Source organism: Oryzias latipes, chromosome 20 (genome assembly GCF_053564925.1).
Source record: "Oryzias latipes strain Hd-rR chromosome 20, Olatipes_Hd-rR_3.1".
NCBI classification, from domain to species: Eukaryota; Metazoa; Chordata; class Actinopteri; order Beloniformes; family Adrianichthyidae; genus Oryzias; species Oryzias latipes.
In genome coordinates, this window is record NC_136256.1 from 28,228,555 (window position 1) to 28,506,580 (window position 278,026).

General features: G+C 44.6%; 3 protein-coding genes and 2 long non-coding RNA genes across 14 annotated transcripts in view; 3 read left to right on the forward strand and 2 right to left on the reverse strand.

The window, feature by feature from the left end:
• LOC144988360 (uncharacterized) overlaps positions 1-22,434 on the forward strand; it is a 22,930-nt gene extending 496 nt beyond the window's left edge. Inside the window, exons 1-3 of one of the 2 annotated variants that reach the window (XR_013652244.1) lie at positions 1-4,324; positions 4,481-4,582; positions 20,546-22,434. The exon at positions 1-4,324 is cut by the window's left edge and continues 496 nt beyond it. This is a non-coding gene — a long non-coding RNA (uncharacterized LOC144988360). Of the gene's footprint in view, positions 4,325-4,480; positions 5,266-20,545 lie in introns of those variants that run through there. The other variant, XR_013652243.1, reaches the window with a different exon arrangement.
• Positions 22,435-68,987: 46,553 nt separating this feature from the next.
• mc4r (melanocortin 4 receptor) lies at positions 68,988-72,149 on the forward strand. The gene has a single exon (XM_004081195.5). It carries the CDS (start codon positions 69,934-69,936, stop codon positions 70,897-70,899), a length of 966 nt encoding a protein of 321 aa, XP_004081243.1. The 5' UTR covers positions 68,988-69,933; the 3' UTR covers positions 70,900-72,149.
• A 16,372-nt stretch (positions 72,150-88,521) lies between these two features.
• Positions 88,522-188,387, forward strand: drosha (drosha ribonuclease III). Of its 9 annotated transcripts, none has more exons than XM_078938599.1 (34): positions 88,522-88,561; positions 89,265-89,342; positions 100,820-100,907; positions 105,457-106,234; positions 106,309-106,377; positions 106,518-106,785; positions 106,915-107,056; positions 107,896-108,056; positions 109,152-109,232; positions 109,631-109,717; positions 109,801-109,887; positions 112,018-112,089; positions 112,282-112,363; positions 113,264-113,338; positions 113,833-114,002; positions 115,802-115,926; positions 119,184-119,283; positions 122,584-122,691; positions 125,860-125,967; positions 131,961-132,099; positions 132,182-132,242; positions 132,504-132,563; positions 135,141-135,240; positions 137,035-137,137; positions 145,267-145,337; positions 161,028-161,072; positions 165,747-165,904; positions 169,063-169,168; positions 171,408-171,549; positions 172,618-172,700; positions 173,936-174,039; positions 176,370-176,462; positions 176,738-176,784; positions 183,363-183,651. In XM_078938599.1, exons 4-34 carry the CDS (start codon positions 105,459-105,461, stop codon positions 183,491-183,493), a joined length of 3,954 nt encoding a protein of 1,317 aa, XP_078794725.1. In that variant the 5' UTR covers positions 88,522-88,561; positions 89,265-89,342; positions 100,820-100,907; positions 105,457-105,458; the 3' UTR covers positions 183,494-183,651. The 9 variants fall into 9 exon arrangements, 8 of the variants coding, with proteins under 8 accessions (XP_078794725.1, XP_078794721.1, XP_078794720.1 ...); XR_013652168.1 differs by lacking the exon at positions 100,820-100,907 and adding an exon at positions 185,573-188,387 and having other exon boundaries at positions 88,556-88,649; positions 105,454-106,234; positions 183,363-183,596; XM_078938598.1 differs by having other exon boundaries at positions 88,557-88,649; positions 105,454-106,234.
• LOC144988309 (uncharacterized) lies at positions 124,543-129,153 on the reverse strand. The gene is made up of 3 exons (XR_013652170.1): positions 128,637-129,153; positions 128,401-128,534; positions 124,543-124,922 (listed from the first exon to the last, which is right to left on the reverse strand). It is a non-coding gene; the product is annotated as an uncharacterized LOC144988309 (long non-coding RNA).
• LOC101175274 (cadherin-6) lies at positions 184,057-220,545 on the reverse strand. Its single transcript, XM_020712466.3, has 11 exons — positions 220,309-220,545; positions 210,217-210,511; positions 208,710-208,829; positions 203,667-203,834; positions 202,636-202,823; positions 195,580-195,833; positions 192,605-192,741; positions 192,058-192,179; positions 190,580-190,697; positions 190,255-190,506; positions 184,057-186,695 (listed from the first exon to the last, which is right to left on the reverse strand). Exons 1-11 carry the CDS (start codon positions 220,543-220,545, stop codon positions 186,199-186,201), a joined length of 2,388 nt encoding a protein of 795 aa, XP_020568125.1. The 3' UTR covers positions 184,057-186,198.
• Positions 220,546-278,026: the final 57,481 nt, after the last annotated feature.

A 278,026-nucleotide genomic window follows, 5' to 3' on the forward strand; every position in this document is an offset into this window, starting at 1 on the left:
GCGGCGGGAACAAAACTTTTCGCGTGTTACTTTGGTTCGGCGGTTTGTGCTGCAAGCCGGTTACTGACAGGAGTCTGTGTTTGAACTCAGAGGATGCTAGCAGCTGCAGTAAAGAAGAGACCCAAGAGAGAGAGAGATCTAACCTAACCCTAACTTCAGAGCTGGAAAGATATTTTGGTTCGGACGTCCAGTCTGGATGTCGTTTTTCTGTAGAAAGTGTCTCACAATGAAGACTTGAGACATAAGGCCTGGATTCACCATCAGAGCCGCAAACAACGTTTCAGCTCAGACCTTCGTTTATGTGATTCATTTGTCAGAAAATGAGAATAAAACTAAATCAGAATCATTTCTCACTTTAAGCTCACAGTTTTATCACAATGAAACGTTTACAGAGAAAAGGAAATGACTTCATGAAAACTTCTGTTCTTTTGGAGGCATGTCTTCATGCTGCTTCATATCCAGATGAGGAAAACGCTTCGTCTTGGCACTTCCTTTTGAATCCAGACAATAGAAACCTGCCAGTTTGCTCAAAGGAAACTGGTTGAAGTGTCACCCGTTTTTCCAGAGGGGACGCTGCAGAAGATCAACTGTAATTATCCACTTTTACTTCCACTTTTGTTCCCTTTTTTTTTTTAAATCCTTGCTCGAGGACGTGAGTCCTCTCTAAATGTGAGATGAGGGCGGATTAACAAAGGAGGTTTCAAACGGCTGCATCTCCAGACGTCTGGGACTGAAATTCCTCCTGAAGAAGAGGCTCCATCTCTGCTTGAGCTGAGGAGGGGGTCGCGGTGTCGCTGCTGTGATGGAAAGCACTTAAAGATCTGAAGGATTTCACATCCTTTCAATGGGAAGAGGAGTTCACCTCTTTGTGAACTTCTGTCCAGATTGGGCTGATGCTCTGCTGCTGCTTTCAGGCGGATCACATGTTGGTCACTGAAAAGCCCCACAAATGGATCTTTTCAAAATAATTTTAGTAGAAAAGCTTTAAAGTTTACAGAGCGTAAAAGGAGGTTTTTGCCTTTTTCTCAAGTTTCCTTCTTTCTGCTTCTTGGAAAGCAAACATGAGCTTTTCAGGCCACACCTGTAAAATGACGAGACGCGTGATGAAGAAACATGTGGAGATGCTTCCTAAAACCATTTAGGGGTACATGGAAAAGCCTGAAATGCTCACAGATGTTTCTGCAGCGTTGGGGCTGCAGAGAAACCCACAAATGGAGAAAACGGAAGAAGGAGCAAGTGACCAAAATGAGTCCAAGAATGCAACAAGGACTCCTCCAGGAGGTCCTGAAAGAAGCAGAAGAAGATGGAAACTATGTGAGCTGATGGAACTAAACTCTTTGGATGCTGCATAAAAACCAACAACTGCACCTAAAGTCAACGTGGACTCCCTCAGAAAATCCTGAAGGCCTTTCAGTTCATGGTTTCAAACACTTTGGTTCCTTTGCAGTGGGACACAAACGCAACTCCCCTCATGTTTCTCTTGTACATCTTTTTGGTTATGTTTGATAATGTTTTGGAATAATTAATTAACTTTAATCAGTATTACTGCAAAAAAAACAAAAAAACAAATTAGAAACGGAGCAAAAACCTTTTCTTATTGGTTTAAATACTTTCCCTCTTTCGCTGAATTTAGAGACGTGTTTTCCTCGTCTTTTACTCCCACCGTGCTGCTCAATAGAAAGCCGACCTCTTAGTTTTGGTGGAGGAGGAGCGGAACTGAAGGAGGTGATGAGGAGCTAACACGGTTAGGAGCTCAGGCCTCCAAAGATGTTTGACGACCGTCCGTCAGCCTAAAGGACTCGTTTTGAAGCACATACGTCGGATGCGAGCCAAAAATCAATGATACTTGTTAGTGGGAGCATCCTGAAAGCGTCCGGCTGTCAACCCCCCCCCAGCACAGATATGGAGTCGTCACTTCCTGTGAGACCAAATGTTCTTCCGTTGCTTTATTGCAGGTTATTCCTCAAATATGATATATGAACCATAATCCATTTAAATCGATTCTGAATCATCAATATAGCATGTTTTCGTTTGTTCTGGATTGTAGAAGCTGGAGAAAACCCACAACATTAGGGGAACATGAAAACTCCACACAAAAAAAAGACCCAGTCGGGATTTGAACCAGGAATTTCCAACAGTCAGGTGATGGTGCTAACCACTACACCAATGTGCAGTCCATAAAATATCAACATCTACGACTTTTTAAGATGTTGGGTTTCCCTCCATCGTTGGTGGAGTCTCACCTGTCCTGCATCCTCCCCTCACCTTGCTCAGTACTCCTTTATCCAGGGTTTATTATGGGATGGTTTTCTTTCTGAGTTGTTAGCTTTAGCTGCTTTAGTTGTTGTGATGCTCTGAATTTCTGAACATTTGTCATTCATTTACAGAACAGGGGAAATGAGCAAACAGGCCAGACGGTTCTTGTGTCTCTAACATGAAAGAATCGATCAAAAACGTTGATTTGTAACTTTCTTGACTCAGTGTGAAAATCCTCAAAGTCACCCCTACTTAAAGACAAAGATCTTCACCAGACGTGTAGAAGTTTAGCTGCTCAGAGCTCAAAGACTTCAGTTTCAGACCAAAGGTTCATGTCTCACATGAACTATGAACAGGCATGCAAAGCTAAGAAAAGAGTTTCATGCAACAACACTGCAAAACCTAATGTTGGGAAAGTAAAAAGACCCTTGATTTAAGAAAAAATGTCTTATTTTCTGTCTTGCAAAAATAACATGTTTTCAATCTCAAAAGAACTTTAATATAAGAGAAAACATGTCTTAGTGACTAGAATTTTCAAGATAAGACGATTTTCTTACTCAGTTTTTGTCATTTATAAAAATTTATTCTAATTTTAAAAATGTTTGGCTTCTTTCTCAGCGGCTTTTTCTGCTGTGATCATTGTGAGGAACTAAATGTTGCAGTTCCTAAAATGACCACTAGAGGCATCCTGATAACTCTGTGTTTGTCTTTGGGGGAGTTGGAAGTAGTTTTACTTTGTTTTTCTTCAAACGTCTCACATAATTTTGACATGTCAGAGGTTGATTTATGTAAAGTGTTGCAGTGGACCATCCCACGTTGGCAAAGGCCTGGCGTGGTGCATTATGGGAGTCGAGGTTTCTTCGATTTTCAGCTTGTCATTTTTCCCACAAAGTTTCTTTGTCAAACTTTTTGTGCCTTCGCATTCGATGTTTTATTGTGAACAGCTGCCTGGCAAACAAACGTCTCGTTAGGCCGCGTCGCGCTGTCAGAGGAGACACTGACGACAGCAGATCTGAGGATGGCGTCCGTGGTTCCACATCTTCGCCGAGGCTGAATCCTGGCAGGAGAACTGAGTCCTCTGGAACAGCTGGCTGTACTTGTATGAGGATGATGGGCAGTTTGGACAGACTAGCTCTGTTCTGTCTGGGAATGTTTGTCCTGCTCTGAGACTTTTTGTGGAGTTCAACACCAATGCAGTGAAACCAATGAGTTTTAGAGCAGCAGACGCACTTACTCGCTGCACCGGATGATTGCATTAAAGCAGCTTAAAGCAGCTGAAGGAAAATCAGTAAGACCATCCAACAACTGTTTAAAGAAAACTTGTAAAAGAGGGTTTCTTAAAAACTTTCATCTTCTCGCGCATTTCTGGTTAATAAATTTTGCTTAGTGATGTTTTTTATGGCTTAGTTTTCATAAAAACCAACATCTGCGACTCTAATGTGCCTCTTTACTTTCATATCTGACTGTGGAAAGACCAAAGGGGATCATCTCAGTAGCATTTAGACAACTTTTCATTTTATGCGTGTACGCTTGGAGCGGCTCCCAGCTGACGGAATGATTTTGCTTTTTGTGTATAGACGATATGTAAAGCACAGTCATTTGAGCAGGAGTCTCTGTGTTTACAGGAAATTTGTGCATAAATTGAATTCATCCTAGGAGCTCATAACGGATAAGGAGGATAAAGCGATTGTTTCTAGGTTCTCATTTGCATCTTCACAACAAAGCAGGAGGAAATTGAAGCAAAAATATTTTTATGATTTATTGATTTCATATACAGACTCTGTGTCACGCAGCAAATTTTCAATTTGTCATTTAATTTCTAACAAGCCTTTCGTTTTGTTTTTTCCCACCTGATGAGATCAAAGCGTCTTATTTAACCACAAATCCGATCATGTGACTTCATGGGACCAATGAGGAGATTCAGATGAAGGAAGCTCTGATCAGAGCCGGCTCATCTTCCAGAGGAAACGTCTTTGTTTCCTGTTCAACTCTCATGTTGGCCTGAATGGAGGTCGTCCGTGGTCGACGCTCGCCGTGGTCATTTTCATGCAGGGACCCCCCACTTTAAGTGAGGCCTTCACCTGTGCTTAACACTTCTGTTTGGGTTTTTTCACTGTGTGTGTGTGTGTGTGTGTGTGGGGGGGGGGGGGGGGGGTTGTATACAGTTGTGGTTGGTTCTCTGTTTTTAGGTCCTTTTTTGTTTTTTGGTTTTATTTCCATGCAGGTTGACTGTGGCTTGGTCCAGATTGACCCCGCCCGCCCCCCTTTATGGTTCACCTGGGTCCGTCGCATAAAAGTGATGTCACACTAAATCCTGGATTTGATGGTACGTTGGGAATCAGCAACGGATGAGATGAAGGAGCCATTTCTAAGCTTTGAGCGTTGGTGTGGTTTGTGTTTTTGAAGCTTAACAAGTTACATTTACTTAGTTACTTAGGAAAAGTTGTACTCCTCAGAGTAGTCTCCATCCAGCCGTAGGTAAGGCATTTTCTGTGGTTGATGTCACACCTCCATTGGTCCATTGTTTCCACAGTCCATGGGAGCTATAGTGTTTGACAAAAATGCTCTCCTTTTACCTGCACAGTGTGCACAAGTGTGAGAAAAAAACAGCTTTCAGTCTTTTTCTTTGTTGATGGACATCTTCATCCTCAAACCTTCTGTCTCAGAGGAGCAAATGGAGGATAAATCTCCTGAAAGAGTTACTTGTTGACCTTTCAGTTCCTTCCTCAGAAGTTCATTTAGTTTCCATAACCTTTGTAGCTCAAAGGGACGTCTCCATCCCTGCAAATGCTCAATTCTCCTGATGTCTCTCATTTTTGCTGTGAACATCCGGAAACGTCTTTGTGGTTTTCAGCTTCTCATGTTTTTTTATCTCCAATTCTTTACCTTCACATCTTCTGCTCTGAACTGGTCGACCTGATGACCAAAAGCTGCTTTTGCAGGACAATGCTGACCAGAACAAACCACCAAAAATGTAATTGTGCTCTAAAAATAAATGTCTATCAACGATTTGCAGCTTTGCTTTTTCCAGTTTTTTTGGTGACAGGTAATTGCAAGTCTTTTAAGAAAAACAACATTTGTTCCCAAAAATTAAATAGTAACCACAGTGTCCATGTTGTGCAGATACAGTAAATTAAAGGTTTTCTTTTTTGTGTGTTTTCCAAAAAAAAGAGATTATTTTTTTTGATTATAACTTTTACTTTTTGCCAAAGAAAACAGAATAAAAAGCAATTTAGATGCTTGTAATGAACTAAAAGATGCATGAAGAAACAATCAAATAACTGTGAACAAAAGAGAAAATCTTCTTTATGCAGCTTCACACGTTGAGAGGCACGGATGGCGTCTTCCTCCTCATCATCGTCATCGTGTTCTTCAATCAGAGCGAGACTTATAATTAATTCAGGCAACAGAAATGGCTTGACATTTTTTTCTTTTTGGTTTGTTTCCCTCCTGAACTGAGGGTTTGCTGACCCTTCAAAGATTTTCATCAAATGATCGCTGAGCGATCACGACCCCGAAGGAATCTGCTTTCAGACGCCTGACCTGATCCTGACAGAGGCGCAGACATCCGCTCTGCACGACACAAAGTGTTTGCTTCTCTGCAGCGCCGTGTGTAAGTGGAGTCAAACACCATGAAATGGATGAAAAATGAAGCCCAGACCACCGCTGTGCTGTTTGTTTACATCTGAACTCCATTTGTCAAACGCTTTCATGTCATTTCTCTGAATTACTTATTTCTTCCCACATTACTTCATAGAACATCGACGGTGTCTGCGGTTTCAGAATCTCCTGGTTAGGATGTTTGGGTTTCGTGTCACAACAGTCTCAGCCTTCAGTACATATTTGTTTCACTAAAATGACTTCAAAGGATCCATATCTTGCAAATCAATCCTTTTTAGCTTTTAAGTGTATTATAATGCTCATTCATCACTATAAACAAAAATAAAGCAGTATTTTGATCCATTCATGTATTTCTAAATATTCGAAAGACCTGCTCCTGAGCATCAGCCCCCCCAATCCACGAAAACGAGCGAGTTCTCACATTGTGACATCACAAAGTGAAGAACCGCCCCTTCCAGGAAGAGTCTGCTCTGCACTCATGACCCCCTTCTTGACGTTCCAGTCCACCTGGCCCTTTCCACCTGTGTGGATCAGAAACGTTTCAGCTCTTCGCCAGAATCATTGATCAGAAAGATGAAATCCTGCTCCTGACCTCTGGGTCCGTTCCACTCTTTTATGTGAAGTTTCTGTCATGTTCCCCTTCGAAAGCTAAGTGATTTGAAAATAGATTTTTCTGTGACAAAAACCTCAGGAATGCTGGATTTAAGCAGTTCCATATATTTTCGATGAATCGGTCTCTTTGATCAAACAGTTTCGTAAATAAAAGCTGCGGGAAGCTAAACGTTTCCCTGTTTTGCTCATGATGTTTAATGTATGAAAGAGCCTAAGTGACTTTAAAAATACGCAGAAACTGGACATAAAGAACCAGATGATTATCGTGTCAGATGTTCCTCTGCAGACCGGCTGGAGCAGAGGTGACACTGCAGGCCCTTGGCAGTTAATTGCCTGCAATTAGAGAGCTGATTAGCAGGACTAACGTCCCAAAAGTCATCTTTTCTATTTTAATGTTGCTGATGCCGGCGGTGAATGGAACAGGGGAGCGTCCTCTGACATTCGGCATATGAAAGTGATGGAGGATGATGGAGAACAGTGGAAGTTGGTGGTTTGTCTGTTTTCAAAGGAGGAATCTTCTGTTGCTTTACTTTTGGGCGAGGGTGAAGAAGACGCACCCCCCCCCCCCCCCCCCTCCCTACAGTCAGCACTCAGTGCTCCCAGGCTATGGGGTAATAGGTGGCTGTGGTCACATCAAATGGGGACTAACAGTGGTGATTATCTGCTCTGCCTCCTTGAAGTAACTGATGAAAGGCTCCCCATCGAGTAATTGGCTACTTAAGTCTGTCAAGGCCACAGAAATGTTCAGCCCGTCCTTATTTGCTGGCTGCTTTCTACCTCTTTTGTGGTTAAATATGCTTTGTGTGGATGCTGCTGATGACCGGCAACTCCCCCACCCCCACCCCCCACCCCAGGTCCTGACATGATGCTTTTACCCCTAATCCCTGCAGTCAAAGGTCCTTTCTGATGTGACGGACGCCGGCAGGTAACCACAGCAGCAGCGGCCATGCTTTGGCATCATTGATGGGGTGGGGTGGTGGTGGTGGTGGGGGGGTGCTTGTCTTTGAGGAGGGATCATGAGACTGATGTTTTTTTTTTTTTTTGTCACATCACTTAGTCGTCAGCGACGTCTCAGCAGGAGCTGTTTGTGGTAAACTGCCCCCCCCCCCTTTTTGTGCCCCCCCCCCCCCCCCCCGATCCCCATTATCTTGTTAAAGACCCTCTTCTTCTGGCTGCTGGAGGCTCCTGCTGCACATCTGCACGACATTCCAATCCCACCCCCCCCCCCCCTCCCCTCAGGAAGTCTGCAGGTGAAAACCATCTAAATGCAAATAAACAGAACAAGTGTGTCGCCGACACTTCAGGTGGATGTGATTCCACAGGTCTTTCTGTGATCACATCCCTGATGCTTTGTAACAAACCCCCTCTCCTCATTTGACTGTGTGTGTGTGTGGGGGGGGGGGGGGGGGTGCAAGCGAAAAGACAGTTTGAGGAAGGAAGAAAAACTTGCTTGATTTTCTGTGGAAAAGCAGATTCTCTGAGCTGATCTTCAAATCAGGATGAAACCACATCGGATGTAACGGCTTGCAGGTCCATGTTTCTCATCTCATTTGGATAGAATAGAATAGTATAGAGTAGAGTAGAATAGAATAGAATTCTTTGTTATCAGACAAGGAGCAGAACAATATCAAAGGTCTATAGCATGAGCTGAGAAACTCCACCGTGTCTCAAATGTGACGACGTGTCAAACTGATTTATTTTGAGTGTTGCATCTGTAAAAGAAGCTCATTCAGGAAGAGGTCAGAATATTTGCATCCGTGCAAAGACGGGTGTGAATTATTTGTTAGACATTTGGTGAACCAGGATTTGGACTTTTATCCTTAGTTTTTAAAAGCAGACATTCTCACCACAATAAGAGGAAAACAGGTGGAATCAGGAGAGGTGGCTGAACATTTCACAGCCTTGTGTACATTTTAGCTGTGCAGCCGCATGTGTGACCAGCAAACTAACGATAACAAATGAAGATATTTTCTCTCGTTAGTTCAGCTCAGCAGATTTAAAAGAGGAAGAATTCCATTTCAGATATGAACCAGAGGATTAATAACCTAATATTCTTATAATTTACTGTCTACTGTGTTCAGGAGCTGCTCCTTATGGGCTCATTTTTATCCGTTTGAATATTTTTCCTCAGCAGAATTTCTCTTTCTAAGCTTCCCTCTAATGAAACACCCAAATGAATTCCTCAACAATCATCTCTCCAAATCTCTTCCCGCGGTTGACTTTCTTTCACTTTTGACTCCGATTTCCTTGGTTCTCCTTTGGCAGCGCTGCAGGTGCCTGCAGGCTCCACCTGCTCCCATGAATCTGAATTACAGAGTAATTACCGAGGACGTCCTTGCTGAGGCTGATTTAGGGATAAATATGAGTTCAGAAGAGTTAGATTAGTCTGCCGTAATTAACTCCAGTAAAAAGGAATTTGGCTCATGGGGTTCCTGGTGTCCACCCCCTGCTGACAGTCTCCCGCCTGCTGGTTCTGATCTAACCTTTGAAAACGAGTCAAATCTGATGAATCTGTCTTTAAACTTCCTGTTCCTGAAAATCCCTCAGTTTTCAGACATTGAAGGAAGAGTGAAAAAGTGCTTTTATTTCTGCTTTGGTCTCATCTGCGCATCCAAGACTGAACTAACAGAACTGGATCAGACACCTGAGTCTCCCCAACAGGTGAGGTAAACCTTCAGTCTGCCTCAGTCCTCTGCTCATCAGTCCAGTGAAGGAAAAATGAACCGGCTTACTAACGGGAAGCAGAACCTACTTGTTCTTCAGGGTCATGTGAGAAACCTGCTACTTCTGAAACCTTGTTCTTTTACCTAACGGGGAAAATGTTTCAATGCTGAAGCATTAAGGGATAAAATGCGGAAGACCAAACATTGGAAGAGTTGTGAGAGCTCAACGGGCAAAAAAAAAAGACATAAAGCACCGCTTGTGATGATTACCGACTGCATATAAAGTAGACACATAATTTGGATTAAAAAAAAAGTCATTTGGACACACAGGAACACTTGTGGTGACTCATCCGTGAAGACTCATCCAGGATGGTCGATGCGGCGGCGGTCACTGCCATGTGCTTACTAGTTTGTTGTGGTTAGAAGGGTACTGAGTCAGAAAGCAAAGCTCCCGATTTACTGGTTGATCTTTTTTCCAATACTCACCTTTGGTCAGGAGCTCTGGGTCATGACCCAAAGAAAGAGGTGCCTACAAGTGGCTAAAATGAGCTTCTTCTGTAGGGCAGCTGGATGCTCCCTTGGACAAGAGGAGCTCTGTCACCTGGAGAGAACTCAAAGTAGAGCCACTGCTCCTCCTCTGGAGGAGGAGTCAGTTAAGGTGGCTCAGGTATCTGGTCCCGATGGCTCCTGGACGCCTCCCTGGGGAGGTGTTCCAGTTATGTCCCACTAGGCGGAGGACCCGGGTAAGACTCAGTAAACGCTGGAGAGACTCTCAGCTGGCCTGCGAACTCCTCGGGGTCCTCCAGAAGAGCTGGAAGAAGTGGCCGGGGAGAGGAAAGTCTGGGCATCTTTGCTTTGTCTGGATAAAAAATAGATGGATGTTAATGAAAAAAATGAAGCAGAAACACCAATTTTCAGCTTTTCTCGAAATTGAAAAGCCTCTTGGAAAAGCATCAAGACCTTAACGTCTCATCCAATCATATTTTTCATCTATTCCAAAAATGTTCCCTGTTTCTTTTAATTATGATTCTGCCTTTTTAACCTTAATCCAAAAATCTGTGTCATTTTCTAGGACATAGTTTCTGCAGAGAGTTCAATAGAAATTCACCTCGGAGAGGTGGTTTGAGCAACGACATGTGAAGACGTTTAGCCTTGTGGCTCCGCAGAAATACCCGATTTTTCGGTTAAATAATAAACATCTAACGTCCTGAACCGATCCACCATCTCCAGAAACGCTCTCTTAGACCGAACTGAAGACGTTCATTTGTGATGTCTGGATCAAGAAATACCAAAAAGTCAGAGACTGCCAAAGCTACCGAGAGCAGCCCCGGGTCAATGGATATGGCTAAGCTAATGGATGCTATCACGAACTCGGAGAAAACAGTACTGGCTAAGATTGCTTCGCTGGACACGAAAATTGAATCTAAATGCCAAATGCTGAACGAAAATATGGAGTCGCTCCGACGGGATTTCAAAGATCAACTTGAAGGTCTGAGAAGCGAATTCAGTGCTAAGCTAAGTCCACTGGAGGCTAGCATTGCTGACAATCGGGCCCAGATAGCTAGCTTGGAGAATGCTACAAACAACTACTCCGACAGAGTGGTGAACATGGAAGAAGAAATGTGCCGCTTAAAAGCTACTGTGATAACCCTGACGGAGAAGACAGAGGACCTGGAGGGAAGGCAACGCCGCTGCAATATTCGCATTCTCGGGGTAAAGGAGCAGTTTGAAGTTGGCACGCGGCCTGTTGACTCGGTGGCTAAGCTACTTCAGGATGTTTTGGGCATGGATTCGGCCCCCACGCTGGATAGAGCGCACCGCGGACTGCAGTCCACCCCGGCCAAAGGAAAGCAACCCCGGCCACTTATAGTGAAGTTTCACTATTATCAAGAAAAGCTGGATGTGCTTCGCAGAGCAGCTAGGAAAGAGTCTTTGGAGTATGATGGCAACAAGATCCTTATTTTTCCCGATCTCCCAGCCACAGTGGCAAAGAGAAGAGGAGCCTTTAAAGAGGTTAAAGAGCTGCTGCGAGGATGCCAGGGCGTGAAATATGGGATGCTGTACCCTGCGAGGCTGAGAATTTCTTCAAGCTTGGGTGAGAAAATATTCCTGGACCCTGCTGCAGCCAAAGACTACACCCAGAAATATCTGGTGCACAACAACTAGCAGGAAGACTGAGACAAATGAAGGAGAGTGTTCTGGAGAGGGAGGTTTGTTACATTTTAGTTTAGATTCTGTTAGATGGGAATATTTTGTATCCTAGGTATTTTCTGTTATGAGCATTGTGGTTGGTGAGTATAGTGGTTGGACAGGTTTACATGGTACACCAGCTCATTGGGGGGGAGGGGGGAGATTCGGGTTTAATGTGTTTAGTCTCTGTGTTATTTTTTTTGGTTTGTAGGTTGTTGTTGTTTTTTTTTTTGTTTGTTTTTTTGTTTTTGTTTTCTTGTTGCAGCTCCAAGTATATATACCTCATCCTTGTGTGGGTGTGCACCCTTATGAGAAGATGAAACCTAAGTAGACATGGCTGCCCGTATTAATCTAAGACAAACAGTGGGGCCCAACTCAGTGACATTTCTTACATGGAACGTTAAGGGTCTTAATAATCTGGTCAAACGGAGGAGAGTCTTTACACATTTGCTGAATTTCCAACCAGATATAGTCTTTCTCCAGGAAACACATCTGCGTGCCGCTGATGCTCATAAGCTATCTCATAGCTCTTTTTCACAGACATACCACTCTGCTTTTGACACAAAGGCAAGAGGGGTTGCCATACTTATTAAAAAAAACCTTTCCTTTGTCTGTACAAATGTGATTCAGGATGCTAATGGTCGTTTTGTTCTTGTTGCTGGTAAATTGTATAACACCCCAGTTCTTTTGGTTACAAGCTTCACAAGCTTGATTGCAAAGTTAACGGGTTTAGACACTCATCACCTCATCATGGGTGGGGATCTAAACTTAGTTCTTGATCCGATTCTTGACAGATCAAGCACACGTCAGTCAGCAGCGACACCTAAATCAGTTTCTGTTCTCAACACATTCATTCAAAATTATGGTGTCTCTGACCCGCTGCGTATTACTGAGCCATCAGCAAAACATTACTCTTTCTTTTCTCCGGTACATCATTCATACTCAAGGATCGATTACTTTTTGGTGGATAATATTTTTACTTCTCGGATCATTAATTGTAAATACCATGCTATTGTTATTTCGGACCATGCTCCTGTGCAATTGGACCTTTCATTTCCCACGGCTCATGCCCCGCAACAACGGGTGTGGAGACTTGACTCAACCTTGTTATCAGATGAAGAATTTTGTAAATATATTTCCTCACACATTGATCTTTTTTTGGAAATAAACGACACACCTGATGTTTCTAAAACTCTAATATGGGAGTCTCTTAAAGCATATTTACGCGGGCAAATAATCTCTTTTACAGCTCAGAAGAACAAAAAGTGTGGTGAGAGACTTAGGGAATTAACCGAACTCATAGCAAATCTAGACGTGCAATACGCCAGCAACCCAACACCTGATTTATATAAACAAAAGCTTTTGCTACAATCTGAATTTGAAACATTATCAATTAAAGCAACAGAGAAGTTACTGCTCAGAACAAGGCAAAGGGTATATGAGCATGGGGAAAAAGCAAGCAGATTGCTCTCACACCAGCTGCGACAATCAATTTCTAATCATTCAATAACAGAGATCAAAACAGACTCAACTCAAGTAGTGACAGATCCCAAACAAATTAATACAGCTTTCAAGAACTATTATCAAAATCTCTATGCCAGTCAAAGTACATGTAATTCCGATGAAATTGAAGCTTTTTTGGAAAAACTAAATATTCCTTCGATGGAATCAGATCAACAACAGACACTTGAGAGACATATTTCTGTGGCTGAAATATTGATGGCAATTGGTTCATTACAGAATGGCAAAGCTCCAGGTCCTGATGGATTTCCTTCAGACTTTTACAAGGTCTTTGCTAACAAACTTGCCCCTCTACTCTGCATGGTGTTTGCAGAAATCCATGCAACTTCTAAACTGCCTCAAACATTATCCCAAGCCACGATTTCAGTAATGTTAAAAAAAGGCAGGGACCCCCAGAAGTGCGAATCATATCGACCAATTAGTCTACTTAATGTGGACTACAAGATTTTAACTAAAGTCCTAGCGCTTCGCCTGGAGAAAATAGCCCCCAGTGTTATTCACGAAGACCAGACAGGTTTTATTGCTGGCCGCCAGTCATATTTTAACACCAGGCGTTTGTTTAATATTTTATATTCCGACCACTCTGTTGATGTTCCAGAACTAATTGTCTCACTCGATGCTGAGAAGGCCTTCGACTGCGTGGAGTGGAGATATCTGCTGGCTGTACTGCGCAAGTTTGGCTTTGGCTCAGGGTTCATATCCTGGATTAAAACGTTGTATTCAATGCCCCTCTCATCTGTTCGCACCAATAGTACCGTCTCCGAATATTTTGCCTTGCATAGAGGCACCCGTCAGGGATGCCCGTTGAGCCCACTACTTTTTGATTTTGCAATAGAGCCGCTGGCTATAGCCCTACGAACAGACAAGGGAATTACTGGGATCAGTCGGGGTGGGGAGGTACATAAAACTTCATTGTATGCTGACGACTTACTTTTATACATCGCAAACCCAGAGGAGTCTATTCCGAGGATGTTAGAACTACTTAGCTCCTTTGGATCTTTATCAGGGTACAAACTGAATTTAGGAAAAAGTATCCTTTTTCCCATTAACCAACTGGCAAGAGACTGGGATTATTCAAAATTTCCACTTACAGTAGAAAAAAAATCATTTGCTTATCTTGGAATTAAAATTACAAATAATTATAATACTCTTTTTAGATACAACTTTTCCTCACTTTTGGAGAAAACAAAGGCAGATCTGGCCAGATGGTCAGCTTTACCAGTTTCTTTAGCGGGGCGAATTAACACGATCAAAATGGCAGTTCTGCCTAAATTTATGTATTTTTTCCAGATGATTCCCCTTTTTCTACCTAAGGTATTCTTTACAAAGTTAGATGGACTCATATCTTCATTCATATGGAATAAAAAATGCCCAAGAATACGTAGGTCCAAATTGCAACGTTCTAAATCTGAAGGTGGTTTTGGCTTGCCAAATTTTAAATATTATTACTGGTCAGCAAATATTGTAAAACTTTCAATTTGGCTCCGCACTTTTAAAGAAAACAAAGGACCCCTTTGGTCCACCATGGAAATCACCTCTGATCTCCCCGCATCCCCAGTGTCATTTATGTGTGCCTCATTGCCAATAACTGAAAAAATGAGCTTCAGAAACCCAGTGATTATAAAGACCCTTAAGATCTGGTTCCAATGCCGTCGCCACTTTGGGTTTCAGCGGACTCTCATTTACTCACCAATCTCCTCCAATCCATTTTTCCCACCTGCCCTAAATGATTTTGGTTTTAAAACATGGCAGAGAAAAGGAATAGTTTTTTTTACTGATTTATTTGTTGATGGTTCATTTATGTCTTTTGAAAGCATCTGTAAAAATTTTGATATCCCCAAGTCTCATTTTTTTAGATACTTACAGGTCCGTAGTTTTGCAGGGAAACACTTCACCACTTATCCAATACAACCACTCCCCGGTACTCTCGAAAATTGCTTGCAGTCTCAACCCACCACCAGAGGTCAGATCTCGCAAATATATAATCAACTACATCACATTGACCCCACATCACTAAGTCAGTTGAAACACTCCTGGGAGCTAGACCTGAATTCTGAGATTCCAGAGGAAATCTGGAACACAAGTATTACCCTCATACATTCAACATCTATCTGCATTAGACACAGTTTGACACAATTCAAAGTTTTTCATCGCTCATACTTAACGAAGGCTAAGCTGGCAAGGATATACAACAGCAGTGACGATCGATGCCCAAGATGTAACCATTCACCGGCTACGTTGAGTCACATGTTCTGGTCATGCACTGCCTTAGATAGGCTATGGGACTCTGTTTTTAAAACATTTTCACATTTGTGTGGGAGGAAAATTGATCCCAATCCATTCACAACAGTGTTTGGTGCTCTCCCGAACACAGAGGGACTAAACTCATATCAAACGAACGCAACAGCTTTTCTATCTCTCCTGGCACGTAGACTAATTCTAGTGAAGTGGAAGGATGAACGTCCCCCTTCCTTTGTCCAATGGGTGAGAGAAGCCATGATGTGTTTACAAATGGAATACCTCAGGTATAACATACAGGGCTCAACAGGCAAATATTATAAAATGTGGGCACCTTTCATAACATATATTGAGGGTCTGCCATTTACATGAGGTAAGGGGTTTTAAAGAATATATCAGCGGTTTTAAGAGGGAGCTGCAGTGTATGTGTATATAAGTGTTTTTTTTTTTTTTTCTGTTTTGTTGTTGTTTATTACCCTATAAGAGTATGTTTGGTCTATTTTAGTTGTCTCCTATTTGGGTTTCTGTCGGTGTTGTCTGTTTTATAAAAATTTGACTAAGGGAATCTATAAGTAAGCTGTGTTTCACATGCCACTGGTTGGCAGGTTTTATGTTACTCTCAATTTTATAGGCCTGTATATGTACGTATATATGTATATACTTAGTTCTTACTTATTTAATCTTCTACGACTGTACAGTTTTAAAGCTGTTTTTTATATGTATGTGTGTTTCTATAAAAAATTGAAAATCTTTAAATAAAGTGTTAAAAAAAAAAAAAAAAGAAATTCACCTCGGAATTGTGTGATGGACTGTTTGTGTGGAGTAAGCCCTCCACTTTCCCATCATCCCTTTGTTTACACTTTCTCCCGCTAGCTTACAGCTCCTCACACCCCTAACCTAGCATTTGTGGTGCAACAATAATACCAGAGCTACCCAGCCGTAGAGTTCTGATCCAGATTCCAGCTCAGACGAGGAAAACAAAGACGTTCATGGATCTGCTTGTCTGAAAATCAGAAATGTATTTTTCATCGGAATTTTCCTTATAAATGTCCTCTTTCATCAGAAAATGCCACAAGAACATGTTAAACACACCAAAAGGGTCCTAAAGAAATACTTTAAAACCATTTCTGCTCTTTTTGGTGACAGATTGCCTCCAACGGACAAACATTTGAAGATGTTCTTCTCCCTCATTGTCATCAAACGTGGGAGTCTAGAAAATGTGTGAGATTTCTGGAAAAGCCACAGCCTTTTTCAGATCTCTGAGACTTTTTCTGCATCTTTATCTGCTGTTTAGGCAAAGAAACATTTTCATTTATGTGTCTCGCCTGCAGGTTTCACCGAGTTCAAACTCAAAAATCATTATAATATGATCAATGAGTCGTGTCTCAGCTGGACCGGCTTGTGGCCTCAACAGAACCAAACAGCAGCCTTATTTCTAAGATTAGAGATGAATTCCACCTTCTCATTCAGGTTCAGTAAAAGGATTGGGGAGTGTGAACCCCCCAGCTCTTTTTCCTGCTCTAACAGGGCTGGCTCCCCTGTAAGTCGCTGCCTTTGCTTCTTTTCTGCCCGTAGCCAATCTCACTCCCACTTGCTCAACAAAGAGTCCCGACACGAGCGCGAGCATCGCCACCTTTTTGTTTGGAGTGCAATTTGACTTGGGGGGGGCGCCGAGGAAAGGCACTACATCAACGGGAAACAATAGAGATGATGGCACTTTGTACGTACGCAGCATCTGCAAGGAAAAAATATTCCACCCCCTCAGCATTCAGATGAAAGAGGATAAAAGAGGGAGAATGTCTGCAGAGCTGGATGTTTACCCGTGAATTATTGTCTACATTGTGTGACTGGAGACGTGCTGGAGCTGAGGAACCATGACTTAATGCATAATCTGTGCACCCGCTCTGCATGCATGCTTGTCTAAGGGAGAAGAGTTTGATGTTTGAGGACATTCACGCGTTTGTAAGCCTAACCTCCTTTCAGAAACGGCTGCAGAGCTGCGGCACGCCGAGCACTTTGTCAGGGTTTCTGCAGGGGAAACACAGTTCCAGCTCAAAGTTATCATCGAAATAAAACAAAGAACAGGTTTTTTTCAGCAGCACTCAAACGCATCACCTGATTGTGGAGCTGAGGGACGACAGAGAAATGTTTTTATAGCTGCAGCGAAGTCTGATTAGCTGGATGAAAACGCTGATCTGCAGACGGCGTTCAGACGACACCCTGCTGCTCCTCACTGATTGTGCAGCCGGAGCTGATGACCACCGTGGAGTGAGCCCAGCACAAGAGGGGCACATGCTCATTTTCTCGACTGAAACCCACCTTATCTGTATTTACGTCTTTCTCATCAACTCTAAATGGCAACAGTCAGACTTGTCGGCCTGTTTGCTCAGGCCAGGGTTGTTTTTTGTAGATTTAACTGCAAACTCCTCTTTCTTTGTAAAGCCTGAAGTTACATTGATACCTCCCGCGCTCAAGCAACCGCTTTCAATGACAAGTCTACGTAAACCGCTCTATATGCATCTATTGAACGAAATTGAACATGTTAAACCAGGTCAAACTTTGACCAGTCAGGAAATCAGATTTGATAGTGACCTACGGATGGCGACCTTTTTCATTCACGGAAGTGACGAACATTTGAAAAGCTATCATTGAGAAGAAATTGGCTGGAATTTTATAAAACCAAGACTTTCATGTTTCTTGAACGCCCCTCATAAGCCCGGTGTGAGTGTTGCATCACTTCCAACTACCCTTTCGAGTGGAGACAGGCTGTCTGCGAGCGAAGAACGGTCAAACCTGTACGGGACACGCAGATGGTCCCTGAAAAAACACCAAGATCGTACCGCTCAATGAGCCTGTAGAGGGAAAACGTTCATGTATTTGATTTTGACGTCATGCTGTGGACGACAGGTCGTAGTGAACACTTTTACAACACGGGGAGGCTTAAGATTGAGCATGTCCGACCTAAAGCAGCAACAAAATATAAGAATGAAATGTTTCCCCTTAATTGTAACTCACAATGAAGAAACTCCAAGATGAACTCAGATGTGTAAATAAAAGTTTTCAGCTCCTCCTATACTGCCGTTTCTGTGATGTCTTAGCCCAGAGTGGTCATCTTTCCATCTTTTAAAGTTGGTTGAGCCTCAGGTAGCTCTCATTGTCCTCCTCCTGCTAAGGTGTCACTTATGCAGATAGAATTAGGTTGTGTTTGGGTGGAAACAGTCTTGGAGCTTGACTGACTGCCAGTAGGTAGTGGCTCACAAAGGAAAGGAGCGGGACACTGATGGATGGGTGTATTTTTAGGCTGAGGATGCCAAAAGCTTGTAAGCAGAGAGATGTGAGAGCCCAGCTTTGGGGACAAACATGCTCAGAAAGCTGTGACATGTGACACCTCTGTAAAAATAAACAGCGACCAGTTGTAAAGCTGTCGGATTTGAGCCGAGCCAGCATAAGATCAGCCTTGAGGTGAGCAGTGACACATGTCTACTACGACTCGCCTACTGCATCCATTTAGCAGAAAAACAAACTTTCAGGAAAACTCTGCAGGACTCAAAACGCTGCAGTCATCCTCAGACGTCAGTCCTTCAGTCTTCTTAGTGTATTGATTTTCAGGAAAGCAGAGATCTCATTTTTTGCCAGACGGCTCTGAGGTCACCATTATTCTATTTCTGTGCTTAATTTTTTCCTTCCTTATTGAATTATTTACTTCTCCGGAGGCTCCGTCTTCTTTCTCCCGTCAGCAGCTGAACCTTTTCACTCATGAAACACAAACACCAGCTCTTTCTTCGGCACAGAGTTAAGATCTAGATAGGTCTCCAACCTTTGTCAGACCACGAACCGCTCTAATATTGCGCAATGTTCTCTTGGACCGGTACTGGTCTGCGGCCCGGGGAACCACTGATCTAGAAAAACTTTAACCGGAGGATGCAGCAAACGATAAACCTTGTGCTAAATGATCGTGTGTTTACATTCAGACATGCGGAGTCTCTGTTTCATTAGCAGGAATCAGCTGTTGGTTTAGAGGCAGAGGTGTGCGTATGGATCGAGTCTTAAAGCGGACTCAGATCCTCTGGATGATGATGAAGCTGGCCGTGGTACAGAAGAGTTTTCACCCTGAGCAGAAAACAGTTGAGTTTAACACCAGAGCTGTGGGTCATCTCCAGACTTTCTGTTCAATGTGAAGTTCTCAGTGAAAGTACATCATCAGTTTGTTTGAATTTCCTTTTTATATCATCACGTCTGTGTTAATGCAGTTCTGTGGAGGTTCCAGTCGGTGCATTTTGGTTCTCCTGTGTGACTCGCTCTGACACAATTAATGCTGGGAAGCAGTCTGGAATTGCGAACCTTAATGGAAATAAAATGAAAACTGTTTTTCAAAGCCAAGAAATGAAGAAAGTCTCAAAAAGGAAATTTAACTTGTTAGAAGATCATGCTGAGATGATTGCAACATTATACATTTTGAGCATCTAAACTGAGAATCCTCAGGAGGAGCCGCTTCGCTCCTCTTATGAAAATTGTGTTTTTAATCATGGTCTTGTAGCATTTTTGTGATTATAAAGGACATATAATCAAATAATTAAGATTAAAGTTGAGTTTCGGAGTATTTATTTATTCAAATCATTGTGAATCAGAAGCTGTTGGGAAAAAAAAGAAAAAAAAGTAATTGTGACGTAGAAATGATGCTGGGCGGGGCCGCAACCTCCCTGCTCTGTTCCATTCTGATGCATCCACTTACAGACAAACAATTCCATGATTGTCTTTGTTTTCTCGGTCTGAGCTGTAATCTGGATCTGAACTGGACGGCTGGATTGATCTGATATTGCTCGCCTATTTTACTGCACCACTAAGTTGGGAGTTGCTTTAAGCTAGCAGGAGAGCATGCAAGAAAGGCATGATGGGAAATGGGTTGGTTCCAAACAGAACCGATCTCCTACCAGACCTTTCTCTCCGTTCCTAGCATAGATTTGGGCTTTCTAAGCAAATAGCCTGCACAGTTTGAAGCAAAGTCAGGATTTCAAGGTTCAAAGCTCCTCTGAGAAATATGCCTGCAGAGTCACTTCTGTTTGGTGATTCGCCGCGGCCCCCACTTCATTTGTTTCTCTAAACACGCTGTCATTGGGGCGTCCTCACCCATGATGATGAAAAATGTCTTTTCGGTTCTTGATTTTTCTGTTAGTCACAGCTGGAAAGAAATAAACGCTGCAATTACAGAGGCCATTAATGTGGCATCAGGCCTTTTCCTAATGAGGAAGAGCTTTGGAGGATCATCACCACACTGACCTTGTCTGCTCTGTCACTTTTCACACATCAGCAGAGTTAAAGAAACACTACAAATTTCCTATCGTTTGCTTTTTGCAGCTGGAAAGTCTTTTACGTCTTTTTTATGCGTTCAGATTTGCAGCTTTGGATGTCCTACTGGCTCTACTTCTGGCCTTTTGTGGAGCCAGGCATCCTGAAGGAGCCTACCAAGGTGCTTCCCCTGGACGGTGTCCTAATCATTTGGCCCAAGTGGAGCAGCGGGGGTGCCAAAGCTTCTACAGCACAACAGATGGGCCCTCAAAGGACCCTCAGCCTCTGCAGCCGAACAGGAAGATGGAGAAGAGGATGAAGAGGGGAGGGTCGAGGAGGCAGGAACTAATTCCTATCATCCTCGGATTTCACGCGGGAAATGTGTGTAAAGAGCTGGACGGCGCTCTGCTGAGGTCAGAAACTCACCCTCTCAGGTGGAAACCCTCATTGAACATGATGAAACTTTAAATGAGTTAAGGGAACGGGACTCGTAAACAGCTCTGATGTTGTTTGTTTGAGTCCCACAGAAAACAAAGTCTTTGGTAGCAAAGGGAGATTCATCCAAAGCCCATCAAGGCAGATCCAGATCCGTTTTGATCTGGATGTTTCATGTTGCTCACAATCCAAGCTTCAGGTGTTTGTGGTCATTTCTCCGTTTCTACTTCCTGTCGTTAGTTGTTCTTGTTTTGACCACATAAAGAGTCCAGACCGTCGTCACCCATCTTCACATTTTCATTTGATGATAATACTCAAAATTAGGTGCAGCATTTTTCACAAATACAGAACTGATCGTAGCACAAAAGTTAAAGTTTAAGCTCAGTTGACTCTGTTTATGGTTGGAAAAGGCCTTTTGTTGTGACATCTTTACCCGCTTTAGATCCATAATGTTTAGAATTTTATCTTTTAAGCTTAACTTTCACCTAAAATGACATTTTTGGTTTAATTCTCACTAAATGTAGAGTCAGGCCCAAGAATATTTGGACAGTGACACAGTCTTAATGATTTGGCTTCTGTAGGCCATGGAGACAGAAATGAAGTGCAGGCTTTAAGGTTAATTCAAGGGGTTGAACACAAATATATGATATATAGCTGACATATAGAAATTATAGGTTTTATTTGCAATTGCTCCTCATTTTAGGGGCTCAACTGTAATTGGACACAATAACATAACTTTAAATAAAATGTTGTTTGAGAATCCTTTGCAGGCAATGACTGTCTGCAGTCTGGGACACAAAGGCATCACTAAACGCCGTTGTGATGCTTTTCCAGACCTCAACTGGAGCTGTCTTCACTTGTTTGTTTGTGGGTCTTATGCAATCATCCTCCACTGTTGTCTTTTGTGGACGTCCCGGCCTTTTTAAGTTCCCAAGCTCACTACTGCAGTCTTTCTTTCTCAGTATGCACCAAACTGTTGACTTGGCCCAACATTTCTGCCATATCTGAGATAAATGTCTTGGTTTTTGCTCAGCCTCTGGATGGTTTGTGTCCTGTCCATTGACAGTTCCTTTGACTTCATGTTATGTGTTCTCAGCATCAACTTCCAAATGCAACCTGGTATAAACTCCAGACCCCTAAAACTGCCTAGTTTGTTGACAGGTTAATGAGAAAAGAGCCCATGCATCCTTTTTTCTTTCTTTCTGAGCTGCATTTCTCCAATTACTTTTGGTCCCTTTAAAAAGAGGTGGCTACAAATGAAATAGCTGTAAATTCTGAACCTAAGTTGGATGTGGAAGCTGTCATATGATATCTGGGACTTTTCATTTTAAGTCCATATTGATTAAAAAATAATATGTTTCTTTTTTTCTTTAGAGTCAATTGAAAATGTTTAGATCCGGCGGTCCAGGGCCCAAAAGAACAATTATTTAAATCTTAATTCTGTTTTTTTCTTTTTCTTGGACCTGATTATATTTTTGATCTGTACTGATTCAGAATTTTTTCCTCTTTTTGTTGTGATGTTATTGAAAAAAAAAAAATTGAAATGTTTTTTCTACAACAATCATCCTGAATTTTGGGGGGGCCCTAAAGCACCCAGCAGTGCCCCTGTTGAGGGTTGGAGGGTCTGCTGGCTGCATCCAGTTGAAGCTGACCCCCCCATGATGGTTTATATCATAAACATGTGTCTGTATCTGCGAGTGCTGCCAGTGAGTTGAGCTTTCTGTCAGAAAAGATCTCATTTGGCTTTTTCCTCTGTAAATTCCAACAGTGGTAAATATTCAGCTTCTGCTCCTCCTGCTGGAACATCTGCTCAGGGTTAGTCATTATCATGGGGGGGGGGGGGGGGGGGGCTGTCTGCCTCCACTTTAAAAGCTTTAATTGACTTGATTTTGAAGCAAAGTTGGTGAAGTTCTGTCCATATAAATCTGAAGGGAGGGTTAACCAAAGGGGGGGCTTGCAGCATAGCGAATGGCGATGAAGATGATGGTTGTAACGGCCTGGTATGGAGCGATGAAGATGGGCAGATGACTCATCCAGATGGTGCAGGAGCTATAATCACTCAGTCTGAGTCAGATCTCCGTCGTCATTCCCTTGTTTGTTCCAACCCCCCCTTAGAGCCACCTTTGATTAGACATGTTAGCCACTTGCTTGATTGTAATTACCTTCTGTGTTTTTCTAATTTGGACTCAGTGTTCGGGTTGCCAGGTTTGTGAATTAAAAACAGGAAAAACACTTGAAAAGGCTGAACAATCAGCCGGCTCGTGCACGCCGCTGCTCCCGTCTTTGCCTCGCTTAACGCTCGCTTGGTGTGAAATGAAATCGGGCCACGGCGAGCTCTTATGATAAAAAATGACAGGAAATCCCTGGAATATGGTTCTTTATGTGAGCCAAAGCCTATTTTTACAAGGTTAATGAAGTCCCACCAACTCAAACAGTCAGTTTCCCCACTCATGCATCTTCATAAAGCGCCCTCCCCCAAAGTCTGCAGGCTAGAGGAGCCATTTCAAACAGGCGCACCCGCCACACTTCAGCAAAATGAAAGGAACTTTCAGATGAATCACCCCCCACCCCCCTGAGACTTCACTCTTCCCTCACCTGCAGACGTGGTGCATTATCTCCATTTCCTTTAAGATGGAAAGAAGAAAAGAATACGATTTCCCCTCACCTGGACCAAAGGAGGGTACGGTAGGGGCGGGGGCGCCATTAACAGCCATCAGAGCAAGCAGCTGGGGGGGGGGGACTCTGCAGCACGGAGCGAGTCTGGATGAATGAATCACTTTTTATGCATTTGGAGCCTCTTCAGGTCAGATCTTCTCTTTGCTCCTCTTTCTTCTCTCCTCCAGCACTTTGGGTTTTCTGTTCCTCACCGCCCGGTGTCTCCTTCAGAACTTCCTGATTGCTCTCAGGTTGACTTTAAAAATGCAGTTCTGCTGTTTGGGGTTGCCTGTTTATATTTGTTCTGCTGTACTTTTTAAATTTCATTTGTAGAAATGGTAATAGAACTATAAGAAACCATTTGAGTTTATCTCATGTCAATTTTTTAAAAGGAAAAAATGATTCTTTTAAATAATTCCAGTGGAGTTAGCTGCAAGGAAAGTTTTTCTCATCGCCTTGGGAGCCTTACCTGCTTTGAAAACCCAGAGTTCTTCAGGAAACGATTTTGTCCTTGATGTGTTCTGAAATCAACTTCATAAAGTTCTCAGTCAACAATGGAGGTACTTGATGGTGCTCCCACCTTAAGGCCTTGCACTGTCAGGAGTCATGAGTGATGCAAAAACCCTATTCCAGGGGTCTCGACCCTGTTCCTCCTGGGCTACCACCATGATTTTTTGCTGCATGCCCTGCTTCAGTAATTGCTGCACACCTGGATCAGGGGGCTTCAGTCAATCAGAAACTGGGCTGATTCAGTCCAGCCTATCAGCATCTGAAGCAGGGTTAGCTGCAAAAAAGCAGGGCAGTAGCCCACGAGGAACAGGGTTGGTGACCCCTGCCCTATACCATCTTCTCCGTGTGGGAAACTTTGTGTTGCTTCACATTTTCCTTTAGGTATTCTGTAAGATGTATTTTGCCAAGCAAATCCTTGAAGGGTCCTCTCCATAATCCCAAACTGTCTCCAGGGTCCTGAACTGTCTCCATGGTCCTGAACTGTGTCCATGGTCCTGAACTGTCTCCATGGTCCAAAACTGTCTCCATGGTCCTGAACTGTCTCCATGGTCCTGAACTGTGTCCATGGTCCTGAACTGTCTCCATGGTCATGGACTGTCTCCATGGTCCTGGACTGTCTCTATAGTCCTGAACTGTCTTTATTGTCCTGGACTGTCTCCATGGTCCTGGACTGTCTCCATGGTCCTGGACTGTCTTCATGGTCCTGGAATGTCTCCATAGTCCCGAACTGTCTTTATGGTCCCGAACTGTCTTTATGGTCCCGAACTGTCTCCATGGTCCTGAATGTCTTATTGCTTCGTTTGGAGTCTTGGTTCTCCTCCTGCGATTAGTTCTTGTTTGTTTCTCCTGGTTCCTTCAGCTGTAACCCACATAATCTGTGGTTCAAACCTTCTGGATGTTCACTGACATCAGTCATGTTGGTCTGAACTGAACCTTTCTGCTAGTTATCTGTTTTCGGCTTTCCCGCCTATCAGCTGTCTGTCTTCCTCTCAGCTCTGTTGCTTTCCTGAGGGCGGAGGCAAACATGAACCGTTTTATTTTGGGGTGCCACTGTACAGCAACGTGGAAGGAAAAGATCTGCACGGTTGGCAGGTTGACGTTGGTTGACATTTAAAACGTTTTTGTCGGCAGCAGCATTTCAAGTCGCAGCTCTGAGACGTGAGAACGTATTTCCCTGTTGGAGGAAGAGCAGGTGACGGTGGATCCAGAGTTAGTTACACTCAGATGAAATTGTGGGGGCGCCATCATGGACGTGTGGGGTAATAAGACTATTTAAAGTGTCATGGTGTTAGCAGGCTGTTTCTTTGGTGCGCAGACATAGATGGGGCTGGGGGGGGGTTGGCAGACTTTGACTCCTACCCACAGGCAGGAATAACCATCAGTTTCAAAAGTGACAGGTTTAATTATAGTCTTTTTTCCTGAGCTGACAGGTGGGGGCTGGATGGACTTTGGATGCTGAGGTTCCTGCGAGGCTCGCTGAGTAACTTCATTTGTTCTCTGTCCCACGAAAGTCGAGAATTTTCCAGTAAAGATGTGATGATAAAAACGAGGAGGATTGTTGTAAAGAAATGCTGAAACCTAAAAATTCTGTTCCTGTGGTTTTAAATTTTGAGTTCCACTGAATGTCAGTGTCAGCCTCTCTGACCCCCAACCAAATGACTCCCCCACTGCCTCTACAGTATCACCTCAGAGTTTTTCAGACCAAACTCAACACTGGTCTATTCAGGCTGTTCTGTCTCTGACTTTTTTTCTCTGATTGATTACTTGTGATTCATTTGTGGTGGTCGCTCTTCACCGTTGGTCTAATTCTTTAGCGTGTTTATCAGGTGTCGTTCTGATAAAATCCAGTTGATTCTCAAAGCGTTCGAAGCAAGCCTTTGAATGATTTCCAGCTTCAGTGAAAAACGTTTGAAGCGTAGTTTCCAACGACGCCACGGTCGATTCACTTGTGTCGGAGTTGGCATCCTCAGATGGCAGATTGAACTTACTTTTTAAATGGGATCCTTTCTTCGGTGGCATCATCAAAGTTTAGGATGAAACAGAAGCTTCTGATTGGAGATCAAATGTTTTTATCCCCTTGCATATTGTCTGGAATGTTCGTCTTTCTTATTTTCCTTGAAATAAATGATTACAGAGGGAGCTGCGACCAGTGACACGTCTACTCTGCCATCTTTATCTGTTTATAATGAATGGATGAGTGAGTGGATCATAATTGGATGAAGGGATGGAGGATGCATGGAAGGATCTGTCCTGTATGCGAATGGTAGGAGCCGCCTATAGATGATTGCTCAGAATCTTTGTGTTCTGGACCCAAATTTATCCTAAAATTGATGAAGTTTTAGGATGTTTGAGACTCTACTTATCGCCGGGATTCATTTAGAAGTCGTTTTAATTTGTCAAAGTGAATTCGTGGTTTGAGTGTGGGAATTCTGGCAAAGTTCCTGAAAACAGGGTGTAGGGAGGCAGCAGCGAGGGCTTGGCTGAGGCCTGGTTTGGATCAGGGAGGCTGCAGCTGCTGGGGTCACGAGCAGATGTCCTTCACAAGCTCCAGCGCCGGGCTGTTGCGCTTTTGTCGGCGCTCTCCGTCCGATCTGCCAAACTTCTCTCACGCGCGAAACGAAAGAAAGCGAGAGGAGCGATGAAGTGAGGAAACGCTTTCTGATTTAATGAGCGACGTAAGGCAAGGAGGCCATCTGCCCCGGCTGGACGAGGGGGCAGGATGTGACTGAGATGCTGACAAACGCAGAAACAGCAGGACAGCGATGCTGCCAGGGAGGAGAGAGAGAATCGCAGAGCTTTTCCTGTCAAATGTATTTATCAGAGCTGTGAGGAGTTTTCTGAAACTTCTGTAGCATTATTGAAAAATAGAAAAACACAACGTCTTCATTAGTGTCACGCTCACCTTTTTTTCTGTCAACAGCACCAAAGTCATTCTGGGTATTGCCTGCAGCAGCGGTCTCAAATCCTTTTTAGGCCTCTGACCGGTTTAATGTCGGACTATATTTAGACGGACTGTCCTGTACGAGGCTTTTAAGCCTCCCATCTCCAGAAAATGTAATTTTTCACGTTAAAATACTCCCTTATGGAGAGAACTGTAAAAAGACACTTTGAAAATGTCTGCAGATGTTTTACATATGATGAATATTAAATGAAATAGTTGGTTTGTAGAAGTTGTTTTATAATAAAGGGAAAATTACAGCATTTTTCTAGAATGCTATTTTAATAATGACAACTCAATTCAACAGTGGCTGAGAGGTGCAAGAAATACTTACGTATAAGATACAACAAAAAGTCCCAGTACAATGAACAAATCACGAGACACAACAGCCAATTAAAGCTACAAGTAGCATTTAGCGGGCCCGAGCACGTGCGACCGCATGGCACGAGCGACCGCCCCGTGAGCAACACCCTGCTCGAGCCATTCTCGTCGTTTTTTCTTGTCCATTCTGGAGCTCCAAGCTATTGTTAATACGACAGCAGCCTGGGGGGGGGGGGGGGGCTGTAATCTGTTGCCTTAAGGGACAAAGACTTTTGCATATAGCATGAAAAAAATTCAAGCAATGATGATAATTGCTATCACTGTCCCTAAGGATGAGAACAATAGAACTCATTCAATTTCCACTACAATGTCTAGATGAGTGTCAGCTATGTCTGATAACTTGGCCAATTAGCTGGACCGGGATCTTGCAAAGTGCAGGTGGTTAACGTCCAGTGTGATGAGTCTGTGGACGGCAACAGTACAGCATAGCTTTTGGTTTCCACAAGAGAAGAACTCCTGACACATCTGCCCTAACAGACAATTACAAGAGGAGTTGAAATGTATAACACGGTGAAGGAGTTTTTGTGCAGAAAAAGGTACAATTAGAAAAGCTGGTAGCAGTGACTGCAGATGGGACTCCTGCTATGATCAATAGACAAACAGGTTTCATCACTCACTGTAAAGCTGACCCAGACTTTCCAAAATGTCTGCATTACTGCTGCGTCATTCACCAGCAGGCCTTATGTGCAGAAGTGATTGGCTCTGGACATATAATGACTCTTATTCTGAAAATCGTAAACAACCTCAGCTGCAAAGCTAAACAGCACAGGATTTTTAAGGTGCTATTGGAGGAGATGTCTGTTGAATATGGTGAATATGAACATTGTGAATCTGAACTTGCATTCTTGACTGACATTACTGGAAAACTAAACCACTTGATCTGCGAGCTGCAAGACAATGGCAAAACTATTTTTTTTTGACCAGCCTGCCTGAGCCAGTGTTTTTCTTGTGGGGATCTTTTCTGCCAGGGCTTGTCAGCTTGGTCAGTGGATGTTGCTGCAGTTGTCTACCTTGCTGGGACAGCTGGAGTTAAACACAGCAGCTCACGGCTCTGAAGTGGACCCCGTTGCTGTCCCAGTCTGGATGGGCACTGTGGCGATGTTCCAATGGCCAGGCTGGCTCCTGGTATAAAGAGATTCCCAAATACCATTTCCTAACCGCAGAGCCAAGGATGTGTTTACATGTTTAGGTCAAAAATGTGATGGACAGCTTCATGTTGTCTAAACATGCCACCCTGTTATTAATCCAGTTGATATGGTTCTCCATCTGTGTCTAGGTGATAGAAAAGCATTTTTTTTTATATTTAGAGCTCTAAGCAAACAAACAGTTGTCTATATAAAAGAGCTTTTACAATTGTGCACTTTTAGCAGGTCTCTGAGTTCATGTGACCAATGTATGGTGGATTTTCACAGACCTTGTTTAAAACTGAAGGTGAGAGAGACTTAGAGAAATGGCTTCATTGTTCTGGAGTTCTTTGTTTCATCCACAGAAGAGTAGAATTGGTGATTGATTTTGAAAAGCTGCTGAAAAAAGTATCTTTTTCAAATTGCAATTTCTAACTTGGGTTTTACATTTTGTGTTCCATTTTTTGTGCTTTAATTGGGAAGCATTTGTTATTTGTTTGGTGTTTTTAAGGTTCTGCAAATATACACATCATTTTTTAGAGACATTTGTTATCAGTTGTGTTTGTTGATTTGTAGTTTAATTTCATTGGATGTATAGATGTCGTGTGGGGGGGAGGCTCGAGAGCAGGTAGGACCCAGGCGCAGAGACGGGAGGCAAACGGGTTCAGGGCAAGTGGGTTTATTTAACTAACAAAAAGCGCTGCAGAGCAGGATGACAAAACTAAAAACAAAAACTTACTGTGGCATGGCAAGGGACATGGACGCCAGACAAGAAGACGTGATCAACATGAGCAGAAGTTAATGGACCAGCACAGGAGGAAGGCAGAGACAAGACTTATATACAGACAGGGCAGACAAGACACAGGTGAACACGATTAGGGCAGATGGGGACCAAAGGAAGTAAAACTCAAGAAACATGACAAGACAGGAAACCTTTCAAAATAAAACAGGAAACAGAACCAAACAAGACAGAACAAGAACTAAAGCGAAAAAAAAGACAACAAACTGAAACCATGACAATAGAAAGGAAAAGAAGTTCAAACATTGATTATAAAAAAGGATATAAGAGATAAAAAAAAAAGAAAAAGGAAAAGAAAAAAGATAAAATATTGATTTAATTGCATTTTGAATGAATAAAAAACAATGATTAATAGAATCAGAATCAGAATCAGAAATCAGAAAAAGTTTTATTGCCAGGTTCAGTAGAGCGCACTTTACAAAACGAGGAATTTGACTTGGTGTATAGTGCAATTAAGAATAAGTTAAAAATTAAGTTAACAACAACAACACACTATATACAGTAGAGTAAGGTGAATTAAAGTGGGAGCACAGATGGGCTGGGATGGTGGGGCCTGTAAGTGGCACCGACAGTCCTTTGGTGGGCGGGGGGGGGAGGGGGGGTCACCTGGGGGAGTTGGGGTACTGTTCAGCAGGCTGACTGCAGTGGGGAAGAAGCTGTTCTTGTGGCGCGAGGTCCTGATGGACCGGAGCCTCTTGCCAGAAGGGAGGGGCCGAAAGAGATTATGTCCTGGATGAGAGGGGTTGGCTACAATCCTGGCTGCCCGCCTCCAGGTCCTGGAGATGTGCAGCTCCTGGAGAGACGGGAGGTGGCAGCCGATCACCTTCTCTGCTGAGTGGATGACGCGTTGCAGCTTGGCCTTGTCTCTGGCCGTGGCCGCAGCGAACCAGACTGTGATGGAGGACGTGAGGGTGGATTCGATGATGGCGGTGTAAAAGTCTACCAGCATCTTTTCAGGGAGGTGAAACTTCTTCAGCTGCCTCAGGAAGTACATCCTCTGCTGGACCTTCTTAGTGATGGAGCTGATGTTCTGCTCCCACTTGAGGTCCTGGCTGATGATGGTTCCCAGGAAGCAGAAGGACTCCACAGAGGTCACCGGGGAGTCACAGAGGATGACAGGGGGGAGGGGGGCTGGGGCCTTCCTGAAGTCCACTGTCATCTCCACTGTCTTCAGAGCATTAAGCTCCAGGTTGTTAGCGCTGCACTATGACACCAGCCTGGCTATTTCACTCCTGTAGGCCGACTCATCTCCGTCAGAGATGAGGCCGATGAGTGTGGTGTCGTCAGCAAACTTCAGGAGTTTGACAGACAGGTGACCAGCTGTGCAGCTGTTTGTGTACAGGGAGAGTAACAGGGGTGAAAGGACACAGCCCTGGGGGGATCCGGTGCTTGTGGTCCGAGTATCTGAGACGAGCTTCCCCAGCCTCACATACTGCTGTCTGTCCGTCAGGAAGTCTGTGATCCACCTGCAGGTGGAGTCAGGCACATTCATCTTGGAGAGTTTTTAATACTAAAGATGTATGAAAGACATACCGAAAAAATATGTCTTTCAGTGTTTAACTGGCTGTCTTTGGATTATGCATGCCTGAGTAATGACCATTCTTACTCCTCATCTCTCTGTTCACTGCTTGCTAATTTACATAGCAGGGGTCCCAGCAGGAGGGGGCGGGGTTGTAACACGACTCCTTCAGCAGAGCCAGGCTGAGAGAGGCTTTGACATGTAAGATGTTAGATGTTAGAATGCCAGATGTTAGAATGACCAGTTCATTTTATATCTATATAAATATTCAGGTAGCTATGGGACATGTTCAGCTTTAGGTCTGTGAAAATTGGTGTCGATTGTTGAAACATAAGTTACCATAAAAAAATGTTTGTTTGGAGTCTAGACAGATTTAACACAGGTTTTTGGATGAAAAGGATTTTTTATAAATCATCTGTTACACTTTTAAGTCTGAAAAAAATATGGAAGGCAGCAAACACAGATCCCTACCGTTTTTAATTTTTTTGTGCTGATATTTGAAAGATAAGTTATGCAAAAAAATAGGTGTTTGCAGTTTTGCCTAAAAAGACGTTTTCGGACCTTTTTGGATGTAATGCTCTCTAAGATGTCACCTGTAACTTCAATCATTCTGAATTTTTTTAGGAAGCAGTAGCACATAAATGCCTATGAAAGTTGAATTCTTGGTGCTGATAACCTAAACAGAATTTATGCTAAAAATCTTTGTTCAGTCCAAAATTTCATTAAAAAAATCAAGTGATGAAGTTTCTCGTAGACCCTATAGTGTTACATATCAAAGCTGGAGGTTATTAAAGGCATCTAATTCTGAAATCTCAGCTTCCTGAGACAAACGGCTGATTTATAATAAATTTCTATTATTTGGGTGCACATAATCGACCACTTCCTGTTACGCAGGCACCGTCAGGTGTACACCCATGAAACTTTACATGATGAGAGAGGACCCTTCTGAGTATCTCCAGTTTTAATTTCATGCACATCGGACAAAGCAAAGAGAAAATACAGGGCAGAATGTGCCCAATGCAATAACTAGGTGGCGCTATAGAGCTCGTCCAAGATTGTCATATCCATGGGTTCAGAATAGAAGCTTCATCATATCCATTGAATTTCAGTGAGATTGGACAAGGAATGTGCACGTGAGAGCAACTTTTGTGTGCATAGCGAGATGCCCAACTTTGCCGCTCTGTCACGACCACACCCCCGCATTGAAAGTTATGGTTTTTTGTCAGAGTAAACTTCAATGGCTTTTCAACAGGTGGACGTCATTTTCAGGTGTGTCGGCTCATCCTACTCGGAGCAGTGATGCTCCAAGTCAAACATGTCATTTCCTCTTGCCAGCAGGTGGCGCTACACTTTTTCCAGATTCTTTCACTGCAGATGTGTTCAGAGTCAGACTACAATCATGCATATCAATTTTTGATCAGATTGGATTATGCATGGCTGAGTAATGGCCATTTTTCTTTTCATGGCGTGTTTTCGAAACGACGTCGAATTTCTACGCGCCGCCACGGTCACAAACTTCTGTAAAAACTTAAAAGCTTTGCAATTTAACATCGGACATGTGTCTAGTTTTCAAAACCAAAGTTTGGAGTCATTATTCACAAATCTCTAGGAGGAGTTCGTTCTAGAAGGAGGCCTGCAAATGTCCAAAATAGAGCAAAAATGACATATTGACATCAATATAGCAGACTTCCTGTGCGACTGACAGCTTGGTACCTACAGACTTTTTTGTAGGTTTCCATCTGATGAACATGCCCTGAAAAAATCAAGCTTGTACGTTAAAGCGTATGCGGGGCGTCGGGACAAAAGTCAGTGTAGGTGGCGCTGTCGAGCCATTTTTGCGCACCCATGCCAATTTCTCATAAAATACGAAATTTTTCGCGACCCCTGATGTGTGTGCCAAATTTGGTGAGTTTTGGGGTATGTTAAAGGCCTCAAAAATGCGATTCTTCCGGCAGAAGAAAAATAATAATAATAATAATTAAAGCTACAAGTAGCATTTAGCGGGCCCGAGCACGTGCCACCGCCTGGCACGAGCGACCGCCCCGTGAGCAACGCCCTGTTCGAGCCATTCTCGTAGTTTTTTCTTGTCCATTCTGGAGCTCCAAGCTAATGTTAATATGACAGCAGCCTGTGGGGGGGGGGGGGGGGGGGGGGGGAGAGACTATAATCTGTTGCCTTAAAGGACAAAGACTTTTGCATATAGCATGAAAAAAATTCTTAAATCTAAGCCTCGTTTAGACCTGCTCATTTTCTCATCAAGTAGAAGAAGGTTTTTATCAGATTAAGAAACAAGCAATGATGATAATTGCTATCACTGTCCCTAAGGATGAGAACAATAGAACTCATTCAATTTTCACTACAATGTCTAGATGAGTGTCAGCTATGTCTGATAACTTGGCCAATTAGCTGGACCGGGATCTTACAACGTGCAGGTGGTTTAACGTCCAGTGTGATGAGTCTGTGGACGGCAACAGTACAGCATAGCTTTTGGTTTCCACAAGAGAAGAATTCCTGACACATCTGCCATAACAGACAACTACAAGAGGAGTTGAAATGTATAACACGGTGAAGGAGTTTTTGTGCAGAAAAAGGTACCATTAGAAAAGCTGGTAGCCATACCTGCAGACGGGGCTCCTGCTATGATTGACCGACAAACAGGTTTTATCACTCACTGTAAAGCTGACCCAGACTTTCCAAAATGTCTGCATTACTGCTGCTTCTTTCACCAGTAGGCCTTATGTGCAGAAGTGATTGGCTCTGGACACATAATGACTCCTATTGTGAAAATCATAAAAAACCTCAGCTGCAAAGCAAAACAGAACAGGATTTTTAAGGTGCTATTGGTGGAGATATCTGCTGAATATGGTGAATATGAATATGGTGAATCTGAACTTGTATTCTTGACTGACATTACTGGAAAACTAAACCACTTGATCTGCGAGCTGCAAGACATTGGTAAAACTATATTTTTTTATTGACCAGCCTGCCTGAGCCAGTGTTTTTCTTGTGGGGATCTTTTCTGCCAGGGCTTGCCAGCTTGGTCAGTGGATGTTGCTGCAGTTGTCTCCCTTGCTGGGACAGCTGGAGTTAAACACAGCAGCCTCACGGCTGTGAAGTGGACCCCGTTGCTGTCCCAGTCCGGATGGGCACTGTGGTGATGTTCCAATGTTCAGGCTGGCTCCTGGTATGAAGAGATTCCCAAGTACCTTTTCCTAACCGCAGAGCCAAGGATGTGTTTACATGTTTAGGTCAAAAATGTGATGAACAGCTTCATGTTGTCTATTGATGTAAGTTTAAACCTAAACATGTTTCCCTGTTACTAATCCAGTTGATATGGTTCTCCATCTGTGTCTAGGTGATAGAAAAGCATTTTTTTATATTTAGAGCTCCAAGCAAACAAACAGTTGTCTATATAAGAGCTTTTACAATTGTGGACTTTTAGCAGGTCTCTGAATACATGTGACCAATGTATGGTGGATTTTCACAGACTTTGTGTAAAACTGAAGGTGACAGAGACTTTGGAGAAGTGGCTACATTGCTCTGGACTTCTTTGTTTCATCCACAGAAGAGTAAAATATGTGATTGATTTTGAAAAGCTGCTGAAAAATGTATCTTTTTAAAATTGCAATTTCTAATTTGGGTTTTACATTTTGTGTTCCATTTTTTGTGATTGTATTAGAAAGATTTGTTATTTATTTGGTGTTTAAAGGTGGTACATAATGTATATACACAATCTTCTTAGAGACATTTGCTATATGTTGTGTTTGTTGTCGTTGTAGTTTAATTTCTTTGGATGTATTGAAAGGAAATGAAAAGAAGTTGCAGCATTGATTAAAAAAGCATAAAAGAGACATTTACTGTCTGATGTTACATCTGTAGGAGTGTACTGAGGCTGGGTTTTGTTTTGGAGCACATTCATATATTTTGTTTGTAAAAAAAAAAAGATAAAATATAAAGTTAATTGTATTTTGGATGAATAAAAAAGCAATGATTAGTGCTAAGGATGTATAAAAGACAAACAAAACAAAGGAAATTGCTGTATTTTAGTGTTGAACTAGGCTTTCTAACTGTTCTACTTTCTGTCTGCCACTCCTGGCTAATTTACATGTGAGCACACAGCCGGGGGGGGGGGGGGCTAACTCCACTCCTGCAGCAGGGGAGATTGATGAAAAGCTTGAGGATGTAAGATTGAATAAATAAAATCCTAGAGTTGACCAGTTCATTTTATAAATGTAAATATTTTTTATTTTGGTGATGATAAACTAAACAGAAGTTATGATAAAAATATTTGCTTGAGTCAAAATGTCCAAAAATTTGCTTTCAGCACAATAGGGTGATTAAGGTGGTTAAATGTTTCTCGTACGTATAGTGCTGCTTTTCAAACGTGGAGCTTTGTAAGACGCATCTAATTCTGAAATCTCAGCTTCCTGAGACAAACGGCTGATTTCCTATGAAGCTTGATTATATGATCATGCTTCATGATCATTTATGAACATATATAGCTCGTCCAAAATTGTCATATCCATGGGTTCAGAATGGAAGTTTCATCAAATCTATTTAATTTCAGTGAGATCAGACAAGGAATGTGAACGTGAGAGCAACATTTGTGCATGGCGAGATACCCAACTTCGCCGCTCTGTCACGACCACACCCCCGCGTTGAAAGATTTGTTTTTCATCAGAGTAAACTTCAATGGTTTTTCAACAGGTGGACGTCATTTTGAGGTGTGTTTGCTCATCCTACTTGGAGCAGTGATGCTCCAAGTAAAACATGTCATTTCCTGTTGCCAACAGGTGGCGCTACACCTGTTTCGGATTTTTCCACTGCAGATGTGTTCAAAGTCAGACTACAATCATGCACAACAAATTTGGATCAGATTAGATTATTTATGGCTGAGTAATGGCCATTTTTCTTTTCATGGCGTGATTTCGAAACGACCTCAAATTTTGACGCGCCGCCACGGTCACAAACAACCGTAAAAACTTAAAAGCTTCGCAATTTAAGATCGGACATGTGTTTAGTTTACAAAACCAAAGTTTGGAGTCATTGTTCAAAAATCTCTAGGAGGAGTTCGTTCTAGAACGAGGCCTGGAAATGACCAAAATAGAGCAAAACTGACATATTGACATCAATATAGCAGACTTCCTGTGCGACTGACAGCTTGGTCCCAAGAGACTTTTTTGTAGGTTTCCATCTGATGAACATGTCCTGTAAATATCAAGCTTGTATGTTAAAGAACATGGCGGGGCTCTCAAAAACAAACATGGTAGGTGGCGCTATTGAGCCGTTTTTTGTTCACCCATGCAAGTGCTGTGTATCTAAGTTGGAGATATGTAAGAGGCCTCTCATTCTGAAATCTCAGCCTCGTGATACAAACGGCTGATTTTTTATGAATTTTTAATTATCTGACTGCAACGCAATCAACCACTTCCTGTTTGGTGGTGGCTTGCGCAGGCACCGTCAGGTGTACACCCATGAAACTTTAGACGATGAGAGAAGACCCTTATGAGTATCTCCTGTTGTAATTTTATGAATGTCGGACAAAGCACAGAGAAAAGATAGGTCAGAATGTGACATAAAATGTATTTGTCAATATCTAGGTGGCGCTATGGAGCTCGTCCAAGATTGTCATATCCATGGGTTCAGAATGGAAGCCTCATCACCTCTATTGAATTTCAGTGAGATTGGACAAGGAATGTGCACGTGAGAGCAACTTTTGTGTGCATGGCGAGACGCCCAACTTCGCCGCTCTGTCACGACCACACCCCCGCATTGAAAGTTATGGCTTTTTATCAGAGTAAACATCAATGGCTTTTCAACAGGTGGACATCATTTTTAGGTGTGTCGGCTCATCCTACTTGGAGCAGTGATGCTCCAAGTAAAACATGTCATTTCCTTTTACCAGCAGGTGGCGCTACACCTATTCCAGATTCTTCCACTGCAGATGTGTTCAAAGTCAGACTACAATCATGCATATCAACTTTGGATCATATTGGATTTTGCATGGCTGAGTAATGGCCATTTTTCTTTTCATGGCGTGTTTTCAAAATGACCTCCATTTTCGACGCGCCGCCACGGTCACAAACATCCGTAAAAACTTAAAAGCTTCGCAATTTAACATCGGACATGTGTTTAGTTTACAAAACCAAAGTTTGGAGTCATTATTCACAAATCTCTAGGAGGAGTTCGCTCTAGAGTGAGGCCTGCAAATGTCCAAAATGAAGCAAAAATGACATATTGATCTCAATATATCAGACTTCCTGTGCGAGTGACAGGTGGGTCCTTTCAGACTTTTTTGTAGGTCTCCATCTGAAGAACATGCCCTGCAAAAATCAAGCTTGTACGTTAAAGCGTATGCGGGGCGTCGGGACAAAAGTCACTGTAGGTGGCGCTATCGAGCCGTTTTTCTGCGCCCATGCCAATCTCCTATAAAATACGAAATTTTTCGCGACTCCTGATGTGTGTGCCAAATTTGGTGAGTTTTGGGGTATGTTAAAGGCCTCAAAAAGGCGACTCTTCCGGTAGAATAATAATAATAATAATAATAATAATAATAATTAAAGCTACAAGTAGCATTTAGCGGGCCCGAGCACGTGCGACCGCGTGGCACGAGCGACCGCCCCGTGAGCAACGCCCTGCTCGAGCCATTCTCGTCGTTTTTTCTTGTCCATTCTGGAGCTCCAAGCTATTGTTAATACGACAGCAGCCTGGGGGGGGGGGGGGGGGGGGGGCTGTAATCTGTTGCCTTAAGGGACAAAGACTTTTGCATATAGCATGAAAAAAATTCAAGCAATGATGATAATTGCTATCACTGTCCCTAAGGATGAGAACAATAGAACTCATTCAATTTCCACTACAATGTCTAGATGAGTGTCAGCTATGTCTGATAACTTGGCCAATTAGCTGGACCGGGATCTTGCAAAGTGCAGGTGGTTAACGTCCAGTGTGATGAGCCTGTGGACGGCAACAGTACAGCATAGCTTTTGGTTTCCACAAGAGAAGAACTCCTGACACATCTGCCCTAACAGACATCTACAAGAGGAGTTGAAATGTATAACACGGTGAAGGAGTTTTTGTGCAGAAAAAGGTACAATTAGAAAAGCTGGTAGCAGTGACTGCAGATGGGACTCCTGCTATGATCAATAGACAAACAGGTTTCATCACTCACTGTAAAGCTGACCCAGACTTTCCAAAATGTCTGCATTACTGCTGCGTCATTCACCAGCAGGCCTTATGTGCAGAAGTGATTGGCTCTGGACATATCTTCTTTCTCTTTCGGCTTTTCCCATCAGGGGTCGCCACAGCGAATCATCGTTTTCCACCTCACTCTATCATGGACATCTTCTACCCTAACGTTAGCCAACTTCATGTCCTCTGTTAAGACATCCATATATCTCCTCTTTGGCCGTCCTCTTGCCCTCCGGCCAGGCAGCTCCATCTCCAACATCCTTCTACCAATATATCCACTATCCCTCCTCTGAACATGTCCAAACCATCTCAGTCTGGCTTCTCTGACTTTGTCGCTAACACAGGCAACATGAGCCGTCCCTCTGATGTACTCGTTCCTTATCCTGTCTAACCTGGTCACTCCTAAGGAGAACCTCAACATCTTCATCTCCGCTACCTCCATCTCAGCCTCTTGTCTCTGTCTCACTGCTACCGTCTCTAACCCATAGAGCAGAGCTGGTCTCACCACTGTCTTGTACACCTTTCCTTTGAGTCTTGCTGACACTCTTCTGTCACACAACACTCCTGACACTTTCCTCCACCCGCTCCAACCTGCCTGCACTCGCCTCTTCACCTCTTTTCCACACTCCCCATCACACTGAACTGTTGACCCCAAGTACTTAAACTCCTGCACCTTCTCCACCTCAGCCCCCTGTAACCTAACGCTTCTACCTTGATCCCTCTCGTTCAGACACATGTATTCTGTCTTACTACGACTGACCTTCATGCCTCTTCTTTCCAGAGCAAACCTCCACCTCTCTAGCTGTTCCTCCACCTGCTCTCTACTCTCACTGCAAATTACAATGTCATCCGCAAACATCATTGTCCAGGGAGATTCCTGTCTTACCTCGTCTGTCAGCCTGTCCATCAGCATAGCAAACAAAAAAGGACTCAAAGCTGATCCTTGGTGTAGTCCCACCTCCACCTTGAACTCCTCTGTCTGACCTACAGCACATCTCACCACCGTCATACTTCTCTCATACATGTCCTGAACTACTCTGACATACTTCTCTGCCACTCCAGACGACCTCATACAGTACCACAGCTCCTCCCTCGGCACCCTGTCATACGCCTTCTCTAAATCTACGAACACACAATGCAGCTCCTTCTGACCTTCTCTGTACTTTTCCATCAACATTCTCAAAGCAAAAATGGCATCAGTGGTGCTCTTACGGGGCATGAAACCATACTGCTGCTCACAAATCTCCACCTTCTTCCTAAGCCTGGCTTCCACTACTCTTTCCCACAGCTTCATTGTGTGGCTCATCAACTTTATTCCTCTATAGTTGCTGCAGTTCTGCATGTCACCCTTGTTTTTAAAGATCGGGACCAGAACGCTTCTCCTCCATTCCTCAGGCATCTTCTCACTCTCTAAAATCCTATTGAACAACCTTGTTAGAAATTCCACTGCTGTCTCTCCTAAGCACTTCCATACCTCCACAGGTACGTCATCAGGACCAACGGCCTTTCCGCTCTTCATCCTTTTCAGCGCCTTCCTAACCTCATCCTTTCCAATCTCTGCTACTTCCTGCTCCACAACAACCACTTCTTCCTCCCTTCTTTCCCTGTCATTTTCCTCGTTCATCAGCTCCTCAAAATACTCCTTCCATCTTTTCTGTACACTCTCCTGGGTTGTTAGCACCTTTCCATCTCTGTCCTTAATCACCCTTATCTGTTGCACGTCCTTCCCATCTCTGTCTCTCTGTCTGGCTAGCCTGTACAAGTCCTTCTCTCCTTCCTTTGTGTCTAACCTGTCATATAGCTCATCGTAAGCTTTCTGTTTGGCCTTTGCCACCTCTCTCTTCACTCTACGCTGCGCTTCCTTGTACTCCTGTCTACCTTCCTCAGTCCTTTCTACATCCCACTTCCTTTTAGCCAACCTCTTCCTCTGGACGCATTCCTGTACTTCCTCATTCCACCACCAAGTCTCTTTACCGTCTTTCCTCTTTCCAGATGACACACCTAGCACCTTCCTACCTGTTTCCCTGATAATCTCTGCTGTAGTTTCCCAGTCCTCTGGAAGCTCATCCTGACCACCCAGGACCTGCCTCAACTTCTGCCTAAATTCCTCACAAGTTTCTTCATTCTGTAGCTTCCACCACTTGGTCTTCTTTTCTGTTTTCCCTCTCTTCTTCTTCCTGACCTCCAGAGTCATCTTACACACCACCATGCGGTGCTGTCTGGCTACACTCTCTCCTACCACCACTTTGCAGTCATTAACCTCTCTCAAATGACCTCGTCTACATAGGATGTAGTCCACCTGAGTACTCCTACCTCCACTTCTGTATGTCACTCTATGTTCCTCTCTCTTCTGGAAGTAAGTGTTGACTACAGCCATTTCCATCCTCTTCGCAAAGTCCACCACCATCTGTCCCTCCAGATTCCTTTCCTTCACACCAAACCTGCCCATCACCTCCTCATCACCTCTGTTGCCCTCACCAACATGCCCATTAAAGTCTGCTCCAATACCAACTCTCTCTCCTCTGGGAAAACTCTCTATGACCTCATCCAACTCACTCCAGAATCTCTCCTTCACTTCTAACTCACAGCCAACCTGTGGCGCATACCCACTGACTACATTCACCATCACCCCTTCAATTTCTAACTTTAGGCTCATCATCCTGTCTGAGACTCTTTTCACCTCTAGAACACTGTTTACAAACTCCCCCTTCAGAATCACTCCTACCCCGTTTCTCTTCCTATCAACACCATGATAGAAAAGTTTGTATCCTCCTCCAATACTACGTGCCTTGCTGCCCTTCCACCTTGTCTCCTGCACACACAGTACATCTACCTTCCTTCTCTCCATCATGTCTGCCAGCTCTCTGCCTTTCCCTGTCATTGTGCCAACGTTAAGAGTCCCTATTCTCAAACCTATGTTCCTGCCTTTTCCCTTCTCTCTCTGGCAACGGACCCTTCTGCCTCCCCTCTTTCTTCGACCAACAGTAGTCAAATTTCCACCGACACCCTGTAGGTTAACAGCATCGGTGGCGGTCGTTGTTAACCCGGGCCTCGACCGATCCGGTATGTCTAAAGTGTTGTGGATGATTCGCATGGTTATTTTGGCAATTTTTACGCCGGATGCCCTTCCTGACGCAACCCTCTCTATTTATCCGGGCTTGGGACCGGCACAGAAGTTACTGGCTTGCAACCCCTGTGGCTAGATTTGGCTCTGGACATATAATGACTCTTATTCTGAAAATCGTAAACAACCTCAGCTGCAAAGCTAAACAGCACAGGATTTTTAAGGTGCTATTGGAGGAGATGTCTGTTGAATATGGTGAATATGAACATTGTGAATCTGAACTTGCATTCTTGACTGACATTACTGGAAAACTAAACCACTTGATCTGCGAGCTGCAAGACAATGGCAAAACTATTTTTTTTTGACCAGCCTGCCTGAGCCAGTGTTTTTCTTGTGGGGATCTTTTCTGCCAGGGCTTGTCAGCTTGGTCAGTGGATGTTGCTGCAGTTGTCTACCTTGCTGGGACAGCTGGAGTTAAACACAGCAGCTCACGGCTCTGAAGTGGACCCCGTTGCTGTCCCAGTCTGGATGGGCACTGTGGCGATGTTCCAATGGCCAGGCTGGCTCCTGGTATAAAGAGATTCCCAAATACCATTTCCTAACCGCAGAGCCAAGGATGTGTTTACATGTTTAGGTCAAAAATGTGATGGACAGCTTCATGTTGTCTAAACATGCCACCCTGTTATTAATCCAGTTGATATGGTTCTCCATCTGTGTCTAGGTGATAGAAAAGCATTTTTTTTTTTTTATATTTAGAGCTCTAAGCAAACAAACAGTTGTCTATATAAAAGAGTTTTTACAATTGTGCACTTTTAGCAGGTCTCTGAGTTCATGTGACCAATGTATGGTGGATTTTCACAGACCTTGTTTAAAACTGAAGGTGAGAGAGACTTAGAGAAATGGCTTCATTGTTCTGGAGTTCTTTGTTTCATCCACAGAAGAGTAGAATTGGTGATTGATTTTGAAAAGCTGCTGAAAAAAGTATCTTTTTCAAATTGCAATTTCTAACTTGGGTTTTACATTTTGTGTTCCATTTTTTGTGCTTTAATTGGGAAGCATTTGTTATTTGTTTGGTGTTTTTAAGGTTCTGCAAATATACACATCATTTTTTAGAGACATTTGTTATCAGTTGTGTTTGTTGATTTGTAGTTTAATTTCATTGGATGTATAGATGTCGTGTGGGGGGGGAGGCTCGAGAGCAGGTAGGACCCAGGCGCAGAGACGGGAGGCAAACGGGTTCAGGGCAAGTGGGTTTATTTAACTAACAAAAAGCGCTGCAGAGCAGGATGACAAAACTAAAAACAAAAACTTACTGTGGCATGGCAAGGGACATGGACGCCAGACAAGAAGACGTGATCAACATGAGCAGAAGTTAATGGACCAGCACAGGAGGAAGGCAGAGACAAGACTTATATACAGACAGGGCAGACAAGACACAGGTGAACACGATTAGCGCAGATGGGGACCAAAGGAAGTAAAACTCAAGAAACATGACAAGACAGGAAACCTTTCAAAATAAAACAGGAAACAGAACCAAACAAGACAGAACAAGAACTAAAGCGAAAAAAAAGACAACAAACTGAAACCATGACAATAGAAAGGAAAAGAAGTTCAAACATTGATTATAAAAAAGGATATAAGAGATAAAAAAAAAAGAAAAAGGAAAAGAAAAAAGATAAAATATTGATTTAATTGCATTTTGAATGAATAAAAAACAATGATTAATAGAATCAGAATCAGAATCAGGAATCAGAAAAAGTTTTATTGCCAGGTTCAGTAGAGCGCACTTTACAAAACGAGGAATTTGACTTGGTGTATAGTGTAATTAAGAATAAGTTAAAAATTAAGTTAACAACAACAACACACTATATACAGTAGAGTAAGGTGAATTAAAGTGGGAGCACAGATGGGCTGGGATGGTGGGGCCTGTAAGTGGCACCGACAGTCCTTTGGTGGGCGGGGGGGGGGGGGGGTCACCTGGGGGAGTTGGGGTTCTGTTCAGCAGGCTGGCTGCAGTGGGGAAGAAGCTGTTCTTGTGGCGCGAGGTCCTGGTCCTTATGGACCGGAGCCTCTTGCCAGAAGGGAGGGGCCGAAAGAGATTATGTCCTGGATGAGAGGGGTTGGCTACAATCCTGGCTGCCCGCCTCCAGGTCCTGGAGATGTGCAGCTCCTGGAGAGACGGGAGGTGGCAGCCGATCACCTTCTCTGCTGAGTGGATGACGCGTTGCAGCTTGGCCTTGTCTCTGGCCGTGGCCGCAGCGAACCAGACTGTGATGGAGGACGTGAGGGTGGATTCGATGATGGCGGTGTAAAAGTCTACCAGCATCTTTTCAGGGAGGTGAAACTTCTTCAGCTGCCTCAGGAAGTACATCCTCTGCTGGACCTTCTTAGTGATGGAGCTGATGTTCTGCTCCCACTTGAGGTCCTGGCTGATGATGGTTCCCAGGAAGCAGAAGGACTCCACAGAGGTCACCGGGGAGTCACAGAGGATGACAGGGGGGAGGGGGGCTGGGGCCTTCCTGAAGTCCACTGTCATCTCCACTGTCTTCAGAGCATTAAGCTCCAGGTTGTTAGCGCTGCACTATGACACCAGCCTGGCTATTTCACTCCTGTAGGCCGACTCATCTCCGTCAGAGATGAGGCCGATGAGTGTGGTGTCGTCAGCAAACTTCAGGAGTTTGACAGACAGGTGACCAGCTGTGCAGCTGTTTGTGTACAGGGAGAGTAACAGGGGTGAAAGGACACAGCCCTGGGGGGATCCGGTGCTTGTGGTCCGAGTATCTGAGACGAGCTTCCCCAGCCTCACATACTGCTGTCTGTCCGTCAGGAAGTCTGTGATCCACCTGCAGGTGGAGTCAGGCACATTCATCTTGGAGAGTTTTTAATACTAAAGATGTATGAAAGACATACCGAAAAAATATGTCTTTCAGTGTTTAACTGGCTGTCTTTGGATTATGCATGCCTGAGTAATGACCATTCTTACTCCTCATCTCTCTGTTCACTGCTTGCTAATTTACATAGCAGGGGTCCCAGCAGGAGGGGGCGGGGTTGTAACACGACTCCTTCAGCAGAGCCAGGCTGAGAGAGGCTTTGACATGTAAGATGTTAGATGTTAGAATGCCAGATGTTAGAATGACCAGTTCATTTTATATCTATGAAAATATTCAGGGAGCTATGGGACATGTTCAGCTTTAGGTCTGTGAAAATTGGTGTCGATTGTTGAAACATAAGTTACCATAAAAAAATGTTTGTTTGGAGTCTAGACAGATTTAACACAGGTTTTTGGATGAAAAGGATTTTTTATAAATCATCTGTTACACTTTTAAGTCTGAAAAAAATATGGAAGGCAGCAAACACAGATCCCTACCGTTTTTAATTTTTTTGTGCTGATATTTGAAAGATAAGTTATGCAAAAAAATAGGTGTTTGCAGTTTTGCCTAAAAAGACGTTTTCGGACCTTTTTGGATGTAATGCTCTGTAAGATGTCACCTGTAACTTCAATCATTCTGAATTTTTTTAGGAAGCAGTAGCACATAAATGCCTATGAAAGTTGAATTCTTGGTGCTGATAACCTAAACATAATTTATGCTAAAAATCTTTGTTCAGTCCAAAATTTCATTAAAAAAATCAAGTGATGAAGTTTCTCGTAGACCCTATAGTGTTACATATCAAAGCTGGAGGTTATTAAAGGCATCTAATTCTGAAATCTCAGCTTCCTGAGACAAACGGCTGATTTATAATAAATTTCTATTATTTGGGTGCACATAATCGACCACTTCCTGTTACGCAGGCACCGTCAGGTGTACACCCATGAAACTTTACATGATGAGAGAAGACCCTTCTGAGTATCTCCAGTTTTAATTTCATGCACATCGGACAAAGCAAAGAGAAAATACAGGGCAGAATGTGCCCCATGCAATAACTAGGTGGCGCTATAGAGCTCGTCCAAGATTGTCATATCCATGGGTTCAGAATAGAAGCTTCATCATATCCATTGAATTTCAGTGAGATTGGACAAGGAATGTGCACGTGAGAGCAACTTTTGTGTGCATAGCGAGATGCCCAACTTTGCCGCTCTGTCACGACCACACCCCCGCATTGAAAGTTATGGTTTTTTGTCAGAGTAAACTTCAATGGCTTTTCAACAGGTGGACGTCATTTTCAGGTGTGTCGGCTCATCCTACTCGGAGTAGTGATGCTCCAAGTAAAACATGTCATTTCCTCTTGCCAGCAGGTGGCGCTACACTTTTTCCAGATTTTTTCACTGCAGATGTGTTCAGAGTCAGACTACAATCATGCACATCAATTTTGGATCAGATTGGATTTTGCATGGCTGAGTAATGGCCATTTTTCTTTTCATGGCGTGTTTTCGAAACGACCTCCAATTTTGACGCGCCGCCATGGTCACAAACATCCATAAAAACTTAAAAGCTTCGCAATTTAACATCGGACATGTGTATAGTTTACACAACCAAAGTTTGAAGTCATTACTCCAAAATCTCTAGGAGGAGTTCGTTCTAGAGCGAGGCCTGCAAATGTCCAAAATGAAGCAAAAATGACATATTGACCTCAATATATCAGACTTCCTGTGCGAGTGACAGGTGGGTCCTTTCAGACTTTTTTGTAAGTCTCCATCTGAAGAACATGCCCTGTAAAAATCAAGCTTGTACGTTAAAGCGTATGCGGGGCGTCGGGACAAAAGTCACTGTAGGTGGCGCTATCGAGCCGTTTTTGTGCGCCCATGCCAATCTCCTATAAAATACGAAATTTTTCGCGACTCCTGATGTGTGTGCCAAATTTGGTGAGTTTTGGGGTATGTTAAAGGCCTCAAAAAGGCGACTCTTCCGGTAGAATAATAATAATAATAATAATAATAATAAACATTCGAATTACAATAGGGTCCTTGCACTCCGTGCTCGGGCCCTAATAATAAACATTCGAATTACAATAGGGTCCTTGCACTCCGTGCTCGGGCCCTAATAAACCTAACAGATACAATAGGGTCCTTGCACTCCGTGCTCGGGCCCTAATAACAGAACACATAAGGGGTTGGTGTGTAATTCTGCAAGTGTACCAATTCCCAGCTAAACGAGTCTGGAAGGATTGATTGTGGAAGTGAAATGTTTTGCACTGTTGGTGTGTTTTCTTAGCTGACCACTGCGCCACCGTGGCAAATATATACCACAAAATAAAATGATACTGTGATAAAAATGGTGATTTCTACATATAATGATAAACATAAATCCACGTAAAATGCAACTTTATTAGCAGCGTCTTTGTTACATTAGAGAGTCGGTTGGCGTGTAGAGCAGTGAAACAATGTCCAAACATAAAGGAGTTTAAGTATAAGTACAGAAATATGATCATTGATAAATATGTACAAATACAAAACAATGCAGAATATCAGCATTTGTAAACCTGCATGCTAATAAAATGAGATTGTGTTTTTAATTTGGGTGTTTTTGGAAATAAGAGTTACATGTGCAGCTCTAACCGAATATACACTTGGGTAGGGCACTGGACTTTGATGTTGGGTGAACTGGGTTTAGTTTGGAAAGTAATGAGTTAATGTAATGGGGGTGACATTTTATAAGATATTTCTTCTTCTCATTCCCTTTTGGACTTTTGTTGTAAACATAATTTTTTCTTGTCGTGTTTTAAATAATTTTCTTGTTTAAATAATTTTTGTTTTGTCTTGTTTTCACTTGTCCAAAAAAATCAATCAATCAAATCAAAATCAGCTTGGTATTTTGGGACAACTTAAATCGGGATTTCTTTTGTTTTGAAATCAAAGGTTCTTCTTCTGTTTCCTGTCTGACTCTTTTCTGCACAGAGAAACTTTCCAAAGATGTTTGTGTTTATGAACGGGGTTTTTCATATAGCGGCCAAAGCAGCTGGTTTAAAAAGTTAACTCATGTATTTAAGACATGTGATCGAGGCCACCGACTTGACACGTGTCCGGTAGTTTTTCAAAATAAAACATCCTTCAGAATCAGGAAAGTTACCAGGTGACCCACGGACCGGTGCCGGTCTGCCTCTGGTGGACCCCTGATTTAGAGCATGTAAAGAGGATTTAGATCACTTCAATTGTTAGCTAAATATTGTAGCTTTGTGTACATTGAGCTCCAAAATCAAAACACAGACGCCTTTTTATTCGGTCCAAACGTTTACACATATTTTTGAAAAATTCTCTTAAAACAAACTCAGAGTTTTTTTAGTTTTACTGATCGGAACATGCAGCAGAACCTTCCTGGACCATGAATGCATACAAATACATTTGTTTTTATCTTTCTCTTTGCAAAAACAGCCAAATGGATCAAACAGTCTTCCCTCATCTCCCAGAATGCATTTGTTCTTGCTACAGTCCACATGCTACCTGCATGGAACTGCACATCCTCGTCACATTTCCCTTGACTTGTGCGCCGCCATGTTTTCAGTTTTACAAGCGTAGAGTATCGGAGCGGCTGTCGTCCAGATCGATCACCTCTGCAAATGTCTAAAGGTCACGCCTCTCACCCGGCGGCATTTCTCTGCGCTTCCTTTTCCTGCAGTTCCAGCTGACAAAAACGCGACACACGCAGGGAAATACCAGCGTCTGAACGTGGCCCTGCAGGAATAAATGTCAGGGAGAGATCCAGCAAAGAGAATCTGAGCTTCAATGCCACAAACATAACTGTGTTTCTATTTTTAGGCAGAAATCTACCATGTGAGATGTTTCGTGGCTTTTAATGGAGTTCCTAAGTTCTTAAAAACTTCTCTGTGAGCTTAAAGCTTTTTTACTGTGAACAGAAAAAGACTGAGACATTTTCGAAGTTTTTAAAAAGTTTCTTTAAAACAAATAGAATGAATCTTTCTGTCTAATGCTTTTACTCAATATTACAGAGCCCGTGTCCTGACATGAAGAAAAAATAAAATAAATCTTGTTCCCACAAATTATTATTCCGTTCCCACGAAATTATTTAATTTGTCCAAACCAAATAATTGTTCACGTCATAAGTCATTCATAAACACGGATATGCTCTCCGTCCGGCCGCAAAAGCCGCTTTTAGCGGTAACTTCTGGGTCTCTGTGACCCACATTTGTTCAAGAAAGGAACAAGAATGATCAATTTATTATTGTCTCAATGAATATAAGAAAAATATCATAAGATTTAGGATGCCCAAGCGTTGTGCTTTGCCATACCACAGCAATTCTCCGGACATAGCTCCTAGCTCCGTCACAGAGCTCTTTAGCTTGCCGTTAGAACATGTCCAAGAATTTTTTTAACCGCACCTTAGACATTTAGGGCCCCTTGGTGTGGAGGGTGAGGGGACATCACTGTGAGTAATCAGGAGATGTCCCCTTAGTGCCCTACTCGCCAATTTTAACTGCACCCCCCTTAGTACACACACCCCTCCCCCTTCAATATATACATTCAAACATAAACACACACACATGCACACAAACACCCTCTCAAACACCCATACACGCACACACATTTTACAAGGAAGGTGGGACCTGGGTCCATCTGTCCCCTACCCCTTCCCTGGTGGGGGGTGCGGGCCCCTTGGCGATGGGGGCCGTGTCCCTTGGGTGCCGGCTCCCTGGGCCCGGCGGTGCTCTCTCCGCACGGTGGGGGGGTTCATATTACACCTGAGCCGGGGGTGTTCGTGTCCCTGGGGGGTGGGTCCTGGTCCTTGCCCCTGGGCGCTGGGCCCCGCCAAACTTCCAACATGGCCGAGCCTGGTCGGGCCATATTTATAACATCCCTTGTGGGCCGCCCTTTTTTCCCCGGGGTTCCCCCCTCCTGGGCGGGGGCGGCGGGCCCCTGCCTTGCTCCTACCTGGACCAACCGTGGGCCGGGTGGGTGGCTGCCTGGAGTGCGGAGCGGGTCTCCCTTGGGGGGTCCTGGCTCGTACCTGGGGTCGGGGCGGGGGGATGCCCGGAACTCCTGGGTGGTGGTGGGGTGCTCGTCTGGGGCTGTGGGCGTCCCTCTCCGGTGGGGCCCTGCGTTGGGCTCTTCCGGCGCGGCGGGGGGCTGCTTTCCTGGCTGGGCTGGGGCGGCGCTCTCTTTCCCTCTGCGCCTCCCTGCTCTCTGGCTCTGGGGGCCTCTCGGCGGTCCGGCTGGCCCTGGCCTGGGTGGCGGTCTTAATCGCCCGGGGGGCGGTTGTTCCCTGCCTGTTCCCGTGTGGCGTTGGGGGAATTCCGGCTGCCGCTGCTGCTGCGGCGGGGGTATGGATGTGGGGGTGGCTGGGCGCTCCTCCTCCTTCTTTTCACATTCCACCATCCATTTTAGAAGAACATAAACACTCACCTGAGCACAGGTGTTAGCTCACCTTTGCACTAATAGTTTGCATGATTGAATGAATGAAAGATTTCACACTAGTTGGTTTAAAGGCATAAGTATGCGTTCGTGAACACTATCTGTTTTGTGTGCATGTTGACATGTGGACATTTTTGCGGCTAGCAGGTGTGTTGATAATATTTGAGTGTGTGTGAACAGGCCCCGCCCTTTTTGTACTACATTTGAACCGTACCGTAACGATAAACAACCAGTAAACCTGTCTGCTCTATGCTGCTTCATGGTCTTACCCCCCTTCCCCTCCTATTATCACCCTCCTACCCCCCCCTCTCTCTAACGTCCCTCTTTCTTCTTCCCCTCTTTCCTTTTCCGTCCGGTCCAACACCAAATATTTTCAAACATGATTGAAATTAATAAAGTTTGGCCTCAATTACAAAAGGGGTTTATTCAGACATACCTTTGGTTTGTCTGAAGATGAATAACCCCTCTTGTTAAAATAAAATATGTCCAACACAAGAGGCCCTCAGCTCTCATCTGTTTGCCTAGCTGTTGGACAGGACAAGTTAAAAAAAAAAAAAAAAAAAAAAAAAACAACTGTTTTTTATTTTTATTTTAGCTAAAAGTTTCATTTTAAAGACCCCTGGGAACACTTTAAAAACAGATCGGAGTGGGACTTTAAAGCCTCAAGACCAACAAAGCCTCTGACTGTCATATAAAGATGAATCAAATCATTTCAACAGTTTAAATGATATTTGCTTTTCATATAAATGGGTTTCAATCTGGAAGTCAAAGGGTTGTCCATGCAGCGTCCACTCTCAGCCTAATCTGAATCTATCAGCCATTTAGTCATATGAACATTTTGAATAAGGTCAAATGTGGCGTCCTTGAAGGTTCCACCTTCAGATTAGGAGAACAAACTGTTTTGACGCGAGTCACTCGTCGTGAGAGAGATGTTTCATGAAGTAGAAGCTGCAGAAGTGACTTCAGTTTTTTTATGAAAGCTTCTGAAACAAAAAGCTCAATGAACTGTAAGTCACAGCTCCATATGAGAACATTTGGAGCTGAACGGAAGACCAAATAAATGCGGGGGGCGGGGTCACAGGAAAATCCAATACTGAGCTGTCGTTGGATTCATCAGACAGCACTTCCTAAAGCTCGGTATTGATCTGATTCAGATTCCTGCCTCATTACTGAGGTCACATCTCCACCTTTCAGGTCTGATTTCAGACTCGTGACTCCGTCTGCGTTGTGCAAAGATCAGAGCCAGGAAAGGACCAACTGCTCTTCACGTTGATCAGAACAGGTTTGGGTCATGCTCATTCAGCTCAAACCCTTAAAATTCTTCTGCTCCTACTTAGAAAATGAGTTAGACCAAGACAGGAGGTGAACAGTGAGCAAATCTGAGGGTCTCTAACCCAGTCAGCTTTCCTCTCAGTGGACTCCACCCACAGCCGGTGTTTGGCATAATGCAGGTCAAAATAACGGCGCCTCGTCACACCGTTTCATTTGTGGGTAACGGGGTAATCTAACCCATCAGTGGCTTTAGAGCGTTTGCCATTATGTAGAGCTGTCCGGATCTACAATAACAAAACCCCAGTGGTAAAAAAACTCACTAGATTAGAGCCCAATTCATTGCGCTTAATGATTTTTCCAATTATTTCAATTTTTTTCACAAACCATCCAAGTTTTCATCACCACAACACAGTAAATAAACTTTGTTAAATATTCCTATTTATTACGTTTATCTTGGGAAATCGGTGACGTCAAAATTATGATACTTTTCAAAGGTACCATGGTGTCCAAACTGCATTTAAGATCCAGGGTACTTGATAGTCCCACACTAAATAGTATTTAGGGAGTGGGGGGGACTTGGACAGAGCGATAGTTTTTGTTTCTGTCACCATCACTGAATGTTAAAGATGGTGTTTGGAGTTTGGGACTGTTTGTGGATTTTTCTTCACTTGGATTCTCTGCGTTTCAAAGTCTTTGGGCCAGGAGTCAAAAAATAATTGAACAGTCCAAAACTTCGCCCACAAAGTTTTCGTTTACAAAACTTCCTGTTGGTGTCAATTTTTAATATTTTCACAGGGCAGATTTTTTATTTATTTATTTCTTACAAAAAAGAAAAACATGGCATAAACATCACTGGTTTCCAGAGCTGGGTGTTTTGGTTGTGTGTGTGTGTTTGTGTTGTTGACAGCTAGTGTCCGTCGCCGTTGTGTTGATTGGTGGCGTCTGCATTACCAACGTCTTCAGTAGCTGCTGCTCCTCAAGGATTTCTGTGTTTGAGGATAAATATTTCACTGATGGGACTCTTAGATCAACAGATAAAATCAGGGATGTTGGTAAAATCATAACACAAACACACACACAAACACACCAAACAGCTGGATAAAGCTGCAGGAAGACTTAGTCCTGAGCAGAACGATGGAAAGTTTGAATTTTCTAGAAGGAGATAGAAGAACTACACCCAGACGACAGAAACCAAACATCACACACCTGCTCACAGTTGAGGAGCTGCTGGACCTTGTTGTGTAGCAGTGAGCAGCCTCTGTGCCTGGGGGGCTCCGTCTGCGGCTTGAGGTTTGATCTCTCCACAGGTGGGTCTCTGCAGCAGAACATCCCAAACGCATTCCCAGCTCACTTTGTACAAGCACGCCGCCGTGGATGGGATGAGCGGCGAGGGTCTTCTTTGTGTCAAAATGAGGCTAATGGAAGATGGATCGCTCGCGTGCAGCCACGTTCACGCAGCGCTGCACTCTGGGTAATGAATAACTGGATTACCCCAGGGCCGAACGCCGGATCAAAACGAGCTCTGTGAGCGTACAGTCATCAGAAGTGCACACCTCACGGAGCTGGCAGAACAAATACTCCTGTGAAATAATTCATTTGCAGGCTGACATCAAAGAGCGCCTCTGTTTCAGTTCTTTCCAGTAAATACAGTTTCCTTTTTAATTAACATCCAGATTAGAAGGTCTGGAGTCTGAAAAGCAGGTTTGTTTTTTCTTTTATTTGAAATAATTGGGACTTTTACCCCCTCCAACATCTCAGAAGCAGTTAGGATAAAAGGCGTCCTGCCCCGCCCCCTGCTGTTGGTTTGTAAAGAAACTCCTCAGCCTTTTTATTCTTCATGATGAAGTCAATTCTCCTTTACTTCCCCCACTTGCAGATGTTCTGGGCTTCAGCATGAAAAATGAATCCACCCGAGTCGACACGACAGGGGACAAGAAAAGGCTTCTTGTCCCTCACGGCGACATGAGGCCTGAAAGCTGCATGAGCTGGAAACGGCGTGGTCTTCGGTATGGAGCGGCGTTGGACTGAAACTCACAGATGAGGAGTTTAGCTGTTGGGGGGTTGGAGGGGGGGGGGGTTCACCTGCAAAGGAGGAGGAGCATTTTCTGGTCCTGCAGGGCAGATCATGGCTGAAAAACTCAATACGGACTTTTTTAGCTGAAAATAAAAATTAAAAAACACATAAAAGCGATTCACCCGCCCCCACCCCCACCCCACTCGATTGGATAGGAGAGTTCAGGTGAGGGACTTAGACCTGCCCCTCTGTTGCCATGGAGACTCTTCATTTTGGGGCAAAACATCAGATGTAAAACATCCATGTAAAAAGATGAGACAAGAGGCTTGTTTTACCTGGACAGGTCTGCACTCAGCCAGCAGATGGCGCTCTGAGACTGAGTCTGAGCTTCAACAAGCTCAGCTGGAGCCAAAGGAAACCGACTTCAACCAACAAAAACCCAAACTGTTCACTTTCTGAGACTCATAGTAATTTGTTATTGTGGTGTGGAGGTAGAGCGGCCTGCTTCTGATAGTAAGGTCACAGGTTTGATTCTCACCTTTCATGTGTCAAAGTGTCGCCCTGCTACAGCGGAGCGACAATCGGTGTGAATGTGACTGTCAGCACTTTGGGCTTTAAGTCCCACTCACATCATCTTCTGACCGACATTCTGAGTTCCCAGTGGGCTTTTCGCTTGGATTGTGCCAAATCCAAATGCCTGTGTCGTTTTCTAGGACATAGTTTCTGCAGAGCGGCTGGAGTTGTGTGGGGAGCAGTGGTGCGGAGTTCTCTGTTTAAGGGAAGCAGGGAGCTTGTGGCCCACCCAGTACGCCACAGATATGATCTTTTTCAAACAGCCTTTTTCTGTCTGCTCTTGATTTACAGTGATTTGAAATGCAAATTTTCTTGAAGATAGAAGAATCTTTTTTTTCTGAACATTCAGACCCAAAAAAGAGGGTTCTCAGAATCTGGTTGGTGACCTGTCCAGGGGTCAGTCTCCAGCGACCCCGTGACCCTAAAAATGGATATGACTGGTTAGAAAAACAGGTGGACGGAGGTGGGCTGACTTTTCCTGCATGCCCTCCCTTCTTAGTTTCTCCCTGGGAAAGTCACAGCTGCCTGCATTCAGAAATGAGGTTTTCAGTATTTAGGAGGTGTTTTTCTGTCGTCTGCATCAGTGAGTCACATGTGTTTCGTTCTGGGTTCAGTTTCACTCATTAAACTACTTTGGCTGTGTTTGAGTCCTGCATCTGGGTTCCAACCTGTTTGCCTGACTGTAACAAACACTTTGACTGAACTAGAAATGATAAAATATCAAAACCTAAAAACAAGGAGTCCCACACAAGCATTCAAAAAGGAGAAAAAAAAAGCTTACTGTTCGTTAGAATAACTTCAAATTGAATGTTATACAGCTCAATAATAAGGTTTTTTTGGCTAGTGGTTTGGATTTTTTGAGTTTTTATTAACTAAATTTTAGTTCATTTTGACAACTGGACCAAGGAACTAGCGTAATAAGTGGAAACGACTCATTTTAGAACAAAATATATTTAACTTTTAAATAATGTTCTTAAAATTGACTGAAAAATTCAAGGGAAATTTGAGTTTTTTGAGTCCTAAACTTTTCCATTATCAAGAGTTTGGAGCAAAAAAAATTTGGACTCATTTAAATAATAACTTCCTAATTTCTAGATCCAAGCTCCTAATGATTTAGAGAAACTTTTGGAAAAGTGCAGAGCAAAGAGAAGTTAAACCAACTCAAAACCTGGTGAAATACCGTGACATTTTTCTGTTTGATTTTAACTTGTCCTGTCCAACAGCTGAGCAGACAAATGACAGCTGAAAGCCACTTGTGGTGGACATATTTTACTGTTACAAAGGGGTTATGAAACCTTTGACACACTAGGTGTTTATTTAAATAAACCCATTTTTGTAATTTAGGCTAAACTTTATATCTAAAAACGAGCTTTGAATTCTGCACAGAGCAAATAGTTTGCATTGTGCTGGTGTCTGCGATGTCTTATTTTTTTATTATTTCTTCATCCACCTGAGTCCTCCACCTCCATGACACGCCCACCAGCCAACACCCAGAGCTTCATCAAACGGACCCGACCCAAACAGAGTCATGAAGGGAAACCGGCTTTCTCCAGTCGTAGCTCCTAAACATCCGCCGTTCTGCAGACGGAGATCGCACCCTTTTGTTCAGACAAGAAGAAACTGTCAGACCTTTTGTGTGAGCAGTGAAAGACGAGACGAGGGGTGCAGGAAATGTCAGCCTTTACAGTCAGCTGGATCCCTCTCAGAAAGGCTGTGGAGCAGGAGTTCTGCTCCTCTAAGGAACATTTGGGCAAAACAAACGTAACGTCCAGAGATTCTTCATTCTGGACTCAAATTCATTTATTTTGTCCAAATATTCACTGGAAGAGAAACATTTGTCAAATGTAGAAAAGGTCTCCCGCCTATCCTCCAGCAAACGCTTGCTTTTACCTTGATACCTTGACTGCACCCCATCACGTTTCCATGGCAACTCGTCTTTGCAGAATCGCTTTAAAAATGTGGCAGCAGATGCTTTGGTTCTAATATTTTAACGGGATGAAAACATTCATACGAGCAGAAGATGATTAAGCAGCGACCTTGATTTCAGATTGTTTTTCTGCTCAGATCAAAGATTTTTCTCAAAAAGTTGCAGGAAAGTTAATAAATAAAAAGGAAAAAGGTTTTTAATGTAAACAGCTTTTCTTCCAGAAATGTGACTTGAAAGAAGCCCTTCAACTGCTTCACTTTGTGTGAATGATTCCTAAAGCAGGCTGGCTTTGAGAGGACTGGAATCCGACTCTCATCCATCCTCAGCCTCTCTGAAGGGAGGGGCGGCGTTTAAACTGGCACTAGGAAAGCGTCTCGGTAAAGGCGGGTTCAGGCTTTCATCAGAAGCTTTGGAAAACATCAATTCACTCATTTTGATTCCATTTGAAAACCCGAAAAAGTCTCTCAGAGTTTAGCAGTTGTGAAAAACATTTTAATGCAGCTTTTAGGTTTTCTGGATTACAGAAATAATCATTTGTAACGTTTCTGCTTTGAGCGTGAGAACTTTTTTCATGACACCGTGAGACGGCTGCCTAAGCTGCCACCCCATCAGGGCAGATGGGGTGGCTAACATTTCGGTTTACTTTATTCTAATTTGCTTCATTAATTTACTATGTTTTTGAGTCCGTGTTGCTGAGGGAACCATTGCTGCTGCTGCAATCTGCTGCTGGAACCATCACGTCGGGCCTGACACAAGGAAGCATGCCAGTCAGCAGAGGCTTTATATTCATCAGGCAGCTAATCGGACTGAACCATCACCAGGGGGAGAAGAAACTCTTTTTGTATTGCTTTACTTTAGTTTCTATTCGATGTTACTTAGTTACATTTATTTGTGTGTGTTAATTTACCACAGGATGGACATCAGTTTCCTTTGTTTTCTGTATTTTCTCTTAGACTTTTTAAGTTCCCCCTTGTGTGTGTAGTTGGTCTGATCAGCCAATAGATATGTTCCCTTGTGTTCTCTTTGGTCATTTTAAGGAAAATTGTATGTTTTTTCAGGTGTCCTCTGTTAAATTTAAAGCTTCAGTTGTTTTAGTTACCTTGACCTCTATTAAGGGCTCATTTTTATCCATCTAGATTTTTTTTGAAAAATAAATGTTAATACTTGTGATAATTTTTTTTGCTGTCCTGACTGTCTCTAAACCTGAACTTTTTTTTCCTTTCCGTTCTTTGAAGAGTGCCCCCCCCACCGACGTGCTGCTCTTCCTCATGCAGCAACACATGAAAGCATCTCCTCCTCATCACCACCTGGTTCAGGAATGAAGGTCAGCACTACAAACACACAAAATCTCCCGTATTTCGGTTTGGTTTGTCGTTTAAATATCTTAATACATTTAATATAAGACAAAATGAAATCAAACGTAACTTTGCAATAAAATGTACCAACTTCTTTTAATCTTAGATACCATGTTGAGTCATTTGATCTCAAAAACATCTTATTTTAAGTAAAATCTCTGATTAAAACAAGTTTTTTTTTACATAATATTTCTAAAGAAGCATAAAAATTCTGCTTTTGGTGTTTTTTAATGCTCCTTTGGCATGGGACGACATTTTGAAAGACAATTCTGAGCATTCCTTTATTCAAATTGATGTGAATCAGGAGCTCTCAGCAACTCGCCAAAAGTCCCGCCCACAACTCGGAGGGGAACTCCTGCCGCTCTGCAGAAACTATGTCCTAGAAAACAACATATGTTTTTGGATTTTGGCTAAAAGCATAATAATCATAATAAATGTTAACTCAGTTTTGACATATAGTTTTTAGTGTTGTTTATTATCTGTTGTTCTTTGTTTTGATCTTGTGTTTGGAGCTATGGTTCTATCAATCTCACACTAATGGCCCCAGAGATGATGGCAGTCCTGAATCGGCCCTTAGTGCGGATCGGGAAGCAGAGGTTTGTGAACAGTGAGTGGTCTCCAGAGACAGACTAGCTGGATTCAGTGAAACTGCAAAGTCTAAAGCCTGTATAAATAAACCAGCTTTAGACAAATAGAAGCTGTTTTTATAGCATGACAGGCTTATTTTAAGACGTAATATTTTCAAATAGAATTTTCAAATAGAATTTCAGTGTTTTTATCTCATCAGATTTTTTTTCTATTGAAGGGCAAAACTAAGACAAAGTCTTGCAGTTAGATTGGCAGATTGTTTTTTTTTCACTTATAATGAGGGAAAATCCTCTTATATTCTAACGTTTTTTTAACCTGCTTTGAGAAGGACATGTTTTTCCACTGAGCAGGAGCTGGGTCACCCCTGCAGTTGACCTGAGGACCCAGATTGTCTGTGAACAAATCGGGATCCGGTTAACGTCTGGTCACAGCAGCAGATAACGGGATTCAAGCTAGAAAAATGAAAATATCCGACAGTCAGGGTCGCTGGAGAGGCGAGCTGCTTTTCTTCTGCTTTTCCTGATCTGGTTTGAACTTGTTTCGAACAATGGCGCCCTCTAAAGAGCAGCTGTTGGAACTCATAAGTTCAGATTCCATGTTCCTCGAGTCATCTGTGGAGGAATTCTGCAGGATGTCCCAGCATGAAGGACCGGTTTAAAAACAGCACCTCATTACCCCCAGGTCCAAACGTTGACCACGCCGCTCCAGAGGCTGAGTCTAGAGGAGTTAGGACACGTATCCGCCCCCACTGGCGCCCTGATAGTTCGACCAAGCATCACTCCTCTCCTCAGAGGGTTCAGGTGTAATTTAGTGACATCATAAACCTGGATGAGGGCATTATGATGGCGGCCATGCCTCACTTATCCACAAATTACAGAGATGCTCACCAGAGAGCGCTAACGAGGGCCGCATGGATGCAAAGACACGACTGGCTCCCGCCGCCGCCACCGTGTCCCACTGATCATCCGTTCCTGACTGCATCTGTCACCTCACACAGATTTGATTCATTTTTAGGTCATGTTGCACATTTCAGACTCCTGCAGGAGGATCTAAATGACTCGATCTCCAGATGCCTGAAAGCATCATTCAGAGAAGTAACACTTTTTCCAGACAAACAGTCTGATGCTTCCAGAAAGCCCGTTACCCTGGAAACAGTCTGATCCCTAACATTTGATCAAGTGTCACAGTTTGATGACAAAGAGGAACCTGAGCGATGGTGAAGTGACGGCACCTCCACCAGCTTCACAGCAGAGACGTAGAAGTGATGATGGTCCATCCGGAGAAGCATTCACACTTAAGTGGGATGGCATTAAGCTGAAGAAGACGGCTGACCTCTTCATCGCTGCACATTCTCAGCCAAGTGTCGCAGGAATAAAACTCTTTATTTCAAGCTCGACTGAGGGAAGAATCTGACATTTCCGTTCTGTTTTCTGCCAGCATAGAGTCTCCATCAGAGGTCAAAGTGGGAAGATCTGCGACTTCACGCATTCTCTGTCAGAATCGTCTTCATGTGCACGCGGGCATGTGCACGTTTCCTCATAGTTAAGCGGTTCTAAGGAGACATTTATCTTTCTGTACACTCTTCAGTTAACTTGAGTTTTTCTGCAGCTGTTGGGGGGGGTATTTGCGTAGGAAATCATGGGGGGCCGCCTTGTCTCACCCTTCATTTAGTGGGATGCCAGAATAAACGGAACAGCCTGAAATCAGATCTGATGAGGATCTTCATGACTCGTGAAAGGCCAAGCAGATTAGCTCCCCCACAACAGCCGCATTTAATTTATGCAACAAACTGCCTGGCCTCACCCACACGTCCCTCCATTAGGGAGCTGCTGCTGTTCATGTGTGGGACCCCCTCCTCCCCCAATGATGAGTCCAGAGGGAGAATCAGGTCTGAGGGAGATGAGGAGACGGACGATGGCTCGTTCTGATGAAGATGAGCTGATCCTCCTCCTGCTGCATTTCTGAAGAACGTGAAGCTGCAGGAGAAGTTTTGAAAAGCTTCAGATGCAGCTGCAGGTCCTCGTTGTGGAGGCTGCAGTGTGGCGATGGTGCTCTGGGGTCGGGTGAGGCCATTCAGAGGGGAAGTGGCTTCATTTGCTCTGAATTACAGCAGATTAGGCGTCACCATGAGCATCACTTTCATCTGAAAAGCTGCTGATAATTGTGGCTCTTCCAGCACCTGCTGCGCTTCCATTTGGGCCATTTTCTGGTCGAGTGTCAGGACAGAAAAGTGTTTAGGAGCTTTAATGCATCCAGCTCAAACTGAACCAAGAGGTGAAACATCACAGAAACATGGAAAACTATTAAAAACAATTCATACAATTTCCATATTTAATGCTTAAGGGGAAAAAAGTCTCTGTTAGACCAAACAAAAAAGAAAACGTGTTTATTTTTGTTTGTCCATCAGGAGCAGTTAAGAACAGTTTTCTTCAGTTTGATTAGTGAATTATATTAGTGAAAATAGTTAGTGAATTTGTTTAATGTTGAGCCTTCAGACGTCCTCCTGACCGTTCTCAGACTCAAACACGTTGAATCTTCGCTGTTCCTGGATTTCCTCAGATTTCTGGAAAGTTGAGACAATTTCAAAAACAGTCATTTATGTTAAAAATAAAATAAAAATAAGTAAGAAGGACTAGTTCCTAAGGAGAACAAAAGTAAAAAGATGCTGGTCCTGACAGGGTGGAGGGGGGGAGATGCTTTCACATTTGTCAAAGAAAGAAATCTGTTTAACGGAAACAAACGCGTGGTGTTGATCAGGAACCTTCAGGGTCTTCCATCTTTTCTCAGGTTCTCTGATTCAGCTCAGGTTTTGTTTGACAGGAAGTCAGACAAAGGCGTTAAAATGAATCGTTACAGCACGAGGTCAGCTGATCATGTGTGCCTGTGTCAGCGTCACTCTGTTTCCTCTGAACTCTAAAACCCGGTTCTGACCCGATCCCAGTCGTGGAGTTTTTGGGATGACCTGACGTCCCAGGTCTGATCATGTGATCTCTGGAGACAGCTGTCGCAGTTTGAGCCGGACAGAGAAACCCACTGGGTCAAAGTACCAGAAAATGCTGCATAAGAACTAACAAAAATGATTTATTGCAACAAAAAAGTCCTAAAAAAGTCAAATATTAGATTATTATAATGCAGAATAGCAGATGATTGTTCTTTATGTTCACTGAGTTCCTTCAGAAGAAAAAGGTCCAGATGCTTTGACTGAGGACGTGGATGATGAGGTGTTACCTGAGTATCCACCTGTGGACAGAGAAGCTCAGTTCTTCTGCTCGCATCTGCATTCGGCTTCGATTTAATCAAAGAAAAATCTGCAGATGTTTCTGTGACCTGCATCCGAACAGAAGAGATCGATCCGTTCCTGTGCAGAAGCTGCCGCTGTCGCCTTCCAGAGCGTGGACAACTTCACCTTTCCCACTGTCCTCCTTAGCTTTCTGTGTAACCATGGCAACAGCAGCATCTGCAGTCACAGAAGGGGGGGCGGAGGCTGATAACGCTGAAGACAAAGCAAACACTGATAACCACAGTGATGCTTAGTTCTCTTTTGAAACCATAATAAACTCAAACTGGATTTTTATCATGCAGATGTTCAAAGTAATCACTTCAATACCTCCGTTTATTTCAGAAAGTCAAGCTTTTGGATCAAAAACTAATCTGTGATGAATTGAAGGTGTTTAGGGAATTCCTCCTCTTTGCTCCCCTCACAACCTTTCTGCTGACTCAGCATCAAACCCAGATCCCTCCTGAATCGCAGCGCGGCAGAAGCTTCAGCTCTGTTCGCTCCTCTCAGCCACAGTCGCTTCTGTTACTCAGTAGAGACTCGAGATGATGAACGACGCAGGAAGTTCTGGTTTTTAAGACTGACCGGAGCAGCACGAGGCTTTTTGAAAGGCCTGAGATGATGATGAGGCTCGGATGAAAATGTTCCTCTGACTGTTCATGGTCTCAGAGCAGCCTGACCATGACCATGCACACACGTATGAAGCGCGGCTCCATCTGCGGTTGAAGCTTATAATTATTTTGTTTTTCATGGACCTGTGCGCCGCGGTCTTTGTGTCCTGAAGGTTGAACCGACCGGCCTCTGTTCTGCCAGCACACACATATTCCGTTTACAGTGATCCGACAGACGTCCTTTAATTAGTTTGATTTCCTGCTGCTGATTTAAGAGGATATGAGCTTTAAAAAATAAAAATAATAATGTACTCAGAAGAATGGATGATGGGAAAGAAAACATTTTAAAAGCTGTATTTGGTCCAAAATAATAAATACATTTTAAAAATCCTCTCTCACCCTTTGTGAGGAATCTGGTTCCCATTCATGTTTCCGTCCTCCACCTTACATGTTCCAGAGACTCTAAACACACAACTCTCACCTTTACATTTTAGTGAAGTCCATATGTCTCCCCTTCTCCAAGACTGGGAAATAGAAGTCTTTTAGTGCTCCCAGTCCTCTTAGTCCAGGGGTCCCCAAACTTTCATCCCAAATGCACAACCAGCAGGCGGAAAGCTGCTCTTAAACCGGCCCACACCCCCTCCCTTCCCTGCTGCCTTTGCGCGAGCAGACAGACATTTACAGTTCAAGACGAGCCGCTGGATGCAGAACAGAAAGAAGATGGTGAGGCTGATCTTCCTTCGGGGTTCACTTCCGCGTTCGAACCCTCAGAGCCTCCAGAGCGGGTTAAACCAAAGAACCAGTCTCAGTTCTTCAAGAGGAACTTCCTGGTTGGGCTGGAGCTTTACTCTCTGTCCCCCCCATGCCTCCCTGCTCTCTGGCTTTGGGGGCCCCTGTGGTGGTCCTGCTGGCCCTGGCCTGGGTGGCGGATGTGATCGCCCAGCGCCAGCGGGTGATTGTTCTCTATCTGCTACAGTGCGGGTGTTGGGGGGTTCTGGCTGCTGCTGTGGCGGGGGTCTTGGTGTGGGGGTGGCTGGGCACTCTCCATCCTTCTTTTCACATTCCACCATCAATTTTAGAAGAACATGAACACTCACCTGAGCACAGGTGTTAGCTCACCTTTGCACAAATAGTTTGTGTGATTGAATGAAATATTTCACTCTAGTCGGTTTGAATGCATAAGTATGCGTGTGTGAACTATATTTGTATTGTGTACATGTTGACATCTTTGGAGCCAACAGGTCTGTTTATAACATTTCATCTGAACCTCACTGTAATGATTATAATGATTATAACCATCCAGTAACTTGTGGCTATTCAGACATACCTCTGGTTTGTCTGAAGATGAATAACCCCTCTTGTTAAGAGGCCCTCAGCTCTCATCTGTCTGCCCAGCTGTTGGACAGGACAAGTTAAAAAAGAAAAAGAAAAGAGAAACTTTCTTTAGTATTTTTTCCTCAACTCCAAAACGACGACTGGCCGCACGTGTATGCGCCGGCCCCCGCCCCCTTCCTGTAATCCGTGAGCCCAGAAACAGCGGTTTCCGCACACACACACGCGTGCGTTCGCGCTCTTGCTCTGTCCCCTCCCTGCATTGCGGGAGGGGACAGAGCAAGGAAAGGAAGGAAGAAGAGAGAGGGATATTAGAGAGAGTGGGTAGGAAGGTGATTATGGGGGGGGGTAAAACCATGAACCAGCATTAGACAACAAGTTTCTGATGTTTATCATTACGGTGAGGTTCAGATGTAATACAAATCTAGAAGGGGCGGGGCCTGTCCACACACACACTCAAATGAATGTTATAAACAGACCTGTTGGCTGCAAGAATGTCCACATGTCAACATGAACACAATATAGATAGTGTTCACACATGCACTCTTATGCCTTAAAACCAACTAGTGTGAAATATTTCATTCAATCACACAAACTATTTGTGCAAAGGTGAGCTAACACCTGTGCTCAGGTGAGTGTTCATGTTCTTCTAAAATGGATGATGGAATGTGAAAAAGGAGGGAGAGGGCTGTTTCCAGTTTACAAAACCTGAGCTGAACTTGAGGACTTGAGGAAAGATGGCAGACCCTGAAGGTTCCTGATCAACACCACATGTTTGTTCCCTTTAAACGGTTTTCTTTCTTTGACACCTGTTTTCTACGTTTAGTTGAATATATTTAAAAAATATAGCTCATGGTTTTTGTGTGCTACCCCAAGATTTAAAGTGGCCCCCCTACCGGCCACCCCCACGAAAATTTTCTGGAGGCGCAACTGCATGGAAGCAAGGAAAAGGGAATCCCTGGAATTGTTTCCTAATGTTAATAAAGTTTATTTGAATTGAAATGTAAGCCAAAGTAAAAATGTTGCTACTAGAACCTCACTTTGCCCCTGTCATAGAACTTGAACGTGACCGGCCCCCCCATCAAAATGGAAAAATGACAAAAAGGTTAGGTAAGGGACATGGATTCAGAATGCAGGTATTTAACCTGGGAAGGTGATCAGAGAGAACAGACAGTGGCGTCTACAGGCTAGCCTCCTTATTTGTTTTTTCCTAAAGAGTCTTATATATTTGCTGATTATTATTATTATCATTTTTTTGGTGAAGAACCCCGAGAGGAGCTTTTGACATCAGATTGGGTTATTAAAATTTGGTTATGTGTGGCTTTCAGTTTACGTTTAGGCCCCCCTGTGATTGTCACTTTTTCTGTTTCAAACTGACCCCGGCCCTCGATCAGAGGATGGAAAAGTCATGTGGCCCTCGCTGGAAAAGGTCTGGGGACCCCTGTCCTAGTCCTTCCAGTCCCCATAGTTCTCCTAGTCCTTCATGAATATATTTTCCTAGAGGTCATCAGACTTTTTATTTCCTCTTTAAGATAAAACTCGATCCTCTCACTCTGTCATTGTCACACCTCTGAGTGGCTGATTCATCTAAAGATGAGAAGATAAGATACGATTTTATTGATCCTCGGAGGGAAATTGAGTTGTTAAAGCAGCCAAAGGAGAAATATAACAGTTACGAAAACAAATAGCGTGAGTAGGAATAAAGATTAGAACTAGTAGTAAAAAATGGGAGTAAAAGTACACGTCATAAATAAATCACTCAACACAGCAGCAGTTTCAGCGGTCCTATTCCGTGTCATCTACTGTAAATAAATTCTGTAAATAAATCCACATTTTTATAGATGTTTTTTTCCCTTTGATCTACTTTAGTTTGACCATAGGAACTCTTTATGAAGACACAGTTTCTGTGTTTAAATCAGAAATGCTGCCATGCTTTGTCCATGACAGTAACTAATGCCATCATTAGCGACTTCCTCCGTCTTGAAGGAGCCTGCAGCAGAGATGGATGTTCTCGTCTGCAGTGATGGGTTGCTTTCTCTGAGTGCCGTGTTTTATTTGCTTTCAAGCCCAAACGTGTGTCTGCATGTTCATCAGAGCGTGATGTCGACTAAAGCTTGATACTCCACACTTTTTCTAGTCCTTTTGTTTCACGTTTAGCTGTGAGAGCTGCAGACAGATGTGAGCCTTAGCCATGAAGGCTGGAGAGGCGGGCAGGGGGCCGTCAATAAACAAATAAACAAAAACATCAGCAGCTTATCCCCATAAATAATCTAAAAAAACATGGACTCATTACTGTATTGTTAAAATACAACTCACAGAAACCACTAGCATCATTCCTCTTTCTCTTGGAGTGAACCAGCGTGTTTGAGTGGTGCACATTGTAGACGCATCCTTATCGCTTCCCCTACAGTTAGCCCTCCAAACCGAGACTTATAGAAAAATAGTGTCCTCTAATCTGGACGCATCCCCCACTCGATGACATCATCAATAGTCGCCAGTCATCTACGTTAGCTGCCAGCGCTCAGAAATACATCACATCAGTTTTATAACTTTAAAAAAACACACGTGAAGAAATTGAGTTTGTTACACTCGTGGTGATGGGAGACAGAGTCCTCCGCCACGAGGGTTCTTACCGTTAAAAAACTATTTCGGACCCCCCTATCTCTCCAAATGCCCCTACAATTGGAGAGAGAGGGAGAAGCAAGCAGGGTAAGGTAGGAATCTGGATTTGGCCTCGTAGTCCTAAAAAAAACTGATAGCGAATCCTGAAAAAATTACAGTAAATTTAGAGTTTTTGATGAATTTCTCACAAATAGTTTGGCTGTCAGCTTGTGTTCCCACTTCTAAACACATCTTCTTTTCTCTAGTGGGGGAGACCCCCCCCTGCAAGACTGTAATCAGCACAGCCTTCTCTGCATGTCGTTAGAAGAAGGACCCTAATGAAGTGCCTCTCCTGCATAATTGCTTTGAGTTCAGGATAACATCAAAAAGCTCCTCATGTAATCTGCTGGTTGCGTATATGACACTCGTGCTGTTATAGTACACTTAGGATAGTCTGAACTGTAACGGTTGTGATAGAAGGACCTCTGTTTGGTGTTTTTTTACCTTTGTGTGGCGCTTCAGGAGAACCCCGGTTCAAAAATGAACGTATTTTCTGTGAAGGACGAGGACTCAGGTGCAGACAGAAAATAAAATATTCATGAATTTCTGATAACAAGTGTTGGAGCTGCAGAGACGGGTCTCTTGTTTGCAGTTTACTCCTGTTTTGAAACTGTTGGAGAAGATTCGACTAATTTACTTTGAAAGTATTGTAAACATGAAAGTATTTATATGAATGAGCGCACGCTAATCCAAAAGAAATTATCTCTGTGTGAGCAGGAGCCGATTTCTCCATGGATACAGCTGCCCTGCTTATTCATCTGTGAACGCAGCAAACATGACTCACTAAATACTCATTTGCACTCCACAGAAGATTGAGAAAAGCTCCAAAGAAAATGACAGGAGCGCCGTGCCAGGCCGTAAGATTTTGTTTTATTCTAAGATTTGGAGTCAAACAAATAAAATCAGGCTGAGCGTGTTTGTGTTGGAGCATCGGCTCAGTCGCTTCTTTGGTTTGAAATCATCTCTGCCTCACAAATTCTGAGGACTCAAAGGATTTCAGTCAGAAAACAAGTGAGAGGAATCCACCAGAGCTGAAAAAAAGTGTCACAGTAAACCGAACTTGGGTGTTAAAGAACCAACGTACTTCACTGTGCAGCCACCTGAGGGCTTCTCCAAAAATCGAGGCAGTGAGGAGGTGGGAGGAGCTCCAGGCAAACAAGTTTTATAATCTTTGTGCAGAATCTTTGAAATCGTCAACAAAAACCCCAGATCATGTCAAATGAGTTTAATTTAGTCTCTGTCACATACTCCACAAACAGCTCCGGCCGTTAGGAATTAAACAGATGAATCAGATGCAGAAAAACAACATGCAGAGGAATAAAAAGATGTGTGTCATCCATTCACGCCAACGTCTGTTTAAGGCGGAGGCGCATCCAATTTCAGCTGGTCTCTGTGAGCCGATCAGACGCTGGTTCCCATGGAAAGGGGGACAACGAGTAACAGCACCGCATGTGTTGACCTCAGAGAAGAAATGTTTCCTCAAAAAACTCACTCGGGCAGCTCACGCAGCCGACTGCGGCTCCAAACCCCCCAGTGGCAGCAGGTCACCACCACCAGAAATTTTTGAATTTCCCAGAAATGTCTTCTTTGTTTTGTTAGGATATCATGACTAAACCTTTCCTGAATGCATCTCTTTTAGCTCCTCTTCAGTTTTTCAGAAGGCAGCAAAAGCTGCTCCACTTGTGTGGAAGTCTCAGTTCGTAAAGTCTCACTTCCTTTGTGAACATTTGCTTTCTGTCAAAGCTTTTGTAGAGGCTTCCGCGTCGACTCAGTCCTGACAAGTTTCTATAGAAAGTTCGATTAAAATGAAGCTGTCTGATTGGTTAATAGCTTGATGCCTCGCCTATTTCTCATAGGGTCTTTACTGCTTAAAGTGAACGTGTGGGTGCGTGTGTGTGTGGGTATGTGTGAGCATGCACAAGTGTGTGTGTGTGCAAACATGACATTTACTGTATCTATGGTGCCTATTGACATATAACATGAACAATAATGAATCATATTTGTTGTTGTTTTGTAGTCTTTTGTTATGTTTTGTGTTTGATTTTTCTTTCTGTTCACACCAGGTCTCAGCTGTCAATCAAACGGCTCTGAGCTTGATTTTCTGTTTTCAACATCTTGATGTCTTTCAGTTAGTCCCTCTTAGAGGTTTTTACTCTTTTCTTTACATCTCGTTCCTTTAAGGTTCTGGATCATCTCCATCTTCTTGGTGTTGAGCTTCAGGTAATAAAGTCTACGAAGCAACTCTGCAGTGTTGCTTTTATCGCTGGATCATCATCATTAAATTATTGTTTACTGCTATTGATCGATAATCAGCTGGTATAAAACAAACTGTAGTGAACCAGATGGTCCTGACTGTGACGGCTCAGCCTTCAGTTTCATCTGCAGGAACTCTTTCGTTTTTTCAGTTCCTCGGTCTGTTAGGAGAAGCCTATAAATGTCTGGAGAACAAAATGATTGACAGAACCTGAATGCTTTCGTTCCCCATTGACTGGCATGTGATATGGCACCTTTCCCCCCCATAATTCCAGATCAGGATTTTATAAAAATGTCAGTAAACTCCTGACTTTACCAGGCCTCTGCCTGCCAGCATTATCAGGGCTGCTGTGTGGATGTCCTCATCATGGCTCTGACCTCTGAAAATCACGTCACTGCCAGCTGTTCTTCAGCTTTTATCACTTTTTTCAGAGTGATCCATCATCGGGTAGAAGAGCTTCTGCTGCACTGAAAGTCTGTTCATGTTCTGCAGCTTCAGGGGTTCAGCTTTGTGTGACCTGGACTATAACATCTGTAAACTGCCACCATCTCTGTGAAGGACACCCCCTTTCCTCCCTGGGGGTTTCCTCCAGTCTTGTCAGGAGTAGAAGTGTGATGTTTTACAAGACCCCACAAACTGTGGTGAGGAGGTCCTGATCTGCAGAATCTGAATTAGTTTTGTGTCTTGGGAGAGAAGGATTTACATCCCCGGGAATCTGGCTAAAGATTCTAGACCAGGGGCGCCCAAATCCAGCCCTCGAGGGCCGGTGTCCCACATGGTTTCCAACCATCCTGCCATTGAAGCTCCTCGTCGGCTAAACACACCTGATCCATGTAATCAACAGCAGATAAGGCAGGGTTTCTGGAAAACTAGCAGGGGGCCGGCCCTCGAGGCCTGGATTTGAGCAACCCTCGTCTAGACAGATGGACCTCAACCTCCTCCCAGAGTGTCCAGAGTGACCTGCACGTCTCAGAGTTCTGGAGATGTTCAGGTCCATCCCTAATGTAGAGGATATGTTCAGGTCCAACAGGGACGGAACGGTCCAGTCGATCATTCTCTCAGCATAGTAAACATTGTCTGCTGTCTGAGTTTGATCCTGGGTGTGGCTCTAATCAGTGATGGCGGAGGTCAGCATGGACTCACCAATGGCGGAAAACTGCACCATGGTTTTGGCTGGGAGCTTGAGCTTCTTCAGCTCCTCAAGAAGAGCTTTTTCTTAACTAAAAGACCCATTTGAGTCGATTTCTCACTGACCGACCACAACCTAAAACGTGCCCCAAAGTCCGACTTCACCCTTCAGAAGATTAAGATTTATAGTAATGGTTTTGTTACTATTATGATAACAATAAAGGAATTCTTGTTTTATATCATAAATAAAAATAAAGAGAAAATAGGCTTTTTTATTCAGGAAGTATAACTTTTGACAAAGGTCTTTGACAAAATGTCACAGAAGCTCATCTCAATGCAGTGAAAGAAGCAGTTTGATTTAATGTAAACAAATAAATACATTTTTTCCAATTTGCGCCTTCAGTATAAATTCTGGTTGTGCTTGCCGACCTCCAGTTGATTTTCTGTGGTTAACGGCGCTCGTAAATCTGTCAAAATGTTTTAGGTCAACTTTGGTAAAAGCCACACTGCTGGATGGATTGTTGGGGCATTATGGGTACTGTAGTCAGGAGCTTGACAGTGATACGAACTGTTCTTCAGCTGTTTAGGGATGGATTGAATAACAATGGAGTTGCCCCGGACCCCTGACTGATGGAGGCGTAAAAGACGAGCCAGGCAGGGGGGGGGGGGGGGGGGTTTGAAAGGGTTAGTCTACTGCAAGTATCTGCTGAGTCTTCATCTCTCTTGTTTCCTCCAATGTTCTCATTGCATTCTTTTCGTTAGAGTCTGAACGGGTCTCCTCATCTGAGGTTTCTCCTTCTTTTCTAAGTAATAGATTACAATAGATAACAGTTACATTTATAATATCATTTTTGTGTGATGGAACACTTCCTGTTCTGAGGACAAACCACAGAGACTCACATATTTCATTTCTGGATGGTAGTATGTTTATTTTCATTTTTCTGTGTTTCAGCAGAGGGTCTTCATGACAACAAGCCTCTGACTGAGACGGTCGCTGGTTTCATGTCAGCTTAATGTATATTCATAAACAAGCTGACTAAGAGAAATGCATCAATGAGGCAAAGTTTTAGTTTAAAAACATTTAATTTACTGCAGGATTACTCTATTTTTACATCAAAATGTGGAAAATTTCATATTCATGAGCAAATTTATCTATAAACTGAAACTAAAGTTTCCCTTCCTTCACTGTTGGAGCTTTTTTTTAATTTTCTATATTGTTTACATTTTTATCAAATGAACCACAGGGGAAGAAGTGCTGCAGCAGCCATTGTGAAAATTCCATTCATGCATTTGGTCGACCTAGCTCCTCCTCCTCCTCCTCCCTCCTTATCAGCGAGCAGACAGGATGGGGTGGGGTGGGGGGCTGCTATAATAACAGAGAGGCGGAGGGCAGAGACAGACCGAACAGGCTTGTGCAGCGATGCTCTGCTGGCTGGAGCACAGTGACGGGGAGCCTCCTGATTTCCGTTTCTTAGACTTATTTTAGGGTTTTTGACAAACCAGAGTGGAAAAATAAAAGGTATCTACAGACGACTGTCTTCTGAAAAAGAGAAGAAGACTTTTTTTTTCTTTCTCTTTCTTGGAGCTCATAAAGTCCATGGATTGATAGAAACAAAGAAAAGCATTGCTTGCTGTCATCATGAACTCCACTCTGCCTTATGGGTCGGTCCCCAACAGAAGCCTCTCCTCGGCCACTCTCCCTCCTGACCTGGGAGGACAGAAAGACTCGTCGGCGGGATGCTACGAGCAGCTTCTGATCTCCACTGAGGTCTTCCTCACTTTGGGCATCATCAGCCTGCTGGAGAACATCCTGGTTGTTGCTGCGATCGTTAAAAACAAGAACCTCCACTCCCCCATGTACTTTTTCATCTGCAGCCTCGCAGTAGCCGATATGTTGGTCAGCGTCTCCAACGCGTCTGAGACCATCGTCATAGCGCTCATTAACGGAGGCAACCTGAGCATTCCTGTCAGGCTCATCAAGAGCATGGACAATGTGTTTGACTCCATGATCTGCAGCTCTCTGCTGGCCTCCATCTGCAGCTTGCTGGCCATTGCCGTTGACCGCTACATCACCATCTTCTACGCTCTGCGATACCACAACATCGTGACGCTGCGGCGAGCAGCCGTGGTCATCAGCAGCATCTGGACGTGCTGCATTGTGTCGGGTATCCTCTTCATCATCTACTCGGAGAGTACCACGGTGCTCATCTGTCTCATCACCATGTTCTTCACCATGCTGGTGCTCATGGCCTCCCTCTATGTCCACATGTTCCTGCTGGCACGTCTGCACATGAAGCGGATCGCGGCGCTGCCGGGCAACGCGCCCATCCACCAGCGGGCGAACATGAAGGGCGCCATCACCCTCACCATCCTCCTCGGGGTGTTTGTGGTGTGCTGGGCGCCGTTCTTCCTCCACCTCATCCTCATGATCACCTGCCCCAGGAACCCTTACTGCACCTGCTTCATGTCGCACTTCAACATGTACCTCATTCTCATCATGTGCAACTCCGTCATCGACCCCATCATCTACGCTTTCCGGAGCCAGGAGATGAGGAAAACCTTCAAGGAGATCTTCTGCTGCTCCAACGCTCTCCTGTGTGTGTGACGTATGTGTGTGTGTGTCTGTGTGGCTGCAACGTTCAACCAATCAACTGTCCTGGAGTGGCATGTAGCAGGAATGCTCATGTGACCAGCATGCATCCACATCTACAACCTCTGGATTCCACAGAGTTACAGGAACACAAAAGTCCCACGGTTTCAAAAATGACCTGAAGGCAGCACCAGGAGCTCACGCACCGAAACGGAGCCATGATCACAGGATGATGGACGGGAGAAACAAATGAACATACAAACAATTCCACTGGCATCAAAAGAAAATAGCAAAAACACTTCTTCTCTTGTAATGGTAATTCTAAAATCAAACACACTTGGCTTGGTCTGATCTGCCAATCAGGGTGTTTTACTTGAATGGAGCCAGAACAGTGTGTGAAGGTGTTTAAGGGAGATGGCCCAGGTTCTGCTCACATCCCTGGAAAAACCTTACGGCAACAGAAAAAGGAGCACAAGCAACAAACCCCCTTTCTCTCAGGTCCATCTTCCTGATGATGCACTGACGGAAAATAGGATTAAATGTGAAAAGAAAATCTCAAATCATGACTTTCTCAGGCACTATTTTACATGACCGTTATGCATTCTTCCTTTTGTTTTTGTTTAGGTCTGTTTTATGTTCAGAAGAAGCTCATATGAGAAAATGAACCCATGAACAAGCAGCTATGAACAGAAAAGAAACATAAATGCACTTGTGAAAAGAAAAAAAATGAAATTTTATTTAATTTGTGTTTGTATTTATGTTGTTATTCATTGATTGTTTGACAAATCATGCTGCTTTTTAGGGGAGCTTGGGGTGGATCTCTCAGCCTGGACCTTACAGAACCAGCTGATGATCAGCTGACACTTACCTGACTAAAAGTGACCAGAAGCTTTCCACTGTCTAGCCAGTCAGATATTTGTGACTTGAAGCATGTCTATGTGATCAAAAAAAGTCTATTTTTTATGTGAAACTGTACTGATGCGTTTGTGTAACTGTTGCTTTCCATTGCTGCCTTAAATGAGCTGCACTGTGTAAAACTAGAACAATTTTATCCGACAGCATTTAAGAATTATGGCTGTTCCGTGTCTGTGAAATCTCTTCAGTGTTGCCTTATTTATTTATGACTTTGTATACTTGAATGGTACCCCTGAGCTTTAAATTGCACAACAAGTTTGATGTTAATGGAAATGTGGCCAGCTGGGAATGTGATGTGTGTGCCACTGTACCGCTGTTTGTACAAATCACTCAATAAACCATAAAGCGGCTGTGCTGCCTCAGATTCTTCAGACTGCAGATCCCACCTCCACTCCCCGACCCTCTCTCTCTAACAGACACTTGCATGAATTAAACTGGATCCTCTGATTTACCCAGACTGGATCTATGATGACAGGTTCAGAAATTAGGGGAGAGGAAAACACAGAAAACAACATTTTACAGAAATTCAAAACACAAGAAACAAGTCACTGATTATGTTATGTACCCTATGTCTCGGGGGAATGGGGCATAACATGAAGAAGAAGAAAATAAGAAGATGAGCCAAAATGCAAAAAGTAAGCCCTAAATCTTGGGGACTACAAGTACTAAAGAAAATGGTAGTTAACCCATACAGCTTCACTTAACATTACTACAAAGCAAAAAACCAAACAGAGTGGGCACAAAACTACAAAGTACAAAACAAACTATAAAGTACCACAGAAACTACAACAAGCAACAAAGTGCAACACAACAAAACAGGTGGAGAACTACGAAATAAATGGAGAAGAGTGCCAAGCTGCAATGGAGACTGTTGCAGGCAGCCAAGCTCCCTTCTCACAGACTGGGGGTCCACACGGTGCTTTTGAAGGCTGCCGCCATCCGCTTGGGTCCAAATGGAGGCCACACCTACCTTCAACACCACACCTGCAAACAATCAGACACACAAAGATCCACAAAAACAACACAGTCCCATTCTGATAGAAAAGACTACACAACACACAGAATAAATGGAACAGCCTAAACTAAATACTGTCACAGCCGTAACCGCAGACAAAGATGTTTTTTACTGCTTTGAGACTTCGGCGAACCACGGAGATCCATCATCAAGACTTAGAAAAAACTATTATCAGAAAAGAACCTTCCAGAAACGAGCAACCAAAAGGATTTCTAGACGAGGACTCGTCATCCAGGTGGTCGTCAAGAGGCAGAAGAAGAAAAAGAAAGAAGGTGAGGCTGTGCTGGATTTAGTTCATCCATCCATCCATTCATCCATCCATCCAGTCATCCTGTAACACTCTACAGTTCATTTAGAGTCTTACGATTGTCGCAGGTTGACTATTGAACATAAATGAACAAATGAACAACCAATTAAATCAAGATCTGCTCTTTATCCAGCACAATTCACAGTTTTTTAGTCACACTCCATGAACTTTCCATATAGGTCCGTGCATGTGTTTACTTTCACCCTATTTGTCCATCTAGCGTCCTCCACCTGTAAGCGCGGAAGCGGGTCCAACTCAATGATTCCTCCCAAAGTCAACAAAAAGAAAAACTGAAATGATCTCACCCCGGCCTTCGGTTAACATCAGGGAGTCTCTTGCTGATCTTTGGTCGCTTTCCAGTCACGTCCATCAAAGAGGAAAAAAAAAAAATTATAATCCCAGAGGTTTTGTCATGATTTTGAGGACTCGAGGCTGTCTGCCTCCGGGTCTCAGGTGCTGGGACCCAGAATGAAAACAGGAGAGTTTGAGGTAAGTTAGATCATTTATTTTCTTGCAGGATGTCTATGCGATGACTAGGATCTCGGCTGTGGACAGCATGTGAGTAGTAGGACGAGTAACGGGAATCTTGGCTTGAAGTCATGGCGTGGCTGGAGGTATTCTGAGGTGGCTGATTGGAGGGTTGGCGTGAACAGGAAACGTGGCGAGCTTGGGGAGGACCGATAGTTCAGGACGCAATCACAGGTTAACACCCGTGGAGGTTTCTTCCTGAAAACAAGGCATTGAAAAATAATGACTCGAGGGTAACATTTCAACAGCAAGAACATGAGAGACCAGACTAAGCACCATGGAGGAGCAACGGACTGGGGATGAATGCTGGATGTGGATCTCCTTAAGAAGGCTGCAGGTAGATGAGTTTAATGGGAAACAGCTAGGAGTCCTCAGGAGCAGAGCAGAGAAGGGGAGGAGAGCTGCCAGAGGCACCATAAACACGTTTGGATTATCTGGGATCCAGATACAGGTTAGATAAAGCAGCTGTGTGGGGCATCCATCATGCCTGGAAGAACAGGGGGGCATTTTGTCATGGAGTTGTTTTTGTCAGTCCCCGGTCTGAAAAGACCAGACAAAGAATTGAGCACATTTTGACGGCCACAGGAGGTAGATGATAAAAATGAGTCAGAGATTAAAAATGAAAGGTTACTGAAAATCAACAGCAAAGGGATCTTTGTTTCCCTGCTGTTGGTGCACCTGGGGGAGTGTCCACAGGCACGAGGGGGCAGCAACTGTGATAACCCACACTGTGCGGTTCGGTCTGAGCTGTTGAGTGGAAATTCGTAGAAAATAGGCTTCTTGAGATGTTGTGTGGAGTGAAGAGCTCTTTGAGGTAAACCCAGTTGTGTCCATGGAAACGCTGGTAAATCGGGCAGAGTTCTCATTGAATTCTAGTGGATGAAACCAGTGGAGAGGCTGGGGATCAGGTGTGATGACGTGATTTTTGTTGGTCCTCATCAGGATCCTTGCAGCAGGATGGATGTGCAGGATTCTCTACAGGGTTCTGCCAGAGGTTCTGATAAAGTGAGAATCACAGAATCTACCTGAAGAAGACAAAGTCGTGGATCAACCAGGAAGAGAGAAAAAAAGGGGGTGGAGTTTTGCTGTTTCTGAGATAAAGACAGTTGTGGTGTTCATATTTGTGGGAAGTTGGACACAGAGATTGGTGACAGAAGGACAGAGACTGATGCTGATGCCAGACAGAAAAACAGTCGGGATGTGAGACTGTAGGCGTTAAAGACCCACTGCTATGAAAACGGTGTTTGTTATAGCCTTCAATATTGCTCACCATTTTTGTTGTGCCACTAATATTAGGTTGGGGGTCTTCAGGGCTGTAAGACAGTAGAAGAGAGTGTAAACAGACGGATGTCGGGAAGTCCCGCCCACAACTTAGAGGTGAAATTTCGATTGAACCTCTGCCACTCTGCAGAAAACGACACAGGTTCTTTTCTTATCTTGGCTAAAAACAGCATAATTACAATTGAAAGAGCACTGGGAACACTTTGAAAATAGCTCAGAGGATGATCGCTGAGGAACTTTAAGGGCTGCCCATTCCTTCTATTCAGCTGAGCTGACCAGTTCAGCCTGTAAGTCTGTTTGAGATGTCGTGGGAGTTGACATTTAAAAAAAAAAGTTGTAATGGTTGGGGACAAAGTTGCCAAGGTGACCGTTTGAGCCTCCTCTAATAACCCATCCATTAAATTTGGACTCAAACCGCAGCAGATGGTCAAAAACCATCTGGATGATCAGCAGCAGATTTGCCGAAGAAACATTTATAACATTTAAAACATGGCTTAAACTCAGACAGAGTATCTGTGTGTAAACAGGAGGAACTCAAGTGGAGCGGTGAGGTTACGCAGAGCTGATGTGGAGAAGGCCGAAGACTCTTAGGGGTCAACGTTCCTAAGGAGGAGTAGTATGTCCAAACAGGTTGGAACGGGGGGAGGAAGGTTTGAGGCGTGATGTGTGACCAAAGGAAAGGTGTAGAAGACGGTGGTGAGACCAGCCATGGTTGGTTAGAGACCAACCAGAGATGCAGAGAAGACGTGGAGGTTCTCTTTGAGAGTGACTAAGATGGATCAGGAGTAAATCCATCAGAGAAACAGACACACATTGAGAGGAGGAATAGTGATGGTGTTGGTAAAATGATAAAAACAGAAAGAAAACTTTAATTAAACCCCTTCTGAGAGACCAGAAGGTCGACCACACACGAAAACAAGGTCCTTTGGTGAGTGACGAAGGTAACTTCAGAGGAGAAAACAACTTTAACTAAAAGCTCTGGTCAGTGTTTACTGGAGCATCACGCTGCAGGCTCAGCATCAGAGGGACTGCTTAGTATTCAAAGAGCCCCTCCCTGAAAGAGGTCAGTGCCCAGAGGAACAGCATTCTTCGCACTGACAGGAGCCGGCTCCTTCCTCTCGGCCTTGATTCTGCAGCGTCAGAGCATCGCCCTGCCGTTAATTTCACAGCCGTTAAGACAAAGTGGTCACAGTGGAGCAAAGAAGCAGCAGAAACATGTGTCTGTCACAGAGCTAAAAGAGGAAAACTCTGGGTTCACATCAGTTCATTTAACCCCTTTGTAGCAAACACACCAGGAGCAGTAAACCCTCACAAATACCCATCTGTTCAATGATTTACATCATCTTTAACCGCTGAAAAACCCACTCAGATTTTTCTAAATATTCTAAAAATGTATTTTGGATTGTTATATTTTTACATTTTTCTTTTTATGTTATTTTGGCCTCTGTTAATTGATGTTACCCAAAATGAACAATAAGAGCTGGTCAATTAACCGTAAAATCCCAGAGGAAAACTTAAACTTCTAACAGGGTGATGTCCATCCTTTCAATGTGTCATTTTCATGGAAGAATCTGGTTAGAAAGAGGTTGATTACAGCTGAATTTCAGCCGTGTAGCTGCTCCAACTCAACAATTATCTCAATTTAACAAACAGGAAACTCATCTAAGGACAAAAAAAAAAGTCTTCAAATTTGTTACCAGACAGCAAAGCAGCATTTTAGAAGAGGGAAACAAAATCAGCCGCTCTACATCCTTATTAAGGTGTCAGCCTTGAAGCAGCACACTCACCTCCGACGGTCTGTGGTTTCAGTTTCTGTTGTCGTTGATCCATCTGTTTCCATGACGACCACCAATGCCAATGCGAGAACAGCGACTCCGGAAAGTAAGCAAACAAGCTAATACCACAGTTGGTTTAGTTTGTCCTCTGATCACAGTCTTTCAAGACACCTTTGCCTGCGGTCGATGCTTTGCTCATTAGTCCTAATTAGTTCTTCAGCCTCGTCTGCAGACCGCTGAGCGTGAAGGACAAGCCGGCTGTGAGAAGCAGAGAACATGTCAGCGCGGGAAAAATGAAACAAACATCACGTTTGTCCATTTCTGGGAAGGTGCTGCTAAAGATGGACCCCCGCAGAGCCGAACAGGACCAATCCGGTGCCGACGTGTCTCATTCCAGACGGAACAAAGTTTGAGGTCGTGGTCAAACGGATCCTTCAACAGGTCCAATCAACTTCAGTCAAAGACTGCAAATAACTGAGAAATACGAAACTCTAGTTTAGCAAGGAAAGACGTCTGGTTTAAAGTCAAGTTATAGTATTGTGTAGAACATATTTGTCGATTAGTTAAAGTTTTAAAAAGCGAACTAGTGAAAAAAAATGCACACTAGAGAAATGGTTGGAGCCATTTTACCCACACAAGTTAACTTTGGGACCTAAATCTGTTCAGCGGTTGAGAGAGTTTTTTAAAAAGATTCATGTCAAACAGAAGACTGAGGATTGTGCTTTTTCTTTTCTTGGTTGTTGTCAGGCTCTGTTTTTCCTCCTGTCAATCACAACAGGTTCACGTTTATAATCAGTTTTGATTGACCTTCAGTGCATTTAAGTGTCTGTTTTCAGCTCTCCACTGTCACAAATTAATCTAAAAAAAGAGAAAACCTGCAGTTAATAGGTTAACTTCTGAGATAAAATGCCTGATAGTAAAACATCATTTTTGTCTGAAGTTCACTGTAGTATTTTGGTTAGAGGAATGTTTTAATGTAGTAGATAACCCTTTAACCCCGGAGCTTTACGTTCTTTTGACCATAACGCTTCAACCGTTTATGAATTAACGTAATTCCGGCAGATTTTCAGTGGTGTTAAAATAAAGGTTGTGACAATTAAACAGTTGGACCCTTTTTTTCTGTTTGATAGCAGGACAATTGTTGCTTTACATTAGTCTGAACCTCATTGGTTCCTTCATTCCTGCTTTGTTGACGTTGGCTACGGTGGCCGTTTGGTTCAGTATTTCCGCTTAGATAACAGATTGTTTTCAGACTCAGGAATCCCAGATCGAACCGAAGCTCAGTCTAATTGGAAACGAACCAAGGACTCCTCCAAAGATGGGTCAGAAAGCGGTTCCCGGTCCCTGACCAGAGTCCGCTTAGGTGTTTTCAGACTGACAATTTGCTCCGGATTATCGGGGAAAACGAACTCTGGTTCACTTTAAGTGGAATGTGTCCAGTCTGAATGGACCGATCTGCTGCCAGCAGGTATCCTGTGTGTTTAAAACACTCTAAGTTACCCGATGTTGCAGCTCCACCTGTTAATGAGCCAACAGAGAACACCCCCCCCCCCCCCCAACTCAGCTTAAGCCTTCCTCACACTCCTCATCGGTCAGAGGAAGTCACAGCTGGAGGTCCTGCAGTCACGCCATCAGCGTCACAGTTCATCCAGGTCTCTGTCTGCGACAGCAGGAGATCTGACGGAGCACACAGCAGCCCCCCCTGCAATAGAGCTGATATCCTTCCTGCGGTTCCTAATATTCCCAAATAACATTTCCTTTCTGAAATGTGTCATTTCTGACAGTAGAAAATCGTCCGTTTTTGGTTAAAAATGTCATCCTGAATTGAACAGTTTTTGTCCAAATCTAGCAAAGACTGATGAGCCCAGAAACCCGACTGAAGACCGGACCCTCAAACTTTTCCTTCCTGCTCTGATGAAACTCCACAAACAACAACAGAGCCGGGCTGTTCCAATGTGCTGCGAGGATAATGAGCCTGTCAGGAAGCTCTTTACATCAACCAAAAAGCTTTAAAGCAAACATTAGCACCTCTGATAATCAGACACAGCCCACCTGGGTCTGTGCTAATAGATAACACCCCCCAGCTTGGGGAAATGGAGGCACGATGCAGCCAGATGTGACTGCATAATGAATGAAAGCAGGTGGAAAAGTTCTCCCCCTTTAGTTATCTGTTACTCTCAGTGTTTGGAGGAGTTTAGAGTCCAACTCCCAAAAAATGAATCTATTTACAGGAGTGGCAACTTGTGACTTTGACACAACAGATTAATTTAGCAAGGGAAAAGAGACGCGGTCTGAATACTGATGTTCTTTGGTCACAGTCGGAGAATGTTTGATGTGTCTCCTCTTTTCATTTATTCTAAATGTTCTGACAGTTCTTTTGTACTCATCTTGCCTGTCTTTCTTAAACTAAGCTTTCTCGCCTTGAAGTAAAACGTTTGTCTCAATGGTCAGTTATGATTACATTGGACTTCTTAGCTTCTTCTATTATCGGTTGCTTCCGCGAAATGCGTTAATTCTTCCAAGGCCATTAACCCTGACTTATGCAACACTAAGGGGGACCCCCCCAAATTCTGTGAACTCCACAGGAAGCCCGTTAGTGCTGTGTCCGTGGTACGTGTACGCTCCTTGCTGCAGCAGCTCCTCTCTACGTCCCTCCACGGACAACACAAACCAAAAACCAGCAGCACCTGTCCAGGTGAACCCCCCCTCATACGGGGGCACACGGCCAAGGCTTTAACTGTCTGTCTGCGGCTCCAAAACCTCCGGGTGTGTACTGTCCATGTGACACCTGGATCTCTCATACCAACAGCAGCTTTTTCTACACTGAGGTAAATAGATGAGAAAACATAAAGGACAAAAGTGCAGTTTTTTTACTGCGTTGCTGAAGAGAAAATCTATAACTATGAGAACAGAGAGAACTCAGCAGTAAACAGAGGGTTTATTCTGAAGAAGCACGTCGTCTTTTCCCAGAAGTTGAATTCACGTAACGGTCGATGACTGATTGAAGGGTTTCTGTGCTCGGAAGAACGACTGCTTTCAATCAGATCTGTAGTTCTTAAATGTAATAACTACATCAAAGCCCCGGCTCTCATGAAGTTAAAGCAAACCCAGAAGAACCACATGTTGCAGTTCTTCTCGTGACCACTGCAGGCTGGTTTCAGTTGACAACCCAACTAAACTCTGACTTTACTTTGTCCCACCCTGTGGTCCCAGAATCCTCTAGGCCAGAGATCTGCACAGGTCAGAGGTCATGGAAATGTCCTCCTGGTGTTGAAGAAGCTGCAGTCGTCCCACACATACCGACATTTGAAGGATCTTTTTTTTCCCTTTGAATAGACGATGTTGCAACATCAGATGAATTAACTGCATATAAGTCAAGACAATGTTTAGAATTCAGTCAGAAAAAAAGAAATTATCCAGAAAATGAGCGAGTTCTAGGTTTGTTGTCAGCTGTCCTGAAGCGTGTGAGACGAGGTGCACCACCGGCATTCATAAGAAGCACTTTGATGAAGACAAAAACAATGAAAACATGTTGAATTTTTTGTGTAATCTGACATTTGTGTTATGATGATTTATTGAACTTTGATTCTAGGATGTGATCAGGCTGTGAGGTCTCTGAAACTGTGGGAGCGTTTGTCCTGACATTTGGTAATAGGTGAGGATTGTTTCCTTTGGTTTGGTTTCACTTCTGTTCTCTTGGCTCCTGTCATGTTCTGGTTAGGGGCGGATCGCCATCCACAGCTGCCTTCATTTATGCTCATCATCCTCTGGGTATCTGCTTCTCCGTTCATTCTAGCCGTCGTCTCTATTTTAATTTCTCTCCTGTTTAAGTTTGTGAATTCCAGCCCACACGCCACCAGTCCTGTGTGGGAAATATCCAAGTTTGTTGACCTTTGACCTCTGTTCACTGCTTCAGGGAGCCATCAGACATCTAAAAAAAAAAAAACATTTTAAAAATGTATACTTCTAGGGATTGTGATCTCACACTAACGCCTCAAGCGTAATTGGGAAGCTACAAAAGTTGGTTTTAAAGTTGGTAAATTTTGAATTAGTGTGGCAAAAGTAGCGCTTCCTTGTGACTCGCATATTTTTTACCAGAACCTGTTGAAAAATGTATCCCTGACTGGAGCTAAACAAAACAATATGACGTATGATATGACCATATTAGGAATATGGGCGTGGTTAAATCCTGTGACCAGGTGAATCCAAAAACATTCATTTGCCAATCGGTTCAAGAATCACAAGGACCTGTTTGTTTCCCGCAGGCAAGCTTAAAATAAAATAGTTGCTACATAGATGAAAACAACAAAAGAGTGGAAAAAGTGGATTTTTAATCAATTATTCAATTTGGACCAATGGGGGCAGTTGGGATGGGGACAGGTGGCACCTGAAGGCCAAACAACGGCGCTCATGGCTCATCAAACCTGGTCTGCTGCATTTTTGGGTCCTTTTCCAATGTTTCCTCACTATTTGTTCCTCTTTTAACTCTGAAATAAAGAACTCCACCAACAGCATCCTGAAGGAAGAAAGTCTACCTACTTTTTACCTGCTTGGAAACATTTTGGTGTTTTTTTAATGTCTAAGGTGAGGCTTTCTCCATTAGGAAGATGTGAACATCAGAAGAAGTGATCTGTTTGCAGATACTGGCACCTGGAAACAGATCAAAGCTTCCAGAAGTTTCTCTTCACATCTCTGTTTTCTTCTTTTAGAAGAAGATTTGCCGTTCAGTTGCACAACGTCTGATGTAAGCCCTCATCTCTGTTTTACCCCCCAAGCAGGCGTCACATGACACGAAACCATTAGGCACGACGGCGAAGGAAATCTGATCATTGAAATACAACTAAGTTCTGTGCCAAAGATCAGAGCCACGTTTATGACAAATACAAAGAGTAGGTGACGTGTCACGAAGAAGTCATGAGACATCCATCATTGTCCTGAGAGACGGTCCAGACATGCAACCATTAATCACCAGGTTTGGCTCATCCTTCTGCCTTCTCTAGAAGACCATCTCCTTACACAGATGTCTTTGTGGCATCAAAACTTACTGTAAAATCAGCAACGTATTGTTTTTTGCATCAAATACGTTGCAAACTGTGTTGTTGAAGTTTCACCATCGTGTGTCAAACCGCGGCGCCGTTGCAGAGAGACATTTCAGCTTGCAAAGTTTTCAGAGTCACCAATGGGACCTGCAGCTGCTGTCCGTCATTATCATAATGGACAGACAGGAGCCAATACCAGTTTCAGGAAATGTTAAACAGGCCTCCTGTGGTGAGTTTGCCAAGATCTCTCTTTGGGAAATGTCCAGATGCTCAGGGAAATTCACAAATATTTCAAACAGAGTGTGAGTCTTTTTAATCAAAGACACAGAAATTAAAAATAATTTTGCACACTTGTGAAGTCCAAAACTTTAAAATCAATATCTTCTACTGCATGAAGGAGTGCAAACTGGGAGGAGGTTTTGTCCTTTCTTTTGGGGGGGCTGGCTTCAGACAGAAAGGAGGTTTATTCTGTGTTGCTTCCAGCTTTTATTGTTTCCTCGTCTAAACATCAGCTAAGCTTTAAAAAGAAGAAGTCCCCTTGGAAACAGAATTATCCAAAGTGTTGTCAGATGGAGGTCAAACTGTGAATTAGAGAAACCTGCAGAGCCGCTTCTGAAGGACAGAGGAGTGTTTTTTCTGAAGTTTAGCTTCTGATCCAGACCTTGTTTTTATGCACTTTTTATGCATTTCTCAAAGCCTTTCTCTGTAATAACAGTGCAGAGAACTTCATTTGTATTTTACTGCAGTTCTGTCTTCCCCACAACAACTAACACAGCATTCAACCAGTGGACATGTCTGCAGCACAGACCAGACTTTATTTTGAAGGTTTCCGGTCCGTTTGGGGCTCGTCTTTTGGTTTTTATGATCTTCCTTCAGACTGCTGTAGGGAATTGGGAAACAAAGCTTTCAAAATACATAGAAGACATGAAGCATCCGTGAAAAATGTTGTCCTGACCTCCCTGCACTCATCCACCCCTCCTTCAGGACAGGAGGACTGTCGTCTTCCAGGTGAAAGGGGCTCAGGATGAAGCGGTGGGTGTCGCTGAACCTCCACGATGGCTGCAGGCGTTCAGGAACCTGCGTTTAGCGCTGTCTTAAACGTGCGTCAGAAATCCTGTCTGTGCAAACATGAAGACAGTTCCTTTGAAAAGGACACACATTGGAGGGAAAGATTTTGTCCAAAATAAAAGCTCTTGTTAAATGTTTGATGCAGCCTAACAGAAAGCCTTTGATTTGTTCTAAAAGTAGTTTCCAAACGTGTTGTGGGCCGTTTGCAGAAGCTGCTTCATCCCCATCAGGTGCACTTCTTCCCAGATCCATCACAGGCCAATTATTCTGCTCTTCAATCTCTGTCACATGTTGCGTCTCTTCATCGTGAAAACGCCTCGCAGACTCAGAGCTCCAGAACCCCTCCCTCTGTTTTCAGCATCTTAGTCTCAGGTGGGGTTTGCAGGTGATCAGCAGTGATCTGTTTTTGTCTGTTGCTAATTTCTCCTTGTTTGTGCTGATTGTAAAAGTTAAAGATCTTTTTTGGTTCTTTTACATCCCTGGATTCCTTTTTACAGATTTTAGTTTTTGGTCTTTTGCTTCATCGCCACAAATGAAGCTTCCATTGTTGGATTTGTTGGAGTCGTGTTGTTTTCATTGTTTTCTAACAATAACTGGTTGGACCTGCAGAAATAGGACTTGAACGCTCACCGACAGGCTGCTGCGTCACCGATGGAGGGGTTGCAGGTTCACCTTTGTTTCATTTACAGCTGCAGCAGGAACCAACACCAATCTGGCCCCCGTGGAGAGCCTCCCTTCACCTGCCTGACTCTGAATTTTGTTCCCTAAACCTGAAGAGTTTATGGGAAAAATCAAACAAGAATCTGTAAAATCACACGTGAGGGGGCTCTTCTGTAAAATGTCCTTATAAAAACACGATGGAGCATTTCAAGGTTGATCTCCTTTTTAATGATTCACTGGAGGCATGATGGCGACGTCCTTTCAAATCCATAGAAAAGCCTTTTTCCAGAGGGATCTCTATGTCACTCAGTCATCAGGAAGTGTTCATCTAAACTGTAAAACTGTGCTAAGAAATAAACAGCTTGAAATAATGCCATGGAAATGCTAACGGACACAGTTGCTTAGAAAACCATGGTGATCATGTGGCCATTTTTTAAAGAATAATCCCTAAAGCTTCCTGGGATTTAGCAACAATCCTGAACATCTGAAGTGTTGGTTTTTATTTGTTGCTTTTAGTTTTTCTTGATGGAACTGGTTACGTGTTTTTGCAGATTCTGTTCTCCTGGCAGAAGTACTCTGTGACCTGTTGTGGCGTCTTCACAAAGTCAGCCGTGTGGGTCAACCCCCATGGGTGCATGATGTGGCAAAGGCTTTATAATGAACCCTAGCGCAGACCAGCTGTGAAATCCTGTGCAGATACTCCTTCTTAAAAGCGGTACAGTGCATCTGCGTGTGCACGTTTGTGTTGTGTGGAAAGAGTTTCCTTATTGTGGTGCAGCTTTTTCTGATTTCATGATTGAGACCTGCAGGATCTTTCCCTCCTCTCTGCAGGTGAACCCTGAGGTATTGACCCACTCTCTCTCGCACTGCTTCCTTTGCTCTCTCTGGTATTTTAGAGTCTCTTTCATTGCAAAGACTCAATGAACGGGAGGAGAAAGTGATGGAACGTCTGGAAGAAAAACACAAACTGTTAAGAAATCCTAATTTAATCGATTTGAGCTGCAGCTCAGTCATATCAAATCCACATCAATAAGATGAGAAAAACAACCATTTACCAACATTTCACAATTCACTTTGACTGAAAAGCTGTGTGGAGCTCATCCTGATCATCTGAGCTACAGAAATGAGGTGCAAATGTCAAACAGGAAATCGTTTTATTGTGTAAATCTCTCAGAAATGGAGGCGAACTTTCATGAAAACATAAAGGAGGAAGCTTTTGTTTTTATTTTCATCTATTTGTTTGATTTGTTGAAATAATCTTTTAATCCCTTTTCTTTCTTTCTGCAGAACAAATGTATGTCTCTGAAATCAGAGTGATGGGTGGTGGAGTGGTAAGCACTCTGGCCTCGCAGCGAGAAAGCTGTGGTTCAAATCCCAGCTGGGTTCCTTCATGTTAGGAGTTTGCATGTTCTCCTTCTTCAGTCCAAGAACATGCTGCACAGGTCCATTTGATTTTTTTAACTAGAAAATCCTGCCTTCACCCCAACAGCAGCTGGGATAGGCTCCAGCAACAGCAGGTTTGAAAAATGAACGGAAACATTTACAAAGAATGACTGAAAAATTTGGAAGTATTTGCTTTGGACATTCTGATATAAACCAAATCCATAAACTGAATGACCAGTGTAATTAAGTATTATTTATCTATACATACTGCCGTTTAATTACAAAAATGTTTCAAGACAAGAATTTGTTTTGCTTTTTATACCCCATTGTTCTAGTTTTTAATAAAAGTCTATGGTAAAAAAAAGAAGCTTTTATTAAATCAACAAGAACACACTGAATCATTTCTGTTGCTTCTGCCATCTCCTCAACCGTTGCAGCAAATGTTGTTCATCTTCCATCAGTCCTCCACTTTTTCCTCCTGACTTGATGCTGCATCGCTAAATTCTGCCAAAGACAGAGATGGAACAGAGCTGAAGAGGTGAAGTGGAGCGGCACCTTTCAAACCAACTGTAAGGAAAACGTACGGTGAACGGTAGATCCAGAGATCCACCAAATGACTTTCAATGAAAGAAAATCCAGTTTAAAAAGGTTCAAATGCAGAGAGAGTCATTTTAAACACCTGAGGACGAATGAAACATTTATGTGTTTCATCCGTGTTTGAGTCTGGAGCAGAATCATGAGATTTTTCTGAAACTGCATCAGGATGGAGGAGGTGACACGATAATGGATAAAAAAAAACAGAAACATGGGTTCAAAACACCAACAGCTTCAAACGCCAGCTTTGTTGTCTGTTGAGACGAGCTGTTTCAGTCTGTCAAGGCTGCACACACCTGTGAGAGAAAGGACTGTCACTCCGCTGTCATGGTTACTCACTTATGACTCCAGTTGAAAAAAAGTCATTTTTAAAGCTGCTAAATTTTCCCCGTCATGTCGACACTTTCTGAGACAATGCTAGGAGGCTTTGGCAGGAACAAGACTAACTGGGAATGCAGAAAGGTAAAGGTAAGACTCCACACAGGAGCAGAGGTTTGAGTTTGGGTTCAAATCTGGATAAAGTCGGGTTCATTAAAGCTGTTCCCTTCTGGGAGAAGCTTGTAACGTCAAAGACGTGGACTTTCATAATAATGAGGTCATTAGATCATCTCCCTGGACTGAAGCGCATCCCTACGGTCGACTACTTTGCTGTATTTACCTTTTTTTATCCTGTTTTTATGCAGACAGTAGCCGTCCAACCGAGCTCTACAAGGTTAATTAAATTAATTAATAAACCAATGAACACTGTTGGAGCCCCAGAATCTGTGTATTTGTCAGTTTTTTCTCTCTGCTGAGCTCCCGTAACTTGATTACACAACCAGTAAATTGGAACTGAATCATGTAGAGCAACAAAACAAGAAATACTGAAGAAGACAAACAAAAGCAACACATAGATCTATACACAGACATGTCAAACTTTAAATTACTTATCATGACTTGATAAAAAAAACAAAAAAGTCAAAGTAAAAGACATATCCATGAATTTCATCTACATACACAGGTAAATGATTATAATAACCCTAATTCATGAATAGAAATGTACATGTATGCGCTCATAGATGCAATACATAAGTGAAGTTTGTCAAAATGAGTTTAATAATTTGATTGAAAAGAAGTCAGAAGAAGCAAATTTTTATGACCCAACACCTTATTTATTTATCTATTATTTATTTTCTTTGTTTAACAACCAACCAAAGAGACATGCAGAGACTAAAGCACCATAGAGTTTGCAGCAGATTCCACAACAACAGGTCCTGTTTAATATTCTGCAGGAAGACAGAAGAAGAAGAGGGCTTCCTGCTGTGCCCCCCCACAATGTTTTCCTGGACTGCATTGCATCACGAGGAGGTGGAAAGACTGATGTCCTGCAGCAGCAACACTACAGCTCTGCACCAAACCACGGATGCAGGAACGTGGAGAGTCTCACAAAAGTCCAGACTGTTTCCATGACGACCACGATGCCAGAACAGACGTGCAGTTCTTATGCAATGCTAACAGTGCTTCTCCATACAGACACTGTTCACTGAAAGGCCCATATCATGCAAAAACAACTTTTATGAGCACTTAAGTCATTACAAAGCTCATTCCTAACAGAAAACAACCCCTAAGCGGTGTTTTAAACTGTTCCTCTAAAAAGCTGCGCTCTGAGCACCGGCCCCTCCCAATCCACGAAAACGCCATGAAGTGAGGAACAGCCCCTTCCAGGAAGTGACTGCACAGCCAGCCCCGCCCCCAGGCTAACACACTCCCACTTTCTCCGTGGAGCTAGCGGTGATCGGCACTTTAAATGAAAGTGAAAACACTTTCATTAAAAGTGCACAAGGCCCTCCTTCCTAATGTGCTGTGGGAAAAGAAAAAGATCACACAAGAGTCTGCAGAAAGTTTCAAACCTTTGCAAACGGAGGACCAGGTGGATCTGCAGAAAAGAACTGCTATGCTTCAGATCTGATCTGCTGACACTTCCATGTCCTCATATGGTGATAACAAAGACAAGATGACAATAAAGCAGAAAAATTCTCTCACACTCCTTTATACTTTTTTTTTAATATTTGAAATATATTGACAATAACATTTGAAAAAACAGTTATAGAATTAAAGAAAAATCAAACATCAAGTGTCTTAGAAAATAACAGACATGAAGGGATCATGACTGTTACAAAAGCATTAAATATCACTTTTTAGTTTATTAATTATTATTTATTGATGATGTCATAAATGGTTTCATTGGTCACATTCAGACTAAAAGCGTTGGGGATGGTCTGGATCTTTAAAGAGTGGAAAAGCTCCAATAAATCCTGTCCACCAGGAAAACTGATGTTTCCAGATGAAGAAGGAGAACATTTGGATCCTTCTACCAAACAAAAATGAAGAACTAATTAAATCCTCTGTTATGCATTTTTTTAACACAAACAAAATTTCAATTTAAAACATTTTAAAACACAGACCTTTGTGTAAAAAATATACAATATTTTAACAGATTTCTAAATGAATGTGATTTAAAATATGAAATGCCAAGAAAACATTTGGTATTAGTTTGCTCCTTAAACATTTCATTTTAAAATTTTGTTTAATTTTCCTTTTAATGCTTTAATGGTTTGAACAAAAGCTATTTAAGATGAATTCTACCTCATATTACTTTAAAAAGGGCCTTCCTGTAATAACATTTGTGATGATTTTGTTTTTCAATTATCTGTTGTTTTGTATTTGTTCCTTCTGGCAGCATATAGTTCTATATTAATAGTTGTTTATTCATTCGGAACCACACCTGATTTGGTCTCGTTATTCATTTATCTATGTATTTTTCCTAGGAGATCTTCATTTATATATACATACATACATATATGTATACACACACATATATATATATATATATATATATATATATATATATATATATAAAATCGAATGCCCTTTTTTTATTGAACATTTGCAGAATGCAATACAAAAATACAACATTGAAATCAGGATTTAGATGCCGCGTTATAGCGTCATCATTTGATCTTCAAAGAGATCCCGCCCAAATCCCGGAAGAACGTCCGGTCACGTGTTCGCCCACCGGAGACGGAGAACCCATTAAGGCAATCAGGGCGGATGTGTGTGCGGTGGAATGCGGGTCAGTCGTTCTTCATTCTGCTTTTCAACCTTTAGAGTCAAACGTGATGTTTTTTCTGGGATGTTCTGCTTCCGGGACAACTTTAAAGGTTGACTTACTGCTTAAAATAACTTTTTTTCCCTTTTTATTCAAATGCTCCAGGAAAATAAGAAACAATAACAAAAAAAGAAGTATAAAATAAGAAATACAGTTACTACCGTAAGTAATAAAATTGAGAAGTTGTAATTTTATGAGAATTAAGTTTTATAATTGAGGAGAAACTGTATAATTTTACAAGGAAACATTTGTTTTTCTAGAAAATATAATGGCTTCTTCTGAAGAGGCCTGCAAATTCTTTTTTTAATGTCCTTATATTTATCTTAAAAAAAACTCTTAAATTGCGCTACAATGCGCTTTTGCCTCGTAAATACTACTTGAATCTTAAATTCTCAACCTATAACCTATGAAATTATAACTTTATGGTAAAATTACTGTTTTGATCATGATTCTCGAGTTTATCCTCGTAAAATGATGATTTTCCTCATACTTTAATGACTTTCTTCTCGTAAATGTATTTTATTGTGGTGGTCTTAATACTCCTCTGTGCTCCAGTGTCTGTCGGCCTTGATGAGAAACTCTTCTGTGATGTCAAGTGGAAATGAAGCGGTGAGTTCTCTGCCTGAAACGATACCTAACTGTGTCTGTACTCTGGTTTCTTTCCCAGGATTCCTTGCTGGAAGAACTGCATCTCTCCAAGAAAATGAAGAGTGGACCTCAACCGCACAAAGAACTAAACGGAGAGGTAACTATTTTAACCTTGGGGGTTTTGGGAGTACAACTGTGTTACAGAAAAGTTTTGCTCCCAAAGGCCTGATGTGAAGCCGCTCTGCGATCAGAAGGACGGCGGCGCCAAATCCGCTTTGACTTTAAACGTCTTTAGCCTCAGTCATTAAAGACAGAACTCCTTCATTTTACATTTTCTGCCATTTTGGAAATTTCCTCTACATCTTGGTCTTCAAAGAGGTACTTGTCACAGTTTTTAAGGCACACACCCACATTTCATTCCATCACCAGAATCCTCAAAGGTATGAGCCGTCTTACCTGCAGGCCGCCGTGCCTCCACTGTACGACGGTCTGGCCGCCGCGCCATCACTTTTCATTTTTGGTGTTTGGCCACCATGCCCCTCTTTACTATGTTTCATGTTTTTACCTTCGTTTTCAGTTTTTGTGCACAAGTTGGACTGCAATTCCATTTATGAGGTTTTAGTTTCTCCTGAAATAATTTGTTTTACGATCCGTCCAGTTGATAATCAGTTCCAATCAGTTCCTCCTCACCTGTGGTGAAGTCGCCTTCAATGCCGTTTCTTTTCTGTCTGTCAGCTTAAACCAGTAACAAGATTTACTACCAGGAGGTTTGTCACAGAGTCAGTAGAATTTCTTCATGCTTGTTTATACCCCAAGAAGGTTCTACAGAGGTTCAAACTGAAGTGTGTGGCGTAAAGTCCAACTGGGACTTCTTCTGTGCAGGCAACTGGCATTGATGCCAAACTTTAGGAAGATGACTTGTTGACCACTAGTACAAGACTTTTCACCAAACTGGGTGCACTGCAAGGATTTTGGCAAAATCGACTGTTTGGAAAATGATAAGGACTGAACGTGGAACACTCTTTAGGAAATAGATGTCTGGAATTCTGAAAAATTGTTCCAAAGAACCATGGGGGATGTAAATGGGACTTAAGATGCTACAGAGCATCAAAAAGATGGAGTTGAGGTAGAAGAAGCCAAATGTCTGTCTTTTTGTGAACAGGTGTGGAACTGCACATGGAAGTGTAAGAAGTTCATGACATAACCAACCTAAAGACAAAAGGTTCAGAGAACTGTGTGATTTAAATTTATCTGGGTAAATTTAGACTCATCCGATATTCAGACGACACACCTGAGACTGTTGGGTTTGAGTTCAGGTGAACGATCAAGACGAATGAACAGAACTGAAAACAATGGTTTTATTTTGAAAACCGTGTAATGGTTTCGGTGGGTTGGAAGTGACTCCTTATGGGATGTCTGGTACATGTCATTTAAAACATAAGGTGTTTTTTTTTAATTTGTATTAAGGGTGAATGTGGTCATTTTCAAAACAAAAGCTATCTACTGTAGAGAAACTGTTTCTCTGTTTGGTTCTAAGAAGTGGGTAAAATGTAAAGTGGGAGGAAGTTCAGGCTGAACTGAAAAACATATCCTGATGAGTGAAAGTTGGAACAAAACATTACGTTTCTTTTTTTCTTTTCTTCTTCTCGTGTACTTTGGACAGTCAAACCCCTTTCAATCAATGGTTCATGTCAGTTTGGTACGCCAACACGTCTGTGGTTTGATCTCTTCAGAGATGAAGCTCCTACCTGCTTGCAGGTACGTTCAGGGGTTTTTATTTCTAGCCCCAACCACCCTCTATATGCGGTCAGAAAAGGCTGCAACACAAACTTGTCGTCTTTCCTGCAGGGTCAAATTGTTTGCAAAGTCAAGTGCAGATGTTAAGTCCCCGACTCAGGGGAAGAGAAAAAGCGTAACGTAAAGGCCTGTTCACACCGGGACGAATTTCGCCGGCGATTTTCGCCGACGTTTAACGCCTCGTGACTAAACAAAGGGCCCCAATTTGAGTGTGCACACCGACGCGAAAAAACGCCAGGCGTTAAAGCGTCAAAAAAAAAAAACGCCTCGGGTTCGTTTTTTTTTTTCGACGCGTCGCGTCGAAATCTACTCGACCAATGAGAACGGCGCTTTTGCTCACGTGTCTGGAGCTTCTGAAGTTACAGTAAAACACAACTTGGGGGCGCTCAAACACAAAACTGCCTTGCTGAGCACACATACCAGCCAAGAAGATAGACGCCAAGTAGCGTCTACACAGCCGCGAAGCAATATTGACGGACATTCTAAAATATCCCCGAACCAAGCACCAGTTGGAGCTACTGGTGCTTGAAATATTCATGTTTTCTTTGTTTGATTCTGACAAGCGTGTAAATACTTGCTCTCTTCTTCTGAGTGAAAAGCGACTTTAAGAAGCGTAAAGTTGCGCAGCGCCACCTTGTGTACAGGAGTATTTCTGTTTTACATTAAGCGCCATCTAATGTCAGGGAATGAAATTGCATGTTCACTCCACTCATCGTCAGCGAAAATCGCCTGGGTGTGAACACAAAAAACGTGGCGAAAAACGCTGGCGAATAACGCCTGGCGAATATTCGTCCCGGTGTGTACGGGCCTTAAAGAACTAAAAGACCCGGTTCTGAGGGGCTGTGATAAAAAGAAGACTTTAATGAGCAGGTAGTTGCAGAGAAAGAGCTGCCATGTGTTATGGGATTGAACAGTCGGTTCACTTTAAACAACAAAAAATTCACGCTCACACACATGCACAAAGAGTGCCAAACATGCCAGGGCTATAACGGCAGGTCTTGGATGCTCCTGGATTATATTGTTCGGTGAATCCTATTGAGGGTAGGTGGGTCATGGATGCTATTTATCCTGACTCACTGCATTTCACTCAAGTTTGGGTTGATGGTGATTTATGAGGATCATTTACCTGCTTGAACTTGAAGGTTCTTTTTTTTTAATTCAACCCTGAAAATAATCACTGGTGGTCTCCAACGTACCTTCTGGTGGCAGAATAAACTGCCTCTGATTTTTATTGGGAATCCTCACACACAGCCTCCATTTGTCTGCATTGCTTCATTAGCGAAAGCAAACTCAGTGGTCGGCTGGTAGAGTCTGCCGTGTGACTCTTCTGATTCCTGCACAAAAAGTAACCTCTGACCCGACAACATGACCCTGGTGTTAATATGAAAATGTCTGAAAATGAAACCGTTAAATGTGTTTCAGTGTTGGTTTGTGATATTTGTCAGAACAGTTTTAAGGTTCATCTAAACTGTTTTAGGTTGTGTTTGTGTGAAGGAACAAACTGCTCTCTACAATAATGGTTTACTTCAATGATGAGGATGCTGTGGATGAAGAACCACAACCAGGATTTTCTGGTCAAAATGCAGTCATTTTATTCATTTGTGCTGTTCTGACAAAGCACTAAGGTGGTGCTGGTACGGGAACAACCTTTAGTCTAAAGAGAAGTTCCTGATGGTTTCTATAAAAAGTTCTGAACGTCACCAACTTGCTGTCATGTTTTTAAATTTGAAGAACTGTTGCATTGATGGCAAAACATCAATGTATTGATGAAGGCTTTGGGCTTAAATATCTCAGACATGGTTTTATAAAAATGACATTTTGAATGGGATCAAGGTGATATTAGTTGGTATCTACATATTTCAAACATGATGTGGAATCTTCTTTGTTTTTTTAAAAAATCTATATTGAATGATTTCTGCTAGGAAAAGTACCAGAAAGGATGACTTGTAGGCGAGTCTTGGTTTCTGAAATAGCCCCCTGTCTCTCCATGAGGAGATGAGAAATCAGTGGTTAAAATGTTTGGGTCCAACGCCATCATGGTATTGATCAACCAAAATCATCTGCACTGCAAGAGAAGAGGAGTAGTCGCATCTCCTGGTTCTGGTCCAAGCAAAGAAAGAATCTCTGTCTCATGCGAGCGAATCGGCAGTCCAGCTTCTCACCAACAGGAAGTGCTTCAGAGAAAAGGTAGAATAAAGGAGGGCAGTGGCTCAGGCGGTAGAGCAGGTCGGCCAATGATCGAAGGGTTGGCGGTTCAAACCCCACCCCACCAAGCATGAATGAGGAGTGAATAAATAATGGACACATTGTAAGCACTTGGAGCGTCTGGAAAAGTGCAGATAAATCCTATTTATTATTGTTAAAGTAAACAACGGTTTAGCATTTTTCCTCTCCAAATCTTACTTTTGCGTGTAAGGATTTTCAGAAAACCAGTTTTGTCTCAACAGCCCCCCCCACACACACACATTTTTTCTCGCCCCTCCTCGTTACACATTTAGTCGTGACTCACTGACGCCTAAAGAGATGGTGCGCTCCAATGGGGCTGTTTTAAAAGGCAGATTCCTTTTTGCTCAGCTGCAGTTGACGGGGATTAACTCTGAATTCATAAAGTCTTGGAGGTTGTGAGTGGCTTCAGGCCATGAAGGTACAGATGGAGAACCGTAATGAGGCCTTCAGTGGCTGAGGAGCCCACACGGCATGAACCATGAGGAAGAAACGTGCGTGACCTGAAGAGTTCATATAAAGAACTTTACATGTTTGGAAAGCAGTCGTGCCTCAAGGCCCGTACACACCGGGACGAATATTCGCCAGGCGTTATTCGCCAGCGTTTTTCGCCACGTTTTTTGTGTTCACACCCAGGCGATTTTCGCTGACGGTGAGCCGAGCGAACATGCAATTTCATTCCCTGACATTAGATGGCGCTTAATGTAAACAGAAATACTCCTGTACACAAGGTGGCGCTGCGCAACTTTACGCTTCTTAAAGTCGCTTTTCACTCAGAAGAAGATAGCAAGTATTTACGCGCTTGTCAGAATAATACAAAGAAAACATTAATATTTCAAGCATCAGTAGCTCCAACTGGTACTTGGTAAGGGGATATTTAAGAATGTCCGTCATTATTTCTTTGCGGCAGTGTAGACGCTACTCGGCGTCTATCTTCTTCGCTGGTATGTGTGCTCAGCAAGGCAGTTTTGTGTTTGAGCGCCCCCAAGTTGTGTTTTACTGTAACTTCAGAAGCTCCAGACACGTGTGCAAAAGCGCCATTCTCATTGGTCGAATAGATTTCGACGCGACGCGTCTAAAAAAAAAAACGAACCCGAGGCGTTTTTTTTTTTTGACGCTTTGTCGCGTGGCGTTTTTTCGCCTCGGTGTGCACACTCTCATTGGTGCCCTTTGTTTAGTCACGAGGCGTTAAACGTCGGCGAAAATCGCCGGCGAAATTCGTCCCGGTGTGAACAGGCCTTCAGAACGGTGCTGTTGCTAAACACGGCTCACTCTTGGATTTTCATCTGAATTTATCATCTTTACTGATTCGTTATTATTGTCTCCAGGATATAAACAAGATCCTAAATGTTGGAAGACATCTTGCTCACAAATGTGAATCGTGTTTTGTCCGCTCAGTGAGACAAGTGCAGAATGGTCCAAACAAGAGATCTGGTCTTTTTTAGGAGGATCATCAGACGAAACCGGATCTGGATCAGACCAGAACCAAACCTGTGAAAACAGCCTTTAGAGAATACATTCACTCTACCACGGAGAAGTTTAAGATCCTAAAGTTGCCCTTCACTCAGTTTCTAGTACAATCAGTGAAGTCCCTTTTGTGCAGAATCTCACAAAATGTCTCTGTTTTGATCGGAAATCGTTTCTGGTTGGAGCAAATTTCTGTTTGCAAAGTATAGAATCATCTGCATGTGTGGTGAAACATGCCTGTTGTTTGGCAGTCCATGGAAAAACAACTACTTTTTACTGACCAAAGCCACAGATACTTGATCCACACGGGCCTCCAAAGCAGACGTAAACGCCACATGTATCTGCTGAAAGATCTCTGCTCTGGCTCAGAGCTCAGAGCGGCACTTGAAGTGTGAGAAAAAAACTCGTCCCTGACGCTGTGACCTCACTTCAAGTGTCTGTAAACGTGTTGCACAGTTTGCAGAATCAGTTTCATCATTTTCTTTGTAAGGACGGTCCTTGAAAATGTAGACTGGTGATAGAAATCACTATAAGCATGACGGTGGTCTTTCTGAATGTTTCGACTGTTTGCTCCTGCATGAAGCAGAAACTTTTCACAGTGATGGTCTCCAACTCCTGTCAAAATTGGAACGGGAGGAACTCTGCACACAGGGACAGTATTTCAGGGTGAAAGGAGGCTTTAGTGAGATCTAAAGCACACTTTGATGCTCCGTACCTGCTCCTCACAGTTTTTATACTGCAGGTTTCAGCGGGCGTGTTTGACAACCAGGAGCCAGAAAGTCATTAGATCCTCTGATTGGCCAATCTGAAAAGGTTCTCAAATCTTGTTTGGGTTATTTTTTTAGCCAATCAAAAAGTGTTGTTAAAACACAGTTGTTGATGCTGCCTGTTTTCTATGGAAAGTGTTTGTTTGTATAATGTATGACTGCATGTTAGGTAGGCTGCAGAAGTAGTTGGTATCCCAGACCCACTTCAGGTTTCATTTTCACCATATAGGGTCCGTTAGGTGACCTGAGATCTGTCCGATTATGTAAAGTTTAGTTACTGAATCAAACCTCCAACATCTTCCTCCCAGCTCATTTATCTACAAATCTGAATTTTAGGAATGAAAGAAAACTTGTCTTTCAATTTTCATTCAAGTCAATTCTTAAATGAGATATTTTCATTAAAACAAAGGGAAAATAATTCATGTGTGTTTCAGTCACTCAGTCCTCTATAACCAGTATAGGTCTAAGTTTAGGAAACTTATAGAGGGACATAACCCTCCTTTTCTCCTTAAAACGGGGCTAAAAGGTTGGACTAAGGCAGGAGTGTCAAACTCATTTTCACTGAGGGCCACATCAATATGGCGGCTGTCCTCAAAGGGCCAGAAATAACTTATACCTGTAACTAAATGTAATGAAAAATAAATGTAACTACTCCTTGATGTTAATAACTCATTATTTATTTACTATAACTTTTTAAAGTGAAAATTACAGTTGCATAGAAAACATATGTTTGCTTGTTACTGTAGCATAAATCCTTTTACATTTGATTCTGTCAGGTGAAGTTATATGGACAGTGTTTACGTCCTAATGTATAGTCACCCAATCTGATATTTCATGTCCAATTCCCCCTAGATATGAATAAATACACACCATTTTTTATTTTTTCTAAGAAATTAAAAACTTTTATGCTCTTGTCATTTTCAGTTTCTGAAAATGACAGTTTTTATTTTTAATAATCAAGTTAAATCGGTAAAATAATTTTGTAAAAACACAGTTTACTAAAAAAGTTTGCACTGTAAAGATGCTGGGTAAAGATTTTACTTTTTGCTTATTTCAAATGACAGATCAGTTTGGCGTTTGGGCAGAAAGACCAGAAAGACGTACAGTATATGTGAAACTCTCAAGGTTCCTCTCATGAAATTCATGTCAGTGGAGACAGTTTTGGTCCTTTTTGAGGATTTTTCCAGAATGTTTTGGTGCATTGATGGAAAGCTTGAATACATTTGGGAGATGCATCACTTTTCCTCCTGTAAATCAACAAAAAGCATTCAAACCCCGGGAGGTGGGCGAGGGGGTGCAGGCTTTTAGTTCCTGTAGGGGAGGCATTGCAGTTTTTAAACAGCCCTCCTTCCTTAGATGAAGATCAGGAATCCTAACCTCCTTTATCTGTTCAAACCTTTAGTGCATAAAACATATCTACAGAAAGAAACTGCCCCCCTCCCCTTATTTGTTATGATTAATGCACAGCTGCTGTCACTGCATCCAGAAAACACTGATCCAAAGTCATTTTCTCGTGTGTTGGGCAGAGATTAGAAATGTAATCTCACACAAAGCGGCACCGACTGCGACGCCAAGCGGGGGCCGCCTGAGGCTGCCGCCTTCCCTTCAAAACACATGTCCACGGCTGTCAAAATGATCCCACAGACCATGAAGGCTCTGCCTATGCCTCCCATACATTCTGGATGCCTAAAAATGACTAAGGTTTACCGTATTTTACTTTGGAGACCAACTTTCTAGTACTTAAGCCTGTGTGCCATCAGATGCAGTCTGGGAATTTCTTTCAGTCAGGCACACCTGTTTATATGCACAGCAGCCTGCAGTGCAGAGCCTTCTTCACTACTCTTCATCGTTAGCATAAACCACTTTCACGCAGCCATTCACACTGCACTCCTAAGGGGGGTTTATTCCTATATTCTCTGCACTTGGGTTTCCTACCTTCCATCTGTGACACTCCCAGGGCGGTGGTCTCAGCCCTCTAGTGCAGCGGTCCTCATCCATTATTGCGCCACGGACCGGTTTGATGTCTATAGAGGCAGAGACGCGTGATAAGAAGTGCTCTGCCCTTTTATTTTGCCACGCCAAAGGTACATCGCACAGGTGTGATCATCCTCTCCCCTTCACACACTCATTGTGGTAAAAAGAAGTAAACACAGCAGGAATAAATAACTAAGAGTGAAACAACATAACTGCCAGATGAAAGGACCCATAGGCAAAAAGAAACACCTGTGCTCAACCCTATTTTGGCCAAAGCAGGCATAGGGGATTGATTCCCATAATTCCCGGTGCTGCCAGCTCCGAGAGTAAGCCCTGGCTGCAGCCTAAGGATCTACAGCAGACCAAACGTGCATGTGACCGACACTACAGTACAACAAAAGAATATATGACTTGCATGAAAACTGGTATTTTCTAAACGTCCTCTCCGCCCGCAACACTCTCTGGTCGCTACGATAACGTTAAAATTTGCCTTCAAAGTAAGTGCATGGAAAATCAGACTTACCACAATGCTGAATGGTGTGTCGGAATCTCCCATTAGGATAAATCTGTATTTTAAGTAGGACTCTTGATACTGTCTGTTAAATGTAGCTTTCTTTTTTTGGGAGTGGAAGGCTCATTTTCTGTCTCCTGGCTGGGCCGTTTCCACTTGGCAAAGAAACTTTCCAAAGATGTTATTTTTTATTCATTTTGCTAGCTCCTGGGTTTTATTTTAGCGGTATCCGAGAATCTGGCAATTTCTTTAAAAAAACAAACATTTTTTAGATTGCAAAATAAATAAAACGGAAGTAATGTAAGTTATTTTTTCTGTGCAGCCCGGTACCAAATGACCCATGGACCGGTACTGGTCCGCGGCCTGGGGGTTGTGGACCGCTGCTCTGTTGTATACACTCACTTGATATGACTGTATTTTCATCAAGTTTATTCATCAACTATGCAGATGACACCACTGTATTTGGCTTTATCACATGTTGGAACGATGAAATCCAGGGCTGGCAGGAGAGTCGATGAGGACCCATACATGTCCACTCTACATTACTGATACATGTGTGTCCTGCTCTGTCTCTGCTCTGGAGCAGTTACAGAGGCGGAGCCAAACAACATACTGGCCTACTTTTGGTTGTTTCTCAAAGTACAAGGACACAACAGTTTTCTCAATCTAAGAATCAAAGAGGCTTGCAGAGTAAAGCTGTCTGTTAGATGTTTAAGAAACGGGAATTTGTTATACATAAAATTGTGTTTTTCCACTTAAGAATGTATTCTCTTATCCCAGCTCTGCTGCCTCTTGGGCCTTTTTTAGGTCCTTCCCAGCTGTGACTTTGTATTGCAGCAGCCATATTTGTCGTTACCATAGCTACCAGAGCAGAGCTGGCGCCAGAGGGTGCCTGCCCATCCACAAATCAGGCCCCCAGGACAGGTTGCCATAGTATCATTTCAGTTTTGTTGTGTTTTTGTATTGTTGTACCCTAAATTTGCCATAAAAAATAATAATAAAACTATTGAAACTACTTCAGCATCAGCGAGGCAAGTGCAGCTGAGTGCCACGGCAGAGAGCTTATAAGCTCCTCCTCTCTACTCTGCTGTTTCGGAAACTTAAAAGGTAATAATTGGCAAAAAAAAAACAAATAAAAAATTGTTCTACGTTGACCACAAATAAAGTGAAAACTACACAATAACAAAAAAATATTTTTGTGAAAAAAGCCAGCGCCAGGTACCGAACCAGCGAGCTTCTGCACCAAGGATTCCCCATGTATTTCAATGGAGGCAGAAATCCTGGAATATCTTGAAAAGTTCAAGGATTTGAAGGACCAAAAGTCAAAGCTGGAAAAAGCTAAAAGAGCTGAACATTTGAATAGTTGAATGATTGAAATAGCTGAAAAATTGTTGAAGTTAAGCAGCAGAAAATGGTGGAAGATACTATTATGAAGAGCCTTTGAGCCTTCTAGCTTAAACACTTTGGAGTGCAGCTGATTGTTTTTTTCCTGCTTGGTAGAGAAAAAATGTCAAAGTTCCATCAGCAGAACCGCATACTGCAATTCTCCATGCCAGTCAGACAAGATGGACAGGAAAATTGACTGGACATGCCTTTTATGTAAATTCTATCTGTTGTTCTGCGTCTGAATGGCTTTAATAACCGCAGCGGCGGCGGCGTGCGGCTCAGTACTTAACCCGAGAACATCAAAGTAAACTCACCCACCCATCTTTTTCTATGAAATGCATTTTCTTTTTCCAGCGCCTGCAACGAACAGCCTCATCCTTAACCAAACGGAGAGCGCGCTCATCTTTCTGAATGATGGCCTCAGTAATTATGTGTTTCTGTGTGTGCAGTCGCTGATAAATGCAAACCATTAGTGAGCGTGTCTCTAATGGAAATGACCTGATCATCTTTTTTTTTTTTTGTCAGAGGTTGCGTCTTTTCATTTCACTCAGGACCGAATGTTGGGTTCTTCCTTCAGAAAAACAAGTGACCTCATTGTTACCAGCTCCTTAGATAATGTATATTTACTGTTTATTCACAAACAAGATGCTATAAAAGTTTTACTGAAGACTTATTAGAAAAATCTTAGAGTTATAGGTCTTTGCTGTCCTACATGTTGGTGTTCAAGGGATGACGGCGTGTTCAGATGAATGCCTGTCGTGTTGCAGTCATTCACGTGCACAAACGGACGCACAACGAGCTGTCAGACATGCAGCTTCTCTTTCTAGCTGTTTTCAAAGCTGATGTAAACTGAGCTAATCCTGAACAAAGACAAGACCAAGTTTGAAATGGGATTTTAAGAGATAAAATGGGATTTTTTTCTGCTGTCATGGGGTTTAAAAAAAACAAAACATTTTTCGGTGATTCAGAGCAAAATATTTAATTATTAGAAATAATTTTTAAATACCAGGAGGCTTAAATGAGTTTACTAAACAGATATTTTGGAATCATGATTTTCTATTAAATATTTTCCCGATTCAAAAAGATTGATGCCGCAAGGTGAGTCAGCAGAAACACCCGCTGTTTAGGAAGGAGATGCCGTTTCAGGCTGGCCCTGCATAATGTTCATTTAAAAATGCTGCCCATGCAGTCTATAATAATACCTTATAAAGGTTATGTGGATTTGGCACAGAAAAATAACAGCAATCATGGACACGAAGTAAAATCCATGCATTGTGGTTTTTCGCAGAGACTTCTGGGAAATGTCTACGTTGTTGGATTTTGGAATTGTAGATTCAGACAAAACTACAAAACTGCACTATGTAGTGAAGGAAATCGGACACAACCTAAAGGTCATTTAAACGTTTATTTATCTTATTTAAATTAATCACAGTTTATTTACAAAGCAAATCTCACAAGTGAGGTTGCAAAAAACATAATTTATAATACGTTTTAATCTCTTTTAAACAGGAATGATTCCAGTTTTATCTGATTCAGTCCAGAAGACAGAGGGAAGGTGGAGACCTGCAGCACAGCCGGACAGAGTGTGGGTGGTGTGGTGAGTTTCTGCTCAGCGCAGAGACGACAAGAAAGACAAACACGGGAACCAGAGCACCTGAGCAGCTGCCATAAGATGAGCTTTACAGAGTTTACAGAGTTGTTGGAGCCGTCTAGAAGCCCCGTTGATGTATGGGGAGAAATGCATGTCTGCAGTCGCTCTGTTGATTTTCTTCCAGCGTCGTCAATCAGCTCAGAATTCGGATCAGTCTGGTGTCCAGAGGACGGCTCCACACTTCTGAGCCATTGGTTTTCCGTGCACGCTAAAACCTCAGCTTCACTCGTTCTCTGGTTGCCATGACAACAGGGGGGGAGCAATGCAAAGCGGCACTGAGACACCGCAGCTGAATTTCTTACCAAGACTATACTGCCACAAACATAAACAACGGCTCTGCTTGTTAAAGTTAACTCCTCTTAGAAATAAAAGTTTGGAGCAAACGATAAGTCACGACAAGGATCTCTGGGTCCATTTTTTATTGAATGTAATACATCACTGCTATCTGCCTTAGATTAAAATGTCTTTTTTTTTTTGCAAAACTCTGCTGTTATGGTAACAGTTTAATGAAATTTTCTTTTCCACCGGTGAGAAAAAAACAAAGTAATTATGTTGTTTCATCACGTTTGTGGAAAGAACGATGAAACGTTTGTCAAACAGAAAGTTTCAGACAGTCTGCTTTGAATCAGAACAAACACTATTTGTTTTTACGCTTCAAACAACGTAGAAGAAAAAGGAATAACCTGTCTGACTTTAGAGTGTGTGAAGGTGTTGAGCCCGTCCACGACGTCTTTGAGGAACAATATGTAGTTTAGATGTTTGGAAAACTACCAGATGTCCTTCCGTGTTCTTTACACTTTATCACGGATCCATGTTTGTCCAACCGTTTCTTTATGACTGATGGATCATGACGTCTGACCTCTGACCAGGGAGGTCTGCACGTCTTTATTGTCTTCTGCTTATGTCATGAGCTCCTGGATGACTCCTCCTTGTACGGTGGCCCTGAATCAAGATCAAGATAACAATTTAAGAGGCAAAGCAAAAAAAATTTTTTTTAAATATAAACATTATCAGAAATTTAAAACAGAATTACAAAAAAAAAAAGAAAAGAAAAACGAAATATTTCAGAAAACAGAAGTAATTCCCAGAATATCAAAACGAAATGCTAAAAGAAAACAGCAGAAAACAGACAAAGGCAGGTGATAGGTTGATGTTCCTGTAGAAATGATGGACAAGCATCATCACCATCCAGTAGACATGTCCCAAAATACCTTTGACAGTTTCTTATTTGGTTTCGTTTTTTGGAAATTACTTTTGGAATATTTTAAGTCTCTGACTTATTGTAAGGGAACTTTTGATTGAACTTTGGAACAACTTCACTAAAAAAATGTAATCTACTTTTGAAAAACATTTTCTTTTGTATAATTTGATGAAGGTATTTTTCTGTGACTGGATTCTGGGAGAAGCTTTTTCAAAACTTTAGACTTTAAAAGCCTTTCCCATTTCTTTGCTTTGAAAAAAACAATCTTGGTTTTTCTTTTTTTTTGCCATTAAATGGACACTTAAACAAATGCAAAATCACTCAAAGAAAGGTTACTATTTTTTAATGAAAATGAAGTCTAAAAAGTCCAGGCTTTCTAGAACTAATGTAAAATTATAAGAGTTTTGGGTTTTATTTCATCTTCACCTAAATGACTGCAGTCGTCCTTTCATAATAAGAGTCTGACTTACCTTTACTGCTTCCATCAATGTCTCCTAATGGATTTATAAGGAGGAATTGTTCTCATTAAATCCATACAAGCTACTCTTAAAATCTTAAAAGCTTATTAATTATTTTGAAGATGAGGGCAACTTAAGTCTACATTTATTAATTGTGTTCTTACATTTTTTTTCTGATTCCATGTTGGTGTAAATCACAAAAAATTGAAGGTTGAGGGTTTTTTAAAATCTCTTTACATCTTTGTTTAGTTTCTGTCAGAGGGAGAATTGAAGAAAATCTTCCTGGACTTGTAAACATCTCAATAAAGGTGTGGGTCTGGGTTTAAAACAAACACTGAGTTATCTAAACCAGCTTAGCAGCTTTCATTGTCACTAAAAGTTGGACACTTGACCTGGGAGGTTTTTCTGCACGACAGAGTTTTAGAGCCTGTTTATAAACATTTTTTTTTAATCACGACTTTTACGTTGTAAATTTACGAGAAATATAGTCATAACTGTTAAATTATGAACTTTTAAGTCGTAAATTTACAAAAAAAACTCGTAAATTTACGAGATTTTTTTCTGTTAACCTAAGACTTCAAATCTCATAAATTTATGAGAAAAATAGTCAAAACTGTTAAATTATGAGCTTTTCAGTCGTAAATTTACGAGATTGTTTTCCGTCAATTTACGACTTAAAATCTCGTAAATTTATTAGAAAGATAGTCGTACCTGCTAAATTACGAGATTTTAAATTGTAAATTTACGAGAAGAAATCTCGTAAATTTATGACTCAAAATCTCATAATTTTACACTTTCCTTTTTCCGCCAGCCCCAAAACTCCGTCGTAGGAAACCACCTTAAGGTAAATATTTAGAAACGTGACCTTCATTGTTTAAACAAAGGTCCTGACTCATTTACAAATACTTTTTAAAAATTCCTTCAAATTCTGCATTCAGCTTCTCCCTCGCCGGCTGATTAGTGGTCAGAGCAGAATGTAGGAGTTTCTTCCAGCAAACTGTGTGGGCTTCAGCATCTTAGCCTTGCTCTTTCACCCCATAAAAATGTGCTTTGCATAAAACCACTGAAGGAGCTCCACCATGCAGTCACACGTGAAGGTTAACAACGAGGCTGTGAGTCTGAAGCTCCTGCCAGCTCCTCCTGGAGGAGGTCAGATCGATGCAGAGCGGGAGCTCAGGAGGAGCTGCCCTTGGCGTTTAAACAGAACCGCCGTGTGGACCCATATGCCTCATAAAATGGTTTAGGCCAAGGAGTTAAATGTGTTTTTTTTTTGCCAGATGACAAACCACCATCGTCCACGCAATGACTGATATTACCATGGAAACTGGAGCTGCTGCTAGGATTGTCCCTCTGCTGTCCTCTAGAGGATATGTGGCCAAGTTACACAAAACACTTGTGAAATTATTGTAAAAAGATTAGAGCAGTAAATGTAAAAATGCTATCTCATTTAAATCTGTAATGACCAATTAAAAAAACACATTCCTGTCCAAATTTACATGTGAAGACATTCAGCCAGTATGGATGTCCACTGCTCTTTTAAGCCTGAATTTGCTTACCGTACATAATTAAACACATTATTTATAAGTTTGTGGTCGGGCTGGTAAAGTATATTTTTTTGTAATAAAGCAGATTTTGAAATGTTAGTAATTTCGAATTTGCAGTAACTTTAAGTCATTAAAAGAGATAAATGTGCATTGCCAAATTTTCCAAGTTCAACACTTTATAAAGAAGTGGACATTGCATAATAATGAACATTTAAAACATAAACAAATGTAAATACGAAGTGAAGTCTGGATTTTGGCCCTGCAGTCCCCTGACAAAATAAAAACAGGCTTTGAGAGGAAGAAACTTAACATAAGAATATAAAACAGAGTCAAAATACAAAATGCAAATGAAAATACGGAATAAAATCAACCAAACACATTATTTTAAAATCAGTTTCTGCCTATTTGTTTGCTCTAAAAAAACTTGTTTTTTCAATAAAGTTTTGTTTTTTTAAGTCACAAAGCTCTGCGATTGGTCATTTATCTTTGACGTGATTGGTCCAGTGGGTGTCCCCTAGTAAACCAGGCCGACTGGAAACAACGGAACCCCTGGCAGGAACCGTTAACTGAGGCACGTCACAGGTTTACATGTTTTATTTCACTTACGACAGCTTTTGTGGTCATTTATTCATTTAAAAAACGCTTTGAGTAGTAACTATTTTTTACATTTTCAAATAGGTGTTTTGTTGTTTTTCTTGAAGTTAAAGGCGTTTTTTTTAATCATAGCCTCACGCGCTGACCAGCGCGCTAGCTTACAGGCTTCTTTAGCTTTATTTAATCGTTCATTCCTTGTCAATACAAATGTCCTTTTTCGCGCTTTATTTTCAACTCAAAATATTGTTACTATATTCCTCTGCTCTAAGCCTCTTATAGAAAATCATCTTATTTGTTTTGCTGCGGAATTTTCCTTTTCTACAGATATTTACATGTTTTACTTATTTTAATTTTCTGCTGCATTTTTTTTGTTTTCGTTAAGATAATGCCAAAGTTATTTACTTTCATTGATGAAAAAGTCGCAGTGAAATACAAGTATTTTTTTTCTAACTGTGTTTTGTAAATATAAGAATGATTGATATGGGGAATTTAAATAATTCATTAATATTACATTTATTTTTTATTAATTATAGTAACTTATTTTCACCACACAAAGGACACAAGTAAAGATACAAGAAATATTCTTAATTAGAGGGAGAAAACACACAATTTCTTATTTATTTTTTCTATTAATTGATATTATTGTTATTTTTGGTTTTTGATCATTGTGCTTAAAAATCTTTTCTTCCTGTCAGCAGACATGTCGTTCCATCGGGATTCTGGGGGTCCCAGGGGGGGAATGCCCCCAGGTCAGCACAGCTCCGCTCAAACCTTCCGGCCCACCAACATGAGGACCCCTCCTCCTCAGCCCCATGTACCCCCCTACCATTATGACCCACAGGCGACGCCTAGTTCAGGCTACCACGGGGGCTACATGCCCCCTGACTTTATGCACTATCCCCCCCCAGCCCCACCACAGACCCCCGGCTCGGTGAGCCAGTGTCCCGTACGACCGCCGTTTCCAAAGTCCACCGCGCGCCAAGGCTTCCAGGAGCCCCCGCCTAACTTTCCGCCCCCGCCTTTGCCCAGCTCTGCAGGCGGTCCTGGTCCGAGGGTGCAGGTCTCAGCTCACAGCTCCTATCACCCCTTCATGATGCCCCCACCCCCTCTGCCCCGTCCACCTATGCCTCCGCCTATTTCCTCTCAGTCCATGAACTACAACCTTCCATATCCCATGAACTATCCTCCTTTCCCACCTCCCACCTTCATGCCCAGCTACTCGCAGAGTCCCGGCCCGTTTCAGCCGGACCACGGCGCCCGGCACGGGGGGCAGTTCAAGTATGAGAAGCCCCCAGAGAGCAGGAGGTCCCCAGAAAGGAGCTTTTACCAGGACGGCCGACAGAAGAGCTACTGCTACAGCGGAGACAGGCGCAAGATGGAGTTTTCCGGAGACAGGAAGGACCACGGGAGAAGTCCGGACAGGAACAGCCGGCCTGAGGGGGGGCGGTACCGGTCCCCTCTGCGGCCCAGGAGCAGGTACCAGCCGGTCCTCCAGATCCGCATGTCTGTTTGACGCTGTTCTTCTCACGTCTGCGGGGTTTTTGTCACAGAGAGCGGTACCGTCACAGAGACCGGCAGAGGTCGCCATCACCTGACAAGCACAGAAAGAGGCCTCGCAGGTGAGCTGGACGCCACGCCAGCCAGTCCAAGAATCAAACGCAGCCATGGTTTCTTCTGCTTCCGTGTGTTTGGAGTTTCAGAACAAAACTGAACTGAAGTCGCTGAGCTGCTTCAACCAAAGTCTTCCTCTCTTCCGCAGCCGCTCGTCCAGCAGAGACAGGAAACGCAGCCGCTGGGAGGAGGAGAAGGAACGGCGCTCTGAGGGCTCCTTCAGCAGGGAGCGCAGCTACTCCTCTCTCAGGACCCGGGACTCCGAAGAAGCCAGTGACCGGGAGAGAGAACGAGACAGAGAAAGGGAGGCGGCAAAGGCTGAGGAGGAGAAGGACGAGGACGATCTGCTGAAGCCCGCCTGGATTCGCTGCACTCACGCTGAGAGCTACTACTCCAACGACCCCATGGACCAGGTGGTACGGTGAAACTCTGTCAGCGATCTTTGTGGGATGGTTCGATCCTCTGACCCCACGAGCAGCTCTCTCTGTTTGGCGCGAGCCATTGAAGTTCAGAGGCGTTTTCTTTCTTTAACTGGTCTGTTTCAGGGAGACTCTACCGTGGTGGGGACGAGTAAACTGCGCGAGCTGTATGAGCGCTTTGAGGAGGAGCTGGGAAAAAGGCAGGAGCGGGCCAAGGAGGCCAGACCCAAGTGGGAGCCGCCCAAAACCAAACTGGACGAGGATCCAGGTGGGTGGAGAAAACTCAGAGGGGGGCGTTAGAGGTTTGGGGTTGGCTGTCCAACAGCAATGTCCTGATTCAGGATTCAAGCTGGAAGTTTATTTATGCAACCACTCCAAGGAAAATGGTGTTTCTAACATGTTCAGAACATGAATATAGAAATTTAAGCTTAAGATTGCCTTTCTGAGTATTTTCTGAAAAAGCTTGTGGCAGTGATGTAGACGCTACGACGGCGGGCCAAAAGCTCCTAGCCCCGCCCCATTCTGATGCATCCACCTTGTTTTCCTTGTGGCCCCGCCCAGCGTATTGTCTAACGGCATTTTTAAACTCAACTTTCTTTGTAAATGTCCTCCATCATCAGAAGAAAAGGCACAAAGTCTTTTTCAAAACGCCAAAAACATCATTTCACTGGAGTGACTGTTAAAAAGCGACCTTCAGCTCCCACTGAACACTGATCCCAGCTGCTCATCAGGAAAGTTTCATTTCCACCAGTAGGCAGCACTTAATCCTCAGCGTTTCATGAAGTTCACTTCCTGTTTGGTGCTTCATGCTGACATCATGCCTGCAGTCGGGTCACTCATAGTTATTACCAGAAAACAGATGAAGAGCTTCGTCTCTCTGAGGAGCTTTTGTTGGCACAGGGAATCTATAGTCGCTGAGAATGCAGCTTTCTGCTCCGCTCAGAGCTGCACAGCTTTCTGGGACCGCCTTTTCTGCGTTTCAGCTCTGAAACCGTTCTCTGAAGCTTCTCCACAGCTGAACTACGTGGTATGGTTTCTTTGGCTGCTTGTAGAGGACGGTTCTAGTGTTCTAGTGTCTGCCTGAAGCTTTGAGGCTTTGCGTTTCAGATGACAGCAGCAGCGACTCGGACTGCGAGTCAGACGAGGATGGCAGCAGCTGCTCCAGCAGCTCCGACTCCGAGGTTTTTGACGTCATCGCTGAGATCAAGAGGAAGAAAGCCCATCCCGACCGGCTGCACGAGGAGCTGTGGTACAACGACCCCGGACAGGTTGGTATGTCTTTGAGGAGCAACAAAGAAAGAACAGCCTGTTCTTTCTTTGTAGCGTTTGAGGAGCTCTGAGAAGGGTTTAGTTTTTGAAGAAAGCCCTTCTTTCACGGAGGAGCAGGTTTCTGCATCACCTTGTGAGCCACAGCAGCATCAGTGACAGCTGCAGCTTCCTGTTTACCCAGAATTCATAGCAAAGCGGCAACGAGAACGTCTCACTGCCAGCATTGATCCAGTCGGCCGTATTTATGGGTGCAAAGATCAGTTTGGGTTAATTATGAAAAGCTTTTATTAAATAAGTTTGTTAAATGAACAAAACTGATGATCATGTCACTACTCACCTTTTCCGTACAATGAACCCTTTTTATATTCTAACCGCATTCTATAGCTCCGTTTAGAGGGCCTTACTGCACAGGTGCATTATGGGTTTGCTGGTCTGTGATAAGTTTCCAAGAGGACCTGGCTGCAGACATCAACAACCAGAACTGGAAGTCCCCCCGTTATCACAGAAACTTTAATTTAAATGCTCATATTTTTTTGTTTTAAGGTTTAATAACGTTTTTTTCCCACAGTTCTCAGCACTTTTGGGTTAAGATGAGGGTAAAGGTGTAATTTCTGCTTCCAGCTAATGATGGCAGGTGCCGTGTCGTCTCAACTGAATGTAACCCTGAAAAGGGGGCTCTGCTGGTGGAACCGCTGCAGACTGACAACAGTCCTTTGGTGGAAATGCTCTGACTGTGCGAGTTAAGATCCCCTGATGATCCTCAGCCAATCAGACGGGCTTCACAGGCGGTAAAGGTAGATCAGGCGTTTAGGAAACCTCGCCAGCTTTTGGGGGAACAGGCAGACAGACGTGGAGAAAAGTTCTGTGGAAACACCAAGTGGACCCAGCTCAGAACCAGAACCAGGCCATGTTTCATAGAGGTGGCTGTTTGAGGTTTGCTTGGGTTCTGCAGTAAAGGAGCAGCTGGAGCAGAATGTGCAAAAATAACAGGCAGTTTGTAGATTTTCAGCGGTGGATGGGGGGTGTAGCTGAGCCGAGCAGCAGAACCCCCCCCCCCCGCCCTGTGGTTCAGGCCGTCTGTCTGCTGTGTCCAGATGAACGACGGTCCCCTGTGCAAGTGCAGCGCCAAGGCCAGACGGACGGGGATCCGCCACAGCATTTACCCCGGAGAGGAGGTAGGACGCAGCCTGAATACATCAGTCCCGCTAACCTTGAGGGGGGAGGGGGTCACACACAGTTTCACTCCTTCTTTCACCTGCAGCCTGCGCAGACGCAGACGTGCTAGATGACTGCTGCTGATCTCAGCTTTGTTTTCAGGTTCCTGTCTTGGCATCGATGGTGATTAGAAAATAAATATGACTCCGCCTGTTTTGTCAGAGGATCAGCTTCTGAGCCGACCTGTAAAATATCGGCCTGTTACTCAGCTCGGGCTCACGCAGACGAGTCCTGGTTAAGGAGTGTCGCTCATGTTTTCCCTCACTGGCTTCTGTGCTTAAAGCTGCAGCATTGATTTAAGGAGGAGACCAGGATGGCGTTTGGCTCAAATCGATGACCTGATCTGCTCCTTTTCCAGCCTGTGAAACCCTGCCGTCCCATGAACAACAACGCTGGGAAGCTCTTCCACTACCGGATCACCGTGTCTCCTCCCACAAACTTCCTGGTGCGAAAACGTCCCCTTGGAAACTCGGACGCGTCCGTTCAGACGCAGCGGTGACGCTGAATCTGCTCCTTTCTGTGTTTCAGACGGACAGACCGACGGTGATCGAGTACGACGACCACGAGTATCTGTTTGAAGGCTTCTCGCTCTTCTCCCACACGCCTCTCACCAGTGTACGAAAGCTGCTCTTCTTAAAGACTCAATCAGCACTGATGTCTGATGGTGACGGGGGGGTGCAGGGCTTCTCTCAGCGTCACTAGGGAAACGCCGTTTATCCTTCATAGCGGTTTGTAATCGCTCCGGTCGCATTGGTCGAACGGCCATCGTAAAATAAAATCGCAGCTGATGACATCACTGTCATTAGAATATCATGTGCATATCTCGCCATTTAACCTGAACTTATTTCCAGCGATTAGAAGACGTGACGGTGCAGCGAACTCGGTCAGGATTGCAAAGATCATAAATACGTGATTTTAGTCTGACTCTGCTCCAAAAACAAAAACATGACATTTTGACTTTCTAATCCAACTATAACTTCACCTTTACGTGATTTAAAATATGGAGCAGGTGTAAAATCATTTCAATGTTACTTAATTTGTATCAAACGTATAATTATTTGGTTTTTTTTTTGAGGCTTCAGAAAATACCCCCAAAAAGCGGATTTACCTCCTACTTTGTCTTGTCTGCGGCATTTATTAACCATAAACCAATTTATATAGATTTAAGCATCTTCAGAAAAAATAGTATGTAAAAAAACAACTTTAAATAAAATAAATCAGAAATTCAGATCACTATATATTATTTAAAATAAAATACCAAGCCTCTAAAACACTGGAGACAATCGCGCTTTGACGAATGCAACTCAGACGTTCGCCACGGTTATCGCGGACAGATGCAAGCAAAACCGACCGGCCTTAGTGTGACCTAGACTGCATGATTGCAGTAGGAGAGCCGCCGTACGACAGCATTACCCGTACGTCATCAGTGTACCTCCCCGTAGCCTTACAAATACTTCATGATACACCTACCACACGTGCAACAATGGTACGTTCCATTTTCATGACGTCCCTTGAGGTCGTACAGGCCTTAAGGCACACCTGCCTGTACGACCTGGGGGTCTGATGCAGAGCAGTCTGTTCCAGACACACCTGCACTCCGTCATCAGACCCTTTACTGCTGGGATCAAACCTTCAGGTGAGCAGGAGAAAGCCGGAGGGTTTGAGTTCAATGATCTGGAAGAAGGTTAACATTTAAGGGAAGTTAGCAGAAAAAATGGAAAGATGAGGACAGAAAAGGATTTGTTTTGGATCATTTTATTAAAAGGATCATCTAAAGCAGCGGCCTCCAACCTTTTTAGCACCACGGCCCGGTATCACGTCACACACAGCTTTCAGACTGGTCTTTAAGATGTAGGCATTGATTATTGTCGCTGCGCTGAAGGAGGAACAGAGACGGGACAAGACCATCCCTGAGCTTTTATTTTGACACGCACAGGCGTCATCATCCCCTCCCCTTCCCACACTCATGGTGCAAAAAAGAAGTACTGTCTATTAAATGTAGCTTTCTTTTTTTGGGAGTGGAAGGCTCCTCTTCTGTCTCCTGGCTGGGCCTTTTCCACTTGGCAAAGAAACTTTCCAAAGATGTTTGTTTTTTACTCATTTTGCTAGTTTCTGGGTTTTATTTTAGCGGTATCCTGTCACACGACCCAGAAGAGCGCCTTGGCCTGCGTCAAGAGTGACATAGACGGATAGAACAGAGAATCTGGCAATTTTTCGAAACAAAACGTCTTTCAGATTCTGAAATAAATAAAACGGAAGTAATGTAAGTTATTTATTATTTCTCTGCGGCCCAGTACCAAATGAACCACGGGCCGGTACCGGTCCGCAGGTCTAAAGGATCGTCTGCACAGCCCCGAAGTGTGAAGAAACGCACTTTTGCCTCCGTCCAGCAGCTTCGGGTCCGAGTATGAAAACTCTTTGAAGGCCTGTCAGCAGTTGTCTTTCATCTTGGGGCTTTTCTCGATATGAAAGGGATGGGGGGGGGTGCAGCCTCGTCAAAGCTGGGGGGTAAACACATTTGGAACTTTAGCGGCTAACTAGCATCCTGCTCAGATTACCCCCCCACCCACCACCACCAGAGGTCAAGCGGCTTCAGCCACATTTGGGACTCGTGAGGTTTTGCACGTTTCTACCGGATTCTCTCCAAAAACGAGCTTTTAATGAGTTTCCAGGATGAGCCGTGACCTCTGCCTGTCGCCGCGGTAACGATGTCCTTTTTCTCCTCTGCTTCTTTCATCATCACAGATTCCGTTGTGCCGTGTGATCCGCTTCAACATAGATTACACCATTCACTTCATAGAGGAGATGGCGCCGGAGGTCAGTAAAACGCCATGTTCCCTTTTCTTTTTGGCGGAGCCTCTTGTAACTCGCACACCTCAGCTGAAGGGCTAATCCTTATAGAAGGAGCTTCCTGTCCAGCTGGTGGCTGTGAGGATGAGACGCTCCTGCGATCACATTAGAATCTGGATCTGCGTCTCCGTCCTAACGTGAAGCTCTCTCTGCCTCCAGAACTACTGCGTTCGAGGCCTGGAGCTGTTCGCCTCCTACCTGTTCCAGGACATCCTCGAGCTGTACGACTGGAACCTGAAAGGTACCGGATCCGGAGGAGGGGGGAGCCATTCCCACCAATGTTTGGGACAATATTGACTCATTTAGACATGCAGGGACAGGGATCTGGTTCCTGGGCTCTCCTCCAGGAGCTTTTCAAGCAGTTCATCGTCTGAGTGAAGCATTCTGTCAGACGGTGCTTTTAAATAATAAGTTAATGGGCAGAATAGATTGGTGGCAATTAAAAGGATTCAGCTTTAGTTTTTTAACGACCCAGAAAGCTCCTCATAGAGCTGGAAAGGCCCAAAAATGACCGTTCAAGTGTTTTAAGGGCTGAACTTTGATTTAAAGAAAAGTTTATGAACCCCAGGTCCAGAAAAACCTTTGATGACAGCCACAAGGTGGCGTCGTTATCGCTAATGTTAGGCTGAGGGTGTGAGAGTGGGTCTTTGAGAATTAAAGACCGAATCGGACTCATGAGCTGCTTGAAGTCAGAGGAAGTCCAACAATTGTTCTGATTTGACACGACTGATGATTGAACCAACAGAAGAAGCTTCTGCTGACTGATGCTTCTGCATCACAGTTTGAACTGTTCACAGTCACAGCTAATGACAGAAAACCAGCTGTTACTTTGACAAAATGTTCCAATGCAGAAAACCCTCCTCAAGATAAAATAAAATAAAACTTGTTTTAAAAAGTTGAAAGGGAAATGCTGTGTCAGGTAAATACTGATGCAGCTGTTTATTCTGGAAATCAAAGCTTGGTGAGTAAATATAAAGAAAACAGACCAAAAAGTATTAACTACTGGCGACATTCATGGAGCATTCATGTTGGGATTTCTGGATGAGGGAGGTGTCACGTTTGCTGCTTGTCGAGCAGCTCTGCTGAGTGAGAAAAGCTGCAGAATTTTGTTTCTTTGAAACCAAAAGTCTTTTCCTTTCAGCTCCGGACAGCGAAGGCGAGGCCTCAGGATGCCAGCAGTTCCACTTCATGCCCCGTTTCGTCAGATTCTTACCTGGTAGGATTCTGACTGCTGCGCACGTCTAGCTCGTGTGATTTCTTATCCAACATGAAGGAAGAATCTGCAGCAGGTCTTGTTAAATCTTTTCTGAGTACGTTTCCTGAGACGCTGTTGGTCTTCTGTGCACATGGGGGCGCTGTTGCGCCATGCCGCTGCGCTGCTGTTTGCCGGGGCTGCCATGCCACCTGCCTACCGTCTTCTATCAAAAAACAATTCCCCCCCTTAGCTATTCCAGTTTCTGCAGCCGCAGACTCTTACTCCTTTACAGAAGTTCCAGCGCTCCTGATGTGATCCGTGCAAAGCAGGAGAATTAAGGGGAGCGGGGGGCGGGCTTACCAGAGCCGGTGCAGTAGTGTCATTGCGAGGCTGTGTTTTTCAGCTCTCTATCAAGCTCCCTCTCAGTCGGCAGCACTTCTCCTTATTTCTGCTTGAACACTCTGTCCCACGTGACCCTCGTCGCCAAACTTTCCCTGCCTGCTTGATGGTTTCAGACGGCGGGAAGGAGGTGCTGTCCATGCACCAGGTGCTGCTGTACCTGCTCTGCAGCAGCAAGGCCCTGGTTCCCGAGGAGGAGATCGCCGACATGCTGCAGTGGGAGCAGCTGGACTGGCAGAAGTACGCAGAGGAGTGCAAAGGCATGATCGTCACCAACCCGGGCATGGTAAGGCCCCCCCCGTTCTCTGCTGTTTGAGCCCTGAACAGCCGCTGCCCCAAAGCTGTCATCGCACGTCTCAAAACACACACGCCTATACTTTAAGAACAGTTGGACCCTTCCGTTTTAAAAAGCTCTTATTGTGGTAGTGTCTTACACTTCCTGGACGTAAATTTCAATAAACCGCTGAAGGATTTCCAGCTTCCTCCTGATTTAGAAAATCCTCTTCATGTTGGTGAAGCTTTTAGGTCTTTTTTAGCTCCTCCATGCTGAGATTGAGGCATCTGATGTTCAAAGCAGCACAGTGGAGTCTGTTTTTAAATAAAAAATCTAGAAAGTGACATTTAGCATTTCTATAACAAGAGTTGAGTCCGCTTCCTGTCTGCTCTGAACCTGCTGCTGCTTCACATTTCTTAGGTTGTCCTTTAAAGTCCCACTCTGATCATCTTCTGATCGATTTTTCAAAGCGTTCCCAGTAGGCCTGCACAATAAATTTATCGTTATTGCGGTACCAAGCTGGGCAACATGCACATCGCATGTGCTAAAACTGTCAACTTAAAGTATTTAACGAATCAAATAAATCGCTTTATGCGTTGGACCAATCGGATGCAGCCATTTTATGTTAGATGTTGGCCTCCTATGTAGACGAGGTTATGTTGACTCTTATTTAAATTAATCTGTTGCAGTGAAATGAACTTGATGTTTTTGATTGTTTTGCTATTTGTTTATAGTTATATCGTCATCGCCATATTGATCACTAATATCACGTTTTCCTCATATTGTGCAGCCCTACTTCGCAGTGGTCTTTTAATGATGATTACGCCTTTTAAGCCAAAAAAAAACTTGTTTTCTAGGACCTAGTTTCTGCAAACCGCAGGAGTTCATTAGAAATTCACCTCTGAGTTGTGGGTGGGACGTTAGCATCTGGTTACATGCTCTCCTGCTAGCTTACAGCCCCTGGATGAATCAGAAGGGGGCGGAGCAGGGAGCTTGTGGCCCCGCCCATTGGATTTTCTACGTCACAAGTACGATTTTTTTGTCTGCTTCTGATTCACAACGACAAAAAATATATAGAAATGCAGTATTGAGCTTAATTTTCTTCACATTTGTCTTCTGTCATCAGAAAAATGTCATAAAAACGTTATAAACAGCATAAACAGACAGGTGTGGGAGGAAGCTGCTGCCATTCTTTCCACGGCTCAGAGCATCAGGCTGAATCTCACTTCACATGTCCAGAGCTCAAAGAAACGTGATGATTTCACACACAGTGACAGGATCCACATGTCAGCCTCCAAATGTCATCAACCTCCAATCAGTCATGGTGCATCAACACCAATGTAAAGACGCAGTGGAGCCTAAACGGCCGATTCACCTGCATCGCTGTCCAAGCAGTCGGAGCCAGATCTGAGGCCGACCTTTGGCTCTTGCATCAGCGTTTGTAAGCAGGCTGTGGTGATGAGCAGCGCGGCTATTATCAAGGTGAGCCGAGCCATCTGCCGCGCTGACCCCGCCCCCCCTTCTGATGGAGCAAAGCGCGCGACAGGGGTCGGCTGAGGAAGCGTTTCCTGTCAATCCCTCCACGATAAGAGCGGCAGGCGTTCGCTCACTTCACTTTATCATTGTTGAGCTGCTGCTACCAGCAGCATGTCGTCTCATTAGATTCCTGTGACAGATGACTCTGGTGGCGTGGATTATTCGTATCACACGCGGCCAACAGCTGGCTGAAGGGTGGCGGGCTCGTGGCCTCAGACGTTTATGCTGCGGCACGATTCCACTCCGTCCAGACTAATTTCTGTCTGTTCCCTCAGAAACCCAGCTCCGTGCGCATCGACCAGCTGGACAGGGAGCAGTTCAACCCGGACGTCATCACCTTCCCCATCATCGTCCACTTCGGGATCCGACCGGCTCAGCTCAGCTACGCCGGAGACCCTCAGTAAGAACACAAGCACGCCGCTCTGCTCTGCTGGGGGCACTAGCTGCAGGGTAGGGGCGGGGCTCCTCTGCAGCAGGGGGCGCTGTGGTTCAGATGTCCTGAGCAGTGACGGCGTGGTCGCGTGCACCAATCACAAGTGTCTGCGCTGTACTTTGAAAGCTGTGAATGTTTTTCGCTGCAGTTGCAAACGGGTCAATCATCAGGAAATCCATTTAGGCAGAACAATTTTAGCCGCGTGTCCTCTGAGCGCCTTCCTCCCCGTGTGCCCTGCCGCGGTGTCAAACTTCTCAGAGCGCCAGACAAACGACAAATTTATGGACGGACTGGGACATCATTAGCTGATGCAGAAAGGAGTAATAAGAGAGCGCTGGAGAGGATTTCCCAGCAGTGCTAATGATGCGTGTAGCGAGGGCAGCGCTCGCCGTTGATTGCAGCGGCAGCGATGCCACAGGGAGGGGGAGCCGCGGGCTTCAGCACCACAGCTCCTCCAGCTGGATCAGAACCACTGAGGCAGGAACGAGGCGCCTCCGAGGTCAGCGACGTGACCGACGGCGGCGGGACGGACCGATGGAAGAGACACATGGGAGGGGGAACCACATGACATGAACAGTCTCCTCGTGACATCTGAAAGTCCGGCTCCATCCAGGATTTTTAGACCTAAAAGTTCCCGTCATAGAATCATAGATTCCCATCAAAAGTGTGACTCACTAGAACCAAAAGATTACAGCCTTACTTCAGCAGAGTGGAAGACACAATGGCTTTTTGTGAATAAGAGACACAATGAGGAAAAGCTGAGCTTGTTTTGGGGCTTAGCTTCTGTGATCTGGATCATGGTTGGTGTGAGCACAGACACCTGAAGCGGGATTTTTCAGGGCTTTTCCTGTCGCTCTGTCTTATTATTTATCATTCAGTGCAGTTCTCTCAATATCAGCTTTAATGTCTGTGTTTTTGTCACATGACTAAAATGTAGAGAACAGACCTGAAATTCAGAAACGATCATCCTCGTGTTCCTGTGAGAAATCAGGTGGAGGAGCTCTGATGCTCGGCGATTCGGATAAAGAAACACTCAGAAATGCAGCTCGAATTTTTATTTTCTTATAAATGTCTTCCATCATCAGAAAAACGCCTTTTTGATCGGTGTGGGTCTTTAAAAATACTGATTCGTTCTGTTGAAAAACACAGCAGGGAAAACACAAATGACTTCTTTTTACAGCTAAAGTAAATATCTTTGTTATTATGTATTCCATGAAAACGTCCGCCTCTGTAATTTATGTGTGGATGAATAAAAAGCAGTTTAGTGTAAAATGTTGGAAAGTGCAGAAGAGGAGAGGAGAGGAGAGGAGCTCCACCAGTCTGGATCAGGTGCCTCACCTGAACCACTAACTCACACTACACCTCAGTCAAAAGACACAACTGACATGACAAGACAATGTGAAGGATTTAAAGTCAAAACATTTTGTTGTACTTTCAAAAGAAAAAAAGGGTTTGGTTTGCGGTTTCCTCTGCTTCTGGGGACCATGACCTCTGACCTTCACAGGAGCAGAGGTCATGTCAGAATGTGGAAATAACCAAACGGAGACGAACCTCACCTCAGTCACAAATGTGTTGTGATCCCTCGTTTGTCTGATTGTTTCAAAAGAGAAATCCTTTTAGCTTTAAAAAACGTGTCTTAGTGACCAGAATGTTTTTCTTAAAATAGGAATTCTTGGGAAGACCAGGTTTTCACCCCATTAGCAGATTTGTTATTTCTTATTTACCCCTTGTTCTATCCTATGACCCCAACCTTCCATTGACGTGTTCTCCCTACCATGACAAAGGTGGATAAAGGTGGAAAGATTTCATGTAATCCATGGACACCAGTGAAGATCACAAATCATTGAAGAAAAAAGGTTCAGAGCTCTGTCTAGTGGGTCTAGATGACCCAACTCCCAATGTCAAAGTGCCTAGGATAGCACAAGGGTCACAGAAAATCTGCCATTGGGGTGAACATATTTGAAATGTTGAATTAAATGTAGAGTTTTAGTTGAAAGAGTTTTATCTTTGGGTCCTATGGTTATTTTTTTTTGCTGTCTTTTGGCAGAACACAAGTCAGTGTCACAAGTCTGTTGCTGTTTGGACTTTCTGTTGACCAGCTGAGTTTATGGTCTTTGTGCAACAAAACCTTTTCAGCAGATCTCACCTGTACATCCTGTTTACCCGACCTCTCTGAAGCTGAACATGGAACTAATGAAAGATGCTGCCAAGATGGATTCACTGTAAAAACACAGAGGATGATAGAGGAGGTCAGGCCTCAGTGGACTCAGTTCAGGTCAGAGTTCATGATCCAACAGTCAGAAACACGGATCCATGGGAGAGTTCAAGGAGAAAGACACAGAGGAACATCTGGATGATCCACCAAACTTGGCTGGACACGCCTGAATCGGGTAATCAGGGCGTGGATATCTGGACCTGTTGTGACTGAGGCTTTAGATCACCATCTGATCTGATTCGGCGTCGGTTGGAGGTCAGGACTGGGAAAGTCCTTCTAGCGGCAGCAGGTGGCGGCAAGGATGGAAAGGGTGGAGACGGGGAAGAGAAATGAAGAGCCAGCATACGCTAATGACAGCATGAGCCAGAGAGGCCAGAGCTCCGCCCCCAGAGCCCACGGCGGATCTGTGGAAAGGTCACTGGAGTGGGCTGGGAGCTGGGGAGGGGGGCGTCCTCTCTTCCTGTCTGTGTCTCTCTGTCACTCAGGCGGCTTCAGAGCGGAGGTGGTGGGGGGGCCGATAATCGGGGCGTAAAGCCGTCTCATTCCCTCGTCTCAGTCTCTAATGAAGTCCCCGCCATTAAAGCTCCATAATTCTTCCATTCCATGAATCGGTCCCTCTCTGTCCTTTTCCTTTCCTGTCCTTCCTCATCACTCTCTCCTTCCTTCTTCCTTCCCCTCGAGCCCCTCCACCTTTCCTCTCCAATCATAATTGAATAACTCTGGGTGAATGAGGAGAAAGTCTGCAGAATGGGAGCAGAACGGTCACGCTCGGCATTTACGGCATCAATCAGGAGGTCTGATTGAAAAGGGAGAGTGGGGGGCCAGTGCGGGGGCTACATGTCACCTTGCCGATAACTCTCTGCCTCTTTTCAGGTGCAAATGAGCGCAAAGACAATGAGGCCTTACAGAAAATGAGCATGAGGGGTTGTAACAGAGCTCCTTTAATGTTTCACGGCTTTGAGGATCTGCAGACTCCGCCGGCGTGACGCCCGCTCTCCACTGTCCACAGGTACCAGAAGCTGTGGAAGAGTTATGTGAAACTGCGCCACCTGCTGGCAAACAGCCCAAAGGTCAAGAAGCTGGACAAGCAGAAGCTGTCACAAAGAGAGGTGGGTCGCAGCCAAACAAGCATCCTCTCCCGGGCCGGCGGCAGGGGGCGGCCGGCAGCTTCCTCCTGGAAGCCTTGGGTCGGCGTGTCCGTGCCCTGCAGAAGCCACAGATTAACAGGCTTTAATTTAAAAAAGCAGAGCCGGGGCCATGGCAGTTACTCCTGCTGTGCGCTACAGTTCACCCGCTGCTGGTAGTCGGTTACTGTCAAAACACACACAGCAGAAGAGATCTGAGGTCTCTGTGAAAACATCAGCCTTTCACACTTTAGTCACACTTTGGACTCAAAATGCAACCATTTATTGAATGGTTAGAGTGTAAACCTGCCGCTTTAGTTTGAAATGGAGAGGTTAACTAAAACTACAGTTTTTTTAACGCATTAGTTTGGCTTCATGCCTGTTCAGGGGGAGAGCTTCATGCAAGACAATCTAATTTAAATCTTACGGCGTCTTTGTCTAATTTAACAAAAAACATAACACTTTATTTAAACTTTTGTGGCCATTAACTCACTTAATGTAGCTTTTAAATATTTACAAAGATTGAATTATAACATTTTTTACTATAAAGAGCAGTTTCAACGTTTACTTTTGACAGCAGCATATACAAGGTCCTTTCAAAATAAGATCCTCCTGCCTCAGCAGATTTGAAAATACAATAAATATTTATGGCCAATTCTACTATTATTGCTTTGCTCCAACTTCACTCTTATTACTATAAAATGACAACAAGGATGTAGAACACAAAAATAAATGTAAATATTCTTTAAAGTCCTGCTCCGATCATCTTTGTTTGGCACAATTATGATGATCCCAAGGAGTTCCTTAGAAATCCACCTCTGAGTTGTGGGCGGGACTGTTCAATCCAGTCACCCATAACTGAGAGCTCTCTGTTTACATGCTCTCCCACTAGCTTACAGCCAATCCCAGCCTAAAATTAGCGGTGCAATAAAAATGGTGAGTAACATTGGAGCTGTCCATCCGTCCACTTTAGATCCAGATTCCAGCTCAGACCAGGAAAACACAGAAGTTCATGGATCTATTTGTCTGCAGGCGGATGATCAGAATGGAGTGGAGCAGGAAGCTTTTCGCCCCGCTTAGCAGATTTTCCTCGACCTCAAATAAGGTCTTTTTCCAACTGCGTACTCAGAAAAGCAGTTTTAAGCTTAACTTTCTTTACACAAGAACATGTTAAAAATGCCAAAAACACCATTTTCATCCAAGTGGATCTTTAAATCCCGTTTAGCCTTTTGCATGTCACATCAACCACAATTGTGTTAAATCGTTTTTTCTTCTAAACTTTCAGATTTTGTTACACTTTTGTTGATATTTGGTTTTAGAAATGTGTCCATAAACTCCTCTCTTTGTGGATGTGGAAGGACGGCCACTGGTTCTCACCTACATTTACATTTATTCACCTAAAGATCTCAAACATTGGCTGACCTGAGCCTTCATCTCGCCTTGTTTTCCTGTCATCTTTGAAACAAGAGCAGTCGTCCTTTTATACATATTTGACTGAACTTCCAGCTGGAGGTGAAACATCACTAACGGCTCTGTGGCGTTGGGTGAAGGTCAGACCTCCAAGTGGAGAACTGATGAAAAAGGTCAAAGTGACTGAAGTGATGACCTTGTAGCCATCAGGAATCCCAGATTAGCAGTGCTGTGAGTTTGTTTATGAGGTGCTGGACCTTCTCCTCAGTAGACATAACCCCATCACCACCACAGACTGAGCTGCAGACACGGCCTCTTCCTGGATTGCTTGATTCACTCCCAGCAATAATGAACAAGACTTCAGAGCTCAATTACTTCGTTTCCCAGGTTGCTCCGCAAAGCTCTCCAGCTAACCGGCTCTGACAATCTCTCTGTCAGCCCGCTCCACAGCAATTAGTGAAGCCAAACACAGTGGCAGATTCCACCAGAAGCATTATCCCTGTGGTTGTCTGCCCACCACAGTGGGAACATGGCTTCTTTACCCAACTGAGGACACACTGGAGACCAAGTGTGAAGCGTCTGTCCCGTCTCCAAGGGGAGGGGCTCCTCCTCACCTGACTTCATTCCATGTGAAAATGTGAAGCTCTTTTGTTTTCCTTTAAGGATTGTCTTACGTTGAAGCAGAAAAAACTAAATCTTTTTCAGTCTCTTTCTCCTCACATCCAGACTTTTCTGTATCATTCGTACATATTTAGTTTAATATGTGAAAATTTCACTGTTTTAGCTGCTCTTATGGTTTTTCATTCAGCTAATTTGTGTTGTTTCTTCTGTTTTTAGCACTTTTCCCGTTCAAAGTTAGCAGTTTGGGCAGCTTTACTGCTCTCAGGTGGAGATGTTCTGCAGAATCTAGTCTACTAGATGTTGATCAAGTCTCCTATGGTGGTTGCTTGCATTCCTTTATTTACTGTTGGTTACAGTTCTCACTACAGTAAATAGTTTTAGTTCAGATGACCGTCTCACATCAGAGATCTTGTCCAGGGCTCCACCGAACGAGCGCATTATCAACGCGTCATTTTGTTTAACAGGGGAAACATTTTGTACTTGCATTTGAATCTTGAAAGTAAGAGGACCGAAGTAAAACCCCTGAATACACAGCAGTTCACGTTCTTGTCTCAATGTTGAAAGGTTAGAAATAGATTGGGATCTTGCACCGGCTAAAAATAAATCATCTTGGTTTAAAATGTGATCCTCACTATGCGTTTTTGTTTGTTCGTGTTCATTAATGCAAATTAATTTCAAAACCTCAACTCCTCAAACTATAAAATATTTTTTTTTGAGCTTTTAGAGATTTATTGACAACACTAAAAAAATAATTATACTATAGTTTTCGATCAGTCCTTAAGAGGCCAAGAATAAATAATTGATACTTTATTTGTCCCACAACGAGGAAATTCTTCTCCGCGTTTGACGGTGAGCTGCAGCTGAACTGCCCTCAGGAGGCAGTAGCGTTGAGGGTCAAGGATCCCCACTGTGTGATGTTAATTGCTCGCCATTGATATGGTGATTGCCGCCAGTACCATTGTTTATTGCCCTCAGGGAATTGAACCCTGGATTCCTGCGTGGTAGCCTTTCACCTTACCAACCGAGCTACCCAGCCGCCCATAATGTGAGAATGTGAGACTAACCACTTTGTCACAATGAAGGCAGAAATCCAGATTGTCATCTCAAGAACTTCACTTCTGGGTGCAGTGGATGTAGTAAAGTGGGCGGGACCCAAACCTTCTGATTTGCACTGGTTGAAAACAGCAGAACCTGACTGTCGGGGTTGTTTCAGGCTCCAGTGAATCAATGATTGTCTTGCTGCTCGTTTGGCAGGAAGCTCTTCAGAAGATCCGTCAGAAGAACACCATGCGGCGCGAGGTGACGGTGGAGCTCAGCAGCCAGGGCTTCTGGAAAACCGGCATCCGCTCCGACGTCTGCCAGGTAACCGCGCCCACCTGCACATGAGCACACTCAGGTTCAGGAATAACCACAGAGATATCACCCAATCGCATTGGCTTTAAAGCTGAGAATCATTTCGCCGTGATAGCAAGCTGATCTCTGGAGACGAGCTGTTGTGTTCTTGAAGGACTAAAATGTTGGAGTGGTGTCTTCAGGACTGAGGGACGTCCAGGTGTCTGATGGGAAATGACAGTTGGAGCATTCAGAGTCCTTTTACTAGTTTTTCTGAATGTAGAGACGCAACCCCAGCCTTAAATACGAGCATGTCATTCATCTGACGGCGTCGGGGTGGAGGAAAGCATCTTCTCTGAGACTCAAACTGTCCGTCCTCCAGAAGACGTCTGAACAAACATCCAAGTTCAAGACGCCATTAAAAACTGAAGGTCTCTACGTCTCTATTGACATCAAACTAGAAGCCTTCTGCCTTTGGGCAAAACTCTGAACAATGAACCAGCATCTCTGTGAAGACCTTAGCTGAACATTATTTTGTCTGCAGTGTTTTTATATTCATCTGTAGCAATCAAGACCAGGGGCCTCATTTATAAAACTTTGCGTAGGATTTGCGTCAGAAGGGGTGTACGGATGAAACATAGGACGTGCGTACGCACAGAAATATTCGGATTTATAAAACCGTGCGCACGCACATCTTACGCATCTTTCCCTTAATAAATCACAACTGCAGGTTCATGCTGGACGTGTTGTTCACCTCCAAAGAACAGATTCATTCGGCTCCAAATCCATCAAAAAACTTCAGATCCAGATTCAGATCAGACATGACCTTATTTTTTCTTTTTTCCCATAAATCCTGTTGATTTTGAAGCCGAATCTCTGCTACAAGCAGAAAATACAAAACTGGCTCCATTATCTTTCCATCCTCACACTCAGCCTCTGTGCTGCACTGCGACTGTCAAAAGTTTCCTCTGATATCTGCTCGCTGCTTCACATCTCCATTCAAGTGTCAGAGTCTGTATGGGGGGAGTGGACCCCCGCAGAGCTGCAGCACTTACCCGTTCATCAGGCAAACACTCAGACCGACACTTTTATTTACATGCCAGCTGTGTCGTGCAGAAACACCATCTGATTCAGTTTTTAGTTCTGATTCCATCTCCATTTCAGCGGAAGGAAAAGCAACGCTAACATCTCTGCAGCTTTGCAGCTCAGCCCCCAGGAGAGGTGGACCATCAGCACCTGCTGAGCGCGTTGAAGCCTGCACAGATGCAGATCTTCGTCATTGGAAAGACACAAACAAAGTCTTAGGCCTGTGACTCACAGGATAGTCAGTGTTGGTGCTGCTGAGGACTCTCTCCATGGTAGATGTTCTCCAGCTCAGGAACCTGCCCACGTTTGGAGTCGAACGACATGCCAGCCCTCTGACCGAAAAGGTTCAGCTAAGGAGAAACGAATCCATAATTGCTGTCCAGTTCAATTTCCCTGAGGCGGATTGCTTCAGGAATAATCTGGTTAGACACTGCATTTTGTGCCACAAAAGCAGGCGTTTCTCCTGCTCATGTTGAGGCTCTGAACCACAAAGGCTCAGTCGGGGATCAGCAGGCAGAGGTTGATGGTTAGATCTACAAGTCGGGGCTGTTGTTTTGTTTCTTTTTTAGGGTTTTCTTCTACATCAAGTTGTTAAAATATCACCTGAAGGGTTCATGTTCCCTCCTCTGCTGTAACACACTCAGGAGTATGAAGCCTTTTTGTGCATGTTTATGGGTAAATTGCCAGTGAATAAGGATTTGTCAGGGTTGAATAGATGTGACCATGAAATAAAGGCTTAAGTGACATAAACATAACTAAAATGCAGACATAGATTCAGATTCTTTGGGAAAAAAGCAGAGTTTTATAGCCGAGGCTTTTATTCTGGAGCTTTTCATCTTCAGAGGAACAGAACATTGGATCGGCTCTGATCCAACCCATGAATATTATCTGTTTCTGTGCTTCTAGTTGAGAGAAACTTAAATGGGAACAGACTATATTTGAAAAAGTGACCTTTGAATCAGACGTTTCTGACTCACCAGTTGACTTATTTATATATTCCCTGTGATCTGGATTTATTGGTTATTTATGCCAGCATCAGTTCAGCGTGTGTACTGGAATGGATTTCCATGTCTGGATGGGGGAAAGCTCGTCTTCAGAGGCAGCAGGCTGGTCTGCGTCGGTGCTGGGGGGCTCCCTGAAGGTGGACACAGGAGTTTCTTCTGGAGGAAGCTCATCTGGATGAACAAATGTGAAAAAAGAGCAAAGATCTCATTAAACTGTGTCTACCAGGCGCTTTAAAATAAAAAACACTTCAAACCTCTGCTGAGCCGCTGGAATACTAAACGTGTTCAACTTTCTCTCAAATTAGAGGTTTAGTTGTTGGAAATGGATGACTGTGTAGAATAGTCACACCACGTCACAAATGGTCAGTTTTTTGTGAAAAAATCAATAATAAAGTTCTAAAAATTGGTTGAATATTTATTTTATTTGTAAGTAACCGTGGTATAAGCGGCTTAATGGCCGAAGAGGTGTACATTAGCAGCATTAAGACATTTCACAGAAGCAACCGTCGGACAGTTTTTGGATAGAAGAACTCCTGTTTAACAGTAATGAGTTTAATCAAACCAGGAAAAATGGTGTCAAAGCAACATTCTGCTGCTGCCACCTGCTGTCAAATTACAGCTTTCCACCTTTGAAGTACTCCCACAAGCCCCGCCTTCTCCTGCAGACACGCGTCTGTCATGAGAGCATGCGCCGCAGACGGTGGCGCAGCACGGCCTTATTTCATTGGCTGCTTAACGAGGCAGGGGGGGCGTGTCACGGTGGCCTCGCCGATGGCGTGGCGGTTACTGCGAGTAGCCTCATGGCTCCGGGCGTCCCGGCAGCACTAAATACAGCGTGCGCGGCTCCTTCAGCTCTGGTGGGGGTTCATGTGTGTGCAGCAGCCTTTGCCCCCCCCCAACTTCATACACCTGCCATTGTTGGCGTACGTCTGCTCTCCCACTCTGGAGTTTTTCGGCTGCATCCTTTCGTGGGTCTGCGGGACGGCCCGGGTACGTTCAGAAGCGGAGCGCCAGGCCTCTCCTTTTTTCTGCAGAAGTGGTTTTTTGATGGTTTCATGTGTGTTGTGAATAAATGTTGTTTGTTTCTTTTTCTGCTTGTTGTCCTCAGCACGCCATGATGCTGCCCGTCCTGACCCACCACATCCGCTACCACCAGTGCCTGATGCACCTGGATGAGCTGATTGGCTACGTCTTCAAGGAGCGCTGCCTCCTGCAGGTAAGACGCTGCACCGCCTTCTGACCGCCATAGGTAATCCTTGCCCTCCATCTGGACAGCATGCTGTTGGGGTGGGGGCAGGGGGGGTTGAACAGGGGCTTGTTATGCGCAGACATCCAGGAAGGCACCATCTCCCTCATTACTGAACCCGGTCCACCTCTGTAGAGACGGTGCAGGTGGAAACCCAGGCTGAGGTGTTCTCCTGAGCTGCACACAAACAAAGGCCTACCTGTGCTGTGAGGGGCCGTCACTGTCGTCAGGACGACAGCTCTCCCGTGTCAGGTGTGCATCTTGGAGTGGGGGGCTCCCGGCGGCTGCCTCCAGCTGCATTGAAGAGCTGTCACCAGCTGATACATTAGAAATCAATGCCTTGTAGCATACATAGTTAAGAAGGGAAGGATGCATTACGATCGGCTTGAGGCCCCGCGAGTGTTTGTGTGCTTGACTTCTCGCCGCTGCGTGAGGATTTGCGCTTATTGATCGGTGATTGGTCTTTTTGTTGTCTGCCTAACGAGGACCTGTCAGTGCGGGCGCTGAAAGGAAACACGAGTCCGTCTGCGGCCTTTTCTCTCGCTTTATGCAAACCGCTAAAGGAAAACAGCCAGTCTGACAGCAGAGCGTCCGTCTGCGGCGCCGTCCACACAGGTGGGGACAAAACGACAAGGACTCCACCTTGGCTCCGGTTCCCTTTAACGCTGAACGTTTTCAGTCTGCTCATTAAACAGAGAATCTGCTGCTCGTCCATCGTTGCATTTCAGGCTCTGCGTGCCATGAATGAAATGGATTTTGCTCTTGTTATTCTTTAAATGAATCCTAAATGTTTTTAGAATCATTTCAGAAAGTTCAAAGCTCAGAGCTGATTCTGAAGAACAAACATCAGTCCTACGGTTCCGTCACTAAAGTAGTAACATCTGCGCGTCATTATTAGATGTAGGCCTGCACAATATACCGCAAATTTATTGTTATCGCAAGATCAAGCTGTGCAATATGCATATCGCAAAACACAGCAAAATATGCAATAAATGGTTACCTTAAATGCGCTAAAACAATCTTATCTTATCGGATAGAGCCTTTAGCGTTGTTGACCAATCAGATGGAGCCCTTTTATGTTAGATGTTCCCTCCTATGTCAACGAGGGTCATTTGGAGTACAATTCTTAAACTGTTGCAATAAAATGCATGGACCCACACCTGAGGGTGCATGCATCTCGACTAGCCAGGAAACGCCTCGGGGTTCCCCGGCAGAACTGGAGGACGTTTCCGTGGAGATGGAGGTCTTTTACTTCTGTCAAAGTGCCTTCGTCCTCAGACCTCGTCTCTTGTTAACTCTGCCCTCCAATAAGACATTTATCCCGCTGATGGTGAAGACCAGAAGCTTCAACACAAACCCTTCATTAGTTCTTCTGCAGTGACCTGGCAAGGGGAACGGCGGCGGTGGTGGGGGGTGTAAACGTTCAGGAGTTTGATGAGCGGACGGGCTGGGCTCAGTGCTGCAGACTCTGAGTCTTCTGCTGTGAAACGGTGTCCTGTCTTTTAGGGGTAATGAGCTGTTCCCCCATTAAGAGAAGACACTTTACTTCCTCTCTTCCTCTAGGAGATGAAGGCTGCTGGGGGGGGGGGTGTCTGTAAAGAATTCATCCAGGTTTCTGGCATCCTCTCTCTGATGTTTAATAAAGTTTCTCCGGGGAAAGCGCGTTCTGGTATATACGTTCTATAGTGCAGCAGCTTCTGCTCGTCTGTGTTCATCCTGCTGCAGAGGAGGACGGACGGATTCTGGCAGCTGACAGAAAACCAGAGGGACCCCCCCCTTATGGCCTTATGCTGGCTGCAGTGGAGCCATTGCTCTTTGAAGCTCTTCTCCCTGTTAAACATTTAGCATGTGAAGCTCAGGAGGGGGGGGGGGTGTTGGGTTGTAGCCACCTCCTGAATCCAGCCGGCCCCCGCTGCCTCCTTCCAGGCTTTGACCCACGCTGACTGAGGGGCTCTCAATAATTTACCTGAGCAAGGCTGCCCCCCCAGCTCTGAAACCAGGCTTTTGTTTGTGTCGGTGTAGCTTTTAGAGCTGATGTGAGCTGCTGGACACCATCTCACAGTGTCTTTTATTTTGAAAAGGTACTTCCTCAGTGCCCATCCTTCCATGTTGTCTTCCTGAAGGTTACTGTTGCTTCTCTGGATCCTTCTGTCCACAATGTCGGAGCTCCGGAGGTGAATGAGATCGCACACACCTGGCTGACAGGTGTGTGCGATCTCACCTGCTCTGGAGGACTCTCTGTCTGGCTTTTTGATTCCGCCTCGTTCACACGTTTATCAGTAATGTGACTCTGAAGGTAGAAATAACATGTTAGCAGGTCATCCAGGGTGAGAAGGTCCTGCTCTCTGCTGAGCTCAGAACTCTGACGGATCAAATGCTCCAGAAGAGCCTCCGTCCTCTCACCTGCCCTTTTCTCAGGCGTTCCAGCTAAAACCCAAACGAGGTGAATGATGGCGCTGGAGTCGCTCCCTTCACTTCCTGCAGACATGCAGCTGTTTGTGTGGAGATGGTGTGAATTCTGTGTGATGTTCTCCAGCCTTTAAAAGAAAAAAGGAATATTCATTTTTGAAAAAGTTTCTGTTGTGTGAAGTTAAAAAAAAAAGTGTTTCATGAAGATCAGGGTAAAACAAAAACTGCACCTCTTTCTGATCATGTTTGAAGACGTAAAGCTTCAGGCTTTGCTGCTGTTTGGCTGTCCCTCAAGTAATGGTCAATGGGGGTGTTGGGTCAACAACAGGGGGGTGTAGGTCCGTCTATGGGGGCTTTTCACAGACCAAAAGTCATTCATTGCTTCTTTTGGAGACGAGCAGCAGAACGGTTTCCGTCTGTTGAAATTCAAATTAATTTTATTTATAAAGCACCTTTCATGTCAAACAGACCGCTCAAGGTGCTTTCCATTAAAAAAAAATAAGAATACAATAGAACCAATCCCTACACATGTAACAAAATAATTAAATAAGCCCTTCATAAAGGAGAACCATCAGATTCTCCTCCATGTTGGTTTTAGGCTCCACCCATTGATCACGTCATCAACACGTCATGGGCCAAACCCGAGTCCCTGTTGGGTTGATCCCACCTTACAGACGTCTGCAGCCCATCCACATGGTTGCTTATTTCAGCGCCTGGTTACCACGCGACAGGTTTCCAGAACATTCCCAAAGCCGTCTGCGCCAGCGGCAGAGGCGTATGCAGATACATGCAGATGAGCAGAATGAGTCGGTTCTTTTCCATGTTTTGAGTGGAAGAAACTCCAGGAGTTGTTTAGGAAAATGTGTAGAAGTTGCTCTTGATGTGGATTTGCTGAATTAGTACTATATCTTTTGTCTCCACCCTGGTGGACTCTACAAAAGCTGCATTTTGAAATGACAACGGTCTTTTGCCAGCAAAGACTGTCTCTCTTCACCTGAGAACCCGTGGCCTCCTCCGTCTTTTGGAGCCGGCCAGATCATTCTGCAGTGAATAACAGCAGGATCGAGTCGTTGCTCTGGAGAAGTCTGCAGCTGACTTGTGAGCGAGGATGTCTGCTGTCTGCGCAGCCAGAGGCGGCCATCCCTGAATCCGAGCAGGCGGGATGTTGTCGGGAACAGTTGTGCACGTTAATCCTGGAAAACGGCAACAGTGTTTGCAGAACAACCGCTTTTCATTTCATTCATCTCTGTGGTCACAGCAGTGCTTCTTCTAGTCGGACACAGTGGACCGACCTGTGTTTGCTTTATTCTCCTGTCAATGTTTTTATTTAAATGATGCTCATCCTCTAAAGGAAACTGAGAGAAAGCCTTGAGTTTGACATTTTAGTGTTGGAGGCTGCAGAGCTGCGTGACTCTGCTAATGTTTTACACGTGTATCTCGTTGGAGCTTGAAATTGATTTAAAGTCGGATAAACGGAGAGCGCTCTAAAAAATCATATTCACAGGAAAGTCAAGTTGGTTTTCATAACTCTGCTGTTGTAAAACTGATCAGATTCCTTCTCTGAGCTTCACAGACTTTGCAGTTACAGCAGGTTTTTTTTAATTCATGGTCACACAGTTTCCTGCAGAAACCTTTAGGTTCCTTTGCTGTGTTCTGTGGATCTCCGTCTGAAGACCACAGAGTTTCTGTCAGTCTAAAAACAGAAGCTGTGCAGGTTTTTAGACCATGTTTAGAGTGAATAATGTCTGATTGGTCACTTGTTTCAGGCCTGTTCCACACAGCTGCTATGCAGATTTAGCATGTGTTGCATGGATGAAAATTGGTCATGGGTGAATCTACTTGGAATAGTAATTTCAACATATGTGCGCGTATATAAAAGTTATACGTCAATGATTCAATCATGAAACGTCCGTTAGACACAAATTTGCATGTGCATCTCACAAAAATCACATACAATTGCGTAATAACTGCTTGTAAACTACGTTAAATACGCATAAACTCATTTTGAACAGCTCAAAACCAAATTCACGCAAAGACCTGGACATCTGCGCACGACGGCGATTGACGAACGCAAGAAACACTTAGAAATGACGGAGATCAGACATAGATCACAACAGACCAAAACGTGTGACGGCCTGAAGCTCTGCAGCTCTGGAAGTTTGTCCTGTTATGGATTTAGTTCTCACCGGTTTCCTGAGGAGCCTCAAAGTCTTTTAAAGTATAATATATATTAAAAAGTCTTACATTTTGGGTATCTCATTTCTCGTGAAAAATGTATTTTATGTTCCACAATTGTTTGATCCAATAATGTAAATAAAGAGCGGCAGAACCAACCGTTACACTGGATAATAATTAGCGGATGCCCACAGGCGGTTCAAAAACTAAAAATGACTGGCTGTTGAAAATAAGGTACTTTTATATTTTTGAACACATTAGAAAAGGTTAAAAATAAATGCAAATGTGCAGAGTGTGAATGATTTCATAGACATAACGGAACTAGAAAGAAGCTGCAGTGTCACTGCAGAAAAATGCACAGCTCCAGCTTCCACAGCAGAGGTTTCAGTGAGCTGCCGTCGACGCTGCAGTGGGTTTAGGGGAACTTTTAAAGGCCTGTAGGACATTTCCAGAGGATTATCATCCTGGGGATTGGGAAGTGAATCAAACTGTGGCGTAGAGAGCCATCAGAAAGTCTATCATCTGGTCAGGAGGCACTTCCTGCAGGGCTGTGCAGAGGCGTTTCCTATTTGGACCAAATGGAACAAACCTTTATCATCTCACTCGCTTGGTCGGATTACAGCAGGTTTTTTTTCTGTGTGAGCAGGAATACGTGTCTTTATTTAGCCTCTCCAGTTTATTAGACTTCTACTTCTTGCATGTAGACTCCCCCCATGCAGCTCCTCGTACCTGCAGAGGAAACTCTCCACAGAGTTTGACTTTGTCAGACGTTCCTGTGCTGCTATGAGGGAATCCCAGTGGTTGGAGAAAACATTTCTCAAAATGAGTTTTGGAAGCTGCCTCTGCTTTTCCCCACATTTAAAGAGGAAGAATGATTCGTCTTTTGTGCAGATTAGCGTGCATTTGTGCGTCCTGATCCTCCGCTGTGGTGGTACACTGACCTCCCTTTTGTTGTATTGGAGCTGTAGCTTTACTGCATTTACAGATTAGAGGGCTCGAGCTTTCTCCAGCATTCTGCCATCTGTGATGCAGATGTGATGGACGGAGCATTTAGAATCAACTCCTTTCACAGATTTGGCTACAGAGCAGCGGGATCGTTGGCTAAACTGACAAACACGGCCTTCAGTGGAGCTTTTACTTCGCTTTTATTCTTTTGCTCAAATTTGCGGCTCACTGTAAGCATCAGTGAACAGTAGAAGGACACCGTATTTCTTTCCTTCTGCATTAACGCTGACGCCTGCTGCACAGTCCCAGTGGTGGCGTCAAGTCTCAGAGCTGTCAGAAGAACGAAGTACAGCAGGTTTAGACTGTTCCTCACGCTCGCCTCAGAAACATCCAGGCTCCTGCGCCCCTGAACCAGCTGACCTGTCTGTTTCCAGCTCGCCATGACGCACCCCAGTCACCACCTCAACTTCGGCATGAATCCCGATCACGCCCGCAACTCTCTGTCCAACTGCGGTATTCGCCAGCCCAAATACGGGGACAGGAAGGCCCACCAGATGTACATGAGGAAGAAAGGTGCGCCCCCTTCAGTCTCCCTCTGCATCTGCCAGCCCCTCCCCGTCTGTCCGTCTCTAACCTCTCCACCTGTTTCTTTCAGGAATCAACACCCTGATTAACATCATGTCTCGCCTTGGGCAGGATGACCCCTCCCCATCCAGGTAGGTCCTATATCTGCTGCTAGCATCTTTGACCACGGGGGCAGTTCTTGTGATTATGACGCCCAGCAGGCCTGCTGATGAGAAAATGAAGTGTATCTGTGGAGGCAGGGAGAGCTCAGGGGAAGTAAAGGGAGCTGACAGTGAGCACAGCCATTGCTTATTATGGAGCGGGCGCTGAAGTGAAGCACAGATTAGGTGATCAGCCACACGTTTGTGTGTTCTTGTCGGTTTGCCTCTTTTCAAAAAGTGTCTCCCCGCTAGGATCAATCACAACGAAAGGCTGGAGTTCCTGGGCGACGCCGTGGTGGAGTTCCTCACCAGGTGAGAACGCATTTCAGCACCTTTTGACGGACGTCGGTGCTAATTGAAGCCGACCGTTGCACACGCCGCTCCCTCCTTTTCTGCGCCTTTCACGTGCTCTTCACGTTTCACCGTCTCTGCCTTTTTGCCTCATTCAAGCTGCTGACACCCCCACCCTATCTTCAGCAGCCTGAAACCCTCCATGACAACTCGCAATTAGCTGTCTTGACCTGCTGTCAGTGGTGTGGATTGTGTTATTGACTCCAGCTTGAGCGGGGGTCCTGCTCATACCTGAGCAAGGACCTCCTTCTATGAGGGATCCTAAGTTCAGCCCAGCACAATTCCACACAATTTTGTTAGGTTCTAGTACAACAAAACTGCTTTTTTAGGAAACATTGACTGACGAGAACTGAACCGAGTGACCCCTCCCCCCTGATGTTCCAAACAGGAAGTGGTTCCAAGAAGCCGAAATCCCATAGACTTCTAGATATGATTAAACATCTGTTACTCATTCTATTGGTGTGAAGAACCTTCCTGGTTCTGATGCCTCTTTTTAACCAGCCACTTACGCACGGACGCTCTTCCTGTCACAATCCTGTGCAGGAAAAGCAACTTAAAAATCATCCTATTTATTAAGTTTTTACTTACGGATGACATAAAAATAAAAAAGTAGTTAGCTAGTGTCTGAATTGTTTTGTAATCCAGGGCTCTGGGTCGATCTGGATTATTAAGTCCTGTAGGGGTTAGAAACTAGTGAGGGAAACCTGACTTTCAAACAGCAAAAGGTCAAAGGTCAAAGCAGGCCTGTCCTCAGGAAGCTGAACATGTTGACAGGAGCTTCGGTTACACCAAGCAGGACCTTTCCAGAACAGGGCCTCTTCAGAATGCTGTCACAAAGACAAAGCCTCCTTCCAATGAAATCAAATGACACGCTGTGGTTACCGAGACGCCAGACCCAAATGAAAATGGAACCGGCCCTCCGCGATCCCAGCTGTGAACCCACTGAAGCATTTCTGTCTGTTTCAGCGGAGGGAGACTGGATTATGAGGGCTGCTGAATCTGTCTCGTGTGGGATGACTGATTAAAATGATTTATTCAGAGCTGTCTTGACAGTTATCCTCGTTCCCGAACCTCTTGACGGCAGCCCGAGCATTCAGGTCAGTTTTATCTCCCAGAACCAAACAGACGTGTGGGTCGAACAGGGTCAGCCTCAGGCTGAGCAGGACTCTTGTCACCTGAACACAGCGGTAACAGGCTTTACAAAGGTGCAAAGGTTCAGCTGCTCAAGCAGAAGTCTGCTATGAAATGTTATGTTCCTCATCTTCTTGGTTAGAACGTCATCCAAATGTAAACATGGAACGAAAACATAAATTCAGAAGATTGGAACCAGATTAGCTCAATCTCTCTGAGAAAAGCCGAACGATGGTCTAACTTTTAAAGTCAAAAGTCGTGTTTGAGGAGAGATTCAGCACTGAGGAGAAGATCCGATCATGGTCTGTGAGTGGACGGGTTGAACCTTCGGCAGCTAAAGGCAAACTTCTGAGCATTTGTCCTGTCTGGAGTGGAGTGACTCATTCATCTTCATGGGAAACCTCACCTTTGATCATCTTCTAGCAACTTCTTCTTACAACTGAGGGGCCCTGCTGGTCACAACGAAGGTCTAGTCTGGGATTGAACCTGCCAAATAATCGACCCCCTGATCCTCATCCACCCACAGCATTAGAGCGTCGTTAGGACTTTTGTTTGGAGAGGTCTGTTAAGATTTGGCACCAGAAATGTCACTTTTCACCGTTTCTTCATGGCTTGAGAGAAACTTTGGAGAATAGAGACTGTCAGTCGGTGTCATCTGCTCTTTACTCATGCAAGACCCAGCTTGCAGAAAGGGGGGGATAAAGGGCGGGGCTACTCAGCTCAGCACCAACGGCCACGCCCATGTAGAGGAGATTTAGGAAACAGAGGCTACAGTTAAATATGAAATATGGCTTTTTGAGACATTTAGATTTGGGGATTTTGGTTAAAAATCATAAATAAAGCATGACTAGAAACGTTTTAATTAAAAACAAGTCGTATTCCCAATCGCACGGTCTGGTTGATACCAATGCTGGCTGGTTCTGCTTGTGACTGTCAGCCAGAGCTGCGCTGAACTTCTGAGTGGCGTTTATACTTTTCAAGCCATACGATTGTCAACATGAGGGAAAATCTTGATCATACATTTGCTGCATCTGTGAACGCACATGTACACAAGGAGGTGGAGCAGGGAGTGATGTGTTTGTCCAAAAAAACCAGGCAACACAAGGCCAAAAAATACACTAAATAAATAAAATAAATAGCATTCTCTAGTGCTGCGTAGTATTAGCTAGAAGATGGATCTTTCCAGTAAATTACCGTATTTTGATCTAGTTGTCCAGTCTCTGTGTGTGAAGTTTCCTATTTCCTAAATTCTTCAATTGCATTTTAATCATCAGTGTTACAAAGACGACCAGCCCCGTACAGGTTAACCCCCCCCCCCCCCCCCCCCCCCACACACACACAGGTGCATGTGAGTGAGGCTTCAGCAAACTGGAAACCAAACTGAGCTGTCCGTCTTTCTGTCCGCAGCGTCCATCTGTACTATCTGTTTCCAAGCTTAGAGGAGGGCGGTCTGGCCACCTACAGGACGGCCATCGTTCAGAACCAGCACTTAGCCATGCTGGCCAAGGTAAGCATCTGTGTGACCCCCCCCAGCGCCGCTCAGACGGGCTCCGGGGTTGTCATCACTCTTTTCCTCTCAGCTTTGTAATTGGAGTTAAAAGGTTGTTGTTTTGGAGTCTGGTGGGGTTTGAGTCCCCGCAGGCCCCCAGAGGTCTTCCCAAACACTCCCAGTTCTTGTTATCTGCTCTCCTCCCGTCCTCCGCTCACTCTCCATCCTTCTCACTGTCTCGTCAGGCTCAGACTCTCACATTTGTAAAGAACAATAATCGTCCCGCGATGTGGAGGAAGCAATTAAAAACTCCCATCTTTCATGTTGCTCCCCGCTGAATACGGAGATGCTGCCGCCTGAATCCGTGCCGGTGCCGTGCAGCACTTTGGCTTGTTTCAATTTACCGCTCGCAGTAAAGTGAGTCTGATACGGCGCTCGCCGCTGCCAAGTTGTTTACCGGGCTTCTCTAAAGCCCTCTGCTCAAGAACACTCGCAATTATCTTTCAGAGAATATCTTCAGCGAGTAACGGCGCAGTCTGCCACTTCACTGCCAGGCTTAAGTTGGAGCTGGAGTATTTGTGAACGGTGATTTAATTTGTCTCCCTAATCACTGGGGTGCAAACCAGCAACAGTTATCGGGAATAATTAAAAGCAGTAGTTCTGTGCCACTAAGACGACATAGACTCATTTTGACTCAGCATATGGATTATTTCTAATATTTCTCTTATCGTCATTTGCACAAAAAGCTCTGCTCATTTCTATTTAACCTTTTGTGAGACACTATTACCATCCAGCTTGTGTCACTCACAGCTTTACAGGCCTGGTTGTTTTTTTTTTACTGGATTAACTGCATTTATTGTTGATTAAAAATATTACCTCCTCATTAAGGAGGTGGAAAAGAGGGATTCTGAGGAGCACTGATGCATGTGTGGAACTACGTTCATTTACGTGTCGGAACTGAAAGTCCAGGTTTGAACATCGGTGACAGTGGGGGGTGGGGTGCATGCATTCGTTTTCTACTACTGCTACTATGGCTGATCAGCAGGCCTAAAGAGAACGCACACTTAACTGTAGTTAACAAAGTTCCTTCAGTTCAGCAGTGACCTCTGCCTGTCAGCTGTTGCTATTTTCTGCCTTTTTATGGTTCATTTAATGTTTAAAGTCTTTTTTTTCTGCCGCTCTGTAAAACACTTTAAATTATCTCCATAAGACGGTCTGTACTTTATTAAATATCAAATTAATAATATTCACTTTTGTGTGGCCTTCAACGCTTAACGTGAAAATGAACTTTTATTGAAATTGTAATTAATTGTTCAAATCCTCCCGTGGGGCGACCTTGAGTGACATTAAAGTGTCGTATTATTTGTATCTGTGCACGACAGCCAACTCTAGAGGAGTTACTGCTCTGGAAAAGAACGGCTGCTCATCGGGGAAGCACCCCTGCTCAGGTAGGGCAGGGGTATTTGACACCCAGCAGGATCCGGTCCTCTTGGACCCGGGTTTCACCCCCCCAATCTAGTGGAACAGCCCTGATGGCAGGACGTTCTAGAAACTTGGCTTGTTTGTGTGTGTTTGTGTGAGCAGTGAGTTTGTGCGTGCACACACACACACACACCTGCATGTTTCTTCCGGGGTTCAGTCCGGCTCAGCTGGGCGACACATGAGTTCCGGTTTCTGGACCCTAAAGCAGAACCTTGGCGGCGCCGCTTTAGTCTCTGCAGCTTTTTCAGGTCTTTTTAGTTCGGGTCGTTTAGCACAGATGTACAAATGTTCTGGTAACAACATCAGAAACTGAATGTGTGTCTTTTTCAGAAACTGGAGCTGGATCGCTTCATGCTGTACGCTCATGGGCCGGACCTGTGCCGGGAATCGGACCTGCGACATGCAATGGCCAACTGCTTTGAAGCTCTCATTGGTGAGGCAGTAGCACATTTAAGAGACATTTTCTCTGCAATGAATAGAGATGAAGACGTAGTTTGAGGTAAATGCACAGATGTTTTGTTGTGGAGAGAGCTCACTATTTTCTTTTTTTGTGGAGCAAAAATAACAGTTTTAGCTATGAGGTCAGCATTTGTTGAAAAATCTTTCAACAGTCCTATTCAGGAGAATAATTTGGGATTCTTTTTCTAGAATTGTTAGTTGAACATTCATTACATCAGTCGGGATCAACTGGTCGATTGCAAAGGACATGTGGGTCGATCACGGGCCAGAAAAGATAAAAAAACAAAAATAAATACAAAAAAACAAACGCTATCTCTTCAGTAAGATGTGTGTACTCTTACTGTGTAGTTTTTGAATTATTAGGACATAAACGTTTTATTCTAGACTAAAAATAATTTCACGCGTCCATCCTTTGGGGCTCGCATGCCAAACAAGCGTGCCCCCCCCCATTGGAACTGGTTGCTCTGTTGCTTCTCCTGCGTCTCCAGTGGCTTTCTTTGGTTTTTACATTCAGCATTGTGCTGCTTTGTCTCCTATCTGTGTTTACTCTTTTTGTGTTCGTTTGTAGCGTCATAAAGTGTTTTCTTGTTTCTGTCATACAGAGATGATGAATTCTTTCTGCATTGTCGTTTTACTCACCTGCATTGTTGTCTTGGAGCCTTTGTGCGTTTATGCTTGTTGTTCAGCTGTGAATGTCTGCTGGATCTCATAGTGGAAGTGAGAAAGTTACACAACTTTACTGATGTCAGGAGACGCTCTTTCAACTTCAGCACAATGGTTGCTCTGCCCACAGATGCATGCAGACACACACAGTTGTGCAGTAACACACACACACACATTTGTGCAGTAACACACACACACACACACGTTTGTGCAGTAACACACACACACACACACACACACACACACAGTTGTGCATTAACACACTCACACAGATGCATGCACACACACATTTGTGCAGTAACACACTCACACAGATGCATGCACCCACACATTTGTGCAGTAACGCACGCACACATTTTTGCAGTAACACACACACACATTTTTGCAGTAACACACACACACACAGATGCATGCACACACACGTTTGTGCAGTAACACACACACAGTTGTGCAGGAACACGCTCACACAGATTCATGCAGACAGACACATTTGTGCAGGAACACACACACACAGTTCTGCAGGAACACACACACACACACAGTTGTGCAGTAACACAAACACACAGATGCATACAGACACACACATTTGTGCAGTAACAAACACACATTTGTGCAGTAACACACACACACAGATGCATGCACACACACATTTGTGCAGTAACAAACACACATTTGTGCAGGAACACACTCACACAGATGCATGCACACACACATTTGTGCAGTAACACACACACACACACAGATGCATGCACACACACGTTTGTGCAGTAACACACACACACACACACACAGTTGTGCAGGAACACAAACACACAGATGCATACAGACACACACATTTGTGCAGTAACAAACACACATTTGTGCAGGAACACACTCACACAGATGCATGCACACACACATTTGTGCAGTAACACACACCTTTCTCCTCATCTGGCTTCCAGGTCAGTTCCGGGTCAAATTCTTTCTCCTGCTGCTCTCCTGGTCTCACCTGCATCTTTAATCCAGTTGTTTGGGAACGTCAAACCCTCCATGGCCGACTTCCCTACACGTTCAGCAGCATGAAGCTGACCAGCCCTGCTGGGCTGCAGCCTCATATTGGTCTATTGTCAGTAGATGAATCCATCAGCTGTTCTGTTTTTCACTTTTCTTCCCTGAGCTTTCAGCTGCACCAAAGTGATGAAGAAACGAGGCTTGTCTCACCCTCTGAGATGCCCCCCATCACTATGCAGCCCTCCCCCTAACGTTTTAGGGGTGAGAGCCATGCCACACTTGCAACGAGTCGTGCTGCCACTCTCTCATTTCTGACTCTCGCCGTGCCGCTCGGATCTGCGCGTTTGTCGGGCAACTTTGCAGAAAAGCAGCAGGTGCCGCGCCAACAGGCACGCTCCTGCAAATGTGTCGCCGCCTTCTTGTTGTTTTTGAAGCTAGTGTCTCTGTTTTGTGTGTCTGTTATGTGTTCTGTTCACGCTCCTTTTTTACCACAAGGGTAGAATTCAGATGATGCCGCTTTAGAAAGGCGTGATGGAAAATGACACGCTCATAGCATTTCCTGGGAGACAGCTGTAACTGCTTACAATCCGTGTTTTCTGACCTTGCTTTTATTTGTTTCTCTGCCGCGCTGACCGTTGACCCCGCCTGCGTTGGAAATGGCGGCTAATCTCCTGCTTTGCATGGGCAGAGCCCCCTTCCGCTAACCCTGAGGCAGGGCCGTCCTCCTGCCGGAGACGGAGGACCAGGAGAAGGAGGGATGGAAGCAAAAGGATCTGCAATGCAAATGGCTGCCCTGAATAATTCAAAGTGCTGAATGGAAATGTTGCTTTTCTGATCCCCTGTCATTAACTTGTGCTGGAGTGGGGCATTCTCATTTGGGCTCTTTTGGCCTGTATGCCCCCCCCCCCCCCCCCCCCCTCCACGCACACCCCTCCTGCTTTCCCCCCCTATTCTTCTGTACTTTCACTCTCTTGGGCCCTTTACCCCTCCGACTGTGCATCCATAGAAACGGCTGCCCTCTCTGGTCCTTCATCCTGTTGAAGGAAAAGGCGATGCTCGTCATTCTGCTGACCAGGTTCTGCTCTGCCGGCAGACGTTCGGAGCCTGACGCTCCTCCAGGCTCCGTCCACTTAAACACAGAGGAATCAAACTCGTTGGGCACTTGTTCATCCACTCTCCTGCTTTCTTTGAAAACAGCAGCTTGCTGGTTTCCATCCCTTCATTCCATCTCACCTCCTGCTTCCAGCATCAGCAGGGAGGTGTTTGCTGTTCCACAGCTCCCAGACCGCCGTGGGAAACTTCTAACTCCACGTCTGAGTTTTGTTTACTTCTTCGCCTCTGATGTGTTGGTTTTCTGTGTCCGTCTGCCGCCACGGCCCCCGCCGAGCCGAGAGGGAGCGGCTTAATATATTATTTGATGGATTAGAGCCTGAGCGTTTGTGAATAATTCATTCTTGGTTATTAATGTGACTGTCAGGCGCTGCTGTTTCATATTGCCCTCGACTCTGGCTTTTTATTGGTCACTGAAAGCAGACAGTAGAATTCTATCCTCCAACACATCCATGCTGGCGTGAACGGGAGTTTATTCAGGGCCAGCCTTTCCTGGACCGTCAACCTGTCCAACCTGCCCCCCCCCCCCCCCCCCCCCCCCCCATCATACTTACGCCGGGGAGACTGTATTCTGTGGGAAAGATCAAGTCCAGTTTAAGTTCTGTCTAAATCTTGCAGCATTTCCAAATTGGTGGGATGAATCTGAATTGAAGGGATTTGGTTCACAGATCATCCGTTCATCTCCTCTAAAGTTGTTCGGCTCTAACTTACCGGGCATAGTTGACTATGGGGGGGGGTTTGAATGTACCACAGAGATGTTTAGGCGAGGCATGATGGGACTGCGAGATGAGTTTGGGATTGCTGAGTGTTTGATGTCTCTTTACGGGCTGATGGAGGAGCTCGCATCTCCATTTAATGGTAGCGGCTGGTTTACGTTTGATTGCATCGCTTTGGGCTGCACTTTCTTTTCCCTTACTTGTCAGAACTGTTCTTGCTAGTCTTCTTCATGGTTTCTTCCACCACAGGCCTCTTTGATTGACTCCAAAGGTGTTGCTTTTAGATTTTTAAATCCATTTTCAATCCCTGGAGCCTCTCCTGGTTTCTCCTGCACAGCTCTGCAGTCTCGTTTCTCTTGAAGAAGTTTAACAAGAAAACTTCAAGCGTTTGGTGAACTGTCAGAATCTGCATCGTAATTGCTCCCTGTGTTGTTCAGTTCCACCTTTAGTGATGACGCAAAGCTGCGTCGGCCTTCAGCAACACAAGAACCTTCTGGTTCAAGTCGACTAACTTTGGATGCATCAAAATGGGGCGGAACAGGAAGACTTTGGCCCCGCCTACTAATACGAAGTTTTTTTTTTAAATAGCATTTTTCGTCTTCTCCTTACGACGGAGTATTAGGGCCACCAAAAAAAAAAAAGAAGTAAGATTACGACATTTTTACGAGAAAAAAGTCGTAGATTAACACGGAGAAAACACCGAAGTTGTCCGTTCATCAGAGCATCGCTTGAAGATGAAAGATGTGGAGCCTTTTGTGAAGCTTTATTTCCAGGTTTATTATAGGTTTAAAACAAAGAGATTCTGAACCTTTGGCGACTCAAAATCAGATTATTGTCAGTGTAGCCGTCTTTCCGGGGTTCAGTGTCAGTAAAGCGGAGTTTCATATGTAAAATAAGGAGCTCAGAGACACGTTTGGGTGCAGATGATCGTTGCAGCTTTTATTCTCCTTTTCATTCACAAACCCTGAAGTTCATCTGTCACCTTACGTCATGAACCTGTCATCAGATCCGAACACCAATGCGGAAGTAAACGTCCCGTTATATCATCAAACAACAAAGATGAATGAAAATAGTCTATTATATTAGCATTAGAACGTTGAAAATGCCAAAAAAGTGATCCTCCTCCTCAGACGGAAGCGTCACACAAACGTAGAGATCTTGTTTTGGTGGAGGAAGAAAGGATTGAAGTGGAAAGCTGCAGCCGGGACACCGATGGCTTCATCGGGCTGCAGGGATCCTGCAAACCAACCATCAATAAATAAAACTTGAATAAATTGTAAATCAAACAAATGAGCTTCCAGATATTTGGAACGTTCAAGCTCCTTCAGCTCACCTGTTCAACAAAGTTTAGTCGGTCTGCTCTGCTGCTGGGTGGCGTTCACCTGCTGCTCTGTATGTTCACTTCCACTTAATTTCGTAAATTTACGAGTTTTTATCTCGTAAATTTACTTTTTTTTTTTGGTGGCTTTTTTTTTTTTTTTGGTGGCCCTAATACTCCGTCGTATCTCCTGATTCTCAGCGATTTGACGAAATACTCCGAAATGTGGTTTTGAGCGTAATTTTCTTAATATATGTCCTTCATCTTTAGAAGAATGTCACATGGTGACCAAACCTTTATTTTTTTTATTATCAGAGTGTGTTCTTAAGACACTTTTGTCCTCTCTCTGTCTTATCAACATTTATGCTCTTATTTTTTACTCATGTTTTCCAAGTTTCCATATTTTTTGAATTGAATTATTGAAACAAATACACTTTTTTTTCTTAATGTGCCCATTTTTGGAAAGGTTCTGCACCGAAATACCTGGTTTGCCCAAAGATTATATTACAGAACCCCAAACCTGCTTAAAACAGGAGACTCCCTTTTTACTGCCAGACCGGATTAGAAAAACTCCTTTGCATTCCTTTTCTTTTTGTAATACTTTGAAAAGCGCTATTGAACCATTCAAGGACAGCAAACTGCATTTTTAACAAAACCGTCGTATCGGTTGCAGTTTGTTTTGTCATGTATGAGGAAAGCTTCTGCTCAAACGCTGGGACTGCATCAATGACAGAAGGAAGAGGATTCAAAGGTTTGAGGAAGGGATTGAGAAACCATCATACAGGACTGCCAAGTGTCAAGCTGTTTGACTGTACACATCACATATTTAAAGAAATAAACATTTAAACGAGTGGAACTAAACCCTGACTTTAACTAATCTACAGTGTAAAGCAGCTAATGAACACTGCTGTCAGTTCCTTTGTCTGCCGTCAGGAGCTCAGAAGATGCAGCTTTTCCGTGATGGTTCATCTCCATCTTTCTTTATTATCATCAATAGTGTCTTAGTGACTGTTCTCCGTCTGTGCCATGATCAAAGAAAACACGTTGTTTTTTTTTTACCAACTGCATTCTTCACATTCATATTAATGCAACGTCTCTATGTTGTTAAGCTTATAAAACATTACAAAGATTCCTCAACGTGAGTGTCAGGGAAGGCAGATAGAGTGGGAGTTGTTTGGTGTTTGTTTGTATTTATTATGGCTTTGGTTATGTCGGCAACCACTTGTGTGTGTGTGTGTGTGTGTGTGTGTAAATGGCCTGTTAGCCATCTGAAAGCAGTTTTCCTCCTCAGATGATGAATCCCTCGTATGTTTTTGATCTCGTCCATGAAAGCAGTGTGTGCGTTTAGACGTGCGACTGCGCCGCGCCCCATTTCCACCGCCTCATTTATGTTCATAATAAAAACCAGGGCGCGATTGTGTACCCAATTTGCCAGGTGGTTATTGCTTTCTAAATTGAATGAGCCACCCTAAGTGCAATGGTGACAATTTGTTCGCTGCTTTAAGGCACCATGATAGTTCCCCTGATTTTAGCAAAAGCAGGAAAAGAAACAGCAAAAGGAACAATTTGAAACTGTGGAGAAGAAAGCGTTTGCACATCGCTCCCCTGCTCAACACAATCTGGAAGTACTTCTTCTGTCCTCGGTGGAGGATCTCTTTACTTTTTTACACCACCATTTCAAACGTCTTCTGTTTTTCTGTATTCGCCAGTGCACATGTGTGAGTGTGTTTGTGGGTGTGCACGGAGCTGTGATGATAGACCGTGTTGAGCACTGAGGCATTGTGTCGTCATCCAGCAATGAGCTTGCAGCCATAAACAGCCCTTACAGGTGAATACGGGCTGTCTGTGGGTGAAAAAGAGTCAAATCTGTACGAATCTCTTCCTGAACTTATTATTTTCATCAAGACAATAATACACTTATATTCTAATATTATTTTTTATTGAATTTTTTCCCTCCTCGGACTAATGCGTGACAGCAGAGAGACGGAGGTACCGCTGAAAGCGCCGTCATTCAGACGCAGTAGATGCTGAAGCTCACCACACCGAGAGTCTCTGAATGATGTCATGAACCCAGACATGGAGACTTGCTTTTCACAATAAATCAACCTGATCTCTCAGCATTATCCAGGTTTTCCATGCATTGTAAATGTGTTCTACACAAACATTCCTCCATGTAGTGATCAGGCTAAAAACCTTTGGTTGGAGCTCCCCCCAGTAGGGTCGAGGGCGTCACAAACGCATTTTTGGACAAGCATGGAGCAGCGAATTTCGCTGAGGTAGTCAACGCAAATTTGACATGTGAATTGTGTTGGATGTGAACGTAGCATAGGACTTTAAGACCTCCATGCAGGATGGGCTTATCCTTCAGTCCAGACCTAAATCCATTCTCAGAGTCTGAAGGTTTTGTAGTTTTAGCTTGAGGTTCTATTGCTCATTCATTTGGATGGTCTACATAAGAATCTAAGCGTTTGAAAGTGATAACCACGCGCTCTTACCCGCGGCCCCTCAATTTATTTCAAGACAAGAAAAATCTCATTTATGTTTTGGCTTTCAAGTCGATGCTAAATTTAGGTAAATTTGGAGCAGAAGTGATTTGGTACATATTTGCATCAATAAGCATTAAGAAGTTAAAGGGATTATATCATACAAAATCCGCTTTTTGAGATTTGAAGTGTATTTTAATGTTCATTTCTCAGTAAAAACAACCCCAAAACGCTATTTTAATCCATTGATTCTAAGTATTCCTCTAAAAACCTGCTCTCTGAGCACCAGCCCCTCCCAATCCACAAAAACAAGCGGGTTCTCACTTTGTGACGTCACAATACCTTTCAGGAAGTGACTTTACTGCCAGCTCCGCCCCCAGGCTAACTCACACACCCACTTTCTCTGTGCAGCTAGCGGTTAGCGAAAAAAATGCCTTCATTTTATATTCACGGCACGCACATCCATCTTTGCAAAAGGTTTGATGTGGTTTGTTTTCATGGGTGAGACGCAGACACGCTGCTGAGGCCGACTCTAAGATGATGTCATGAAATGGGCGGAGCTCCAGAGAGCTACTAAAATAACACATATTTCTTAAAAGATGATTCTTTAGTGTGCCAAAGGTACTATATCATGACATACATGAATATAGTTACTCCAAAAGGCTTGAGAAAAGCAGGATCTTTGGCCCTTTAAATAAAGCCATTGGGACTCATTTCTGAGTTCAGTTCCTTTCAGGCGTTACATGAACGGATCTGCGATACGTTGGTGGACTGGGAACCCCCTTTGATGGTCTTGCTTTGAATGGTCTCTCCTCTTTTCCAGGCGCTGTGTATTTGGAAGGAGGTTTGGACGAGGCGCGACTGCTCTTTGGTAGACTGCTCTTCAACAGTGAGGTGAGTGGATGACCCTCGCTCTGATACTGTGGGAGGAAGTGAACCGTGACGTGGATGCGTGCTGGCACACTCAGGGAAGAACCTGAACACGGCTTTTCAGCGGCTGTGAGTGGGACACCCGCTATTGTTTGGGTGTGATCAGCAGGCATGACTAATCGATAAGCGAGTCACGGTTTTTATCTAACTCTGCCCCAAACGTTAGGAACCAGGTGAGAGTCTGACGGCTCTGCTCCTCTGCTGTCCAGTTTTTTTTTGCCTTGACCTTCTCACAACTTCTGTGGTTAAAGTCAGATATTGTTCAGCAGATTTATAATCCAGATAATAACAGTGTTGCATACCTTAGCTTTTGTCAGAGGTGTATTGTCTGCGTACCGCCTCATACCTTCAGCCTTGCTCTGCCGCTGCCCGCTCAAGTTTTCTCTTGTGTTTGGCGTGAAAAGCTCTACGACCTTCCTCCCGTTTTACTGTTATCCTCCTCCCGTAGAAACCAGTGAGGAAGGATGTAGAGTTATTGTGATCTGAAGGTCTTTCTAAGTACGGAGGCTGAAATATTTTTATCATTATTCACCATGGAAGTGGATGTCAAACCGATGTGGAGGACAAAAACCTCCATAAACCTACAGCTTTTTTAGATGGTAGCTTAACAGTGTCTGACCAAAGCAGGCACGGCTACCTCTGCACTAAAGACTGACGACTTTAGAAAGAGCATCACTACGTAGAGAAAGACAGAGAAACATGCTCAAGACAGACGGCTTCATGGCAGTTGCAGCTCAAGATGTTGATTTGAGACTGAGGGACAGAAGCTCAGAGGAAGGTGCTTCGTCCAGATGGACAATGGCTCCTCGTCCTCAGATCATCATGTAGAAGTGAAAATCTGCTCATTTAAACACATTTGAACACCAAGAGTTTTTTTAAACATCCAAGATTCTGTTGTTGTTTTCTATTTGAGTTTTATTCTTCTGGGCACAAAAATCCATTTAGCAGCTTTTTTCCTAGAAAAACAATAGAAATGCACTGAAATGCTTTGTTAATCACTGTTATAAGATGAAGTGGAAACACAGTTTTGACAGTCTGGTTTAACTGGACTGAAGTGGATTATAATAATCTGGAATGTTTGGATTAAAGTCGATAATGACGACAGTAATGACTTTCGCTCCGTTCATTCTAGTGCTTTGGTCGTCATCTGGCACTTAAGCCATAAACTGGTTAGAATTAATCAATTTAATAAACTAATATGGGTATTGGAATAGAAGAATGAGTAGATTCACATTTACTTCAGAGTTTTGTTCCTTTCTAGACTTTGATGGTGTTTCAGGCTTTCAGCCTACGGTCCCTCTGACCATCACCGGGATCATTCACGCACATTCATGCTGGTAGGCAGTAGCGTTAAGGGTCTCGCCCTCACCGGGTGATGTTAATTGCTCGCCATTGATGTGGTAATATCTCACCTTACCAACCGAGCTACTCAGCCACTAGAAATACATTTCTATACAACTTCTTTTTTTCTATAAAATTTGAGTTTTTTTCCCAGAATCCCACTTTCAATCTGTAGATTTGTGCTAATATCTGCAGGTGAGTCATGCTATTCCTGATACATGGTTGTCTGTTCAGCTGTGTGTTTTTGACCAAAGTGTTTATTTATCACCAGTTTATGTTTTGAGTACAAAAATCTGAATTTCAGAACCCTTTGCAGAACTTTTCAAATTCTGAACTAATGGTGATGAGAGAAGTTGCTTTTTTTCTGTAAAAATCTGAAAGCAAAAACTTTCAGCTTCAGCTTAGAAGTTCTCCTTTCAGATGGAGGATTGGAATATTGTGGCTTCTCACCCCCTGCTGAATCCTCCTGATGGCTGTTTCAAAGCTGAGAGGAGGCAGATGGACAAAGCCCAGAGAGCCAAACAGCAGTCGTGAGATAAGGCGGGGGGGTTTGGCAGGCCTGATCAGAATAGGCGAGCTCCAAAACCACTTCTGTTCTCCTTAACTAGGGGTTCCACGCTCAGACAAGCTGGTTCTTGAACTGATAAGATGCTAAAGTGGGGGTTTGGGGGGACATAATCCTGACGTGACAGATCAGGACTGAGGCCTCACACCAACTAAAACTTTAGTGCTTATATTCGTATCTGAAACCAGAAGCTCCGCCCTCTGTTCTTCAGAGTATGCATGTACCATAAGTTTTAAAGGCTACATTGCGTGTTTTGCACAACTTAGGCTGTGTCTGAATTCCCAGCCTAACCCCTAACTACTAAAAACTATGTAGTGGCCTGAATTTTTGAAGCAATTTCGGACACCACGCTCACTACGCTGTTCTTTTTTTTAAACTGGAGATATGACGTCATCGATTTCACAAAGTTTTGTGACGATTATTTATGAGCCCACTGTCTTCTGAAGATAAAATCATTGATGGTTAATTAAAAAAATACATTTAAATGCATTTTTTTGGCAAACGGTTTTCCGATGCAGTGCATTGTGGTCTATATTCGCAGATCTAGTGAGCATCGATGCACACTGGTTTTTCGCAGAGATTTCTGGGAAATTTCTAGTTCACTGGATTTTGGAATCATAGATTCAGACAGAACTACAAAATGTAGAACGCCCTATATAGTGCACTATGAAGTAAGTAGGGAAGGAATTCGGACACAATCTTATACTCAGGTGCGACTTATATGTGATTTTTATTTTTAAATAAATGGCAAAAACTGCTGGAGGGTGCTGTAGGTTTGTGGATCAGCATTTGCTACCGAGAGCAAGAACTGCCGTCCAGTCTGACTCCAGGTTCGGCGAAGTTGTTCAGAAGTGACACACAGGATGAAGAATTCAACAGATGTAGTGATTTGAAAGAAAGAAAGAAAGAAAGAAGAAAGAGTTTAGTTGACTTGTTTGCATGTTCTTTTATGCTATGGCTATCTTAATATGGGTTCATATGTTGCACTAATCTTCTAGACTCCTCCTGTTTGATAAATAAATATGTTACGGTAGTGAAGCCTGCAGATATGCAGTCTATTATTGTTATTTTTACGTTTTGAAGGATTTACATTTTATTTTGTTAAATACGTTTTTCCCAAAAGTGTGACCTATACTTCCCTAAAATTTAGATAAGATTGTTTTCTTCTTTATTATACTTTTTTTTTGGCTGCTCTGGTTTGTACTTCGGAGCGACTTAGTCCACAGAAATGCGGTAATTTCCACCCTGAAGACTTCGTCGAGGAAACTGTTGTTTTGTTTGTCTCCTTTTTTTCCCGGCATGACAGAAACTAAATGGTTCTTTCAGACACTGGTTTTTCTCCAAACACGTCACATTCAGGGCTTCTTATCTCAGATGAAATCCAGCTCCATCGCACACAAGAGATGACAACGGATGCTAATTTGATGATGACATTACCGTGGAGCTTATTAAAGCATCAGCAAGGAGGAGGGAAACTGCAGTCCTGGACTCAACCGCAGCTTGATATTAAAGAGGAAGATGAAGATGTCATTCTACTGCCCTATGAGGCGGAAACGTGCACACACATTTACACTAACACGCAGGCATGCAAATAGACACACCTGTACACCGCCGTGCATAGCCTTGCATAGTCACAGACACACAGACACAACATCACAGATACGCACTCACACACACGTGAACACACACACAAACTCCACTAAGGTTGCTGTGACAACTGAGATGGTCTCCATGGCGCTGAGTTAATGACTTTTGTTAATGTGCTGTTTCAGTCTTCTTACAGTTCAAAGTTTTTCTATTTGTCCGAAGGTTTAGCGGATAGTCCAGGTGTTTGTGTTTCTTTTGCTCATCAGCGTCTTTATCCCTGAACTTTTTCAACAAAGCATTTTGTCCAAGATTCTCCTTCTGTCCGTTGGACCATGGACTGAGAGACGACTGAAGCCTGCAGGAAATGAGCAGAGCTGAGTTTTTGAAAAATGCGGTGAATCAAAGTTCATACAGAATTTAGAGAGAGGTGCAATTTATCATTTATCATGTGGTCAGGCAGAATTCAAAAGGTTTTTTGCTTTAAAAAAGCATCCTTTCTTTTCAATTTCAATTTTATTTCTATAGCCCAAATTCACAACAGTCGTCTCAGTGGGCTTCATACCGGTAATTGTAAGGTAAACATACAATCAAAAAGGATCATAAATGCATAGAATTCAATAGGATAATACTAAACTTTAACTAAACTGACTAAACTAAGCTGGACATCCCTGCCCTTAGACCCCACTTCTCTGTGAGGAAAAACTCCTAAAGAAACCGGATTCCGGAAAAAACGAAGAAACCTCTTTGGTGCCCACATGAAGGAGGGATCCTCCCCCAGGACGGACAGGCGCGGTTACCAGAACTCTTAGAGAGAATTAACTTATCTAGCTCTACAACTACATATTTAAAGTCCAGCAGACGAGCTTCATCCAGACGGAGTTGGGGGGACAGTCGGGGGTGCGAGTCGAGCCGGAGACAGGAACCACAGCCAGGTGTAGGAGCAGGAGCAGAGGCGAGGGAAACGGTCAGGTACTGGAGCAGGGATGAGCCAACTGGAATCTGGAAGCACTCCCACTCCCCAGGAGGGGAGAAAGGCGTTATTTGTATTTGATGGTTTTTTGTGTTGTTTAACTTTGAGAAATGTTCAAATAGGTAAATGTTTTAGTTATTCTGTTCACTAAAACTGTTTAAAACAGCAGCTGCTGCGATTTTAATTGTGATTAATTATGATTTTCTGTGATTATTGTGATCAATCTCTTTGTTGAATGAAAATTCTGATTTATTTAAATGTTTTTGGAAAATCTTTAAAAGAAGAGCATTTTGCTTATAAAAAATTTGGATTATATTGTTTGCGTCAGTTTCTGAACTGCAGTAAGAGTTCAAAAGTCATTCTCTGAGCAAGAAGTTTAGATTTCCAAATAGCTCTTTGAGCGGTAAAGGTTGCAGACCCCTGTCCAAGTACTAGATGTGTTTACATTTTGGTAAGGTTTCAAGCATGTGGTGAGGGTCAAATTCCAGCTTAAACGAAAAAGTCTGTTGTTTTTTTTTAAGTTGAGTCAGCACAATTTTTTTGCGACGGTTTTTTGTTTCCCATGACCACAGTCCTATAATGTTCATAATTAAATACATAAAAATGACCGTCTGCAATCAACCAATAAATCTCTCAAATATATAAAAAAAGTACAAAGATTTTAAATTAGCCATTTTATTATTGAATATATTTCATTTTTCTTTAAAAACCTGTTCATTATCTTAAACCAGCATTTAAAAATATTCATTTTGAATAATGTTCATTATTATTATTCTATGGCTTTTTTCAGAACGACTCATTTATTTCATAATGAGCTTTTTCAGCAGAATGAGTCTGTCTGTCAATCAAACCAGACAAGGCGGAGACACTTTTGTGATTGGCCACTCCTTTACTCAGATCTAGATCTGTGAGCACAGACAGCAGAGCTTTGTTTGCTGCAGAGTAGAGTAGAGCTTTAAGAGAACTGCGTGAGTTTTTTTATTTTTTATTCAAAAAAGCAGCGCGGGGATCTAAGAATAGGAGTGGATTTCGAGGGGTTTAGCCAATGTGTGTTCAGATCCCACCCTCTTTCACTGATTGACAGACAGACTTTGCTGAAAAAGCTTATTAGGAAATAAATAAGTCATTCTGAAAAACAGCAATGTGACATAAAAACAAAGCTACTTAAGATATTTAAATATTGATTTTGAAATGCGAGTTTCTCGAAAAAAAAAAAGAATTATAATAATATTCAACATGATTCAAAATTAATATTTTAAAATGCTGTTTTAAAATAATGAACAGGTTTTTAAAGCAAAATGAAATATATTTAATAATAAAATGGCTCATTTAAAATCTGTGCAGGTTTTTCACAATTTCATGATCTTTTTATATATTTATTAGAGATTTATTGGTTGATTGCACAAGATCATATTTAGTTATTTAATTATGAATATTATAGGACTCCATATAATAGTGTCCTGTCGTTCACTATGCTCAGAGTTAATTTTCTCAGGGTCTTAGGTTGGTCGCACATTTTGGTGAGTTTTGGCGCGTGTGCGGAGGTCAAATGTTCCTTGCAGTCAGTGACTGCTGCTGCAGGCCACCATTATAAAATGCATGTTTAATACATTTTATGAACAAGAGTTTTCTATGGGGTTTAGGAAAAACCTCCACTGGAATCTACATGTTGGATTGTAAATCCTCTCTAACAGTGATGAGAAGAAAAGCTCCTTCTTGATGAAAACAATGACTTTCCAGCCGTATTCTGATATAGAACGTTATAGCTAATAGTTATTATGTCAATAATTTATATTAAGCATTTTTACATGAAGTTCCATGTATTGCGTTTTATATTCCGAATAGTCATTAGAACAGACTGCTGTTGTTTGACGCTAAATAAAAAGTTTGATCGCTTTAAACCAGTTTTCCTTTTTTTTTTTTTTTACCTTGTCCTGTCCAACAGCTGGGCAAACAGATGAGAGCTGAGGGCCTCTTATTCAGACAAACCAAAGGTATGTCTGAATAAACCCCTTTTGTAATTGAGGCCAAACTTTATTAATTTCAAACATGTTTGAAGATCTTTGGTGTTGGACCGGACGGAAAAGGAAAGAGGGGAAGAAGAGAGAGGGACGTTAGAAAGAGGGGGGGAAGGAGGGTGATAGTAGGAGGGGAAGGGGGGTAAGACCATGAAGCAGCATAGAGCAACAAGTTTACTGGTTGTTAATCACCATGGTAAGGCTCAAATGCAGTACAAAAAGGGCGGAGCCTGTCCACACACACACCCAAGTGTCAAACACACCTGCTAGTTGCAAAAATGTCCATCTGTCGACATGTACACAAAACAGATAGTGCTCACACGCATACTTATGCCTTAACACCAACTAGTGTGAGACATTTCAGTCATTCAGTCACGCAAACCGCCAGTGCAAAGGTGAGCCAACACCCGTGCTCAGGTGAGTGCTCATGTTCTTCTAATATGGATGGTGGAATGTGTAAAGAAGGAAGGAGAGCGCCCAGCCATCCCCACCCCAAGACCCCCACCGCAGCAGCAGCGGCAGCCGGAATCCCCCCCATGCCACACGGAAACCGGCAGGGAACAACCGCCGCCCGGGCGACCAAGCCCGCCACCCAGGCCAGGGCCAGCAGGACCGCCGCAAGGCCCCCCAGAGCCAGAGAGCAGGGAGGCACAGAGGGAAAGAGAGGGCCGCCCCAGCCCAACCAGGAGAACAGCCCCCCCGCCGCGCCGGGAGAGCCCAACGCAGGGCCCCACCGGAGAGGGACGCCCACAGCCCCAGATGAGCACCCCACCACCACCCAGGAGTTCCGGGCATCCCCCCGCCCCAACCCCAGGTACGAGCCAGGACCCCCCAAGGGAGACCCGCCCCGCACTCCAGGCGGCCATCCGCCCGGCCCACGGTTGGTCCAGGGAGGAGCAAGGCAGGGGCCCGCCGCCCCCGCCCAGGAGGGGGGAACCCCGGGGAAAAAAGAGGGCCCACAAGGGGTGTTGTAAATATGGCCCGACCAGGCTCGGCCACAGTTGGAAGTTTGGCGGGGCCCAGCGCTCAGGAGCAAGGACCAGAACCCACCCCCCAGGGACACCAACACCCCCGGCTCAGATGTAATGTGAACCCCCCCACCGCGCGGAGAGAGCACCGCCGGGCCCAGGAAGCCGGCACCCCGGGGACACGGCCGCCGCTGCAAAGGGGCCCGTACCCCCCACCAGGGAAGAGGCAGGGGACAGATGGTCCTAGGTCCCACCTTCCTTGCAAAATGTGTGTGCGTATATGTGTGTTTAAGAGGGTGTGTGTGTGCATGTGTGTGTGTTTATGTTGGGATGTATATATTGAGGGGGGAGGGGTGTGTGTACTAAGGGGGGTGCAGTTAAAATTGGCGGGTAGGGCACTAAGGGGACATCTCCTGATTACTCACAGTGATGTCCCCTCACCCTCCCCACCAAGGGGCCCTAAATGTCTAAGGTGCGGTTAAAATTGGCGGGTAGGGTGCCAGGAGGACATCTGCTGCTTGCTGGCAGTGATGTCCAAGCACCCCCCCTACCAAGGGCCCTACATGTCTAAGGTGCAAATAAAACCGAAAGAGGGGGGGCCCACTCCATACGGCAACCATAGGAGGGGGGGCCACTGCCTAGTAAACCCCCCCCCCCCCAAGGCTCATCGCAGGCTAAGCCCCCCACCCCCTCACCCTATTATGAGGTTATATGAGGAAGGGGGTAAGTTGGGGACAGCTGGTAGACTGTCCCCCGGTGGTCAAACAGCTGTCCCCCGCCCCCCCCCCAGCAAGGGGGCCAGGCCCACCCAGCCCAGGGGCCCCACCCCCGGAGGCGCCGACACCCCAGGCCCAGCACCACCCACCCCACACAGAGGGAGAGGAGCCAGAAAGCGCCGGCCCCCCCCGGAGCAAGCCCAGGCCCCCACCCCCAAACGCCGGCCCTAGAAGAGCTCTGGTCAGGCCTCGACGGGACCGAGGCAGCCAACCGGCCGGGGAAACCGCCGATGGCCTCAGCGGAGACCCCGACCCGTCAACCCCCCCTGCCCCGTACCAATAGCGGCCCCCCCCCTCCCCCAGAATGCCCCCCCACAGGACAGGGCCGACAAGACCCCCCACCCCACCCCACCCCAGACCCCGCAGCCGAAGCGGATGACACCCAGAGCGCCCGGGGGCCCCAAGAGGGTTGTCCCGTCCCGCCCCAGAGCCAGGGAAGGGCTGATCCCAGCCCCAGGCGTAGATGGGAAGCCCATCCAGTGCCGCTGGGCCCCCCCCCCGAGCAGCGCCCCCCGCCAACCCCCCCCAGCACAGGCAAAGGGACCACCCCCCCAAGCCAAGCTGGAACACCACCCCACCCCCCCACCACGCACCCCCACACCCAAGCCCAGAGGACCACGCAGCGCCCCAGCCCGCCCCACCCCGGCGCCGGACCCGACCCCCCGACCAACGGAGCCCCCACCATCCCCCGCCAGGCACCGGAGGCCCCGGCCCCCACCCCGGCCCACGGCAGAAGGGCAAGGAGCAGCGACGACCAGGCCCCCCCATCCCCTAAGTCATGGAGTCAGCTATGGGAGACCAGAGAGACCGAATTCTTTCAAAGTTACTTGAACCTTGGGCTGACATTTTTTCCAAGCTGATCTGATCAAGCAGCAGATTTCTGTGTTGACTTATATTTATATTTTTCTTGCTTTTCCAATTTATTAAAATAGTTTTTTTAGCAATGCAAAGAGTTATGAAAATGATAGAGCCTAATCCTCCTTCTACATCGATGGCACTCATGTCACCAAGCACACAAAGTGACGGTGAAGCTGTGATTGAAACCTTAAGCCAGACTGATAAATCGGCACATACCTGCTGCCAGAGAGCCTGGACAGGCGTGCAGAACCATGCATGGCATGGCAGGCATGCATGTAATTGTCGGGTAGATTACTGTCACAGTGCTGACAAATGTCTGAGTTGCTGAGACCCATCTTGAACATCCTCTGTCCAGTGTAGTAAATTCTGTGAAGGGTTTTAAAATGGATTAGCTGCAGATTTGGACTTTTTGTCAGTTTAAAGGTGTTTAGACAAAGTTCTGACCAAAAGCTTTCATCTGTGCTGATGCTCAAATCCGCATCCCATTTTGTTGTCGGAAGTGAAATGTTATTATCTAAATTACATAAAAGTTTGTATATTTTGGAGAGAGTTTTATTCATTGAGAAATTGATCAGAGTGGTAACTACATCTGGTAGCTTTAAATCGTTGTCTCTGTATTTAAATTTTTTAGTAATACTTGATTTAAGTTGCTGATATTCCAAGAAGTTATTTATTCCATGTTTGTCTTGAAGTTCCTGGGGAGTTATGAATCTTCTATCAATAATTACGTGCTCTAGTTGTTTTATGCCCCCTGCTTGCCAAGCTGGGAAGTGGATAATTTTTTTGTTTATGAGGATGTCTGGGTTGTTCCAGATGGGTGTCATTTTGCACGGTTGAATTGATGATTTTGATATTTTGAGAAATTCCCACCAGGCTATTAAAGTGGCGTTTATATTAATAGTTTTGAAACAATCCTGTTTTTTAACTGTTTGGCTAATAAATGGAAGATCTGACAGGTTGATCTTTCCACATAACGCCTGTTCCAAGTCTAACCATGAGTTGGTTTCTGGATTATTTTTTAACCATTTTAAGATGTATTGTAATCTATTTGCAAGAAAGTATTTGTGGAAATTAGGTAATTCTAATCCTCCACAGCTTTTTGCAGATTTTAAAGTTTTTAGACTAATTCTTGCAGGTTTTTTGTTCCATAAAAAGCTTGATATGGATGAGTCTAATGTTTTGAACCATTTTAGTGGCGGTTGTGTGGGAATCATTGAAAAGAGATAATTAACTTTGGGTAAGATTTTCATTTTTACCGTGGCTACCTTGCCCATAAGGGACAGAGGCAGGTTGGTCCAGCGTGTTAGATCGTCCTGTATGTTTTTCAGTAATGGGGTGTAGTTTAGCTGCACCAGTTCTGATAGTTTGGGGGAAAAATTGATACCTAGATATTTGATATTTCCTGATTTAACTGGTATTGTGAGTCTTTGCTCCGCATTATTGTTCAGTGGTAATAAAACAGACTTATTCCAATTAATGGAATAGTCTGATATAGAGGAGAATTCATTAATGATTGTTGCCGTTTCATTTACAGAATGTAAATTACTTAAAAACAGTAATATGTCATCTGCATAGAGACTAATTTTATGATGGCTGTGTTTAGTTTTGATTCCTTTAATGCTTTCATTCTGTCTTATTGCTGCAGCTAAAGGCTCAATGAATATAGCAAAAAGAGAAGGAGAGAGTGGGCAGCCCTGTCTGGTTCCTCTTCCAAGAAAAAACCTGTTTGAAGTCTGTTTATTAGTTCTAACTGATGCATTGGGGTTGTGATATAATATTTTGATCCATTTGATGAATGCTTCTCCAAAACCAAACTTATGGAGGGCGGCAATAAGGAACTTCCAGTTTACTCTGTCAAAAGCTTTTTCAGCATCCAGTGATAGTATGGACATTTCCTGGTTGTTAATGGTGGCAAAATCTATTATATTAACAAGTCTTCGGAGATTGTCATCCGAGTGTCTGCCTTTGATAAATCCAGTTTGGTCGAAGTAAATTATGTGAGGAGTGATTTTTTCTATTCTCTGTGCTAGTGCTTTGCAGATAATTATTACGTCTGCATTGATTAGAGAAATAGGGCGATAGCTTGAAGGACTATTGGGATCTTTGTCTGGTTTTAGAAGAAGAATTATGTTGGCTGAGTTCATGTTAGGTGGCATTGATTGGCTTTCATTGATAGATGTGACCGTTTCATAAAACGTTGGTGCCAGCTGTTCCCAGAATTCTTTATAAAACTCAGCAGGAAAGCCAGTTTTAAACCAGTTTTCCAAAATACTGGAGCCTAATAGACTTCAAGACTTCATATTGTTGAACTCTGTCAATATAAGTGTTTGGTTCCTTTAGTTAGGTTGTATTTTACTTTTTACTTTTGTAAAAAGGGATCACAGTTTGGATTTCTGCTAACAGTTCTGTCAAACATGATAGTAAAACAAAGATCCGGTCCGCCTTTAGGTCCAAACCCTCTGCCTCAGTATTCAGTGGACGTGGAGCCCCACCCTTGGGGATACTAGGGGATGCTACCTCGAATACATTTGTTGGTCCCCAAGCTTTCCCCCCTTCTCACTTGATAAGACAAAAAACAAAAGTGGATCTGGCCAGTCCATGTTTATTCTGGCTAGAGACCCCTTCTTTTCACTGGTGCCCTCCGGGGGCTGGGTAGGGGGATTGGCAAAGCCTTTCCTTTTTGGTGGTCCACCTGGAGTACTGTGAGGGAGTTTCTTGGATTGTCCAGGTTTGTGTCCGAGCTCGGGTGGGGGTAAGGCCCTCATCTGGGGCTGGTGGGACTCTTGACTGGGTGGGGCGTGGTACTGGACCCTGGAGACAGCAGGAATCCTGGTCACTGGGTGGAGCTTACGTTTTTCGCACTCTTGTGTCCCCCTGTTTACTGGCAGTGAGGTCCCTCCGACTGGTCTGGATGGTTGGTGTGGGGTTGTGTGGGAGGCAGATTTCCTTTGTATTCTTCTCCATGTGGGTGTCGCTGGCTGCTTTGCCTACAGTTGGGGCTCGCTTTCCTGTTTTTTTTTTTCTTTTTTTTGATTGTACTTTTTGTAGAACACCAGTCACGGAAATGTGTTGGAATAAATATTGGAGTTAATTCATTTTTGCTTAAACACCTGATGAACACGCCAACGTTTCCAGCCCCAGATATTGTGCTTCCTTTGCTCGAGCTTCATCGTCTGTGTTTCGTTTTTAATCCACATCAGCTGTAAAACTCAAGGGGGGGGGGTAAAGATGTAAAATGTCTTTTCACCAAAGAATCAACACAAGTTTTGCAGGCGCTTGTAAGATCACCTTGACCGTCGGCTGACAGGAGCCTCTGTTTTGGACAGCTTTTATCTAGGTATCGATCAACGATGCTATCTTCTATCGATCTCTCTGCTGCACCACCACATGTGATGGATTGATTGGCAGTCTGTTGCTAGACCAATTTGTCAGGGAGCATTGGACCTTGTCAGAGAAGAACACCATTAGGCTGCAATTATGGATGGCCTACAATCCCAGAGGTTGATGGGTGCAGTGTGTGTGCACGTGTGTGCACGTGGGTGGATGCAGGACCCTTGAGCGTTTGACTATTCACATTCGACTTGTGAAACTGAGCAGGAGAAGTCGGTTGAGGATCTCTGATCCACCTTAAGTCTGAGATAATTTCGCTTTTAATTTCAAATCCCATAATGGATAGGTCTTGACATTAAAACGTGTTTGCAATACCAGAGTTATATCCTCCAATTGGCTGTGATTCAGCCTCAGCACATAATGATTTGTGTTCCCAGTAATTATACCTTCCTTCTGGCGGGAGAGAAGGAGTAGGAAGGGAAAAAAAGTCCTGTTGTTATTCTTAAATCCCCACTCCATGCTGGCTTAATCATTGTCTGCCTTGTCTTTGCAGTGGCTGTAATTGAAACATTAGCTGTTCAGGTCTATATACGGCGTGTGGGCGGATGGTGGTTGGAGTTTAATCATAAGGCTCCATCACACTTGTATGTTTTTCACTCCTATTTGTTTCTTCTCGTTTGAGTTTCCACCCCAGTTTCTGCCTTCTGTGCCCGTGTTGGAGGCACGTATGGCTGCAGCGTAGCTGTAACAACAGCCGCTCCATTAGCCAACAGTATTGATGTTTTCTCAGAGATCTCAACATCCAGGAACCCGTCTGCACCAGCTGGTCTGGAGTTCACCCGATACTCTGGTCCCAGGCTTGGATACAGGCAGCCAAACGGAAGCATTTACTCAAACATATTGACCACACTCATTAATTTTTCATGGGCTGCTCTAGGCGATGGACTGCCAGGTGAGGGGGGTTGAGAAGACGAGGCGTCTGTGCAGCACACAGCAGACCCCCACGCCTTGGGCGAGCGCTACATTTTCAGATGGTTTATCTTCTTGAATCTTTTAAACACTTGAGTGATACTGTATTTTAGAGGCCATCGCCCTCGCTCTGCCAACGCCGGGCGCTCCCAACATTAGACCCTTGGCCCAAAACTGCCTCTGGCTGCGTTGTCCTTGGCAACAACTTAACAGCTCTTTCTTTCCTCTGTGCTACCCCCCCCCCCCTCCTCCATCAGCCTGTTTCCCTGCCAGGTAAATTGGTGGGGTTGGTCTTAAAGACCAAGACTCCAAAACATTTATCTCTCATTTAAACATCAAGGTTCCCTCATATGCTACAGCTCAGTGCTCTTTGTTTTTCTTTAACTTGTTCTGTCCAACAATGAGCAAACAGATGAAAGCTGAAGGCCTTTAGTGTTGGACAGGTTTTACTATCACAAAAAGAGGTTAAGCTCTTTGTTTTTACTCTCAGCACTGCAGAGAAAAGCTATTAACCTTCAGGACTCCGCTGTATTATTGGTGGAGGTTTTTTCTGTCTATTTTTGAGTTTACCTGGATAATTTGCATTAAAAAAGTTTTACCTTGCCTTGTTTAGTATCTGTCAATCTGCTGCCCTTCAGGAAATCTGTCCTAGTTTTCTCAGCAGGTTTGAATCTTTACAGCTGGTTCAGGCTGCAGGTGACGGACTGTAACCCCCTCTTCTCATGGGGGCGTTTTCCAGCAGAAAATCAAACATTTCATAGACGGCGTGAAAACGGAAAAGCAGAAAACAAAGATTGATGAGAAATCAATACAGGAGATAAAACTACTTTTATCTGATGTTTTCATTTTGTTGTGACTTCCTCTGTGTTTGCATTTAGCTTCATATCATAAAAAAGCACCTATGGTTTTTCATGGTAAAATCATGGAATCATTTGGTTCATAGATTTTTTTAATCTAACGGCCAATTTGACTGGCGATTCAAAAATGACACTTCGGTCACTAAGGTTGTGCCTTCAAACTTAGAGCATCAAAGCACATGCAGAAAGGCTGTTGCTGCCAACAAGATGCTGCACGATATCAGGAAAACTCGTGATATTAGTGATCAATATTGGGTTGACGATATAACCTGTGATATATGAACAAATGGCAAAACGTCTAAATATGTCATTTCACTGCAACAGTTTAAATAAAAGTCAACATAACTTAACTTACACTCCTACATAGGAGGCCAGCGTCTAACATGAAGGGGTCCATCCCATTGGTCAAATGCATAAAGGGATTTGTTTGATTATTCCAAGCCCCCTTAAGGTTGTTTAAGCACATTTTAAGTAACCATTTATCGTAATTTGCGCCAACGTTTGCGATATGCATATTGCACAGCTTGATATTGCGATAAGGATAGATTTTCTTGTGCAGGCCTAGCTTGTGTTTAGTTGAGCATTGTGAGCCAATTTCCAAGGGAAAGGTTAAAATAAAATTGCTTTTATCAAATAAATTCCATCATCTCTGATTTTTATTCAAGCAGTAAAAGCAGGGAGAAAAATCAAAAATTTAATTTGGAAAGAAATAGTGTGAGATGAAATATTTTTGGCCACATCGCCCCGCTCTACTACACTCTGTCTATTTCCTCATCTTTACCGGGGTGTCTGCACACTACAGGTGCGCAGGTATCACGTGAAAAGCACTAATGGACTCCTTGCTCAGTCCTTAAAATTTTGGGGGTTGTAAAACAAAAGAATCTGTCTGACAAGCCTGCATTTGGCCCACCTGCCCCTTACGTGTCGTAAAGACGTTAACTAAGATCTGTTGCCAGCAGAAAACATTTTTTTCACTTCGGGTTCACTGAGCGGTCTGCGACCTTAATATTTTGTGAAGGGCACCTGTGTGCCTCGTGCAGGTGTGACCATTGTTTGTCACAAGACGGATCTAATGTGGCTTTAGATCCACATTGGCTGGAAAATCACCGTGGTAACAAAGTTTTATGTCCCTATATGGTGTTCAAAGTTTTCCAAAAGCTAAATTATTATTTCTACTCATTCTCAACTGAAAGTGGGGATCCCCCCCCCGCACACACACAAACAAACGCCACACCCCACCCACCCAGGAGGTTTGAGAACAGCTGACCCAAATACAACATTTATTTTTAGGTTTTATCACCAAAAGGAACATTTGATCAAATCCTTGTTTTGCTGGAGTTTCTCATTTTTGTCTTCATGTTTTCTTGTCAGCTGCATCCATTAAATTTGCATTTGCTTCTGTTTTGGCCCCCCAGGATCTCCGGGAGGTCTGGCTCAACTATCCAGCGCACCCCCTGCAGGTAGGTCAGCATGCTTCATCGGTTTTCCTGTGTCCTGCATTGAAACTCATCTCACCTCTAGACCTGAATGAGCCTCCTGTCCTTTAGTGACGTCCAGCCTGAGCTCTGCTAACCGCAGTGAACGGACAGGACTTAGCTCCTCCCTCTCAACTGTTGCTGCTGTCTAAAGTCACATGACCTTCAGTTCTAGGAGCCATGGCCAAAATAGATCAGTAGTTTGGATTTCAATTTTACGTGATTCAATTAGGTCTTGATTGATGTTATTGAAACCAAATTAGTTTAGTTTTCCCAAACTGATGATTGACGTTAAACGGAGGTGGAACTTCCATCAATACGACGATTCATTCCTACAATGAAAACCAAAGGAAAGCTGGCAAATACACGACATTTATTCCAAGAATCCAATGTTCCCATGGACTCGATGAATCGATGCTGCATTTTCAGAGTAAAGAGCGAGGCGACGCCCTTTGCTGTTCTGCTGTCGTCCCCGCCGTCCTCTGCTGCCCGCCGGCGTCCCCGCCGTCCTCTGCTGCACGCCGGCGTCCTCTTATTCTGCGCTCTCTCTCCATCCTCACTCCTAGAGTCACATGATCAGCCCATAAACGTGTCAGCGGTGTTTGTTTGCAATTAGGATTTGGAAGACAAGATCAAAGATGCGCTAACAGGATTACCGTCCTGAAGCCCCTCCAGGGAGCGTCGGGCAGCTCGCTCTGATGTTCGCCAGGAGCGGGCGCTTCTTTAAGCGTATTATTCTATGGGTGTGGGGGCACTGGTGGAGTCGCTGTGTTAAATGTTTCACCTTTGCCGTCTTGCCTGTCTCTGTCGTCGGTGGGTGGTCCAGCCGCCAGGCCCCCCCCCCCGGCCGTGTAATGCCAGCATGGGGTAAACAGTGCACGCGTGGTTTTTTCTGCAGGAGCAGTCGTTAGCTGCTTCTAGGATTCTGCCTCATTACCCCCCATCACTTGTTGCAGTTCTGCTTTTTCTATGGGGGGGGGGTCCGAACAGTGGGTGAACGCCTGTTGAACTGCTAGCCCTTTATAGCATGTTTTTAGCATCTTGACCTTAGGCTTGGAAGTGTCACACCACAGACGTTGATTGTTCCATTTAACCGTAAGAAGTCAAAAGCCTTCTCTCAAAGGCAGGGAGGTGTGGCCCCCTTCCCCTCTAAGGTTGTGCTTAAACTGTGCTGTAGGAGGAGCCAACGAGGGCTGAACTGGCGGCGATGGCAGCTCGCCATGGTGCCTGTAATCACGCAGATCTTTGGCACACCGCTGACGTCTCCTATCAGAGGCACCTCACGGCTCCATGTTTGCTGGGTCTCCTCCAGCACATCCACCCCCCCCCGGCTCTGCCGGATAATCTAGCCCAACGAGGATTACAACATTTCCCCTCGTGTTATCTCCTCCGTTTGCTCCTGGTCATGCCCCCGGAGGGATGGCGAGCACCTCTGCAGGAGATGCCCGTTGTTTCGGTTGCAATTCCTGACATTTGAATGCTTTGTGTTAATTAACTGAAGTCCAAATATAATGCAGGGAGGAGTTTCTGAAGACAAACCAATTAAGATTCTGGGAATAAAAATACATCTGCCCTTTGTGTGCTGACTTGAGATTGAACTTGTCATGACAACAAAGAAAATGCAGAGAAATATAAATGAAAGTATATATTTTTCTTTCTTCTTATTTTCGGGGAGGAGAACCTGACACGGTCATTTGAATTTGCTCAAATCCATCAAATTTAATCTGTAATAATCTATCATGAAACGTGATTATTTTGTGCAGAAATGACAGACTAAGAGGTGCACCACAATGAGACCAATTAGGCCATTCTTACAGGCCAATTAATGCCCCCTATAAGGAAATCCTTGCATTCAACAAACACGCATGTACGTGATTCTCTCATCTAATGAGCGCAGTCATGAGTAAATATTGTTGTTAAAAAGCTTCTCACTCCGTCTACCTCTGAACTATCCGAGCCCCAGAGCTAATGTTGAAACTTTTATCTGCAGCCTTTTCTTTTTTAAAGCACGCAAAAATCCTTCTCTCCAAGCTCATCGAAGTCACGGCGTTCCGCCTCTGATGCAGCCGGCGTGCGAACGAGCACGCAAACCTGGGGCACCACTGAGTCACCAGAGATATTCATTGACTGTAGGAGTCGGCAGATTCAGGAAGGGGAAAAAGACAGATGTTTGTCTCAACACTTAATGACTAAGAAGATCCATCTGCTGCAGATGATCGGTTTGGGTGGGGGCACAGCACAATTACTGACTTTGAACACGCCCTCAAGCTGTACAGGCCAGGGGGGGGGGTTCACTTCACTTAAGCACATTCTCTGACACACTTATGCTAAGCGACTTACACTAGGATTGGAGAAGGGAAACATGCTGCCGGGGGGGCGTACCAAATCTCTCAGAATCAGAATCCTTTTATTGTCATTGTACATGGTGATACAATGAAATTGCAGCAGCCTTGGAGTGATGACGATAAATAAAATAAAACAAAAATATTGTAGCTCACATCTCTAAACAAAAATCTACAGAAACAGGTAAATATTAAACAAATATGAACAAAAAAAGACTGGAAAGAGTTGAGTTGCCGTGAGTGCAGCATAATAAATATAGTGTGTTTTTGCACAGACGTCAGATGTTGCACACATGCGTAGTGGTCAGTTATTTAGCAGTGGTAAAAAGTCAGAGTGGGGTGTAGTTGGTGGAAGTATGTGTATCTGGCGTTTTCCTCCTCACTGAACTACCCCAAAAAGGGAGAAGCAGCAGCTGGTCAGCTGCAAAGCTGGAGTTGACTCAAAGTAGCTGCTAGTCTGAGCAAACAAAGCGGGAATGCTGCAGAAACATCGTGGCATTTGTCCTCCTGAGTGTGGATGTGGCTGCTGCCACACTGCAGACTGGGTCAGCAGCTCTTCCGGGTTATGCTGTAGGCACTACTGCCCTCACAGGTGGATTATGGGACGTCTGCTGGTGAAATACGGCCAAACCAGCACGAAATATGAAGGAGGTGGATCACTCGCTCAACCCTTAAAGAGAGAGAGTGTCCATCTACATTTTTTTCTACGTTCATGCCGCTGTAGATGGGTTGTAGTGAACAAAGTAGGTGTGACGCAGGCGTGTCGTACAGATTTTTAAGTTTTTTAACCCCCCAAATTGCGCTGATGGTTCAAGGAGCCCGTTAGTGCTTTTCACGTGTTACGTGCGCGCTCCTCACTGCAGACTGACTGTTAGAAATGAGGAAATCAGAGTGTAGTTTGTGTCGACGTCCTTCAGACCCACATCCCGTGCGTGCAGCATTGGCATTCGGTCAGTGATTAGCCAGTACTCGCACCTCACTAACGACTAGAGTGTGGCGTAAGGACGCCGTATGACGGCATCACCCCCACGTCATAAGCGTGTGGAATCTTCCATTTTCATGACGTCCTTTGAAGTCCTCTGAGTCTCCACGGTCCGGACAACCCAAAATCCACAGCACCCATACAGCTAAACTGTGAAAAGGGGTGCATGTGACTACGGTCTTAGTCCAGGGGTGGGCTCGGGGGGGGGCACAAAGGGTTCTAACAGTTGATAGACGGGCCGGACCAAGAGCAGATGTGTGCAGTGTTTTGGTAATCCAACCATAACATGGAATCTGGAGGAAAACCTGCTTCAACTTTTCTTGAAAATTATCTCATGTATTTTTTAAAACGGAACACTTTTTATGTCAAAACTGTGACTTTTGTTCTCTTTTTTACTAAAATCACAAATTAGAGAAATGCTGCGTTCATGTGATGCTGGAATGATCAGAAAAATCCCTTTCCAACTCAGAAAACACATGAACTTCAGAAAAACAACAAATCTTTGGACACCACATGAATGCAGAATAACTTGCTGCACCCACATAGAGGTCAGTATATGTGTAGAGCGCCATCTATGGGGAGACTCCACATTCAGAGGGAAAATAAAACATTAATAATGAATATCAGTATAATTTATTCCAGTTTGGCAGGCCAGATTTAATTGTTTAACAGGCCGCGTATAGCTCCCGGGCCTGAGTCCAGGAGGAAATGATCTGGACTGTGCAGGTGTGTCCTTCTGCCCCTCCCCTACCTGAGGACAACACCATCAGCCCAACGGAAAGCAGCGTTTAAACGACGGCGCCCCAGCGTTTCTTCTTCCAGCCTTTAAAGAGCCAAACTTTCCAATCAAAAGCAGGTTTTAATCAATCTTTTTTAGGGATTTTTCCAATCTCTTGCTGAACATTTTCCTCTCAGTCTTTGGTTCTTTGTTGCATTTTCCAGCTTTCCATGAATCCGAGTCTTCATGCTCGGAGTCCTTCGTATTTACATAATGGTATGAAACTTCCCTGCAGTGCTGTAATCTGTCGGAATGATGGATTGCTTTCAGACTTTGTCAACAGTAAAAAATAAAAACGCTAATGTCTGACTTCCATCGGCTTTTTGTCTTTAAGGGAAGCCGTTGTATGAATGTATAATTCAGAGTCCATTAAAAAGTGCAAAACAGGAAAATCTTTCTATTTACTGACATTATACCAATATTCTCCCCAAATGTAACTGGAGGATTTTATCTAAAGAGCACATCAGAAACCCTAAAGAATTCCTGCTGTTGCCCAACTGCTTTAGGGAGAACCCCTCCCCTGCTGACATGAACTCTTCCGATGCCCCTCCCCACAGGTTCAGGAGCCTCAGACCGACCGGCAGCTGATCGAGACGTCTCCGGTTCTGCAGAAGCTGACCTCCTTTGAGGATTCCATCGGCGTGTTTTTCACGCATGTGCGCCTGCTGGCCCGAGCCTTCACCCTCAGGACGGTGGGCTTCAACCACCTCACCCTGTGAGTACAGGAAGCACCAGGCGGCCTCCTCTTCCTCCCACTGCTCTCTATGGAGCTCCTCCCAGCAGCTTCATCTGGAAAGTCCTATTCAAGGTGGAAACTACGGCCCCTTGATGTGTCTTTTCCTAATCTGAGGGTTTCCTGGGCTCGAGACGCTCGAGAACGTCCAGGTCATAACCCCATTGCCTCATGGGAAATGTGGTTTAGGCTATCCAGGTTGCCAGGCGGTTTTTGATTTTTTTTTTTTTTTCTTCATCTTTCACAGCCACACGAAGCTTTGCGGCGCCACGCTTGGCTCCATCCCTGATTTTTCACTTTGCTCACAGTCTGGTTTAAACGCGTCTTCATTAAAGCAGATTTAATTAAGGCTGACGGCGCCGTACCTAAGATAACTCTGTTATTCGCTGGTGTGGTTTCCGCTGTTTTTCTCCATTAATTGCAGTATTTCACAGTGGCGCTGCACTTCTTCGACACTTGCTCTGGAAATTCATTTCCTTCCTCCCTCGCTGGCGCCTGTTATGACATTTCTTCAATAGTCAGGAAAGTTGCAAACTTCTGGAGAGGCGACTTAAATTGATTGGACAGAGAAGGCTTTGGTTTGTTAACAAACAGGCAGCTCCAGTGTCTTAAAAAAGGCTTTTTTTATTTTATTTTTTATAACCTGGGCTTCACTAATGAGATTGTTCACTCTGGTCTGGGGGGTTGGCGTGGGGGCCTCTGATTGTGGGTTATAGTTGCTCCTGAGCTTTTCAGCTCAACACCAGTGAGTTTGACAGCTAAAGCAAATTAGCCTTGGCAGCGCATGTTTGGCATCTTATTGGCGAGCCTCACTCTGTAATTGCTTGCTGAGGTTTGCCACAAGGATATGCGGGCGCGTGCACTTCACTTCACTTCACGCGTGTGACGGACTCCTACACTAATCCATCACTCTAAATGTCAGGAGCTCCTCCTGGTCCAGGGTCAGGGAGTCAGGGGTTTGTCTCCTGACTTTCAGGAGTGCTCACAAGCGAAGAATCCCGACTGCATTTGAACTCGGCGTCTACAGAGTGATCCAGAGCTGGGACGCTGGAGGAGTGAAAGCCATGTTCTGGGGACTGTTTTTGGATTTGACAGATTTTGTACCCCTGCCTTCGCCCACGAGTGACCAGGATAGGCTCCAGCAGCCCCGTGACCCCGAAAGACACAAAACTGGTTTAGAAGATGGATGAATTCATTAAGAACCCGGACCCAAATTACTGACTTGAGACCTGCAGCCCACTTGGACCAAAGGTCACAGCAAAGTAGGTCGCTCTGTCACGATGGAGAGACGAAGGGGTCTGCAGAGGAGGAGACTGGACAGAAGTTTGAGAAGAAACTGAAGACAAGGTGACCTTGAAGCAGCTGGAACCATCAGACAGGAGGCCTGAAGAAACCTCTTCTTCTTTCATTGCTGTTCATTTCATGCTTTACTCTTTTATTCTTTGGAGGTGTGACCAACACGATGGCATTTCTGTGTAAGGTGGTGGTGCTTGATGCCTAAATGTGTTCAATCATTGAGCGCGTGCTATGCAGCAGCAGAAGAGCTGCACGGACGCACAACCTTCTCTGAAGAAGCATGCTTTCAGAAGCATGCAGTTCAGGCAGCTGCAGGTCCGTCCTCTGAGAGCGTTTGTATGAAACAAGAACACCGTTTCCCCCAGAAGCTGCGGGAAAATGTTTGTGATAATCGCCGTTCTTCCCTCTTTTGCAGCCGGTCGGTCGCTGCCTCCTCAGAAGAGCCTTTTAGATCAAAGTCAAAGGCTCCACACTTTACTTCAATCTCTCCCTGCTTGCTGCAGCATTGTGCCTCGGCTGTTAGAGGGAATTAGAGGAGGGGGGGCTCTTTATGGCGTCCCACACAGGAGCACACTCCTGCCTGACCTGCCCCATCTCGTCTTTTTGGCTCCTGCTGGATTTGTAATTACCTCACTTCTGCTCTGCATCTGCTCTCTGGTTGAAAATGGCCTGTTTGGTAAATATGGGGAGTTTCTGCCTCAACACATGTTCAGTTGTCAGCTGCATGCACCCCCCAGCTGATGAGTTTCCCCCTCAGACAAGCTGATGGACAGAGCCTTCTTAACACATTTGCTTTGTTTTTCTGTACATGTTTACCGTCTGTCAGACAGAGCTGAAGACCTGTAACAGTTCCTCTGTGTGTTTGCATCTCCACACAACAGTTAACTAAGGCTAAGGCTCTTTTTTCAGCTTTTTAAATCAGGCATTTAAATAAAATCTCTTACATTTATGCCAATCTTCCTTTTCGAGCTGAAAAACCTTCTTTATTGGGGCTGTAAGGACGTTAAAGATCCACCTTAACGTTTGCATTACCTGCGTCATCAGAACTTCTTTAACTGACACGTGTCTATGGAAGGTTCTCTGATGCGTTCAAGGTCATCATGGTCAAAGCTGTTCTTCATCAGCGCTGCAGATGTGCAGAAATGGACCGATCAGAGTGAGAATTCAGGCTCACCTCTTACCCAGAACCAGAACCAACAGAATTTGGGCCGGCTTTATATAACAGAAAAACAGTTTTTGGAAGCTGTTGGGTTGAGCAGAACCAGAACAATAGAACGGGCATCTGACCAAGAAGGGGTTGAAGCTGAAGCTCTCAATTTAAAGTTCTGCAAGACCTTTGAGGAGGGGGGGGGGGGGGGTGTCTAAAATTAGAATGTAGCTGGGACTATTTCTGTGTGAAAGTCTCTCAATCAGAAGATCTCAGTCTCACGTCTCCAGTCGGATTCTTCAGGATCTACGACGACATCCTGTTCCACCAACTCTTACCACGGACATGAAACATGAGGCGGCGAGCCTCCTTTCTTCTGGCTCCATCCTCTGCCCCCCCCGTCTCCTCCGGAGGAGCTGTGGAGGACACGTGTCCTGCTGCTCCACATACCCTGCCAGCCTGGCACCGCACCAGCCCACATCTGCAGTGCTAATCTATAATTCTGTTTAATTAATGACCATTACACCAGCAGCGTTTGCGTGCCCCCGCCCTCACCGCGCCGCCTGATACTGTGTTGGGGCTCTGACGGCGCCCCCTGCAGTTCTGCTCCTCCTGAGTTTGATGCATCCTGAGATGATGACGCGGCGTTCGATGATGACGCCATCAGGCTAACCCCCCCCCTCCTGTCCTTTTCCAGAGGCCACAACCAGAGGATGGAGTTCCTGGGAGACTCCATCATGCAGCTGGTTGCTACTGAATATCTCTTCATCCACTTCCCAGACCATCATGAAGGACATTTGACGGTAAGATCAAACCTCCGTTTGGCCCGGTTCAGACGCTCCCGGCTCGGATCGGCCTGCATTTGATAACAGTTAGAGATGAAGTGTTGGGTCGGGCTCTCATCTCTGAAAAGGCTTGTTGTGTTTGAGAGATCTCGTCTGGGCCGATCTGAGCAGAAAGTAACGAAGAAAAGTCTGACAGAAGGTCAGATCAGACCACCAATCACCAGAAGAGAACGTCTCAATGAGCTGGAGAGTAGCTTCGGTCAGACAGGATTTAGTTTTAACCACATGAAGCAGCTGTCAATCAAATGAGACGGTGTTCATAACAGTTTTAGCTGAACCTGGAAGCAGAAATGTTGTCCTGAAGGTTATCCAATCACAAGCGAGGAAACAAAAATGCCAAATGTTTCTGCAGTTTTGGTCTGTAACGTTGATCATAGAAAAACTTGAACTTATCTTTAACGTTAAAGACAGAATGAAAACAAAGAATCCAGGAAATCACATGGATTATAAAGAATTCAGTTGTATAAATAAGGATTTGGTCAAAAACAGAAGTTCAGCTCAATACTTTGTAACTCTGGTTGAGAATAGCAGATAAATACTGTATATGGCAGCATGTTCTGATCATCTAAGCTACAAATGAGAAACATTTAAGTGTGTTTATGTCTCTGAAAAAGAAAAGAAGCTTTTGTCTTTATTTCATCCTTTTTATTTCATAATTTGACTCCAGCAGTTAAATAACCTCCTTTAAACCCCGACTTTTTTCTTTCTCTGAAATATAAATCCAATAAATGACTGAAAAAAAAAAGCTTTTAAACACGATTTGGACGTAAATTCACACAGACAACAATATTTCTTTTATTTGTATAACCTACCGTAATATGTTGCTTAAGAGTTTTATAAGTTAGAGATCTATAGGATCTAACTCTATACAAGATCACAAAAGATGTGGAGGTTTCTCTTGAACATATTCCAAAGAATTTCTTTAGGTTAGATGAGACGAGCTTTCATTTCTACATCACAGGCCTTCATGGTATCAGTGAAGCGTCAAAGCTATTCATTTAAGATCCATTCATTATTTCATAAACACATTTGGATCCAGACTTCTTACTTTTCTGCACTTTGATCAACAAACAACAAACCAGCTCTGAGAACAAACAAACGAGCGATTTTTAGATGCTATGAAGATGGACGAGTAAAAGCTCTGAGCTGCTGGGAGGGAGACCAGCCCCCCCCCTTCATGTCTCAGCGGGCAAAAATGACCCACTCTCCATTGACTCTCATATTAAAACAGAAATGACCCTAAAAAACTCTCTTCATGTTGGTTCTCTTCATGAGCACTGTGATGGTGGGGGGGTCGGATTTGACTGCAGAATCCTCTGCTGTGCCGGAGCGGCCAGCATCCTTCCGGTTGAGAGCTCTTCACAGAGGATGGAAGCTCAGAGAGGAGGCGTGATGCTGACCCGTTTGCCGGTAAACACTCAGCCAGGATCAGAGGTCCTTAGTGTCCTGTTTAAAGCCAGCCTTCCTGAAAGCTCCGCTCTGAAGGGAAAACTCCGGGAAAGGAAGAGTAAAGAGACCCCCCCCCCCCCCCATGTTGGGGTGCGACAGTGATATCAATGCAGGCTGAGATCTGGGCTTCTGCTTTCACCTGTTTACGTCGGAAGAAGCTGCATGTTTGCTTTGGTGCTCATGGGGACATTTTCCTCCATTAGTCTGTAACCCCCCCCCCCCCCCCCCCCTGCTCTGGTGTGTGATGGGTATTGTCATGAGACAGAATTGTTCATCGGTTTTCAATCAAAACACGTCTTTGTCTGCCTCTTTTTCCCCTGTCAGCCGTCTGTAAAATGAAGCGTTGAACCTGCTCGGCTTTCATGACGGCTCCAAAACACTTTGAAGGTGCACTTCCTGCGGCCATCAGACGGCGTTCGCAGCCCGCCGATGGGAGTGCGAGCGCTCGGGCCTGCAGGGACCTACCAGCCTTAAAATCTCTGCAGCTGCACAGACGTCACTCCCGTAAAAGCCTCCACTCAGAGAGTGCAGCGGTCCCGAGAGTCAGGGGTGGGGGGTGGGGGGGGGGGGGGGTTGAAATGGATTTCTGTTTTTGGAAAACGGCCTATTCAACTGTGTTTGATTACAGTTCCACAGTCTGGCATGCTGTGGGGCCTCCACTGTAATAGGAAGCATTTCTGTTGACATGCAATGTCCTTTTCTTACGCCACAACGTTGACGCCTGACTCCGCCCCCTCTCTGTCTGCAGCTCCTCCGCAGCTCTCTGGTCAACAACCGCACACAGGCCAAGGTGGCAGAGGAGCTGGGCATGCAGGAGTTTGCCATCACCAACGACAAAACCAAGCGACCCGTGGCGCTGCGGACCAAGACTCTGGCGGATTTACTGGAGTGTACGTCCAGACCGGTGTCCCCGTGCACCACACTCTTCACCGACCTGCTGTCTGGTGTGGCTGTGACTCTGCTGTCTGTAGACAACAGGAAATACTATGATTGAGATGAGAAGATGTGAAAGTAACCAGGATCAAAAAAAGGCAGGGTTGAATGCTATATCACTGAATGAAAATGAAACTTAAAGGGTAATAATTGGAAAAAGAAGTCCAACAGCGAAACAACACTCGGGTTCAGATCCAATCAGTCCAATACTTACAATATTAGTACATTAGCTACATTACTATCCCTCACAGAGACCCCAAGAAGGCCAGGTTCTTTGTCCTGCTAGTTCTGTTCTCAAGTCACGACCACAGTAAAAGACTTGTCCCAGAGCTGGAGGCGTGATGACCCTCAGCACGTGACGACCAAGCTGGAGGGCTTTCAACAAACCCACAGCAGTCTGTTGCTTCTCGCCACGGCCAACTCCAGAGCGAGACAGTCCAGCCCCTGCTGAGGAGCAAGTTTTCAGATTCCACACAGTGCATGAAGGGAGGCCCAACTATCTCCAGCTGGTGCCGCTCAGCCTCCCCCACGAGCTCCTTCCCACTCAGTTAGTGGAGGTTTCACGTCCTGATGGTCAGACGCCATCTCCGTGGGTTGAGAAGGTGGACACACATTTTCGCCTTCGTATAGGTGGACATGTGTGCTGTTTTGTAGATGCGTGTGGTTGTATTGGTGTGTGTTTATTACTTTTAGTTGTGTGTGGACGTGTGTTTGTGTAATGTGTGTTGTCTGGTCCAAAACTTGAAAAACTGTACATAAATGAGGTTAAGTTTCAAACACAGGAGGAGTTTTTACAAATATACTACTGCTTTTCAGGTCGAGTGAATGACAAAAACTCACATTAACAATAGAAACTGTCAAAAGGCAAGAGGGCTCAAATAATCTGTGTTCAGCTGCTGGACAGGACACACAGTAGACCCCCCCCCCCCCCCCCCCCCCCCCCCCCCCCAGAAGGCTGGTTATGCTGTGAGGCAGCAGTGATTGTCAGGCATCATTTTTATAAGTGCTCTCTTTTGTTGTTGCAGCTTTCATCGCCGCTCTCTACATCGACAAAGATCTGGAGTACGTTCACACCTTCATGAACGTGTGCTTCTTCCCTCGGCTGAAGGTGAGCACCTATTGATGACTAGTCCCCACTTGCACCTTGATCAATGAGTCGCTGAGCAAAGCACATGAAGAAGAGAAAAGGTGCGAGCAGACGATGAGGAGGGAGCTAATGGCCGAGCCCTAATCGATGCAGGCCCTCAAGTGGTACTTGGCTCTTGAATGGCTCTCTGTACAGCAGCTTGGCCTGCTATTTTAGACGTCTTTAATGGAAAAAGCAGCCGCTCAGAGACGGGCGTCGCCGCGTTAATGTTGTTCGCCGCAGCTTCGCCATTGACCGAAGAAGTGCTGCTCAAGTAGAAAGTCAGAGCTCCTGTGGTCAGATGTGAAAATTGAAGAGAGGCTTTTTATCCTCAAGTGTCCAAGTCCAGATTTGGAGAGAAGAGCTGCTTTCTAACTATCACACACACGCACACACACACACACACACACACCCACACACACACACACACACAGCATGGACCTCTCCTTGTGAAGCTGCTGCTCCGGTCTGATATGCCATGCTAATTGCTGTCTTGGTGCTCCTCTCCAGGGAGACTCCCCAACTCTGGAGGAGCTGAGCTTTGTGTCATGGTCGCTGCAAGAGCGCACCTCATTTCCACTTCCAAGAGAGAAGTTGTGAAGCAGCCGGCGCGTCTGCTCGCTGCCTTCTGGAAGCTCCAGTGTCCCACGCTGCGCTGCTTCATTTCAGTTCCATGGAAACAGTCAGAATCAGGGACATGAGCGCTGCCGTCCTCTGTTTCAGGGGTCCGCACCGATGCGTCCGGCATCCCTTAACACATCGTGCCGGCGGACCCCCCCAGAGACGGGGGAAGTGGAATGGAGGGCAAAGGGAGGCAAAGCACAGAAGCAAAAAGAGTAGAGATGGAGGGGTGGAAGCAGTAAAGCGAGAGTGGGGAAGCGCAGGCAGCAGAGGCACTCTTTGTAGAAAATTAATAGGAGCAGACAGTTCTGGATTCAAAGTCTGCCTTTTTATGACAGGCCTGCTTCCCCGTTAATGGAGGGGCTTTTAGAAGTCCCTGCTGGATAAGAGAAATGTATCAGGGCTGCACACCTGGGAGACTCCCAGACGCTTTATTTCTGGCCTGGGATTGGCTTTTGTCTTAAGTAGCCTGTGATTTGTACTCCACATGATGGAGAGCAAATAAGTCGGGCCAAAAGGAGCGCGTAAAAGCGTGGAGAAGAGTGAAATAAAAGCATCGGCGAGCCCCGAGGAAAAATGATGTTTCTGTGCTGCAGGAGTTCATTCTGAACCAGGACTGGAACGACCCCAAATCGCAGCTGCAGCAGTGCTGTTTGACCCTGAGGACCGAGGGCAAGGAGCCCGACATCCCCCTCTACAAGTAAGAGCCGCTGCTACCCGCTATGTTGAGGTGGAACCGGGATTTATCAACAGGACAGTTATCTCTACATGAGTACGAGTAGACTCAAACATCCCCTCATCTGTTATTTACACTACAGTCTCTGCACCGAAAGGGACGCAACTGCATGCTCTGAAAATGAACTCATAAACGCTTTTTGGAATTGGAATACGTTTATGTGAAGCAATCAAAAAATGTAAAGAAGACAAAAAAAATATGTATCTATACATTGAAAAATGAAACTTAGATTGGAAAATGAAATGATCACAAAGTAAAAAAATTAATAAAAATCAAAAGTAAAAGAGGAAAAAGAAACAAACCGATATATGTGAAAACAGGAAGTACCTGCTGGCTCCATAGCCCAAAATCGCGTTGACGTTTCCAGAGAAATACCCAGCTGTCACTCATTCTATTGGTCAAAAGAACCATTCTTGATCGGAAACCTTTGTTCTCAACAATCCTCCAGGTTTTTGTCATATTTTTTCTGTCGTTCAAGTCATAAACCGACCAATCCGACGTCTCAATAAAAGTAGGTGGAGCCTGCTGTCCCCCACGTCCAACGTTCAAAAAACCTTTGACAGATTTCCTGAAGCTCTGCTTTCAAGTGGTAGGGGTGTGGCCTTCCAACAAGCTCACTCCTGAATGGTGAGAGTGGTTGCCATAGAAACGCGGACCAAAAAAACGACAACCCCCAAACCAAACCAATCACTGCTCACTGACAAAGTCTGGCTCCAACATGGCGACGTCCGAAGTGTGAGAGACGGCCTTCTTTTGGGTGGAGTCAGTCCAGTTCTGTGATACAGTCAGTGTTTCGTACAAATGTCAATAATGCTATTCTAATTACTCCTAATCAAACATGGACATATGTAACAAATAGAATTTGATCTATGAAAGTTAGTGGGAGGAAGCAAATGTCTAATATAACCCCACCCACTTTATGTTTATGATTTACAGCAAAAATAACAGTAAAGCCTGAAAGTTCCTGTCATCTGCTGGAATAAAAATGACATTTCTGAAGGAAAAAGTCCATTCCTAGTGTGACTGACAACCATCTAACCGTGTGTGACCTCCTCCTGCATTCATTGTGTTCTGTAGTCAAGTCAAATTCCACCACAGTAAAGAGGGATTGTTAAACTGTCCTTCTTTTATTCTTTGTATTTTTTGTGGCTTCTGTTCTTCCGCTTTGGTCCCTCTTTGATTCTTTAATCTGTTTTCTGTCGGCGTCCTGCCTTTTTTTTTTAACGATGTGCTGTTCCTCTCCAGCATAAACACGTTTGTCCCTGAAAGGCTCTCCATCCCGACCTGAGCTCCTCCTCTCGGAGAGGTCGAGCGTAACGCGCGCTTTAAGCACATTCGGAGGGAAAAACATGGCGCCTCTGAGCATCAGCAGCGGCTGTGTAAAAGTCTGGCTCGTTGTCGTGAACATGTCCAGAGAGACCTCGTGTTTGGCAAAAAGTCAAAGAGCATCTCTGGATGGACTGCTTCTGAGCCGCTCGCTGTGGTGTGTTGGTCGCCATGGTAACTGACAGTTTTTCTATCCGCAAAAGACCAAAAAAAAAGGAGGTCATCCGGAGGCATTATGGCGGTTGGAGGTTTTTGTTCATGGTTAACTCCCTGGCCTGGTGTTTGTTCCTGCTTTTCTCCTCTTCGACTATCATCTGTTTATTTATGGAGGAGCAGAGCAGCTTTCATCGGGTTACCTGTGGTGGAGAGCTGTGACCCCACGGAGCGACCTTCCATCTGGAATCTGGAAGTGTCATAACAGGAAAACGCTTCCATCACTTCCTGCATCGTCACGTCAGCGTTTGGACAAAGTGACGCTCTGGTGTTTGCTTGTAAGTGAGAGGACTCTGCATTATTGATGGAGTGTCATAAGTGACCACCGAGCATAAAAAATGGATGGCTCTCCTGAAATAAGTAAATTGTCTTTGAATAATTTAGCGGAGTCACAGCTGGAGGCGGGGCCGTTTCTGCAGATGTCAGCATGACGGACAGCGGTCTGGAATCGGTTGTTTTTCTTTGCTCTAAAGTTGATCTGTTAATGAGCAGAGACGCACAGACACCTTTGGATTTCCCTCCTTGTTGCTCCTCTAGTGCGCCACAGCGTCATCGTTTATCCTGCTGTCTGCAGATGAGTGTGTGTGTGGGGGGGGGACTGTGGGAGGCTTTAAAATTCGTCACCCCCCCACCCTCGGACGGCCTCCTGGCGTTTTGCTGTAACTGAAAACCCCGTCTCTGACCGTCCACGTCCTCTTTGGAGCTTTATGTGCTTTATTTCTCAATGTGCCCCCCTCCCTCGTGTACATTTGCAGGACCCTTCAGACGGTGGGGCCCTCGCACGCCCGCACGTACACGGTGGCGGTCTACTTTAAGGGGGAGCGCATCGGCTGTGGCAAAGGCCCGAGGTGAGTGAGCCTGCAGGAGGCGCTGTGCTGGGGAGTCACTCTATATTTGATGATATGTGTTCCATGGGGGGGTACTGCACACTTTTTTGTAAAGAAGGGGCCTTTCATTGGGGGGGGGGGGGGGGGGGGGGGGGGCCTTTGACGACTCACTTTTTTTGCGTTTCTGAGACTTAAGCCCCGCCCTCCTCAGCTTCACGAAGAAGCTCCAGTCTGGGAAGCCCCCAGGTTCCTCTGAGGGGGGGGTTTCTAAAAATGTCTCCATTTCTCTGTTCCAGTATCCAGCAGGCAGAAATGGGGGCCGCGATGGACGCACTGGAAAAATGTGAGTATCACACCTGAAGCCATGAATGCACAGGTCCTTTGTGAAGCCCCGCCCACTCAACAGCGTGATCTCATGCAGTGATCGTACCTGAAACTGGAAAAGCTTTCCTGCAGAGTGGAACCTTGTTTGCCCCCCCCCCCCCCCCCCCCCCTTATAGAAGGCATTTGTATTATCAAAGCTAGTTCTCTTAACCCCACACCACCACCACCCAGTGCACCCTCCCCATCTTCCTTCTTTTCTCCTCCCCTAATTCTTCCCAGTTCATCTCCTCAGTGCCCCCCCCACCACCCGTCATCATGATTGATAGATGCTCATTGCTGGTAAATGAACCCCCTCCCCCTCATAAATTGCTGTTTCATGTGACTGGATTAGCGATGCCTTTTCAAAGGTCACTTCATTAAACTTCGGTTTTGCAGGGGGGTGGGGGGTCTCAGCACCTCACTGTCATGGGTGTGCGGGGGGGGGTTCTGACCGTCTGTGAGTGTAGACACACACGCACACATTTTACCTTTGATGCTGAAGATCAAGCAGGAAGTGTATTTTTAAGAAACCGGGCTGTGGAATCGAACCTTTCCGTCCCAGGGCACATAACGTGGCGTCAGACCACCGAGCTGATGCTCAAGGGGCGATTTGGACTTTAAATCTTCGTTTTCCTGCAGCTCCTGATCATCAGTAAGCTCAGCTTTTAGCTGCAGAAGAACCGCAGACGTTCATGAGAACATGAGCAGACGCTCAGGCAGAGGAGCAGGAACCTTCATGTTGGGACTGGACCTGAGGGCTTCTGTCATCCTCACAGCTGTTCCTCACGGTTCTGATGGATCATCTTGTGCCAACGTGAAGGAACGGGTTTGTGGCGTGCCGCAGAAGCCACGCCCTCTGCTCTTGGAGTCACATGGTCTCCAGTGTGGATGTCAAAGGCCCGGCTTCATTTGTCGACATAGTGGGAGTAATCGGGGACATTCGCCTGGGTGTCATGTAATTCCTCATCGATTATCTCATTGGGCCGGGGATCGGGCGGCGGCGGTGGCGGCGGCGGGGCTCCTGTTCCGCCTGCTGGTGTTGGGCTGTGATGGAGAACGTGTCAGGATTCATTTCCATGTTTTATTTAAAGCCTGCTGCAGTTCCAGCTTTGAGCTTTTCCTGGCTGACAGGCTCTGCGGCTGCAGCCATGTCAGGGAGGTGAAAGACACGGCTGTGTTCAGTCAGACAGCTCATTAAAGACACCCGGCCCGTGTTTGCCGCGCGTGCTGTCTGCAGCCCATCCGCTGGTGGCTCGGGCTGCTTCACATTTCATTATGGGATGGCGCTGCGTTTTGACAGTCTCCTGCCTGTATCTGTCAGCGCAGGATTAAATGTTAACCAGGCCTGGACCGGGAGAAACACGAGTGCAAACAACCCGGGAGGAGCAGGCCGGACAAGTCGACGGGAGGGGGGGCCCCCACCTGTATGCCCTCCCAGGTTCAAGGGGTGTGAAAAATGCGCCGCTCTGTCTCCTGCACGGCGTGATGTGAATGGTCATGCATTCAGGACTCTCACTTGTAAAGCGTTAACGTCGGTGTCTTATAACGCCGTTAATCCAACGCTCGCCCCCCCATAATGAGATGAAACCCGGCCCTTCAGCTGCTCCGTGCGCGGGTATCACCGTGGCCCCTCCCTCCTCTGCAGAGTTCCAACATAAATGGCGCTTCAAGCAACTTACCATTATGCATGGAGGTTCCTGTGCGACCATCAGTCGAGAGTGAGCGCATCCACGACGAGGTCGCGGGGGAATCGACCTCCGGTTCACTGTGAGCCAGCCAAAGGTCAAAGAAAACAGATGATTTAACGTGTCTGTGTGGTTTACTCTCCAAAGGCAGGAAGCTGCAAAACTTTTGTCTTGCTTGGGTAGCTAAAATATTAACTGATGATGTCACATTTTTCTTCAATTTAATTGAACTTTGTTTTCTTTGCTTGATAAAACTTCAGGGAGCTATTTATTGACCTTATATACGACACGCTGCAACGAGAAGCTCCAGTGTTTTCTTTTGGTTTCAAGTTTTCACAAAGAGATTTCATTTACGTGGAAGTTTTACTTCATTTATTTTCAGGTAACTCTTTATTTCACTAGGAAAAAAAAACCTAATAGAAGTTGCTGCTGAGCCTGTTACTCCCTGCACTTTTAATTTGCTTTATTTCCTTTTTTCAAACAAAGTCAGCCGTTTGTTTTATTGTAAATCTCGATGCCGATATTTTTACTTCGACTGTAAATGAACACCAGCTCCAAAAATCGGTTACTCGTCGGCTGCTGATGGTCGTCCCTGAAAACAAATCAGCCTGTCTGTCCATCTCTACATCAGTGTGTGAGTAGCTCCGCCCCCCCAGAAACACCTGTTTCCTTCAGCAGGCGGATTCTCCTTTAAGAGCTGCAACAGGGACGAGAGTCAGAGCTTCTCCAGCGGGTCCTTCCGGAGTCGTCTCCCATCAGAACGGCTGCTGATTTCCATGTTTGAAAAGCAATATGTAGTTTTCCCCCTCAGTGTGGTGGAAATCCCTTTCTGCGGGACGTCATGCGTGCAGCCTCTCCGTTTTAATGGGATGCTGCTGTTATCCTGCTCTTCTCCTACTGTTGCCATAATGACAAATTAGAGTGCTGCAACCAGAAGAATACATTATCCTTTCCTCGCCACCAGCCCAACACGTGTTGTATGTAAATTGCAGGTTTGGCAGCGTTGCACAGAACACTCTTGAGCTTGAGAACATGAATAGTTTGCTGACAGACAAACCCTGCTTGGCTGCTGGTTAAAGAATGGGCTTGTTCTGGAGCCGGAGCCGCTGCCAGCGATGCTGCTGACAGAAGAGGGTAAAAATAACCGGGGTTTTTAAGTTTCCGAGCTCACTGCTGTCATGTGTTCATCACATGCTAATGAAGGGAAGCTGCTGCACATCTACCACTGAGAGGACGGAGCAGCAGATTTAGATGCAGTTTTGAAGCTACTTCTCACACATCAGAGGAGTTCTGGAACAGCTCATGAGAGGAGGGTCTGATGAGCTCAGAGGGCAGCTGCCCCTCTCTGCCCCCCCGTTAAAGGCCTTTCTAAAGCTCGCCGTCAGCGTCAGACACTCGCATGATTCAGATTAACCAGTCGGTAAAAAGCACTTCACCTTGTTTTCATAATTTCCCCTTCGTACTGCGCTTTCAAGCCTAAATTCCCGTCTTTCCCGCCTCCAGCTAGTTCAAAATTCACCGGCCCGCCCATTTAGGGGGGGGGCAGACGGTGGGAGCCCATCACGCTCTCTTGACTGGCTCTCTTTCCAGGATTTAACTTGTGGATTTTAAATGTTTGAACTGTCTGGCACCTCAGCATCTTTCAGAGCTTCTACATGTTTATCGTCCACGTTGAGTCCTGAGATCCAGAGATCAAACTCTTTAAACGGACTCGGCTTGTGACTCGGGGAGGCGGAGCCTTTTCAGCTGCAGCTCCTGAACTCTGGAAGGTTCTCGTCTTGTCTGTGAGCTCTGCCAGAACAACAACTCATCTCTTCACTCTGGTGTTTAACTGCAGTCAGCAAATCTAGAGGGCCAGCTTGTTGCTTTTGTTAATTCTATTGTTTCTTTGATGTAGGATATTGTTTAGTTATTATATTTATATTTGCACTTTATTTGCCTCTGCTTTTATAAGTGCTCTACAAACCTAAATTGATGGATACAAAGCAGTAACAAACATAGGATATTCATAGATATTTTCAGTGTAAAAATGTTATTAAAGCACATTTTTTCCCATGTGACCAAAAACACCAAATGGCTGCTATGGAGATGAAAGCAACCGAAATGCTGCCATTTAGAAAAATGTTGGGGCATTTTTAGAAATCATCAGAATGTAAATCCTGTGATGAATGATGGACGCCTGTTGACTGTCAGGTGATAAACGTTTGGCTTTAGTTTTGATGGACAGCAGCTCTTTAATCTCAGCCTTTAGGGGCCAAACACCAAACAGATTTTCTTTGCAGGTTGTCTTCTTGTTGGAAAAGTGTAGATTCAGAAGTTTTACGTGTGCCTTTTTCTAGAAGTGATAACGTTGTTGAAGCTTTAGTGACGATCTGCTGATCAGAGAAAGACTGCAGATCTTTGGCAGAACGGTCCAGTTCAGACATTTCAGGAACATGAACCAACAGATTTTTGTTCTGGTGTCTGGATGAGGAAGAGATTGCTCCTCAGCAAAGGTCAGCTGATGGCCTCAGGGTTCCTGCTTCACAAGAACATCTACCCGGATCCTGTTTTTACAAAGTACTTCATTCATGGACGTTTTTAATCGACAATGTTTGTGTATTTCTGTTGGTTTTGTGAGTCTGCATGAATGGAAACTGAAAGGAGACGTTAATGAGAGGTTAGAGTTCTCCGCATTCATCCGTCAGCGTTTCCTTCAGACTGCAGCCCCTTTATGTCCCGTTTAATGTTTAGCAGCAACGATGTCAAGAAAAACTCTGCTTCTTAGGTCGTAGGCTGTAGAGATATTCACAACCAAATGAAATTAGACCTTTTTCTTTCTAGATCTGCTTAAAAAAGCTCCTCTGGCGTGTTCTAGGTTTGTCCCCCTCATGAACCCCAACTGATCTCATAACGGTTCAGCAGACAAGGAGACTCCGGTGGTCCGTTTGCATGGTCAAGGTTGTGATGTCTTTAGGGGGTGCTACAGAGAATCCTCCATCTTACTCTGCATCCTCTGCCCTCATGTCCTCCTCCTCTACATCCATGAACCTCCTCTTTGGTCCTCCTGGAATCTCCAGCCTCAGCACCCTTTCTCCAACATCATCATTGTTCATCTCCGTCTGCTTCCCTGCATGGATCTCCAGAACATCCACCATGATCTGTTCCTCTGATGGACCCATCCTGGTCCCAAAGAGGACCTCAGCATCTTCATCTCTGCTGCCTCCAGCTCTGGATCAGAGTCTCTAAACCAACAACATGGCTGCGGTCACCACAGTCTTCTTCACCTTTCCCTTGGTCACACATCCCACCTTCAACGGCGTCAACCGTCTTCCACCTGTTCCAACCTGCTTGGACACACCTCCACTTTCTCCATACTTTTCTCTTCGTGCACAGACTTCCTCTCCAACTAACGGTTGTCCAACCTGCAGACCAGCAGCTCCGGTTCCTGCAGTTGATACACTTTGGAGCAAAGATGGATGCTGTCATGGCCGACTCGGTTCATTTCACTCTTAGTGAAATAGTTTCTGCGACTAAAGATGAAGACTATCAGTCATTGATTATTAACTATTAAAGAATAGATCGTATAGAGGTTTATCATTTTAACGAGTTTGTGTTTCGTAGATGCGCTGAGGGTATCTTTTCCCCTCGGCCAGCAGGGGGCGCTGTAGTTCAGTTTACTTCTGGCAGTGTTTTAGTGTCTGTGGCCTTCTGGAATTCCAATATCCTGAATATCAGGGTAAATTTGACTGTGATGCTCAGTAAAGACATTGCAGCTCCTGCTTCTGCGTAAAGCAGATCATCCATTATTACAGTGAAGACACGGGTCATCACAGGACGCATTAGCTCTGACAGACGGTCCTGCAGCACCGAGCTCACCAACACGCTCGGAGAATAGACTCCTGAACATCTTCTCAGGGCCGAGGCTGGTCTTAAACCTCCACATGTCACATGTTACCTCTAACATAGAAGAAACTGGTAAAGGTGTGTATGGTGCTGGTGCTCAGTGGACAGAAGAACAGGCTGGTTGGTTCTGAGCCCGGTTCTGTCTTCACTCCTCCTCTCCCGGTGGTGGAGGAGGTTCTTGGTGGTAATTTGCTTATTATTCTATTTGCATTCAGTCTGAGGAGTTTAATGAGGCGTTTTGAGGCTGTACATTATATTTTCAGTTCCTGACATTATTAAAGCTGAGGGAAGCGGCTCAGACTGGAGTCATTATACATCTGTTCACTGAAACCTGACATTTTGGAGACGAGAGGCGTTCAAGGACAGCGACTGTGGAAGCCGCTTCACCCGCCTGACCCTGACTTCTTACATATTTCTGTGTTCATTTTTAATTCATTCTAGTTCATACAATGATTGTTGCTGCCGTTGGCCTTTCAGCTGGTCGCCCTGCAGCCCCCGCCTCTTTGCCTAAACAGACAGTAGTTTGTGTCTTTGGTGGGACGTTCAGGGACTTGGTTTGCTTCTTCAGACTTGCACTGGGCTTCAGTGAGCAGGAAGCGGCTGCCAGAGCAGCCGTCATGTTGAAGGGTGAGTGGAAGCTTTGAGAGGAAGAAGTGACATGAAAGCAGGAAGAAGATCAAAGCTGCAGGAGGAACTCCTCCTTTTGTCGGATGTCTCTTTCCTGCTGCAGACCTCATGAAGAGGCTGTTGTGCTGAAACCAGACACGGCTTGTTTAATGTTTCATTACTTCCTGATTAGTGGAAAAATAATTCATCTGAAACAAAGATGTCGGCCGTTTCCCCTCCTGTGAGCTGACGCCATGCGATGCAGCGGCGGCGGTCTGAACGCAGGTGGATGTTGTCACCTGGCTGGACTCTCATCACACCTCTGTGCTTCCCGTCTTGATGGGTTCTCCTCTGTGTCCCGCCCTGCCTCTTCCCGCTCCAGATAACTTCCCACAGATGGCTCATCAGAAGCGCTTCATCGAGCGGAAATACCGACAGGAGCTGAAGGAGATGAGACGGGAGCGGGAGCGGCAGGAGAAGGAGAGCGACGAGGCGGAGGAGTGCAGGAAGTGACAGCGGTCAGGACCAGCCAAACCTGCAGCTCCTGCAACAAAGACTGGGGGGAGCCTCCGGGCCCCCCCGCCTGCTGTGTGAAGGAGTCTCACGACAGCAGGAGGTACAGAAACGACTCTGAATGGAAAACGAAAATGCTAATAAAGTTTAGGATTTTAGTTTTCATTGTTTTTCTTTGTAGTTCTCTAATAGAAAAGAGAAAGAGGGTTGAGCCAATCACACTTCACTTCCCCATCTGTCTCACATCTGCCACTCCTCCACTAATAATCAAAAATGTCATTTTTTTCCTTCATTTATTTGATGCTCTCACTAAATCTGATTGGCTGCCTAACAGATCTTAATTATAGATTGTCTAATTAACAATTTCCCGCGCTCGGTAGCCTCTGGATCCTGCTATTTAACAGCTGCAGACATATTAATAATAATCTGTCTTCGACTTGAGTCTTTTACGCTGAGATTTATTGTAGATCATGTGAGACTCCTGGGAGGCCCGTGGCTGCTGTCACGTTTGTCACGTTGTGGATTTCCTGCTGTTTGTCCAGAAGAACGTCACACAAAGGAAGGGCTTTTTAAAGAGATTTAATTGTCATATAAATATCCAGTACAAAATATCACGGTTTACAAAGCAGTGTGATGGACGGCCCCTCCTCCACCACAGCCTCTCCGTTTCTACAAGAACTACACGGGAACACCACGCAGAGCTGAACCCAGCATCAACAACCAAACATCTAGGCTTTCTGGAGCAACCCCGCCCTAAAACACAAGGAGGAATCAGACGCGGGGGCGTGGCCAGCGCTCAGCGGCCGCTCTCCTGTCCAATAGAAGCACGTGGGCGTGATGTGCCGGCGGCCCGTACCCAAACAGTCAAATACGGAATCTAAAAACGTTGATTTCCTGTGGTGGAGCCGTTTCCAGCAGCAGATGATATGACATCGCCACCCGGTCCATTCAGCGGGCTGGGGGGGGGTGAACGTCAGCCTCTGCACAGGTGGACCTTTAAAGTGAGAGCAGCCCCCCCTTAACCTCACAGGAGCTCCAGCAGGAAGCTGGCAGTGCTGCTGCTTTAACATCCTTTATTTCTAAATCAGCTCTAAAAGCTGCGGCGTCCTCCTGGAAGAGACGACCTTCTCCGTGAGACAAGGACGCCATTATGTGTCTGCAAGCAGAGCGTCTTGATGGTCCCTCAGGAAATCAGCTCACCCCCCCCACTCCACTCCACGGACTGAGCTCCTGAAAGGAAAGTACTGCTGCTCTTCTGCTGTTTGGCATCTTTCTGCTGCAATACTGGGGAAAATATCTGCCCCCCCCTCTTCCAGATGATTGTTTGCATGCCTCAGTCCAACCGCTGAATTCAGACTTTTATTGTGGAAATATGCAAACATGAGGGAAGTAGGAGCAGATCTGAGATGATTTGAACTATAAAGGGAATGTGTCCACCTCTGCTTTCTTCCCATCCTGTAAATAACCCCCCCCCCCCCCCCCCCCCCCCCCCCTACACCACCACCACCACAAATTCAAGAGCAAATGTTTCAGAAAAACATTTGAGGAACACGTCTGGAGTAAAACCAAGAGTTCTCTTCTTGGTTATTTAGGAGAAGAATGATGATATTTTTAATCTAAAATTATTGTTGATTCAAAAAATGAAGTGGGGGGGGGGCAGTTACTTTTTCCTCTGAGAGCAGAACTTCACATATTAAAGTATTTCAAAAGTGTGTTTTATGCCGGCTGTGACTGGATAATATTAATATATATTAATATAAACGTTCTCCTACATTCCTGTTTGCAGGTTGAAATGAACCCCAAAAAACGATTTCTATTTGGTTTTTAATGTAGTGAACCAACCTGCTGCATTGATTTCTCAGCGTCTGGACAGACGGTAGATTTTCTTTTAAAATTTAAGGCAACGCTGTAGAATCTGTTCAAGGGCAGATGAAATCATTCAGTATTTTCCATCTCTTCAGGTAAGAAATACAATTTGGAAAAGTTTAAAATGACATTTCAACTTTTCACGTCTTAGAATTTGCTGGATGTTAGGACTTATGACTCCGATCGTCTTTTTTTTTTTTTTTTACCAAACAGCGGCTTTGACAAAGACCCTCATCAACAAGGAAACATTCGGCTCACCTGCTTCCTACACCTGTGGCTGAGTGGAGATGAAAGATCAGACAATGTCAAAGTAAAAGCTGCAGCCCTGAACGTCCTTTAGCGCAACTTTCCGATGGCAGCAACAGTGATCCCCAGTGGAGGAGGGGCAGGTGTCCTCCGGAGTGGGGGGTAGATTGGAGGATAGAAATCCCTAGAAAAGAAAACAGCTGTACAGCGTTCTGTTTCATGTTACCGTACATACACAAGCTAAGGTAGAACTCACAATATGCAGCATGTTTTTGTTCCAGAAACACTGAAAAATACATAGGCATATCTGTTGGTTTACAAAACTGCTTGTTGAACAAGTCCCGCCAGGCAGCTTTGGAAAAACAAAAACATCAGTATAGATATATATTCGGGTGTGGTCTACACCCAATATACACACGAAAAAAAGTCTCGACACAAAAGTCTTTTACTTGGTCCTCGCAAAAACGAACACTGAGTGGACACACAAAGCCTACGCCGGTCACCGCATCCAGCCCGTTGGCGGTTCTGCTCGTCACAAACTCACAACAATCTCCTGAAAGTTATCCTTCCCTCGTCTCAGGGGCGGGTTCTCGTTAGGAATCACTGTCGTCCCCCCCGTACATGTCTGCCAGTTTCTTGAAACGGGGGCTCCACTCGCTCAGGTAGTTGTAGTCCTGGTCGCCGTCGGTGGTCACCGATTCCAGCGAACTCAGGGACTCGGCCACCGAGCCATTGCCCTCATAGGCGTAGGTCGCCAAGGAATCGTAAGGCGGCGCCGTTGGGTCACTGTCGTTGTCCTGGAGCCTCTGGGTGATGAAGTCCCTCACGTCCCCGTTATTGTCCCGGGACGGGGGCAGCACAGGCCGTCTCACTTGGGGGTAGAAGGTCTCAGGGACTATGTCCCTCCTCTGTTTACTGTCCTCGATGGCCTCTGGGTTGCGCAGCGTGCCGATATCAAAGGCCTGCGTGTCCTCCTCTCCTCCGCCTTCATCGTTGTAGCTGACAACGTTGTCTCTGACATCCTCTTTGGAGATGATCAGAGGCTCCTTCTTCCTCTGCCTCCTCAGGGCAGCAAACAGCACCACGATCACTGCAGGGAGAACAAACACAAGGAGAACAAACAACACACTTTGGTGACTTCTGCTGGTCTGTCTTTGCTCTCTACCAGCTCTGAAGGACAGCTGTGATCCAGAGGGAGTCTGTTGATGTTGCATTTGTGTTCTGGTGCTTTGACTGTAGAAACAGGCTGTGATAGCACATGGATGCATTATGCATCTTAGCCAGCGCAGAGCTGTTTAAGAACACGAAGGAGGTCGGCTGAAGGACACAGCAGACGGCCCTGAACGTGAGCAGCTCTTGTTGTTTTGGACTGTATTTTGTTTTTGGGTGATGGTAGGAACTTCGTACCACCTCTTTAGGTAAATATCAGACTTTCATAATGCATAAACATTTTTGTGGTTTGATATACAGAAACCGTCATAGCTGCTGTTGCGTCAGACATCTTCAAATCTCAATGAAATGAAAAGCAGTAAGAACAAATACAGAAGAAGCAGGACTCTAGTCTAGACGCTTCTGCTTTATGGCCACTCCCTCATCGTCTAAAGCCGTTCTACAGTCTGCCTTTAGAACACAACGTTGTCGTTCGCCGTTTGGTTTATGTTGTGGTTTTACACCAAGACTTTTTGAGTTGTTCACATGGTAGTTTTAAGTCTTTCAGACCATACTGTGTCAAAGTGATTTGTGTGAAATCAGACGATAGTTTTCATGGACCGGCCTGAAGTTTGTGTTTGAGTTTGTTTTAGCTTCTGGTTTCCGGGAAAAAAAAATTCACATTAAAATGGTCCTGAAAGAAATCCAGTATGAAAAAAAAGTTTGAACATGTCTGTAAAAAATGAACAGATGATGAAAGTAAATGGAAGAAAGTTGATGATGATTTGTAAAAAATCATTAAACACAAAGTTTTTGCCCACAACACAGAAGAATATTTTCTCTGCTAAAGTTTTCTGGATTTAGCCTAAATCCTTACATATAGTTTTCATGAAATAACTTCTACGAACCTCCAATTTTATTTCATTGGATCTTTATCCGCTGCAAAATGTCTGCAGCCAGTTTAAACTGTGTTTTGTCTTAATCATCGAAGCAAAAGCGGAAATCCAGGCAACAACTTCCGCCTTGTCCTAACATTTAAGGTTTGGCAGATAAATGCAACAAAATAAGATTATTTTACCGTCACACAAACTGGTATTTTCGGAATAAAACAAACACAAATCACTGCTAATGCAACTTTATTAGCAGCATCCTTGTAACAATGGAATCAGTTGCTTTAACCCTTGTGCTATCTTAGGTGACCCCCCCCTTCCATTGACGTGTTCTCCCTACCATGACAAAGGTGGATAAAGGTGGAAAGATTTCATGTAATCCATGGACACCAGTGAAGATCACAAATCATTGAAGAAAAAAGGTTCAGAGCACTGTCTAGTGGGTCTAGATGACCCAACTCCCAATGGTAAAGTGCCTAGGATAGCACAAATTACAGAAAATCTGCCATTGGGGTGAGCATTTTTGAAAAGTTGAGTTAAATGTAGAGTTTTAGTTGAAAGAGTTTTATCTTGGGGTCTTATGGTTATTTTTTTTGCTGACTTTTGGAAGAACCAGTGTCACAAAATCTGTGAAGTCTGTTGTCCCAACGTTAAAGTGCCTAGGATAGCACAAGGGTTACATTATGCTGTGTACTGATGGTGTTTGGGAACAACTGTCACAATAAATCCATGTTTTAAACAGTGCTCCTGTTTTTTTGTGTTTTAAGGTTACCAGCCGGAGCAGCCGCTTTATGTCAACAGCAGATCAGGGCGGCAGTGTTAGCTCAGGCGGTAGAGCAGGTCGTCTAACAACCGAAGGGTTGGCGGATCAATCCCTGCTCTCCCCAGCCGGCTGTCGCCCCCCCGAGCGCGGCTAGCCTGCAGCTCACCTCTCCCCCCAGGGGATGGGTCAAATGCGGAGAAAAAATGTCCCCATAGTGGGATAAATAAAGTCAATTTATTATTATTATTTACAATACATAACAGAGGCGAATGACTGGACATGCGTCTAGAGTACTGCAGTATCTGTGATACTTGACAGTGGAATCTATTCATGCTTATGTACTGTTCAGTCCATAAAGCACCTTCTCTAGAGCATTTATCAGTCCTGATACGTTAGCTGCTTTAGACGTTGTCTACGTCGCGTCACACGCTGGTGGGTTGGTAGAAAGAAACACGGAGTGTTTGATGAACTGAATTCTTGCTCTGCTGGATGTCATCAAACAGATGACGGGTCAAGAACTAGTAGGGTGGAACAGATTCCTGCTGCCTGCGATCACGGCAGGAGAAAAGGTGAGCTGCTAGAATTACCCAAAAGTTCTTTGCAGCAAACACTTCCTCAGCAGTACGTTTGTTTACAGATGGGACCGCCCAACTTTTCCCAGTGTTCACAGCGTTAAAGGTTACTGACCCAACATTTGGACTTCAGTCAGTAGATTGGAATTCAGCAGCTCAGTAAACATTGACTGTAGTATTGCATGTGGGCCACAGGGTCCAATCGAATTGATTTAGTCAGTGTACTGATGAGCGGTTCTGTCTTTATGGCTCCTAATCTGTTGCAGTTAGATCGGTTTATCGTCATTTTGAGGTATTTTTAACGATTTGACAGAGATCTGGTTTTCCATCCAATGTGGAGACAAAAACAAAAGTCACTTGATTTGACTTCATCACTACATAACCCTTTTGGTGAAGGGTTTTAACCCTTCAACACCGATGCTTTAGCTCCAGTGCTGACTTTCTAGTAATTACTGTAACTTATCTGCAATTCCGTTGGATTTTTGAAGTGAAGAAAAGCATCTTTGTGCTGCTATGCAACGCTTTACCACAGTCAAGTGTTCAAACGTTTGACGTAAAACAGCTGATTTTGACGCAGAGCAAAGCTGAGGTTCTCAGCTTCAGAAGCCATTGGAATAATGGAAACTGTGTGAACGGTCAAAGAGTTGCGGTAGTTCAAAGACGTGACTTTTTTCGTATTGCCGGCGACAACTTCAGTATTTAAGAGTGAAAAACATTACTACAGGAAGTTGGAGTTTTGGGACTAACAACCATCCATCTATCTTCTTCCTGTAGATCATAGATAGACATAGTCTCTCCAGCACGTCCTTGGTCTGCCCCGGGGCCTCCGCCCAGTGGGACATGCCCAGAACACCTCCCCAGGGAGGCGTCCAGACTACCATAACTCTACTAAATTATCTAAAAAAAATGTAATTGATTAAATCATCTTTGTAAAACCTGTTAATTACTCAAAATTGATTTCTTACTGATACTTTTTAAAGTTCATAAAATTTTAAATGGATTGGCATTGTTCAAATATGTACTCGATAAAGCAGAGGCTGCAATGCTTCCCTACGGAGACCAACAAGCAGCACCACTTTTGACTCCATCATGCAAACATTTCCCAGTTGATAAATGGACCAAATTGTTCTTTCTCCAAACTTCACAAAGCTGCCTCATTTTCTCAATCCTGACAACTAGACCACTTGTTCAACTTTTCAAAGCTTCCTCTTTTTCTAAGCGTACATTTACTGTAAACTTGAACACGACTAAGAAGAAAAAGGCGCCTGAACTCACTGAGCAAAATCATGACGCAGAGCAAGATGGCCACCAATGCCCCAGTGCTAAGCCCCGCCTTCGCCGTGAGAGCCTCAGGGTTGCACAGCTTCATGTTGCCCTCGCGGTCGCAGGTGCACACTCGGATGGTGAGCGTGTTTGTGCTGCTCAGTGCGGGAAGCTCTCCGTCGGAAATGACCACAGGAACGTGGTAGACGCTCCTCTGCAGGCTGCTGTAGCTGCTCCTCCGGGTCAGAATCCAGGCCGTGTTGTCTGATCACAGAGCATCCGTTAACGGCGGAGTCATGGCTGAATGAATGCACGGCCAGATGTACCAGCACTGTACCTTTGTTGTCACGGACGGAGAAGTTCGCCTTTCCCGCAGCTTCTGGGGCCAGACTAAAGATGAAGCGGTGTCCTCCTATTGGTTCATCGGGATCTGTGGCGCTCACAGTTTGAATCCTCTGGAGAAAAGGAGAGTCGGACAAACTTCAAGCAAATACAAGTAGATGTTTTAGTATTTCACTTTGAAAGCACTTGAAGGGTGGTAATAAGACATCTGAATGTTCTACGCCCTGTGCTCACCTGTCAACCCTCACTACACCTGAGAGGTGTCTACCATACATGCATCACTGAGGTTAAGATGATTGATGCAGTTTGTTGACGCAGCTGACAGTACTTTAACAATTATTCATGGATGGTCAGGGTCAGAAAGAAAATCACATGGAAATTATTGAGTCAAATTGTAGTTTTTGTATTTTATAATTTACTTTTTACAATATTTTAGTCATGAAATGTCGCTATATGATGAAGACATTGTCACATATGAGAGAAACAGATTATGGAAATCAAATGTTTTCTTGCTACACATTCAATTCAATTTTATGTATATGGCTCAATATGTACAACAATCGTCCCACGACGTAACAAACGTAGCAACTCTTTCATGACATGTTGGTTTTGTTTCATGCTGATGCTTGATTCACAACCCTGAACCACTTCAGTACAACTTGATTCATTTTGGTTCAGTGGTTCAGAAAGCTTTGGTTTCTCCATCACTGGACGGAATCAACCCGAAAGTTTACACATATGAAGCAAAGAAAGGAGGTAACTGAGAAACAAACGGCTCAAAGCACAAGACTAAGGAAAAATTCTACGTGATATAAGGACCTACAGGCACTTTATCTACGTTAAAATGAGTGTTAGCGGTACTGCTCGGGGAATATTGCCCTCTAGTGGATGGAGTTGGGAACAGCAATTCAGTCCATTTTAGTCCCTTCTTTCTGAGACCAAACCAGATAAAATGATGAGCCTTTTCTGCCCATTTGATCCGAGTCTGCAGGATCATCTTAGAACGAAATCAGGTGAAAAAAGCTCCACACAAAAGAAAAAATAATAGTTCTAATTTCAACAAAGCTAAAGTGCTTGGGCGGAGCCTAATCTGGTTACTGGAGTTGACCAAGATTAGAGGAGAGACTTTGTAAGGATTCAGCAACAGATGGGTTCAAACTTTGCATCTTTGGCTTCAAATGAGCTCAAGTAAACAGGATTGGTTTAGATCTGTTTCACCAGAACTGGAGTTGATTCTGGAGCTCCAGGTGTTTTTGATCTGTTCCTAAAGGTCATGGGCGTCTGACTCCAGCCATCTCTTTTATAGTTCTGAACCTAGAATGTAAAATCCGTCAAGTGACTAAAAACGTGGTCCAGACAGATGACCAGATTCTTTTGGAGGTCTGCTAATTACATGCTGAGCTGTTGTTGGATCTCTAATCCCAACGTGGAGACGAAACCATGACGACGGCTTTGTGTTCAGCAATAACCAACCTGATTAGCCTTGGCGTTCTCACACACAAACGCCTCATAATTGGTGGCAAATGTCGGAGCGTTGTCGTTGACGTCCAGCACTCGGATGTACACGGGCACGCGGCTGATCAGCCGCGGGTTGTCTAGGAAATACAAAGGTGCATGCTGTGACTTTATGCTAATTATTTCTACTCACGAACATGTGTGCCGCGTTGGCTCCCTTTCCTGGGAAACTAATTATATCTAAATCAAATTACATGTGCATAAATAAATACCAGCTTGGCTTTATAAAAAAGCTCAAGTCAGAAAGTATTAATGTTAATGAAAGTCATCTCTGCAGGAAGTTGGAAGTTGACAGATAAATGAAAGCAGGAGCTGCATTGTTTGTTAAACAGCAGGATATGTCATTTAGAAGTGGAGCATGTCGGCACAAAAGACAAACGGAGGAGATTATTATCGAACTAACGCGTGTAAATACGGTAAAAGGAGATTAGCTAGTATAGTGCAGTTAGCTAAACATGGGAATGTGTTCTGGGTCACCCAGAGGCTGGGCTCCATGTGAACTTACTGAACTCTGAGGCGATGACGGAGATGTTGTGCCAGGCGTTCTCCTCGCGGTCCAGGTCCCTGAGGATGTACACGGACCCGTTGCCTGCATGGATGTCGAACAGTCTGTCCATGTCGGTGCGGCGATCGATGGTGTACCTGCACCGAACACACGGGGGATTAGCCTCTAGACTTGTGCACTTTGTGTTCCCAAGGCGATGCACAAAAGCCACAATCACTTTTAGACTGCTTCAGGTTGAAAACCTGAAGGTGCGAATGAGTTTTTCTAAAACATTGGGTGTAATTGGAGTTTTATTGTGTGGCGGGGGGCTCAAATCAGGCCTAAGTAAGCATGATGCAAACGTGTTCACTCCACATGTGATGTCCTGGATTTGTCGGTTTTTAACAAAAGGAGAGCTTTCCTTTCAGGACACGTTTCCTTCATCTGCAGGGTCCCAACGTGTCAGACAAAGGTGGTCCGCGTGAGGAAGATCACTGAGACCACACGCCTCGACGTAACATGTGATGCTGAACAATGGTATCCATGCAAGAGGAAAATCCACAATCTGTTAGAACAATAAAGACTTTTCAAGAAATAAAAAGTCTGGAGTTAAATAAACGAGAAGAGGATAACAGCCGGATGACCTGATGTATTAGTAAAAAATGAAAAGGATGAGGATGGATCACCTGTCAGAAGCAGATCCAGACTAAGGATCTCTTCACCGAGGACATTCCTGTCGTCAGCAGTGAAAGCTTCCGTCATTTGGTACACATGCATTCATTGTTTGGTGCTGAACGTTTTCCTCCCAGCAGCTTCTCCTTTGGACCAAATCAGGCAGGAGGGTTGAGCTCTGAGTGTTGAAACGGTGGAACGGGTCCTTCACAGAGCCGTGGTCTCCGGGCCCCGCCCTCCTGAGCCCTGCTAGGTCATCGACTCGTGCTGCCGCCTCCAGGCTGAAGCATCCCTGTGATTAATGGGACTAGCAGGCATCTGGGGGGCCGGCGTTAGGGACAGAAGACCCCAGAGGGGGGGCTCTGGAGCAGCGTCCTCCACAGATCTCCTTCCTCCTCGACCTCTCTGGGCTGCTTCTCCAACGCCGACCATCTTGACGTCGCTCCAAACGCCACGCTGACTGAAACTCTCACCGCGTTAAGGCGGAGTCGGCTGTGCTAATTGCTTTACTGAGGTTTGTGATGATTCTTCTTGCTGGGTGCAGCCCGTCGCTGATTAATGACGCAGAGATTAACACACAGCTTATCCCACATCTGAACTGCTGCTGCAGGCTGCGCGGGAGGGACCACTGTCACCGGGGGGCTCACCCTTCATCATCCATGGATGATCTGGATCTCATAACGGTTCTCTGAAGGTTCTGGAAGCTGGAGAATGTTGTCTGGAGCTCATCTTTGATCCCACTGTGCTGTGACAGCCGAGTAGCCGTCAGTCATTCTCATTCTGTGATTTAAGAATATGGAGTGGGGGGGGGGGGGGGGGCATATAGATCCGAACCATGGATGTTTGGTGAGGTTTGAGCTTCACTTCTAGGAATTCTTCTTCTGTCAGAGTTTTCAGGCCTTCAGGAGATTCCGCTGCAACTGCTGCCCAGAAAGCAGCAGAAATACTTCCATCTGCCTCCTGTGCTCTGAAAACTGTGCTTGTATGGAGGATGAGCAGGTTGTGAGAAAAGAGTTTGAAGGTGTAACCTTTGTGCTATCCTAGGGTCTTGAACGTTGGGAGTTGGGTCATCTAGACCCACTAGACAGTGCTCTGAACCTTTTTTCTTCAATGATTTGTGATCTTCACTGGTGTCCATGGATTACATGAAATCTTTCCACCTTTATCCACCTTTGTCATGGTAGGGAGAACACGTCAATGGAAGGGGGGGTCACCTAAGATAGCACAAGGGTTAAAAAAAGATCAACCCGGAACAGAAAAGGAAGATCCAGAATGATCTGGAAAGACAAAACTGTTCTGACAAAACTCTGGTTTTGTCCCAACAACAGAACCCAAAAAGAAAACAAGAATAAAAAAGAAAATTTCCTTTAGAAGATTTTATCCCAAAAAAAATGTTTATCCACCAGCTTCTGAGCATCTGCTTCTGCAGGTAAAGTCCTTTTCCACAAATGCACCGTCCTCTTCTTCAGGTACACTATCCTCATCTTCTTCAGGTACACTATCCTCATCTTCTTCAGGTACACTATCCTCATCTTCTTCAGATGCACCGTCCTCTTCTTCAGATGCACCGTCCTCTTCTTCAGGTGCACCGTCCTCTTCTTCAGGTGCAGCCTCGTGTGCAGGTAAATCATGCTGAGCTGTTTCCCTAAAGCCCTGCAGATGCATTCATGCACACGCGTGCACGTGTCTGCATACGTCAGCCGGCAGATTCAGAGATGTCATGCCAGGCAGCCCCCCCCCCCCCCTCCCCCGTGGTGCAGTTTTAAATGCCACCTCCTTGATGGCGGGCGATAAAAGAGAAAGATATCTGGTTTGACATCTGCAATAAAGAGCTGGAACTTCAACCTTGAGAGCCAACTCCCTCAGAGCGTTGTAAAAATGAGAAAGCGGCCCCCCACCCCCCGTCATCACTCCTGTTTATTAGAGCCATGCAGATTTTCTGTCTCAATCGGGGCGCTGGAGTCTGGACCAAAGACCTGAACCTATAAGCACACTGAAGTGGACCCTGAGGACAGACTAGCCGTCCTTCTGAGATGCGGTTGGAGAGCTTGATGGATGTTTTGAAGCCTGAAGCTGCTTCAAAACATCCATCAAGGTTGTTGGTTTGCATTTCTGCTGTGCTTCTTCTTCCATTGGGTTTGTTGGAACCAACGGTCTCATTTCAGCCATGACTCTGCCTGTTTTTAATAGAATTCTGAAACATGATGTTTGGCGGTTTTCGTCGTTTCTGCTTACAGAAATAATAATAACAATAATAATAATAATAATATGCTTTGAAGCAGCATATTTCTTGGTGAACATGGAAGTGTGTGACAGTTCCACACCTGACCAGGCTGCGTTTGTCGTCCGGATCGGAGGCGCTGACCGTGCCGATGATGACGTTCCTGCCTGCGTCCTCTCTGACCTCCATGACGTAGCTGGGCCGCTCGAACGCCGGCGGCTCATCCACGTCCTCCACCGTGATCCTGACGGAGGCCTCGTCCCGGAAAGGCCCCATCTTGTAGAAGCGGGGGTTGATGTGGACGTTTTCCACCTGAACGCGCAGACTGTACTGTCGCTTCTTCTCAAAGTCCAGAGGCTGTGAATCAGAGGGGTCAGAGCGTTACAGCGCCACCTACAGTTTCAGGAAAATCTGAACAGACACAAACAACAGCATGACAGCTGACAGACACACGACATTCATGACCACGTCATTCATGACCACGTCATTCATGACCACGCCATACATGACCATGCCATACATGACCATGCCATACATGACCACGCCATTCATGACCACGCCATACATGACCATGCCATACATGACCACGCCATTCATGACCACGCCATACATGACCACGTCATTCATGTCCACGCCATACATGACCACGCCATACATGACCACGCCATACATGACCATGCCATACATGACCACGCCATACATGACCACGTCATTCATGTCCACGCCATACATGACCACGCCATACATGACCACGCCATACATGACCACGCCATACATGACCACGCCATACATGACCACGCCATACATGACCATGCCATTCATGACCACGCCATACATGACCACGCCATACATGACCATGCCATACATGACCATGCCATACATGACCACGCCATACATGTCCACGCCATACATGACCACGCCATACATGACCACGCCATACATGACCATGCCATACATGACCACGCCATACATGACCATGCCATACATGACCATGCCATACATGACCATGCCATACATGACCACGCCATACATGACCACGCCATACATGACCACGCCATACATGACCACGCCATACATGACCACGCCATACATGACCACGCCATACATGACCACGCCATACATGACCACGCCATACATGACCACGTCATTCATGACCACGCCATACATGACCACGCCATACATGACCACGTCATTCATGACCACGTCATTCATGACCACGCCATACATGACCACGCCATACATGACCACGTCATTCATGACCACGTCATTCATGACCACGCCATACATGACCACGCCATTCATGACCACGTCATTCATGACCACGCCATACATGACCATGCCATACATGACCACGCCATACATGACCACGCCATTCATGACCACGTCATTCATGACCACGCCATACATGACCACGCCATTCATGACCACGTCATTCATGTCCACGCCATACATGACCACGCCATTCATGACCACGCCATTCATGACCACGCCATACATGACCACGCCATACATGACCACGCCATACATGACCACGCCATACATGACCACGCCATACATGACCACGCCATTCATGACCACGCCATACATGACCACGCCATACATGACCACGCCATACATGACCACGCCATACATGACCACGCCATACATGACCACGCCATACATGACCACGCCATTCATGACCACGCCATACATGACCACGCCATACATGACCACGCCATACATGACCATGCCATACATGACCACGCCATACATGACCACGCCATTCATGACCACGCCATACATGACCACGCCATACATGACCACGCCATACATGACCATGCCATACATGACCACGCCATACATGACCACGCCATTCATGACCACGCCATACATGACCACGCCATACATGACCACGCCATACATGACCATGCCATACATGACCACGCCATACATGACCACGCCATTCATGACCACGCCATACATGACCACGCCATACATGACCACGCCATACATGACCATGCCATACATGACCACGTCATTCATGACCATGCCATACATGACCACGGCATACATGACCATGCCATACATGACCACGCCATACATGACCACGCCATACATGACCACGCCATACATGACCACGCCATACATGACCACGCCATACATGACCACGCCATACATGACCACGCCATTCATGACCACGCCATACATGACCACGCCATACATGACCACGCCATACATGACCATGCCATACATGACCACGTCATTCATGACCATGCCATTCATGACCACGTCATTCATGACCATGCTATACATGACCACGCCATACATGACCACGCCATACATGACCACGCCATACATGACCACGCCATACATGACCACGCCATACATGACCACGCCATACATGACCACGTCATTCATGACCACGCCATACATGACCACGCCATACATGACCACGCCATACATGACCACGCCATTCATGACCACGTCATTCATGACCACGCCATACATGACCACGCCATACATGACCACGCCATTCATAAGCTTTTCCTAATAATGTTCACTGCTGAACAGAAATGGTTTTGAGCATCGACAAGAAAGAAACGACTGATAACCTGAAGAATCTTTTCAAAAGGAAACTTCAGATTTTTTACAGCCCCATACCATGATACTACCTTTTCCTTTGTTTGTTTTGTTGACTTTTAGACAACCAAAACATGCGTATCGATCCAAATACTTCCCCCTCCCTCCTAAAAAATAGTTTATTGCAATAGTGAGTCTTGTGGTTGGCCCCTCCCCTTTCCATGGCGTCCTTGAGACACCTCGACTCTTTTACGTGACGTTTTGTCAAAAACTTAAAGTCTGCTGTGGGTTTTTGGGGCTTTTGGAAAAAAGCTGTTTGGTCGTTTCAGACGCCTTTCTTTCTTCTTTTTCTTTGATGAAACAAAAGCTTCATCAGGATCAGACTGAGGTCATGTGGACACTTACAATCAAGCAAATGCCTCTTTTTATTTTTCACGGCTTTTATGTCTTTTTCAATAAAGGGATTTTCTTTCAACGACCTATGACGATATTCATGATCTGGAGCGTTTCATTGAACCTGCAAATCCGAGGGGCCGATAATTACGAGCATACAAGACGCTTTCCTTGTTCCCTTTGAAGGAAGTGGATCATGTTCTGCATCATATTTTCCTTCTCTGCAGGACTGGAACTGCTGTTGATCGCATGATCTATAGACAAGCAGATTATTAGCGGCCTGCGTCTTGAATGCCTCCGTTTTCCTTTGTTGAGCTAATCCTTTTCTTCCTTTTTTGAACTTTTTCCGTGTTTTTGAAGTTTCCGCCAGTGAAGGTATCCCCCTGTTGATGGGAATAATTGGGGAGCAGTGAATTTTAATGAATGCGAGCAGGCACAGCTGGATCAGAGCGAGCTCCTCGCAGGCTGCCAGACGCTCATATGAAAGGATGTCGAGGCCGGCGCGCCTGAACAGAGATGAGCGCTGGAGAAACTTCCAGATGGAAGGAGCCGCGTCCAGGAAGAAAATCAGGACAAATGATGAGTGATTGATTTCTGCCCGTTTGGTGTTGAAGCGAGGCGGAGCACGTGTCCGCCGGAGGAGGACGCGGCTTTGATGGACCTCAGCGAGCAGCGCTGGGACCACAAGCCCGTTTCATTAGTGGGTTCACAATTAGGGCACGCTCTCCCGCCGCTTACACACGATCCGCACACACAACGATGTCGTCTTCCTCTAAATGATGGAAGGCGGCGGAGCTCCTGATCAAACACAACAGCGACGACGACTGAGCGTCACTTTTGGACTCCGATGAGAGATGAATCTCCTCAAACGTCCTGGAAGTGCGACTGTCAGCCGAAATCTAATAACCGTCTGACTTCTGCCTCCCCGAAGGAAAAGAAATAAAAGACGAATGATTTCTTCCTGATGCACAGTTGAAGGCAGGTTCATCAGCTTCTACTGTGATCTGAAGAGAGACTCGTCTGCTAAATGATTTCACTCCTGCCAGAAAAAGACCGTCTGCACTAATAACAGCAGACGGATAACAGTGGAGCCGCAGACAACGTTTGAAAATAGAGAAACTGTACAAAAACACCAGAAAGAGCATTATCACCTCATGCTAAGGAGAAGAAGAAAATCTTTTTCTGTCCCTCAACGAGGACGTTTTCTCGTTAAACAACAAAAAAAACAAACAGCTAAGCACTGAAGTGAAGAAGGAACAGAAAAGCAAACACAAGTCTGGGCCAAAGAGACTCACTGCAGTCCTGAGCGGCTGCAGAACCAATGAACGAGCTGCTAAGAGGCGGAGCTCAGTCCTGATCCATTTGTGTCCCTCAAGAGGTGGAGTCCCATCCAACTACTGACCGATAACCTGCCTCTCCAGAGGACACGTGGATCGCTGGATGCTTGGAGCTGATCATCAACTCTGAGACCCTTCATAACAAACTCACTGAGGTTGTGAAAGACAACACCCACCCACGTGTCAGTTAGCTGCAGGGACCATCGTTTAACCCTTGTGCTAACCTATGACCCCCCCCTTCCATTGACGTGTTCTCCCTACCATGACAAAGGTGAGAAGATTCCATGTAATCCATGGACACCAGTGAAGATCACAAATCATTGAAGAAAAAAGGTTCAGAGCACTGTCTAGTGGGTCTAGATGACCCAACTCCCAATGTTAAAGTGAGATAGCACAAGGGTTACGGCAGCTGACATGATACTAAAGCTAAAAGCGAGAACTTGTCATGACATCGAGAATGTCAGTCGACTTCAAGATGAATTTGTTTTCATATATTTCTTATTCTTTTATGGCGGCACTAATATTTTGTCCAAAATATCTGAACAAAAGTTAAAAAAATCAAGAATAAATTTGTAAAATGTCAATCTTCATCAGAGTCCTTCCTGACCTTTTTCAGGAGGCGGAGCCTGTTTTTTGGATCAAACCGACAAATGTGTTGTTGTTTTTTTTAGCGGGTATTCAGACAGAGGAGGAGTTGTGCTTTTTCGGATGCTGCATCTGTAAGCCGCATTGACGTCTCGGCGTGAGATTTTCCGTTACCTACCAGCCATATGCTAAAGGGGAGCCAGTTTAGCTCGTGCTGGTTTGCGGCGCCTTCCGTCCGTGAAACCCGGGTTCGACTCCGGGCTGCTCCCTGTTCCCTTCTCCACCTCTGCCGGTTCCAAGCCCGGTTTGAGAAGGTTGCATCAGGAAGGGCATCCGGCGTAAAACATTGCCAAATTTACCATGCGACTTGTTCGCTGTGGCGACCCCTGATGGGAGAAGCCGAAAGTGGAAGAAGACCAGCCATATGCTAAAACACGAAGCTGTGAATTTACATGACAAACACAGACGATCCCTGCTGCGGGATGCCCACGCTCTCTCTGATCCACCCTATGTGGACCAGCTCTAGCACTGATTCTCATCTCTTCATTTGTTTTCACTGAATCAGAAAAAAACTGGGTTTTGCTCCTACTAATGGGATTTTCAACATTTTGGCTTCATTTCAGACTCAGCAGACGGCGTCTAATCCAACTTAGACCTTCCTTGCATCGGCCTCATTGTTTACCTTTCCCATTAGGAGCAATGGGCGTCATACGTGTGCATAAACCTGCGTGATAATCCAGGTGCGCGAGGAGGAAGCAGAAACACTGAGCATCAGAGGGGTCTGCCTGCTGGGGGCCGTCTCTGTCAACAGAGCGGCTGTCCGGCCGTGTTTGCAGCATTAGTGCCTCTCTCCTGGTTATCACCAGGAACTGATGAGAAGGTAAACAAGGCTGGAAATCTGGGGGATCAGAGGTTTCACATCCATCTGTTTGCTCCTCAGGTGTTTGCTGAACAAAGACAGGGTTGTGTGCTGCAGCAGCAGCAGTGCGCACACAGGATCGAGCGCCGCCGCGTGAGTCTGAGGTTTGCAGGGCCGCTTGGCTTTGATCAGGCACTCGTGAGCCGAACCTCCTGTTCTGACCTGCTGTATGTAAAAATGTACATTTGAATCATTTCTACTGTGAAATATGCTGCAGATATTAGTGTTTCCCACTTTTCATCCCAGTTATGCCTGCAGGGTTTCCTCCGAGGAGGCCTGAGGCCAGTATACACCTGCATCAATTACAGCTGCCTGAAAGGCAAAACCCAGGGCGAAAACATCGTGTGACGCCTTATGCTGTAATATTTTAATAGAATAATTATTAAAAACAGCATTTTCTGAGCTCACCTTCATTTCGTGCACAATAGAGACACATGGATGGAAACATCCAGCTGAACGTGAGGCCGGAAGGTTCCACAGCGGAGACCTCCCTGAAGGTTCAGAGGTCACGCTGACGCAAATGCCCGAAGCTCAAATCGAAACCACGAGGATTTGACTGTCTTTGGTTTAACCCAAAAACAAACTGCATCCACTGCAGAACAAACTTACAGTCATTTGAGTCCTTCTTTAAGCAATTGCTACCTTCCTGGAAATGGGCGGGGCATTTGCATCCGTCACTAGAAAACAATCAGCTGTCAATCAAAGACTGCGACTTTTTTTGTTTTAATTCTGAAATTTAAAATTATGTTCCTAAAAAAAGACCTTTAAAAAAAAATCTGATCAAAGATGGTACAAAAGGGGAGGAGCCACAGTCTTCAATAACTGGACAGTGTTACGTCTTTTATTTTAAAACCTGGACCCGTTTCCTAAACTGCCTGTAAAGGTTGCATTGCATTGTGGGGGATGGACGTCAGACGCAGGCGTGGCGGGGGCGATGTAAACATTCCAATCAATTAATGACCATGGTCTTTTTGTGTCAGCCCACCGCGGACACACGGCAGGAAATCAGCCTTTACAGAGACAGTAACTGACCCCCCCCCCCCCCCCCCCCCCCCCGTGGTTATCTGTTGAACCAACACGTCACGTTTGGATTGATTTGTGTTCGGTTCTTAACACGTCAGACTTTTACATCTGTGAAACAAAAACCAACATAAACTAAACAGAACCAGCATCAAACTTATTCAAAGAAAAAATCTGCCTTTTATGGATGGATGGTGGTTCATATTAGCCGAACTAAAGCAGAAGATCTTTAAACCACTGTGACCCGATGACCCAGAACCCGGGTCTGCCGTCACAGACGGGCTCGGTTATTTATTCCCTTCAGAGCCGTCTGAGCTGAGCAGAACCTGAACGGAGAACGTCTGACCTTTCTGAGCACGATGACGCCCTCCTGCGTGCTCCGGTTACTGATGATGTCAAACATTCCCGGGCCGTCGCTCCCGATGATCCTGTAGTCCATCTCTGCGTTCTGGCCGATGTCGGCGTCCATGGCCCGGATGGCGCCCACAGACGAGCCCAGCTCTCTGGACTCGGGCACTCGGAACTCGTACAGAGCTGCAGGCACAGAATTCTGGATTTGAGGGAACCTCAAGGAACCGGGTTCTGGTCCAGATCCGCCTGACCGTCAGGACCTGCTGCTGTCGTCCCCCGTCAAACATATATCATTCCAAATCCCACATTTGGCTTCGCCCCCCCCACCCAAACGCTCAGAAATTCCCTCCACATAGATGAACAGCCTCTTCCCGGATGCTGTTTCATTTCCTGGTGGGGGGGGGCGTGAATTCAAACCTGTATGGTGTTGGGGGGTGTAGACCCAGTGATGGTGTTTTGGCAGTCAGTATTTCGCCCAAGCTAACAGGTATTTAGCATGGGGGGGGTCCCTCCAGCAGACAATGATATCGCTCCCTGACACTCTACCTCCTCTGGGTTACAATGCCCCCCCCCCCCAGCAGCCTGCCGTCTTTCTCCTGTCACCTCTTCCATCCCTGTCGGATGCGTCTCCCTCCCTCCCCTCATCTCATTCACTGATGGAGGGGCAGAGATGACAGCATCTGCCGCCCCCGCCCTCACCGGGGCTGCCGGCCGGATTGATAAATGCGAGGTGATGGAGGGGGATCTCTGCGGCCGCCGCATCCGTGATTGTCATCTGTTGGATGAACGCAGAGGGGGCGGAGCTACAGAGCAGATGAGTTGGGGGGTAAAAACACTGTCTTCATTTAACGGGGATTACAGGATGATCTGATGCGCTTTGCAGGACCCTCGCTTCGCTCCACCTTTAATTACTCGCTGCCTTTAAGAGGCCGCCGCCCCCCCCCAACTCTAATCCACCTTTATCCTGAAACTGACACCAGATGGGGCCCGCCGTTCGCCCGCCCGGTTGCCACGAAGCGTCCTTACTCTTAGTGAAGCGAGGCGGGTTGTCGTTGACGTCGGCCAGGGTGATGCTGACGGTGGCGGTCCCGGAAAGCCCGCCCATCTGGCCCGCCATGTCTTTGGCCTGGATCACCACCAGGTAGTTCTCTTTGACCTCGCGGTCCATGCCAGACAGGGCAGTCTTGATGAGGCCTGAGGAGCACAAAGAGAATATCCGCCGTTTGATCAGGTAGTCCAGGAAATTCTGGGACTCATTATTTTCTCTCTTAGTTTGATCACATTAAAAAATCAAAAAGCCGAGAAAATGAGGCCGAGGGAGGATGGAGATGAGAGTGTAGACCTCCACAAAGATAAAGCCCTTTAAATTAGAACACATTTATCTGAACTCTCCTTTACTTCTAAGCTAACTGCTACCTGTGTGGGAGCAAAGATTACATCTCATCAGTTCTTTTCTGGGAAAAGAAGACAAACTCTAAGACATTAGGAAGGCTTTATTACCAAATCTCTTTCTGCATATTTGTGGTTATTCAGTAACTGACTGCTGCTGATTGATTGATGACATCATCCACTCGTTTCTTCCTCCAGGTTTCTGTGAGCTAAATGGTTTGTTTGCTCATTTTTTTGTTTGTTTCTCTTCTGCTCTAGCAAACGTCTGAGGACCCTCTGGTTGCATCTTAAGGTTCTCATCCTCATGTTCAGATGAAACATCAAATCTGGAAGGAACCGTTTGATTCTCACAGATGAACAGGATGTCCTGAAGGACAGAAATGATTTTCTCTCTTGTCTATGAAATTTGATCAAGTTCCAAACTTATGTGCTACAAATTAAAGTCCGATTATCTTTTTCTAAAGCAGTGGCCTTTTAATTATGATGTCGTTTTTAGCCACATTTTTTTTAGGACATCATTTCTGCAGAGCGGCAGGAGTTCATTAAAAATCCACCTCAGAGTTGTGGGGGGGGGGCCACTGATGTGGAGCAGCCCTGCCCCCCTTCCCCTCCCCATTGCTGTGTTTTTTCCACGTCGGCATTTTTTCGTCTGCTCCTGATTCACAGCGATTTGAATAAAGAAATACGCAGAAATGCAATTTTGATCTTAATTTTCTTTCTATGTCCTTCATCAGACAAATGCTAAAAGAACATGCTAAAAACACCGTTGTTAATGGCGTGCATCTTTAAAGCGACTTGTCTCAGGTCTGTTTCTGATTGGTCTCCATCTGCAGATAATGTGTTGTCATGTTGACCAGAAACTGGATGATCTGAGAGGAACTGAGAAATAAATTGGACCTAAAATCCTTCAGGATTTTCCAAACATCCAACATTTTTCCCGCCCATCGTTTGTTTTTGTTGCAGATGTGGTCGATGCCTCATAGTCTTCTCACGTATCTTGACGTCTTCTGGGTCATGGAGGAAGTCAGGAATAGTTTGAGGTGATTTGCAGACTGTTTACTGTCCAGTAACATGAGAGTGGAAGATTGTGGACCTCGGATCATGGATCCTGTAGCTGCTGGGGAACATTTTACAAAATGTGGGAGGAGTTTGTCATTTGACCATTGTTCTACCGCTTTACCTTCCATTCAGACTTGGTATTTGGTATGTTTACAGCAGGTTTTTCTGGCTGACAGTCACAAATTGCATATAACATCCATGTATCTTTTTCATGGATTATTTCTTGTAACGTTTTAGACTTGTTCCATTTCTTTTCTGTGTAATTCTACAATATTACAGTATTTCATCGTCTGACTGCTCAGTTGTCTTCTCTGCCTCCTCGACTCTCCTGGTTTGGCAGAAACCGACCAGGGGGCCGAAAACCAGAGGAAGGAAATTAAACTGTGGAGAAAACCTGGACAAGCCTGTTTTGAAAGAGAAAGGTCCAGCTCTATTTACGGGAAGAGTAATAAATCTGAAACATTCTTATTTTTCATTCAGGCGGTTGTTTGGAAATTGAGGTTCTGGAACAAAGTCGTCTTCTGCGTCTATTCCTTTAATAATCAATGGAGGCGAACGCCGCAGCACTGTGGCATTGTGGGTGATCAGGTGGTTCAAACATGACCCAGCAGGAGGTTTGACTCTGCAGAAAAGCCGCCTGCAGCAGAGCAGACGCGGCCGTCATTCACAACTCCACAAACCCAGACCTTTGTGACCCGAGCGGCCACGAACGGCGGCGATGAAATGATGAAAAGTTCAGGCCAACGCCGAGGAAGGAGGCTGCGCCCGCACTTGTAATCGGACTTAGGCTTGATCTCATCCTCCAGTCCGTCATTATGAGGGTGGAATGATCAGCTAATGTCTGCGTCAATACGAGCTGCAGCCGGATCGATGCTGACGCTCGTTATTCCTGTGACAAATGACGCCAAAAGAGACGCAGCAGATGTGCAGGCGAGGAATTCAACACATAGATCTGTCCAAGTTCAGGCTTATCATTTCTACAGCAACATTAGAGCTGCTTTCATGTTCAGCTGTGATATTTTCAGTCACAAACTTTTGCTTTTTTTATACTTTAAGATGCAGAAGGTCAACTACACAATTGACCGTTGACATTTTGGAGAATTTGGCAGATTTTCTGAATGAAACTTGTAAACTAAAGACTTTTACATAAACTTCTTAAAAGCATTGAGCAATATTCAATATCTATTTTTCCTTTGTTGCTCAATAGTTGCCACGGATGTTTACTGTGCAGAAAATGTGTCTTCTGAATCCAACGCAGCGATGCACAGTTACACACTGACAACAACATCAAGGAAGATCAAGGAATCACCAAAATACTAAACCAAAAAACGGAGTCTATAGATCGAACTAAAATAGAAAAAAAGTAAAGCGACACTTCATCCTTCGACCTTCATCTTCAGTTTGGATTCTACTCCTTTGCCTTCCTCTCCTCCTCCTCCTCCTCCTCCTGTTTAGAGTGGGATGGGGTGAAGCTCTAATTTGCCGTTTTTCTCCGAAGCATCGTGATCGGAGGGGTGCGGCGCACAAAGACCCCCCTCCACCCCTCTCCACGGCCTGCACACTTTGTTGGGCGAGCATCTTTGCGGCGGTGGCGGCGCCCTCCCCAAGCCTGTCTTTGTTACTCCTCAATGACTAGCAGGGCCAACAGGAGGAGTAAACAAATGCAGCTTTCATGTGAGGAGCAGGCCTGTGTGGATGAGGGGATGTCAGCTTACACGCCACATGTGGGATAAACCATATTACCGGTAATCCCCTCGCTAATCTGCAAATGGCTTTTTTCCTCTCTTTGTTTGAACAGAAAGAGGACACGAGTGGGATGTGTTCCAAAGCGCACATTAATGATTAAAAGTAGACTTAAGGGTCTGCCATTCCCATCGTCTGCCAATCCCCGCCTCCGCCGGCCGCCGCCAACAAAAGCCAGGTGTGCTGCTGCGATGCTAACTTCGCCGCTTCCCACAGCGGCGGCCTTCTGAGGGCGAGCTGCCGGTCGTGGAGCCTCTCCGTGGGTGGAGGTCGCCGCGGCTGTGGAGCTTCCGCCAGCATGCTGGTATGCGGAGGTCAAGCCTCTGACGCATCCCTTCATGCGGCGCAGCTTATTTTAAGTACCACCATTTTTCTGACACTTCTCTGCTGCAAAACAGCCTCAAGACATCTGGAGATGTTTTCCAAAGAAAAACGCCGACAGGTTGGTCTCAACAAAGGCGATGAGCATGGAAAAAGTCACATGATGTTACACTGATGTGGCCCCGGCATGAATATAACAATAACATTCTTTTAATGTAGGATACAGATAACTTTATCAAACCTCATTTTAGGAGGAAACGCTTGAATTAACCAATGAAAGTCCTGCCAAACCAATAAATCTTTCTATCTGATGACGTGAAGAAGGAAAAACAGATGTTTCCACAGAAGCACAGAGATCCTTCATCCACACATGGAGAAGCTCCCAGGAGCATCCCAGAACACAAGGAGGACTCATGCAGGAGGTGGAAGGAAGTGAAGGTCTCAACAGTCAAACATGGGGGAGGCAGTGTGATAGTAGGGGGCCAAGCTTCAGGACTGAGACAAATTCAGACGAATAAAGCTGTTTTTAAATCCTCAGTTTCAGCAGCATATTTTCAGTTTGCTTCTGATTCACAACTATTAAAATAGAATAATACTCAGAATGTTATTTTAATCTTAATTTTCTCTATTTATGTCTTCTATCGTCAGAAAAATGCCACAATAAATATGCCAAAAACACAATTTTTAGTGGTCTTTAATCAGGTGTTAATGATGAAAAAGAGAGCGCATCAATGAGGTCCAATCATGAGAAATTACTGACAATTAAAAAATAAAAATAAAACACAACCAGGCAGGTTTTAACGGCTCCTTCCCTCTATAAAAAATATTAGATTATCTCCAGTAATTAAATTATGAATTGAAATCTTCAGTTCATTTTTCAGTCATTGCTATAGTCTGGGAGATTTCACCCTTAGTATTCCAGGACTTCTTTGAGTGTAATTTTTTTCTACTTAAATAATTTGTCGTCAAAACTGTTTTAGTAGCAAATCTGGATATCCGTCTTTTCTTTCCAGTATATTACAGAATAATTCCTCAAAGAACCTGAAACTGTCCAGAAACTCTATTCCAGGTTGTCAATGCTTTGGTTACAAAATTGAGGTCAAACTGATTTTTAAAAGTTTTATAAAAGATTAAACATGTAAAGACAAAATAAAAGTGTATCAATCTATAGATCCAAAAACAAAGAAAAGTTGAAATAAAACGGAAATGTGAAAAATGTTTTAAAAAACAGGAGAAGATCCACTAAGCTACAGAACACACAAAGTTCCCATTCATGTGTCATAACTAGTTATGTTTGTGTTAATCCAAAAATGTCAAAGCTGAAACCTGCAGGTTAAATTTGGACTGACAACTTTATTGATGGGGGGTCATCATAGTAAACAGCTGATGTGGCTGGCAGAGTTCAGAGACTAGCGGGGGCCAAAGGTGTCGAACTGAAAATGTGTTTGGGGTCAAAAACTTTCTCTTAGCGCTGGAGCTCCTTTGGATTCTTTTGATCAGAACGTCTCAAATCACAGCCAAACAACAGAAAGATGAGTTCTGAAGGTCCAAACTGACCCGTTTCTGGATCCACAGAGAAGTACGGCTGCCCCTGCAGGATGCTGTACACCACCTTGGCGCTATTCCCGTACGTGGCGTCGTCTGCGTCGATGGCCGTCACCTGGATCACCGAAGTTCCTGTTGGAGGGACATTCATGGCGGTGATTGTCAGCGCCTGCTGAAGCTGAAACGGCCTCTGAGGAGGTCCGGTCCTCAGAACGGGACTGGTCCTCCCCGTCTCTGCGTCCCTGAAGCCGTCATTATTCCACGGCCACCTGAACGCTCTCACATTTATCTAAATATAACCCTCCAAGCGGGCAGGCGGGCGTTCTGCATGGCAGATCTGAGACCTTCATGGAACCAAAAAAACTTGGGATCCATTTTCTCTGCCAGAGAGGCTGAGCCTGTTTCAGCAGAACAAAGGGGGGCGGTTAGCCAAGTGCCACCTCCCAGGCGGCGCCTCGCGGGGCCAAATGTTGCCTCATTACACGCCGAGGAAAATTAATTGAGGAGAAATATTTAATGGAAAGCGGTATAAATATAGACACGTGTAAAACTGGGGGGTAACGACCTCACCAAACAGATGACTTTCTACTTTTGTGAAGTTTCTCTCATCTGGGTGAAAAAACGAGGGACGGGGGCGCAGGAGAAACGAGGGGACTTTTTCAAAGTCTCGCAGCTTTAAGAAAGTCTGTCCTCGACTGCAACCCCCCCAAAGCCCCCCCCACCACCACCACCACCACTTTGGACACATTCACGATGTCCGTCTCAGAACTCCGAAAAAACATGAGAAGAATTCTGTTAAATGTTTGAAAGAGCTGCAGCTCCACGGCAAAACGCTAAAGGGCTCAAAGACACGTTTCTGTTTGTCCCATAACGTGATCCAGAATCTCCTGATCCAGAGTCATCTGATCCTGAATCATCTGATCCTGAATCATCTGATCCAGAATCATCTGATCCAGAATTTTCTGATCCAGAATCTCCTGATCCAGAGTCATCTGATCCTGAATCATCTGATCCTGAATCATCTGATCCAGAATCATCTGATCCAGAATTTTCTGATCCAGAATCTCCTGATCCAGAGTCATCTGATCCTGAATCATCTGATCCTGAATCATCTGATCCAGAATCATCTGATCCAGAATTTTCTGATCCTGAGTCTCCTGATCCAGAATAATCTAAATGAGAATTATATAAACCATAATCTCCTGATTCAGTATTATCTGGTCCAGAATCATTTGATCTAGAATCATCTGATCCAGAATCATCTGATCTAGAATATTCTGATCCAGAATATTCTGATCCACTTCAGAAAATTCAGCCAATGTCAGCCTCCATCATCTCCTCTTAGAACAAGGCATTATGGGAAAACAGATTCTTTCGACCCTTCTTGTGTCTGAAGTTAGGTCAGAGTCAGATCATCACTGGGGAACGTTTGTTTCCACATCATCAGGACCATCAGACGCTGCTCTTTGAACCCTCCCACCTGCCTGGCTCAGGTGAGTGCGGCGTGACACAAACGTACCGATGTCGGACATCTCCGGCACGCGGGCGAGGTACGGGTCCCTGGTGAAGCGCGGTTCGTTGTCATTGATGTCGTGGATCTTGATGATGAACTCGGACTCGCCCTCCAGCGCCTCGTTGGTCTGGCGGTTGACGGCTTTGGCGTGGAGGATGTAGAAGGCCTTCTCCTCCCTGTCCAGCCTCTTGGTGGCGTGGATGTCCCCCGAATTTTCATCAATCTTAAAGAGGGTCCCGGCCCCCTCCCCGGTGAGGACGTACTTGACGCTGCCGTCTCCCCGGTCTGAGTCAGAGTGAAGCTGAGGACGAAGACAAGATGAACTTCATTACTGGTTTACAGCAGAGCTCTGAGATGAGGGTAAAATCATTGGAGTCGCTAAAGATGGACATAAAAAAACGATACATTATACACTGAAATAGGTGAATAAATAAAATAGTAAACCGTATTTAATTCAATTGAATTCAGCCTGAAATGTTTTTAATCAGAAATCACTGATTGAAAAGCTTAAACATGAAAAACATCCCAACTGTTGAAGGTCCAGCAGCAGAAAAGACATCATTAAAAAGGAAAAGTCAACTTTGGTTTCTATTTAAACTTTGTGTCATTTTGAGTTTGGTTATGTTGGATGTGGAGGATCAGGGGGGTTGATGGCATTCTGGGTGTTTTATCATTTCATATTTAACTGTTTCATGCCTGTGAAGCACTTTTGAATGTCAGGTGCTTGATTTGAAATGAGGTGTTCCTCATGGGCCCAACCTGGAACCTCCAATATTGTTATTATTTTTATTCACTTTTGTTGTTTTTACAATTAAAAAACACAAGAAATATAAAAGGGGAGGGAAGGTTGCCTCCTCACTGTCCCTTTGAAGCAAATTATTCAAATTATATTTGTTGAACAACATTTAATGAATTCATCAATGAGAGTAATTCAAAAATAATTATTAAACATAAATAATAATTGGTACATAATAAAATAGGGGTTGATCATATTTATCTTCTTATGTTTTCCAATCAGTTTATTGGGTGTGATACATCTATGTTTATTTTTGTGTTTTTTGTTTTGATTGCAGGAAATAAACAAATAATAAACAAATAAACAGATATTAAGAGCCCAAAACAAATTGATTTGTTCCATAAATGATTCAATGAGTTTAAACCCAAAAGAAACGTCTGGTTAACAAAACTAAGGATTCAAATCAAACATTAAAACTCCAATTTCAAGTTCAAGTTCTTTTTCTTGTTTTACAGTCAATTATACGACTTTCAAGCATTTAACATTTGTAGTTATTATTTAAATTAGCTACTCAATAAAAAAACACAATTTAGAGCAAACCCGTAAAATTATCAAACAAATTAAATATTTTCTTTTAATTCTTTCTTAATATTAGCTTTGATTTTTTAAATACTGTTTAAGCGTACAGCACTGGAGTTCTTTACAAACTCAGCCTCTTTTAAAGTCTGTTTGTGTCATTTCTGGTCAAATGAGAGTTTTCTTCTGGGATCATAATTCTTTGTTTTAATGAAAAGAAGAAAAGCCTTTTTATATTTTAGATGTGTAATCAAATAGAGAAAGTCTTTTTCATGGAAATGTTCACTGCTGATGTTTTATTATAATAGAACAACAATAACAGTTCTGTCTTAATGAGGGCTTTAATGTTTGCTTTGAGTTGCTCGTCTGAAGGCAGGACGATCTTCCTGAAAGAGTCCAGCATGAGGAAACATCAAACTGACGGAGCAGGAACCTCCTCCCTGCGATGAAGGCGTCCAAACGCCATCACTGTTTTCTCGGCAACCCCCACATCTCCAATCTGACCAATATGGGCCTTGGCAAGCAGCAGCAGCGGCAGCTTTCACAGTGTTTGGTGTTATTTCACTGGCTCATCTCATCTTTGGTAAACTGTTGTGCCGCCACGCGCTCGCAGCTTCAGCACGTCTCTGAGAAGCTCGCACGCTGCCAACAAGCAGAGCTGCATGTCTGTCTGCAGAGCTGCATGTCTGTCTGCAGAGCTAATGTCTGTCTGCAGAGCTGCATGTCTGTCTGCAGAGCTGCATGTCTGTCTGCAGAGCTGCATGTCTGTCTGCAGAGCTGCATGTCTGTCTGCAGAGCTAATGTCTGTCTCCAGAGCTGCATGTCTGTCTGCAGAGCTAATGTCTGTCTGCAGAGCTGCATGTCTGTCTGCAGAGCTAATGTCTGTCTCCAGAGCTGCATGTCTGTCTGCAGAGCTAATGTCTGTCTGCAGAGCTGCATGTCTGTCTGCAGAGCTAATGTCTGTCTGCAGAGCTGCATGTCTGTCTGCAGAGCTAATGTCTGTCTGCAGAGCTAATGTCTGTCTCCAGAGCTGCATGTCTGTCTGCAGAGCTGCATGTCTGTCTGCAGAGCTAATGTCTGTCTGCAGAGCTGCATGTCTGTCTGCAGAGCTAATGTCTGTCTGCAGAGCTGCATGTCTGTCTCCAGAGCTGCATGTCTGTCTGCAGAGCTGATGTCTGTCTGCAGAGCTGCATGTCTGTCTCCAGAGCTGCATGTCTGTCTGCAGAGCTGATCTCTGTCTGCAGAGTTGCGTTCCTTTGCTGCTGCCAGGCCGCAGAGGCGTTTCAGAGGGTCATCTCCGTGCACGCTCCCTTGCACGGGAGCGTGCGCGTCAGCGGATGTGGCGCAGACGCTGCTGGTCATTTTGATTCGCTCTCTCCCTTTCCATGTTTAATTTTTGATTTCTGCATGAACAGCAGCTTAGCGCGCGCTGACATTTTAATTCCACCGCCAAATCCCCACAACACGTCCATCCCTGAAAACTCATCACAGGCTCGCTCCGCCCACCGCCTCCCCCCACCAGTAGCATCCTCATAACTGTAGGGGAAGGAAGGGGGCAATGGCATTGGGGGGGTCAAATGTACTTTTGTTTTCCAAAGTGCAAACTGCAGAAACTCTTTGGCTGCGCAGACTAGGTTGGGAGGAGGGGGGAGGTATGGTATAATGCTAATGGGGCTGGGGGAGCACAGTGCACAAGCTCCCCCCTCCCAGCACTTTTGCAAAAGCTTTTGCATGTATTTGATTGCTAACTGCTTTTGATCGCAGGTGCTCTGCAGCTTGAACTACTTCATAGCTTTGTCAGGCCGGCTCATGTAACCTGGATTAATGCCGTTCCCAACGGGTCGTCTGCTTCAGTGGAAGACGCTGACCCAAAACAAAAAGGCTGCTTCTGTCCGTGATGAAGCCGGGACTTGAACCTTCATCTCTGGTCGTCCGTTCTGCGGTAGGAACTTCTGCAGAGCTCTGTGTGCTCTAAACATCATGGAAGCTGGAAGCCGGATTCCCGTCAAAGCTGAGGGAAGAGTTCCTCCATGAAGGATATTACAAGTTCAGAGTATTGAGCTGCCGTGACCCCCTCCCTCGCCGCTGTCCTCCGTGCTGCTCAGACACATTTACTGCTGCCCTTTCTGCTCGAATTAAGAGAAGCAGCAAAAAAAGCTCTCGCAGAAATCAATGCAGCTGCCCAACATGCATTCACAATGGCCTCTTTGATCAATTTATATTGAAAATACAATTAAACTGTCACGGAGGGGGGGGGCAGGGAAGCCACATGTGCGGTCCGTTTGGGCACCGTGGCACATCAATAGCTGGCCTTTTCTCCTCTGACCCCCCATGGTCATAAAAGAGTCAGAGAACATGACGCGATATCCATTAACAGCAGGACTTTAAATATAAAAACATGTTAACTATAAAAACAAACTCATTTTTTTAGGAATTAAAACTTATCTTTGAACCAGATGGAGAGACGATTAGCACCACTTCCATGATCAAAAAGACTCTGCAGCTGAGACGTTTCTCCTGATCCTTCATGTTGTTTCCATTTTTTATCATTTTAAACATTTTATCCAAGAAAAAAATTACGTTTCCACTCAAACAATATTTAACAGCAGAAGTCTGTGTGTGTGTGTGTGTGTGTGTGTGTGTGTGTGTTGTCCTGGTGGGGGGGTGGCATTGTGGTTTTAGTGAAGCAAAATCTGACTTAAGGTGATCCAGAATGCTGCTGCTCGAGTCCTGACCAAAACCAGGAAGTATGATCACATTAGTCCTGTGCTCAGGTCTCTGCACTGGCTCCCTGTACCTCAAAGAATAGACTTCAAAGCAGCTCTGCTTGTGTACAAGTCTCTCCATGGCCGAGCACCAAAGTACATCTCTGACATGTTAGTGCCATATGAACCATCTCGTACTCTGAGGACCTCAGGGGCCGGCCTCCTGTTGATTCCCAGAGTCAGAACTAAACAAGGGGAATCAGCGTTTCAATATTCTGCAGCTAAAATCTGGAACAGCCTCCCTGAATTCGTAAGACAGGCCTCTTCTGTGTTCATGTTCAAATCTAGACTTAAAACATTTCTGTTTGGCCGTGTATATGACTGAAAGGTCCCATCTGCACTTTTCTTTCCTTCCTTTCTTTATTTTTAAATCAATTTTCAATTTTTTTTTTTTCTTTTAAAGTAAATTTTACGTTGATTATTTCTATGATGTATTGTGATTTTAATGCATTTTTCTGTTTTGTGAAGCACCTTGAATTACTTTGTGTACGAATTGTGCTATACAAATAAACTTGCCTTGCCTAAAGGTGATCCAATTACTCAGAATCAGTAGTTAATCAATCAGATGAGTGGAGTCCTCAGAGCTGCTGCTCCGTCAGAACCTCAGCAGAGACATGGAGCTGTATGTCTTTGCATGTCTCTGCACGTCTCTGCATGTCCTTCCATGTCTCTGCACGTCTCTGCATGTCTCTGCATGCAGCTGTTTGTCTCTGCATGTAGCTGTTTGTGTCTGCATGTCTCTGCACGTCTCTGCATGTTTCTCCATGTCTCTGCACGTCTCTGCATGCAGCTGCATGTCTCTCCATGTCTCTGCATGCAGCTGTTTGTCTCTGCATGTAGCTGTTGGTCTCTGCATGTAGCTGTTTGTGTCTGCATGTCTCTGCACGTCTCTGCATGTCTCTGCATGTCTCTGCATGCAGCTGTTTGTCTCTGCACGTCTCTGCATGTAGCTGCATGTCTCTCCATGTCTCTGCATGCAGCTGTTTGTCTCTGCATGTCTCTGCACGTCTCTGCATGTCTCTCCATGTCTCTGCATGCAGCTGTTTGTGTCTGCATGTCTCTGCACGTCTCTGCATGTCTCTGCATGTCTCTGCATGCAGCTGTTTGTCTCTGCACGTCTCTGCATGTAGCTGCATGTCTCTCCATGTCTCTGCATGCAGCTGTTTGTCTCTGCATGTCTCTGCACGTCTCTGCATGTCTCTCCATGTCTCTGCATGCAGCTGTTTGTCTCTGCATGTAGCTGTTGGTCTCTGCATGTAGCTGTTTGTGTCTGCATGTCTCTGCACGTCTCTGCATGTCTCTGCATGTCTCTGCATGCAGCTGTTTGTCTCTGCACGTCTCTGCATGTAGCTGCATGTCTCTCCATGTCTCTGCATGCAGCTGTTTGTCTCTGCATGCAGCTGTTTGTCTCTGCATGCAGCTGTTTGTCTCTGCATGCAGCTGTTTGTCTCTGCATGTCTCTGCACGTCTCTGCATGTCTCTCCATGTCTCTGCATGCAGCTGTTTGTCTCTGCATGTAGCTGTTTGTCTCTGCATGTCTCTGCACGTCTCTGCATGTCTCTCCATGTCTCTGCATGCAGCTGTTTGTCTCTGCATGTCTCTGCATGCAGCTCCTGCATGCTGCTCATCTTCATGCTGTGTTGAAATTGGGAGCATGCAGTTAGCCCCCTCAGATGATCCAAAGGGGACTTTGGGGTATCTGGGCTTTTCCATTGCTGGTCCTCACTTATGAAAATAACATTCATGCAGAATTACGTAAGATATCTTACCTTAACAGCTTTAAATGTCCACTAAAGACCCTTTTAGAATGGCTCAGTAGTCTATTTTCTTTTCTTTTTTTCATTGCATTTTTATTTGTCTTTTATGTGTTTTTTTGCTAACTGCTTTTTGTAATTATATGCCACTTTTAATTTTTGTTTTTAATTTGACAATTTTTTAAACTTCTTGCTTTTATTGTGAGGCACCTTGGAGGAGCTGTAAAGGCCTTTATTAATTCAGCTTCATTCATTCAATCATTTAAAAATACCGTTTTAGTGTTTAGTTTCATGCTTCAGTTATGAACCTTTACTGTTTCCTTAAAAGCTCAGGATGACATAAACAGTTTCTGTCCTAATCTGTGCTTACAGTACTGAGATAAAGACTTTTAAGAGGTTTTAAAAGGTGCTTCAACCCGGAAGTCCAAAGTCTTCTGGCTGAAGACTAAACTGAGTTTAGAGGAGACCCTGACACTGTTGGCTATAAGCATGTTTAGGAACCTGCGTTTTGGTGAATGCGTGTCACATGACGGTTGTGATCTTAGCTCAACAGTTAATCCATCATGTTTCAAGCTAGAATGTTACGTAACAAAGATGGCCTCCAGGTACGAGACACAGATTTACTGTAGGTGGAGAACAGAAACGTTAGAGTTGCTGCAAAGTTTTACAAGGATATTTGTTTCCAATATTAAGGCTTCACACACAAAACTATAGGGCTGAGTACAGAAATGAAATCATTATCTTCAAAATAAGTTTAAAGATTTGTTTATTGTGTGTATTATTGTGTGCACGTGTGCTGAGGCACTAATGTGATCATCTTTTTATTAAAGAGTATTTTTCTGCCGCTGAACTTCCTGTTTGGGATCAGGGAAAACATCTGATTGGAGCGTGGAGGACGTCAGGACGGAAACAAACAGCTGATGTTTGTTCAAAACCGGAGTGCGTTTCAGGAGCTGCACGGCTAAAGATCTGCTGTCATTTTAGGATTTTAATGACCGTTTTCCTTCAGGGCTCTTTTTCCTTAAAAAAAAAGGGATGATGGTTGTTAAAAGAACGGAGGCTGAAGAAAGTGGCAGAAAACTGATTTATTCCTTTAAACCAGATCAAATCAACACAAAGTTTCACTACTTCAGCCACAAAGTAAACAACATAGAAGAAAAGGACGACATGATGGCGCTTCACTCCTGAAAGCAAACTACTTCTCAGACATCTGCGTGTCCGAGCTTATGAGGTCTTTGTTTGTGGAATTAATCATCTCCAAGTACAGCAAATGTTACAGCAGATTTGATCTGATCACCATTTGTGCTTCTCTCCAGTTCGGCCAACAAGACGGCTCAGCAAACGGGCTGCTCAGGGCAAGTAGCCAGTTAGCCTTTGAGGCCTCGTGTCCCGCCCTGTGGAGGGCTGGCTGCCTCCGCTGCCGCCAGATGGTCGCCTCAGCCGGAGCGCAGAAATAGCCTTTTGAAAGAACTCGAGATATGCAGTCGGAGACATTTGCCTCATGCCGGATTGTTTTCTGAATGTCAACCGCAGATGATTAATTAATCTCAAAGCCAGCAGGCGTCAGAAACAGGTAGGCGATGGCGTGGAAATAATCAAAGGAGATGCTGCTGTCTGACGGCTCCTCTCCTCAGCAGCTGTTTGCGGGTCCCTGGACCTCATCTCAGCCTTTACTGCACAAACTGCAGCCGCCTCTTCCCGCCGCTCGCAGGTACTCATCAACTAATCAACAAACACAGACAACGTGTACCCTGGGTGTCCTCTGCGGCCCACAGGGGTTGCCATGGCGCTGGTACGGCCAGGACCATCCCATATGCTCCGCTCTGTGCCAAGGTGAGCAGCTGGTAATGGAGGAGCATCCACACAAGAGGAGAGATGAAATGAAAGCAGCCCTCCCATCCTCCCATCAACAAACACAGCCATTCTGCACCTTCCCGCTCAAACAGCCCCCCCCCAGGCAGCGCGAACCGCCGAGTCATCCAGGACTGGGAAGCGCTTCACGTCTGAACCCTTTTTTATCTGTGCTCCCTCATTACTGGAGGCGTGCACGGCGTGTTTGTTTGTTGACATGCAGCGAGCGCGTCTGGATTGCAGGGACTCCACTGAAGAGTCTGCCCACCAGGCCCAGAACCACTGGGGCCTATCAGAGGCTGTAAATACTTGATGAGATATGATAGTGCAGCACAAACACTCCTCAACCACAGGCCATTAACCGTTTTCAGTAGAGATGTGCCCTTTGGTAAAGTAAGAAATAATGAAATAAACAAACACCGGCTCCCCCCAGTGACAGCCCGGGCCCTCCGAGGCCTGCACGCAGCTCGCCTGCTAATGAGAGGCAGCACGCCGTTCCTCTCCTGCAGGATGAAAAGAGGAAGCAATGGCCGATGCAGAACAAGCAGAACTGCCTTCCTCCCCCCGGTCTTAAAAAATGTCCTTTTACGATACCTGTGAGTCTGTTCGCAGCAAAAAAAAAACCAGAACGCTGTAATTCAAGGACAATTTCCCTATTGCACCCCGAGTGAGGAGCGTTTGTTTATAATAACCTGTCATCGCGTTCGCCACAAACAGGTGTTTTGATGCCTCTTTATGGGGTAAAAGCCTCGCCGTCTCGAGTTCTTCTCCTCCTGATCAGGCAAAAACCCATTCATCACTCCCGCTTTATGTAGCAATTAACCAGCAGTAATTAAAGCCAGATGAGATCTACACTCCTCAGTTCAAAGTGTCAACTGGCCAAAGGAGGAACCCCCCCCCCTCATCTACGTGGACGTGGGAGAAACAACGAGCTCCCGAGCCGTGATTGAGTGTGCTGCTGGAAGGTCGGCGCTTTAATGGTCTCTTCAGGAGACGGGCTCTTAGGCCCTGGCCTCTGGCTCTTTAAGTGTACACCACACTCAGATAATCCATTCTTCTCTTGCTATTAGTCCTCTAACAAGCTAAAAGGACAAGTGGGACATCAATCAGCGCTCTCTGAAGGCAAAGTGGTTTGATCAAGCTCTGTATTTACATTTGATCTTCTCTGGCTGAATTTCTTTCCCTCCTTTTTTCCAACTTTCCGTGCGCTCTGTGCACGCTGACGGCCGTAATCCTTTTTGTCCAGGACTGAAGTCAACCCTGGCTTGGCGAGGACATATGTCGCAGGATCTCATTTGGTTGGATAACTCCATCCTCTGTGGACACATGATAGGAATGCAAAGCAGTCGCCCCATTCATCTGCTCGGACAAAACAACCTTTCTTCCTTCGCCGCTCTTCCTGACCTTGCCACCGTGTTTCGCAATCTCCTCAATTACAGTAGAGCGGAGCGACGGCTTGACTTCCGCTCCTCTGCATGTAGAGCAGGAATTATACAGTCCATCGTCTTGTTCGGGCCTCTTCCCGCTCAGATTATCGGTGCTTTCATTTTAGTGAACCAAAGACAGCTTTAGAGGAAGTCCGGCTCTACTTCAGGGCTTTGGGATGTGAGTGGGATGAGGCTCATCCCAGCAGCGGAAACCTCGGAGCGTCACGTCACCATGGATGAATCCCAATTCTGCCCTCTTTTATAAGCTACAGAGGAAATCAATTGCTACTTTATTGTTCTGATAAGAATTTCAAATCGGATCCATCAGAAGTCTTGAGCTTCCTGCAGGAATGCTTCATGCAAATGAGGAGCCATCTCCTGTATTCCCTCAAAAGAAAAAAACAGCTTTTTCTCCTCATAAATATGGATTCGACAGACAAAACACCAAGATACATTTTTAGCCGAACAAAAATAGCCACTTTTCAAACTTTAGCGACAGTGAGGTTTTAACTGAGGGAGTTTTAAAGGTTCGTCTCGGTCACACAACCAAACAGCAGTGAGGAGAAAGACGGCATGAGAGCTTAGATGTTTCCTCTAAACATGGATTACCCATCAACCCAACGATCCGGACATTGTTCCCCGTGTTTGGACTTCATGTTCCTTTCTTTTCTGGGATGGTGGGGGCGGTGCGTGCTAACTCCAGGCCCCCCCTTTGTCCATTTAAAGCCAGTGACAGAAAATCTGGTTTTAGTGGATTCTAGAAGCTTTGGTGCATCTACTTATACTTATACAGAATACTCTGTTTACAAAGAGCCAAAAGTTTTCCACAAAAGCTTTTATTGTTAAATAAAGAAGCTTAATTCCAGTCAAAGACTGGCTGTGGGTTGGTATTCATTAACCCACCTTTGTTGCCGTGCGGCTCGATAAGTGTCACTTTGGACTCGATCAAAGACGAGTTGAGGCTCAAACCCCCCAGCCCGAGCTCCTACCTTTCCAACGTACTGCATGTCCGTCCCCGTGTACTCTTCCAGCAAAAAGAACTGGTTCCACATCCATCCTCTCTTGGAGCGTCTGAGCGGCACTCCGTTGGCGTCATGTCCCGTCAGTCCCGGAGACCCTTTCCGCCCCCCTGTAGTCCTTCGCAGGGATCTGGACCCGTCTGCCGGAGAACCCAGGTGGGCCATGGCCCACAGCACCATCAGTGCACAAACGCCCCTTCTATCCATGGCCACACCCCCACACCGCGCTCTCTTACGCCGTCCTCAGTGGTCTGGATGGAGGACCGGGTTCATGCTGTGTTCTAGCAAAGCTGGAGGGGGGGTCCCCGTCTCACTTGAGGCAGCAGTCAGTACCTGGGGGACAAAACAAGAAAGTCAGGACCCGGGGGGTCTACAGGTTCAGAAGCAGACCACACCCCAAACACCTGAGGAACATCTTTGAACCCAACTAAACCACCTCTGCTTCAAAGCTTTGGTTCACTTGAATCCGTCCATTTTCATCCATCCATCTTTCCATCCATCCATCCATCCATCCATCCATCCATCCATCCATCCAATGTTCATTCATCCATCCATTCAACATCCACTCATCCATGCATTTACCCATGCATTCTCCATCCATCCATCGGTCTATCATCAATTCCTCTTTGGTCTATCCTTTTATTCCTTCCTTCCTCATAAATTCTCATCTATTTACCCAAACCTTCCTCTAAATCGTTCATCCTCCCTGTTCCCTCTTTTCTCTCCCAGGATTATGCATCACCTCTGGTCTGCAGTCAGAGGAGAATAATCCAGACATGAGATGGATCACGCCACTCTGTTTTTAACATTGCAGTTCATGCAAAAACCCTGACAGCACCGTCACTTTCTGGTTAATCCTTCACATGAAGGTCTTTTTTTAATCTTTTAACCTTTTATCCGTTGTGTTGTGTAGTCATTGCAGCGTACAACTACAGAAAAACGAGTCCTTTTTTGTTCAGCATTTGGGGTCGGGCTCCAGTCTTCAGCCGGTCCTGCTGTGCATCACAGCAGCTCAGCTGTTTTCAGACTCACAAACCTTCTGTGGAATCGGTTCAGACCTCTCCAGGATGCAGCAAAGGTTACAAATGAAGAATAAACACAAATGAAAACAACATGGATAGTTATTTCAATTGTTTTACTTAAAAAAGGTGAAGGCACCGATCCAAAAAACAACTTATAACCGCTAAAGCTGAAGGGTTTAATCCACAGAATGATGAGATGGGTACATGGCCGGCCCTCCCTATACGCGAAATACGCAGCCGCATAGGGCCCCCGCCACCACCAGGGCCCCGAAGTGGCGAAAAAAATAAAAAAGAGCCAAATCTGGCAACCCATTTCACAGCGCGTCCGTACCAACGTGCGCTCTGAATGTTGTGCAAAGGAAAGTTGGCTGCACTTTAATGATCGCCCCCTTCAACACACCTGAACCAATCTGGCAACCCAAATGATGACGTAACGCCACTCTTAGCAACGATTGGTCAACATCATTTCATCTGAGCCTGGCACAGTGTACATTTACGAGCGCAGTTTGTTTCAATAAAGTCTGGAGAAAGAAAAAAAAACGAGCTCATTTCGTCACGTTGATCAAGGCGACAACAAGAGAACTTTATGCCAAAGAGACTTTATCCATCAGGAGCTGAAGAAAGATGAAGAATTGAAACATCAGTCACAAGGTAAGTTTGGAGGATGTTGTTTTCTTCTCCTGCCTTTCTGTGCAGCTGCGCGATTTACGTAAAATACTAATCAACCAGGTGAAGATTGCACAAAACTATCCCGTTTGTCGTTATTTCCAATGGAAAACTAGAAAATAATTCTGACACCCAAGTTTCCAAGATGAGGTCAGACATGACCTTCCAAAACGGCAGAGAGCAGAGAAAAGCAAATAATGACAACGGCGGCTGATAAATAAATGTTTTAACTCACGTGATCCTATTGTTTCATTGTTTTTCTAACACATATTTAGTGCGATCTGCATTTTCCGGTTCATGTCAGCATAAAAACTGCTGTTTATCTGTTAGACAGTCAGGTAGTCTGACTTTTACAACAATGAGTGTGTCTTAAAATCTTGCATTAGCATGAAATATGGAGAATCAAAACTGCCAAAATACAAACAGGAAATAGATTTTCTCATTTATAAATGACGAACAAAATAAATTTACTAATTTTAAAATTATGTACATACAAAATAACAATAAAGAAGTGTATAAATGTGTATATTTCCATTTCTACTCAAATTAGTGTTCACATTTCTTATTTATAAATGGCTACATTTATTTCTTATTTGTATTCTGCAGTTTTGGTTTTACATAATGAGGATGTTTTGCACAGTTTCTTCTGCTCTCATAAAGTTTTGGAGGTGGTGCAGCGTCCACCTCCCAAGATGTTCCTGACATCATTGAAGATGTCATCTCAGGTTACTTTAATAGCATGTAAAGTATTTTAAAAAACAGTGTCTGCATAACCCCTTTTTTCATAAACAGCAGCTGTAGAGAATGAAGTCCCACATTGTTCATATTTAAATAAAAAAATATGACCTCATGCAAATATACAATCAAACAATCAATCTCTCATAAATATATAAAAAGATCATGAAATTGTGAAAAACCTCCTGCACACAGATTTTAAATGAGCCAGTAAACTATTCTTAGTATTCTTATTTTATTAGCTTTATCATTGATTATTGTATAATAATAATGCTTTTTTTGTAGCTGCAGAAGAAACTCCTGTCACCACATCTTCTGTTGAAAGGGAAAACGTTAATGCTGCTGCTGGTGAGTTTGGTCCAGCTGAACGGCCAACCGCTCTCTGATCCAGGAAGAATGGATTTGGTGCAAAGAGGTCCTTTTCAGACGGATAAAGACTCTGACTTTCCTAAATCCCCATCATTGAGCTGTTGTGTTCTTTATTTTGGATTGTTTTATCGTTATTTGATTTTCTATTAAGTTGCTGTTTTTAATAAGTTGGAGTTTTGTGAAAGTCATTTGTTGAGCGCCTAATGTTACATTAAAAAATATATATCTATATACATTTTTCATTCATATTTTTTTCTTTTACATTGTTTTGGCACCACTAAATGTGCATCCAACATGCAAGCAATAAACTGTATTCAGTTCTTCAGCAGCAACAATAATACATTCACAAAATGTAGTAATAGAGAGATCTCATTTATACTACAATACTACAAAAACAGTTGCATTTTGTTGGTGCTGCTGATCAAGAATTAATGTGAAATTATGAGATAAACAGTCTGTTATGATTGTGTCATATGAGTTTGTGCAAGTTATTATATCTTGGTCTCAGATTTTGTCAAATAAATTTCCCGTCAAAATGCGACTTATAGTCCAGTGCGACTTATCTGTGTTTTTTTCTACTTTATAATGCATTTTTGGGCTGGTGCGACTTATAGTCCGGAAAATACGGTAAATAGAGAGCGCCATACTTTAGTGAGACAGAGTCTAAGATTTTAATGACAGCGTATGAAGAATATACTCCCATCAAAAAAGTAATATGGCTGCATCATCAGCAAAAGAAAGAGTTCCTGCTTGGAGAAAAAGAACAAAGTAAACACACAAGTTTCTATCACACGCTTCACCAAAGCCTCCATCCACCCGTGATCCACTTTCAGGATGTGAACCAAGGAAAAAAACAAACCAAACACTTTCGGTGAAGCAGCAGCAACTGGTGATGTGAGGTCGTCAACTGTCAATCAAACTTCAGCTTCAAGGTTCCACTGATGGAGATGAAAGGAGACAGTAGAGCAAGAAGGTGCTGGTTCAAATCCCAGAAAGCACCAGATGGAGGAAAAATGGTGATCGACAAAGTGCTGACTGATGTACAGAGTAGTGCGATGGAACTGACTTGATCTCCAAAGCAGAGAAGTGCTGGTTCAATTCCCCGTCTCAGTTTTGTTGTTGTTGGTTTTTGCCGCTCCTTGACAGTCATCAGCTCAAAGGAACAAAGCAACACAGTCCTGCTGTAGACAGATTAGCACAGTGGGAGTGTCTCTGTCCTTGAAGCGGGAGAGCGCAGGTTCAAGTCCCAGTCAGGAACATCGAGGTGTTCAGTCGCCTCACAATTCAAGCTGCGGCTAGGAGGAGTCAGGACGTCTGGAAAGGGGGGCTTCATCTTTGCCCCCCCCCTCGCCAGAGGAAGGAGGACCAGGAGAAGAGGATCCCAGAAGAAGATGTGCATTTAGATAGATCCATGCAGAATGCAGCTTGGATGTGTGGAGGGTCTGCATACTGTAGATGCAATACAGGTAGAGCAACACCTGGAAGAAGGTGGTGGTGAGGGATGGGGGTGTAGGTAAGTAAAACTTTTATTTTAGCAACTAACTACAATTTTAGGTTGGTATATTTCTACAAATAGTTGATAATATGAGCACCAACTTAATTTTAGAGTTATAGAAAGACAAGATTTAGAAAGTATAGTACCATAATGTAGTGTTTGTACCGTCAAGGTACTATCATGATCTAGTTGCAGCTTCTATGCATTAGAAAAATCTACTCCCTCCCTCCTGTTAATAGTTAGTTCTAGTTGGTTTAGCCCTCCTGTACGGTTCTAGTCTTCTAGGTACTTGTCTCACTACCAGTTAGCTGTAGCTCTAATATCAACCTTCATCACCTATCTTATAGCACAGAAGTCGTTGATCTCCTACCAGACTAAAGATGAACCCACCCCCCCTTCCCAGCATCCCTGACTCTTCCTCACCCCAAGCATGAGTTGTGATGCAACTAGCCAGGACTTGAACCTGCACTCTCATGCTTCAAGGACAGAGACACTCCCACTGTGCTAATCTGTCTACAGCAGAACTGTGTTGCTTTGTTCCTTTGAGCTGAACACGCTCCACATGTTTCAAAAATCAACAATCAGGTTTAAAGACACAGACTATGACATCTACTTCCTAAGGACCCTTATTCTAACTGGGAATTGAACCGACACATTCTCACTGGAAGCACAGAGACACTGCCACCACACTACTCTATCTGCATCAGAGCAGGGATTCTGGTCCATGAATGATCTTCACGCAGAGTCAGCTTTTATAGCGACGGTTTGTTAACGAGTCGGGAATTGAACCAGTCACTCCCACTGCACTATTTAAAGGCCCACACAGGTCCACAAAATGTTCTTTTTCAGTTTTTAAACTCATTTGGATTTATTAATACATGACAGTTGTTTAACTTACTGGTACATCCTTTTGTCCGTTTGTAACGTCACACTTAAACATAAAACAAAGTCAAAGAGATTTCATCATTACACAGAACATTCTTCTAATGCTTTATTTCTGCTTTAGCTATAAAAAATGCACTTATAAACTTACTTTGTAAAAATTTCAAAACATTTAAGGCACGACAAAATGTCGAAAGCTTTTATCAATTTAGTGTCTATCCATCTTCAGAACCAACTGAATCCTTTTCAGGGCCACATAGTTGCTGGAGCCTATCTCAGCTGCTTTGGGGCAAAGGCGGGATACGCCACGAAAAGAAACTCCCTTTTATGTTTTTGCTTTCATGTTGATGCTAAATGTGGGTAATTTTGGAGCCAAAGAATGCACATTTATTTTTGATGCATATTTATAGGCATTAAGGGATGAATGCATCGTTTTTGTCTATTATTCAGGATATATACGTATTTATTTACCTTCTGTCATGGTATATTTGGGATGCACAAGCAGCATTCCAAGGAAACGGATATCCAATCTTGGAAACGTTCTGAGGGTATGCACGGATTTCAGGCAGCAACACCAGCTTTACACGTCAAAATGTAAATTGTTTTCGCTATTCTGCTCACAAATATCATAATGAAACACTCCAAAACAGTTTTGGGAGGTTAACTGTATAAATTTCATACTGAAAGCAGTTTAAAAAACATTTTAGTATCCAGTTGTTCTCAAATAAAACACTTAAATTTTACTTCCGTTCAAAGTTTGTTTTTTTACTTGCTGGTATTTGCATTAAATGACATTCCAAACAACTCCTTTTTTTCCCAATTTTATTTGAGATGTATGTACATAAAATGCAAAGTTTGCTGAACAATAAGTAAAAATAAAAACAGAAGAATTTATAAGGATATGAAAATTACAGGCAAAAACATTTGGATTAAAAGACAAACAATTTTTAGTTTCCTCACAAACCAACAAGGGTTTTGTTTAATTCACACAAAGAATAGAGGATGAACTCCTGAGGACCAGACTGGGTGGACGACCTAGCAGCCCCTCCCTGAAGCTCTTAAATTTTAGTTCAAGTTGGAGACTTATGTCATAAATAACCGGAAGACAAAAACGATTTTTAGAATGTTCTCTAAAAATTGTGTTAAGAGAAAATGGCCGTCCCTGGTACACAAGATGCGCTGTCCCCCAATGGGTTAGTGCGGGGGTCGACAACCTGCGGCTCAGGAGCCGCATGCGGCTCTTTGGCGCTGCCCTAGTTTGAAAATGTAAAAAGATGGGGGAGAGAAATATATTTTTTGTTTTAATATGGTTTCTGTAGGAGGAAAAACAAGACACAAACATTCTTAACGTTTTCCAATGCTGTAAGAATGTGTAGAATAAATATTAAATTTCCACATTCATAGCCTGCGACACACGTTTCTACCAGCAGGGCAGCGTTCTAAGCAGGGGGCTGATGGAAATGAACCCCCGTCAGTTCCGTGCATTGCTTTGTAACAATTCACCCTCCACTCAGCAGGGGAACGTCACAACGCCGTTCTACGGCTGGGGCATTAAATATCAAGACAATCTGCTCTCTAATATTACCAAGAAAAAAACTCATTACAGTTTGTTGGTGCTGCTGATCAGTTAGAGGGCTTAGGGCCCCCGGAAGACCAGGGCTGGCCCTGGATGGGTAACAAATGGGGTAGAATAAAACCCAAAGCTAGCTTGTCTTAGTCAAACCAGCCATTCAGATTCTGAAAAACCAGCAGCGGCTTAAATGACTGCATCGGTGTCAATGTTTCTAATTGAGTCTGACTGCAAACATGCCCACAAAGGTGCAATTAAGGAGTCTGGTTGTATTTAAGAAGAGAAATTGCAACATAAACACTATAGATTTTCAATAGGGCACCACAGGATATTGCAAATTGATCGTTTCTGCAGTGTCGGCATGAACATGCCAATAACACTGCTGCTTCAACTGCAGGTAAGTTATTACACCAGCAGAAGCTCACATTCATCTTAAACTTGTTATCTTCTTGTCAAATTCTTATTTGTTTTACAGAAAACCGAATTGGGATGTTTTTGCTCAGGACCACAGTGTTTTCTGCGTGGATTAGTGGTGTGACACAGAAATCAGTGAATCGTTTGTTTCAATTAACAGAAACATCTTTTTTTTAGGAAGTTTCTACACAGCAATAAATTCTATGGGGATTTGCCGAAAATGTAAAACTTTAAACCCACAAATATATCAGATGTGAAAGGAGAACATTTAAAGAGTTTTCTTTATATGACAGGAAAAATAGAGCTTGGTGGATTTTGTAAGACAGACTTTTGTCTGTGTTTCACCACGCCACATAATTACCAAAAATAAATTAAATCAATAAGACTGAGGAGTTTACTGCAGCCTACTTTAACAGCCTGACAGACAAGAGACAGATGGATTTAAGGCCTTTGCCCCACCCATGTCACTGAGAAGCCTTCCTGCCCCCCTGGTCAGAACTCTACATGACAAATTGATGAAAAATGGCAGCTTTTCTGCTGGTCTTATCTCCATAGCAACCGTTTTATGTCATCTATGTAACTTTTAGAAGAATCTGCAACTGGGGTTTTTTGTTAACCACGCCCACATTCCTAATATAGTCATATCGTTTGTTATATCGTTTCGTTCAGCTTGAGCCGACAATTCATCTATTGAGTTTTCACAAATATTGCAGTAAGAAATGTGGGAATATTAAAGGAGCGACTATTTTGTGAGCTTGTCACACAAACGCCATGAAAGTTTTGGAAAAGTAAAAAGCAACAATTTCTCTGTAGTGGGTTCCCAACGACGCTGAAGGGGTTAGGGGGCCATAAATGGAAATCCTTAGGAGGGGCTTACATTTTTAGCTGGTACCAAAGTTTAGGAGGTTGTAGACTTAACCTGATGGCGTGTGTCATATTTCATGAAGATTGCTCCATCATAAGTTTCCTTTTCCCATGTTGTATGAAAATGTAAAAAAGAAAGTTAAAGTTTGAGGCTTTAAAACTGGGATTTAGGTAAAAACCTCAGAAGAACCAGGAAGCACTTTCTCCAGGGTTTGACCCCAAAGGTCAAAACCCTCAACTGTTTCTCTGACGTTTCAGCCACTGACCAACTCCAACCTGTTTTTATGAACTCAAATATCAATTCAAGAAAAGGACGTCAGCTGCAGAAAGGAGATGTGCAAAAGTCAGGAGTGTGCACGGAGCGTGCACGGAGCGCGTTGGTGCAGGGAAGAGAGGCGGAGCCTGAGGACCATCAGATTAGACTGTTTTTGTTAAGACTGATGGGAAAATGCTTTGAAGCTGCTGTCAGAGGCATTTGTGGACGTGGAACCGTCAGGCCCCGCAGACTGACAGCCAGACTACTCCCCTATGACGGGGGGGTCACACCATCCTCTGACCGTCAGTGCTGAGGAACGGGGCAGCAGTGGGGGCCACATCCATGAGAAAAAAGGTCATCTATAATGGTTTTGTTCTGGTTACTCCTTGGCGGCCGGGAGATTTCCCCTGCTCCTTGGATGGGGTTGGGGTTGGGGGGGTATCATTGGGGAGCATCGGCAGCTTCCTCTCACCTGCTCAGAGGTGCAGGGGGTGGGGGCTACCCAGTCTGCCTCCCTACAAATGGGCTTTCCTCACAGTGGGACTGGAGGAATAGGGAACATGAATTAAGTACCTTGACCTGCTTTGAGGAGCCAGACAGGGGGGTGGGGTGGGGGTGGGGGCACAGAGAGGTGCTGACCCAGTTTTGTCTTGGATACTTGGAGCTAAGTTTAGTATCTTAAAGTCTCCTCCGTCAAACCGCTCAGACCTGCAGCAGCTTCAAGCAGATCCTCAGAAGCTGCAGGTTCCTCCGCTCTTCCGGCCTGTCGGCCTCCGATCGCCAAAGTTTGCCGCCAGCAGAGGTCCGCCAGCACTGGACCTCTATGTCTGTGCTCCTGAAGGTCACAGAGGTCAGATGGCACCGGCAAAATGAGCAGCAACTGTGACGCCGACGTCAAGCTGAACCTCAAGCCCAGCCCCCTCTCCCCCCAGGCTGCACCTTTTCATGATCTCACCTCAGCTGAAGATTTGCTTCCCGGAAGAATTTTTCGGAAATTTGTCGTAACAGAAAAGAAGCAAATCGCGACGCTGAACACTTTTTAGGTTTAAAACCCAGAGGTTTGTTTGTAACGTATGAGGAGGTTGTCGGTCAAAACCCTCACCTCCCACAAGAGCTACCCATGAGAGTCCAGATGGTTGCCATGGTAACTGTTGGTTGTTGATGCTCAGACATTTCACTATTTGGTTCTGTAAAGGTCGGCGGCTTTCCGAGGAGAAAAGATGGAACGATCGACTCATTTATCGGCTGAAACTGCAGAGAAAAACGCAGCACCGGAGGGTCTAAGACGTAACCTGATCCGGTTTTTGTTGAGTCAGCAGGTCTCTGGACGGTGACCTTCAGGAACAGAGAGGTCGTCTGAATCTTGGGATTCTGTTCCGACCCAGTTTAAGAGCGGCTGCCGCTCCGATGCTCTTTGTCTGTGATGGAAGGGGAGCCGGTGCTGAAAGCCCCATCTCAGTGTTGTTACCGTGACAACATTAAGGGGCAGAATGGATGGGGAGGGGGTTTGAAGGAGAGGTAAAAAACGTCCTGTCAGAGCAGCGTCAGCAGCTGGGGGGGTGGGGGTCCATTATGCTGCCATCTTTCAACTAAGGCCTGCTCTGCTTTCCCCTTATGAAGCAAATTGAAGCAGGGGGGGGGGTCAGCCCCCCCAGCTGTCTACTTAGCTGACTAGGGCCGGAGCTGATGTGCATCATCGCAGGGCTTTGCATGTGTCCTCTGCCTGGATCAGCATCGGGGGGGGGGGTCATCGTGCTGATGGAAGCAGGTGGGACTGGTGGCGGTAACATCACCCGCGGCCTCCACTGTTTAAACTGCTTCACACAGAGAAGGATGTCTCTTCCAGCCCCCCCACCCCCCAGCTCTGAGCGCACTATGAATTTACTTAACTGGGGGGGGGGGGGGGGGTGCGCACCAGGGACCATCAGCCATTGATTTGCTCCGGGTTTCAGCTTGCTAGAAATACCAGTGGGTCTCTGGGGTGGGCTGATGAAGTTCTCTACCCCCCCAGAGCTGAGGGGGGGGGGGGGGGGGCACCATTATCCATACATTTCCCCATGATGTCAGCATGTAGAGCTAATGCTTTCACTGTATGGGGGGGTCGCCCCTGAGGTTCGTGGTTCTGTGACCCCGTTTATAAACTGTGGAAGCTCCGCCCCCCAATAGCGCTCCTGACAAAAGACTTAGATGAAGAAGACATTCAAAACACCTGAGGAAGGTGAACTCTGAAGGAACCTGCTCACTCACACCCCCCATCCCGTTCTGCTGACAGAACGCTGCAGAACCAGGACGTCCTTTCCTGGATTCCTGTCCAAACCTCCACAAAAATGACGATTATTAGTCTGATTTTTATGGGTCTTATCAAAATTCTCTGCAGGGATGAACCTGAACACCATCAGGAACGGACCTGATGACACACTGACCTGCAGCTGCTATCTGCTTTAGAACAAACCAGGAGGTTCTGCTGCTCAGACCACCCTGATGGGGGCACACCGGGTCCTCCTGACCTCCTGGAGGGGGGGAACACTTTCCACAGAGCAGAAGACCTCTGCCGGATCTGAACCTTTGGATCCGTTCCTCAAATCGGACTTTGAGGCTGAAGCTTCACGTCTCCACAGTAAACAGCAGATTTCCCATCAGGCCCTCTGTTCTGAACAGCTGATCCGTTTGCCCTTCAGGGCTTCTTCTTCTGTTCACGATTCCAGCAAATAAAAAAACAAGAGCAGCTTTCTTTTCCTGAACATGTCCGACAAATGCTGTGAAGCTGCTTTAACCTGAGAAACGTCGTTTTTGCAGACAAACAGGGCGTGTCCAAACCGCTGGTGGGGGGGGGTACATGTGTTTTTTTCACAGCTTTTGTGAGGACGAACAGCTGCAGGGGCGGACACGGACCTGTCAGCTGTATTTTCAGGAGCCACAGGTTTGGTTGTTTCCTGTTTGTTTTTCGGGGAGGGGGGGCATCATAATGAAGGTGTGTAATAGAACATGACACCATAATTATATTCTCCCAGTTAAGACGCGGTGTTTACAAGCAGCACCGGGCTGCCTGGGCTTCCTCTCCGCTTCGTATCGTCTGCCGTTTAATTGCATTAAAAGTGTCTCGATGAAAAAATGAAGAGAGGAAATTGCTTTAAATTGCCTGTCAGAGATTGTGCAAAGTTGCTGCAGAGCAATAAGACTTTGGGCATTGTGCTGGGCGCTGGCTGAGCAGGATGAAAGCGTCTGCCGCTGCCGAACCCCCTGATGCCACGCTCACCCCCACCCCCACCCCCACCCCAGATAACACTGGGAATTGGAGCAATTAGTTATGAAATGCATCCATTGGTTTTATTGATCCCGGAGCCAGGAGGACACAGACGGAGCCTCGCAGATGTGTTCATCAATACATCTGTCCGACAGCAGAGCAGAGGCGCTGATGCTCCTCGGAGTGGGGGGCCTCAAAGCGGGGGCCACGGCTGCGTTTTTGGCTTCGTCTCCTCCCTTTTTCAGATTTTATTTACCTTTTTTTGTTATTTCTGCGGCTAACGAGGCGCATGAGCGACACGGCCAGGCACCCGGTGAGCTGCAGACTTCCCAGAAACCCCCCGGGGTGCAATTAAAAGTGGGAAAGGAGAATGTCAGCCGGGGGGGAGCAGGGGAATAGACATGGTGGGAGGAGGAGTGGATGCCACAGGTAAAGTGGTGGAGCTGGAATCCACAGAGGAGGCCTGGAAGGCTGCTGATGCGCGGGGGTGTTCTCTGTAGCTGCAGCCTGACTTTGTTAGGGGGTGTGGTGTCACTCACGGCTGTGTTATGCAGTTGAATCCTGGGTGAGATGGGGGGGGTCTTGGTCTTCTCATCCATGGGGGTTGGTGTCTGCAGGAACCTTTGCTCCACAGACGACGGGACGACAAACAGAAACATCTTCCTCTGCTACCCGTCGATACTTACGGATCTTTAACTCAGCGGAGCAACGGCGTCTAGACGCAGCGCCGCAGCCCCCCCCCCCCACACACACACACAGATCAACACAAATGAATCACTGAGAGGAGATTTCATACAGATGGAGGGGAGCAAAGAATCACGGCCTAAAAACAACTGAAGTCCTGAGACGATCCGGAGAGACGCCGCCTCAGCGTCACCCTTAGAATACCAGAGGGCATGATGGGAAGTCTGACGTGTTTTTATCCAAACGCCTGGGAGACTGGAAGTGAACACTTCTGTGTTTCTGAGCCTTCATGCAGGTTTGGTGCCTTAAAGCTGCAACTAAACAGGCAGCAGAAATGCCAGCGAGAGCGTTTTGTCCCCAAACCAGAACAGATCCACACAAACTCTGTCCATGACTGACCCACAACACGGCCACAAACTGTGTTTGTCTTTGTGTAACTTAAAGCTGATGCAGATTTTAGGAATAAAGATTCTGATTTCAGGTTTTAGGATATGATGATTATATATTATTTAATGCAAAATGCGAAAAAAAAAACTTTTGTTTCAGAGCTGCATGTTTGGTAGATGCAGAGTTCAGAGGAAGTTTATAAATGATCCTGATTAGGAAGACTAGGATGCCTTAACATAAAAATATTTTATTAGTTTTGTTTTGCATTCTTGCTTTGAGGTAAACTGCCTGCCCTCTCTCAAGTTTACCACATAGTGGTGGGGGGGTCTATTTATGTCCCCAGACAGAATGATTACTTCTTTTTATTCCATTTCCGGGAAATAATTGAGCAAATGGAAGCTTAGAGTCACTAACCTAAGCTGGGGGGCTGACAAAGGTCTGCTGCGACTGAATGTCCTCCTGTGAGGATTAATAAAGGCCGTGCAGCGGAGTGAGCATCTGTTTCGCCGCTGCACGGCCGCGCCGTCTCTAGCATCCGCTGATGCTGATGTTGACTCTGCGGTGACTTCACCAGAGCATGTTCTGTCACCAGCAGCCTGTGTGTTTGTGGGGGGGGGGCTGTGGCCTAACTCACTGGAGGTTCTGAGAGTCTCCGCCTCCATGCAAATCTGTGTTTGCTTCCTGAGTGTCCCGCGGGCCGCAGAGCAGAGGTCCGTGTGGAGCACGAGCTGCACTGAAGTCGCTAATGAAAAGCTGTTAGTTCAGCATCAAGCCGTTCAGATTATCGGCCCGCCAGGATCTTAGATCAGCGCGGCGCCGTTTCTTTCAAATGAATGGCGCGTCTCCGGAAGCAGATGCTTTGATTGGACGACACAAAGGTCAGAGTATGTGCTGATCAACAGAGGAGTCATGGTCCCACGTTTGTCTCTGCCCCCCACAGGGGCAATTACATGAAAGGGATTGGGGTGGAAGCGCGGATCCTTTCAGACGTGCATCAACTGCAGCAAACGCCAGTGTCACAACAACACACAGCAAAGCATCTCACTCCTGAAGCATCTGCCCAACCAAAGGCTGCAGGAAGAAAACAAGCTCCTCCTTGGAGTCAAAGCTCAGGCGCTCCAACTTCTCCCTTTTTGCTGAAGTCTTTTTGGAATTTTACTGCTTTAATTTGTTCTGCGTAAAAAAAAAGGAACAGAGGGAAAATACGATGAGTCCATAAGACCAAAGAAAAGGCAGACGGAAAAAAAGATTCAAACTTTGAGTTCATTCCACCTTAAGCTCAGTTAAAAACTGGGAGTTCATTCCACCTTAAGCTCAGTTAAAACCTGGGAGTTCATTCCACCTTAAGCTCAGTTAAAAACTAATTTCATTCCACCTTAAGCTCAGTTAAAAACTAATTTCATTCCACCTTAAGCTCAGTTGAAAACTTTGAGTTCATTCCAGAAGCTGCTTTTTCTTGGTCTTTAATGCAGTAACTAAACAAAGGAGTAACTGCTGCACAGAGTAACTAAAAGCATGGAGTAACTGTTGCATTGAGTAACTGAAGCAGAGAATAAATGAAGCATAGAGAAACTAAAGCACTGAGTCACTTCAGTATAGAGTAATTAAATCATAGAGTAGCTGAAGTAGGGTGTAACTGAGTAAATGAAGCACAAAGTCTTGAAACAAGCAAAAACTACTTAAAAAAATAATTATATTAGTAACCTAAATAGCTTGAAGTTACCTAGGCATGAAGTAAATTAGCCACAAGGTAACTTGAGGATTCAGTAACTTAACATGCCTGAAGTAATGTAAACATGAAGTAACTAATTAAGTTACTTAACTTTATCATAGAGTCACTTAAACATGAAGTAACTAAACACACCCAGCAGAACCTAACAGACATGGTGTAACTTAAGAGTGGAGTAACTTTACAGTTACATTACAAAATCACTTCAAATATTGAGAATTACAGAATGTTACAGGTATCAAGTACCTTAAGAATGAAGTAAATTCAGCATGAAGTAACTTAATTTTATAGTAACTTGATAACAAAGTCATGTAGCTGTCTGAGTTTGGGAGGAACCTCTGCACCTGCTTTGACTGTACGCCCACACAGACCCTGAACTCATCATCCAACTGCAACGGCGTTATTACGGGGTGGGCGGGGCTTAACGTGTAAGAGGCGAACAATGGCGTCTGAAAATATCAGCTGAAAATCCACCGTCATGAATGTCTGAGCTTCCACCAGGAAGTTAGGAGGATGGTTTGAACGGCAGTTCAGGAATCATTTTTCAGGAAGGAGGGGGCCTTATCAAGCGCGGGCCACATTGCTTTGATAACCCCCACCCCACCCCACCCCCCACTAACACCTCTTCCATTTCCCATTTCACACCTGGACTATCGACAGATAGGAGATGTTCAGGCCCCCGCTTTTCACCGCAGATCCACCACAACCAGCCTCCAGTCAAAAGAGGGTTATCTATCACCACCTTCCCGCCGCCCCGCCCCCCTCCCCATCTGCTGCAGCAGCATGGTGTTATTACAGATAAACAATCAATACTGCTTTAAGGTTTCCATGGAGGCCAGCCCGACTTAAACAGGCAGGCGAGAAGACTGATCCACACCGACGCCGCTTCCAGAGACCAATCTGGTTTTCATGCACACGAAATTCAGGCCACGCCTCTATTTTGCTCAGCATCATGTCTTTGTGTCTGAGGTCACCAGACCCCCCCCCTACTGGTCGCATAAGTAAAGTCTTCAGCATTAAAAAGGTAAAACCCGCTTTATAGCAAAGGTGACCACAGATCCAAGAGAGCAGGGACGATCGATGTGGAGCGAGGAAGGGAACGTTTCGCCAGCGCCGCGCTTTTTATGACAGCTCCCAGTCCAAATCCAAATTCTGATGACGTCTTTATTGAGGGAGGGGGTGGCATGTGAACCCCCTCCCTCCTCCAATGAAGGGATGTGTGGTCCTTCTGCAAAGCCTGTGTGCAGCACATTTGCATTTACATTCCCACTGCTGGCGCCTGAAACAGGAGGCTTTTTTCCCCGAGCGCTGTGAAAAAGTGGAAACAAAGGCGTTGGTTGGAGGAGGCCCGTCAAACACTCCCTGCCTGTCCCTCTCCCAGACTGGAATTAAATACTCTTCATTCCATCCTCATTCATTAGCTCCACGCCCACAACCTCAGCGCCATATGGGGCCATGAAATGCCTCCTGCACACACAAAATGAAGGAGGTGGCGGAATGATAGCCAAGACTGTTTACTAATACTGCTGCTCACTCTGCTTTTATTACAAAGCGCCAGGCTTTCCATTACAGCAAACCGAGGGAAACGAAGACGAAGAAGAGGAGAACAGAAGGCAGAGAGGAGGAGGGAGACTGCCAACATCGGATTAAAAGATGAGGAAGGAAGAAAACAGTGGCTGGGTTGATTTACACCTTCATTACTTTCCCCTAACTGTGCTTATTGCAAATCATGATGCTGCTTTATGAGCTGAATCCCCAATTACGACAAAGCCAGGAAGACGGGGCTTCAGTCCAGAAGGGAGGCGTACAGTAACCATGCTGTCCCCCCCGTCGCATCTGCACAGCCCCCCCCCCCTGCAGGAAGATCCCCATTTATGAAGAACGTTGGTTTAAAAGTTGGAATCGAACACAGAAAGATCAGGAAGTTACTGATCTACAGAGTGCAATCAGTTTCTTACACAGCCTCCGAGTGTGGCGAAGGGCCGAGGCGTGCAGGTGAGAGTCAGAGGCGTGCAGGTGAGAGTCAGAGGCGTGCAGGTGAGAGTCAGAGGCGTGCAGGTGAGAGTCAGAGGCGTGCAGGTGAGAGTCAGAGGCGTGCAGGTGAGAGTCAGAGGCGTGCAGGTGAGAGTCAGAGGCGTGCAGGTGAGAGTCAGAGGCCTGCAGGTGAGTGTCAGAGGCCTGCAGGTGAGTGTCAGAGGCGTGCAGGTGAGAGTCAGAGGCGTGCAGGTGAGTGTCAGAGGCGTGCAGGTGAGAGTCAGAGGCGTGCAGGTGAGTGTCAGAGGCGTGCAGGTGAGAGTCAGAGGCGTGCAGGTGAGTGTCAGAGGCGTGCAGGTGAGAGTCAGAGGCGTGCAGGTGAGAGTCAGAGGCGTGCAGGTGAGAGTCAGAGGCGTGCAGGTGAGTGTCAGAGGCGTGCAGGTGAGTGTCAGAGGCGTGCAGGTGAGAGTCAGAGGCCTGCAGGTGAGTGTCAGAGGCGTGCAGGTGAGTGTCAGAGGCGTGCAGGTGAGTGTCAGAGGCGTGCAGGTGAGAGTCAGAGGCGTGCAGGTGAGAGTCAGAGGCGTGCAGGTGAGAGTCAGAGGCGTGCAGGTGAGAGTCAGAGGCGTGCAGGTGAGAGTCAGAGGCGTGCAGGTGAGAGTCAGAGGCCTGCAGGTGAGTGTCAGAGGCCTGCAGGTGAGTGTCAGAGGCGTGCAGGTGAGAGTCAGAGGCGTGCAGGTGAGTGTCAGAGGCGTGCAGGTGAGAGTCAGAGGCGTGCAGGTGAGTGTCAGAGGCGTGCAGGTGAGAGTCAGAGGCGTGCAGGTGAGTGTCAGAGGCGTGCAGGTGAGAGTCAGAGGCGTGCAGGTGAGAGTCAGAGGCGTGCAGGTGAGAGTCAGAGGCGTGCAGGTGAGTGTCAGAGGCGTGCAGGTGAGTGTCAGAGGCGTGCAGGTGAGAGTCAGAGGCCTGCAGGTGAGTGTCAGAGGCGTGCAGGTGAGTGTCAGAGGCGTGCAGGTGAGTGTCAGAGGCGTGCAGGTGAGAGTCAGAGGCGTGCAGGTGAGTGTCAGAGGCGTGCAGGTGAGTGTCAGAGGCGTGCAGGTGAGAGTCAGAGGCGTGCAGGTGAGTGTCAGAGGCGTGCAGGTGAGAGTCAGAGGCGTGCAGGTGAGAGTCAGAGGCGTGCAGGTGAGAGTCAGAGGCGTGCAGGTGAGTGTCAGAGGCGTGCAGGTGAGTGTCAGAGGCGTGCAGGTGAGAGTCAGAGGCCTGCAGGTGAGTGTCAGGGGCGTGCAGGTGAGTGTCAGGGATGTGCATGTCAAACGCGGCTGGCAGAACCGTTGACGGATGCTTCACTGCGGTCTGTTATGTATGAGCGTGACAATCATCCTGCGAGCGCCTGCTGCTGCAGGTAGACTTCGTGTACCTGACTGCCCTGCTGGCTGCAGCCTCCACCCCACCCACTCTGCTGAGACTCAACCCCTGACCCCTGGAGGGCCAGGAAATCCTAGGCCACCCTGCAGCTCCAACATTAACCGCCATCTTAAAACCCACGCAGAGGTTCAGAGCTGGGGGGGGGGCTCCGATTGAATTAAGCCACAATTAATTGAATCTAGTGGTGAGTAACTTGAGTGACGTCTCTCAGGACTAAAGGTCCGGTCACAGTGCTGGGGAGGGAAGCAGCAGTCAGCGCCTCAGGCATGGATGGGTGCCTCCACCATTATTGCTCAGAGCGCCGCTCCCAACCCAGCAGCACCGGCAGCGCTCCTCAGAGCGCCGAGCTAACGAGAGGCCCAATGTAATTAATACAAATGGAATGTTTAATGCAATTTTTCCATTTCAAAGAAATTCCCTCGGCGTCTTTCCCAACAATAGTTTTAACTCTCTGGCTTTATGCTCGGGCAGACAATGAGCTCGGCATCGCCGTCATCACATCAGAACGCTCAGTGGACTTCTGGGTAAAGGCTTTGGACTCAAAGGCTATCTGATCCACAGACCTGGAGGTCCAGATCCAGAGGCCTGGAGGTCCAGAAGCAGGTGGCGCCTCTTTTGACAGACAGCTGCATCGAGCGGTAATTGGAGGCCTGTGAGACCTGAACACATCCGTTTGTCAGCTCCTCGTGTCAGAGCTGGCTGTTTAGCTGCGGGGGGTCTTCCAGAATGACCTTTTCTCAAAGGGGACGGGTTTCCCCCGCTGGCTCCGAGACACCTTGGGTATTATCCAGCCTGAAACAGTAGCACGCACCTATTACCGCCTGTCCCGCGTGTTCGCAAAAAGCTGGTATTGTGTCCTTCCCCGAGGAATGGGCAGCCCTACAGAGACAAACAGGCTGTGGTTGGACGGGGGCTTCACGGAGGTCTTTCTGTTCCTCGGCTGCTTCACAATGAAGCATCCTAATGTTTCGAGGAGTAGCAGAACAATGGTGGAAACCTCTCTTTTTCACTCAGGGGATTGGAAGTAAATAGGACCTTTGCTGATGTGCCTGCCTGTTCATTTACTGCACCTCATACAATGTCGCTCAGGAAAATCCCACAAAGGCTTTCTGCAGGACAATAGGCCGGCGGAGGGAAGGGGCACAATGGAGTCCAGATATCATTCACTACATAGACAGGAGAGCCCTCTCCACAGAAGGAGGGGCCCGTCTGGAGGTGACAGAGGGATTGCTGGCTGCTGGCACCAGGCAGCAGCCTCCCTGAAGTCTCTCCTTTGAAGGAGGGGCTTGTTTTTGCAGCGCTGACACCCGCTGGGCCGAGGTGTTGCACGTCGTCTGCAATAACCCGCATCGTTACTCCTGCAGGCTGCCAGAGGGGAAAATCACATCGCTCCAGTTTCACAGCTGCCAGGAGAAATGGAGACGCTAAGTCACACAAAGACGCAGAAACAAACAACGTATGCGATCGCAATCCATCACGCAGCGTCCGAGGAAACGCAGCAGGCGTTTCCACGACTTAACAGCTCTCACATGAGTGGAGTGGCTCTGTTCTCTGTTTGCTCACCTCTATGCACAACTGCTCCCCCTCCAAACGTCTCATCCAGCTGCCCCCCAGCAGTGTTTAGTCCACTTCCTGCTGCAGTTACACCTCTGGGCTCTGCACAAACAGCAGCTGCAGAGACCTGATGATGCTCTCAGCCTCCTCTTCCTCCTGAACAAGCAACCTGAAGGCTCAAAGATCCAAACCCGACGTTCAGCTGAAGCTTCATGACAAAACGACTCTAGAAAGAGTCAGATGACCAGAGATACCTGCAAAAACTCTTTCCAGGTTCTGCTATTTACTTGTTTTACAGTTATTTGTTGTTGTTTTTTCTCTTTAGTTTCTTTCTTTAACAAATTCAAAGAAGTATTTTATGTTTTTGGTCACCTGCATTCTGTTGTCATTGCTCTCTACTTTTCTCTGTTCTGCTTTGAATCTTCTTCTTCTTCGTCTGCTTCCACACTCAGGTTTTGTAAAGTTGGGTTTCGTTTCCGTCTGTTTACTTCCCTCCTTGAACTCCATTATTTTTAAGCTGCACCTTTTCTTTTTCCCCTCCATGAGGCTGTAAACCGGGGGCAGGCTGGTATCAATGCCCAGCCCCCTGGATTTGGCCCGTGTCCTCTAACCTTTAAACGTGTTAAATACTGGCCGCACACGAACATAAAATCTATTAAATCAGGAGACGAACAGAGGTAAAGCCTTCCTACACCTCTGCTGCTTCTCCTCCTGCATTTCCATGAGCTTATTCACGCCGCGTTCTTCAGTTCCGTCTGTGTTTTATAGAATTGCCATCTCTGTCTTTGTCTTTCATGTTAGCTTTAAATAGTCAAGTTTTAAAGAGGTTAAATGTTGCGGCCCTCTGTTCGCCGGAAGATGCTCTAAATCCTCACTTTTCCATCCGAAGCTCTGGGAGTCTTTGCTGCAGCAGGAAGTTGTATTTTCACCTCTCTGTTAATCTGTCTGTCTGCATGGTGTCTGAGAGATGCGTGAACAAATTTCCATGAAATGCAGCAGCAAGCTTCGCCTCCAGCTAAGAAAGTCTTGATGAGATTTTGATAGTGATCTGAACTTGTGATTTCTATTATTGGATAATTATCGTCTCTCCCCTTCTCTCTGGATGCAGAGATTTCATTCCAGACGTGACGCTGAGTGTTAACAGAGGCCGCACAGGTCAGGGAATCGATTACGCCTCCGATCCGAAGCACCGTCGACGTTTTCTGTCTTTCAGAGTTTTTACCCTCGTTGTTTTTTTAATGAACAGTCAGGTGAACTCTCAGGAGCGTGGTTACAGAATTCACCAACAACTCTGCTTTGCAGCTCAGAAATGTTCGAAGTCTGTGAATGCAGCTGGATACATGCCCCCCCCCTTTAGCTGTGTCACCTCCCCCGACCCTGATTGCACCCGGGTTTGCTGTAAATCACTATCTCCCCCCGTCAGACTGCAGACGGCTGCACGCCGCGGACGCCCCGCTGCCTCCTGGGTGACTAATAGATCTTGTTAAATTGTGCTGAGAAGCGTGCAGGAAAGCGAAAGCTCTCCCTGCTGCTGTTGGATGCGCCTCTACGTGTGCGTGTGCACACGCTCGTGCACGCTCCTGCGCATCACCTTTTAGCTTCAGGGAAGGTGAGGAGGATGCTGCTTGGGAGCGGGCACACAAGCTTTAATACCGGCAGACCGGCGTTGGGTGGGCTCCCAGCCGACGGCAGAGCAGCGAGGCTTCCTCAGAACCACATCATCATTAGAAAAGGAATCCAGCTGTAGTTTCAGCGAGGGAGGGGGGCAAATATAGTCTCCATATGCCCTCCTGAAGACATGACTGTAGAAGAGACTTGAGAGTCACATGCGTCCTTGTGAGCCACGTTGCACAAGGCTGAACTCTCATCAGCACTTTAAGCTCTGAACTCTGCAGAACGGTGTGTGTGTGTGTGTGTGTGTGTGTGTGAGACACGATATCAGTCCAGCACCTTTGTGAGTGGATTTAAGAGGATATTTTTGTGTAATTGGTGTTCTCCCACACAAAGCAGGTGGAGATAATTAGCCGTTGTTAAGTGAGGTATGAACGGTGAGATGATCTCTGAGAGCAGAACCGAGCCGCTCTTGAGGCCCCCATCCAGCTCCGAATCCTCCTCCCCACCACCTGCAGCTTCCTCCCATCTCATCTCATCTGCTCGTCTTTTTACTGTCGCAGTAAAGTCAGTCTCAGGTCGACCTTCAGAGGGAAGGTGACCACTGCTGACCCACTTTCCGCCTCCAGCGTGAGCCGTCAAGAAACACGTCTTCTTCTTTTGGTTTGGGTGGAATTAATCGGACTGCTCCGTGAATAGCTCTCTCTCTCTGAGGGCCTGATTCATTAGGAGGAGCGGATGAGGAGGCTGCAGACGCTCGGACGCTTCCAGGAGCTTCAAGAAAGGAGAACTTCAGGGAAAGTGCATCTGGCAGACTGAGCCTTCAGAGGAGTCCTGTCATGATTTATCATCACACTGTGCACACCGTGACTAATACACTCAAATAATCAAGGTGCCTCCACCAAACTGCAGGGCTGAGGGGGGGCTCTCCTCTGCTGACTTCAAACAAGCAAACACATTAGAGCTGCACGTGCATGGGGTAGGAAGGCTGCAGTCGTCCCTGCGGGGGCTCGGGGGTCTGCAGCTCAGACAGCAGGGTCTCATCAGCTCCAGATGCGCCGCAGAAACCTTCAGCGCGCGGCCGGACGCGTCACGAGGACGCGCCACATGTGGAGCGCGAGTAATGTCATCAGCGCGGGTCACTGCTCTGCACCGTCAGGCCCGCGGGTGAACCCACCCATCTGTGACGTCACCCAGCCTTTCAGGAACACCCCACCACCACGGCGTGCACGCACAAGCACACGAGCACAGACTGCAGAGTGAAGACATGAAACGGAAAGGACTGTCTGCTGGAATCTGTGCTCCAAAACATGGAACCCCCCCCTGGATCAGCACCTTCCATACCAGAGCAAAGACCACGCGCACGGCTCGCTCGGTGCACGTGCGCAGGTGTGTGTGGTTTAAATATTCAGCAGTTCTGTGTTTCCCGCGTGACTTTGATCCTCTGCAGATTCTGGCCCCTTTCATCTTCAAAACTGGACAGGAGACCTGGTCTGCCACACACACCCCCCCCCCCCCCCCCCGCAGCACGCCCGCTCACAAACAGCCTGGAAACCCGCGCGCGTGACAGACCTTTGAAAGGGGCAGGAGAGCTTCCAGGAACAGCTCCAGCACCACCACCGGGTGGAGGAGCCGGGGGGTGCGGGGGGTGACTGTGCTCAGCACCTATCAGTCCTGATGTGCACGCGCTTTGCTTCTGCACGTGCGCGCTGCAGCATTAAGCAGAATATCACTGATGCGGTTCCTCGTGTCGGTGAAGCTGGAGGACATGTTGTTTTCCAGAACTTCAGTGGACTCCAGCAGACCCCCCCCCCCCCCCATTCCACCCCCGACCCCCCAACAACGCCCGATCGGCCGCCATCAGAGCTCCGTCCTGCCTATGAAGATCGATCCCCTCACGCGTCTGCGGGGCCGCCACGCAGCTGCCGCGCGGGACCTCCGCACCAGGCGGGGGAAGGGGAGGGGGGGTGTTTTTGGAAAATTTGTTATGAAATATTTCATGCAAGGAGAATAAAAAAGTTCCCTGCAGATGACGGATCTGCACTCGGTGCGCAGGAACAAAACAAGTCGCCTCCTCAGAACTTCCGCCGTCGCTTCTTTTTTTATACAATTAATCAAAAATCATTTTCCGGGACTGCCAGCTCCTCCCCGGTCAAAAGAGACGCTCCACACCGGAGCGTCTCCGCGTCCGAACGCGCGCCGCGCTCACCTGCTTTCCGAGGATCACCGTCACCGTGGGAAAGACGCTCCCGTGGCGCCGCGGCAGCTGCCGGACCGTATCCGCTCTCCGCAGCCTCCGGTGCCCGTTGTTCCAAACCCGACTGCGCTCTCAGTCGCGCTGCATCACTCCGCTGGATGTCAGGGAGGCTGCGAGGCTGGGGGGACTCCACCCGCCCATTGGCTGCCATTCACGAGTCCCTGGCAGGAGGGGGGGTGGGGGTGATCACGCAGGCTCACGCACAGACCGCTGACAAAAAAAAAATCCACACAGAGGGAGGATGGAGAGATCAGAGCGGGAGAGGGTCAACTTTCCCGCTTTGCATAATTCCTGATGAGCAAAGTCAGAGGAGAAATCAGCCAATAGAGGATCGATACTTTCCAAAAAACTGCAGCAGTTTCAGAGTCGTGCGTGAACCGTGCGGGAATGAATGAGAGCTTTTCTGTCTTCACATCACTTCTTTCACGCTAATTTTTAGATCCGCGCGTGAAGCTTCTACTGTCACCGCGCGCTGCACTTGGGGAGCCGCGCGCGCCCTCCAAACGGAGGAGGTGAGCGGAACCGGTCCGCTTTTCTTTCCGGGGAGGGCTTTTTTGCGGGGGTGAGGGGGGTCGCTCCGTTTGGAAGCCAAGTCTGTAAACTGTTCTGGAGTAATCAAACTAATGCGGCTCATAAAGGCTTGATCCAGTGTTCTGGCCGGACCAGATTACCGCTGTAATCTGCTATATTGTGCGGCTCAGGCTGCACACAGCGGCCTAATAAACCTGCGTTCTCTGCGCTCATGATATGACAGAAAAGAGGATTTCACATCAGAACATTAACCACATTCAGGCTGCTCTGACAGACAAAAGGTTTACCACACTGAGAAGCATTTTACAGCATCTTCAGACCAAAACTTGGAGAAAAATGATCTGAAATTGATCAAATAACAGTAATTTGGTGCAGACATGCATTCATTTATTGTGACAAAAGCCACTTCAAATTAATACAAAAAAAACGTACTTTATTCTCAAAGCTTCTCTGCACAAAATAAGTGATTTAACTACAATTGAAATCTTTTGGAATGAAAAATGATTTCTGAATGTTAACTCTTCACGTGGAGAAGATGTTCACAAAGACATCCTCACAACACAAACACAAACTCATCTCTGTTTAAATAAACCCAACGTGCCTGTAGGGGAAACTCAACAGGACGCCACACACGGGAACTTTTCTAAGTTCTTTTCTACTTTATGAAACAAATGATCCATGGCTGATGTTTGTTGGTACACTAGACGCCCCCCTGACTGAGACTCACCGTTTTGTCATTTAAGGTGCAGAAATCCAGAAACGTCATCAACACAAACGAAAACGTTTGATTTTTTTGTATGAAGATGTGGTTTTATTTCGTTTCATGGTCCCATCCATCAGCTAATAGAAACAGTCTGTGATGTTGGACATATTTTATTATAGCACAATTAGTCATGTGATCTTTGGTCTGTCAGGCGTGATTTTACTTTTGACGCTGACTGGGGCAGAGGTAGAGCGGCCAACCTTCGATCAGAAGATCGTAAGTTCGCTTCCCGGCGTGCCTGCCCATGTGTCGACGTGTCAAGACACTGAATCCCACAATGAACCTGCCTGATATGAACTGTCATTTTATTCTTGTGAACTGTCATTTTACCGTTGTTTACTGCGTGTGGTTGTGTGTGTTTTGCTGCCGAACACCTGAATTTCTCCTTTGGGAGATTAATAAAGTTTCTATCTATCTATTGCTCCTGGTGGTCATAGGTTGGCGCCAGTCTAGTGCTCCATACACTAGAGATGCGACACAAGAATGTGCTCAACATGCATTCTTGAACATGCTTTTAGCATACGGTGTCCACACTGGAGTGTCACTAGCCGACATGTACTCCCAGTTGGAAGAGGACCTGAAAAGGACGCTACTCATACGTCCAAATCCGAGGCCCTGATTGGTCAAAAGTTGAACTGGTTGAACTTTCAGTGCACGAACAATGGTCGAAAACAGAATTAAAAGCTTGCGTAACCACAGAACAAAAGGTGAACATCTTTAAGATAAAAAAAGAGGATACTCCCCAAACATACTTAAGATTTTTATAAAATGTGGATTTTTTTGTTGGTGGCATTTTTCAGCTCAGACTACGTCATGATGAAGTTATGGAAAAATCTGGAAGCTTTGTTAACATAAACTGACAAACTGGTTAAGGTTTAAGCCAAAGGTTAGAATCTGATTTACTCAAAGATTTTCAATTCTATTGTTGATACAGAAAGATTTGAACTGTTTTGTTTGTTTTAATCTATCGCTCTTCATTCAAATATGTGCCTTTAAAGTGAGTCAAATGTGACATTTTCTTTTTTTACAGGGGGCACAATGCAACAAATCGTCATTTTGGAGTTAAATGCATGTTGTGTCAACCTACAAATGATTTTTCTGTTGTATGAAATGGCATAACTTATAATGAAAGCTGATGTTTTAATAGCATAATGATTGTTTAATTCATTTCAGTTGTGAAGCACCAGTCCAGAACCGAACTGGTCTCCAAGCAAACACATCAACAGCAATCTTCAATAATTAGGATTATTATAATCTAATCAAGTCTGATGCTTTTAAAAAGGTCAAATGTCTGAATTATGTAATAAAAGTCTTCACAAGTGACCAACGGATGTCACAGAAGGGTCGTCGATGCAATTCCTGGAGCAAAAGAGGACAATGGAGCGAAAATCTTCCACTGAATAGAAGATTAGGAAGAAACAGAGACGACAAACATGTTGAAAACCCGCCGAGCCAACAGCCAAAAAGCGCCGTTTCACAGCGCGGCAATGAGTTTAGTCTCGTCACGGATTTGTGACAAACGCTTTTATTTTGACAGCAGGGAAATGTTTGTGGAGGCAAAAGCTTTGACCCATTTTACAAATGTCCGCCTCAGCTCTGCACCTTCAAGAGCGACCTGGAAATCCTGTTTACTCGAAATTAAAGCATTTCCTTCCTCTTTATGGAAGAGAATCGTCAACCGTCACACGATTCCCCAAGATGAACACAAACTGATAATTTTTGTTGATTTGTGTTTGACACAACAGACGTGAAAGTTCCTGAATCCCACTGTCTTAGCCCAGGAGAGCTTTTATTATATTTTTGATTTGATCAGATGAAATGTTTCTGGGAAACTTGATTTTAGGTAATTGTTCTTATTTGCGTTTTATCCATTCATAGTGTTTTTATCTGTTTTAGGAATGATTGTATTTTTTAGGTTTGGGTATCTATCTATCTATCTATCTATCTATCTATCTATCTATCTATCTATCTATCTATCTATCTATCTATCTATCTATCTAATTTTTAATCTGGATTAGGAATATCTATAAACAAAGTGTCAGAATCACAGTTGATAGTGTTATTTAACATACAGGAACCTGTAATCTGGACTCCATCTAATATACAGATGCTGGTAAAGACTATTCATTCTAAAGGGTTATTGTTGCACCTTAACACAAAAATACTTCGTTTAAAACTCCTTGCTCTGAAACATCCACTAAACACTAAATATAATGGTATGTACTTTTGTTGCATATTTGTGAACCAACCAAATAATCTGTTGAGTAAAAACAAGAGAATTGCCCCTGAAAATGCTCCAAAAATTGATCTTTTTCTTCTTTGAAATTGGTGCCACATGCTTCTAAATTCACCATAATGAGGTTTAAAGTGACACAAGCCACAAAACATGTGTCACCCCCCCGTCAAATGAGTAACATGCAGATGGAAGGAAAGTCTGCAGGCGTTTACGGGTTTATGGTTTCAATTTTTGCTCTTTATCTCCCCCTCCCACGGGACCCCACGCTGCGCCGGGGTTACCACCCATGCTGTGTTTGTGTCATGATGGCCACTGGCTGCTGTTACACTCATGGGTTTAATCCCTGGAAGCACTCCAAACATCCACTTTGCTGCCGTCCTGTCCTCTCAACCAAACATCAAACTCTTGCCTATAGCGTAAAGCGCGGCGAGCCGGAGGGATGTGTGCGTTTGGCATCGCGTCCTATCAGGAGATCAGCCGGAGATGAAGAACTGCTGCCCTTGACTGCATCATTGCAGCTGAACTGCCCCGTGTTTGATGCAGTTTATTTAAGCGACACAGTAAATTGGAGTAAAAGCAGGCGCCGAATGCTGTCCGGATGTCACACTGTTTCAAAAATGGAGCTCTTTAGTGTTTAAAATGAGAGGTAACATCTTTGAAAATGAACAGAAAGCCTCACATCACATCAAAACATCTGAAGTCAGTAAAACCTCCTGACGGGAGCGATCCAAAAAAAGAACTGCCAGGACTCTCAGCTTGTGTTTATACATCCATATTTCATTATTTTCGTGCCTCACCTTGCCAGAGTCTGTGTGAAAGTGACAGTAACAATGGAGGACATGATGAGCTATAGCTTCAGCACCCGGACAGAGGCAATGAACTAATGCAGCCCCGTATCCACTCACTCCCTTCGGCAGGACTTCCTACCCTTTAGGTCGTCTTTCCAGCTCAATAGATGCTGACTTTGCAGCCAGGTTGGTCTCGTAGCTTCTGGTTCTTTCCATCTTCATTAGGAGCTTTGCAGAAATAAATCATTCAAAGCTCTTCACACTGAAGCAACATTACGATTAGGAAAATACGATTGGGATTTACGATCATCCGCAGGCTCAAGCCGGGAAATTTGTCTCCACAGTCATTAGGTTCCTCGCCGGGTTTTCTCTTTCAATCCAAAAAGGCCTCAAATCAAAGTTAAACTGAGGTGGAATAAACAGAGGTTAGGTGGATTTAAGCCATTTATACTGGATTTTATTATAAAACTATTTTTTTCTGCAAAAAAAAAAATAACATCCACAGTATTTATATGAAAGTGGAAGGTTGTGAGTTCAAATCCACGGTCAACTCTCCAAAAGTGGTACCAATGCCTCCCTGCTTGATACTCAGGATTTAGGGGTTGGATTGGGGGGATTGAACCACCAAATGGTTCCAGTAGCTCCTCCAGGGGAGGGGCCAAATGGTTCTTGCATTATCAGAGAACACTATCTAAAAATCTGTCATCTAAATCAGCCTCGAAAGAATTCAAATCAGATCAAATCAAATCTAAAATGATGTTAAACCTCTCAAAGTAATAAACTCTTCAAAAACTCAGATCACAGTACAGGCAGGAGAAGAACTCTTTAATGGCATTTAACACGTTCATGGCAATTATTAAAAAGCTGTTTCATGTTCTAAACATGAAGAACCACAAATATGTGAGAAAAATTATGTACAACTTTGCTTTCAGTGTGTATAAAGCACATCATATTCTATAACACGCTAACGTCACACCCCAAAAAAACAAAACAAACTTTATTGATCTCTTTGAGGTTTCCATACTGCGTGAAAAAATATGGAAAAATGCATTTATCTTTGGCTTCCTTTAGTTTTGCTGTGGCTCTTTGATCATCTTCTGTTCTATTTTTGAAGTGTCACCATTGTTCTTTTAATTATGATGATCTCTTTTTAGCCCAAATCCAAAAACCTGTGTCATTTTCTAGGACATAGTTTCTGCAGAGCGGCAGGACTTCCTCAGAAATTCATCTCTGAGTTGAGGGCGGGACCATTGGGGTGGAGCAACCCGCCCCACTTCCCATCACCCATAACTGAGAGCTCACTGTTCACGCTCTCTCCTGCTACCTCACAGCCCCTCACACCCCAACCTAACATTGCTGGTGCAACAAAAATGGGGAGCAGTATCAGATCCATCTATTACCAGGAAAACAAAGACGTTCATGGATCTGTTTGTCTGCAGGCGGATGATCAAATATTCAGAAATGCAGTTTTAATCTGACTTTTCTTCATAAATGTCCTCCATTCATCAGAAAGATTCCACCAGAACGTGTTAAAACCACCATAAACATCATTACATCATTTTCATTAGAGTGGGTCTTTAACTAAAAGCTGCTACATAAAAGTCATAAAATGTTTAATCTGATACATTTCTACTGGACTTAACAAAATAAAAGCACTATTTTAGCTCTATGTGTTAACTTTAGTCCAATCAGTCACTGATAACTTTTCCTTGACATAACTTTTATTTATATATTATTACTGTTATGAACTGTACAAAGAAGGGGGCAGAATGCAGAAAACATCAATGTGGTTCAGCTACCAGAACTTCCCATCATTTTCCCTGATTTTTATTTGACTTTCAGTCCACAAAATGTAAAAATTTTTTGGGGGGTATAATTGGTTTATCTTGAATTTCTAAACGTCATCAGTGTTTTCAGGTGAGTGTAGTTCCTGTGAATACACAGCTTCACTGATGGCAGCTTCTATGCTTAAACAGTGGCTTTCTTTCAGTCGTTTTCTTCAACAAATACTTTTTCTTCTGCTGACTAAATATTCATGCATTTGATTTGCCATGGTGGAACCAGAACCCAGTTCAACACTAGCTAATAAACCGCTCAGACCTTTGAATTTTCTTTAAAAAAAAATTAATTAACTGTTATTGTTCTGCAGTTTACAGGGACATGTAAATATTTTTAACGTTCAGGACGGAAAGCAAATCAAAGTCCAGTCATTTGATATCCCTCTCTAATGCTTTCAGTGAAAAGAAAAATAGCCAAATAAAGAAGAACTTCAAGACGAATGACAAACATCACAGATTGCTGCCATAAAGGAGTTTTAGCTCCCTCAGAGAACCACTACATATTTAATCTGGTTTCATTTTATGAGGTGGAACTTTGAACCCCAGTAAAAAGGAAATCAATAGGTGTTCTTTTAGACACAAAGAGTCCTATAAACAATCCCAGAAAAAGATCAATATGCTACAGGAAAGTGAGGAGGGAGCAGAGAGGAGTCAGGCACTCACAGCTGAATCAAAGATATCACAGTCTTCTACAAAGAGCAGCAAATACAGTGTTGTTCTGCAGGGTAAGGATAACTTTGTATAAACTTAGTTTTTCGACTCCCAGGAGAAATAAAAACATGGCAAAGTGATGGATCTTTCTACTCTGAGGAGTCTGTGGCATAAATAGTCACAATGCAGCAAAATCTGCCACGTCTCCTCTCCGGTGTAAAGAGAAGCTCTGCCTGAAGTCGACAGTTTTCCTCTGTCATTCCCAGCCCGGAGAAAGCCACGCTTCGCACAGGGGAGCGATTCAATCCTGGCCTTGTTTACAGCACATATACACTGCATCGGGTAATTATCTGTGGAGGCAACATTTTTGAATCAGTGCCTGCAGGAACTCACACTTGAAACAGCTGATGGTCACAAGTTTGGCACCACGCTGTGAATTGTTTACTGTCCCTGCAAGTGTGGACCTTAAACTGGCTCTGACACGTCTATACGGTGCACATGTCCAGGCGATGAAAACACTTCCAAGTGAAAATGAAATGATGTTATTGTTGCAGAGAACAGAGCTAACACTGATCACAATGAGGTTTAGAAAGCTCTTTTCTCTCCACACCACTGAAAGCTGTTTAGCAACACTAGGTTCTATTTCTTCTGCCAGTGAAAAGCTGAGGACTAAACCAGAGCAATCCTGAGAGGGCTTCACACGGAGAAGGTCTCTGCTCCAGTCATGACCATGGAGCATCCTCAATGATCTTCCATGCAGCCTCCGTACGGCGCCATGAAGGGCTCATGCATGCCATGTATTCTCCAGCCTGTTATTCTGCAGCTGGGAATGCGTGAAGGAGAACAGGGGCTGCAGCCACGAAATCCAGATGCTGCTGATGGTGTTTGCCTACAGAGGAATTGTCAGCCTCCAGTTCCTCTTTCTTTCTGTGGATGGGGGACATGGGGGGCATCTACAGTCGATGTGAAAACGAAAACCACAAAACACATTTACAAAAACTGTTTGCAAACCCAACACAATAATGTTTCTTCCCTCCTTCCACACGCTGAATCCCTTTCAGGGTCACGGCGTTGCTGGAGCCTCTCCCAGTGACTGTCAGGTGAAGTGGGGGGGGGGGGGTTCCACTGTGAACAGGTGACAGGGCCACACAGTCACACACCTAAGGAGCAGGTTAGAATCAACATTTAAATGATGTTTATTGACTGTGGGAGGAAACCGGTGAAGCTACGTACACACCAAGCTTTTGCTGCGCATTTAAGAATGCGCTAAAACCGGGTTTTTGAGTATAGCCCATGTGGACAAGCAGAGTGGGGATTTTTTCTCTTCTTCTACTGTTTACTTCACATTTCTGCCACCTACAGCTGGAAGAGGCTTGGTGTGAGGCTTGGGCCAGACTATTTCTTTCCAGCTCTGTTCAGATGTATGAAAGTCTTGTTGTCGTATCATTCTGGCTGCACACAAACTGGAACTCTTACTTTCCCCTGCATGATCAATTCCCAAACCATTGTCACTTCCGTCACTCAAAACGGACACTAGTCACTACCAAATCCAAGCTCAACTCATTTAACTTCCATGCTCATTCAGTGGACGCGAGTTTTGTACGTGGAGTCCGAAAACGGGGGTAGAAACTTGCGTAGCTTCGCATGGATGCGAGAGTTTTAACACAGAAGCCTTTGGGCTGGGATCCCTGACCCATTTACACAGATTTTTTAGTGGAAACGTGTGTTGGCAAGGACGTAGCTTGAGGCAAGAGCGCTAACCTCTACGGCGCCGTGAAGCCCCAGTTTCTTCAGAATACATGAAATTTTGCTTCAGTAAACTGGGGAGGTTTTCAGACAAACTTCCTAAAGGTTTGCCACGGCCTTCAGCCGCTAGAGTCCACCAGACGGGTCTGAACCCTTTCTGTTCTGCTGGGTTTGGTTTTCCTGTGCTTTCTGTGACACCTTTGACACTTCATCAGAAACCGAGAGGAATCTGTCCATTGTCTTCTCTATAGTGAATCTTTTTTGAACCATTTTTATCCTTTTTTGCTGATTTTGTTTTTGTTGTTGTCTGCTTCTAATATAATGCTACAAATAAATGTAAATTAAATCATGGATGGATGGATGGACGGACGGACGGACGGATGGGTGGATGTATGGATGGATGGATGGACGGACAGATGGATGGATGGGTGGATGTATGGATGGATGGATGGATGGATGGGTGGATAGACGGACGGACGGACGGACGGACCGACGGACGGATGGGTGGATGCATGGAGCTTCATTCATTCACATAAACAGAGCGACAGTCGTCTTCAGGTGCTCCAAAAGACTCTTCAAAAATCAAACTGAACTAGAAATCCATCAACCAGACTGTCGAGACATCATTTAATTTGTTTATTCTCCAAGTGCCTACTTAATTGTACCCTTGACATCCTGCTGTCACACATCAAGTCGATATTTTATAACACTTGATTATTTTTATCCTTCATCCAGCAGAAAATTCCCCTGCAGAGAAAGCTTGTGCACAGAGTCCAATGCATTTTGGGTAATTTAGCTTTTACAAATACATGAGACAAAATGGAGACACCCAGCAGTGAGCTTAATTCTGTTCCCAGTCGAAAAAAAGAATAGAAAAACTTGCTTGGTTCAATCAAAACAGCCTGACGACAGTTTGGACGATTGATGAACAAATTTGCTGAATTATCTTTTGATGTCTGCAGAGTTCCTAGACTTTTTTAGAATGTTAAACAAAACCTTCAGAGATCACTTTGAAGCTTTTTTAGCAGCACTGTGGCGAGACTTTTCTATCCACTCACTGTCAGTGAGTGATAGAATCAAACTGATTGTTCCTGCATGTCAAACATTAAACAGAGATTCTTCTGAAAATGCAGTAAATTTATACAAGGAGAACCCAAAAAAAGGAACAAATGGTCAAGAGTTCTCTGAGCTTTTTCATCACGTTTTCAAAATGGTTTCTTCCATCTCAGTTTTAAAACATTCTTTGGATTTCTATCAGAGAAATTTAAAAGTGACTTTTAGTTGTTTTTCTGTTCTGCATCCCATAAAATTGACATTTTTCTTCAATAAACTACCTTTTGTCTACTAACCTCTGACACCCAGGAACCGGGTGGATCTTCAGCAGCCTAAAATAGTCTGTGACCTAAAAGGTTAGACATGCTTTAGTCAGTGTTGAATTAGTAATGCGGCTAAAATGTGTTAGGTCTGAGAAGTGGTCCAAAAAGACAGAATGACAGCATTTTAGTAAACCAAAGGAAATATTTAACCATATTACTGTCAAAAATTGGAAAAGAAAAGGACGGTCTTGTTCATTTTAATATCTCTGAAATATAGGGCATCACTAACAGTTGCTATGCAGGAAAACAGAGGATTTACAAAAGATTTCTCAACTGTGGGTCCTAATTTAATCCAGTCGGACTACAACATCAGACTTTTAGCCCGTTAGGAACATTTTTTAAACAAAAAAAGGAAATAATAATAACGTAGGTTGTCATATGTGATTCCACAGTTCATCAAAACAGCAAGACAGTAGAAAAGACGAGTGATTCCATAGTTTCCTGACCTGTTTGGTTAATTGGATCATTTTAAAGACTGGGAGGGAGCAGAAGAGAAAGACAGAAAAGAATCTAAGACGGAGGGAATAAGACACGAGGAGGAATTAAATGACGCTGCTGTTGAGGCCGTTACCATGACAACGTGTCGCACTACTTTTGAAATAGTCCACTTTTCGCGAACAAGCGATAAGAATAAACTACCAAAAATTGACTGAATACTAATTTGTTTTGTAAATGACGATGGTATAAGTGGGATAATGACCGTTAAGGTGAAGTTCATTTCTGATAATGCACACCTCGTCAGGCATTATCCCTTACCTAATAGACACCCTTCAGCCAATCAGAATCGAGTGTTCACTCAGCCCATGGCATAACTGGTTTTCACAACCTGCTGCAGCATTGATCTTTTTAGCATTTATGCTAGCATTTTTGTAGTTGTCTCTGTTATGACATTTGTTGGGACCCTTTACCTTTTTTGCCAGGGTAGTATATTTACTTTCTGTCAAGTCAGAATGTCTATGAAATCCTGGTAGACTAGAAGCCAGGTCTAGTTTGTTCATTTGACTCTTTGACCAATGCGACAAAGCTGAAGACGGCCAAACCGTGCTGCTGATCCAGACACAGCCCAACATTTGTCTGAGGTTTGTTAGCATTTTGCTCCACGTTTGACTTAAAACCAGATTTAACATGAATACGAACAAAGACGTGTTATTTCATCTGACTTGCGTTCTGCTACAGTGCCCCCCCACATATAGCAATTCGAGTGCCTCAACATGACAGTGGCTCGGCCACCTTATAGCTTCCACTGAAGCCAATTAAAGTGTGAATGTGCATGCTAACACAGACTCAGTGCTTTTTCCTCAGAGCACATATGACTAATTTAAAAAAGCGATAAGGTCTTTGCACTTGTGTTTGGCTTCCATGTGGACAAGCTGAACACTACGATATGGCCTACGATGGTAATTCCCAATAATGAGATGACCTTTTCCAGCTTCCCAAATACCCTTTTCACAGTCAGGAGAAAATTGCTTGTGAACAAGAATTGCAGTTTTTTTTTTTTTTTTTTTAAAGAACAAATTTCTCAACATTCTTTTCCCACACAGAAACACGCAGTAAACTCATTTTTCCAAGTTGATGATTCCTCTTCAGTCAGATATATATACGACAGAGTGTAAAAACCATCATTCTCTGCTGACAGAACAGCAGCCACACCTCGTGCTGATCAGCAGATTCAATCATTTACAGGATTCACAGCAACTCATACGGCCAAGAGACTAATTCATCTCAGATGATGAACACTTTAACGGCAAACATTTCTATTCCAAACAAAGTTATATTGCAGTGCAGAGCCTTTTCTTTCTGATGAGTAAAACACTGGGAAGAATCTTCTGCTTTTAATTGTCATGTTTACTGAAAAGCTGATAAAAAAGGCATGAAAACGCCTCGGCAGCTGAAACTCACCAGGAGTGCGAGATTCAAAGGAGGTTGGCACTTTGAGCCAGGCCAACAGCTTAGTTTGGACTTAGATCAAGCTGTAAGAAATGGTTTGAAAGGTCTTTGGACATCACTTCATCCTGAGGGCATCCTGATGTGTAGATGCTAGAAACATTTGTAAATTTGGGCCAGTGTCCTGCATTTTTTCCAACCAATCTGCCACTGAAGCTCCTTATTGGCTAAACACACCTGATCCAGGTAACCAGCAGCAAATAAGGCAGGGATTCTGGAAAACACCGGACACCGGCCCTAGGGGCCTGGATTTGGGGAGCCTTGGTCTGTAGCTTTTAACTAATATAGCATCCTTTGGTACGATTTCAGCATGAAAATGGAGGTCATGTTTTCAGGATTTCTTTTTTCTGAGCTTTCGGGAGGACTTCTGTCTGATCTGCTGTACAGGCAAAGGAAAAAAGAAGCAGCTTTATCAATTGGTTTTAGACCAAAAGGTAGCTTCGGGTCCCGATATCTGGTTACCATGGTAATGTGACCCCTTCCCTTCTGTTAGAGTGGTGTGCCTCCTCTTTCTGACCCAAGCAATAACGTCCTCAGAGAGCTCTTGGTTCAGAATTTTCTTTCTTTCTTTCTTTCTTTCTTTCTTTCTTTCTTTCTTTCTTTCTTTCTTTCTTTCTTTCTTTCTTTCTTTCTTTCTTTCTTTCTTTCTTTCTTTCTTTCTTTCTTTCTTTCTTTCTTTCTTTCTTTCTTTCTTTCTTTCTTTCTTTCTTTCTTTCTTTCTTTCTTTCTTTCTTTCTTTCTTTCTTTCTTTCTCTCTCTCTTTCTCTCTCTCTCTTTCTTTCTTTCTTTCTTTCTTGTTTCTCTTTGGGGTGGAGGCGGTTGCACTTTAGCCTGTTCAGATCTGCTGTTGAAAAAAGGCTCAGTCATGCAATAAACATGATTTAAACCAATTTGCTTTTGAAATTCTGCAGCAATCAGCATGTAGAATTTGCAGTCCGCCTTTCTGCCTCAGCAGCAGCAGAACTCCTGAACTGTGTCAAAGATGCAGGGAAATTGCCAGGCAGACCTCCTGCTTGCATGACATGGAGACACCTGTGTTTATTAAGCATGCAACCACAGCCTTTGCATGGCACATGGCTCATAAACAACAGGAAAAAAGCCTCGCCTCTGCACATGAACCCTTCCCTCGGCTACCGGAGCGGAATTCTTCCCTCCTCTTTAACAGTACGCCCAGGCATCTTCTGGGCATGCTCAGTCAGCGTAAGTAATCACCAGAGCCAGACAGAGAAATGTTTTCCCTGTCAGAGTGCTGCTGCAGATGAACTGGCAGTGGTCTGACTCTTGAGAGGGAGGGGGTGGGGGGTGGTGGCTGTGATGGGGAGGGAGGGGGGAATTAGTAACGCTTTTAAAGAGTCTGTCATGTCACTTTTTCACATTTTGGCAGAAAACGCATAAACAAAGCGTCTTAGTAAATGATGGTTATTCCACCTCTTCCAGAATTTTGTGTGGGAGTTCTTTCACCTCCTCTGCAGAGGTCTGAGCCACACAGCTCATGTGCAGGTGTGAGTTAAAGGTGGTGTTTAAAGCTAGAAGTCTTTTGTAGCTTTGCATTTGTTCTTTTTGGGATGTAAACAGCTAACGTTTGTGGTCATTTTTTACACTGAACAAAAATGTAAACACTTGTTTTTGCTCCCATTTGTCATGAGTTGAACTCAAAGATCTGCAATATTTTCTACAAACTCAACATAGTAATTTCTCCCAAATATTGTACACAACTCGGTGATAACGAGCACTTTCTCCTCTTCTGAGATAATCCATCCCACCTCACAGGTGTGCCATAACAAGGTGCTGATTAGACAGCATGATTATTGCACAGGTGTGCCTTAGACTGGTCACAATAAAAGGCCACACTGAAAAGTTTGGGGACTCCAAAAACCGGTCAGAAGACCATGTGGTGTGATCACCATATCCTTGGCATAGAGTTGATCAGGTTGTGGTCTGTGGAATCTTGGTCCACTCTACTTCAATGTCTGTTGCTGGAGTTTGGCAAGAACTGGAACGCGTTGTCATAATTACTGATCCAGAGCATCCAAAACACGCTCAATGGGTATCATGTCCTGTGAGGATGCTGGCCATGCAAAAACTGGGATGTTTGAAGCTCCCAAGAATTTTGTAAAGATCCTTGGAACATGGGTTCATACATTACCCTGATGCATCATGGGGAAATGCATTATAATGCTGCATATTGGGGGTCATATATTACCATGCAGCATCATGGGGTCATGCATTTTAATGTTTTATCATGGGGTTATACATTACCATGCTGCATCATGGGGTTATATATTACCATGCAGCATCATGGGGTCATGCATTCCCATGCTGCATCATGGGTTCATACATTATCATGCTGCATCATGGGGTCATGCATTTTAATGCTTTATCATGGGGTCATCTAATACCATGTTGCATCATGGAATCATGCATTGTCGTGCTGCATCATGGGGTCATGCATTCCCATGCTGCATCGTGTGGTCATGCATTGTTGTGCTGCATCATGGGGTCATACATTACCATGCTGCATCATGGGGTCATGCATTGTTGTGCTGCATCGTGGGGTCATGCATTCCCATGCTGCATCATGGGGTCATGCATTACCATGCTGCATCATGGGGTCATGCATTGTTGTGCTGCATCTTGGGGTCATGCATTCCCATGCTGCATCATGGGGTCATGCATTCCCATGCTGCATCTTGGGGTCATGCATTCCCATGCTGCATCATGGGGTCATGCATTACCATGCTGCATCTTGGGGTCATGCATTGTTGTGCTGCATCGTGGGGTCATGCATTCCCATGATGCATCATGGGGTCATGCATTCCCATGCTGCATCGTGTTGTCATGCATTGTTGTGCTGCATCATGGGGTCATGCATTGTTGTGCTGCATCTTGGGGTCATGCATTCCCATGCTGCATCATGGGGTCATGCATTCCCATGCTGCATCTTGGGGTCATGCATTCCCATGCTGCATCATGGGGTCATGCATTCCCATGCTGCATCGTGTTGTCATGCATTGTTGTGCTGCATCGTGGGGTCATGCATTCCCATGCTGCATCATGGGGTCATGCATTACCATGCTGCATCATGGGGTCATGCATTGTTGTGCTGCATCTTGGGGTCATGCATTCCCATGCTGCATCATGGGGTCATGCATTCCCATGCTGCATCTTGGGGTCATGCATTCCCATGCTGCATCATGGGGTCATGCATTCCCATGCTGCATCTTGGGGTCATGCATTCCCATGCTGCATCTTGGGGTCATGCATTCCCATGCTGCATCTTGGGGTCATGCATTCCCATGCTGCATCATGGGGTCATGCATTCCCATGCTGCATCTTGGGGTCATGCATTCCCATGCTGCATCATGGGGTCATGCATTCCCATGCTGCATCTTGGGGTCATGCATTCCCATGCTGCATCTTGGGGTCATGCATTGTTGTGCTGCATCATGGGGTCATGCATTATAATGCTGCATCTTGGGGTCATGCATTCCCATGCTGCATCTTGGGGTCATGCATTCCCATGCTGCATCTTGGGGTCATGCATTCCCATGCTGCATCATGGGGTCATCCATTACCATGCTGCATCATGGGGTCATGCATTGTTGTGCTGCATCATGGGGTCATGCATTATAATGCTGCATCATGGGGTCATGCATTACCATGGTGCATTATGGGGTCATGCATTGTTGTGCTGCATAATGACGTCATGCATTACCATGCTGCATCATGAGGTGATGTTCTTGGATGTACGGCACAACAATAAGCCTCATGATCTCGTCAAGGTATTTCTGTGCATTCACAATGCCATCAATAAAATGCACATCTGTTCTTTGAACATAGCATACACCAGCCCATTCGATAATGCCACCGCCACTATAACCACACAACAACCTGATCAACTACATGCAAAGGGCATGTGAAGCAACGCATGAGGCAATAGGTCCCCAGACCCCCCCAATAAAACAAAACGGCGAGCTTTAGCCTTTTATTGTGGCCAGTCTAAGGCACACCTGTGCAATAATCATGCTGTCTAATCAGCATCTTGTTATGGCACATCTGTGAGGTGGGACGGATTATCTCAGAAGAGAAGTGCTCACTATCATAGATTCAGACAGACTTGTAAAACAATATTTGAGCGAAATGGTTATTTTGTGTTTGGAGAAAATGTTTCAGATCTTTGAGTTCATCTCAGGACAAATGGGAGCAAAAACAAGTGTTGCATTTATATTTTTGTTTAGTGTATTTGAACCAAAAAAAAACTGATTCTTCTAGAGCATCAAGGAATGAAACTGAAAGTTAAAAATGAAGAATTAGCAACAGGCGCAGGGATGCAGGACGAACAGACACCGACTGCTGGAGATAAGCTGTTCCTTTTCTGGAAGTGAGATCATCCCAGCATGCTAACAGATAGAGGTATCCGAGACATCACAGTGACCCTAGTTGGAGCAGAAAGAAAGAGAGAAAAAAATAAGTGTAGATTTTGACGGCATCATAAATCACCCGGCTCGTGGCAGGCAGCCCGGTCTGCTGCGAGGGCAGGTTGAAGCTGCCATCATCCCTCCTCTCATGTCCCCTGGCTGTGTCTGGAGAGGAAAGTGGAACAGCTAAAGCTCTCCTTCTCCATGGGCTCTGATGGAAAAAGATGGACGGTGGGCGGTGCGAGGCGGTAACAGTCATTTGTCACACAGTCGTGTGTTCACAACAGTGTTCTGATGCAGAGCTAACTGAGTGGACACGAGCAGCCGTGATCCCAGGACGCACAGGCTTCAGCATAGGACAGATGAGCTAAATCGCCCTGCGGGAGGAAGCCCTTGCTGTCTTTCAACTAGAAATGTGAAAGTGGTGGAAGAGCAACACATCAGAAGAGGAAGGAGGAGGCAGACCGGGAAAAAAAAGGAAGGCGGGCTGGGTGGGTGGGTTTGGAGAAGAGCCGATGGAAATCATCTTCATCCTGAGAGTGGAAGTCTTCGGGTTTAGCCATCACAACAAACAAACATGGACAGCCTGGGCTTCAGCTTTGGCTAAGATGACTCCAGGGAGTGTGGACGGTGGGAGGAGGCCTTGGATGCTTCCTCTCCTTTATTTCGTGCTACTCATCCTCCCACTCCAAGAGCTGCTGATGTGGGCCATCACAGGGAATTTTTACAGTCTCATTCAGTCAGAGGGAAGGATTAGGCTCCAGCTCAGCCACAGATGGACTTAGACTGCCCCCTATTAATAAATCCCCCTGCGATGCTGTATATTCATCTTTTTTTCTCTCTCCATGTCTTCTCCAAGTGGACATGAGCGTGTGCTAATCTGCTAGTTGAAAAAGTTACAGAGGGAAAAAGACGTGGCAAATTGGAAAAGTGTAGAGGAAGAGGAGGAAAACTCGCCCCTCTCCTTCTTTTGCATAATTTGGTTCCTATTAGCAACATCATTCAGGGAGTTTTTTTGATGATAATTTGGAAATCTGGGGTTGTGGTGCTAATCCAGCAGCATTACACTTTACCAGGGGATTACTGAGTGACAACTTCAAGTGAAACGAAAGATGTAAGGGCCTCTTAAGCCGTGTTCCTATTAAAAGCCACAGCACGGCCTGACACTGTGGCAGGCTTCATTGCACACTTGCCAACTAGTTGGGGAAATATATCCCCTGATAAATGCTCCAATGCTACGAGGGATTTCTTGCCCTTACTTCTAGTTTCTTTCCAACCTCTGCATTCAGGCATTTTAAAATATTTATTTTCAAAGCAGCTTTTATGTTTTTTTTTTAGTTGTTTTCTAAAACCCTACAATTAGAGTACAGAAAGCCAAAGATCCGTTTAATCTTTATCAATGTCAGTGTCTCTGATGCTGCTGTATTGTCTGAAGAAGCTTTAATTCAGGATTAGTCCAGAACAGGTGATGCTTCTACGAGTCTGACTTGTTTTCTTTCCTTTTATGTCAAGAAACGTTTGCAGCTTAGTTTATAGACTTTTGGTATCGCTGCTACTGCTGGTTTAACACACTTTCCATGTGAATAAGTCAGTTAGTTTGAAAAAATGATCACTGCGCATTAAAATATTCTTATTAATATAAAAGATTCCTACCGCAAAAAAGATGTTTGTGTTATAAAAAGTGGCAAAAATCTAAATTAAACACATAGAATCAGCCAGAAAAACCAGAAGCAAATCACCTTCAGAGAAGCTGATATTTTATCATAAATTTGACCTGTACGTCTTTGGTTCTACCAACACACAGGGGCGGACTTACTATTAGGGAAAGAGAGGCGATGGGCTGGGGTCCTCAACACTTTGGGGGCCTTAAACTGAACACCTAATAAAAATGTCTAATATAACCCCCCCGCCCATTATTATTTAACTCTATCATTAAAAGAAAAACCAAATTACTGTAAAGGCACAAGACTGCTCATGTGAAAATGTTTTGTCCCTCTGCTGCAATTGACTGTTCTGTTAACAGCAAATTAGCTAGCTAGCTAGCTAGAAGATTGTTATTGGAGTGGTGGTTAAAAAAAAAAGATCATGAAAAAAAAGAAAAGAAAATTGTTACAAGTTTTCCAAAATTGCAGGAAGACAAAACAGGAAAAAGAAGAACAGAATCAAATGAGATCAAAAAGAAGTTAAATAAAGTCAAGAATAAGGAAAGGGACAGAAAAGGAGAGGAAAAGAGGGGGAGGGGCAGAAAATGGTCGTTTTAAGAATATTTCTTTATTATCTTTCAGCAACACTACTCCATAAAGTGCTGTTTTGTTCCATCATTCAAGTATTTTTGCTTCTTCTGCTTTCTTTAGTAAAAATTAACAAAATAAAGATTTGAATAAAGATTAAATTTTAATGTTTTTTCCAAGTAAAAATAATGCATAGAACATATGTTCCTTTAACATTCAAATGCAATGTCATTTCTTAAATGACTATTAAAACTTTGAATTCTTGACATTTATTTACTCTAAAAGTGGACGAGTGAAGACGTTATTTTCACGCTTTACCCTACAAATAAGGATTAATAATAATAATAATAAATATATGTATAAATGTATAAATAAAACTATTTATACATTTGATGCAAAGGGGCCCATGTTATTGTTCACCTGGGGCCCCCAAAACTGTTAAGTCCGCCACTGCCATGACAAACTCTTGATGCTTTAGAAAACCATATTTTCCTCTCAAAGCTTTAAATGTTAGCAGGACATAGTTTGTGTGATCAACCACTTTAATTTCAGGCTAAAAGAAGAATTGTGTCTTTTTTTCTACCTGAATATTGGGTTTTGCTGCTCTGGGTGACACTAAGCCTGTTCGGATTTAGTGTAAGAAATTGCAAGAGATTGCACGACTTTCCTCCCTTTTTGGCATTGATTTTGATGATAAAGTTTTATAATCACCTTTGGGAACTACTTCAGAAAAGGAATCCGCCAAAGTGTGTTGTTATTCATCCTACACTCGTCAATTGGATGTTTTTTTTAAGTAACATATTAAAAAACTTTAATTATTATTATTATTATTATTATTTAATGATGCATTTTTTCTATCTTTTAAACTAATGCAGGTAAAAAATGCTTCTTCTTGATTTAATTAATAAACAAAAGCATTCTGTAAAACTTCTAAATAGCGGTTGTAAAACACAGCAAATCCTAGAAGAGGCACTGCTTAAATTTTGAAAAAAACAATCCTCCCCCTTCCCCAAGAGATGTGTGGCAGTTAAGTCGTGAAGTTCAACCATCAGTCCCTCTGACTTTAAGCTCATTATTTTTGAGTCTAAGCAGGTAAAATCAGGCTATTTCACATCTTGTTATAACCTGGGTTTGCCATAAAACACTTTTTTGAAGAAAAACATTTCTTTTCTTCCCTTCTGTGGAAGTGTGGACAGAATAAAACCAGCTCTTATCTGTCGGATAAGAGTGAAGAGTGGGAGCTCTCAGGTGTTGGTTTGACAGGAACATACCAGAACTTTTGTTTTATCCAGCTGGGGAGTGCTCAAATGTTTCCATGAGCTTTGTTAGCCTTAGATGGAGTCTTTAAAGTATCAGAGGCTGCATGTAAAGATCAGCTGCACGTCTCACACGCCGGTTTGTTCACGTTTGCAGGGATCTTAAGACGTTGCTGAATTATTTCAATTCAATTTGATTTATACAGCCCGATATTACGACAATAGTCGTCTCAATGGGCGTCATACTGGTGATTGATAACGACAAAAATTTTTCCCTCACATCTGGAAAACATTTCTAAAGCAGGAACATGGAAATAAGAGTTTTTTCCACAAAAAAGCACATTTTTCCTGCAGTTTTTCAACAGTGCTTCAGTGCTAATGCCGGTGCAGAGTAGTGTTACATTTACTCCATTATGTTGGCTCTTACCAGACAGAAGGGAATCATTTTGGATTTACAAAACCTTTATTGTACAATTAAAACAACAGGACTCATTACGTATAAAAAATGCTATGGAATTGCACAGAATAGTAAATAGTTACTTATTAAGCAGCTTTTCCACTTTGCCCAAAGTGCTTTACGGTGTCAGTCCCATTCATGCACATTGATGCTCCGCTGCCGAACACTGGCACCAACCTAAAACAACCAGCAGCAATGTGGGGTTCAGTGTCTTTTGACACACCTGACCCGTGACTATCCAATCAAAGGTTTCCCGCTCTTCGTCTGTATCACAGCCGCCCCACAGAATGAAGAGAAAAATGAAAACCATAGTAAAAAAAACAACAAGCCAACCAGCGTGTGGTAATGATAACATCGATAAAAAAATAGTTTTCAAGTCTATATAATCATTTGTTTCATATTTGTCACACATTTTTGAGAGTTCTCTCTCATTAGCATGATCCAAACTTCCCTTAAAAAACTTTTGTATTCAACTTGATCCATGTTTTCTGCCCCGTAGTTCATCTCCAATCCACTAGGGGGCAGTCGAGATGATTTTCCCGTTCCTTTAAAAATGGCGGCTTCAATGACACCTCAAAACGTTTGCTCATTTTCTAAAACTCATTGTGAGAATAACTTATCTATTTTTATTCATTTTTAAATTGCTATATTGAAATATGTTACATTAGTTGATAATGAATTCTTTATGAAACACTTACAGTTTGTTAAAAATGTGTGGTTCAAATTTGAGACAGTGGGTAAATAAGGAATTATTTTTCTGAACACTCATGCTTAAATTTTTTGAAACTAAAATTGTTGTTGCAAAAACATAATAAATCACTCAACATATCTTAAATGATACTACAGATCCCAAGAATGTGAAGTCTTTAGGTGGATTTTATCACAGGATTTAAAAAACAGTCAAATGTTTGATGTATTGAGCTTTACAGGATAGAGGGGAGCATTAAAAAAGAACAATTACATGCCCACCACATAGTAAATTATTCTTCTCGTCAGGGAGACAGCAAAGATGAATTTAAAAGAGTGTGCACACATTTATTTGCACCAAAAACAAAAAGAGGGAAGGAAAAGGCTTCCGCTAGCAGATGACACCAGTCCTCCAGAACAGCGAATAAACCCCCAAACCTGTTATGCTACATATAGAAGTTTCAAATGCTTCACAGAAATCACAGTTCTCTGACGGAGTTGGAACAAAGTGTGCTTTGTGTCTGTTCATTTAATTCTCCTCTGGAGATCAGCTGCACTGTTCTCAACAGGCAACTTGTACTGGGACTGACAGTGCCCTTTCAGAGTACAGCCTGCACCAAAAACCTCTAACCACATTGATGCTTTCACGTCTATCAGAGACTGGAAATGCCAGACTTTGACATTAAATGTCTTCTTAGCCATGACCTCAAAGTTTTCAACAAGGCCTTAACTAAGTAACTCAGGGGCCCCCAAATCCAGGCCTAAAGGGGCCGGTGTCCGGCTTGTTTTCCAGAATCCCTGCCTTCTTTGCTGCTGATTACCTGTATCAAGGTGTGTTTGGCCAAGGAGCTTCAATGGCAGGTTGGTTGGAAAAACATGTTGGACACCGGCCCTCAAGGCCTGGATTTGGGGACCCCTGACCCCACATCCTCCTTCCAGTCCACCACATTAGGAGTGGCGGTCAAAGATGGAGGTATACCAACAAACGTTTGGGAGGTCTAGAAAATTTCTCCACAGCACAGGAACAAATTCCATGGTGTTGTTCACCTCTCTAGACGAGCCTGGGGGGTGAAGGCAGTGTTTTACTTTCCAATCACATACAGGCTGCACATTTCAATGAATCAAATTTGGTGGATGACGCTCTTGCACAAACCATCAAACAGCCACCAAGAGCATCAACGTGATAAGACAGACAAACATTTAAACCATCAGTGTGGGCCCTGACCATAGCAAAGGACCTGCGTCAGCACCTCCAAACACCGGTAATGAAACATCTTCATCTGTTCCGAAAAAAGGTTCAACTGCTGCTCTACAAAGCTGCCCAGAGACAGGACAGGCCTGCTGGAACTAGAATTGGTCTACTAAAACTACTCTCCACCTTAACCAAGTTAAGCATTACTGTCCTTCACAAGAAGGAGAAGGTTATACTGTACCTTCCCAAAAAGCTTAAGGGTAGCTGTCAATCTTCCAAGTGCCTTGTTGGCCAAAAATCTTGATCTGGGTCTTTGCCACTTCCTTCCCCAAATGAAAGCTCTCACAAAAATAGCTGTTCTGCAATAATTTACTGTTACAGCTCCTAAAAGACCCATTATTGCCCCCAGGAGATGGAATCAAAGTGATACAGGCCTGATGATGATCACTATGGCCAGCAGGGATGATGACACTCCCAATCAAACAAGGTCTAAGTGAGTCTGCAACGTAAGATTATATTCCACTTCTAATTCATTGTACAATTTCAGTTCCCACCCAAAATGACTTCATCATGAACATAATTGTCCAAGTTGACCCAAGGGTCTCAAGAAAAACCCTTTTGCTGTCACTTCCAATATTTAGAAGCATAAACATTAAGAAAACAGTAAAGAGCATCACCATCCTCCAGTTTCATTTACAGAAACGGCCTGGGCAATCCCTGCTCCCATGACAAAACATTTATCCTCATTTTTCAGAAATGAGAGGGGTTGTCTGACCACAAACAACATGACAATACCTTTCATATCCAGAAAACAAAAGGAAGATCCCCATGTCCGTCCTGCTGGCCGACTATTATCAATACCTCCTTCACCCAAACTGTGGTGTCAGGATGAACAGCATCACGTTGGATAGTTGATGGAGAGGGCATCTCATGGGACGCCATCCTCATAATTAAAAAAACAACAAAAACAGTGTCAAAACTAGCAACCGCTCTTTCTTATACTAATAGAATAAACTGACCGGATCATACAGATCATACTTGAGATGACTCCAAAAAAAACCAAACAGATCCAACCTGTGTCACTTCCTGGCCATACATTTAATCTCACTCCACACAAAAGAAAAATGGAAAGAAATCAATAAAAAAAGAGGGAAGAAGGGATGGACGGACCAAAGCTACTTTACAAGAACATAAAACATAAAAACATCTTCTAGAGTCTAGAGTCTATAAACGTGTCAGGTTTGGCCGCGTGTAAACGAGTAATTCATCCAACCCTCGCTTTGGCGGCAGTCTGTAACACCTGCAGGTGTTGTTCCACCCTTTACAATTGCAAAGAAAAGCATCTGTCTGTCTGAATCAAGGTCCTGGTGTTTGAAAGATTCAACTTTCAGATGTGAACCCGTCACTAATGCACGTGGGATTTGTGTCGTTCACCGAGTCTGACAGTCGCAACAGCAGCAAACGTGTCTCTGTCTACATCTGACGCAGATATTTTCAGCCTGTGAACAACGCAGAGATGCTAGTACGAACTTCATCGGGGTAAACACGTCTAGAAAAAAAAGGCTAAGCTGTCGGCCCAAAGCTCTCAGACGTGTGATACCACAACACAAAACAAAAACATATCAGTGCAAGACATGAAAGTCTGAAGCATCAACAATGCTTGGCAGACTGCAGGTCTCAGTTGGTTCACACATTAAATGTTAGGGTTTATGGGAATTGTGGTTCATTCTATAGAGTACAAAAGGAGCACGTGGTCTGTGTCTGTAGATTATTAAGGCATGACTAAAGCTAATATGAACACACACCATGTCCTCATTGAGATGTTTGGCCACATCGGATGGAAACCAACAGTGACGCAGTCATCAGATCCAAACACGCTACAGTCTGCACAACTACAAACACAGAAGCTGTCTTTGGCACAAATACCAATGTAGATTAAAGAATACATATAAACTCATTGGATCTTCATTGGAACTCATTTCAAATGTAAAAGTACAGCGGTCTCTTGTTTATTGTGAAAGTTATGCTCTAAGACAGGGAGCAGCAACGTTTATTGCCTTATTAATGTGTGTCAACATTGTCACGATGTTTTTACATTTTCCTTTGTATGTTAATTATAGTAACAATCAATTTTCCACAAGTGAACAGCGTCATTCTTCATTGTTTTCATCCTCTGTGAATGGAGTGGCGATGAGCTATAATATTAACTTCAGAACTTGTTCAGATTTCATATTGACATTTTTGACAGAATAGAAAGAAAAAAAGCTGAACTTCACACACAGACAAAGAGAGACAGAGAGCGCGTTCAACTAGATAGAAAATAAAGTTACTGCAAAGATGTGTCTTATGTCTCATATCTTGCAGCACTAGAGAATGCAATTCACCCCTTTTGTAAATTTTATATTTTTGTCGCCTTTGTGTTTCCTGCTTGTGTTTAGTGGACGAACACACCACTCCCTCCTCTGTACCTGCATGTTCACAGACGCCGCCACTGAATCAGCCAACATCAGTATGAACAGGACCGCGCGTTGCTGCCGCTGCTCGCTAACTTAGTCTCTGGACTTGCTGTTGACTGGAATATACCATTGCTGGAGTAGGACGGGGGAGGACCAAACACTTTTACAAGATCAATCTAAGGCCAGTTCAGTGATTTGGGGTGTTTTTTTTCAATAACCGCGTTAAATGATGATGGACGTAAAAATTATTTTCGCCTTTTTAATTAGGTGTTTAGCTCGGGACCCCTAGAGAGTTGGGGGGCTCAGGCGATCGCCGACCCTTGCCTAATGGTAAGTCCACCCCTGGTTCAGACAGACTGCCTGTCCCGCCCCTTTTTGGAGGATTATGATGTCATATCAGGCAATGTCTGAATTGAACAAAATAAAATTAACAGTCAATAGAAATCCTCAAAGGTGAATAAAATGCTAAGATTGTGTTTTTTTTATAATCGGGACAGATGTTTGCCCCTGAGGGGTCCAATGAGAAGAAAGATGAGACCCTCAGTAAAAAGAAAAAGATGAGAACCTCTGAAAAATGTGGTTTATTACAAAACTGTGAGATGCTTTGTTTCATCTTTTGCGCACTTCCTTAAATATTAGAGTCATGTCAAGTGTTGTTTGAGGAGGAGGCACTTTCTTTTTACTCAACTGTTGTAATATAGAGCAACTATTTCATTCTCCTTTTTTAACAGAGGAGGCAGAATAACCCCTCCCCCCTCCCATTCAAAACCCCAGCATGTCCAGGTGGGGCGATATCTTGGCGTGGTTTAGACAGAAAAAAATTATAGATAAATATGTGAACAGATTGTTTTTTCCACAGTGACCTGGATCTGTAGCTGGTTTGAGACGCATCGCCTTCCTCTCCTGTCTGCTCTCTGGATCCCTGGAGAAGGACAAAGTAACTGTTCAATCCCAGGTAATTAACTTCACCACGACCCTGGGAACACTTGCACCAGACACCACAATCCTTTAAGCACCACACTGCATTAGTCATCTCCCACAAGGCCTTGCAAATGGCAGGACAAAAACAGGAGCATGCTGGGGGCTCATTCTGCCCAATATAATCACCAGCACACAGAAGCCAAACACACCCGAGTTGTAACGGTAATGATCATCATGGTGTCATTTTATTTCTGCACTGGGATCTTTCTGTAATAGCTTTAATAAAAAACTAGATGTAATCAACTTTACACAGGGTGAAGGTTTGGGGAAAAACAGGAGGTTCAGTCAAATCCACACAGGGAACGATCAAGCTGTGACCGAATTCCTGCAGTAGTTAATGAACCAGGGCGTTCACGATTTATTTTGTGGTTTCTGACTCATCAATTCCAAAATCCAGCACCCTGGAAATTCCCCAGAAGCCTCTGCGATAACCCAGTGCGCATCAATGTTCACCATATTGGCATATATGGATCACAATGTATAAGGTTTCAGCTGCTTGTCATTTATTAAAAGTGTTTATCATATTTTTTTCTAAATCATCCTTATAATCAGTGAATTCATGAATAGTCTTGGAAATTCTTTTCATTTTTACTAGGTTTTTACTTCAGCAAATGGGTGATGCCATATTTGTCGTTTAACAAAAAAACAGAAATCTTGAAAGTAAATTTTTTCAGGCTTTATTTAGCAACGTTTCTGTCTGGTTCTTTTATATTGTCATTAGAATTACATGATTATTGTCATTACTTACTTTTTTGCTTAAGACATTTAAATAATACGTTTTTTTATATAGAAAGTATATCATGGCAGCTTTTTTAACCCATAGGAAGCCATCAGTGTAACAGAAAAACAGTTTGTAATGTGACTAGCCTAATTTTCATTTTGGGTTCTTCTGGATTAAATTAATAATTCATGGTGTTTGTGTTGATGATGCTAATGTTGTTTTTCAGTCAGAAGACAGTGTTTTAAATGAAACAGTCTGCTGTTGAAGGCTCTTCAATCAAAGATTTTCCTGTTGATTCTTTCATTCTAATTAATGTTATATTTCAAAATGTTTTTACAATTTAAAATAACAATGGCAGAAAATTGTTTGCAGTGTGAATTCCACTTTGTCGAATCAATAAATCTCATTTAAGTCCAACATAATTTGTCATTATTCATGTTCCATTGGTTCAAGGACACTGGAGTTCAGCGTGTTACAATAAAACAGAAAACTTTGTGAACAAATAGAGTCATGGTGTTGTTATGCAACACCTCTGCTGCTCTTTGACTGCCTAACTGAGCTAAATTGCAGCTCAAAGACTAAAGTGCCAGTAATAATAACCTCATGATGGCGACTCATAACATCTATTGATGTAAAACTGAAATGTGCAATCATGTAACAAGAAGGGAACTTTTACTTCTGACATTGCATAAGAGTGAAAAAAAGCTCACTTAAAAAGCTGCTCTTTGACTTGCTGGAAAGTTTCTTTGAACAAAGCGTGACCTTTGACCTTAAAACATCTACTTTCCCAGCAAATCTGTGTTTTAGAGGTTTGTGAAGTGCCTTATGGATACATGGATGCAAAAGTCAAACTACAAATGAAGGATTAAAAAAACAAAAATGAATAACTAACTTTATTTAATATCTATAAGCTTCTCCCTTGAAAGTGATGCTGCTCCAAAAAGAAAAAAAAATAGAAAAATGAGTCATATGGAATGTTTCTTTTTAGGATAATGTAACTAATCTCAAGTTCATTTAGGCTCCCTGTACATTTCTGACAGGAAAACAGTGCAAATAAATCCAACACTGGCTTTAAATAATCCACCTGATGTTCACAAATGTGCTTCCTGTGAGCAAAAACCACAAGAGCCGCCATTTCCCAACTAAATAAGACTTCATGCATCACAAGTAAAGTTTAAAATGTACTTTTTGAAGTATTCTGAAAATCCTCCCACTGGGCAGAAGCAAGAGCTGAGATGTAATGGTTGAGATGACCACCAGTTAAATAAAAACCCAATGAGCCAGGCGAAAAAAACATTTAACAGAGACATAATGGTTTGATGTGCTGTTTTAAAGGTTTGCAATCGAAATCTTAGAGAGAAAAGAAACAATAGCGTCGGTCTTTGATTTGGATCAGAAAACTAAAATAATTCCTTTTGTTTGTCTCTGGTAGAATTTATCATTACAAAATACTCTCTTCATTTTCTCTGAGGCCCCGTACCACTTTTCCCATGGACCGGTACCAGTCTGTGGCTCGGGGTTTGGGGGCCACTGTTTAAAACAGTGATATCAACCCCACTCCATGTCTACACCCAGTCTGTGCTCTGTCACAAACCCAACTCACAGTTTTTCCTACTAACTCACTGTCAGCTAAAACATTCCCTGAACTGATGGTGAGAAAGTAAGTACAGATTAAATTAAACAGTACTACCGTAATGTGGGTCAGAACTAAAACAAGAAGTAAAAACACATTAAATGCAGCATTACTTTAACATGAAAAAAGTAGATTTAGCCGCTGAAATCAAAAGATCTTCAGGCAGAAAATAAAAAGCCTCAGCAGATTGACGGGGAAAGTTAGATTATATTAGATTATATGTAGTCTATGTAAAATCATGTTAAAAATATAACTGTGTTTGAAATTAACATCAAAAAGGTCAGAATTTGTACCCACAAAGATGTTTCCAAGTTTGTAAGTCGAAAAGGTTAGAAGCCAAAACTGAAAAAGCTGCAAAACGTTAAGATGATCCCAAAAAAAACCCTGCAACACAAATGTAAAATGAGTAAATAGAACAGATTCTACACAAACTGAGTGTCACAAGAACACATTAAAGATCAAAAAGGTAAACCTGTCGACCCCGAGGTCTCGCTTCAGTCCGGAGTGGCATTCTGATGACCTCATCATTACAGGACACCTGCAGTGCTGTGTTCACTCAGGGCATGTGACGGCGTTTCATCATTGATGTCTCCTCCATGATCACTCTTCCGACGGTTGGCACTTTCGTGAATTCAATGCAGTGCATTTTGCACGCAGAGCCCAAAAAACAGACTTCAAAACGTGCATAGCAACACATGAAAGCAAAAGTTTTGAACGCAGAAGCCCGAAACGTGCGCTTCATTACATGGACTGTAGGAGCCAACAGCCTAGAAACTGTTCAGCTAATTCTAGCACTTTGAGCAACTGCGATGTGCACTGCTGGACCTGGCTGACGCGCTAAGCGGGCTGCCGTTTTCCTGTGCGACAAAGAAAATAAGTCTGTCACTCCGATCAACTTTGCAATCAATTTGTACCTTTATTATTTACATATTTGAAAACGGATTTGACTTCTATTACTTCATATCCTGCACCAGCGGTCAAAAACCTTTTCTCCCTCTGGCTGACGCACATCTGGCTGAGGTCAGCTAATCAATCTCAATTTATAATAAACAACAAAAAATGACAACAGCTACACCCACAGGACATGTTAAGAGGGTTCCAACATAGACTCTTCATGGAAAGTGGTCGCATGACCGAGGGTTGCCGAGGCCAGTGTGAACATAGCTTAAGAGCAATTCCACCTCTTCTATTGTACAAGTGCATGCTGTAGAGAAGTCCCATGCCCCTTCTGTCAGAACAGACAGACTTTGTAGTCTTGTCTTGAGCTGCAGCTCTGCAGGTTGTTGTGACTTTTTTAAATTCTTGAAATCGTTCCCTTTGCATGAACACAGATTAGGTCTTCGGCGACCTTTAATCTCTCAGAATTCTTTGGCCAGTGTGGTAAAAGTCAAAAACTTGCAAAGTTTGTGTTTTATCTTAATCAAAGAAAGTTAGGGGAAAACTGCAGTAAAGGGAAAATGATGGTGCCTCACACATTTCTGCATGTAAATCCCCTTTGAATGAACACAACACTCAGTTGCACATTTGTCATCTCCTGTAAAGAAAACATGACAATTTTCCCTCGAAATGAAGAAAAGAAAGCACTAAAAATGATATTTACAGCGCAGTATTGACCCATTACAGCCATTGTGATCAATACTGCCAAGCTAACACATGATTAAAGTGTTCAGTTCAGACTCTATTGGATTTACTGTCTGGCAGAGATGTAATCATATGTGAGCCAAACATTCAGAGCGAGCTCCATCTCACAAGTGCGTCTCGTCATAAGAGTCAGGCAAACAAAAAAAAACAAATGCAGCCCGTGTCCCCGGGCACAAACTCAACTGTATTCAGTCAATAGAATATCTGCAAATGGCAAAGCGGCTCGCATCAAACAGTTTATTGAAATTTCCATCCAGCTGTACGGGCTCCTCTAATGAGGTAAGAAAAGAACTGTCGCTCTGACTGTGCTGCAGTCGAACCAATTATCAGACTTCCCTGCTGCTGAACCATGGGAGAAAGTCCATAGGTGACTGTGGGGGGAATGAGGGGAAGCCACCATGTTTAAGTGAGAGGGAACAGATAATGGACTCCTCTACCTCACTTCCCCAGCGACAACAGCCGTGGCGCTGACGTTCCTGGCCTTCAGCCACAGCCAGCCCCAATGTGATTTGACTGTATATGTCAAAGAGGGTTTGATTGTCGCAGCGAATGTTTTATTCATCAGACGACACTGGAAGCTGCTTACCTTTGCCACTGATTTGCTGGCAAAACAGCCCTGGCAGTCAGTGTAACGGAGGACAAGTCCTGCATGAAGACTCTGGCATCATTTGAAAGGGAGAGGAAATTAGTCAAACTCTCAGCGTCTCCGTCTAAATCAAACGGCTGCACACAACTTTGATTACTCAGCGAGCCGTCATAAACAAAAGCCGTATTTGGATTATGTGGGACTCAGCAGTGGATGACTGTGGGCTCACACTCTATAGAATCCAACAATCTGATCAACCGTGATCTTTTCTTTTTGGTTTAAACAAAAAAGAAAGCCACACTTTAGCCCTGAAGGTTTTCTTATAAAAAAACTCCAAACTTTTACCCACTGAACTCACCAAGCTGTCACATCCATCAGGCCAAGGGCCAATCGCAGCGTCAATGCTCAATACGTCACCATGGCAACCATGAAATATCAGGCATAGGTAACTTCCAACAAATGATCCACATATTTTAAAGATAACCAAAGATCAGCTGTTGAGATCCAACTTGGACACAAAGACATGTCACCTCGATGTCATTTTTCCTCCTTCAAAACTCTCCTGGCTCCAGACCAAGATGGCCACCTCCAAGAAAGGTCCTTCATGTTCAGGGTTCGAACCTGAAACCAGACCACATGTTGAGGGTCTGAGCTCATGTTCATGAAATCTGCAGGTGAAAGTTTGGTCTCTCATTCATCAGCCACGCACAAATCTTCTATGATTATTTTATTTAACCCTTGTGCTATCCTAGGCACTTTACCATTGGGAGTTGGGTCATCTAGACCCACTAGACAGTGCTCTGAACCTTTTTTCTCCAATGATTTGTGATCTTCACTGGTGTCCATGGATTACATGAAATCTTTCCAACTTTATCCACCTTTGTCATGGTAGGGAGAACATGTCAATGGAAGGGTGGGGTCATAGGATAGCACAAGGGTTAACTTCACATAAATCTGTGTATACAGTGGGGCATGAGAGGGGCCCGTAATTTTCCTCATAGGTAAACCTCAACTACAAGAAACAAAATGAGAAAAATATAGGTCACCTACAAACCAGCAGGCCTTCTGTCTCTCACAGACCTGTTAACTTCTTCTGTAGAGGATCCTCTGACCTCCACTCATTAGCTGTATTAATGGCTCCTGTTTGAGCTGGTTATCTATTCAATTCAATTCAATTTTATTTGTATAGCCCAAAATCACAACAACAGTCGTCTCGATGGGCTTCGAAGTAAAACATGAACTCAAAAGGATCACGAATACAAAGAGTTCAATAGGAAAATACTAAAATGAACTAACAAACTGACTAAGCTATACTGGCATCCCTGCCCTTAGACCCCCCTTCGCGGTAAGGAAAAACTCCTAAAAAAAACGGATTCCGGAAAAAACGAAGAAACCTCCGGGGTGTCCACATGAAGGAGGGATCCTCCCCCAGGACAGACAGGCGATTTACCAGAAATCTTAGAGAAGAATTAACTCATCTAAATCTACAGCTACATATATAAAGTCCAGCAGACGAGCTTCATCCAGCTGTGGTTGGGGGGGCAGTCAGGGGCGCGAGTCGAGCCGGAGACAGGAACCACAGCCAGGTGTAGGAGCAGGAGCAGAGACGAGGTACTCGGTCAGGTACAGAGCAGAGACGAGCCAGAGATGAGCCAGAGGCAGGATCCACAGCCAGGTGTAGGAGCGCGAGCAAAGGCGAGGTAGACGGTCAGGAACTGGAGCACGAATGAAACAACTGGAGTCTGGAAGCACTCCCACTCCCCAGGAGGGGAGAGGGAAAGAGGGACAATACATGAATCGCACTGCACCAAACAGAGGCATGGAGAACTAAATGATAAATTATGATCAAGAATAGAGGAGAGGAAGGGTAGAAGTAGATGAGAAAAGAGGACAGAACCCCAGTGCACCATAGTTACCCCAGCTTCAACTTCTAGCAGCCTTTTAAAACAAATAGTTACTATTGAGTTTATTTTAAACAAATTAACATTAAGTTAAATAATCTCTGAATACTAGCTAGTCTGACAATAAGCCTGTCCACAGAGGAATGTTTTCAGTCTAGCTTTGAATGTAGAAACTGAGTCGGCCTCTCTTACATGAGCTGGGAGTTTATTCCATAAGACAGGGGCTTGGTGACTAAACGCTCTACCTCCAACCGTACTTTTACTAATTCTAGGAACCACAAGCAGTCCTGCATTTTGCGAGTGAAGTGTTCTTATTGGATGGTATAAGGGACTAAAAGGTCCTTAATATAGGACGGGGCCATTCCATGTAAGGCCTTATAGGTTAACAGGAGGATCTTGAACTTGATTCTGGAATCAACTGGGAGCCAATGGAGTGAAACTAACACAGGAGTGATGTGATCTCTTCTGCTGGTTCCAGCTAACAATCTAGCTGCTGCGTTCTGAACAAGCTGGAGACTTCTTAAGGAACTCCTAGGACACGCTGCTAACAAGGAGTTACAGTAATCCAGCCTCGACGTAACAAATGCATGGATGAGTTTTTCAGCATCACTCTTAGGAAGTATATTTCTGATCTTAGCAATATTCCGCAGGTGAAAAAAGGCAGTTCTACATGCCTGAGATATGTGAGCCTTAAATGATAAATCCTGGTCAAATAAAACCCCAAGGTTTCTAACTGTGGAATTAGGGGCTATACTTATGCCATCCAGGGAGACTATCTGAGCAGACAGAGTATCTCTGAGGTTTTTAGGACCAAGTATAATGACCTCAGTTTTTTCTGGGTTCAAAAGGAGGTAATTAATTGTCATCCAGGTCTTGATGTCACTGATGCAGGCGTTCAGTTTCTCTATCTGGTCATTCTGGTCAGGCTTCATGGATAAATACAACTGCGTATCGTCGGCATAACAATCCAAATTAATGCTGTGTTTCCTGATTATGTTTCCTAGGGGTAGCATATAAAGCGTAAACAGGATCGGTCCTAAGACTGAGCCCTGTGGGACTCCATAGTTGACTCGAGTGCACTGAGAGGAATGGCCATTTACATTAACGAACTTATACATATCGGACAGATAGGATTTAAACCAATGGAGAGCAGATCCTCTGATCCCTATGTCCTGCTCTAGTCTATGGAGTAAAATACCGTGGTCGATAGTGTCAAAGGCTGCACTGAGGTCTAACAGGACCAGAATAGAAAGTAGTCCCTTTTCTGAGGCCAATAACAAGTCATTAGAGACTCTAACTAGTGCAGTTTCCGTACTGTGGTGAGGTCTAAACCCCGACTGAAAGTCTTCAAAGTGGCTGTTGTCCTGTAGGTGGCAGTAAAGCTGCTTAACTACAACTCTTTCTAGGATTTTAGAAATAAAGGGCAGGTTTGATATCGGTCTATAGTTGGCCAAGATGCTAAGATCCAAACTTTATTTATAGAAAGACACCTGTCCACAACCTCAAACAGTCACACTCCACTATGGCCAATACAGTAAATTTAGTATATAGTTGAGTTGAACTTTTGTTATTGACCAACTACTTATTTTCCGCCATAATTCACAAATAAAGTCTTATATAAAGTCCTCTCACATCTTTTTAAGTGGGAGAACTTGCACAATTGGTGGCTGACTAAATAATTTTTTGCCCCACTGCATGTGTGACACTGAGGTTTCTTACTGCAATGAAGTTAAACAGTCATCCATTGGTGACGCCACTTTTTGTTAGGTTAGATCTGAACCTGGAGCTGCACCTGCAGGTTACAAAGGCCTCTGTAGGGGCTTGTCCGAGCTTTGACTGGCGAGCTCTGTCGCTTGTGTCAGTCAGGCGATGTGTTGTAAGTGTGAGGTTGAGGAAGTAGATGACGGATTTACAGGCTTACTGCAAGAGTGAGTGTGCACGTGTACCGGCCCTGGAGGGGCTGTTGGCAGGGCCGCGGATGGGCCGGGCTCCAGCGGCACCGCAGGCCGCTGTGATGCATGCTCTTCAGCCGCTGCTGCCAGCTGGACCACAGCTGTTTGTGGGATTGTGTGCAGGTTTGTTCACAGTCATCAGAACAATAAATGTAGGACTTTGTTTTGGCTTTACAGCTGCAGAATCGTATCAGAAGCAGGGGCCGTTACTCTGTACACCTGCATGGAATCAATGCCGCCCCCCCCATGCAGATTCAATGTGGAAAAAAAAGGTCCACAGAGATTTAACTTTCACCACCGCAGTTAAAGATCTATAAACAAAGGGGTTACCCCCCTCACACCTCTGGACCTTTAAACCAAAGCAGGCCTTTGCTTGAGGCTCATCGCCTCCACTTTTGTTAGTGGGGAGTTTCTGGTTTGGCACCATTTCGTAGCATAATGCTGAATGTCGGCTGTGCATGCTTCCTGTCCATTTGTCACAGGAAACTTGATGAGTGTAACTGGTCGTCAGGAAACATGCTCTTTAAACCACTCCATTTACGTGATCAACGACTTTGATGCGTTGAAAAGA

What these genes read in the sequence shown, in the direction of transcription:
- mc4r (XM_004081195.5), top strand. Translation starts at nt 69,934, where the DNA reads ATGAACTCCACTCTGCCTTATGGGTCGGTCCCCAACAGAAGCCTCTCC.
- drosha (XM_078938594.1), top strand. Translation starts at nt 88,556, where the DNA reads ATGCGGGTCAGTCGTTCTTCATTCTGCTTTTCAACCTTTAGAGTCAAA. An exon ending in ACAAAGAACTAAACGGAGAG is followed by an intron (nt 89,343 to 105,453) that starts GTAACTATTTTA and finishes TCTTCCTGTCAG; the next exon opens with CAGACATGTCGTTCCATCGG. An exon ending in TCCGCTCCGACGTCTGCCAG is followed by an intron (nt 122,692 to 125,859) that starts GTAACCGCGCCC and finishes TGTTGTCCTCAG; the next exon opens with CACGCCATGATGCTGCCCGT.
- LOC101175274 (XM_020712466.3), bottom strand. Translation starts at nt 220,545, where the DNA reads ATGGATAGAAGGGGCGTTTGTGCACTGATGGTGCTGTGGGCCATGGCC. An exon ending in ACATGCAGTACGTTGGAAAG is followed by an intron (nt 210,512 to 220,308) that starts GTAGGAGCTCGG and finishes CTTCGTCCTCAG; the next exon opens with CTTCACTCTGACTCAGACCG. An exon ending in AGAACGCCAAGGCTAATCAG is followed by an intron (nt 190,698 to 192,057) that starts GTTGGTTATTGC and finishes CCTTTTCTCCAG; the next exon opens with AGGATTCAAACTGTGAGCGC.